General features: G+C 58.3%; 11 protein-coding genes and 3 long non-coding RNA genes across 37 annotated transcripts; 8 read left to right on the forward strand and 6 right to left on the reverse strand.

Moving 5' to 3' along the window:
- Positions 1–6290: 6290 nt before the first annotated feature.
- Positions 6291–10177, reverse strand: B3GALT6 (beta-1,3-galactosyltransferase 6). The gene has a single exon (XM_058719495.1). The coding sequence runs from the start codon at positions 9970–9972 to the stop codon at positions 8974–8976; it is 999 nt and encodes a 332-aa protein (XP_058575478.1). The 5' UTR covers positions 9973–10177; the 3' UTR covers positions 6291–8973.
- A 7-nt stretch (positions 10178–10184) lies between these two features.
- SDF4 (stromal cell derived factor 4) lies at positions 10185–24230 on the forward strand. Its single transcript, XM_058719494.1, has 7 exons — positions 10185–10316; positions 13422–13774; positions 17386–17522; positions 18042–18155; positions 21876–22034; positions 22376–22551; positions 23620–24230. The coding sequence occupies exons 2-7, from the start codon at positions 13470–13472 to the stop codon at positions 23794–23796; spliced, it is 1068 nt and encodes a 355-aa protein (XP_058575477.1). The 5' UTR covers positions 10185–10316; positions 13422–13469; the 3' UTR covers positions 23797–24230.
- A 1325-nt stretch (positions 24231–25555) lies between these two features.
- Positions 25556–32582, forward strand: TNFRSF4 (TNF receptor superfamily member 4). The gene is made up of 7 exons (XM_058719496.1): positions 25556–27896; positions 29984–30106; positions 30551–30652; positions 31040–31106; positions 31743–31939; positions 32109–32213; positions 32299–32582. The coding sequence occupies exons 1-7, from the start codon at positions 27749–27751 to the stop codon at positions 32367–32369; spliced, it is 813 nt and encodes a 270-aa protein (XP_058575479.1). The 5' UTR covers positions 25556–27748; the 3' UTR covers positions 32370–32582.
- Positions 32583–37189: 4607 nt separating this feature from the next.
- Positions 37190–40472, forward strand: TNFRSF18 (TNF receptor superfamily member 18). Of its 2 annotated transcripts, none has more exons than XM_058719498.1 (5): positions 37190–37518; positions 38378–38500; positions 39458–39545; positions 39712–39918; positions 39982–40472. In XM_058719498.1, the coding sequence occupies exons 1-5, from the start codon at positions 37305–37307 to the stop codon at positions 40070–40072; spliced, it is 723 nt and encodes a 240-aa protein (XP_058575481.1). In that variant the 5' UTR covers positions 37190–37304; the 3' UTR covers positions 40073–40472. The 2 variants fall into 2 exon arrangements, with proteins under 2 accessions (XP_058575481.1, XP_058575480.1); XM_058719497.1 differs by having other exon boundaries at positions 37191–37518; positions 39712–39914.
- A 3653-nt stretch (positions 40473–44125) lies between these two features.
- Positions 44126–104267, reverse strand: TTLL10 (tubulin tyrosine ligase like 10). 11 transcript variants are annotated; one of them, XM_058719506.1, is made up of 18 exons: positions 71560–71888; positions 68165–68267; positions 66558–66716; positions 62635–62794; positions 61732–61799; positions 58800–59100; positions 58052–58132; positions 57820–57955; positions 57572–57690; positions 57269–57398; positions 56414–56485; positions 55872–55957; positions 55384–55555; positions 54531–54702; positions 53779–53919; positions 47207–47323; positions 46784–46877; positions 44126–46480 (listed from the first exon to the last, which is right to left on the reverse strand). In XM_058719506.1, the coding sequence occupies exons 4-18, from the start codon at positions 62645–62647 to the stop codon at positions 46104–46106; spliced, it is 2079 nt and encodes a 692-aa protein (XP_058575489.1). In that variant the 5' UTR covers positions 62648–62794; positions 66558–66716; positions 68165–68267; positions 71560–71888; the 3' UTR covers positions 44126–46103. The 11 variants fall into 11 exon arrangements, with proteins under 11 accessions (XP_058575489.1, XP_058575492.1, XP_058575488.1 ...); XM_058719509.1 differs by lacking the exons at positions 66558–66716; positions 68165–68267; positions 71560–71888 and adding an exon at positions 104075–104267; XM_058719505.1 differs by lacking the exons at positions 66558–66716; positions 68165–68267.
- Positions 55552–61739, forward strand: LOC131505676 (uncharacterized). Its single transcript, XR_009258506.1, has 3 exons — positions 55552–55920; positions 56375–56567; positions 60519–61739. It is a non-coding gene; the product is annotated as an uncharacterized LOC131505676 (long non-coding RNA).
- Positions 68653–69589, forward strand: LOC131505677 (uncharacterized). The gene is made up of 2 exons (XR_009258507.1): positions 68653–68762; positions 69305–69589. It is a non-coding gene; the product is annotated as an uncharacterized LOC131505677 (long non-coding RNA).
- Positions 104268–119320: 15053 nt separating the features above from the next.
- C2H1orf159 (chromosome 2 C1orf159 homolog) lies at positions 119321–154990 on the forward strand. 4 transcript variants are annotated; one of them, XR_009258509.1, is made up of 13 exons: positions 119321–119528; positions 136361–136532; positions 138889–138990; positions 139070–139158; positions 140978–141053; positions 144852–145034; positions 145346–145411; positions 146874–147008; positions 148347–148372; positions 148470–148500; positions 149249–149341; positions 149980–150218; positions 152560–154990. XR_009258509.1 is itself a non-coding variant. In XM_058719510.1 (11 exons), the coding sequence occupies exons 3-11, from the start codon at positions 139087–139089 to the stop codon at positions 150075–150077; spliced, it is 780 nt and encodes a 259-aa protein (XP_058575493.1). In that variant the 5' UTR covers positions 119322–119528; positions 138889–138990; positions 139070–139086; the 3' UTR covers positions 150078–151164. The 4 variants fall into 4 exon arrangements, 1 of the variants encoding a protein (XP_058575493.1); XR_009258508.1 differs by lacking the exon at positions 136361–136532 and having other exon boundaries at positions 119322–119528; XM_058719510.1 differs by lacking the exons at positions 136361–136532; positions 152560–154990 and having other exon boundaries at positions 119322–119528; positions 149980–151164.
- A 3-nt stretch (positions 154991–154993) lies between these two features.
- RNF223 (ring finger protein 223) lies at positions 154994–157896 on the forward strand. 2 transcript variants are annotated; one of them, XM_058719512.1, is made up of 2 exons: positions 154994–155102; positions 156564–157896. In XM_058719512.1, the coding sequence occupies exon 2, from the start codon at positions 156573–156575 to the stop codon at positions 157332–157334; it is 762 nt and encodes a 253-aa protein (XP_058575495.1). In that variant the 5' UTR covers positions 154994–155102; positions 156564–156572; the 3' UTR covers positions 157335–157896. The 2 variants fall into 2 exon arrangements, with proteins under 2 accessions (XP_058575495.1, XP_058575494.1); XM_058719511.1 differs by lacking the exon at positions 154994–155102 and adding an exon at positions 155110–156238.
- A 718-nt stretch (positions 157897–158614) lies between these two features.
- Positions 158615–171079, reverse strand: LOC131505681 (tyrosine-protein phosphatase non-receptor type 11-like). Of its 2 annotated transcripts, XM_058719514.1 has the most exons (15): positions 171007–171079; positions 165214–165336; positions 163944–164141; positions 163116–163302; positions 162914–163033; positions 162591–162704; positions 162334–162430; positions 161998–162077; positions 161442–161597; positions 161091–161222; positions 160206–160360; positions 160034–160101; positions 159725–159873; positions 159525–159616; positions 158615–159391 (listed from the first exon to the last, which is right to left on the reverse strand). In XM_058719514.1, the coding sequence occupies exons 1-15, from the start codon at positions 171018–171020 to the stop codon at positions 159364–159366; spliced, it is 1713 nt and encodes a 570-aa protein (XP_058575497.1). In that variant the 5' UTR covers positions 171021–171079; the 3' UTR covers positions 158615–159363. The 2 variants fall into 2 exon arrangements, with proteins under 2 accessions (XP_058575497.1, XP_058575498.1); XM_058719515.1 differs by lacking the exon at positions 162591–162704.
- Positions 171080–173756: 2677 nt separating this feature from the next.
- AGRN (agrin) lies at positions 173757–208326 on the reverse strand. 6 transcript variants are annotated; one of them, XM_058719516.1, is made up of 37 exons: positions 207975–208324; positions 205492–205753; positions 192959–193006; positions 188264–188479; positions 187966–188190; positions 187655–187879; positions 187285–187491; positions 185980–186198; positions 185710–185904; positions 185416–185616; positions 185184–185332; positions 184988–185093; positions 184105–184221; positions 183858–184022; positions 183531–183674; positions 183302–183426; positions 183121–183226; positions 182687–183040; positions 182469–182606; positions 181902–182029; positions 181656–181770; positions 181451–181570; positions 180961–181317; positions 180580–180772; positions 180195–180410; positions 179656–179777; positions 179327–179461; positions 179016–179112; positions 178757–178921; positions 178525–178636; positions 178295–178306; positions 177961–178077; positions 177627–177819; positions 177458–177545; positions 176006–176230; positions 175420–175523; positions 173757–175074 (listed from the first exon to the last, which is right to left on the reverse strand). In XM_058719516.1, exons 1-37 carry the CDS (start codon positions 208179–208181, stop codon positions 174917–174919), a joined length of 6066 nt encoding a protein of 2021 aa, XP_058575499.1. In that variant the 5' UTR covers positions 208182–208324; the 3' UTR covers positions 173757–174916. The 6 variants fall into 6 exon arrangements, with proteins under 6 accessions (XP_058575499.1, XP_058575500.1, XP_058575504.1 ...); XM_058719517.1 differs by having other exon boundaries at positions 182687–183022; positions 207975–208323; XM_058719521.1 differs by lacking the exon at positions 178295–178306 and having other exon boundaries at positions 182687–183022; positions 207975–208322.
- Positions 208327–210618: 2292 nt separating this feature from the next.
- Positions 210619–211775, reverse strand: ISG15 (ISG15 ubiquitin like modifier). Its single transcript, XM_058719522.1, has 2 exons — positions 211643–211775; positions 210619–211173 (listed from the first exon to the last, which is right to left on the reverse strand). The coding sequence occupies exons 1-2, from the start codon at positions 211643–211645 to the stop codon at positions 210703–210705; spliced, it is 474 nt and encodes a 157-aa protein (XP_058575505.1). The 5' UTR covers positions 211646–211775; the 3' UTR covers positions 210619–210702.
- A 12572-nt stretch (positions 211776–224347) lies between these two features.
- Positions 224348–227149, reverse strand: LOC131505685 (uncharacterized). Its single transcript, XR_009258511.1, has 3 exons — positions 226536–227149; positions 225640–225702; positions 224348–224399 (listed from the first exon to the last, which is right to left on the reverse strand). It is a non-coding gene; the product is annotated as an uncharacterized LOC131505685 (long non-coding RNA).
- Positions 226882–228667, forward strand: HES4 (hes family bHLH transcription factor 4). 3 transcript variants are annotated; one of them, XM_058719526.1, is made up of 4 exons: positions 226882–227001; positions 227799–227894; positions 228001–228088; positions 228185–228667. In XM_058719526.1, exons 2-4 carry the CDS (start codon positions 227814–227816, stop codon positions 228544–228546), a joined length of 531 nt encoding a protein of 176 aa, XP_058575509.1. In that variant the 5' UTR covers positions 226882–227001; positions 227799–227813; the 3' UTR covers positions 228547–228667. The 3 variants fall into 3 exon arrangements, with proteins under 3 accessions (XP_058575509.1, XP_058575507.1, XP_058575508.1); XM_058719524.1 differs by lacking the exon at positions 226882–227001 and adding an exon at positions 227261–227718; XM_058719525.1 differs by lacking the exon at positions 226882–227001 and adding an exon at positions 227262–227685 and having other exon boundaries at positions 227798–227894.
- The last annotated feature ends 14748 nt before the right edge of the window (positions 228668–243415 follow it).

A 243415-nucleotide genomic window follows, 5' to 3' on the forward strand; every position in this document is an offset into this window, starting at 1 on the left:
TTTATAGAGGGGTAACAGCCTGTGGGCTGACGGGGCTGCCCAGGGCACAGTGGGAGGGGACACTGAGGGATCGTGGCCAGCACCCAGCCAGACTCAGCCGGGCCCGGGGCCTCACTGCATCCAGGAGCTCTCCCGCAGGTCCTTCAACACCAGCCAGTCCCCCGCCCAGCCTGGTCCGGGAGGGGGCAGGTCTCACATACCCAGAGCTGCTCTGGGGGCGGCGATGACAGAGATGGAGACCCAGAGCCTGCAGAGAGCGACAGACAGGGGATGACAGATGAGAGGTGGGGACGCGAGGACAAGGACGAACCAGGCCAGCCCCTTGGAGCCCACAGGGGGCAGGGGGCCAGGGCCAGGTTGTGGCGCCTGACTGCACCTGCCTCCCGGTCTGTCTGGTCTTTCCCCCTGTCTCTGCCACCCTAATCAGAGGTCATTAGCCACTTCGCTGCAGTCCCCCTGGAATGTGCTGCCTCCAGCTGAGCCTCCGTGGCTGAGGATGTGAGAGCAGAGGCACGGGGGGCCGGGGTGGGCCGTCATGACCGCCAATCAGCTTCGAGCGCTGTGAGCGGGGGTGGTCACAGCGTTCAGGCCCCAGGCTCAGACAGGCTCCCAAGGACACAGGCTGGCCCCCCAGTGTGAGCAAGGGGCCAGTGCAGGGCGAGGCTCCCACAGGCATACCCTGGGCCCAGCTGCATCCTTTTCTCTCATCTCTCCTGCCTTCAGGAGCTCCCAGGTACAGCCCTCACAGACACAAAGGGAAGCAGTGTTCTGTCGAATGGAAAAGATCAAGGTTCTTAAGTAGCTGACTCTGGGACCTACTTCAGTGGAAGCTTGTTGCTGTATTGTCTTCAGCCCGAACTGTGGTGTTTGAAAAGCTCCCTGAGGCCTTGGGAAGGGTCTGGAGCCCCCTAAGTGGCCCTGGGTCCTTGCAGTGATACCCAGCCTGAGCAGGGTTCCCGGGAGTGGGAGAGCTTGGGAGATGGGGCCGTTTTCCTGGGCCTGGTCTCTTCTGGTTTCATAGCTGGGCTCTGGGGTGGCCTGAGCGTCTGGCTGGGCCACACGGCTCTGGAGAGCCTCGGGTTGACTGTTGACCCCAAGCCGTGCCCAGGAGCAGCGGGAAGTAATGGGCTGACTTCACTGACCTCTTTTAGGGCTCAGTCCCAGAACCTCCATCTGACCCTGGGGCTTGCCAGGGAGGGCTCTAGGCCCTGCTGTGCTAGGTAGGGGCCCCTGGGAGGGGGTATGCTTCCTCTGGCACCCCCCAGCCCTCTGCTGCCAGATCCCTGGTCTTGGGTCCATGGCCTGGTTGTAGGCCTTGGGGCCCTGGGGGTGGGGTGTCTCGGGGCTGGGTCATGGCCTGCCCCTCCAGTGCCCTCCATGTGCTGTGTTTGAGGGCAGACAGGAATGTGGCCATCTGGCTCAGGACAGCTGGAAAGTCCTCTTGGGGGCCAGGAGCGCCCACTAGCTTAGCAGCCAGGCCTCAACCTCGGTCCGTGGCAGGAGGCTGGAGGGGCAGGATGGGGGGGTCCTGGCTATGAGCGAGAAGGCTGCCCGTCCCCTCTGCCCGTGGTCCTCCTCTGAGAGGCCTGTGGGATGGGACAGGGTAGGGGTGAGGTTTCCAGAAGAGCACCCTCCCCACCAGCCTGGGCCCTGGAAGAAGTGTGGACTTTAGGATACAGCCAGGATAGGCTGGCCCTTGGTGGCCAGGGCCCAGCTTTGGGCGTGACTTCCCCCCCTCGGGGTTGGACCTGGGGCTGGTGAGTGGGAGGGCTGTTCCAAGGGCGGCTGCTTGTCCTCCAAGCATACCTGGGAGGTTCTCACACCCTGTCGGGACGTCCCGACTCCTACGGCCTGGGCCAGGGACTGAGAGTTGGCCTGGGGTGTGGGGGGGTCTGGGCGGGAGTGTCCGTGCTTCTCTCGGGGCTCCCTGTGCTGACTTGCTGTCCTTGTGGTGGCTGCGATCGTGTCTCTGGGCCAGTGGAGCTGCCCGGTGCTGCTGTGTGTGAGACGTGTGTGGGGTGGAGTCTCTGTGTCTCCTCTGTCTCTGCCCTGGGACCAGGGCTTGTGTGCTGAGCTAGAATCACCAGGCCCTTGGGGAGCAAACACAGGGCAGGTGTCTGGGGCCCAGTGGCTGGAGCCCCTGGCCAGCCAGTCCCTGAGCTCGGGAACGGCTGTGCTCGGTCCTGGGCGTCAGGGAGGCCGGCTGGCGGGGCTGTGCACGTGGTCACAAAGCCGCTGGACCCTGGGGTGGGGATGTGCTGCTGTCAGTCCTCGAGTTGGACTCTCTGTGACAGCTGGGGACTCTGGGTGCTGGGGGCAAGGGAGAGGGCTTCCTCACCCCCAAGGAGAAGCTCGCAGCGCACTGTCCTGGGACAGAAGCTCACTGGGATGGCGGGGGGCGGGGGTGCGCCTTGTCTCACCTGAGGCCTCCGATCCGAGGCCGCGCAGCCCTCTGCTGGGGAGCAGGGTGGGGCACTGCACCCCGGGGTCTTGCTCACTGGCCCGGCTTGAACGGTGCACTCGATGGGCTCTGAGTTCAGGCGGCTCCGAGCTCCGCACGACCTTAGGGCCCTGCCTCAGGGTCAGCCAGGAGCTGAGGCCTTCAGCATCTCAGGGTCTCCCCGAGCCCGGCCCCTGCAGCCACGTTAAGCAAGGCTGGGAAGCACGTCCGGATGTCGAGCCCGTGCCTGCTCCCGCCATCGGCACGTCTGCCCACTTGTGAGTCTGATGGTGTGCACAGGCGGGCCTGGCCTAGGGGTGGGGGTGTGGTGCTTGGGGACAAAAGGCCTTTGTTCGGGGGAGTTTGGGGTGCAGCCCCTGCCCCGGGGCAGTGACTCATGGGTTCCTCTGGTTGATAATGTAAGTTTTGTAACAGCCGGCAGGTCACACACACACCCGGGGCGGCCTCGAGGGTAGGAGGGACCCCCACCTGCACTCGCGGCCCCTCCAGGCTGCTCTGTCGGAACCTGGGTATGTGAGGGGGTGGCAGCGAGAGCAGGAGTGAACAGGAAGGGTGTCAGAGGGCCAAGCGAAACTCCAGTTGTGAAGTAAAGCATCTCCAGAAGCAGTCGCTCAGCCTTCCTGCAGCCCCTCGCCTGCCTCGTGGCCCCCTGCCGTAGCCCTGAATCCCTGCCCCCCGTCCCCCCCCCCCCCCCCCCCCCCCCCGCTCCGGGCCCCAGAAGCCCATCCACAGGGAGCCCTCACAGCAGCCTGCACCGGGGCCAGACCCAACAGACCCAAGGATGCACTCTTCAGGACCTTCGCCGTGGGGTTGTCTGATCCCTCCTCTGGGGCCAGAGGGACAGGGTGGGGGCCTGCCTGGGGATATGCTCAGAGGGCCTGACGTGGTGACTCCTGTCGCGGGCTTGAGCCTGGCTCTGGCCATCCACCTGTCACTTCCTTTGAAGGATCGAGTGGGCGCCTGCGTCAGGGTGCCGGGCCCCTCGGGGGTTGGGCCTTTGAGATCCTCGGACACCGCTGGAGGTCGGGGGCAGGGGTTGGATCACCGGGCTGGGCCAGGCCCTGGGTGGTGGGAGGCAGGCTGCAGGTGAGGGTCCTCACCGGGTTTCCGTCCTGCTGGCTGCAGCCTGTGGTGTTTACTCTGGAAGACGGGCTAGTCCATGGTCCGGGTTCTCTGTGGCCCTGGCTTCTCCCCGGCCTGTGAGCACCACCACCAGCTGAGCTCTGCTTGGCGGGCCCTGCCACCCAGCCCTCTGTGAACCCTGCTGGCTGGGAGAAGGGCCTCTGGGGCCATGTGCACAGGAAGTGCAGGCACCTGGGGCCAGGGGCGACAGGGGCACCTGGGCAGGTGGCCACAGGTGTGTGCGGGAGGGCCCCTGACCATCCTGCTGAGTGGCGGCGACTGGCCAAGCAGCTTCCCCCACTGCCACCCCTGCCTAGACCTCCTTGGATTTCAGTTCCTGCTGCCCCCCCGCCTCCCCCTCCCAGCTGCCAGGGCTCCCTTCCTGGGGGTAGCTTTCATCTCCAAGCTCAAGTGGAGACCCCTCTGCAGAGAGCCTTGACCCTCGTCACTTCCTGGCCCCCCTCCCCCCCCCACTCCCAAGATGGCCCTGGTGTAGCCCTCAGGTCTGTGTCAAGGCGGGGGAGGGGCAGAAGCCACTCCACCCCACCATTAGCTTTTGCAGAGGCTGGGTCTCCTGAGAGCAGCCTGTCAGGAGCCCCACCCCAGGCTCGGGATGCTCTCCAGGTCCCCACCAGGGACCTGGGGCTAGATGGGCACCCCTGGGCACCTGCTGGTGCTCAGACTGGGGGCCACACCTCTGCCCAGTCTTCTGACTTGGGCAGCTGAGGCTGGCATCCAGAGTGGGGTCCCACATCCCTGGGACCTCCCAGAACACATTCCCCTGGCCCTGGTGCCCTGCCCTAGCCTTGCAGAACTGCTGATCTTCTCCGATTTCACTCATTTCCTGTTCTGGGCCCCTCGGGGGCCAAGGGGAAGGCCGGGAGCTGGGAGCGGGCGCCCTGCACCGATGGCCATCGGCCTCCATGATGCCCGCTGGACCAGGCCCCGGGCACAGCAGCGTGCCTGAGCTCGGTCCATGGGATGCCTGCCGAGGCCCCGCTGCGAGTCTCCTTCGCTGCAGCCGGAGCAGAGGCCTGACGCTGTCAGTCTTCCCTCTCCCCTCCCCCTCTCCTCCCTGCCCCCCGCACCGCTTGTCAGGCCACACCACCCACCGCACCACCTGCAATGGGACCCCACAGTGGGGGAGGCACAGGGTCTGTGGGGGGGGAGGGGCTCCAGAGACACCCAGCAGAGGACAGTCCCCAGGGCACGCGGGCCCCAGGACACACGGGGCAGTGGGCTGTTTTGTTGGCTTTGAGTGATCTCAGAAGCAGTCGGCCCAGTGGGTAGGGTTACCTGGCTGCGGTGTGGCCATGGGGGGTAGTGCTGGGCCTTCTGCAGGAGACTGTGAGGGCATGAAGTGGGGGAACGGGGATGGATGGGGGGCCAACGGCACCATCCACAGGAAGGATGGGGGGCAGGAAGGGCTGGGTCAGAGGAGAGTGTGGGGGTGAGTGGGGGTGGGTGAGAGCAGAGGAGGGTAGGGAGCTCCAGGGGGTAGCCCAGGCTGGCAGTGAGCCCACCCTGGCCCTGAAGATGGGGGCACAGGTGCCCACAGAGGCCAGGTGACGGGATTATTTCAGCTCCCAAGCTGTAGGATGTGGGGAAGGTCCTCTGGGTGGGTGCCGGAAGGTGACCGCCGGGGAGACCCTGGAGTGGAGGCTCATGGGGTCTCAGGAACGGGAAGGCTCACAGGGCTTGGACCATGACCCCTCGAGAGCCCAGGGTTTGTTCTGAGGCCAGGCCGTGGTTTAAGGACAGACACTCCCCCTAAGGACTGCCCGCTCCCTAGGCTCAGAGAAGGAGAGAGACATTAGCTCAACCCAGGGCACAGTGACTAGAAACAACCTGAGCCTCTCTCCAAATCCCTGGGTCCGGAGCGCAAGCATCAAGGAGCAGCCAGCACGCAGACTTTTTGGGATTGGCTTTTCTTGCTTGATGGAATTCTTTGGAGCTTCATCCTGTTACTGCCAACGTTTCTGAAGTTTCGACATTTTCTAGTCCTGGAACCTTAGCCAAAGCGCTGTCTCTATGCCCCGTCTCTTCCTCTTTCTCAGGAAAATGAAGGGGCCGTTGCCAGGGCTGCACGCCAGCCCGCAGAAGTGCTGAATGCAGGCACTGGCCTGTTACCCTGGTGTCCCAACAGCTCGAGTCCTCTCCTGACACCTGCTCTGCACGTTGGCCCCGGGGGAGGGAGGGGCGGGGCCAGGGCCCTCCATGAGAAGAGGGGCACCACTCGAGGTGGTGCTGGGTGGCCCATGCCCCTCCGGGCCTGATGCTCTCTGCCAGTGTGGGCCGACGGCCACTTAAAGAGAGACTGGTTTGGCTGGGAGAGAGTTGGCTGCCCTGTGTCCCAAACCCCCAGTAAAAACCAGTTCGGTGGTCTGACTCCCCATCTCCCAAGAGCCTACCGTCTCCTGGGCCCCTGGCCGGCGTTGGGCTCAGCCACTGGCCTTAGGACACACGTGTCCAGGTGGTGTGCAGCCTGCAGTGTGTGGCTCAGTGGGCGGGAGGTGCAGTCTGGGGGGGGCCACCTTGACCTGGAGAACCCGCCAGCCAGGGCGGGCTCTATCCATGGGCCCCAGTATTGCCGGCAAGGTGATGGCTGAGGGTCACTCCAGGAAGGGACCCCTGGCCATCAGATCGAACGTGTGGTCTGAATCCTGACGTTACAACTGCAGTAATGATGTGCACAGTCAGCCCAGGAGAGGGTTTGTTCTGTATGGAAATTTAATGATTTCGGCTGAACAATAGGAAGTTTCCATTTTTGTCAAGACTGGTTGCATACTGGCACCTTCATGTGATTCAAGCGAATGCTCAGTCTCGTAGGTCCCCCTCGCCTCAAGAGACACGTCTGGGTTTTTAGATTTTTTACAAGGAGGCCTTGGACATGGCTGCCATGCTTCCTTCCCATGGGGTGTGCTCTGGACGAACCGGAAACTACAGCAGGACTGCAACGCAGGGCAGGGATCAGAGGTCCACCCCTGGGCTCGGAGCCTGGCTCTGCCCCTGGCACGTGGGTGCCGGCAAGCTGTCTGCAGAAGAAGAATGGACACGGGCACACGTCAACTCCTTCGACAATCCCGACGTTCACACAACACGTTCAGGCGAAAAAGGTCGGCAGGGTCCCATTCTGCTCACCCCGGTGTCCCCAAACCTGGCTCCTCTTGTGAATCCTTGTCCTGCAAACCAGGTGTTCACAGGGGGAAGGTCAGTCCTGGCTCAAACCGGCCAATCAGAAAGCCGACGTTCACCTTGTAATCAGAATTTGTCAGCTCTTGGGACCTCTCTGGCCCGGCTTCCACCTTCTAAAGGTAGGAGAATCGCAACCACAAGACCATCCCCCGCTTCCTTCTGGCCCAAGACTCCAAACTCCGGATATCCTTCTACCTTTCAACAAAAATAACCCCAACCTGCCGCTGTGGACTACATCCCCCAAACTCAGACTGAAGCCTCAACTCCCAATGTGATAGTATCTGGAGGTGGTGGTAGCTGAGGTCATGCGGGTGGGCCCTCTGGTGGGATCAGCGTCCTTGTAAAAAGAGACACCAGGCACTCGCTTTGGCTCTCTCCCGTCACAAGGCCGCGGTGAGAAGGCAGCCGCCTGCAGGCCGGGAAGAGGGCCCTCACCACCCAGCCCAGGTGGGGCCGATCACATGTGCTCTTAGAGCCTGCAGACTTGAGGGACACACATCTGTGGCGCTTTGTCACCGCGGCCCAAGCTAAGACGCCCGCTCTCACGATCCACGGCCCGAGAACACCAGAGAGTGGCAGGTCAGAGGTCTGTGCCTTCTGTTTGCGTTGCCCGAGGTGCACTGCGGACACTGGCCGCGTGGCCAGGCTCCCCGGACAGCAAACCCAGGTCAGACCCCAGAAGAGCTCTGTAGGACCATGCACCACTGTACCGGGAGGGGCTCGCGCTGTCCCGGAGCCTCTCTATTTGACTTCTGTGACGGTCATAGCGCTCACTTTCACATTTAACGGGGAAAAAAGGGACCCGAGTCTCCGAGGATGTGTCCAGGTTTGAGAGGGGTGATCGGTCACGGGGGCGGTGCACGTAAATGCATTCTGTCTCCAAAAGGACGCGGCAGCCAGTGAAGCCTTTCTAAAGACAGAACAACGGACACCTCACCGATACTTGCAAGGGTTCAGATTCCTGGAACTTGGGCCCAGAGTCTAAAATAACAGATGTGCAGGTGAGGAACACTTTGGCCTGCACGTCCGCGAGGAAGCCTTAAAAGGAGTCTTTACAGAAAGAGACAATGGGACCGACTTTCCAGTGTAAACTAGAAAGAGAAATGGACAATTTTAGAATTCTTCCACATTTAAACACACATGCAGCAACGAGCCTACAACTCAAGCTGTAAAAACAGATTAATCCACAAATTCCAAGTTCTGATAGAAAAGTCTTCCCCTAAATAATTTAAAAAATATACTGAGACCCACACGCTCCCAACTTAAAACTCTTATCTACACGAATTTACAATATTTATAAGTCACAGACTCGCGCCGAAGCACACTGATCACAGATTCACTTTGGAGCAACGCAGACCAAAACACCACTGAGGCTGTGAAACAGTGACACCAAGTGTAAACCCTAGACTTGCACATGACAAATGGTACCAACACGAAACACAGAAGCAGGTAACCTAACTCGATACGGCTACAGCAATTCTGAGGAAAAGCCACTGGAGTGCGTCGCAGTGAAGGTGCAACATGCAAGGGCCCGAGGGTCAGATCCCTGCAGCCGCGGCTCTCTGGGCAGTGACTTCCTATGTGGACGGTCACCACAGGATGCAGGACAAGGCACAGTCCCCACCCCTGAACGAGTCCAGATTCTTTCTCTGTGGTCAGGTCCGCAAGTGCCCGTCAGCTCCAGCCTCTCGCTGCTGCTGGCCCCTACGTCGGGAGGACAGGCCGGGGCGCGGCGGCAAAGCCCTGCCAGCTCGCCCAAAGCTGGGCGTCTTCACAGTCAGGCCGATGCCGGCTGAGATCCAGGGACCGGACGTTTCTACCTGGACGTAAGGTGCTGCCCTGGCAAGCCCCAGGGGCCTCCCTGGCCCAGAACAAGATGCTCCCCAGCGAGGCCCGGTGGCGGCCGCTGGGGTGCACGGCCCTGGGCGCGCCCACGGGAGCTGGCACCTGCGAGCTGTCCGCCGCCGCTTGGCGTCTGCCTGAAAACCGGTCGCCGCAGAAGCCAGGTCCCCTTGAGGGCTGGGCTCCTTCCGGACACCCGGCCAGAACCCGTCAGCCGTGCCCGTGCAAGGCCGGCGGGAGGCCGCCTCAGCGGCTGCCTCACAGGAGCCTGAACGACCGTCGCGGCGGCGGCCGCCTTGGGGGCCCTGTCCCGGCCTCCGTGCGACTCGCGGCGGGTCGGCTGCGGCCGCAGCTCAGGGGATGCCCTCCTTCCTCTGACAGCACTGCGAGGGGGGCGCGGACCAGTCGTAGATGTAGGACAGGCGCAGCTGCACCTCCTGCCTGCACAGGCGGCCCTCCCGCATCAGCGTCTGGTGCTTCTCCAGCATGTCCTCCAGGCTCTGCTTGTGAGTCACCAGGTACTGGTTGCTGCAGCCGCGGGACTTGTACTCGGTGTCGAAGCGCGGGTCGTGCTCGCGCTGGACGTCCACCGGCGCCAGCCAGGCGCCCAGCGACACGTCCTCGCTGTGCCAGGCGCGCAGGTACTCGCGACTGAGGCGCAGGTAGTGCACCAGGTCGGCCGAGAGCACGTAGCCGCCGCCCAGCGCGTAGGGCAGGTAGTAGTCACAGAGCTGCCAGGCGGCCTCGCGCCAGCGGCCCCCGGGCTTGACGCGGCCGCGGCCCGAAAAGAAGCCCCAGTAGAGGCGGCGGCGACGCGCGGGTTCGCGCGCGCGCAGCTCGGCCAGCAGCGCGTCCAGCCGCGCGAACGAGTCGTCGTCGGCCTTAAGCACGAACTCGAAGGCCACGTGCTCGTCCAGCCAGGACAGCATGGCCAGCACCTTGGCGGTGAGGTTCTCATACGCGTCGCGCAGCGCGGGCAGCAGCAGCAGGTCGCCGTGCCGCGCCTGCTCGCGCTCCAGGGCGCGCCGCTCCTCGGCGCCCAGGCCGCCCGTGCCCACGGCGAAGCGCGCCCACACGTCGCCCGGGCCGCCGCGCCGCGCCGCCGCCAGCCACGTGCCGCGGACCACGCTGCGCCGCTCGGCCGCCCGGGGCGCGCTGGCCACCAGCACGGCCAGGAAGGCGGCGGCGCGTGCGGGTCCGGCGGGCCCGGCGGGCGGGGGGCTGCGGCCGGGCGGCGGGCGGGGGCCGTCCGCGGCGCAACGGGCCAGGTAGAGCAGGCCGGCGCCGCAGAGCGCCAGGCCGCCCAGGGCCAGCGCCGTCCGGTGCCGCCACGCGCGCCGCAACAGCTTCATGGCGCGCGCGCGCACGGGAGGCGCCCGAGGCTCCGCGGCTGGCACGCAGGCCGCGTCCCCCCGCGGCGGACGCGGAGGGCTACGGGGCGCCCGTCACGTGGGCGCCCGTCACGTGGGCACGCGCGCCCTTCTCGTTGGTTGCCTCGGGAGGGCCGCGCGGCCACTTCCGCCCAAGGGAAAGATGGCGGCACCGGCGTCGTCACGGCGGGGTCGCGCCAGCGCGCGCCGTTCCTGGTCCGCCTCTTCCCGGAAGAAAGATGGCCGCGGCCTAGGCGCGTCCCGTCGGAGGCGTCACGGGCGCTCGGGCCCCGCTTGGCGGATCCTGGGCGAGGGGAGGGAGGCCGGTGAGTGAGGGCTCCGGGGCGGGGGGCGTCGGGAGGCCCGCAGACGCGCCCTCGGGCCGCTGGACCCTGGGCTCCTGTCCTCTCCGCCCACACCGACGGATGCCGCCGGGGAACTGAGGCTGGGGGAGACAGGTCGGCAGGGGGAGACAGGTCGGCAGGGGAGTGGGGTGGACCCCGGTATTTACCAGCGAGGTGACCTCCCTCTCCTAGTCTGTAAAAGGTGCCCTAATTGGTAGGGCTTGGTGAAGATTTGGAATGATGCGTGTAAAGCCCTTGATTTCCGGTTCAGCCAGTGGCAGGTGTTAGGAACACTCTTAGCGGGACTCCTAAAACCGGAACAGAGCTGTGAGAATAGGTTCGCGTTTTTATCGGCAAGAGATCTAGTTTCGCCTGAACGGACACCCCAGGATGGCCAAGAAGTGTCGCCTCCACTTAAGCTGGTCACCCTGGGGCGGCGTTAACACCCTCCCCTGACGTCGTTTCTAGAGGGCGGCGACTCCCTAGTCAAGGGGGCAAAGCCCCTGCCCTTTGAAATCCCATTCTGGTGGGGCAGGCAGGGGACGAGGAACTGAGCAGTTGACTGAGATATTCAGCCGCGCTGCTCCTTTTGTGCTTACCAAGATAGGTAACTGTCGTAAGCGGAGAGGAGGAAGTTTCACTTGACTTCCTGATGTCCGTTCAGTTATCTTGGCGTTACTTTTTGTACAGAACGTAGTGTGCTACCCATGAAGATAAGCGCACAGTTGATTTTGCTCTTTCAAGGAGCAAAGTACAGCCTGTTTGGACACAATGTGTTTTTATGGCCACAGTCAGGGAGAGTTACAGTAACGTCAGGGGAAAGCTCTCTGGGTTTGCAGGACACTTTCCTAGCCAGGAGAGCTGGGATGCAGCACTGGAGTCACACTCCAGCAGGAAAGGAAACCGTCCTCAGCCATGGGAAGAAAACCCAGCATGAGCACCTGCGTCGGGGGGCTCCCTACCTTGGTGGCTGCAGGCTCATACAGGTCTTGGCTTATGGCAGGCTGCATTTCCTCCCGGGCCCACCTGAAGGCCAGCGCCACTGGCGTCTCCTTGGCACCTGCGCAGAGCATCTCCTCTTGGTTTAATACCCCCATGACCTGCTTGCCAGAGCTGTGGGTTCCTTGCCAGGCACCACTTCCTCGTGGTCTGTTTACAAACAGTCCTGTTGGTTTTGAGTCACGTGCCCTGTTCTGTTCCCATGGGCCCTGTGTTTTTATTGTGCACTCTTTTGCGCTGACGTGTCCAGGAACGTGCATATTGCGATGTGGCAGAAATAGCTGTATGTGTTCGCTCGCTTCTGTGGAGTGCCTGCTGGGTGCAGACGGTGTGAGGGCCGTTGGATGGCGACGTGGGGGAGGGTGTGGCGTTCCAGTAGATGTGATTGAAGGGCAGTCACAGCACAGAGAGCACCATGGGGCAGCTGGCGGGCGCTCGTGCCCGTGGGGAGATCGCGGGCCCCAGAGGCCTGGGAAGAGGGACGTTTGCCACCCTGTGAGAGGCCCTCCCTCAGAGGGGTGAGACAGGTGAGGTGAGAGAGGAAGGGCTTGTCGAAGGGCCCAGACGGTGCGCAGGTTCAGAAGGCTAGTGCATCAAGGCATCACGTGTCGGGAGAATAATGCTGGTGAGGAGCAGGTAGCCTCAAAGGGAAGCATCCAGGAAGCGAGTGGTGGCATCTGCTACTGCCCCCGGGCCAGCCTTGGCTCGAGCTGTGTGCCCTCAGGCTGGGGCGTGGTGGCTGTGCTGCTGGCCAGCATAGGCAGGCGCTGTACCTCCTGAGCCCCATATGCCCCAGCTTGGCGGTGGGAGGGCACCCTGGCCTGTGGCCAGTGTGTCCAGGGCCACCACCGCTGGGCCCTGGGTACTGGCGGCTTCCCTCTGCCACTCCTCCCTGGAAAGACTGCCGGAGGAGGTGAGGGTCTCAGCTGCACCTGCGAGGACCGGGTTATGTCAGGGGCAAGAAGGAGCTGGAGCCTTCTTTGGGAAGTGTGGAATGCAAGTGTCCGTGGGAAGCGGAGTGGGCAGCACTGTCCCAGCGCCAGCCAGAAGGGAATCTGGAGGCACCCGGAGGGTGAGGGAAAGCAGGAGGGCCCAGGCAAAGGAGCAGATATGGGAGGAGGCTGGGATGGCCGAGTGCTAGGCGTGAGTGCTTGTGGCCCCGGGATCTTTAACGTGGTGACACGGACAGGGAGGTGGCCTTGTTTCATCGTTGCCAGGCCCAGGCATACCTAGGACGACAGACTTCCTGGTGCGCCAGTCTTGGTCCTGTGTGAACACGAGCAAGGATGTGTGCACACACGTGCACGTATATGTGGGTGCACACGTGTAGGTGTGTATGCACAAACACCTGTACATGCGTGGGCATGGACATAAGCACACTTACGCGTATCTGTCTTGTGCACGCATGTGCGTGTATGCATGTGTTTGTGTACGTGTGCGCGCATCTGCAGAGGTCACAGGGGTGGGAAGGTGGGAAGGGGCTGGTGCCCTGCTGGGCGGGTTTGGGCATTTGCACTGGCACCAGGCTCCGCTCTCACAAAGCCTCGGGGTGGGGGAGGGGCTGCTGGGTGTTCCTGTTACGTCGGGGAAACTGAGGCAGGGGAGGTCAGGTAGCTTAGCCAAGTTCACAGAGCTCACAAATACTGAATTGGGATTCGGAGAGTGAATTACCACGTCCCTGGGGTCAGTGTCGATGGCGGGAGGGGTGGAGAGAGACTGTTCTGGGAACGCCTGCTGTAGGCATTGAAAAGGGGCAGGTTTAGTGGTGCTGGGCAGCCCTTGAGATGGGGCAGCTTTACGTGAGTAGGAGGGAGAAGGGCCGGAAACCCAGCATCTTTGGAAAAGGAAAAAGTAGCACGTCTAGTACGGAACCCATCAATCCAGAGCTTCTATTTCACGTCGCAAGTAAACGCTTCTTCAGTGAAGTATTTGCTGAGGCTCCCCTGGACGATGGCTGTGTTCTCTTCGTAGACCATTAACGTTGGGGTCTGGCAGCCATGGGCGGTTGGCCTTCTGCAGCGTCTGGGGCGGCGGAAGGCTGTGACCCCAGGCCTCGCTTCCTCACCTGTCCCGCCCCTCTCTCCCCAGCTCCTGGCCACACTTGCGGGACATCCCGAAGTCCGGACCCAGGTGGCCATGGCGTCCAGGCGGGCTTCCCTCCGTGGCCTGGCGTCTCACTGCCTCTGGCTCTTGGGGGTCATCCTGCTGATGGATGTGTCTGCCCGGCCTGCCAACCACTCATCCGCTCGGGAGAGGGCAGGCAACAGGGAGGAGCGGGAGATCCTGCCTCCGGACCACCTGAATGGGGTGAAGCTGGAGATGGACGGGCACCTCAACAAAGACTTCCACCAGGAGGTCTTCCTGGGGAAGGACACGGACGGGTTCGAGGAGGACGCGGAGCCACGGAGGAGCAGGAGGAAGCTGATGGTCATCTTTTCCAAGTAGGCGCCCAGGCCTGGGGGGCGGGGGGCTGTTAGAGTCCGACTGATTTGCTCACCCGGCACGTACTGTGGCCCAAACCCAGGCGGGTCGCGTGCTGGGGCTGGGTGGGGTCCCCAGGTGTCAGGGGCCCAGTGCCTCAGCACGTGCCTGGTGAGTTCCGGGCTCCCACGGTATTGGTGACGTGGTGGCACAGTCTTGTGCCAGGACCCAGGATTCGTGGCTCTCGGTTCCGGGAGAGAGACTGAGAGGAGCTGGGACGTGGGGCCGACTCTCTTGTGGGAGCCGCTCTGAGCGCACGCAGGTGTCACACGGGCCGTGGACACACACACAGGCCACACGCGCTGGCTGCAAGCACACACAGAGGTCACGTGGCCTGGGGGCTTTGGAACCTCCGAGGGAGGTGAGGGGCCTCGCGGCTGGGGCCTGAGCTCAGGAGGAGGCCCTGGGCAGTTGGACTGGGCTTTGTTTCCTGAGCCCACTAGCCTCAGCTTCCTTGTCTGTGAAAGGGGGTGTTGAGAGCCCCGCTTTCCCAGGCATGGTGAGAACAAAGTCCCGGGACCTGCTGTGTGCTTGACGTCTGCTCGCCGGACGGGACGGGGTGGGATGAGGGCGGAGCACAGGTGGAGGGCAGCGGGGCTGAGGGGCGTGGTGGGTTTTGCCTGTGGGGGGGTGGGAGGAGACCGGGCGGGCGGCCGCAGGTGGAGGCAAGGAAGGACGGGCGGGTGGGATGCTCCTGCAGGCCGAGCGGAGACGTCAGGAGCCCCGGTCCCTGGGCGGGGCTGAGGGGGAGCAGCCAGCAGGCGTGCATCTGTCCTCGGCGTCGAAGGCCAAGTCTGGGCGCTGGGTGACAGATCCAGAGAGAGGACCGTGGCCAGACCAGGGCCTGGGGGGTTCAGAGGTGAGGAGAAAGGAGAAGCCGCCAGAAGGCTGTGGCGAGAGAGGGCATTGCTTTCCCGCACGGCCCCCTCAGACGCCGCCCTGGAGGACGGAGACGGTCAGCTGCGCATCAGAGCCTCATCCAGCGTACAGATTTTATCACTGTCGTCCGGAGTGAGCTTTGCTGCTTCCAGTGAGCAGAGGAAAGCTGGGGACTGAGCCACCAGTGGCAGGTGGCTCCTTCTTGGCGGTCAGATGGAGGCCGACCCACAGAAGGCAGCAAGGTTGGCGTGCCCGTTCTTTCCTCTCCGTGGTGCCCTGATGGGGTTTCCCTGGATGGGTGTTGGTGAGAGATGTGGATCCCGGAGGCCCGCTGGTGTGAGGTGCTCTGGGCACAGGGTGCAGGGGTGGGGGTGGGGGCAGGGGGTGCAGCAGGTGGGCTGCCCGCTGGGGGCAGTCCGTGGGTGGGCTGGCCGAGACCGAGGACAGAGGTGGGCGCTGCTCGTGATTCGGCCAGCTCATGCAGAGGGCGCTGGGCTCTTCCCAGGAGTCTGTTGGGAGTACCCATCCTTACACTGAGAACCGCCTTCCCGGCAGCCTGGGGAGGGTGGGCTGCACCACTTGGTGGGCCAGGGGCGAAGTGTATGCCCACAGCCAGTCTTTGGGTTAAAAACCCGGTCCAGGGGATCTACCCAGGCCTGCCCTGGGCATTCTCGGGAGAGAGGATGGCCCCACCCTGGGTCCTGAGGTCCCTGGGGTCCCTGGGGTCCCTGAGGGCCCTGAGGGCCCTGATGGGGTCCCTGGGAACTTTGAACCTGTGAATGTCTTGCCTGTTGTGAGATCTTCCATCCAAACAGGTTCAAACTCAGCTGTTGAAGCAGCAGTGGGTTCTTCCTGGCCTGGCTTCTGTGCCTTAGAGCCCTTGGCACTTTTGCGTGTTCGGGGGCCTGGAGGGTCTGGTGGATGGGGCCTAGGGCTCTGGGAGGAAGGGGCCCCAGAGGGGCCAGGCAGGGCCTACTGGACAGGTGATGGCAATGGGGCAGAATCCAGAGAGGGTGGGATGTCGTCCAGAGACTCAGTGCCGGGAGCAGGTGCGTGACACCGGAGCAAGGTTCCGAAGGAGCAAGGCACGCAGTGGGGAGGTGGGACTCTTTCCTGCTGTGCGCACACCTTAAGTGTTGAGGGTTAGTTCTTTAGCTGGTTGGCACATAGGTGGGTATGGGTACAGAGCGATACCGAGGAGTCTGGTGCCACAGCCAGGCCGGGGCCATGAGGGCTGGCGTGTGCTCAGAGCCCCTTTGGGGTTGGGTCCCACCCGCATCTCACGCCGGGCAGGGCTCTGAGGGCCGGGTGTGCGGATGTCCGTGTGGGGGTGGGGGCCTTCCGGGCCACACCTGGGCGCCCGCTGGCCTGTGTGCCTGGGGCCACGAGGGGCCTGCAGCGTGGAGAGGCGGGCGCTTGCTCAGGGGTCACGATGCTAAGGTCACATCACCTGAAGTGCAGAAAACCAGACCGGCAGCCGCATTGCCACCTGGGAGGACAGTGTCCGTGGGCTCACACGCTGGCTGCCCGTCAGTCTCTCTGAGGGGTGGCTGTCTGTCTCGCTTTGTCATGACCTTGACAGTTTTGAGGAGGACCGCACAGGTGTTGTGTCGAATGTCCCTCGTTTCGGGTTTATCTCTTGTGTTTTCTCGTGGTCAGAGGGGGGTTGTGGCTTGGGGAAAGGACACCCGAGAGGTGAGGTGGCCCTCTTGTCACATCCTATCAGGGGGTCCTGTTGGCCGGTCACCTGGTTCGGGTGGTGCCTGCCGGGCGTCCCTCCTGTCTTCCTGGGCAGCAGCCACTCAGTGAGGCGGTCTCCCTGCGGGGCTGGGGACGAAGTTGTCCTCCCTCCCGGGACCGGGGGGGGGGGGGGGGGGGCGGGGAGCGACGGGGAAGAACCGCTGTAGTATTTGGAATTCTGGAGGGAGGAGTTCTGTCTCCCCCACGTGCTCACGTTTATCAGCGGTCCCCTCCACCAGCAGGGACTCCTGGATGTGTGTCGTGTACTTGGGGTCCAGTCCCGCACTGTGTTGTTGTGCCCTGGCCGTTGGGGGCTCTTTCATTTGCTTGTTTCGGGGGCACCGCCTTACTTCGTGGCCCTGCCGGGGGCTCCAGGTTCATCTCGTCGTGTGCCCGCCTCAGCCGTAGCAACCACGTCTCCAAGGAGCCCTGGTGTCTTTTACTGGAGGACGGTGTTTAGAAGCCAGGACCTGGGGCAGTGGTGTGCGCCTTGCTGCAGCTGTCACGGCCTGAGGTCTTGTGGGCGGACGCAGTTAGGTAACGTGTGCGTGCGTACCAACGTGTGTATACGTAGGCGTGTTAACTCACGCACACACGTGCTAATGTGTGTGCACTTGTGTGCACTAGGCGGTGCATATGCGTGAGCATCGCTGACTCGTGTTTGCACGGGGGCGTGCTGGCCCACGCACACACGTGGACACGTGCTTGCGCCTCAGCTCCCTGTCTGCTTCATCAGCTAGCCGTCTGCACCCGCGTATGAAGCGCGACCCCGCTCTGGCTTCACGGCTCTGGTTCGGGCCTCGGCATCTGCCACGAGCAGGGTCCCAGTCCATCCACCCCAGCGTGTCCCTGTTCACGGTGGTGGAGCCCTGCCAGCCATCCTCATGTCCATCGGTCCACCTGTGCTGCCGGGTTCCAGAGGCCTCGTGTGACATTGCCCCTCTGCCCGCAGGGTCGACGTGAACACCGACCGGAGGATCAGCGCCAAGGAGATGCAGCACTGGATCATGGAGAAGACGGCAGAGCACTTCCAGGAGGCCATCGAAGAGAGCAGGGTGCACTTCCATGCCGTGGACCCTGACGGCGACGGTATGGCCGGCAGGGCTCAGGCCGCCAGGAGGGGGCGGTGCGCAGAGGGCGGGGGTGGGGGGTGGGGGCGCCCGCCGATGCTGCCCGCGAGACCGCCCTCCCGGGCTCCCGTGTCCTCCGCCGCCGCCGGTGAGGGCAGGGCGGGATGCAGGGGGTGGGCCGGGGCTTCAGGCTGGGTTCAGCCGCTCCCCTGCTTCCGCTCCTTCAGTTGCTTGATGTCTGAAAACGGTTACATACCTCTTCTCGCGTATTTATCCTTTACCATTTCTCTTAAGTTCCCTTATTTATTTTGAGAGAGATTGCGCAAGTGAGGAGGGGCAGAGAGAGAGAGAGACAGAACCGCCAGCAGGCTCTGTGCTGACGGCTCAGCGGGGCTTGAACTCACGAGCCATGGGATGGCGACCTGAGCTGGAACCGAGAGTCAGACACTTAACTGGTGGTGCCGGCCAGGCTCCACTGCTCACGTCTTTGTAAAACTGTCCGTCGTCAAACACCCTAACGGTCGGTCTTTGCTTCTAGGCCGTGTGTCGTGGGACGAGTATAAGGTGAAGTTTTTGGTGAGCAAAGGGCACAACGAGAAAGAAGTCGAGGAGAAGATGAAGAATGGCGAGGAGCTGAAGGTCGACGAGGAGAGTGAGCGCCCAGGCCCTGCCACAAGCCCGTGAGGGGGACCCCTGCCGGGGAGAGGGCGGTCTGGGCCAGGAGGAGGGCCCGCAGGGTGAGGCAGGTGGGGCGCAGAACTCTGCCCGCCCCTCAGCCTTTCACAAACATGCCTTTAAAACCTCAGGGACAGAAACTCGGTGCACTAGGGTGTTGGCCAAGTTCTAGAGCGCGGCCGGAGAACACTGGCGCCTTTCCCTAGTGACTGCCTTCTGCTCCGCCACCCCGTCCCACCTGGGGGCCCCTGCGGGGCCCAGCATATCCTGTTCCTCCTCCACTCAGTGGGTCACCGTCCCCACCCTTGTCCCATGGTGTCTTCTCTTGGTGGATGCGCAAGCGTGGGAGTTTCTCTGCGGCATCTTTCTGCCTGTGACACGGTCTCTCACGTGTCCGCCGGCTGTGCTGGTGAGTGTGCTGGTGGCCTCTGCTTTGTGAAGGGTGCCGCTGTGTCCCCTGGGCCACAGGTGTTCACTGCTGTTGTGTCTCCAGATGAACAGTGGGCCCTCTTGTCTGTGCCAGTGTTTGTGTATCTAGGCCTGGACCCCTGTGTCCTGTGTCGGGACTGCAGCCATACCTTCTCTCTGTTTGATTTTCCCTTTAGTCTTTAATCCCGATTCCCCGTGTTCCTTGCGGGTGTGCAGGGAAGTGATGGCCTTTCTGCGTTAACCTTCGTCCTGTGGCCTTGATACGATTGCCTAGTGGCTCCAGGAGTCTTTGTCAGCTCTTCCGGATTTTCTCTACAGGCAATTGTGACATCTGTGAGCCAAGACCGTTTATTTCCTCCTTCCCAATCTGGGTATCTTTAACTTCCCTTTTTTCTTTTTTGTTTTTAACTAATTTTTAAAGTTTATTTCTTTATTTTGTAATGTCTGTTTACTTTAGAGAGAGAATGCACACACAAATGTGGGGAGGGCGGTGGGGGTGGGGCAGAGGATCTGAAGTGGGCTCTGTGCTGCCAGCACAGAGCCTGATGCAGGGCTCAGACTCCTAAACCTCGAGATCATGACCTGAGCCAAAATCAAGAGTCAGCCGCTTAACCGACTGAGCCACCCAGGCGCCCCTCTAATTTCCTTTTCTTATCTTACTGCGTTGGCTGGAACTTCCAGTACAGTGTTGAAAAGCATCTTTTTCTTGTTCTGATCTTCGAGGCAAAGTGTCAAGTTTCTCACCATTCAGCATGGCGTGAGCTGTAGGTTTTTTGTAGGTGTTCTTTGTCAAGTTGAGGAAATTCTAATCTGTTCCTGGTTTGCTGGAAGTTTGGATCATAAATGGGTGTTGGATTCTGTGTCATGCTTTTTCTGTGTTGATAGGGTCATGTGGTTTTTCTTCTTCATCCTGTTGATGTGATGGTTACATTAATTGATTTTTGGATGTTGAACCAGCCATGCATACTTGGGGTAACTCCCACTTGGTCGTAGGATATAATTCTTGTGTTTTTGGATTCAATTTGCTGATATTTTGTGGGGCATTTAAAAAAATTTTTTTTTCTAATGTTTTGTTGTTTTTTTTTTTTAATTTTTTTTCAACGTTTTTTATTTATTTTTGGGACAGAGAGAGACAGAGCATGAACGGGGGAGGGGCAGAGAGAGAGGGAGACACAGAATCGGAGACAGGCTCCAGGCTCCGAGCCATCAGCCCAGAGCCCGACGCGGGGCTCGAACTCACGGACCGCGAGATCGTGACCTGGCTGAAGTCGGACGCTTAACCGACTGCGCCACCCAGGCGCCCCTCTAATGTTTATTTTTGAGGGAGACAGAGACAGAATGTGAGTGTGTTAGGGGCAGAGAGAGAGGGAGACACAGAATCCGAAGCAGGCTCCAGGCTCCGAGCTGTCAGCACAGAGCCCGACATGGGGCTCGAACTCACAAGCTGTGAGATCGTGACCTAAGCTGAAGTCAGACGCTCAACTGACTGAGCCACCCAGGCGATGTGGGGCATTTTTGCATGAGAGACACCAGTCTGTAGTTTCCTTTTCTTGCAGGGTCTGGTAGTGTCTGAGTTCCCAGCCTTCCGGCTGTCTCCTTGGGGGTCACCTGTCACGGGCACCTCGTTAATGTCTCATGCCTTTGTTTTTCCTGCTCAGTCTGTTCCTGGAGCACGTGTAACTTAGCAGAGTCTCAAGTTAAACACTGAGGAGGCTCCTGAATGCGCTCCGATGCCAGTCGGCCTTTCCCACTTCCCAGGACGTCATCCAGTATTTTAGTTCTGTCCTTTTTAAACCCTGTACCTTGGATGTTACTATTTTTTTCTGAAATGGTTGTTTGCCTTTTTCATATCTGTTTGTGTTTTGTGTTCCCACGGTTTGTCCTGCGGTTCCGGCTGTTCCCCGAAGGTGTAATTTGGAGGTGTCTGGGCATCCTGGGGGGCCTCTGCCCTCTTGCCAGCATTGGTGATTTGGCATCAGCTTCTGGGGTGGCCGCTGGGGTGTGGGCTGCAGGCCCCCTGTCCCTGCCCGCTCTCGGGAGCTAGTCTGTCTTCAGCGCCTTTCCTTTGACCGTGTCTGGGGTCAGGGCTATCCTCCAGGGGTGTGAGTTCTGTCACCTCAGCACGTGTCTTCAAGGCCCCTGTTCCCTTCTTTAGTGTTGGTGGGGCACTGCAGGTGAGGAGGGGCGCCGAGGGTCTCGGAGGCCGGGGGAGGGTGGGCAGGGGCTGAGAGGTAGGCTTGGGGGTCCGCACGTGGTGGTCTGCCTCCTCGGGGGACCCTCACTCGGCAGGTGCCTGTGGGCTCATGGGCCTCCCTCCCTCCCGGCCTCCCTCCTTGTCCCTGCTTGTGGTCACGTTGCCGCAGTCTCTGTGTGTCGTCTTCTGCCGGGAGTCCTGCTGTTGGCTTCAGGGCCCACCTTAAGTGCCTGGTGACCTCATCTCAAGACCCTTAAGTGGTTTTGGCTGCACAGACCTTTTTCCAGGTCAGGTGCTGTTGACAGCCTGCAGGCGAGTGTGTGCTGGCCCCTGTTCCTCTCGGCCCTGCACACGGGCACGAGGGAGCCAGTCACCCCACCTCCCTTTAAGTGGATTCGCCATTCGGGGTAGGCCACCGTGGGATCTTGTGTTCATCAGAAGGCGCTAAGACTTGAGGCGACGGGTACCGTGTGGGATGCAGCCGTCTCCCCTGTTGTGACGTGCCAAGGCCTGGGAGTCCCTGTTCCTGGTGACGGTGGTGCGGTGCAGACACACCTCCTGCCTGAACCCTTCCTGCTCGCCTGGCCTCCAGCTGGACGGTCCTTGAGCCTGCGAGGCCGCGGGCCTTCCCACGGAGGGAGAGCGGGGGTGTGGCAAGAGTGTGCGGGGGATGCTTGAGTCATATCTGGAAGCTGGGTTTTCCTCCAGAGCCCTGCCCTCCGTGTAAGGCGCACGTGAAACAGATGGAAAAGAACGAGGTTACGCTTTGTTCCTGTAGGTGCGCGGGGAGGGTGAGTCAGCCTCCACCGTGCTTTTCCAGTAGTGAGCTGGGGCGGGGGCTGTGTCTGGAGGAGGGTCAGCCCCTGTATTGGGTGGGGAGGGTCTGTGTCTGTCTGGGGGCTTTGCCCCCTCTGCCTCCCTGAGGGCCGAGCTCTCCTTCGGGAGAGGGGCGCTAGGCCTCGCTTACCGCGGCGTCCTGAGCCGGCCCTCCTCTGCGGGCAGCACACCTCAGAGCTTTCCTGGTGCGTGCGGGTGCCGTGGGGGCCTGGGTCCTCACAGATGTGCCTCTCTCAGCACAGGAAGTCCTGGAGAACCTCAAGGACCGTTGGTACCAGGCGGACAACCCCCCCTCGGATCTGCTGCTGACTGAGGACGAGTTCTTGTCGTTCCTTCACCCCGAGCACAGCCGTGGCATGCTCAAGTTCATGGTCAAGGAGATTGTCCGGGACCTGGGTGAGGCCTGGCCGGAGGGAGGCCCTGGTGCCCCCGGGGTGGGGGTGGGGGTAGGGGCAGCTGGGCTGGAGGGCGGGGCCCACTGGCACCTGCAGCGACTCTCCCATCAGGGGTCAGCCTGGGGGTCTCGGAGGCTGTGTGGCCACCTGGTGAGGGAAGGCCAGGACTTGCCCTGGGCCGTCTGACTTCCACCAGGCTCCCGGGCACCTGTTTTGAGACGCACCTGTTCTGCTTTAGGCTGAAAATTTCGCAGCAGACCTGTCTGATGGACTTTCTTCTGGGTGGGCCTGGGTGGTCCCGTGCTCACTTGGGGTCTGAGTGTCCACACCTCTGTCCTGCAGACCAGGACGGTGACAAGCAGCTCTCGCTGCCTGAGTTCATCTCTCTGCCCGCGGGCACGGTGGAGAACCAGCAGGGCCAGGACATCGATGACAGTTGGGTCAGAGACCGGAAAAAGGAGTTTGAGGAGCTAATCGACGCCAACCATGATGGGATCGTGACCATGGCGGAGCTGGAGGTGAGCGCAGGTGGTGGGGGGCGTGGGGGTGCCTCTGGGGTTGGGCTCAGGGCCCCGAGGCTTCCCGTGGGGCTGCAGTGGGAGGGAAGGCGGCACCGGTCCGGCTGTGGCCGGTCACTTGGTCACTTAGTGGCACCTAGAAGCGGGCTCCCTCAGGGGTGGGGGTCCACCCCACCAGCCTGGTCGCCTTTGGCACTCAGAGGGGATTCGAGCGGGGTGCCTGTGCCTGCCCCCTGGTCGGGGTGCCCCCTGGTCGGGGTGTCTGGGTGTCTTGGCCTCTCGAGGCCCCAAGAAGCCGCTCCCTAGTGGGCATCTGGCTGGACGCTGGGGCCGTGGGCCACGTTGGAACCCACCATCTCCCCCCGAAGTGTTTTCACTGGTGCCGAGTAGGCTTGTTTCCCCATCACTGTATGACTCGTTCGTCGCACATCAGAATTCTCTGCTCCCTTGCTGATAGCTGGAGGACGGACACCTGTGGTTCACGGGTTGAACGGTGGCTGATTTGGTCCATGTTTCCGCCTGTGTCCGTGCCCCGCGCGCCCCACTGCCAGGCCGCGGGTGGCCACTCAAAGCTTCTTGCGCTCCAAGAGAGCTCCCCTCCCTCCCTCCCTCCCGTGGTGGGGGCTCCCTGGCGAGGACGGGGAGGCAGTGAATCTCCTGCACCCACACAGGCGAGGCTCCCTGGCCCTGAGCCACTTCCAGCCTGGTGTGTGCCTTCCAGAACATTCAGGAACACGCCGCCATCCCCTTCCTGCTGCTTCTGTGCTATCAGCCATTGGGGGGGCGGGGTTTAAACAAGGACTTGCTCTTTGTAGCTGGTTAGAGGGTTCCAGCCTTGCTGCTGCTGCCTGAGGCACAAGGTGCTGACCTCGCTGACCGGGTGTCCGTGTGGGGCGGGGGCGTCCGCCTCGGTGGGGGCTCTCAGCCGTGTCACCACATGCGGACTTTGGGCGCCATTGTGACAGTGGCACCTGAGGTCCAGGGGTCCCAGTGCCGCCGGGGAGCGGGCGGGCCAGGGGGTCCCTGGCGGCCAGGGCCGCGCTGACGCGGTGCCCGCGACCACCGTAGGACTACATGGACCCCATGAATGAGTACAACGCCCTTAACGAGGCCAAACAGATGATCGCCATCGCCGATGAGAACCAGAACCACCACCTGGAGCCCGAGGAGGTCCTCAAGTACAGCGAGTTCTTCACGGGCAGCAAGCTGATGGACTATGCCCGCAACGTGCACGAGGAGTTCTGAGCCCGAGCCCCCCGCCGCCCGCCCCTCCCGGAAGCCTCCCTCCCTCCTGCCGCCCTCGGGCCCCGGGTCCAGGCTCCTCAAAGTTGTGCTAGAGCAGGCCGGAGCCCCCGAGGCGCGCCACGGGCTGGCCACCCCTGTGCGTGGGGCCCCACGTGCTGCCACGTGTCACTTCTGGGAAGCGGGTGCCGTTGTGCGAGGGCACGGACCACAGTGGCGCCCTCCCTACGGGCTCACCACACCTGTGGGAAGTAACGTGGCTCCTGCTGCCTCCTTAAAGACCGAGCGGTGGAGCTCGTGCTCGAATGTGCTGCCGGTGGCCAGTGGCTGGGGGTGCCTGCCCTTCTGAGCGGAGGACGCTCGGTCTCCGAAAACACAAACACTTGTGACAAGAATCTTATGAATTTACTTTAAAATATAGTTGCCTTTTTCTCCCACTCCCAGCTTCTTTTTTTTTTTTTTTTTTTTTAAGCCCATACAATGATTTTGGAACGTTTGTGGCTAGGTGGCTTCCACTTAGCGCTTTTGAGGTGGGCGATTTGGTGAGAACAGAGAGTTTGGTCAGGCAGGTGCGGGAAGGACCAGGATCCCGGGTGGGGCTGCATGCGACAGATGTGTTTACCGACAACGGGGACCTCTGGGAGCTCGTGGGAGATGGCTTTCGCAGGAAGCCAAGGGTGTGGGCTACAGATTTAAAGTCAGGAGCCTGAAGCCTGGGCCTGGGTGAGACCCCCTGGGAGGGGCTGGGGGGGGGTGGGGGGGCAAGGGAACCGGAGTTCCTGGTAGAAAGGGAAGATCTGCGAACAAGCCCTTAGGGGAGGGACCGGGGTGGGGGGTGGTGAGAACTCAGGAGTCCACCGAGACTGGCCTCAGAGCCCCCAGCCCGGCTGGTTGTGGGGGCCTGGAGTCTCCCTGAGCCGGTGGTCAGGGCCTGGGGACAGGACAGCGATGTTGGCTGAGGTTCCACCAGACCTGCATTTCTCACACATGCTGTCCCAGTCCTTCCTGGGGGGTCAGCTCTGCCCCGTGCTTGACTGGCGTTGGGGACGGAGGGCATTGAACTGTGAGGGTTTCGCAGTCCCTGACCCCACATGCCTCTCAGCTGCCACCTCCGGTCTCTGCTCCCCCCACCCCCTCCCTGCTGGCCATCCTCTCAGGAGCCCTGCGCTGTGGTCCGTGGCTCCTCGGCGGACAGCTCGCCCAGCCAGTGGGTCCACCCTTGCCACAGGGACCCGCTTCCGAAAAGCGTGGGAGTGGGGCCGCTGCAGAGGAACAAGGGCGCGGTGACACCTGGGCTGGTTTCTAGGCAAACAAGAGGAAAGACTTCAGAAGGGACGAGAGTGCGTGGTGGGAGGGGTCCCCATGGTGGCCAGGCCCACGTGGGTGCATCAGCAGCAAGCAGGTGTGTGACACTTGGAGGTGTGGGCTGAGCTGGTGGGGGGGGTCGGCTCGGCCCACAGGATGGCGGTGGATCGAGCGGGTGACATACAGTTAGTTGTCTGTGCTCCACGGGCCGCTGTGGACCGATGCGGATACATGGGCCAGGTGTGCAGGGCCTCAGGCGGTGGAGGCCGGCGCCGCCGGAGAGGGGAGCACTGCCCACCAGACCCCCGGGTTGTTCCCTCACCCTCAGAGGCTCCGGTTTGTTTTTGTCAATTTAAGAAAAGGTTTTTCTCACCACCTGTGGGAGACGGCGTGCACGCACACACACACACACACACACGCGCGCGCGCGCGCGCGCGTGCACATGCACGCACACCCGGCCGTCTGGAGGCCCTGATCCCCTTCCCTGTGTGGACCCCGTCTCACTTGGCAGGCGTGGCGAAGGCTGACCCTGAGTGGCCCCCTGCCCGCTGGGAGAGCTGCCTCTGCCTCCACCCCAGCCGCTGTGGGCCGTGGCCGCCTCCCTGGCAGCCTTGCCCCGCAGAGCCCAGGAGGAATTTCCCACAGACGGGCCGGGGGAGCTCAGCTTCCTTACCTGTTTTTCTCGGGGAGGGGGATTTCCAGCTCCTACCCCGCTCTCGTCCCATCCCCAAGCGAGGCCCCCTGCCTGAAACTTTTTAAAGTAACTGTTGAATGGTTAATTTCATCTCACGGTTGTGATTTGAAAGGTACAAAAATGACACAGTAGAGCGTCCCCTTCCTCGAGGGGTGTAAGAGAAAATGCACACGTATGCACACGTTCGTCTGGTGTGCGCACATGCGTGTGCCTGTGTCCTTCCCCCTTGACCCACCACAGAGTTCCTGCACACGGGCCTTCCCCGCCTGCCCTGGATCCACCCAGATCTGTGTCTGAGGGCGCCACGCGCTCCGTAGGATCACACTGGGTCGTTCCAGTCTTTACTGCTGCCTTGGTGCCGTGGGGGCACCCTAAGCCCAGGGTGGGTGTGGGGCAGGGTGGGGAGAGCCTGATGTGGCCTCTAAAGTTCGTGGGGAGGCGGAGTTGGCCCCGCCAGCAGACGGCACACAGAGTCCTGCTGGCCTCCACCCGGCCGGGGAGTCGGAGTGGGTGCTGATGGTTTGCTTTCACAGGACTCCCCACCCCCACCCCAAAGAAGTACCTGGGTGTTCACACACGTCCCGGCACGTGAGGCCGGTGACACACACATGTGCCCGCGCACGGACACGGGTTCGCACGTGCTCTTGGGCACACTGCCCCCAGGATGCAGCTGCAGGCGTTTGGTCCGTGGGGCCGTCCGAACACAGCACCATGCATGGGGCAGCTTAAACAGCGGTCCTGGGGCCCCGGTCAAGTGTGGGCAGGGCTGCTCTCTCCTGAGGCCTCTCTCCTTGGTGGCAGATGCCGCCTTCTCCTTTGTCCTCGCCAGGCAAAGAGACCCTCCCTCCCTCAAGGTGGGAAGAGACTCTCCTGGGGTCTCTCCCAAAAGGACCACGGTCCTGTGGGGTCAGGGCCCAGCCCTCTGACCCCGTCTAGCCCTAACCACGCCCCTAGAGGCCCCATCTCCAAACACTGCCACGTTGGGGGTTGGCTTCAGCACGTGGGGACACAGTTCAGTCCCTGACACTTGCGGTGTTCAGACACGCTCAGCCTCACGCACACTCTCCCACACCAGCACCCCCCTGCGTCCGCACCTGCCTGCTTGCCACACTGCTCCACACCTGCACGCGCTCTCCCACGTGCTCCCACGGGTGCACGCTTGCTCTGAGCTAGTTCTGGGCACTTGTGCCAGGGACCGTGCTCTGGAGGCGGGAGCACTCCTTTTCTTCCCCCTGAGCTGGTGCCCAGTCATGGGTCCAGATGGTGAAGGGCCTGTCTCCCGACCCAGTGTGCTGCCTCAGTTCACCCGTGTCCTCTGTGCACACTTTTGCTGAGGGGGTGAAGACTGGCGTGAATGTGGCCTTTTGTGTGTGTGTGGGGGGGGGGGGGTAGGAATAGCCAGCCGCCTGTCCCCCCGGAGGGGCCGACCCTGCCCTGTACAGGGAGAGTGGGTGCCCAGAAGGAGCGGGCTTTGGAGGGGTTCTGAGACCAACCCTCCTCCAAGTGGCTTGAGTGGGCAGAGCAGGGCAGGAAGGCATCCAGGGTGCCCCGCTTCCCTGGTGAGATGGGAGCCAGAGGGGTCCCGTGTCGGGGGGCGGGGGTGGGTGTAGACCGGATGGGCCTGGCAGGGGCCAGGGGGCTGTGGGGCCGCACTTTGGCCCCGGGGTCTGTCTGCATGCTGCAGGAGGGGTCTGGGCTGGTGCCCAGCTGCCAGCTGGCTGAGTGTGAGGTTAGTAGGTGTCGTTGAGGGGATGGGGACCGGGCCCCGGGGCAGAAGAGAAGCCCACATCCCAGACAGGCTGCCTTCCTGCCACCAGCCCGGGTCAGGGGTCGCCAGCCCTTCCTGGGCCTCCTTCCTCCTGGTCCCCTCCTCCTCCCTCCCTCCCCACCCCTCCCCCGCAGCCCTTATAGCCACATCCTGCAAGGAAAAACCCCAGACTCCTGCACCGGGCAGAGATGAGGGTGGCTGTGGGGGCTCAGCGGCCCAGGGCGCCTCACTCAGCTGTCCAGCTCCTGGGGCTTGTGCTGGGCACCGCGGCCGCGCTCCACTGTGTCGGGAACACCTACCCCAAAGACGGCAGGTGCTGTAGCGAGTGCCCACCAGGTGAGTGGTCTGGCCACAGAACTGGGGAGGGGTGCCTGTGGGGGCATGGGGATGAGGTACGTGGGGAGAGGGGACATGGAGACCTGGGACATGGGGACACGGGGACAAGGGCCATGGGGATGGAGACAGGGATCGGGGAGGGGGAAAGGGGGACAGGGACATGGGGACAAGGGGACAAGGACCATAGGGATGGAGGCATGGGGATCGGGGAGGGGGAAAGGGACACAGGGACATGGGGACAAGGGGACAAGGGCCATAGGGATGGAGACACGGGGAAAGGGACACAGGGACATGGGGACAAGGGGACAAGGGCCACAGGGATGGAGGCATGGGGATCGGGGAGGGGGAAAGGGACACAGGGACATGGGGACAAGGGGACAAGGGCCGTAGGGATGGAGACACGGGGAAAGGGACACAGGGACATGGGGACAAGGGGACAAGGGCCATAGGGATGGAGACACGGGGATCGGGGAGGGGGGAAGGGGGACAGGGACATGGGGACAAGGGGACAAGGGCCATAGGAATGGAGGCATGGGGATCGGGGAGGGGGAAAGGGACATGGGGACATGGGGACAAGGGGACAAGGGCCATAGGGATGGAGACACGGGGAAAGGGACACAGGGACATGGGGACAAGGGGACAAGGGCCATAGGGATGGAGGCATGGGGATCGGGGAGGGGGGAAGGGGGACAGGGACATGGGGACAAGAGGACAACGGCCATAGGGATGGAGGCATGGGGATCGGGGAGGGGGAAAGGGACACAGGGACATGGGGACAAGGGGACAAGGGCCATAGGGATGGAGACACGGGGAAAGGGACACAGGGACATGGGGACAAGGGGACAAGGGCCATAGGGATGGAGGCATGGGGATCGGGGAGGGGGAAAGGGGGACAGGGACATGGGGACAAGGGGACAAGGGCCATAGGGATGGAGGCATGGGGATCGGGGAGGGGGAAAGGGACACAGGGACATGGGGACAAGGGGACAAGGGCCATAGGGATGGAGACACGGGGAAAGGGACACAGGGACATGGGGACAAGGGGACAAGGGCCATAGGGATGGAGACACGGGGAAAGGGACACAGGGACATGGGGACAAGAGGACAAGGGCCACAGGGATGGAGGCATGGGGATCGGGGAGGGGGAAAGGGACACAGGGACATGGGGACAAGGGGACAAGGGCCGTAGGGATGGAGACACGGGGAAAGGGACACAGGGACATGGGGACAAGGGGACAAGGGCCATAGGGATGGAGACACGGGGATCGGGGAGGGGGGAAGGGGGACAGGGACATGGGGACAAGGGGACAAGGGCCATAGGAATGGAGGCATGGGGATCGGGGAGGGGGAAAGGGACATGGGGACATGGGGACAAGGGGACAAGGGCCATAGGGATGGAGACACGGGGAAAGGGACACAGGGACATGGGGACAAGGGGACAAGGGCCATAGGGATGGAGGCATGGGGATCGGGGAGGGGGGAAGGGACACAGGGACATGGGGACAAGGGGACAAGGGCCATAGGGATGGAGACACGGGGAAAGGGACACAGGGACATGGGGACAAGGGGACAAGGGCCATAGGGATGGAGGCATGGGGATCGGGGAGGGGGAAAGGGGGACAGGGACATGGGGACAAGGGGACAAGGGGACAAGGGCCATAGGGATGGAGACACGGGGAAAGGGACACAGGGACATGGGGACAAGGGGACAAGGGCCATAGGGATGGAGGCATGGGGATCGGGGAGGGGGGAAGGGGGACAGGGACATGGGGACAAGAGGACAAGGGCCATAGGGATGGAGGCATGGGGATCGGGGAGGGGGAAAGGGACACAGGGACATGGGGACAAGGGGACAAGGGCCATAGGGATGGAGGCATGGGGAGAGGGGGACAGGGACATGGGGACAAGGGACATGGGAATGGGAGACATGAGGTGAGGAATGGGGAGAGAGAGATAGAAACACGGGGGCCTGGGACACGGGGATGTGCAGATGGGGTCCTGGGACACAGGTGTCACGGACTAGGGGACTCGGGACAGTGGCCCGGCCAGAGGCTGGGCAGGTTGAGTCCACCCTCCTCATCCTGCAGGTTATGGGATGGAGAGTCGCTGCAGCAGTGACCAGGACACCAAGTGCCTCCAGTGCGCGTCCGGCTTCTACAATGAGGCCGTGAACTACGAGCCTTGCAAGCCCTGCACACAGTGCAACCAGAGTGAGCGCCACCCCGGCCCTGGCCCCTGGCCCCCCACCTGCGTCCCGTCGCCCCGCCCAGTGCTCTCGTGCGGCCCCCAGCGCCACAGAAACAAACCCCAAACCACAATGGGGCTGCCACACCACGGAGGTCCCCAAGGAGAACCTTCCTCCTCCCAGGGGGGCTGAGGCCACGCGGAGTCAGGGAGGAGCATGTGCCTGCCAGGTGGCCTTTGGGGTGACGAGACCTGGATCCCAAGGGCCACGTAGGGTCCTGGTACAGGCCTGAGGGAAGGTGGGAAGGGAGGCTGCCGTGGCCACCGGATGCCCTAGGGGCCAGAGGAATATGGCCTCCAGGGGCTGTGTGTGGGGCTGCTGGTCCGGGGACCCTCGGCTTCTGTCCTCCGGCCTCTCTGCATCCCTGCCAGCTGTGCCTGCCTCACCTGACCCCCCCCCCCCCCCCCAGGAAGTGGGAGCGAGCCCAAGCAGAGATGCACACCCACGCAGGACACCGTCTGCCGCTGCAGGCCAGGCACTGAGCCCCAGGACGGTTACGATCGTGGAGTCGGTGAGCCCGGAGTGGGGGGGGCAGTGTGTGCGGTGAGCCCCGGGCGGGGTGGGGGGCAGTGTGTGTGTGAGAGGCCAGGGTCACGTGCCTGGGGGGGGCCTCAGGAGCTGTAAAAGAAGCATGTCTTCCATATCGCACGCTCTCACTTCCCCTGTACCCCCATCCCAGTCCTGCCACCACGTTCCTTTCCCCCAACAGACAGGTGCCCAGAAGGGGGTGGGGCGGGGCACCGGGTCCTGGCCAGTGGGTGGATGTGGGCAGGGAGGAGCTTCCGGAGGGCACGGTAGGTGAGCGCCTAGCCCTCCAGGACCAGCCCCCAGTGGCTGCAGCGTCCAGGTCCCTGAGGTGGCAGGGGATGGACTGAGATTGTCCTTGTCTTTGTTGCAGACTGTGCCCCATGCCCACCGGGATATTTCTCCCCAGGCGATGACCAGGCTTGCAAGCCCTGGACCAAGTGAGTGTCCTGGGGGCCTGGGGATCAAGGGGCCAGGCCTGGGAGCAGGAAGCTGGCGGCTGGGGGTGGGGTGCTCCTGGCTCCTGCTGCCCTGACAAATGGCCCGGTCCCCTCATGACTCCTGCTCCTCATGGCCCATGACCCTGGCCCCACCATGGCCCCTGCCTGCCCGCTCAGCCCCGCGTCCAGCCTCCTCCACCAGCCTGGCTGCTGGGCCGGAGTGAGGAGTGTGTGAGACTCTTTCCCAGGCCCTGGGAGTTTATGAGACCAGTCAGTTGTAGCTGGGGGCTCCGTGGTGGGGGCAGGAAGAGACGAACAAGCTGGTGGTGTGAGAGGGCAAGACTGGGCTGGAGCCGGCTGGGAGGAGACTGTGGGGAGCAGAGGGAGGGGACATGGGGAGTGAGGGTGTGAGCAGGTGGCCTTGGAGACCCTGCAGGGTGTGAGGCCCCCCGGGGGGGGGTGAGGGGCCCGGGCAGGTCTTTGGCGGCCCACACAGTGATCCAGTGTGGGTCCCCAGCTGCTCCCCACATCCCCCGGTCCTGTCTCGGTGCTGGGCCCATCCCGTCGGTCTGGCAGGAGGCAGGGGAGGTGGTGGTACAGACCTATGGCCTGATCCACACCCCCTGCCCTTCTCAGCTGCACCTTGGCGGGAAAGCGCACGCTGCGGCCGGCCAGCCAAGGCTCAGATGCCGTGTGTGAGGACAGGAGCCCCCCAGCCACCACGCCTTGGGAGACCCAGGGCCCCCCAGTCCGGCCCCCTACCACCCAGCCCACCACAGCCTGGCCTAGGACCTCACAGGAGCCCTTCACACCCCCTGCAGAGCCCCCCAGGGGTAAGGGGGCCTGGCCTTGCCCCAGCAGGGCCCTCCCCCCAGTCCAAAAAAGAAGGGGGCTGGGGGAGGATGGGGTAGAGACGCCCTCTGCCCTCATTGGGGTCCTCCTGGGGCAGGTGGACTGCTTCCTCTGGTGGCCCCAACCTCAGCAGGCCCCGCCTCCCCACAGGTCCCCAGCTGGCCGCTGTCCTGGGCCTGGGCCTGGGCCTGCTTGCCCCGGTGGCGGCCGCACTGGCCCTGCTCCTGCACCACAGAGCCTGGCGGCTACCCCCCGGTGAGTGCGCAGTGTGTCCCCAGCCCAGACGGCTTCCCGAAGGGGTGGGGCCGTTGCCCACCTCCCCCCCTCTCCTCCTCCCCAGGTGGAAATAGCTTCCGGACCCCCATCCAAGAGGAGCATGCCGATGCCAACTCCACCCTGGCCAAGATCTGAGCGGCCAGGCCAGGGGCCCAGAGGGTCTGCTAGACATTGAGGGGCCGTGGGGCACCCCCAAGCACGGGCCGCCACATCCCACCTTCCCACCACCCACCCTGCCACCCTGCGCCGTTTTAGGTGCTCCTGGGCTGACACCCAGGGCTCTGCTATGTATGCTGTGCATACTCCCCGCCCAGGGTGGTGCCCCCCCCCCCCCCCAATAAACGACACTGGCACATGTGGTCTCTGACCGGGCACTGGTGGTCTGGGGGCTGCACACGTGCGGTGGGGGGGGGGGGAGGGGGGGGCTGGGGCTGTGCCCACCTCTGGCTGGAGAGGGGGCTCAAGCCGACTGCTCAGAGACCCCAGGACCCCTGCCCTCATCCTTCTCTGGGCACATCCCAGCACCTGTGGTGGGACGTGGAGGCCTAAATGAGCGTCCTGGGGGTGGGGTTTGGACAACCCAGCAGCTTGTGGGGGGAATTCAGGAGCTGCTCCCCCCCAGACCCTAAACCTGGGTGAGTGGGCCCGAGGCCCCCCCAGTGCTAATGGGAGCAAGTAGGAGGCCTGAGGGCCTGGTCCCCAAGGGCACTTTTGAGAGCGACCCTTCGGGTTTATGTGTTCCCCTGAAGGAGAGAGCTCTTTCTCGAGGCCTCTCAAACCCCCTGCCCTGCCAGACCTGCGAGTGGGTCCGCGCAGCAGCACTTTGGGAAACGAGAGGCTTCTGGCGGGGCGGACTGCACGGCGGCCAGCTGTCCAAATGCCCATCGACGGCACAGTCCCACTGACCTCAGCGTGCCTTCCAGGACCATGGGGCCCTCCCGCTGGGGCGCCAGGCCACAGAGCGAATGTCCTTCATGGCTGCGGGGCATCCCGCAGCCAGCAGGTGACTCTGAGCCCTGGTTTTGGCAGAGCCTCAGCTCTGGCCACCAACCCTCCTTGTTTCCTGGGCCATCTTTCTCCCCAAGGTCGCCCCAAAGGCCTGTTCAGCCTGTCTTCAAATCTCCTAGTGCTCCCGCCCTGGCCCGAACACCGCCAAGGGGAGACAGGGCCGTCCCTTGTTCATCAGCACCGAGTCCCCACAGGCGTGGGACTCAGCAGGGAACAAACCAATGTAAACCGTGCCCTCCAACAGACAGCAAATCCACACCATTGATTTGGGGATCAGGGGTCCCCAGGACAGCATGGAGGCTATGGAAAAGTGCTGTGGGGCTGGTGGAGGGGCCAGATCCTTGGGGGCCAGGGCTTCCTCTCCACACCTCCCCGCTCTTCCCCCCTTCGCACACCCAGGATGCCCTTCGCTTGCCTGGCTGCCCCAGCTCTGCCATCGGATGGGAAGGTGGACAGACTCAGCTTTTCTTTGCTGCCACACTGACCCTGAGCACACTCTCCGACCCCTCACCCCCTGCCCTTCTGCTGAAAAACCCCAGCCTCCATCTACCCCAGGCCCTGCCTGACCCCCGAGCCTGGGTGTTGAGCTGGTACCTCCCACAAGCCCCAAAGGCACACGCTCAGCACGGCGACTGGTGTGTCTCCAGCTTCCTTCTCCCACGCGGCCCCTCCTCCACGCCCCCGCCTGGCTCCCCATCCGGGCCCACTGTGGGTACAGGTACAGGCTTTGAGATTCCCATCTCCACACCACCACCACCCACCCCCTTCTGGTTACTGCCTGGCTCCTTAAAGGGCCCTCTGCTAACAGGAACAGGGGTCACCATGTCGGTTGGAACAGGTGATTGTGCAGAAATGTGGCGAGCTGCTCATAAAGGATTGGAAAACGCAGACGAGCAGATAAAGATCATCTCTCGCCGCACTGCCCAGTTACAGAAACTCTACTCATCCACGCAGCCTGTGGCTAGGGGTGGGGGGTGGGGGCTTCCGGAGGGGCTGGAACGAGAAAGCAGACGCAGGCACTGACATTTTGCTGATGTCACTCGTGCCTTTTGAGGGGGCTTGCTCATAAGCCACCATCCCGTGGGCATGATGTAATCTAGGCCCTTTGATTTTTGTGCTGCTGTGGCTGGTAACCACGGAAGATCCTTCTTCTCCCACTCGGGCCCCTCCAGTGGACATTTTCTGCACAGAGCTCCTCCTGCCCAGCCCACCTTCACCCCTCCCCCACAATAAACTGCTTCCAGAAGTTTCTCTGCCCTTGCTTCCGGAAGGACCAGCTGATGCATGGCACAGGCCAACAGAGTTTGTGGGTGTTCATTGTATTTGCCTGGGCCGCTTAGCGGAAACGGGGTGACCCTGCGCTGCCACAGACGGGACCCCTCAGGTCTTTGAAATGAGCAGTGGACGAAGGAACTGCCCCATTCTGTACTTGGAGCACCTTTACCTGGTGTCCGGCAATGGCCAGCGCTTGGACCCGTCTCGTCTAGGAGCTGAGCGGAGATCTCAGGGCTCCTTAGAGAGGGTGGGCCTTACTTCAGCCCGGAGCCCCTCCCTTCCCTGCAGGACCCTGTCTGACCGTCTGGGAAGGGGCTGTGCATCCTGGGACTTGAACAGTTGGGTCACAAGTTGCTAATTCCCGTCATTTCCCTCGGGCCAGGTGGCAGGTGCAGGTCTCAAAGGCCTATGTCACAGCTATCAGCACACCTACAGCCCGTGGGGCACATTCCCGATTCCCCCTCCCCAGAATTCTCAGAAGTCTTCACCGCTTCCCTGCCAAGACTCAGCTGGAGGGCTGGGAAACACGGCTGAGCTTTCCAGGGGGGCTTACAATAGGAGGCAGGGCCCCAGAACCCCTCTGTGCCACACGGGGAAGCCGAGGCTCAGAGAGACAAGGGACAGTGAGCTGGAGGCTGTGTTCTCTGTGGTTCGAGAGCTCCGTCAGGGGCTGCCCCTCCACCCACTTCCAGGAGGACCAGATTTGTCTGGAGAGGTCTGGATACGAATGGGCCCAGCAGTTAGAGCTGTGACCTGAGCAGGCCACCTCTGACCCAGAACTTCAAGTGACCGGAGGCTCAATCCATGCCCAGACCTCTCCTTGCCAGCAACCTCTCCCAAGATCCAAAGAGGTCCTTGGGTGGGGAGGTGTGAGGGGGCTTCCCTGGGGGCTCTAAGCCATGAACAAGATGTCCGCACAGCAGCAGTCCAGGGTCCAGGTGTGTGTGTGTCTGTGCGTGTGTGCATGTGTGTGCGTATGTGTGTACACGTGTGTGTGTGTGTGCGTGTGTGTGTGTGTGTGTGTGTGTGTGTGTGTGTTATAAGATGACACCGTGTGCATCTGGAGCCCAGTCAGACCTTCTTGGCCAAGTGAGGGGTCTTGTCTTGATCCCTAGAAAGTGTGTGTGTGTGTGTGTGTGTGTGTGTCCTGATCCCTGGAAAGTGGGGGGCCTCTTGGTATTGGGCTGTGTGCTAAGGACCGGTGAGCTGGTAGGTCTCTGGGGCCCGGATGCCAAGGGACTTCATCCAACACTATCTGGTGGTTGGAGGGGATCTTTATTTTTTATTTTATTAAAAAAAATTGTTTTATGTTTATTTTTGAGAGGGGGGGAGGAACAGAGAGAGAGGGAGACGCAGAATCGGAAGCAGGCTCCAGGCTCTGAGCTGTCAGCACAGAGCCCGACGCGGAGGTCGAACTCACAAACCTCGAGATCATCACCTGAGTTGAAGTCTGATGCCCAACCTACTGAGCCACCCAGGCGCCCTGAGGATGTGATCTTTAAAAGCCCACAGAGGGGGCGCCTGGGTGGCGCAGTCGGTGGAGCGTCCGACTTCAGCCAGGTCACGATCTCGCGGTCCGTGAGTTCGAGCCCCGCGTCGGGCTCTGGGCCGACGGCTCAGAGCCCGGAGCCTGTTTCCGATTCTGCGTCTCCCTCTCTCTCTGCCCCTCCCCCGTTCATGCTCTGTCTCTCTCTGTCCCAAAAATAAAATTAAAAACGTTGAAAAAAAAATTTTTTTTAAAAGCCCACAGAGCCCTCCTGAGAAGTTGGATCCAGGGTAGGGGACGAGGCCAGGTGTGGAGGGGGCACAGAGAGGGAGCAGTCCCCGGCCAGACCACCTTCGGGGGGGGGGGGGTCCCTGCACCAGTCTACCTGTGTCACCTGCATCTGGCACCCACCCTTCCTGCCTACATCTCTCCCTACAGACCTGACAGACTGCAGGTTTTGAATAAAAAACATGTTTTTAAATGTTTATTTATTTATTGGAGCGGGGAGGGTCGGAGATAGCGGGAGAGACAGGATCCCAAGCCGGCTCCACACTGCACGGCGTGAGATCGTGACCTGAGCCGAAATAAAAGGCGGCCCTCAACCACCCGAGCCACCCAGGCGCCCCTGAACAGCAAACATTTCTGACTTTCCCCCCTCCGGTCCTACCCCAGACATAGTTGGGGGTGTAGGCTGTGTTCCATGCCCCCCTCGGCACTCACACATCTGGCAGCATATTTAGTTTCTGGGGAGGAATTCCTGGGCCAAAGGGCATGAACACCTAGGAACCCCCAAGGTCACCGCTGAGCCTGAGTCTCCTGGAGGTCCCCAGCCCCGCCCTGTGAGGTTGGGTTCTCCACCTCCTTGAGATAGAGCTGGGCCCAGTTGACTTAAAAAAATTGTTACTTAGAGCAGTTTCAGGTTCACAGAAAACTGAGGCGCAGCTGCAGAGATTCCCACGAGCCCCGGCACCCCCCATCGCCCCCTCCCCCCCCCCCCCCCCCCCCCCAGGGGCCATCTCTGGCCGCCAGGGACACGGCATGGTCTCCCAGGGTGCCTGGTCTACAAAGGGTCGCTCGCTGCTGTGATCTGTGGTTTGGGCAAAGCTGTAATGACGCGCGGCCACCACTGGGGTCGCACGGAGTAGTTTGACACTCCGCCCCCTCCCATCCGCTGTGCTCCGCTCGCCCGTGGAATTCTGAGTTGCCAGGGGTCGGGGCGGTCCTGGTGGGCACCGTTTCTGTGCCCTCCCTGCATCGCGGCCGATGCCCGGGGGCCGCGGGCGGGGTCTGGGCGTGTCCGGATGGGGGCGTGGCGGGGCGCATCCCCTAAAGTCCCGCAGCTCGGTGGGGCGGCGGGGGCCATGGGGGCCAGGGGCGCGCGCGTGGCCCTGTGCGGCGTGGCGCTGCTCTGCGCGCTCGGCCTGGGCGAGCGCCCCTCGGGTCCGAGCTGCGGCCCCGGCCGCCTGCTGCGAGGAGCCGGGACGGACGCGCGCTGCTGTCGCCTGTGCTCCGCGGGTAAGGCGCGGGGAGCCCGTCTCGTCTCGGAAGGCGGCCGCGCCGCGCCCCCTCCCTGTGCTCAGCCTCGGCCTGGGAGGGGCGGTGGGCACCCCTTCCGGGTCCAGAGCCCTCGGTCCCAGGGGAATGGGTGAGGGGGCGTGTGGCGGAGAGGAGCTCAGCTCAGGCCAGTGGCCCAAAGGCGGAGGCCGGGGCTATGGGCGGGAGAGCCTTCCTCAAGGGGCGTCTTGGGTACCAAGGGGGAGGAAGGCTGTCCCAGCTCCTACTGCGTGGACAGTGAGCCCCTGCCCATCGCCCTGCCCGCTTTCTGCCCAGGTCAGGATTGCAGCACTGTTCTGCCCCAGACCTACCTGTATGGGTGAGGGGCAAGTGGAAGGTGGCAGTCTGGGGACAAATATTGCAGGGAAAACACCCCCAGAGTATCACCCTGGTAGATCTTGGGGGTTGAGAAGGGGAGTCCGAGGGTCCCGCATCTCAGTGTGGCAGGCAGGGACAGGCAGCCTGCCTCAAGGGCTGTGGCAGCTGGGGCCCGTGCAGGATGGAAAGAGGAGGGGGCGTAGGTCCCCCAGATGACTTCCTTGTCCTGCAGGGACATGTTCTGTTCTCCTGCCAAGTCACAGTCACCCTGGGCAAGAGCAGCCTCAGGGCAGTGGGGGACACAGCCAAGTCACTCGGGTGGGGGAGCTGGGTGCCTAGGAAGGAGGGAGACAGCTGGACCCAACTGGGGTCCTGGCTCCCAGACAGGTGCCCTCTGCCCTCTGGGGCTGCCTAAGGGTTCCCCCTGCGGGGCCTGGGGGCAGTCCTGGGGAGGGAGGCGCTTGGCCCAGCTGCTAAGAGGGCTGGCCTCTCTCTCGCTCAGCTGAGGAGGTTTGTCCTGAGGGGGACTGCACATGTGTCCAGCCGGAGTTCCACTGTGGAGACCCCCAGTGTGACACCTGCAAACACCACCCCTGCCCGCCCGGCCAGGAGGCGCAGCCACGTGGTAAGTCCCAGCAACTGTGGCCGGAGCAGGTCAGGGGGTTTGAGCAGGGCCGAGCCACAGCTCACAGGAGCAGCTGCGCACAAGTGGCGTGTGGGTGTAGAAGGAACACACGTGTGTGGAGGGTACAGACGTGTCCTCTGGGCAGGCAGGCACCGGCGTCTCCGGTCCTGCAAAGCCTGGGTGGGTGGGGCCGCTCCGCTGCTCACTGGCGCAGCCCAGATATGAGCCCCAAGCACGGCTCCGGGGAGGGGTGGGGGGTGTCCTTCCCCGTCACAGCCCGGGTTTCTTCGTCCAGAGAGAGGGTGCTCCTCAGAGAGGATGTGGGTGGGGTGGGGGTGTCCAGGGCCTGTCTGGCCCTCGGGCCCTGGCTCTGACTATGCCCCAGTCCCACACCTCCCCTGAGCATGTGCTTGGCCTGCCCCCTGTTGCCCTGCCTGGGGGTCAACCCTTTTCCTGGAGGGAGCAGCTCAGATCCTCTTGGGGCCTGGGGCGTTGTGAGGTGGGTAGGGCAGGGTCCAGGGCCAACTGGGGCGGGAGCCTCACCTCCTTTCTCTGGGACCCTCACTGGCCTCTCGCCCTCCAGGCTACTGGACCCAGCACAAGGTCCCTCCTGGGTTTTGCTTGGTCTCTGCTTCCAACCCCCTGCCCCCCACCAGCCTCCAGTGGGCGGGCCCTTCCCCTCCCCTCTGGCCAAGCACCACACAGTCTCCTCTCCCAGATTGCCCCGGGGACCTCCACTCAGCTCAGGGTCACAGCCTTGGGGTGCCCCAAGTCTGCCTCCCCGACAGATGCCTGGAATGGGGCACACGTGGGCGTTGATTTATGCCAGGTCCTAGTCTTGTAGGCCTCAGAGGCCTCTGTCCAATGGATAAGGAGTGTGTGGGTCATTCTGCTGTGGCCCCAGATGGGTCCCATCGCATCTACCCCAGCAAACCCCGGCTGTCTGTCTGTCTGCAGGGAATTTCAATTTCGGCTTTGAGTGTGTTGACTGTGCCACAGGGACCTTCTCTGGGGGCCGTGAGGGCCGCTGCAAACCCTGGTCAGAGTGAGTGCTGGTGGGACCTTCAGGTGGCTGGGAAGTCCCTGAGGGAGGGGCATCTCCGGTCCTTCCTGGTATGGTGACCCCCCCACACTCAGAGGACAGCGGCCATGCAGAGGGGCTGCTCTGGTGGCCAAGGGCTGACTGAAGGCTCTGTGTCCGTGTGTCCCAGCTGCTCCCAGTTTGGGCTTCCCACCATGTTCTCTGGGAACAAAACACACAATGCCGTATGTAGCCTGGGGCCACTGCCCACTGAGCCGCACGACCCCCTGACCATCGTCCTCCTCACCGTGGCCGCCTGCATCCTGGTCCTGACTGCAGCCCAGCTTGGCCTGCACATCTGGCAGCTGAGGAGGCAGCGCATGTGGCCCCCAGGTCGGTTGTGCCCTCGGGAGGGAGAGGTGGGCCCTTGGCTTGCCCGTTGACCGAAGTCCCTCTGCAGAGACCCAGCTGCTGCTGGAGGCACGGCCGACAGCCGAAGACGCCTGCAGCTGCCAGTTCCCCGAGGAGGAGCGCGGGGAGCAGCTGTCTGAGGACAAGGGCCAGCTGAGGGACCTGTGGGTGTGAGGCCTGGCTGTCCTCTGCCACAGCGGACCCAGAGCCAGACCCTCCCGGGAGGCTGCCCAGGGCTGACTCTCGGGAGCAAGAGCTCTGCACCCTGCTGTGGGACCCCAGCTCCGGGCCCGGCCCTGCTCCCCTCGATGGCGGAAGTGGGTGTGCGTGGTGACAGTGACCGGTCCCCCAGACCATGCAGAAGAGGCAGCAGCCGTGGCCAGACCCCATGGGAGATACAGACACAGCCACGTCTGCCTCCCTCCCTCCCTTGCTGGCCTGTTGGGGTGGGGTCTCTGGGCCCCTGGCTCCCAGGACAGGAGGCCATGCCCAGTGCAGGACCTAGCTACAGGCAGTGCTCAATAAACACTTGTCCAGTGACCTGAGTGGACGTGATCGGGGATGGGGGGACAGGGAGACGAGGCCTCCCCTACCAGTACCCTCAGTCGCCTTCCAGCGTAGGCAGGGCTGGGAGTGGGGCCATTCCAGTCCCAGGCACGAGCACTTAGCAGGGGCCGTGGGACTTGGAAGGCTTCCCGGAGGAGGGGCACCATGATGGACACTTGCCCTCCGTGCCTCTTTGCTGCCCTGTCCAAAACCCCTCCCCTGGTAGTCAGCCTGGCACTTTGGGACAGCTGGGTTCTGTGTCCAGTCTCTGGGCCACTGCTGCTCCAGACGCCGGGCCGGTCACACAGCCTGCTGGCTTCTGTGGGGTGCCCGTCTCTGTCATTTCGGCCCGAGTCCAGGGCGGGGTCAGTTTCTACACCCACACCTCCTGGTTGGGAGGGCAGTCCTGGAGTGGCCTGCCTTTGGCCCCCTCCCGGTCTCCAAGCCCTGCGGCCTGCCTTTACCACCTGCTGAGATCCCTCTCCCTCTGGGGCGTGGTCCCAGGCCCCCGCCCAGTGAGGTGAGCAGCCTTCTCCGGGCCTCCTGGCAGGAGCTGCCGGGCGAGGCTGATAAGGGTTCCTTGGCACAACTGTCCAGGGTGCGGCAGGCGGGCCAGTGGAGGCTGGTCTCAGCAGCAGCGCCTTCAGGTGCCAGCGCATTTGGCCACCTGCCCGTAGTCCCAGTGCTCCAGCTCCCTGACACCCCCTTCCTACCTGCATGCTGCCCAGGAGAGTGCCCTCACCCCCACTCAGACTCGATGGGCAGTGGGCCGGGTGCACCCAGCTCACGGCAAGAAGGTGGTGGAGAGATCTGCACAGATCGCGCCCGGGGGCATCACCCCCACCCCGCTGCACCCCAGCATGGCGAAGCCCACTCCTCCCCGTGGAAGGAGGGGCGTGGACAAGTCCTTCGTGATTTACTCACATGGGAAACACTCATGCTCTCCGTGCCTGCTGGCTCCCAGACCCCGGGCACTCCCCCGGAGCCCCAGTCCAGGTGAGGATCCAGGTGAATTAGCTAATAAGTGAGAAAATGCAGGGGCACTGGCCAGATGTCAGGGGACAGCGGGAGATACGGTGCTGGCCAAGTCGGGTGTGTCCCAGGAGGCCCTCTACAGACTTCTCTGGGACCTGCTGGCCACCCCCACCCCCACCCCCCTCCGGTTCTGTCTCCAAGCCAGGCCTCCTGCCCTGCCAAACTCTCACCCACCCTGCTTCGGGAAGCTAGCTCTCCTCTGGGCTTGCTCTTGTCACTTGGGTCACCTGACTGCCCCATCCCCACAGGTGGGGTACATGGGGTGTTCACGGCTGTCCTAGACCCTCCCGAGGTGCTGGTTCAGGCTGCCCTGGGGCAAAGGGTTCCCCAGCCCCGGCTCAGCTGTTCCCGTGAGGGTGGTGTGGGGGGGGGGGACTCAGGTCGTCTGCAGTCATGGACCTTCCTGACTGACAGGTTCTGAGGGGCCTCTCTGGTCGCTGACTCAGCATGGAAACTCCGCGTGGGGGCCCCCCCACTGTGTGAGGCAACAGCGCCCCAACGTCAGCATGGGGGCGGCACAGAGCAGGGTGGGAGATTCCGAGGCCCAGGCGGAGTATGGGGAGGGTGCTGGATTCAAGCAGCAGCACAAGAGGGTGGGAGCGTGAGGCCTGGCCTGGGGGCTGGGCAGGAGGGGTCTGGCCCTGAAGATCTTAGGGCTTTGGGGGGGCCCAGAGGAACGCTTGTGGGTGCTGGATTTGCCCCCTTCTCTCCACCTCTCCCCCACTGCCCCTCGCACAGATACCCCCTGTCTCTCACCCCAGATCCATCTGTCCACTCCTGCCCCCCTCCCTCCTTAGAGCCCCCAGAACCCCATGATCAATCAGCAAGCCTCGCTTGGCCCTGAGACACCCCAGCTCAGAAGACAGAGCAGGAAGTGGGCATACGGAAGGGCTCCGTCTCTGCGGCTTACAGGACAACTCTTTGGTGAAAGGTTCTGTGCAGGGCCTTGGGGGCACAGGAGCTGGACAGGCAGGCAGAGACCCCGGGACATAGGTGTGCAGAAGCCACCATCGGGGGGCTTAGGTAGGAGAGGACTGGGCAAATCCAAGTTCTAGGGATGGAACTGTGGATGGGCAGTGGGGGAGGGGAAGTGCCCAGGGCAGCGTGGGGAAAGGGGTGGGGGGCTGCTGCTGAGCTAAGGGGCTGGTGACAGGCTCCTGTCCCCCTCCCACTCAGCCCAGCTTCCTGGGATGGGGACAGGAATGTGCCCACCAGCAGAGCCTGTCAGATCGCCTGATCTTCTGGGCCACCAAGCCCTGAGAGAAACCCCACTATGAGACTCTGCTCCAGGCCCCTCACTGCTTCCCCTGGAAACCCCCACCCACAGGAGTAGCTCTCCAGCTGTTCCGGAAAACCGCAGCTCCTCCCCCTGGGGTAGCAGTCCACATTGTCTCTCCAACCTCAGATAAGGGCCTGCAGGCCGCCCTTGGTTCCCAGAAGTGCTTCCGGCCACAGCAGCTCCCTACCTGGTCCCCTCCCCTCCCCTTGCTGGAAAAGGGCCCTGCCTCGCCCTTTACTAAGATCTGGACTCAGCTAGACAGAGGGGTGGGGGCACATCTGAGATGGAACTGGACACTGGCCCCTCAGCCTCGGCCCTCGGGCAGCTGCAGGGAGCTATCCAGAGGCAGCGGGTCCCTGGCTGCCCCCAGTTGCTGGGATGTGCACCTGTTGAGAAGATAAGGTCCCTGGTGCCAGGTACGCCCACTCAGGAGCTTTGACCAGGACCTGGGGCCATCACTCTCCCTCCCCCCTCCCCCAGCCGTGGTTTCCTGAGCATTTGGGAGCAAGCCATGCTGCCTCCAGTGGGGTTGAGTTCGAGGTCAGAAAAGGACTGGGTCCTGGAGGGGCTACCCCTGTGGCCCTGTGGCCGAAGTGGAGAGATGGCCCCTTCCACACTCATGCGTCATGTTTCCAGGAAGCTTTGGGAACAGAGGTGCTGATTCAGGCCAGGGCTGCTCCAGACCCTTTTCCCAGACACACATTCCATGGAGACAGGCTTGGGGGGTATATGCGGGCACGGGGGATGGGCTTGGGGGGTGTATGGGGGGGCTGAGTCTTTGGGGCTCCATGGGATCTTTGGATGAAATAGACACACGGCTGACGGAAGGTGCTCAGCCGGTGGAGGATGCAGGGGTGGTGGGGGTTCCACACCCATCGGCAGGGCCCCAGGACTCATCCCTAGAGGCGCAGAGAGGGAGACGGAGGGAGTGAGTGTGGGGGAAGGTGGAGGCATAGGGGACGGCAGGGTGGGGGAGAGATAGACACTCAGCTTTTAGGAGCCCATATTCACCTTGGATTACAGACTCCAGCCATGGTGGGGCAGCCCTGCCCCAGGCACTGGGTAGCTGTCCCTCCCATGCTGCTGCGGCCAGCCCCTCAAGCCTCTGCAGGGGTCTGGGCCCCTCTAGAGCCTGCTGCCCATCACGTGCTTTGAATATTCAGATGCACCTGGGACCTCCAGATACTCAGGCCTCCCTCTCCCTGGCGGCCCATATAGTTCGGGCTGGCAAGGGCACTTCGGGGCCCAACGTGAGCTGGTTGGGGCCAGGGGAAGGTCCAGATGGGGGGCGGAGCACGGCCGTCACTCCTGGGGGATGAACAAATAGCAGTGGTTCTTGAGAAAGTCTCTTTATTGACATTTGGGCTCTTGTGGGGGTGCCAGGGACCCCAGAGCAGCAGGGGGTCGGGCCTTTGGGGAAGCCCGAGGAGGGGGCTCGGTCCACACAGGGCAGGCCATTCTGCCAATGTGCACTTCCCTTCACTTTGCCCCCACTCAGGGCCAGGGAAGCAAGCATGTCACGGAGGCCTCAGGTCACTCTGAATGCCATGCTGGCAAGCGAGGCAGCCCCAGTGTGGCGGCTGAGGAGCGTGGGAATGCTCTGGGATAGCAGTGTCGGGCCACACGGAGAACCACGGCACGATGTGGGGGGCAGAGGACCTGTGAGCTTGCAGGGCGGATGCCATTCATGCAAGGAAGGGGTGGGAGAGACCTGTGAGCTGGGACATGAGGTACAGAGGCCCCAGGGGGTATCAGGAAGGGACTCTGCAGTGACATGGCTGTGCCGTGTAGTGGCCTGGATGCTAGCAGGGGACATGGCCCTGACCCCAAAGACCTGGGTGTACTCAGCCCACCCAGGAGGTCACTGCACTCCCACCCCCACACAGAGGCAGGTTTTCTTGCCTCCCGGCCTTGGGGCCACAGCAGGCAGTAGGCTGAGCTTGGCCCCTCACAGAGTGACCATCAGACAAGCTGGGAGGGGGAGTTAGGGTTCCTGGACCCCAGGCACATGGGGACAAGTGTGTGCTTCTTGACTTTTGTCTGGGGACCCTGTAATCCAGGGCACAGCAGCAAGATGAGGGGGTGCGGCAGGGTGCAGTGGGAGAGCAGGGGTGCGGTGGGTGGGCTGTGTGTGACTGGCCAGACCGGGCTGGCTTTTCTCAGCTCCCTGGCCTGAGACACAGCGGTGCACAGCGCCCTCTAGTGGTTCTGCAGCTTCCCTTCCCTGGGAATGGACGCGCCCTCCTCGGGAGGGAGCGGAGGCTGGCCCGCAGACCCCTGTTGACCCCAGGTCCCACCAGCACCCCAATGCAGAGGCGAGAATGGGTTCCAGCAGTCCCTGACCCCGCGGGTCAGGAGGAGGGCCTTTGGGACTTGGTGGTAACCATGGAGAGGTGAGGGCAGGGTGCGTGAGAGGGAGCAGCGAGGAGGTGTGCAAGCCGGGGTGGGGCTGCCCCGACCCTGAGATCTGGACTGGAGAGGGTGCGAGTGGCTGGGGGACGGGGGTGGAGAGGGGATTATGGCTGGACCTGGACACTCGGTGGTCGTAGGGGGCTTGGACACATCAGAGGCCCTGAATACCCCCCCCCCCCCCCCCCCGCCCCAACCTGAGGTCTGGGTCCATGGGGAAGCGGAACACCTGAGGCCATTCATGGACTGGCCGGGGTAGGGCCAGTGCCGGCTCAGCACGTCCTTCAGGGCTGTCCTGCCATGGCTGTGCCCCCTCCCCCACGACCTTGTCCTCTGGGCCTCTGCAGCTCCAGGCCTGCAGGGAAGTTAGGGCCCGTGGAGGTGGTGGACAGGGCAGAGCCCGGGTACCTTGTTGGCCCAGAAAGGAGCTGTGCCTGGGCAGGCCCCCTTGGGGCCGCCTCTGTGGAACGATCTCGGCTTTGAGCAAGCCCTCCTTTGCTTGGGGATCCGGATCCTTTCCTGGGGATCACAGAGCCAGGCCGTAGGGCTCATGCGGGTTGTGGGACTTCGGGAAAGTCCTGGTCTGTGAGGGACACAGGGTGATGTGGAGGAGCCCTGGACCTGCGGGCTTCCCCGCGACAGAGGCAGCCCCCCCCCCCCCCCGCCCCCAGGGCAGAGCAGGAGGCTGTGGGGAGCTCATCCCCCTTCCAGTAGGACAACACCCCCGCATCCCTCCACCCTCGGCCTCCAAGCACAGGGCCCAGAAATGCGGCAGAGAAGCCCCCATGAGAGCGCCTTGGGGGGCGAGCGTCGGGGAGGCCTGGGGCCACCTGACCCGCAGCACGGGCCGTTGGTAACAAAGTAGCCTTTATAGGTCCCAGAGGGCGCCGCTGGCCCGCCCGCTAGGAGCCGCGATGGCCCGCGTTCTTGCGCTCCTCCTCCGCCAGCCCGGGGGACGGCTCCCGCGCCGGGCCCCCTGCTCCCTCTCGCGGCCGCTCGGCCCCGGGCTCCCGGCTCTGGGTGCTGCCGTCGGGGCCGCGGCCCGGGAGTCGGGGCCGCGCGTGCGCGCCGCCGGGCCCCCGGGGGGGTGCGGGCGTGCGCGCGCCTGGCCGCGGGGCGGCGCGGAGCGGGGGCGGCGGGCGCAGGGCGCCTCGGGAGCCCCCGGGGCGCGGCCAGAGGTCGGCCTCGCCGTCGTGCAGGAGCACGAAGTGGCGCTGGGACAGCAGAGGCAGCATCTTCTGGCCGCGCAGGCTCTTCTGGAAGGTCTCGAGCGCCAGGTCTGGGGGAGAGGGGCGCGGGCTCAGGGTCCCCGACCTCGCGGTGGCAGGGCTGAGGTCGTGCCGGCGCGGGGGGAGGGGGTGGGTGGTGAGGGACGGGACCCAGGCGGGGATGAGGTGTGTCGGGAGGCTCGGCGCGGACGCCTTTTTTCTGTGGGGCGTGAGGTTTCCACGCAGGCCCTCCGGAGGTTCGAGAGCTGGGCGCGGGCTTCTGAATTTGGGGGGCGGGTGGGGTGGCGCATCCGAGGCGGGGCAAGCCGCGAGGAGCCGGTTCGAGGGCTCTGCGGGCTGCACGGGGGCCTCACCCAGGGTTTCCGTGACCACGCCCGGGATCACCTCCTTCAGGACTTCACAGTTGGTGTGCAGGGCGGGGTTGGAGTTCATCTCCAGCAGCCACACCTGCAGGCACCCCTGGTTAGCGTCCCTCCCCACCAACGCTTGGCCAACAGGAGGCTGAAGCCCTGGTCCCCTTTAGTCTTGTGATCCTGGCCCGTCACTTCTTTTCTGTGGCCTCACTCCTCCTGTTTTCCAAGGAGCTAAGACTCTGAGGGTCTGAGGGTCTGGCCTCGAGGGCTGCCCCACTTCAGGATCTTGGCAGCGGGTGGGGGAGTCTGACTGTAGACTCCACCCCACGGGCTTGCCTGGGTGGTCGGGGTGTACACAGACAGCCCCTGCCTCCTTCCACCTGCCTACCGAGTCCCATTCACCCTGGGAAACCGCGGCAGTACCTTGAAGTTTTCGTCGATCAGGAAGTCACAGCCAATGAGGTCGAAGTAGCCCAGCTTGCACTGGAGCTTGGACTTGACAGCCTGGAAGCAGTGAGCCATGATCTGCTGCATCCGCTTCTGTGGATGGGGGCAGGGAGGCGGTGAGCGGATGTCGCCCGTGCTTACATCTCCCAGGCCTGGGACCACAGACACCCCTCACCTGCATTCCCGTCTGTGCCCTCACCTGTGCTTCCACCAGGTGTCCTTCCTGCACAGCCACCCTGCCCACACTTGCATACGGAGTCACAGACTCACAGCTAGAAACTCATTCACTCTTAGTTGACTCCTTCAGCAAACATGTGGAGCTCCTCCCGCATGGCAGGTATGGGGGTCCAAGAGTGAGGACAGCTTTGGGCAGATCACTCACAGTAATGGCGACAGGAGGCAAATGTGTCACATGAATCACTGTGTATTTTGTGCAGCACATCAAGCAATAAGTGCTGATGAGGAAACCGAAACAGCGTTAGGGATCGGGGCTCCTGGGGGGATGGCTGTAAAAAGGGGTATGGTGTGTTGCGCCTCATTGAGGAGATAGTGAGCGGACCGAGCACAGGGTCTGGGGGTACAGTATGGGGAATTTGCGGTAAGAACAGCTGTAAGTGGGAGCCTGAGGTTTTGGGGGGACAGAGAGACTGCTGTGGTTGGAGCAAGCTGGGGGGGGGGGAGCAGGAAATGAGTCCCGAGTGGTGCCGGCCACATTGTGGGGGCATGGGAAGACGTTACCTTTCATGCTGGAATCAGAGCTGTTGGAAGGTGGGGCACAACTGATTCATGACCTAATAGGATCTACTGGCTGCTATGCTGAGAGAAAGGGAGAGGCCATGAGGAAGTTGTTGGAATAATTCGGGTGGCTTGGGCAGGTAGAGGTGGTGGGTTGGATTCTGAACATATTTTGAGGTGGAGCTAACTCGATTGGTTGATGAATGGGTTATGAGCTGTGGAAATAGTTATCCCTAAGGGTTTGGTCTGAGATTCTGGAAGGATGGAGTCCCCATCAGTTGAGAAGAGGAGGACCATGGAGTCTGAGATATTTAGGAGCTTGCTGATGGGTGGGACAGGCCCTGGGATCTACGGCTCAGGAGAAGGACCAGGGCCAGATGTTTAATTGTGGAGCTAGGAGACTTCATCCCAATGGGTGCAGATAAAAAGCAGGGCTCTGGACCTCAAGAGAGCAATAGTTAGGATGGGGGGCAGGGGAGCAGCACAAGGGGCCAAGAGGGAGCAGGTGAAGTCCTGGAAGCCATAGGGGTAGAGCACCAGGGGGTGAGCAGTTGTGTCCAAACTGGCTGACAGATGAGAGAAGAAAAGGACTGGGAATTGATCCCTGGGTTTGGCAACAAGGAGGTCACTGCTGACTTCAATGAGTATTTCAGTGACACACTAGAGAAGAAGCCTCACTGGAGTGGGTTCAAGAGAGGCAAGGAGGATATCAGCAAAAATGGCAGAGGAAGGACATCTGAAAATAAGCCACTCCATAGAAGCCACCAAAAAAACAAAAAACAAAAAACAAAAAACAAACAAACAAACAAACAAAAAACCTGGCAAAGAAAATCATCAGAATCAACTTTTTAAGAGCTCTGGAAATTAACCAAAGGCTTGAAGCAACCTGAGGACTGCACAGGAAAGAAAAATCTTGAATCTTGGTAAGAACAGCAAGCTTTGTAGCATTATTTAACTTGACCTGGTTTTATCCTCTACTTCCCAGCTCAGTGCTAGCCTTGAAAAAAGTCTGCATTCTCAGTACTGGAGGTAGCAGAATGGACCTGACTTGCAAAGAATTGTAGCTGTTTGTTGTGATCTCTCTGCTGCTTCCCCCTCCCCACCAAAAGACCTCACTTGGAAAGAACTAAAGGAAAATATGAGAATGATGTCTTACCAAATAGAGCATATCAGTGAAGAGACAGAAATTATAAAAGGAAACATACAGAGATTTGGGAGTTTAAAAGTATAGTAACTGAAAAATGAAATTCACTAGAGGGGCTTAACAGTAGATTTGAGTTGGTTGAAGATAGGTCAGTTGAGATCATTTAGTCCAAGAAACAGAAAAAAGGGAATGAAAAAAAAAAAAAGCTACAGAGACTTGTGGGACACCATCAAGCCAACACACATAATGGGAGTCCCAGAAGGAGAAGGGAGTATGAGGCAGGAAAAATAGTTGAAGAAATAATGGTAAAAAAACTTCCTAAATTTGATTTAAAAAAAAGTCTACGCACTCAAGCAGGTCAGTGAGCTCCAGTTCGGATAAACTCAGAGATCCTCCCTCCGTACCATAAGCAAACTTTCTAAAGACAAAAAGAGAATATCGAAATCAAGAGAAAAGTGATGAGTCACAAGGGTGCTTAATAGGATTGACAGCCAACTTCTCATAAGAAACCATGGATTCCAGAAGGCAGTGGGATGACACATGCAAATGCTAATGTGTGCCCATCAACACAGATTTAGAATTACTGCTTTATTTAGTTGTTTTTTAAATAAGAGAAAAAAAATAATTACCAAAAAATACATTAATATGGCCTTTTACATTTAACTATGTAGTTGCCTTTATGAGAGTGCTCTTTATTTCTTGTGAAGTCAAGCTACTGTCTAGAGTCCTTTCATTTCAGCCTGATGGACCATAGGGCAGTTCTACTAGTGATAACTTCTGGTTTTTAAAATCTTGTTTTTGAAGAATAGTTTTGCTAGATATAGAGCTGTAATTTGTGAGAATAACAGCATCAAGGGATGTAAAGAACTATGTAGGAACAATAGGGTGTTTTTTTTTTTTTTAATACTATTGAAATTAGCTTGGTATTAATCCAAACGAAATTGTTATAAATTAAGATGTTAATATTAATCTTCAGGGAAACAACAAAGAAGATAATTCAAAAATATATAGTAAAAGAAATGACACTAGAAATTGTACACTAGGAAATATGTATTTAGCGCTAAATGAGTCAGTAATGGAGGAATTGAGAAGCAAAAAAGATATGACATATAAAAAATAAATATAAAAATATAAGATGTAAATCCTACCTTATCAGTGATTATATCAAATGTAAATGGATTAAACTTTCCAATTAAACTAGAGAGATTGGCAGGATGTATTAAAAAACCCTTGATATACTGTTTAGAAGACACTCACTTTAGATTCAGAGACACAGGTTGAAAGTGAAAGGATGGAAAGAGATATATCATGCAAACAGTATCAGAGAGCTGACATGGCTATACTGATATCAGAGAAAATAGATTTTAAGACAAAAATTGATACCAGAGAAAGGAAAGGACACTGTATAATGATAGAACAAGAAGATGTAATAGTTATGAACATACATACACCTAGCAACAGAGCCTCAACATACATGAAGCAAAAACAGAATTGAAGGGCAAAACAGACGATTCAATAATAATAGTTGGAGACTAGAATACCCCACTCTCAATGATGGATAGAACATTTAGATAGAAGAACAAGTAGATGGAAGACTTGAACAACACTACAAACCAAGTAACCCTGTTGGAGACGTCTATAGAATACTCCATCCACAACAGCAGAATGTACATTCTTCTCAAGTGCACATGGAACACTCTCCAGGGTAGACAGTATGTTAGGACATAAAGCAAGTTCCAGGAATTATTAAAGGATTCAAATCATAAAAGTATGTTCTCTGACAACAATGGAATGAAATTAAAAACCAACAAGAGAAAGAAAATTGGAAACTTCACAAATATGTGGAAATTAAACAACACACTCTTTAGTAACAGATGAAATGAAAAGAGAACATACAAAATTTTATGAAATTCAGTAAAATCAGTGCTCAGAGGGAAATTTATGGCTGTAAACACCTATATAAAACCAGAAGAAAGATCTCAAGTCAACCTTAAGATTGAGATCTCTTCAACCTTGATAAACTAGAAGAAGATAAAAATCCAAAACAAGCAGAAGGAGGAGCACCTGGGTGGCTCAGTCAGTTAAGTGTCCAACTTCAGCTCAGGTCATGATCTCACAGTTCATGGGTTCGAGCCCCGTGTCAGGCTCTGTATTGACAACCCAGAGCCTGGAGCTTGCTTCAGGTTCTGTGTCTCCCTCTCTTTCTGACCCTCCCCCACTCATGCTGTTTCTCTCTCTCTCTCTCTCTCTCTCTCTCTCTCTCTCTCTCTCTCAAACAAATAAACATTTTAAAAAGAGCAGAAGGAAGGAAATAAAGATCAGAGTGACTATAAATGGAAGAGAGAATAGAAAACAGCAGAAAAAAATAAATGAACCTCAAAGCTGGTTCATTAAAAAGATGGACCAAATTGATAAACTCTTAGACTGGCCAAGAAAATGGAGAGAAGACTCAAATTACTAAAATCAAGAAAGAAAGACCTTACACAGAGATGAAAATGATTATAAAAAGGATTATAATTGTTTGTAGAACACTATGAACAGTTGTATTGCAAGCAAATTAGATAACTTGAAAGAAATGGACCAGCTCTTAGAAAGACAAACTAACAAGCTTGATGCAGTAAGAATCAGAAAATATGAATAACCTATAACAAGTAAAAGTTGAGTTGGTCATAAAAAACCTTTCCACAAAGAAAAGCCCAGGACCAGGTGACTTCACTGGTGAGTTATTCCAGACATTTAAAGAATTTACACTAATCCTTCACAAGCTTTCCAAAAATAGAAGACAAAGAAATACATCTGAAACCAGACAAACATACAAGAGAGTGCTACAGACCAGTATTGCTTATGTGTGTAGACACAAAAATACTCAATGAAGTACTAGTGAACTAAATCCAGCAGCGTATTTAAAGGATAATATACCATGTCTGGGTGTGATTTATGCCAGGAATGCAAGAGTGTTTCTACAAATGAAAACCAGGTAGTGTATTGCAACACATTCATAGAATGAATGAAGTGGCAGCCATCAAAACAGTGTGGCACCAGCATCAGGGTAGACACACCCACCAATGGAATAGAATTGAATAGAAATAAACCCATACATATCTGATCAACTGATTTTCAACAATGTGCCAAGGATGGTCTCTTTGACCAGTGGTGCTGGGAAAGCTGGATATCCACACACGAAAGAATAAAGTTAGACCCCTACCTCACACCATACAAAAGTTAATTCAAAATGGAGCAGTGACCTAACTGAGAGCTAAATGATAAAACTTTTAGAAGAAAACACACAGGTACAAATCTTTGTGACTTTGGATTTGGCAATGAATTCTTATATATGACATCAAAGGCATGAATAACCAAATTAAAAATAAACAAATTAGGGGCACCTGGGTGGCTCAGTCTGTTAAGTGTCCGACTTCAGCTCAGGTCATGAGCTCATGGTTTGTGAGTTCAAGCCCCATGTCGGGCTTTGTGCTAACAGCTCAGAGCCTGGAGCCTGCTTCAGATTCTGTGTCTCCCTCTCTCTCAAAAATAAATAAACATTAAAAAAAAAAGAAAAAAATAGACAAATTGGACTTCATCAAAATCTAAAATTTTGTGCAAGAAAAAGGACATTATCAATAAAGTGAAAAGACAAGAACAGGAGAAATATTTGCGAATCACATATTTGATAAGGGTCTAGTATCCAGAATATATAAAAAGCTCTTATAGCCTAACAAAGAAGAATGGACAAATGATCTGAATAGAAATTTTTCTAAAGCAGACCTGCAAATGGCCAATAAGCATACGAAAAGATGCTCAACATCAATCAAAACCACAATGAGACCCCACTTCACACCCACTGGATGACTAAGAAAGAAAAAGAAAAAATAACAGGTGTTGGTAAGGATGTGGAGAAATTGGAACCTTTATGTATTGCTGGTGGGAATGTGAAATATCGCAGCCACTGTGGAAAACAGTTTGGTAGTTCCTCAGAAAGTGAAACATAAGTTACCATGTGACCTCACGATAGCATTCCTAGATATATACCCAAGAGAACTGAAAATATGTTCATGCATAAACTTGCACATGAATATTTACAGCAGCGTTACTCGAAATAGACAGAAGGTGGAAACAGCCCAAATGTCCATCAGGTGACAAATGTTTACCAAAGCAAATTGTATGTCCCTACCATGAAATAGCGTTGAGTCACAGAAAGGAATATTGTATGATTCCATTATTATGAAGTGTCCAGAACAGGGAAACCCATAGGGACAAAAGTAGATGAGTGGGTGCCAGGGACTGGAGGGAGGTGATGAGAGTCTGACAGTGGGTATGGGGTTTCTTTTTGAGGAATTAGGTGGTGATAACTGCACAACTTTGTGAATATGCTAAAAACCACTGAACTGCACACTTTAAAATGGTGAACTTCATGTCATGTGAATTGTTGACAGTGAGAGAAAGAGAAAGAGAAAGAGAAAGAGACAGAGAGAAGCTGGAGCCCCTCCCAGTGGCCAGCCTCCACACCCACAGCACACACGTAGACACACGTGAGGCACACTTCCATGCAGGTGCATGCCCTCAGGGACTTCTGAGCACCTTGTGCCCAGCACCTACCCCTCATGTACCATAAGGGGTCTTGACCCTTACCCCCTCCCCACAGGCTGGCACCGGGAAGAAGCACACGGACCGTAAAGGTAGTAAAGACCCAGTCCCTAGGGAGTCCCTTGGTCTTCCGGAATTTGTCGTTGATGTAGCGGTTGAGGTGGTCCATGCTCCATACCGTGTCCTCCTTGAGCAGCATGTACAGGGGGCTCTTCTTCTGCATGAACTGGGGGGCAGTGCAGCATCTGGAGCCCACCACTCCAGAACACCCAGAGGCCCTGCCCCTGCTGAAGGCCCCTAAAGAGAGCCTCACGCTAACCCAGCTACCCAGTGAGTCCACAGAGGTCCTGGCCACCACAGGACGCCCTGCGGTGACACTGCCTGCTGAGACCCTCCCCAGCACTTTCTTCCATGAGACCCTCTCAACCGTCAAGTCTCCCACAGATCCTCATGGAAGGCCCCCACCTAGATCCTCTCATGAAGATCCTTCCGTAGAGACCTCTGCCTACAGGATCTCTCCACGGAAGTCCTCAGAGACCTCATTTCCTACCCCTACCCACACCCCATCCGCACCTAGAGGGAACCAAGCTGGGGGTCAGGGGCGCAGGGCTCTCAGTCATCAGTCATTTCACCAGGATGCCCTTCCCTGGCTGAAGGTGAGAAGTGGTGCTGACTGCGAGCAGGGCAGCCCGGGATCACCACCAGGCCTGGGCCACCTCCGGGCCCCTGCCACCTTGGGTCTGAGCTTCCGCCTATAGCTGAACTCTCCTCTGTGTCCCAAGCAATGATCTTGTCCCAAAGCTGCAGAGAGGGCCCTCATCTGTGGGGTGCCCTTACCTGGTTGGTCAAGTGGCCACTGAGGTCGCTGGAATGGGGGTCATAAAGGCTGAGAGTGAGGCGGGCATAGCCGTGACCAAAGAAGACCATGTACGGCGTGGCACAGGCGATGAGCAGGTAGGAACGCACGTCAAACTTCTTCCCATCCAGTAGCAGTGGGTTCTGGATGTACCTGGGGGACACATGGGGGCTGAGCACATGGCTGGCCTATCCTGTGTCCCCTTGGCCCCCCAGACCAGTTCCTCAGCACCACTTGTCCCAGGTGTGATCTGTGGGCCCTCTCTTCTGGCTGAGTGAGTGTCCATCGTTAAGGGGACATTTCTGAGCCTGAACAAGTCAGGGAACTGGGAGGGAGGGTCTGGCCCTTAAATCTCAGACCACTGCATGATCTGGGGTGCCCAAGGGGCAGGAGAACGTAGTTGTGGCAGCAGCCACCCTGGTGGATGTGGAGGTCCAGAGGGACCTTTGTGAGGCCACATTGCCACCCATCCACCTCTCCATGTGAGGCTGTGAGTCAAGACCCTGCCCAGGGGCCCAGGGAGCTGGGGAGGGGTGGTCCCTCTGGCTGCAGCCTGCAGGCCGCGGCTGGCTGGGCTGGGGCCTTCCTGCAGGAGCAAACTGCCCGAGACCTCTCTGCCCTGCCCCGTGTCCAGGAGCCTGTGTGTGTGTGTGTGTGAGGGGGTATCTCTATCAACCCCGACGAGATGTGACACCCCCACTTCTGCTGGCCACACAGAGGCCCAGCTGGGGGCACCGCAGCTTTCCATTTCCAAGCCCGCGCTCCCAGGCACCAGCGGGGCCCAGGGTCAGCGCCACCCTGACCGATGCCCTTTGTGGTGCCCTTGCCCAACACCTCTGCACGACCCGCGCCTGAGGCGCCCGGAACGGCATCTTGCGGTAGATGGGGTCGTCCTCGATGCTCTGGGTCTTGACTTGCAGGGCGGCGACTTCCTCCTGGTTCCTGAGCAGGAAGATGCCTTTGCCCTGGTTGGAGGCCGTGGGCTTGCAGATCCACGTCTGATTTTCTGTGGGAAGAGCCACCTGAGCTCCTGGCTGGCCCCGCCCCGTTCTGACCACGCCCAGCCGCGGCCCCAACCGCCCTCCCGGCCATGGTCCCGCCCCCTACCAGGCTCCGCCTCCACAAGGTCCGGCGTTGACCCTTCACCTTGACCCATCGCTTCAGCCTCAGCCCAGATCACGCCTACCTGGCTCCACCCTTCTCCATGACCACGCCCCCGCCACGACTCCGCAAGGCCTGACCCTGCCCTAAGGGAGCCAGGTCCTTGGTCCGTTCCTGAACCTCTCTGCCCAGAGCGGGCCTGGCGTCCAGTGACCTCTCACCATCAAAGAGAGTGAAGAAAGCCTCTCTCTCGTCCCTGATGTCCAGACGGTAGGTCTCTGGGAAAAATTCTTCCATTTTCAGGACTCTGGCGGAGCAGGGGGGGTGGGGAAGACACAGGGAAGGCTGTTCCCTCGCCTTAGACTAGCCAGCCTAGAAAAGCCAGCCTTCCTAGGGGTCTGACCTGGGAGCAGCTGGAAGGACAGGTCCACTGGAAGGCTGATTGCCTCTGCCAGGAGCACTCTTTCCAGGGTCCTTGCACACCTGGCTTCTCTACGGGCTGCAGTCTGCCTCACTCACATCCTGGCCCCTCTCCCACCTCCTTGCTGTTCCCCGCGCCCCCTCAGGCATTGTGAGTGGACAGTTCAGAGCTGTGTCCCCAGGCTAGGACAGTGCCCAGCACGCAGTGAATGGTCTGCATGGGTCCCTGAGCACCCCGGCCCAGTCCAGACCTCTTCCCCTGGCTTGGGGTGCCCTGTAATCGCCAGGCCGTCCTTCAACTTAGGGCAGAATGGCTCCTCCCAGCTGGGCTGAATGCTGCTACCTCTGTGGCCCAAAGCATCCTGGGCTGGTCCACGTGAGCTCCTCAAGGGCGGAGGTTGTGTCCTTTCTGGATCTGTACCCCAGGGAGACACAGGGCCTGGGCTGAGCGGCCACTCGGTAGTGTGTGGAGAATGGATGGATGGGTGTCTGGAGAGGTGAGGAGGCGTGGGTGTGGATAGGTGGGTGGTTGGGTAAATGGATTTTGGATGGAAGTAGGTGGGTGGATGGGCAGGTGGTCCGGTGGGTAGACAGATGCTTGGAGGCGATCGATTAGATTTGTTGACAGAACTGGGTAGGATGGAGGTGGACGGCTGGACACGTAGATGTAAGGTGAGGTCACGGATGGCCAGGTAAGTGGGGGGGGGGGGCTGCCTGCCTGGTGGAGGGCGGAGGGGGGAGGCGGGTGGTGCACGGCTGGTTGGATGGGCAGGCAGATGAGCGGACGGTAGTCGGATGAAGACCCACAGCGGCTCAGGCAGGGCTGTGTGGTGGGTGGGGGGAGGGGAGCAGGTGGCAGTGGTGTGGGAGGTTCTGGGGGACGCATTAGGGTGGGTGGACCACGGTGGGTGTGTGCACAGATCGCTGCCTGGTCCGGGGGGTGGGCAGATGGAGTGGGTGGCAGGTATTTGGGGGTGCATGGATGTAGGTGAACAGACAGAACGGGGAGTGGGCTGGTCCCATGGAGGGTGTTCAGGACCAGCACGTCCTGAACGTGGGCTGGCACGTCCGTCCGATGGATGGTGGTGCCGCTGAGCAGAGGGCGACGGTGGGTTCGCGGGACTGGGGTGTGGCGGGGGAGGACACGTGGGTGTGCAGTGAGTTGGTGGTGGGTCCCAGAGGGCCGGGGCGGGCTTACTTGGCCTGGGCACACGGTGATGTCTTGTGGGTCCTGCTCACGACCCTCGAGTACTCCCTCAGGGCACTGAGCAGCCCAATCTTGGTGGTGAGGAGCTTGTTGTTGGGGAGCTGGTAGAGCAGCTGTTCGCCTGGCGGGTGGAGGCCCGGCTGGCATGCGGGGCTGCGGGGCCACCACAGCCTCCCCCCGCCCCTGTGGCCACCACCTCCCCGGGGTGGAGGGCAATGGCACCGCCCGGCCCCCGGCTCTGGCCCAGGGGGCTCTTGCAGGCTGTGCCAGATCCCGCGGCCCCTCCCCTGCTACCTTCCCGGAAGCTGTAGTAGCTGTCTCTGCACTTGACCTCGCACCACTTCAGCTTGTAGTCCTCCCGCCGGCTGTCCTCAATGCGCTGCCAGCCCTTGCCCTTGCAGTAGGAGCTGATTCTGTGGAGGCACAGGGGCAGCGGTGGCCGCGGGGGCCTTGGGAGCCTGGGGGTGGGCAGGTGCGCCAGCGGAGGGGACGTGGGGCCCTGAGAGCAGTGGAGCAGGGCCCAGCCTGAGGCCCCCACTCACATGGAGGCCCCGTTGGTGCCTCCGATGTAGAAGTAGGGCCCTTGCCCGCTGCCGTGCAGCTGCCTCTCCCCCTCTGGCAGGTGCCCCTCCAGGAGAGAGGCCTGAGGCCTGGCGGTGTCAGCAGCGTCCAGGAGGTCTACGGGCAGGTGGGGGGGGGGGGGGCGGGGTGTCAGAGGCTCTGGACTGGCTGGAGGGCTCCCGTCCCCTGACCCTGCCCCTGCCCCAAGCCCACCTGCGTCTTGGCCCGACTGGCTTGGCCGGTGCAGGGGCTGCTCCTCTTGGCTGCTCCCCATCGGTCTTTTGTGGGCCCAGCCTATGAACGGGGCAGGGTCCGAGGGGGTGGCTGGGGGAGGTGCCCACGGTGAATCTGGCCATCCTGCCCATTTCTAGTAGCCCCTGGGCAGTACCCCCGGCCGCCCGGGCCCATCTGAGTCCTGACCAGTGGGCCTGAGCCTATCTCGGGCAAGAGGGGAGAGTCATCACCAGCCAGGGCCGGCCTTGGAGAGGGCAGGGTCCCTGCTTACCAACAGGCTGGGGGCTCCGTGCAGGGGAGAGCTAGGCTGTGAGGCTGCAGCTGGGGGGAGACGTGGTGCAGGCACAGGCCCAGGAGAGTGGGGGTCACAATGTGTATCATGATGTCATGGGTGACCCATGTCAGGCAGGGGAGATGGGCCCAGGCATGTCCTGGACAGTGGCTGGGTTCTGGGCCAGGCAGGGGCAGTGCCTGCTACGGCTGCTCCTCGTGGTGGTGCCTCCAGACCGTGGAGCACTGCTGTGTCCCCTCTCTGTGCCTGTTCCGACCCCGGCTCTGCTGTCCTCTCTCCTGCTCAGCTGGCGCAGACCCCACACCCAGTGCCTGGCCTTCTCCTGGCCCCCCTCCCAGTGAATGGCTATATGTGGTCCCCTGATGGGAATGCCTTCCCTGGGGATGGGGTGCCTGTCCCCGGGGAGGCACTGGACAGGCCCAGGGCTGCATTCACCTGGCACCCGGGTGTGGCTCCGCCGGACCCTTGCAATCCTGGACCACTTGCCCCTCTTCCTGCTGACGTGGGTCCTAGTGGGTGGTCCCCGACGGTAGATGAAGCGGGTGCGGCTGCGGGCTGCAGGTGTGGGCGCACAAGGGCGGGGGCAGCTCTGGGAAGACACCACCCCCACCCCTCTGTGGGACCTTTGGGCAGTCCTCGGTCCTAGCCTCAGGGAGGGGTGCCTCCCGGGGTCCTGGACTTGGGCCTCTGCTTGTGGCTGGCTCCTGTCTCTGCGGTGACCGTGGGGCCTGGTGCCCTGTGGAGGCAGGGTCATCTCGGCATCCTGTTTATTGCAGGCGAGGCTTTCCCTGCAGGGACCATGTGTCTGGCATTGCCGTGCTTGGCCTCGGTGGTGCCGGCTGTCAGGTCTTCGGGGGTCTGGAGGGGCACCCTGGCCCCAAGCGGGTGCCCCCTCGGAGCTGAGGGTGGCACGTGTGTCTGAAGTGGGACTGGGCAGTGAGGTGCCTGGCAGCATCTTCACGGCTGCTCTGGGCCCTGTCCCGAGACGATGCCCCCTTTTGAGTGCCCTTTCCCTTGTGGCCAACTTGGGGCCATTTCAGGGAATTTTAGCTATTCTTTGATGGGTCCGTCCCGGTTTGGGGACTGCTTGGGGGGTGAAGACTTTGGAAAGGATTGAAAATGACAAGCAGTGGGAAGGCAAGCACACTGTGGAGTTGGCAGGACAGAGAAGGACAAATCAGGTGTCGGCAGGTCACTATCCAGAGAGGACAGTCACTCTGCAAACACACCAGCTGGTCACCCAAGAAATACTTTAGTCCCCCCCCTTAGGAGAGGAGAGGAACAAACTGAATAGCTGTCAACACGATTATGGGAGGTGGGCTGGGGTTGGGGGGAGCCTCACACCTCTGCTGAGGGGTGGGCTGAGCACGTGTGGATGGCCCAGAGCCCCTTGCCCCAGCCCTGGCCCACCCAGAATGGGAGGGTTCCTTGGAGGGTGCTGAGTGTGGGGGCTGGACCTGGTCCGGCATGGCTGGGGCGATACAAGCCTCCCGAAAACAGGGAGAACGCGAGCATGTGGGTGCGTGCACCCCAGCCCCCTCCCGTGTGTTCCGAGAACCCAGCAGCGAGTCCCAGGAGTCCTGCTGGGATAACCTCCCCCAAAGGTACTCATGTCCAATACCATCCCTCAGCAGCTTGAGTGCGTGGCCATGGGGTCAACAGGCATCTGAGGGAGGCCCCCCAGGTGTGAGTGAGAGCGCCACGCGCACAGTCACGCACGTGCGCACAGGAAGTGGAAGAGGTGGGGAGAAACAGATGACCGGGAGTTGAAGGAAGGCAACCCCTGGAATGTGCTGGGCTGTGAACGGGAGAGTCGTCACCCCTGAAAGAGGGCTGGATGCCACCAGAACAAGGGGTCCAGACTACGAAAGAGCTCGTGGAAATAAAAATGCAACAGAAGGGTTGGAAACTCAGGGCAAGGAAATTGTCCAGGAAGACACAAACATGAGAGTGGGAGGAAAATGGAGTTAAGCTGGCATCTGTGGGGCACCCGGCACTGGACTGCCAGGAGCCCTGAGAGGCAGACGGGTCAGAGGGGGTACATCCAGGGCCCCTGGAGGAGCGTGGTCGGAGAAGTTCCGGACGTTTCCCCACAGGGAAGTTCCTCAGCAGTTCGCCTAATCTCTCTGTGCCTCTCTTTCTTCGCCTGTAAAGTGGGCTGGCAGGGACAGCAGCCTGATGGGGCTGCTGTGAAGACAGAGCGCTTATTATACACATGACACGTGTCAACGTGGGCTAGCGGTGGTAATGGCGAGGAGGACGTGGCGACATCCGGGCACGACTAGAGAACGGCCGGAAGAGAAGCAAGTGCACAACGGGCCGGTGGTCGGCTCCGGAGGGAGCAAGCCGCGCCTCCCACCGCCCAGAGTGGACGGAGAACTTCTGCAGCGGATCTGGAGGCTTGGCAGCGTGGGCGCACTCTGCAGAAGCAAGCGCGGCCGCCACGCCTCCACCTGGCTTTCCTAACTCTGTGCGGGGTCCCCCTCCACCCTGGCTTTCTGCAAGTTAGAGTTATACCGCTTCACTTTTAACTTAGCAGGACCCACATTGGTACCTGCTTTTGCTAACTAGAAGAAGTCCGAAGAGGCTCTTTGCCTTTACGGACAAAGGCGAAAAGAGAAAATAGCGTTCGGCGGTTTGTTTTGCAGTGTGCCTTACAGAGGCAGTGGACAGCTGGCCGGCCCGCCCAGCTCCTTCCTGGGAACCGCCCTCAGCACCCCATGTACAGACCCAGAGCTCTGAGCTGTGTCTGTGAGGATCTGGACTTTATCTCAACTTATGTTGTGCGTCCATTAGCAAGATGTACCCTAAGGTATCAGAAAAGCCTAAGAAAGGTTATTTTTTGGGTCTGGACGCGCTAACATTTTTCCCCATATGCCTCTTTGCTTTACAGCATCTTGGCTTATGAAAGCGTTCATAGGGTTGCTCTACTGATGGTGGGAAAACCTGTGTTTATTACTTTCACAAAGAAATAAGCCGTGAATCTTCATTTCTTGTCATTCAAATGAACAAAGGTTAAGAGAGAAAAAAGAAAAAAAGGCCCCCGGTGTGCACGCAGGTGGGGACATGTGACGTCTGTGGCTGGCAGGGGCGTGACGGGTGGGGTTGGGAGGTGTGCATGTCAGACCTCCTGGCCCCGCAAGCCTTCTCTCTAGTGCCTGCACTTGTCAGAGTGTCTCTGAAGGACGTTCTAAATACAGATGCAAAGCTTTATGCTCAAAGAGGTTCACGGAACGCATTTATCACAAGAGTCGCAGGATGGGAGCCCCCCACAGCAAAGGATGGCCCCCACATCACGTGCGGCCTGCAGAAGCCCGGGGCAGGTGAAAGCTCGACTTTAGAGTAAATTTTGAAATAAACTTTTTACCTGGTCAGGTAAAAAGACTGGCAGGAAGCGGCACCCCGGTACAGGATGGAAGGCAGGCCCTGGCGAACCTGGAGGAAATGTTCAAGGAAACGAGAAGACGTCAGTGTCCTGCCGTGCGTCTTCTCCCCAGGCACGCGTGTCATCGTGGGTTGCTCGGGAGGTGCTGACATTGTTCGACGGGCTGGTGCCTCCCGGCTGGGGGCGGGCTGTCTGGGAGGACGCCCTGTGGGGAATTGGCCCAAGGAAGCAGCCCTGGTCCTGGGCAAAGGGGCTCGTCCTGAGGAGCCACTCCCACTCCCCCCCCCAGGAGACAGGCTCCTCTTGGCCCGGCCTGGGGGTTTGTAACCCTCACGGTGTGGTGCTGGGGGGGTGGGCCCTCTGCAGAGGGGGCTCATCTCAGCCAGGACGCCCCTCTCCCCACCCTCCTTCATGTCCCTTCTGCTCCTGACAGAGAGAACTGAGAGAACCCACAGGGTCCTTGGCAGCCAGGTGGGTAGGGGACATGGGATGGTCCCCTCAGCGAGGACCTGTGCCGGTGGCCCACCTGTCCCTCTTACCTGCCCAACAAGGTGGTGTAAGCCCTCTGCCGGGGAAACAACAGTGGTGGCCTGGCAACGGTCTCTGGGCAACAGCCACCCAGTGGCCCAGAGGCAAGCAGGTGGGAGGGGCAGGAGGCCAGGCTCCACGGGGAGCTAGCGGAGGGGGGGCTTTGGTGGGAGGTGGGGTGGGGCTGTGGCTGGAGCAGGGGCCTATGTGCACAGTCCCCACACGGGCCTTGCATCCTTCACGTGATCATCCCTGAGCCTTCTGAAGACCCCCAAACCCACGCCCGGAACCCCAGACCCGACCCCGTAAAGGTTTTCGCGTTCCCTGTCTTACGTGCTCCGTTTCGTCTCCGCTTACCACAGCCTCTCATGTGGTGTCCACCGTCCAGCCACGTGGCCTCGCCACCCTCCAGCGTCTTGTGTGGGTCAAGGGCGTCTCTGCTTAGGGTGCCTTCACTTGCTTCTTGCAGGGCTGGATGGTGTCCCCCCAAATGTGTCCATGTCCGAAGCCCCAGAACCTGCAGATGTGACCTTACTTGGAAAAAGGGTATTTGCAGATGTGATTGAGGGTCTTGAGATGAGATCCTCCTGGATTATCTGGTGGGCCCTAAATCCGATGGCCAGCGTCCTCACAAGAGGGAGACAGAGAGAGGAGACCCAGGAGAAGTCACGTGAAGATGGGGGACAGAGGCTGGAGTGGTGTGGCCACGAGCCCAGGGACGCCTGGAGCCACCAGAGGCCGGAGGAGGCAGGAAGGACCCTCCCCTGGAGACTCCAGAGGGAGTGCCCCCACCCCCCCACCTTGATTTCTGACCTCTGGCCTCCTGAGCTGGGACGGAGTGCATTTCTGTTGCTTCAAGCCCCCCAGTTCGTGGCCCTTGGAAGTTAATATACCCTTTAAACTGCTCCTTACTTTGGGTGTCCTGTGGACAACCCCCCCTGTGGAGAGGCTTCCCTGACCCCCCGCCGACGCTGGTGCACTCCCAGGCTCCTCGCCTGCCTGTGCTGGTACTGGGGACTTTCAGGGGTCAGTCCTGCTGGACTGTGGTCTGAGACTTTCTGCCCCAAGGTGGCCGTGGGTCAGCCTGGAGGGTGGAGAGCTCCTGCAGCCAAACCCTTGACCTGAGTGATTAGGGCTAGTGGCCGCCAGCCTGGGCCTTGCCGGGGCAGCAGAGGGTGTGGGGGAGTGGGGCCCTGGTCTTTCCCTTGGCCTGAGCACAGAGCCCCCGTACTTGTCTTCCCTCAGGAACCAGTGCGCCCCTCCCCAGTTTACTTCCAGGGGCCCAGACCCCTTGGAGGGCCAGCCCACCGCCCTGGGTCCCTGTGGGCTCTGGGAAGGTGGCCCCTTGCCTGCACTGACACAAGAGCTCAAACTGCAAAACCTTGCCTCATAACCCGACAAACTGGATGGTATGGGTGCCGCCCCAGCCTTTCCCACGGTAGTAATGGCCTGGGGCTGGGCGCGTCACTGTGCCTCTGCAGCCCGGAGCAGGGCAGGAGGATCATTAACTTGCCATCCCCGAGGGGGCAGGTGGGCAGCTGGGGGCCTCTGAGCTGGGGGGTGTGCTGGGGGCAGGAGGCAGTGGCCCAGCCCTACCTCTGGGGCCAGGGAAAGTGGGGAAGAGCCCAAGCGGTGGGTGGGCAGTTGGCACCTTGTCTGGGGCCAGGCTGTGCTGCTGGACGCTGGGCCAAAGTTCTCCTGTCGGACTCCATGCAGCCTCTGGTACCTCTGCTTGGTTCCCGCGGGTGTCTGCATGGTCCCCACTTGGTCATCTGATCCCAGAGGCCTTCCTGGGCCGGCTTTACCCACCCCCACCCCCAACCACCACCTTCTTGATTGCTCTGGCTTCTTCAACACCGACAGCCCTCGTAGTTGACGTGTCCTGCTCCCCAGCCTCCTCGCACCTGCTACCCCCTCTCAGGGACGGTCCTCCTCTCCCGGCTCTAGAACTGTGCAAGTTGGCCACAGGTGCTCAGGAGAGACTTGGTGATGGAAGGAGGGAAGTGGGGGGGGTGGAGAGGAGGAAGGAGCAGGGAGGGGGCCTCCCCCAGAGCCCCCAGAGGTCCCCTCTTCCTGACTCAGCCTGCAGAGCACTTGAGCAATGTGCAGACCCCAGGACCCACTCGGAATTCTCAGGGGGGAAGAAGGGGCTTTGGGGGGTGCAGCCGTGAGACTGAGGGTGGGATCAGCATCCAGAAGTTTGGTTTTGGGGATAGCTCTAGACAGAGGACATCTCCACGAGCTTCTCAGAGGGGAGCAGCGGGGAGCAGGGTGGGGGCCTGAGAGCAGCTGAAGATTAAGGGCTGCCTGCCCCGATTCAACCCCATGTTGATGGTCTGGCACCTGGAAGCCACTCCTTGACTGCCCAAGCCTCCGAGATGGGCCTGTGGGGACCCGGTGGAGTCCTGAGCGTAGGCCCACAAAGGGAAGCAAAGGTAGCTTGTACCCCCCCGCCCCGCCCCTCGTGCTGCCTGGGGTGGGGGACAGTGTGGCCCAGGGAGGTGTCTGGGTGCACTACTGGCCACAGGTGCCCTTCCCTGCTCTGCGTTGGAGGTTTGGGGGTCTGGGGCTGTTTCAGTCTCGTCCTCCTCAGGACCCCCCTGCCTGGCACAGGTGGGGGGGTGGTGAGGGCTCTAGGTGGGGCTCCAGGGGGCTAGCTGGCTGCAGCCCCTGGGGGTTCTTCTGGCCCCACGGCAGTGCCAACAGCATGACTTCTGCCTCGCCTGCTCGCAGACCTTGACGGCCCCATCCACCCGTGGACCCGAGATGCACAGAAACCAGCCACCTCCGCACCTCTCACCCTTTATTACAACGATAATCCATTATGGCTGTGTATCCATTTTGACCCCCTGAGGGGTCAGAGGGCTCCCCCGGTCTGGGTCTGGGGTCCGGAGGCTGGGGAAGTCCTGCATGGCCCATGCCCTGTGGGGGACACGAGGGCCCTGGGCCTGGGCAGGTGTGCACTGCCTGGCTCAGGGCCACTAATGGGCCCGTAAAGGACCACGGGCCTCGCCCTCCACCCGGTGTCCCTCCAGGGGCCCCTCCTCCAGCGGTGGTCAGGCCATGGATGAACGGCATTACCAGACAGTATTAGACAATGGAACCCAGATCTAACCGTGTCTGGTAAGACGCCCATCAGCAGGCTGTGGTGCAGGAGGCCTCCAGTCAGCGGCAAACACTTCCAGGATGGCAGTGCCCTGCCCTGAGGAAGCAGTGAGACCCCCGACCATCCTGAGTCTGCAGAGTGGCCCCCAGAAGTCCCGTGACCCAAGGCAGCCCCAGCACGCAGCCACCCAGGTGCGTGTGCCTGTGGGTGTAGCTACGGAGCGAATGATCTGGTTTCCCTGCACTTGAACGTGAGTATGCTTACTGTGGCACCCTCCCCAGTTCCCTGAACGGCTCTTGGCTGGTTAATGAATAACGGTGAGGCCAGGGTCAGACCCCTCCTCCCTCCCTAGAGGCCGGCTGGGGACCCAGTACAGGGTGGGGTTCCCGGGGCCTAGAGAGGCCGCCCCTGTGCAAGTCAGCTGGGCAGGTCCGGAGGCTGGCATCCTGGCTTCAGATCAAAAAGATAAGACAAAGGGCCATCCCGGCCTCGCCGATGGCAGACAATGTTCCCATTCTCGACTGTGACACCGTGGGGGCTGGTTGGGGGAGTGGGAGACTCTGTTCTCGTTGGGAAACAGCACAGAATGTCTACTGCCCTCCGACCGTGGGTTTGGGCCGGGGCACCTGGACACACCGTTGTCCTTCCTGCATCCCTGGTTGACCAAGAGAGTGAGCTCCCCTTTGTAGAGTAAGAGTCCTGGTGTGAGAGAGGCCACCGCCCATGGCTGGCCTCACTTGACTGGGGCCTCTAAGGGTGGGGCCAGCTCCCACAGGACTGGCCATGGTGCCCTAGACAGCCACGGTGGGTGACCCTGTAGGGTGGACAGGAGGGGCTGCGAAGGGAAGGTGGGGGCTGCCTGTTGCCAACTCTGTGCCAGCCAGAAAATGCATTTCCTCAGGCGGCTGCTGACTGGGCCCAGTCTCCACTTCTGCTGACAGCCCTGAGTTCAGCCGCAGCAAACATACAGGGGCAGAGCAGGCGGGGCTGGGTGTGCGGGCCAGGGCCCCGGGACGAGGTTGGTGTCCAGGACATGACAGGTGGCCCTTTTCCGGTCCTAATGTCCCAATCCTCATGGTCTCTCCCCGGGGGTCAGAGCACCCTGAGAACTCAGCTCGGGACGGAGCCAGGGGTCCCCAGCCTGGGCTCAGTGGTACGGCAGAGGGGTACCAACCTGCAGGTGGGGGCTGCCCTGATGCGCTGGGCTGCACAGCGGAGACAGGCTGTCTGCCCAGCCCTAAGCCAGCTCTGGGCTCTTGGCCCGTCTTTGGAGTCCAGGAGCTTAGGACGGTGTGTCCTCGGGCCGCTTCCTGGCAGGCAGGCGGTGGGTCACCTTTGAACATCGTTACCAGACAGTGTTAGAGTCAAGCCAAGAAATCCAGCACTGTCCGGTAAGATGCCCACAGAGGCCCAGGTGCGCCTCGGCCCGAGGACAGGGACAGACACCTGGTGCCCACCCATGGGCAGGCAGGGTCCAGGTGGGAAGGGGTGAGGATCCCTGGGCAGGGAGGCCCGAGGGCTCCTCCTTGCTTTCTCCGGAGCGAGGAGACCTGGGGCTCGAGACCCAGGACCAAGGCTGGAGATGTTGCCAGTCTGCAAGGTGGCCCACCTGCCCTGGGGCTGTCTCGGGGCCACCCCGAGGCCCAGGCTGGGCCTTTGCCCTCCAGAGCCCTTTGTTGTGGCCCGCTCAGCCCACACCTGCCGGGTGTGGTGGCAGCACCTGCTGGGGTGTTGTGGGTAGGGCCTGATACCTGAGCGTCCTAATCCAGGATCCCTGGGGAGGGGGGGGGGGCTCAGTGCAGCTGCAGGACACCTTTCACTCTGGGGGGCCAAGAAGGGGCACTCAGACATGCCTGGGTCCAGGGGAGGGGTCACCTTTCTGCCCCACAGCCCCACCTGGCAGGAGGGGACAGAGGAACTCTGGGTGGGTGGGCCGACTCAGGGTGTCTGTCGGGGAGCTGGGGCCCGCGTGGGGCCTGCGTGGGGCCTGCGTGGGGAAAGGGAGGGGCCTGGGGCTGGGGGAGGGCGGCCCCGTCGCTGCGTGCAGGGCCCCGCCGTCATCATTACCAGGCAGTATTAGAGACCTGACACCATCCAATGCTGCCCAGTAAGATGGCGATGGCCGCCCCCAACTGGGTCTGGGGGCCGCCCCACGGGGGGCTGTGGTCAGCAGCCTGAGGCAGAACCATGTTTGTCCTCGTAGGGCATGGAGGGGGGAAGGGGACCCAGAGGGGTGGGGGCTCAGGAGAGTCCCCGGACATCCCGAGGCCATAGTGCTGGGCAGACACAGGGGAGCCTTGGGGGCGGTGGGGGGGGGGGGGGCGGCGCTGGGCCGCAGCACCTGGAAACCCCTAAAGGCCAGGACCACAGGGTGACCTCCTGCCCGGCCAGCCCTGCCCAACTCGGCGGGGCCATCGACTCTGGACGTGGCCCCAAGGAGGGACAGGGTGTCCTGCCTGCCGGAGGCAAGGACAAAGTGGTCCCAGGGAAAGGTCTGGACATCGGGCCCTGCCCCCTCAGGGTCAGGGTGAAGGTGAGTGCGTCTCAAACCCGAAGGGCTGCTGAGGCTGGACAATGAGCCTCTGTCTCCCAGACGCCGCCCCAATGGCTGTCTCCAGCCCGGCCCCCTGGTGCCCTTGTCAAGGGCGCGGAAGGGTGTTGGGACAAGGATGGAGTGGGCCATGGCTCTTGAGGCAGGACAGCACGGGGGGCCCCTCCTCAGCCCCACCCCAGCAAGCAGGGCGGGAATTCCCCAAGGCCCAGGCCCTCCACCTCGCTCACCGGCCAGGTCACAGGTGGGTCTGTCTGCCCGCCCCACTGCTCCGTGGCCCTGGGCTTCTGGCTGCTGCTGGCCGTGAGGTCCGAGGCCGAGACAGCGCTGGGCCTGGAGGAGGGAGCAAGGGGGTAGCCCCGCCCAGCCTGTGCCCAAGTACAGAACGCAGGATGAGCACCCCCACCACCACCCCGTGCCCGTGCGGGCCAGGCCAGTCTTCAGAGTTCAGAGTGGGGTCAAGGAAGAGGATGGCTCTGTGTCCGCACCTGGGGCCCTGCGTGGAACTGAGAGAACCCTGGCCCCCTGCCCTGGGGAGTCTGAGGGGTCCCATCCAACCTCTTGTCCCTTCTCTGTGACAGCTGACACCTGGACCTGGCGAGCGGGCCAGAGCAGCTCCTCAAGTTTTCCGGCACCTTCCACCCACAGAGGCTGTAGAGACGGGGTGTGGGGCCCATGCTGATTCTCCCCAGGCCACCTGCCTGACCACAACAAAGCCTGTCCACCTGCCTAGCCAAGGTTCACCTCGTTCTCCAGAGTTGTCCTCAGGAATAGCCAGCATTTCTCAGAGGACCTGACAGTGACACAGGCCCAGCGTTGGGGGGACAGGTGAGAAGCCTGTCCTCTGCATGGGAAGGCGGCTTCACAGGAGCCCGGACCCTCCGGGTGGCTGTGTCCAGGCTCGGAGGGTGGAGCCCATGGTCAGCCTCTTGCCCTGTGCCCCTGTCACCACCTGCCCCACTCCGGATCCACACCTCACCTTTCCAGGTGTGTCCCACAGACCCTGTAAAATCAGTGTGCTTTAGGGACGCAATTCTACCTCTTTCTGAGCTAGGCGAAACTGTCTCAACTGTGCTTTCAGGGCTGAGTTAAATTTCAGCTCTGCTCTCAGCTGCCAGGCTACAGGGGAAGGCGGTGGGGGTTGGGGGCCCGGTGTCCCTCCCTTGTAGCCAGCCCACTGTGCACAGACCGGCCTCCCACTGTGTGGCCTCTGGAACCAGAGCCCGGTGTCCCTGGTGTCCTTGGCCGAGGAGCACCCGAGGCCCTGGAGACCCCACGGGCCCAGAGCTGGCCTGGTGGCAAGCCAGGGGAACAGGCCACCCCAGCTGTCTGCTGCCCACCGGCTCATCAGCCCTGACACTGTCACCTAGGAGGTGAAGAGGTGCACGGACACAGAGATACATGGACAGAGCCGGGGCAGGCCGGTGGGCAGCAGAGTGCCCCCTCCTAAGTTCCAGGACACAATCCCACACTCTTCCTGAACTCAGAACCTGTAAGTCCACAAGGAGAGACCAGCACCTGGCCTTGGCCTCTGAGTGCAGCTCAGTGTGAGGTCGAGATCCCCGACCCCCCTGCGCCCACCCTGCGCCCATCCTGCGCCCGGGGCAGGTCCTACGGGCAGATACGAAAAGTGGAAATAAACCTTCCCTGTTTCAGAGCGACTAAATGGTGCTTTCTCGGCCCCTTGTTGGCAGGGAGTGAAGCCAGCGTTGTGTTCCCAGATGTGGGGTCTGGTTAATCGTCACCACTCTGAGCAGGCTCAGCTTGGGAAAATCAAGGAATGAATCGGGAGGCCCAGGGCAGCACCCTCCAGGCTCCTCTTTGCAGAGCGAGGGCCCCACCTGCCCAGCCCTTGGCGGGTCCCACCTGTACAGGCACGGGTGGGGTGGGCGGGGAACACGATCCCAGCGTGAAAAACTAACTTGCTGGTTAACCCGCCTGACGGGCCTTAATCAACGTTGAGGGCCGCACGGAGAACAAAGCGCTGAAACCCAACCCCGTGTACCGCGCTGGCCAGCGGGGCCCAGAGGCCGCGGGGTGGGGGCGGGGTGGGGGCGGCCGAGCGGGCCTGTCCACACGCAGGGCGTCTCTCCAGTGGCCTCCCGGCCGCCATTCCCCGCCATGTCCCCGCGCCCACGCTGGCCCAAACCCGAGAACAAACCGGATGCCCCGGGAGCGGGGGTGACTTCTGGGCGGTTTACCTCCTCTCAGATTCACCAAAGACATTCTTACCGACCCGTCTTGTGGACGAGGTATTTGCAAATTACCAAAATGTCGGAAAATTCACGGTAGACTGTGTCCCTGTTTTACATTTGCTTTGCACTTTCATAAACCTGCACTTATTCTGGCTAATTCGGCATGCTGCCAGCTGCTCTGACTCGTAAGCATCTCATCTGGGTTACTAGAAAAAAGCAAAACAAAACCGCCCTATTTTTCCAGATGCTCGGCCTAAGAAGGCCTAACATGCCCCCACTGGATTAATTAGAACGTCGTTTTCCTCTGCCCTACCAGTTTTGTTCATCCAGAACAATGGAACCTATATGATGCCTCAGAGAAAGTTAGCTTTATGTCACATCAATGTTATCACTTCCTAAACTTGAAGACCGTCTAAAAAAGCCAGCGATCTGGACTATAAAAGCTGCTCTCGGGGAGCCACGCGGCAAGTCCAGAGCTGGGTGTGTGCGGCTGAGGTAGCGAGGGCCGTACTTTGCCAGAACGGAGTGTTGGCGTGCTGTGATCGTTGCTACTTTGCATTTAGAGAAGAACCTTTGGAAACGCTTTCCTGCCCTGAGTAATGGTGTCAGGCAGGGGGCCGGCCTACACCTTCTCCAAGGTGCTTCCGGCTTTGTTGGCGCCTCAGACACAGGCGGGTGAGAAAGAGTCTGAATCCAGGCCAGGCTGGCCCTGGCCCCGAGCTCCAACCATCACCAGTGTGGCCTCTGGTAAAGCCAAGCCCTTCCCTTCAAGAGCAAATCCAGAAGCCCATGACGGGGCTGTGGGTGCCCTTGAGCCCAGGCCCCCAAGTGTTTCTTCCCCACGCCCAGCTCTGGAGGAATAAGGTACCTCAAGAACTGTCACATCAGTGGCCAATTTGCAAGCTTTCCAGAAGGTCCTGTCGCCAGGCGGAAGGCGGGAACGCTTACTGTTGGTGACCCTGAGCTGCGTGCGCCCCCCCCCCACCCCCCCACTGCCCCCGTGGGCTAGAAGACACCCACTGCCCACTGCTCATGCCTGCCGGACCCTGAGCGGCCCTGGCCAGCCCAAGACGGCTCTGAATCCAACACCCAGCGTGCTCGGCCCGAGGGGCCCACCTCCCCAGAGAGGAAGGACTACCCTTCCCCGGGCCTGAGCCCATCAGCCACCGTCGCTCAGAGTGTCCTCTCCGGGTCAGCCACTCAAGGGCCTCTCCCCACGGGCGGCCTCCTCAGACTCCTCCGCCTCCACCTCCTGCGCTTACCTGCCCCAACAGGTTCTGCGCCTGGAGGAGGAGGGTGGGAGGCCGCTCCCGACCCCAGCCTGGCGGCTAGACCAGCATGTCCGGCACTGTCCCTGCGCCCAGGGCCCCCCGCCTCCCCAGGCCTCAGGACAGACATCAGAGAAGCTTTGGCATAGTCACCCCAAGTACCTCTGAGCCTGTGGTGAGCGGCCTGGGTGCCCAGCCTGACCCCAACCGGGATCCAACCTTGGAGCAGCTTAGGAGGCCAGTGAACACTGCCCGCCTCCTGGAAAAAACCAGCTTCCTGCCTCCCTCAGCTGAGGCTCCTCACAAAGGAAAGACTTAAGTTCACACGTGTGCAGGTGGACAGATGGCCTGGTCTTTCGGGAAAGTTTTGAGAGCGACGGGGAACAATGGAGGCTGTGGCCGGGTCCTTCTGCAGCTGTGAAGGGCAGGGCAGGGAAGAGACGGTGGCCCCGGGCTCGCCTTACATGTAGGGCCTCACCCCGCCCCATGCAGGTGCCTGCTCCCTGCCGACCAATCTCTGCTCCTGGCCGCCAACAGGTGTGTCCCCCGGGCTCCCATAGGCCAGGAGGGAGGCAGCGACGTGACGCAGCAGCTGGGCGGGCAGCAGGCCCCCGCACACATTCCTGCCCCCCCCCCTCACCCAGCTCACCCGCCTGCCCGCCCGCCGGGGCCCAGCTTGAACAAAAACCAGGGAGGAGAGCTTCTGTAGGGGCTGCAGTGAAGTGTGCAGGCAGCTGGGAGGCCCAGGGCAGCAGCTACTGTCCTGGCCCCTGGGCACCGCCTTGCCGACGAGCCCGGGGAGGCGAGTGAGGTCACACGCCACACCCTCTGCTCTGCCCCAGGGGTGGCCCTGGCAACGGCCGCATCTCCCATTAACAGAGGGCCGAGCCTGGACCTGCCCCTCTCAGCTCTGGGCCCCCGGCCCCAAGCCGTGGCAGCAACGGCGGGGTCTCCTCTGCCTGAATCTCTCACGATCCCTCCCTTGGGTGCCCCCAGCAACAACCCTAGGGCAGGAGGCCACGGCACGGGGTGGGCGTGGGTCACATAGACTCACATGCTGGTGTCGAGAAGAGGAGCCCTTCTGGAGGGTGGGGGGCTGGTCTGGGGGCGGAGGTCGTGGCAACCCCTGTAAGCCCCAATTTTGGGACCCCGAGGCTAAGGGATGCAGGACTGCACATTGGGGTTTGCGAGGGTCTGGGGCCACGGCCGCAGGGTGGGGAGGAGCAGGGCCCCGGCCCCGTTTGGGGAGGCGGGTGGAGGGCACTCCCCGCGGAAGGTCCCGCAAGGACACGCAGCCCCACACGTGATTAGCCCCACCAGTGGGGATCCCAAAGGACCCAGCTGTTTTCCAGAACGAACTCTGGCAACTCCCCTGCAAGCCCCGATCACAAAGGGCCCGTCCCCGGGCTGTCGGCTCCCGGGTGTGCTTCAGCCCAGGGACTGGGCTTTGTGGGGCCTTGTCTTTCTGTCCAGGCTCTGGTCTTTAGACCCAGAGGCTGTCCTCCAGGGGTGGACGTGGCCAGGAGAGTGGCTGCCACAGAGGGCTCCAGAGGGTGCTGTCCCTGCGATGCCACCCTGTTGGCCTCCTGTCCCCACCACGCAGAGGGTCCCAGTGGAGCAACCCGAAATCCCTTGGGGTGGGGCTCCGAGTCCACTGTCCACCCTAGTCCGCTCCCCAGCCAAGCTCAGCCTGGCCTTCTGCCCCAAAAGAGCTGTGCTGGTGATGGGGGTATCTGAACCTGCAGGCTCCTCCCTCACACCTCCCGACGGGACAGCCAGGAGCTGGTCTGGTCCCCCTGGCCCCCGGCGCGGCATCTGGAGGCATCAGTGACCTCTGACCCTCTAGCCTCCAGCCCTTAGGGCAGTGCTGACCAGGGTGACCCACCAGGCACACCCCTCCTTCGGTTCAGGACCGTGAGGACCCCCACGCCCCCAATGCCCGCTCAGGGCGTCTGTGCTTGTGTGGGGCTCGGGTCAGGATGTACCAGCCAGTGGCGTCCGTGTCTTGGGGGAGACCGAGGCGTCGCCCCCTAACAAACCCAGAGGCGTTTGCTGTCGGAGGGGAGGAGGGGCTGCTCGCTGCTGACCCCCTTCTCGGGCTCACGCCCTGTCCTCCACACGCTACCCGTCCGCTGGTGGCAGGACAGCTTGATGCCTCTGTGCGTAGGAGCCACCTGGCTCTGCCCAGAGATGTTGGGGTCAGGGCTCGCGGGCATGGCGTGGCCAGACTTCAGAAGCTCCCAGGAGGACGAGGGCGGCTGGATGAGGCCCCACTCAGGTTTGGTGTCTGGGACGGCAGGGAAGGAGCCCCCCTGGAGCCGGGGAGGGGGACAGTCCCCTGAAGAGCGTCGCGGGGAGGAGGGCACCCGGAGTGAGGCAGAAGTGAACCCCCGCCAAGTCGCGGGCCCAGGTGGCGGCCGTCTTTCGCCTTTGTGGCCACTGCAGCGACACCTGGCCTGGTCTGACGACCCTGATCCTATTGCCAGCCGGGCGAGGAGGACACCGGACTTTGCCGTTGATTCCAGCGCTCACACATGCTCAGAGACACCTGGATCACAGTGAACTCTGACTCACGAAGGACCACACAGTTTTCTGCAGGAGGCTGAATAAAGAGCCTGTCCTGGGAGCTGCCCGAGCAGCCCACCGGCGCTGTGACTGGCCCGGGGCAAGAGCCCTCTGCACACGCTCCTGTCCCGCCCTGGACAAGGGCGCAGCAAGCTCGCTGTCCCGCTGAGAGGCTGCCCGCGCTGGCCGAAGCCGTGTCGCCGAGGGATGCTCCTAGCCCGGCAGCGGAAAGGCCAGGGAAGAGCTGGGCTTTTCCCGAGTGGAGGCCAGCTCCCTAAGCCGAGTGCAGGTGGGTCCAGAGTGGGCAGGTGGGCAGTGGGCTGTGGGCTGCTATGCCGCACGGCCAGCCGGCTCCTGGCCAACGAAACCTACATCGACCGTCCCCGCTGGCTGTCACTTTGAAGAGGAAGGTTCTGGTCTGGCTAAGCACCTGCTCTCTGACCCGACGGTGACACTCACCGTTCTCCTTGTCCTGCTCTGCTTGAGTCCCAAGGAGAGTAAAAATGACCCAAAGTCACGCTGTGGACCCTGCACCATCAGCTCCCTTGTGCTGGCAAAGGGGCCCAGGAGGGCTCGGCGCACAGGCCCGGCTCCCACACGTCAAACCTCTCGGCTTCAGACAAATGGTCAGTTGGGACGTTCCTGTGCTCCTGTAGTTGTCACAGGCAGCCCCTGACGACGAGGCTGGGCCCTGTGGACTCTCAGGCCCATCTGAACTCTGCCGATGGCCGGCTTCAAGACCCCGAGCCCGGGGCAGTCACTCCTGACCAAGCAGCCGTGCGCGGCCACCAGTTCTTGGCGGCAGCAAGATCCCAGCTCCTGCCCAGGGCAGGGGCGCTGGAAAGGTAGGCCTGGGACCCTTGCCCCCCACAGGTCTCTCTGGGACAGCATGCCCCCACCCCTCAAGGACGTATGTGGACGCGGCGGGGGGCAGTGGGGCAGGACCTGGAGCCTCTGGCCTCCTCCAAGGGGAGAGCCACAGTGGCCCTGCCCGCTGGTGCCTGAGCCCTGAACGATCAGCCTGGGGCCGCCCTACGCGGCACAACGGGCCCGGGTCGTCCTGGCCTGAAGGGCGGCAGCTGCAGTGTGTGCCAGGATCACCGGAGATGGAGACGGAGACACCGGTGGCTGCCAGACAAAGGTTCTGGCCCGGCCCACCTGCTGGGTGCGGACGTTGCCATGGCAGCAGGAACAGGGTGGGACAGGAGAGACAGGTTCTCTAGGGACAGGGAGGCCTGACCCGGGAGGGTGATAAAGGCCACCTCATGCTTGGGGACACAGTCTGGCTGGTGGCAGAGCTGGCCTGAGGGGGCCCAGCCTCCAGCCCCCCAGCCCTGGCTGCGGGCAAGGCCTGCCTGGGTGAGGCAGCAGGACAAAGGGCCATTGTGCTGTGGCTCCTGGCTACTTCCTGCATGGCAGCCAGCCACAGATGGCCTCAGGGTCTCCGCACCCAACCGAGGCTGACTTTGGCCCGGAAACCAGGCTGATGGGGGCTCCCACCTCCGTGCCAGGGGATTGCCAGCCGGCTGGGGCTGTGCTGGGGCAGGGGGAGGGCCCCGGAGCCTCCAGAGCCTTGGACTCGGGGCGGGGGGACTCTCCTAGCACTTGGCCAGCTCTGGGTTCTGAGGGGACCCGAGCTCAGAGACGCCTCTGCAGGTCCCTGCACCTCTGGCTGGCACCGGGCGCTTGCTTCTCTGCACAGGCTGGGGTCTTCCTGAAGCCCCAGGCTCCTCTGTCTGACTCACCTTCTGGCCACGGCACAGCAAACACCTGGGACAGGTGTGGCTGGACTCTGGGGGGGCCCTGCCAGCCCACACGTGCTCCTCTTGGGCAGCTGTCCCTGGGGTCAATGCCCCTCGTGGGAGGGGAGGGGGCAAACACTGCTAGTCACCTCTCTCTCTCTCTCTCTCTCTCTCTCTCAGGGGTGTGTATCTGGATGGGGGAGGGGCCCCCTCAGCACTGCCCTAGAAACTGGGAGAAAGGTCAAGTCACAGACTCAGCAGAGCCAGACCCTTATGTTCAGGGCTCAGACGTGGCGGTTCTGCGCAGGACAAGGGCTCCCCCACAAGGCACTGGCTCTGCCTCCTCAGGACTTCCCAGTGGTGTCGTTCCCAGCAACCTCGCCACCCCCCTCCCACTCTGAGCCAGCCGATGCAGCAGAGGCACCTTCCCCACCGCAGCGGGAAGGCCTCTGGCTTAGGTGCTCTCTCCTGCTGTGCTGACCGGGCAGCACAGCCTGGCACAAGCAGGTAGGCCCTGCCGTGATTAGACGCTGCACCGAGGGGGTCCTTCTTCACCTACCTTTTGATCTATTTCCACCCCTTCAAGCCCTGGCTCTTCTCACCTGAGACAAGGACCCAGGGACCTGCTCGCCACTCCAAGCTCAGAGCACAAAGGCTACAGCCAGAAAACCCCTCTCTTACCCCAAGGCACCACTCCAGCCCTGCCTAGCCCAGATGGAGGCCTGGTCATCACATGAGGCCTCAGACCTGCCCACAGATCAGGTTGAGTTAGCTCCGCACCGGGGACCCCTCTCCAAATCTCCTGGATAAGTCCCGGTCACCCCTTCCCCCACTCGCCTGTCCTGGACAATGATCCTAGGCCCCAGTGTCCAGGCAGGGCCTGGCAGCGACACCCTCAGCACCCTCAGGCCCTCCCAACTCTGATGCGTACTCCTGTAGTCTGACTCAGTCTTGACCTTGGCCCCTTCTGCCCGAGACCCTGAAAGCACCTGTGTTGTCCCCGAGCCTGTCTTCGCAGGGACCACACTCGGTCGTGCCATCCCGGTAACACTAGGCCAGAAGTCTGAAAACCTGTGTTTGTCGTTCTTACACACAGCCTCGTGCTAGGTAACTATTTGCCTGATCCTCGTTGTCCATTTCCTTCTTCTTTGGTGCTCGTCAAGAACCCATCCCTGTCTTCCACAGCAACTGGCACTGAGGCCCCTAGAGGCCTTTAGGATGTCAAGTCCCTTGGGCAGCGCTCAGACCTCCTTGACTTGGCCTGTTGGCAGCTGTCACTGTGTTCTCAGCACCTCCATGCCACTGGGTCACCAGAGCCCAAGGCATCCTGAGTCTCCCCATCTCTGGGAGGCAGTGCGTCAGGGTGCTAGTGCCATGGGAGGGGAGCAGATGCAGGCAGAGCAGAGACCAGGGGCCCGAGGACAGAGCCCTTGGCACCCCAACATCTGGAGTTTGGGGAGGACTCAGAACACTATTCCCCAGTGTCCTGTGGTTTCAGCTCAGACATGTGCTGGTTGTGATTAGGCAGGTGGAATTGGGGTGGGAATTTTTCAAGTGGAGATTCCACACTGGCTGTTGGAAGTCAGCAGAGAACCCAAGCAGGAGATACACCTGCTATCTCCTGCTGATGGTGGGAATGGAGGCCACAGTCAGGGTCCACTGTGCTGGGAGGAGTCCCAGGATTCCTGGTTGGGAAGTAGGTGATGGACTCACAGTGGAGACAGAGGAGCAAGAAGGAGAGTGAGGAGCCCCAAAGTCAAGGGCGAGACAGCCCCATGAAGGAGGATGTGGCCAGTATGGTGGCTATTGCCTCTCAGCAATAGTGGAAGGCGGAGGCTCTTAGGCCAAACCTGCTCATGGAAAACCAAAACACTAAGCTATCTTGCGAAAGCTTTGGTGAGCCATGGAACCGGTAAAGGGCATATCAGGCTGCAACCAAGGAAAATCGTGGCCTTGAGAGGCAAATGCACACAAAGCCCACTGTCCTGTTGGGTCAGATGAGAGTTATTGTTCTGACAGTCTTGGGGAGCTGGGGGACATAAATGAAAGTTCAGGGTGCCCACGAAGTGCAGAGGTGGGTCTAACAGGACACCTTCCCTACAGAGAGCTGGGAGCCCCAAGGTTTCCATTGAAAATGAGGTGTAAGTGCGGCTCAGTTCAAGCTGCAGGGATCTTTCTCAAGTCAAGGTGGTCCCAGACTAGGCAGGGCCCTGGTGGTTGGCAGAAGGAAAACAAATTGGGAGGGCAGAAGGAAAACAAATTTTCAAGTACAATGACTAGCACACAGTCAAAGATAACCAGGCATGCTAGAATATAAGACACCATGAACAAGAATCAGTAGAAACAACAGAGATCAGAAAGACTTGCAAGGACCTCAGATTTGGAAATTATCAGACACAGACTGAGAAAAAATTACTATGTTGAAAAAGAAAAAGATAACAAGTTTAATATCTGCAAGCAGCTGGAACTTATAATAATTATATAGTAGATTTAAAAAAAGCAAATGAACCCTTAGAAATGAAAACATGTAGTAACTACAATTTGAAACTCTATGGATAGGCTTAGCATCGGGTTAAAAGTAGCTGAAAAGAAGGGACACCTGGCTGGATCAGTTGTTGGAGCATGTGGCTCTTGATCTTGGGGTCATGAGTTCAAGGCCCACATTGGGTGTATAGATTACTTAAAAATAAAATCTTCAAAAAATAAATAAAATCTTTAAAAATTTTTAACGTTTATTTTTGAGAGAGAGAGAGAGAGAGAGAGAGCACGAGTGGGAGAGGGGCAGACAGAGAAGGAGACACGGAATCGGAACCAGCCTCCAGGCTCTGAGCTGTCAGCACAGAGCCCAACACAGGGCTCAAACTCCCGAACTGTGAGATCATGACCTGAGCCAAAGTCAGACGCCCAACTGACTGAGCCACTGAGGTGCCCCATCTTTTTAAAATCTTTATTTAAAAAAAAGTAGCTGAAAAGAAAATTGGGGAGTGGAAGATAGGTAAGAAGAAATTGTCCAGAATGGAGGCTAAAAATGGAAAAAAAAAAAAAGACATGAAAACTACAGAAGGGAGGGTAAGATATAGGGGTTTGTATAAAACACACAGAATTGAAAGAGAAGAGAATGGGGCGCCTGGGTGGCGCAGTCGGTTAAGCGTCCGACTTCAGCCAGGTCACGATCTCGCGGTCCGTGAGTTCGAGCCCCGCGTCGGGCTCTGGGCTGATGGCTCGGAGCCTGGAGCCTGTTTCCGATTCTGTGTCTCCCTCTCTCTCTGCCCCTCCCCCGTTCATGCTCTGTCTCTCTCTGTCCCAAAAAAAAAAAAAAAAAAAAAAAAAAAAACGTTGAAAAAAAGAAAAAAAAGAAAGAGAAGAGAATGGAAGACATTAATGTTTGAAAGGAAAGTATCTGAAAATTTTCAAGAACTGTTGAAAGACATCAAAATACGGATTCAGGAAGCCCAGTGAATCCCCCGTAGGATAAATAAACAGAAACCCATACCTTGCCATCCAAGTGAACCCTCCAGAAAACTAAGGACAAAACATTAAAAGCAGCCAGAGAAAAACAAGACTGGTCAAGAGTGGGAGTGACTGCTGATGTCTGGACAGCGCTGATGGAAACAGAGGACAGTGGAAAAAGAACTCAAAGTAACAGCAAACCAGAATGTCTTTCCTCAGAACAAAGATGGAATACAGCACAACAGACAAAAGTCAAGAAAGAAGAACTGGGAAAATTTGCCACCAACAGCCTTCTATAAAAGAACCACAAAGCATACACATCAGCAGGAGAATGATTCCAGGGAGAAGGTCTGAGGTGTTAAATGTGGGTCAATCTAAATTTACACTTACACGACAGCGATAATAACGATGAGCAAGTGAACTCGAAGATCATTAAAATTAAAGCACAAGACAATAAAAAATGTCCCACTGGTGGCAAAACTGCAGTTGAGTGATGAGTCACAGTGACAACAGGCCTCCCTGACGTGACATGGTGAGGAGGGCACTGCACCTCCATGGGCCTCCCCCAAACCCACGCCCCAGTCTAACCATGAGAAGAACATCAACGCGGCTTCCAGAGACACATCACCGGCACTTCTCAGAACTGTCAAGGTCAACAAAAACAAGGAGGAACTGTCACAACCCAGAGGGACCTAAGGAAATGTGACAACGAAACGTCAAGTAAGATCCTGAACGGGATCCTGGGACAGAAGGATCATGTTTCGGAGAAACTAAGGAAATCTGAATGAAGTGTGGACTTTAGATAACATTATCAATATCGGTTCGCTGCGACCGATGATTCGTAGTAGGTGCAAACTGCTAACGACGGGGGGACCTGGGTGTAGGAGCCTGGCACCGTCTTTGCAACTTCTCTGTATATCTGAAAATGTTGGAAATAAAAAGCTTATTTAAATATATTTTGAAGATTCCTGCCAGTGACCTTGGCAGGTGTCCTATCTGTGGCCTGGGACCGAAGCAGTTTGCTATGGGTGAGGTGTCAGGGGAAGGTGAGGAGATTGAGACGGGGACGGGAGTGTTTGCCAAAAATGAGCCCTGGGCCCTAAGGCAGGACAGTACTCAGAATGGAGCCGGGGTGGGGGTGGGGGGGCTCTGGGTCTGAGGCTGCCACTAGATCTTGGCTGGGGCCATGAGGCAGGGCTGTGGCCAAGGTCCCTTCATCCCCCACCTGCCTGCGGTCAGGCTGGGTTTGGCGTGTGGAACTCGGGGGACCCTGAGTCTGGTCGACCGTGAGCTGAATGTTCCTGGGACTCTGACCCGACACTCAGCACTTTCACGGTCACCTCCGCGTGTGGTCTGTTGGGACCATCACTGGGCGGCCTCCGTACCTGGAGCCTGCTCGGGGCCCGGTCGGGAAGGGCTGCTGGGTCCAGCCCCTGAGAGATCGAGGGGGCTCAGGAGATGGACCTTGCCTTGGATAGCCAAGGGCAGCTGTGTGAGAGGCAAACCCCAGGAGCAGGCCCTAGAGAGGACGGATCTGGGGAGACAGGCGGTCTCAGGTGTCAAGCTGAGGACTCAGGCTTCTCTGACTCCCTGTGCACGGGAATCTGCAGAGGTCAGCATCAGAAAGCAGACTCTGATGGGGCACCCTGGCGGGGACCCAGGGGCACCCTGGTGCTGTCCTCAAGTACAGCTTGAGCCGAGAGGTTCTGGACAAGGGTACTTCCAGACCAAAACCCTGGGACCGAGCCAAGGACCCTTCCAAGGATATGCCTGGAACCTTGGAACTGTGGGCACTGAATAAGTTCCCCCCAGTCACCATTCCAGGGGGCTCAGTGGGTTCACAGGTAGCACCTGCCAGAAACAGAGCTTCCGGGAGGGAGCCAGGCAGGGAGGTCTCAGTACAGCTGAAACAGCCACGGAAATAGAGGTGCAGACCCAGCGGGCACTCAGACCTCTCTGCTGCCCGGCCTCTTGGCCTCCTCTCTTCCAGCCTCCAGAGGGAGCTCTAGAGACTCAGGGTCTGATGGGGGCAGGTGTTCCCTGCCGGCTCTGGCGGGGGAGTCGGGGCGGGTGGGTCTGAGTACCCCGCACTCCCAGAGGCCTTGAGCAAAGACTGGCTTGTGGTCTGAGCAGCTGGTGGGTGCCCCCTGTTGTCCTTAGCAACAAGAACTGACCACAGGCCTGGGACCTTGGCGCCACAAGGAGTGTCTGCACACTGTCTCCTTAGCCCCTCAGCCCAGGACCCCTCAAAGCCCCTTTGCTGGAGAAGGCTGGGGAGAGGCTATGGGGGAAGGCCAGCTCAGCCCTGCCACACTCTGGCCTCAGCCAATCCACCCCTTGCCCCGCTGACCGCTGGCCTTCCTCTCTGCTTGGCCCTTGTTTCCAACTGCCCACTGGTTTGGCCGGCCAGGCCACGGCACTGTCAGGGACGGCTGCCCAGGCCGAGGAGGTCCCCTAGACCCCACCTCCGGCGCTGTCACCTAGAGCCATATTTCCTGGTCGTAACCGGCAGGTGGCCAGGGCAGATTCCTGGCCACCCCGCTGTCTTTGAGGAAGACGACAGGGGCCAGAGCTGTGAGGCCCAGGATGGGACAGGGCGCCCAGCGTCAGTGCAGAGCACATTCTGCTGAGTGACTGACAGGCGAAGCTGGGCCCTGCCCTCCCCTGTGGGCTGCGTGGAGACACCTGCTTGCTCTTGACCACCCCCCCCTCCCCCGCCAACTGCAAGGAACTGCCTACCCGGCAGGAGACCTGTCCACCTGGGCGTCTCGAGGTGCTGAGGTGCCTCGGGACCCTCAGGTTGCGCTCCGCAGGCCTCAAGCATGGAGGGCCCCAGGCAGAGCCAGCCCGAGGGGCTGCTGGACCCCACCGGAGGCTTCCTTCTACCTTTTCTGGCCCTGGCAGCAAAGGTGAAGCCAGAGCTCGTGGGCAGGTGGGGGGGTGCTCAGTGGGGCTCAGGGGAGTCCTGAATCCTGGCTCCTCCTGTGTCCATGGGCCTACAATGCTGGCTGAGCAGGGCCCCGGGGATGGGGGCGCATCTTCCTGCCGGCCGTAACCCCCAGCCTGCCCTGCCGGGACTGAGCCGCTCCAGACCGCAGCAGGTGCCCCCGGACTCATCCTGCTGGGAACCTGAACTCCACCTGCCCTCTTCTGCCCTGCGGGGCCTACGCCAGCTGGGCCTGGCCTAGGTTCTGGTGTTTAGGTGAGGCCAGGCCCAGTGATTCAGTGGCCTCTCAGGAAGAAACCGGGAGCCTGGAGGCCCCGGGGGAACTTTTCCCAGATGTGGAATACGACCTGGGCATCTGTGTTCGCTGCACAAACAGGGCGTGGCCACAGGCCCGAGGTCACACAATCTCCCAGGGAGACAGGTGGCTTGGCCTCACCCCCCGCCCCCACCGCCTTGGCCAAAGCTGGAGGTTTATGAATGCCATGTTGCTCCTGACAGCCCACAACCTGTGGGCATCAGCCCCACACTGAGCACTCAGGAAAGGAGGCCTGGTCTAAAGGGGCTCCCATCTTCCGGCTGCAAAGAGAGCCTGAGACTTGGGGACAAAGCAGACTAGGGACCCCAGGACTCCACTGCATTCCCCCAGCTGTGCAGGAACCCTCTGGAAAAGGGCCTGTAGCTCTTGCACTCAGAGCAGACCCTCATTTCTCCACCACTCAGCTGGGTCTAGAGCAGCGGCGGGAAAGCCTCCAGTGCAGACTTGGCCCCCTGGGGGAGGGTGTCTCAGACCAGATCCCCAGGCCTCTGCCTCGTTCCAGGGAAGCACCAGGTGCCCTCCTAGCCCTCACAGCCCTGAGACCACTACAGCCCCCAAACCAACCTCTTCCAAACTCGGGATTCCCAGGCCCCTCCTGGCCTCACCCCCATGTGGTACTGGGCCCCCCAAGCCCCCAAAGTCCCCTCTTTCCTGGTGTTCCATCTCCTGTCATCACCTCCTCACCCATCACCTGCACCTCTAGACGCCTTTACTCCGTGCTTTTCAATGCCCCTGGTCCTAATTCTTCGATGGTATCAGTGACTGCAGCCCTGAACCCCCGTTCCCAGCTCCTCTCCACCGCAGGCCTCCAGAATCTCCCGGAGCAGGGGTCCTCCCTCCTGCCCTCACTCCCCGAGGCCCCCTTCCTGGCACGGGCCTACTAAAGCCTGAGGAGGGCCCAGCCCTGTTTGGGACCTTATTTTGCTTTATCTTAAGTCTTTCCTTTGTGGCAATTTTTCCCTTTTTATTTTGAAATAATTTCAAACTTACAGAAAAGTTGCAGGTACAATACTGTCTCAGTCCTCTTGGGCTGCTGTGATGTGACGCATCACCACAAACTGGGCAGCTTAGACAATGGACATTTGTTTCCTACAGTTCCTGGGCCTGTGAGGTCTAATATCAAGGTGCCAGGAGATATGGTGCCTGGTGAGGCCCCTTCCGGGCTCGCAGACAGCACCTTCTCATGGTGGCCACACAGCCTTTTCTTGGTGTGTGCAAGCAGAAAGGGAAGAGCCCTCTGTTTAGAAGGACACTAATCTCACCGTGGGGCCCACCCTCATGACCTCACCTAACCCGATCTCCTCCCAAAGACCCCCCTCCCTATACCAACACATTGAGGGGTTAGGGCTTCAACACACGGATTTGGGTGCACCCCAATCCATAGCAAGTATATTTGGGTGAACCCCACTCCATAGCAAGTATTGGGAGTTTCTTCTAGGACATTTGAGAGTGAGTTGCTGGCTGGATGCCCCTCACCCCTGACCTACAAACAAAGATACCCCCACCCCTACCAAAGCACCACATGGCCACGGAGCCTGGGAATTCTCGTCACCTGTCCCATGCCCTCCGGGCTGGTCTCAGACCCTGTTGACCAGTTGTCCCAGTGCTGTCCTCCCAAAGGATCTGACCCAGGACCGTATGCTGCACTGAGCTGTGGTGTCCCCTAGTCTCAGTTGGTCCAGAACATTCCTCGGCCTTTTCCTGACTGCTGAGACCCCCTTTGAAGGCTCCAGGCCCATCCTTCTGCACAAAGTCCCTCCGTGCAGGGGTCTGACAGGCTGTGCACCCCTGGCAGTGGTCACAGCAGAGGCTGTGGCTTTGCTCACTGGTGGTCGTGGCTGGCAATTTTCTCTTCCGTGGCTCTTCTGAAAGGAAAAGCGGTCCCCTGCCCTCCCCCCACACCTCACACATTCCCATTCATTGACCGGTTACCCTCTGTCACTGTCATCCAGGTCTGTTCTGGCCGGGATGCTGCCAGGCTGCCTCAGCCCTAACATGTGTTTCTCCCAGTGCCTGCGTGCCTTTCGCTGGGCAGTGAGCCCTGCCGGCCGGTCTCCTCCTGCCTCCTCCTCCCTGCTTCCAGCACTGAGTTCTCAGCCATTGTCCTCAGCCTCCTGCCCTTGACCTTCTGACACCATGGGTCAGCAGCTCCATCTGGAAGCATTTCTTTCATTGGCTTCCAGGAACCTCTGCTCCTGTCCCCACTTTTAATCTGGCCAGGCCCCAGTCTGTCCATGTCTCTGTCCCCCTCCCCCACACCCTCTCCAGTCACCAGACCGAAGAGTCGTCATGCCAACGGCTCCCAAACGCACTACCCGCCTGCCTCAGCGTGTCCAAGAGCCATGACAGACCGGTCTGGACCTGCCCCATGTCTACTAGGGGCCCTCCCATCTCCTTGCACCCTCTCCAGCCGCAGCCCCTGGGAGAGCTGGCTGGACCTTCCTAGTGCACCCAGACCTGGGGGTCCTTCTGACCTGTGTCACTGCCTGCTCTGACCGCCACGGTCTCTCCTGGGTCAGTGCTGTGATCTTGACTGGCCCCTGCAACTGCCTTCAAAGGCTGTAGGCTCAGCCTCACCCACAGCACGTGGAGACACATTGTCCCTGGTCCCTGGCAGCCCCCCCCCCCCCCCAACCTCTGACTCAGAACTTGCCACAGCCGGGCCCACATCACCCCACCCCATCACCCCTGCCACGTTCCCGGCCTCTTCCTGGGGGTTCCTTGTGGCACCCTCACCCTTTTGGCTTCTTTGCTCACGTATTACCTCTCAGTGAGACCCAGACATCTGCTAACTTCCAGCGGGGCCCGCACTCTACCCAGCACTTATGTGCCAACCACGCGCACAGACTGAGGTAGTTCTCATGACCGGGCTGCAGTTTTGTTCAGGGCTGACCAGGAGACTAGGTGAGAGTACACACCGATGGCACCACGGGCATTTGCAGAATGGACGAATGAACGCTGCTGGAGTGTCAGCTCTGTCTGGATCTCCAGGTGCCCTTCAGGGACACTCACCACCGGGCAGGGGGAATGCCCGCACTTTGGGGTCAGAGGACAAGGGTCAGGTCTTGGGTGCAGGACCCAAGAGCGTCAGTTTTTGTGTCCCTCCCAGGCTGGCACCAGGCACCATTGAAGTCGCTGTGACCTTTCCCCACGTGGAGGCAAAATGACAGCAAAATGTCCAAGGTCAACTTGTAACCAGGGCTGGCTTTATTTAACAGTGGCCTTGGAGCTGACCCTGGTGCTGACCTCCTTCCTCTCCCGCAGGCAGGGGCTGCCCAGGCGCTGGCCTCCACCACAGGAGTTGGAGCAGGAGGCCAAGCCCTCTTCTGAGGCTTGGCCCAGGACCACACGGGCAAGTCTGTCGTGTGCAGGAAGAGCTCTTGGAAGATGCCAGACGCCCCAGTGGCTCTACCAACAGGGGCGACCTTGTGTCCTGGGGAACCCAATTTGGGGAGAACCCACTCTGCCCCCCCCCCCCCCCCCCCCCGGGGCCACAGGGCTGCGGAAGCATTTGTGTGGTGGTTCAGATTTGCATTCCAAATCGGCAGCTGCAGCAGGCATTAGCATCTAATTTGAGTGAAGATTCTCACATTCAGGGGAGAGGGTCGGGCTCCAGAGCCCACCCCACAGCCAGGCTAAAGTGATGTTGAGGGGCTTTTGCAGGGTGGGGGAAACTTGCCCACCAGCCCCCAGACAGTGCTGGGTGGGGGCTCCCAGGGGCTCCAGGGGCTCCCACCCTAGCCATAGCCTTCCTAGGGGCTTCCCTGGCTGGAGACACGCTGCCCCTCTTCTGGAATGTTCTCTTTCTCTCTTATGGGGTTAGCCTCTGAAACTTGGGGTACCCCACCCCTCAGCAGGCTGTAGGCCCCATGAGCTTCCAGGTGTCCCCAGTGCTGACAGGAAGTGAGGGCTCACGAAATCCTGATCAGAGGAAGGAGGGGGACAAGGTCAGGTTGGGTCAGTGAGAAGGTCAGCAAGAGAGTCAGGTGGGGTCAGCAAAGAGGTCAGATGAGGTCAATGAGAATGGCAGGTGGGGTCAGCAAGGTCAAGTGGGGTCAGCAAGAAAGTCAGATGAAGTCTGCAAAAGGTCAGCAAGGTCAGGCGGCATCAGGGAGGAGATCAGGTGAAGTCAGCAAGAAGGTCAGGGGGCTCAGCGAGAAGGTTAGGGGAGCTCAGGGAGGTCAGGCGGTCGGCAAGAAAGTCAGCGAGGCCTGATGAGGTGAGAAGGTCAGGAGGGGGTCAGCCATGAGGTCAGGTGAAGTCAGTGAGGTCAGGCAGGATCAGTGAGGAGGTCACTCTGGGTTGTGGGGCCCCTCCCCCATCCTTTCCCTGGGGTCCCACCTGGGGATGCCCCATCCTGCTCCTGGGAGGGGGGGGGGGTTGTTTCTGTCCATTTCCTGTAGGGGCCTGTCCTATGGGGCTTCTTCTCAGGGTCCAGCTGGGGAGGGACTGGAAGTATAGGTCTTGGCCTGTGTCCCAGGTTAGATGCACATATGACTATAGGGATCAGGGAACTAAGGGCTTGTCTAGAGGGGTGTGGGGGTGACCTCTAAGAAGGAAACTAGGGGTGCTGTGGGTGAGGCCCCTCCTAACTTTCTGGGGGCCCTTTGGCAACAGACGCCCTGAGCCAAGGGGAAGATCCTCGTGCCACAGCCAACTCTTCCCGTAGATGCTTATCTGCAGATAAGCAGAAATGAGGACATTGTGTCCCCACGTTTTCTGCTTCAAGGTGGTCAGAAGGTTCTGTGTGCTTTGGGGAGAGGTACCTCCTCTCAGAGGGTGATGGGGAGCGAGCCCGCAGAAGGCCCTGGGCCCCTCTTGCTCCCATGGAGGGTGGGCAAAGGGTCAGGAAAGGTCATGGATCCTGGCGGAAGCCAGGATTACTCAGAGGGCTTCAGGGAGTCGGTGGCCTATTTGGGAAATTGTTCTGGAACCAGTCTCTGGTTTGGCCTTGTCCCTATCAAGTCTGAGCAGACTGCCTTACAGACCCTAGAGAAAGAATCATCCAGAAACCCCATATTTATCAGGTAAGGTGGCATCAGGGGACAAGCGGTGGTTGTGGCAATCCCGAGGGGGGCAGAGCCCGACCCACACCGCCAGGTGCCCTCACCCCGTGGAGCAAGGCAGCTCCGGCCTGGGGCGGGGAGCCTGGGCCTTCAGGGCAGGGCGCACCCTGTGCCTAAGGTGCTCCTGGGGCCCCCGAGGGGCCCCTTGTCTGATGCAACCCCAGCACCAGGAAAGGCAGGCGTCAGCTGGGCTGTTGCCACGGCAGGGAGGGAGCTCCGCACTCCTGCACCCCCTGGCACCCCTGGGCCCCGGGGGGTGGGGCCTGCCCTTGGCTCCCACTGGCAGAGGCCTGAGCCCACCTGGGGGCCCTGGCGTGGTGAGGTTCCTTCTGCATCTCCAGGTCCTTGGGGCCCGGCCGAGTTGTCTGGGCCGTGGACCAGCTGCCCTCCCCGGTCCCCCTCCAGCGGAGAAAGCGAGCTAACGAGGCCACTGGGCCCAGCTATCCCCCTCCACCTGGGTAATTGGTCTCCAAAGGCAGAGAAGTGTCATGGAGATGCCTGAGGCTGCCACCAGGGATGGGGCTCGGGAAAATTACCACCCTCTTTTTCCACTCGTTGGAGTCTAATTGTGCTCTGGGGCCGCCCACCCGGCACCAAGCAGATTTGTTTTTCAGACACACACGAGGGAAGACTGGCTTCCCTGTTTCCAGGGGCACAGATGCCTTCCTGAGCTGAGCCTTCCAGGGCCCATCCACACAGAAACTGGGGGGCAACCGCCTCAGGAGTGAGAGGGCCCAGTGGCCCCAAGCAACACCTGGATCCTATTCTGATGGGATTTGGTTTGATGGGAGACGTGTTTACCAAGGGAGTATTTTTTAATTGAGGTGAAATTCACATAGCATAAAGCTCACCATTTTACAGTGAACAACTCAGTGGCATTTAGTGCTTGCACGATGTTGTACAACCACCGTCAGCATCTAGTTCCAGAACATTTTAGCCCCCTGAAGGAAGACCCACCGGGTAGCCCCCTGGCCCCAGGAGCCACCAATGTGCCTCTGTCTCCATGCACTGGCTGGTCTGGACACTCCTATCAGTGACCCCCACGGCGGCATTGGTCCCGCCACCCTCCCTGTGCTGCTCACCGACGCCAACAGGAGACCCCCCACCCTCTTGCCCACCCTTCGGGTCGGACCCCTAGGGTGTCAAAGGCCCGAGAACCAGCTCCCATGGGACTCTCGGGTTGGAGAGATCGTTTGTGAAGAGAATCTATGCCCTTCGACAAGCTCGCTGGGCACGAGAGGGGCAGCGGTTGGGAAGGAGTCTGAGCTATTGTAACAAGGTGCTGAGGGTTAGGGCTCGGCTGAGCCTTCGGCTGTGCCTCGACACTTTGCTTAGAACAGTGGGGGTGGGGGGTGGGGGAGGGCATCTGGGTGGCTCAGTTGGTTAAGCTTCTGACTTTGGCTCAGGTCATGATTTCACGGTTCATGGGTTCAACCCCCACCTTGGGCTCTGGGCTGACAGCTCAGAACCTGGAGCCTGCTTCGAGTTCTATGTCTCCCTCTGTCTCTGCCCCTCCCCTGCTCGTGCTCTGACCGTCTCTCAAAAATAAACAGTAAAAACAGACCAAAAAAGAATTGTTGGTGAGATTGCTGTCACAGCCCCTGTGGCTCTGCTAGGTCTGGATTGGCCTTTCCAAGACACTCGGTAACTCTGTCCCAGGATTCCAGCATAGCTGGATGGGCCAGGGGCTGGGGTGTAGCGGCCGGGAAAGAAGGGCTCTGGGGACCGGCCTGGGCCTGCCTGTCAGTGGGAGGAAGAAGAGGCAGACGTGGCCGCTGGTGCACAGGTGCTGGGACCTGAGGAGTCCCAACCGCATCAGAGGACAGCGTGAGGGGGGAGGGCGATGGAGGGAGCTAGACCAGTGGGAGAAGGTCACTGTGACCTTGGCAGGAGGGAGGAGCCAGGCTACGAGTTCTAGAAGTGCTGAGGGAGGAGGCAGTGAGTTTTTTTGTGTGTTGCAGAGGAACAGGCTGGAACTAGAGACATCACTGTGGCCAAGCAGGGTCTTGTTTAAAGTTTATTTATTTTGAGAGAGACAGAGAGAATGGGGGAGGGACAGAGAGAGAGAAAAAATCCCAAGCAGGCTCTGTGCTGTCAGCACAGACTCGGGGCTCGATCCCATGAAACATGAGATCATGACCTGAGCTGAAATCGAGAGTCGGATGCTCAGCTGCCTGAGCCCCCAGGTGCCCCAAGGAGGGTCTTGTTTAGAGACCTAGGGAACCAAGGGAGCTGGCACCTTCTGACACTGGGGCAGGGCGGGACCCCCAAGGCTAGGGAGGAACAGCATAGATGGACCCATGAAGGGCACTGACCAGGGCGAGGTGGGGGGTTCACAGGCTGCAGGCGTGTTCATGGAGGCTGGGGTTGTAGGGTGGGGCAGAGAGGCCTCTGTGAGGGCAGCAAGTAGTGGGAGGGTGTAGGAAGGCCTGTTACACAGAGGGTGGACCCTCGTCCCTGACCAGTGGGGACAGGAGTGGGTACAGTGAGCCCTGTTTGAGAAGCAGGGCTGTGTGGGTGAGGGTGGAGGAAGTGGGCGTGGTCATCTGCGATGGGGCCCTGGGCAGGGGCACGTGCCACTGCTCAGCTCTGGACCTGGAGTCCGGGACACCTGGGGGCTTTTGAGGAGAGGGAATGGGGACAGTCTGAGGGAGAAGCCCAGGGCTGCTTTGATGACCGTGATGGGCCAATATCCTGTCCAGCCAGATGGAGCAGGTGGGCTGGGCAGCCCCTCAAGTCCTCGCGGGAAGTGGACCCTGTCCCCACCCTGGGTCTAGGTGCAGTCTGGGGGGGCAACACAGGCCCCTTTCCGGTGCCCGCACCTGTACCATGGGTGGGGCCTCCTCTCCTCCCCCATGCTGTGGGCCTCTGGTCTGGCTGAGGCTTGGGACCTGACCCTATGCAGTGCCTCGGGGACCCCTGCATCACATCGGGGTGCATGGTCCTCCAGGGCCCCACTCATTTCTGCCTCAGGATTGGGTGAGGGCTGGGCCAGGGTCCCAGGGATGTGGGAGCCTCTTGAAGACCCTCGGTCCCATTGGGTTGTTTACTGGCCTTGATTGGTGGGTGTCCTGGCGGCCAGAGGTTCCTCCTGGAGCCAGATGTAAGGAGACGTCTCCAGGGCTTCTGTCTCTGGGGGTGGGGGTGAGGGCTGGATGCCTAGCTAACCTGTCAGGGGCTACTGGACTGCAAAGCTGGGTTGGGCAAGACGCCCCATGGCCTGTGCTGGAGACAGAGTATGGCCACTCAGCCACTGAGGCTTCTGGAACCATCCAAGCAAAGTGCAGATACGTCCGCATCAAGTGGTGATAACCAGGAAAGCTGGAGACACACGAACAGAAGTCACTCAGAAGCAGCCTCGAGTAGTGGACGGGGGGCGGGGGGGGGGGGGGGCACAGGTAACGTGGGCGCCGCGGGCGAGTCCGGTGACTAACCTCAGGGGAATGTCGTGCCCTCGCGTGGATATTCCACACCTCAAACCTGCCTCGGCCACAGGGCACCCACGGCAGCCCCGTCCAGCAGACCCAGAGCTCGGGGTGAAGCAGGAGTCATTAGGGGACCCAGGGGAGGTCCCCATGCCTGGAATGCTCAGCAGGTTCTCTCACCCTCATTCTGACTTGAGCCCTGAAGCTGCTGCCTCAGAGATGGGGGCCCAAGGCAGAGGGTACCCCATACCCATCACCCTGGCTGTTCTGCTGCCCTCAGGGGGCCCAGGGAAGCTGCCCGAGCCTCTTAGGCTGAAACCAGACCTACCCCTGAAGGCAGTTCTCCACCTGATGCACAGGGACCCCTTGCCCCACGCCCACCCCTGGTTAGCATCCTGGGAAGCTCCCCAAGCCCTGGCCCCACCTGCTCCCCACGGGGCACAAATCACTCTCAGGAGTGTGCCTCTGGGCTGGGCTCTCCGGGCAGCACACCTTGGACAGGGTGTGAGATGCTGGAGGTCACGTGCTCACCCCAGGGCGTCACCCCAGGGCACGGCCTCTTGTCCGAAAAGCTCCCCCACCTGGCCGTGCCTCCCTGGGGGCATCGCCCCTCAGATCTCACCCTACGGACTCCCAGAGACTCCCTCATGTGTCCCCCCAACTCTGCCTGGGTGTTGAGAAGCACTGGGATCACATGGGGGCACCCCAGGCCCTGTGTCTAGGGTGGGGCAGTAGAGGGGGCAGCTCCTAGCCCACCGCCACTCGGCTGCCACCTCTGGGCCCAGCTCACTCTGGCTGCCCTCCCTCCTCAGGGTCACATGGGGGGGGGGTCCTCCCTCCCCGCCAAGCACAGTGCCCCTTTAGACATGGCCCACACCCCTATCATCAAACATCCATGGACGGGGTCACCTCCGTCCCTTTGGGTTCCAGGTCACCTGTCTTGCTCTCTGAAGGTGTGGCTCCCATCCGGGGTTGCTGTCCCCGGACCCCCCTGAGGCATCGACTTCTTCCTCATGTCTGGGCCCCAGGCCAGCTCTGGTCAGGCGAGAGTACACGTGTGTACATGTCAACACCCGCGTGTCCTGTGGACGGACTCCGGGAGCATCTGCGAGGGGCTTGTCTGGGGTCCCAGGGTCCTGAGCAGACTCCGTGTCAGGCACTGAGGTCAGGATTGGGATGCAGGTAGGGTTCACGAGGAGAGGCTCGCACACGGGCGTGCAGCACGCGTGTGGAAACACAGGCGAGCATCCGTAGGCAGGTAGACAGGCGTGTGGCACGGGCGTTCACGTGCGGGGCTGCACACACGTGCACACGCAGCGTCCCCAGGACTCTGTCCCCGCTTCCCGATGCCAGGTGGTAACAGTGAGGGAGGGATGGCATTGGGCCATTGAGGGAGCAGCTCTGCCTTCAGAGGAGCAGGGCGGGGGGGTTCCACCCAGCAGGAGCCTCTGTGCTTCTGGCTGTTCGCAAGGGAGGCTTTCTGGGTTCTTTTCCTTAGGGAACCCCAGAGGAGACCAGCTCGGACCCCGGGCCTTGAGCAGGAGGGTCTGTGGTGGCTGGGAGGGGCCTCGGGCAGGGGCTGGCCGGGAGGGGCCTGAGATGCCTCCCTGTGTGGGGGGGGGGGGGGCGCGGGGGGCTCTGTAGGGCCAGAGTGGACCAGGAGGTGGCTGGGGGTGTGGTGGGAGTTGGGCCTAGGTCTGCTCACCCCAGGCGGCTGTGGGGAGGCCCCTGTGGTCAGATGCCTGCTCCCCCAAGTCTCTCACACCCCAATGCCATCCCTATCCTGGGGAACAAAGCTGAAAGGGAAGAGCGGTCTGGGGACATCGGCCCTGACCGGTGCCCAGTAGGGAAGGAGCAAGTCCCCGATTCCGGGAGATACGGGTGCAGGACCAGAAAGACAGAGGAGCAGACCCACAAGACGTGGGATTTCGTGCAGGAAAAGGAAGAGCTGGTCATTCACCCCCTGGGGGTGGGGGGGGGGGGCGCAGATGCGTGTAGAGCTCTCCTGACAGCATTCACAAAATAGGACACCCAGAGCCCAGCGCTGCAGGGAGGACGGGTACAAAGTTGACCGCATAGCATATTGTACAATACAACGCAGTGTGAGCACTCACAAGAGGAAAAACACCCAGATACAAAGCGCTGAGAAAGGAAAGAGACCTGAGCAAACTTAAACTTCAAGACAAGGCTGGCAGAAGGGTTGTAACGAGTCTCACGGGATCAGGGGAGACTGCCCACCTCCTCCTGCCCCGTCCTCCCCCTCAAGGGCACCCCTGGGCACGTTCGCTGGAGATGCCTGGGGGCGTCCTGGCTTTTGCTCCGGACCCAGGGGTCCCGAGGCCACCCCGCCGCCACCCGACGCTCCTTGCTAAGCCTCCTTCCGTTGTGGGGGACACCTCTCCCCCTTGTCCTTCCCCTTCTCTGCCTTTTGTCTTTTCCGAAGCAAATCCCAGCTCTGGGCCCGAAGCGGAAGCGCAAAGCAGCCCTGAGTGACCGCAGCCGCCGGGAACCCAGGAGGGCGCCGATGTCTCCAGGAGCCCAGGAACTGCGGCTGGAGAGACGCTGCCTTGGTTTCCGGGCTAAGGCCTCGTGCCGCCAAGAAGCTGCCCGTAGAAACGAAACACATCTCTGTCTAAACACAGAGCAACTACATTTTCCTTTGCGGGTCCTGCCATCTTAGACCCCAAGTTCTCCTCCACGCGCTGCCCATAACCTAACGCCAGCAGCCACCGCTCGGGGCGCCCTGCCGAGCTCCAGAACCCAGATCCCCAGAAGCTAGGGCAGGGCCATCTGGTGACCTCCCCCGCAGCTGCCACGCTCAGGGCAGTGCTGACCCAAAGCTGGAGAGAGCTGTGATCCCGGCCGGGCAGCGAGTGGACTCCCGGCCCACAGACTCCTAGCGGAGAGGGCAGAATGGGGTGTCTCGCTCAGGTCGAGCCAGAGCCTGTGTCAAGCAAGGACGCAAGTAGTTAAGGGTACCACAGCTACCAGATCTCAGGGGCACCAGCACCGGCTGACGACACCCCAGAACTGATAACAGGCGGAAGCAGAGGAGGCCTGCAGGGGCCCTAGACTGATTAAATCCCTTCAAAAAGGCAAGGATCGGGGCGCCTGGGAGGCTCAGTCGGATAGGCTGACTTCGGCTCAGGTCATGATCTCACGCTTCACGGGTTAGAGCCCCACGTCGGGATCTCTGCTGACAGCTCGGAGCCTGGAGCCCGCTTCGGATTCTGAGTCTCCCTCTCTCTCTGCCCCCGTGCCCCCTTCCTCAGAAATAAACATTAAAATAAGTAAATAAATAAATTAAAAACTCATAAAAAGGGGAGGGGTTTTGCAGCAAACTGTCAGACTCCTCAGGTGACCGCTCTGTGCCCGCCCACTTAAAAAGGCAGCTCTGAAGGCAGGCGGAGATCTGGCACGGCTGGAACCTAACAAGCAGTGAGCACCCGGGGCTGACTCGGGCCCACCGAGGCCCTGTCTCCACTGTGTGCTCACAGACTCACCTGAGTTTGGTTCGCTAGCTCCCCACCCCCTCTGTGTCTTGTCTGTTGTGTGGCTACTCTTGTGTTTTGCTCTGTGTGCTGTGTGAGAAGCCAAGTTTAATCATGTGGTGAAATGTCATCGAGTTTGGAATCCTGAACTTGCTTTATAATTGTGACTAACTCTGCCTTCCGACTGGGTAAGGCCGACCTGGTGGAAAGACACAACTTGCGTGTGCGCCCTCCTAGCGTGCTCATGACACCTGGGGAGGACGGCCCCTCTGTCCTCCGTGCTCCAGGGGCTACCACTTGGGCCAGGAGCACAGCTTTTGGCCACTGTTCTGTCCCTCCCTTCAAGAAACGCAGCGCTGGCCCCACTGTCCTGACTTCGGGGGCTAGCACGTATTTGTTTGACACGAAGGGCACTCAAGACGGCTGCCATCTACCACCTAAGCAAACGAGGCTTTAACACCCGTCACCAGGGAGGACGCAATCCTGGGCTGAAAGATGCTTCCTTTAAATTGCACACGCTCGAACTCAGCTTTCTGGAAAATCCACTGCATTCCATAGACTAGCAAAGCCAGGGCTGGCCCTGCTTGGGAAGGGCCTGTCTCGGCCCTGACCGGGGGCCCTCCTGCGTGCCCCCTGTGCCTGGGCTCCTGCTCCACGAACCCACAGGGCTTGGAGCTCCCTGCCCCTGTCTCTCAGGGGTTCCCCTACTGTGCCTGCCCAGAGAACGAGGTTGCTGAGTTTCCAGATTGTGATAGAAGCTCAGGGAAGCGGTCAGACCCAGGGAGAGGAAGGGCCACACCCTGTTCTGAGAAGGTGGAAAGCAGGAAGGAGCTCATGGCTTCCAGCCAGGTGGAGCCCGTGTGGGTGGGACGGGCCTGGCCTGGCCAGCCGGTGAGCTTGGCGGCGGGTCAAGACCGCTCCAGTCCTGGTGAGACCCAAGAAAGCAAAGCCTGTGGTTCTCTGTGAGGCAGATATAGTCAGTGTGCTGCCTCCCGGTGCCCCCCACCCCCCATAGACGAGCAGGAGGCCTGAAGGCCATGGTGGGGGTGGGGGGGCCACGTCTGGAAACGAGCTGAATGGGGTGAGAGGTGGATGGCCCAGGACAGGGCCAGAGGACACTCTGCAATGCTGGTGCCTGGTTGCCAGCTCAGGAGGCACATTCCTCTGTGTGTGTGCACGCCGGTGGCTGTACATGGGGGATATGAGGGGTTGGGAGGGGGTGACCTTGTGTACGTGTTACTGGACACATGTGTGACTAGCGTGTGCGTGAGACAAACCTGAAAGGGAAGAGCGGTTTGGGGACATCGGCCCTGACAGGTGTCCAAGAGGGAAGGAGCAAGTCCCCGAATCCCAGAGATACGGGTGCAGGTCCCGTATGCGGAGCCCGGAGGAGGAAGGCAGTTGGAGGCACAAGGAAGGGGACTGGGAGGGGCCCAGAAGAGCAGGGGGTGCGGGTGGTCCAAGCTCCTGACCCTCTGGGGGTGGGCTGTGCCTGAGAGGCCAGAGAGACCCCAGCCCTCCTTCCCACTAATGCTGCTTGTGTCTCCCCCTTCCGTCAGCTCCTGTGACAGAACACCCTGAACCCTTCCTCAAGGTCACAGCGATTTGGACCCAGGCCCAGAGGCTGTGCCACAGCCCTGAAGCTGGCCAGCTGGGGGTTGGAGGGGTCCTTTCTCCAGAAAGCCCCTCCCTCTGTAGGTCCCCAAAGCCCCCAGGGGGATGTTCCTGCATTTAGGCTGGGGTGGGGGACGGTGCCTGGGACACTGCAGGTGGCCTAGTCCCCAGAAGGACCCACACAAGGCCCACTGCAGAGGGCTGGGGAGCTGAGGACCACAGGACCCAGGCTTTGTGATGGGGGACCCATGACCCACCACAGGGCTGGGGAGGCTGGGGCTGTAAGGCACCTGCCCTTCTCCAGGAAACCCGCTCCGAAGGGGTGATAGGGACACATAGGCGCACCATGAGAAGCATGCTTGCCTGCCTTCCCCAGGCTCCCCTTCTGTCCCCAGTGCAGCCTGCGAGGCTGGGGAGGGGCCCATGCAGACGTGGGGCAGGAGGCTGGGGCAACCTGGGGCCTCTTAGCCCCACACTCACATCTTCCCGCCGGGTCCTCCCCCCCCCCACCTCACTGCCTCGCACAGACCAGGGGAGGGGGTGTGGACACCCAGCCTGGAGGATCCGCCCCTCAGAGCCAGGCAGGCAGGGGCGGGCCACCCGCCTTTGTCTCCCGCACCTGGCGGGGCTCGGGTTTCCTTATGCAAAGCTGGGTTTCCCACCCACCCTCCCAGGATGGGCCCAGTCCCCAGGGTGAGGCCACCACAAAGCACCCTGCTTGCTTTGTTAGCTGGAAAACCAAAGAAGAGGCGGGGCTGAGGGGTCGAGGACAGGTGCCCGACTCCAGAGGCCCTGGTGCCCGTGAGTTTGCAGAGGGAGTGGGAGGAGGGGTGCCTTGGTCCCCCTCCTAGTCTCGATTGGACCCGGCGGACCAGCAGGAGTGAGGCCGCTATCCCCACAAAGGTGCATGTGGCCAAGTACTCAGGGCAAATTGAACTCCTGGGCCTGGGACAGGCCTCCGACCCTCTTGCCCCCATAGGTTTGCCACCCTGCCCCCAGGGTCCCAAGCAGATCGGTGGGGAGAGGGTTAAGCTGGCCTGGGTGGTGCACCTCTGTTTGCAGGAGAAATGCACCTGCTCCCGAGTTAATCCAGACAAATGAAGGTGAGTAGGCATGAGTCCCCCAGAAAAGAGATCCGCCCTCCTGTCTGTCTCTGGCAGCCTCACCTAGGCAGAGGCACTCGTCTCGGCCCCAGAGCCTGCTCCCACCAGCTTCCGGCCTTCCGGCCCGGAGGGCGGGACGCAGGCATCTATGCACATCAGAGAAGTTCTGTATTTGGGCTGTACCAGCAGGAGTGCAGCCTCAACACCGTGCCGCCCCGCCCCCCTGCCGGCAGCTGTCCAGGCCCGGAGCCCTGCACCCCAAGAGCTGAGACCCCCATCCCGCGCTCTGTGCCCCCTTTGTTGTCTGGGAGTGACGGGAGCCGTCCCTCAAGGTAAAGGCCCTCGTGGCACCCACAACACTGTTGCCTCAGACACACAGCAGAGACCGGGGCTCCCTCTGAGGCTTGACAGCTGACATCCCACGGGCCACCAGCAGCCTCTCCAGTACAGGTACCTCTGACCCACCTCATTCTGCTACAAGGTGGCCACAGCTGCAAATCGCCGCGCCCCGCCCCCCCCCCCCCCCCCCCCCGCCAGTCCAACCCAGCCTGTCCACCTGGTGTGCCCAGAGCCTGGTCCCACGGTCCCGCAGTCCTCCACTCACCAGCCCCCGGACACTGTGTCCTACAGGCCTCTGCTCAGCCCAGACCTCCAAGGGCTGCCTCCTGCACCCCCCAGCACCCCCCCTGTGTTTCTCAGCTCTGCCTGCACCCCACGGGCTGCCCCTGCCCCACCTCCCCAGGGCACAGAGAGCTGGGGAGTAAGTGGCTCTCTTGGCCTCGGAGGATATGTGTGGGCACAAAGCTGCGGATGTGGACCCCCCTCCCTTAGTTCCTTCTATGGGCACCCGGGAGCTGAGGAGTGGGGCATGGCAGGCCCTCAGCCCAGGCTTGGGCACGCACCGTTACCCCTGTGGCCACAGGCCACAATGACCCCGAGGCCCTGCTTTCTGGTCTAGGGACACCGGTGTTCCTGTGTGATTCACATCCCACACGGGAGCGCGTCAGGAGGACAGGGAGTGGCTTAGGAGACACTCCTGCCTGCGGATTATTACGCCTTCCACCTCAGTGTTCACTGGCTGCACCCCGGCGGCTTGAGATCCTGGTGGGTGTTTTCACTGTGGAAATGGGCAAATGCCACAACCAGGTGCCCACCCCCAGGGCCAGCTGTTAAACATTCACTAGCTTACCGTGGCCTGGGACATCCCACTCCCTGGAGAGGGAGGTAGCAAGACCTTCCAGTCCCTGCCCAGGAAGTTGTGGACGGGGTGTGAGGGCACACTGGTCTCATGACCCAAATGCCCTTGGGCAGCCTTGGGCCTGGTCAGCAGGACGGTAGGAGGAGCGGACAGTGGCCTTGGGACCTGGTTTCCCACAGAGCCCTGGGGGATGGTCATAGGCTGCAGGCGGCACACCGCTTTGGGAGGTGGGGTCACAGAGAGGGGCTCTCCCTAAACCCTCGGAAGCCACAGGCATGTTGGTCTGGGCCTAAGTTGGAGCAGCCCTCTGGTGGCACTGCTGGAGGGGAGTGTGATTATGGTCAGGTGGCCCACCCGCCCCTCCATACCACTCTCTTCCGGCCTGGAGGAACCCTGGTTTAAAAAAAGCCATGCCCCCTCACAAATGGGACACTGACGAGGCTCGGGTTTGAGCCAAGGTCAGTGTCGGCCACAGATTGGGCCCCAGCCTCCATCTGTCCTCTTCCCCGGCCTTGGTGGTCGGTCCACCCCTCCTCAACAAGACCCTGCTGTCCCCAAGGACTTCTCATGGGACCAGTCCTTCTGTGGGACTTCGCCCTGTCACCGGATCCCATATTCCACCTCTGAAAGCTGTTTCCTGGGGGCCAACACAGATGTGGGTCCCCAACATAGATGCTGTCTCTAGGGTCCTCTTTGTGACCACGTTCTGGGCACCTGTTCACAGAACACTGGAAAGAGTTGGCACCCATCCTGTGGGGGATCCATGGGGGTCCTGCAGAGTCCTTCCCAAGACAGTGAGAAGTTCTCAGAGATGCCCAGGGTGTGATGACAGCTCTGGGGCCCCAGGGTCACGGGCCTGCCTGTGTGGGGACCTTCCCTCCCTCAAGGCCACCACACAGTGATGTCCTGGGAGGTAGGGATGGCTCTCTCGGATGTTGTTGTTGGGATGTTATTGGTGTTAACAGGATGTGAGGAATGGGTTTATGGAGAGAAGTGGCTGATCTCCATAAAATGAAGTGGTTTTCGGAGTGGGATGGCAGGAAGGGAGGGGGCAGAAGGCCCGAGAGGGGTCTGTGCAAGGAGAGGGCAAGCCTGGACTTGGATTTCCCCGTGAGCTGATGTTCAGTTGTGCCTCTGTTTCTTAGGAGAGACAGAAGCTTTCGTGCCTTCCCGACCACTAGCTCTTCACAGGCCCAAGCAAGGGAACTTACGAGGAAGATGTGCAAATTAATCAAACTGTTCTCTTTCAGGAAAACCAAACGCGGAATCTACTCTCTAGGACACTTCCCTCTCCCAAGACCAATGACCCACTGGGTCAAACTCCAGAAAACTATACGCTTGTCCAAACAGACCCAGGAACCCCTAGCCTAGCCTGTCAAATCATTTCATGGACAGACATTGTGGGTGTCCCCAAAGTTCCTGCTGTTGACCCTGGCACAGACCTGACAGATTAGAGGGAAAGGCCATTGTTCTGTTCCTTGAGGTGCGGGGCGGGGGGGGGGGGGGGGGGGGGGGGACAGGTTTCTACAGAAACAGTTAAAGCCCCACCCAGGGTTAATCAAGCAGGGGAAGGAGTGAGACATTCAAATGCAAGGCCAGTTGTCCCACTGGCTGCCTTCCCACCGCTGCCTGGGAGCAGAGACTCTGAATCTAATGCAGGAGCCCCCCCCCCCCCCCCCCCGCAGGGACCAACCAGCTTGACACTGGGGCCTACCGAGCCCCTGGGCTAGTGGGGAGGGCGTCATGTGCCTCCAGCTCCCCGCCCCTCTCACTCATGGCCTCCCTGAGCAGTAGAGAAGATGACATTTGTGCACACAGGAGCGTCACGCTTGTGATGACCCCATTTGGGAAGGACGCACCAACAGCCAAAGACGGGAGACCCTGGCCCACCACCGGGGGCACTACAGATAGACCAGAACCCCTTCCCGGGCACCACGGACAGACTGCACACACTCAACGCGCCCAGCCAGCCCTTGCGAGTGCTCTCTCTGCCTCCCATCACACGCTGTGAGCTGCTGCAGGACACCTTCCCTCGAGCCTCCTTGCAGGCTCCCAGTGGAGTGCTTCTGATTCCTGCATCCCCCATAGCACGAGAGCTTGCTCTCCCCACAGGCGCCTGTGTAGCTGTTGGTGCTTCACTTGTTCGGTTTTGCAAGTGTGACTCCTCCCAAACGACACTTCACCTCCAATGAAGCCAGGTGCCCACCCGGGAACCCTTACAACAGGTGCACAGTCCCCACCGCCCAGGGTTCTCAGCTCCCTCCTGGGGGTTGTCACCCTCAGAATGATGACTGATACTCTGCAGGGTAGCTTGGCTTGCTCCCCAAGGCCAGAAGCTCCTTCTCTGCCCCGTCTTGCTTCTCTGTTCTCTGAGGCACCCCTCCCCACAGTACTCCTCTTGCACAGGATCCCCTGCCCCAGGCTCTGCTTCCAGAAAATGAGCCAGTGTCTGAGTTTTGCCTTCCCGAGAACTAGTGAATCTGAACTTTTCTCAATTCTGATGGCCCATGGATGTGATCATTGGCTCACTGGGCCATGACCCACTCCTATCTGTCCATAGAGTATCTTGTGTTTTTCTTTTCTTTTTTAAAAAAAAAATTTTAAAATGTTTATTTATTTTTGAAAAAGAGAGAGGCAGAGTGTGAGCAGGGGCGGGGGAGGGGCAGAGAGAGAGGGAGACACAGAACTTGAAGTGGGGTCCAGGTTCTGTACTGTCAGCACAGAGCCTGATGTGGGGCTCAAACTCACAAACTGTGAGATCATGACCTGAGCTGAAGTCAGATGCTTAACTGACTGAGCCACCCAGGCGTCCCTATCTTGTGTTTTGCTTGACAATTTATCAGTTCTTAATTCTGATTCAACTTTGCTATAGCAAGCATGACTGTAAGGAAATAGGTGCAGAAGTGTATTTATCACGTTTATTCAGAGTCTATACGAGAGGAAAACTTAAAAAGGAGAGATTATTAATATCCTCAATGAGATGAGAGAAAATAGTGTGACCACAGTAAAAGATCAGAATGCTGTAGAAATAAATATTCAGAGAACAAAAATGTACTCTTGGAAATTAATATTACAGAAGAATGAAAAGCTCGATGAAGGAGTTGGAACACAGAATAAAAGCATTTCCTTGAAAGTGAAGCCACAATACTGGGAAAAGGAATTCAGAAAGGTCATTAGGGGCCTGCCAAAGAGGTCCAGGATCCTGATATTTACCACAGAAAGAGGAAACAGAGAAAAGGGAAGAAAAGAAATAATTTAAAATTAGTAATTCAAGAAAATTCTTTGGAACTGAAGGACAGGAATTCCCAGACCAAAAGAGCCACCAGGCATCTAGCAAAAGGGATGGAAATGAATCCACACAAAGGTCATTTTCATGAACCGTCAGATCACTCAGGACAAAAAGAAGCCCCTAAACACCTCTAGCAAGAAGAAACAAGCGGTTTCCATACCACAGATCAGGACTTAAACAACGTCGCCTTTACCCACAGCAGCATCAGAAGCTGGGAGACACTGAAACAGTTCTCACATTATGGAGGGAAAATGGTTCTATACCCAACCAAACTATCACACAAGTGGATTAAAGATATTTTAAAGCCATGTGTCTGCCATGTGCCCTTTCTCAGGAAGCTACTGAAGGACGTGCTTCACTAGAACAGGGACTAATTAAGAAAGAGCAAGCCTCAGATCCAGGAAAATCCAGGGGAGCAGCAAAAGGAATCTTCAGGATGCAGATCAAGGAGTTCTTGAGGGGCCAGCCCTGCCGTGGACCCAGGGAGAGCTGACCAGGCCTGGGACAGGGCAGAAGCTCCCGGAGGTACCTCCTTAGAAATACTCCGTGTGTTTGAATTTAAGCCACTGGCAAGAATCTAAGGATGAATTAGTAATGAGTTCAGAGAAAACTCAGCAAGCATGAGAAAAGAAAGGTGATTATTAACTCCAGGGAAAACAACACGTGTGTGGGGTGGAACAATAACCATGGCATGCCACAGGCCTGGTGTGAATACAAATCTAATCCCTGAGGACAGAGCTAACTAAAATTATAGCTCCATTGAAAACGGGGGCACAAGTGTGGGGAGAGGTGGAAGGAGTAAAAGCTATTGTCCATAGAATGAATTCAGTGGACAATACCTAAAACAGAAACACCAGGAAACTGTGGTTTAATCATGTTGTTGCACAGATGCATGTAAATAACGCAAAAGTTATCTGGAATATGGAAGTTGTCTTTGGGGACAGCATAGGAGGTGACCGGGAGGCTGTGGTTGTCCAAGCCTCATAGGAACGCCTGACTCCTAAGCTACATACAAGTATAACTTTGATAAAAAATGAAATAAGGGGCGCCTGGGTGGCTCAGTTGGTTGATCGCCCAACTTTGGCTCAGGTCATGATCTAATGGTTCGTGAGTTCGAGCCCCGCATCGGTTTGCTGCTGCCAGCACAGAGCCCCCTTCGAATCCTGTGTACCCACCCCCTGCAGCCCCTCCCCCACTCACGGCCACATGCTCTCTCTCTCTCCCTCTCTCTCAAAAATAAATACACATTAAACAAATGAAATAAAAATTCAGTCGGTATACTTTGCACCCTGTGAGGCCTGGCAACCACTTCAGTAATGTTGGAATGACCTGTAATTAAAGCTCAAACTTCTCTGCTCTCCTACGATAAGTGACCTTGTCACACTCTCCACTCCTCTTTTGATAGTTGATATTCAGCAGGGACAACGACCGTTTCCCCGTGATGGGGTCTCACGGAGTCTAGCGCTCCCACCCTGAGTCCACCGTTCTGGGCAGGCATAGTCTCCGCCACGTTCTGCCCCTTTTGTCATGAGACCACTCAAGGCTTAGCCCCACTGTGGACTTAGGCCTGTGTCTTAGGCCACGTCTTGTTTCATGACCTCACATTACCGTGACACCCTGGGCTCCGAATCTCAGCAGGGTTCAATCTCAGCTTTGATGGAGGCAGCTGGCCCTACCCCAGCCAGTCATGAATTCCGCACCCTTAGAGTAGTTACGCATAGTGCACGTGTGTCTTGTGAAATGGAATAACTTTGGTTTCCTTGCCGGCGCTTTCTGGCCATTGTCCCGTCTACGAAACGGGAATGATCTCAGTCTTGATCCCTTTCTCCTTGGGCCCCCAGGATCCTGGCTGTCATCTTCAGAGATGGCCAGGTAATAAGTGAACATTCTAGGGACTTAACAATCATTCTTTCCCGGAGGATGCTCGAAAACACCCACACCCTTTGCAGAGGGCAAAGACCCCCATTCTGCTGGGGAGACTGTGTGTCACCTCATGGCCTTTGTATGCAGCCACATGGGGCTGGATTTCCAACAGGTCACGGAGCTGTGGGATCTCGGGCAGCCTGCCCGGCCAGCACAGGCCCGGTGCCCCCTCCCCCCGCCCCCCCCCCCATGCCCAGATATCTTCCAACACTCCCAAAGATGGGCCTTGGGCATCTTCAAATCTACAAATAGTAGAAACACCACCAGTTTTCTGTAAGACCCCTTCAGCTGACGCAGCCCCTTCCAAGGGCCCCCACTCTTTCTCTCTTGAAAGCTCATGGGCTAGGGCCTCCCCATGGTCCCTCATGTTTCAGTGCCATCGGCAGCACCAGGACATCCCAGAGACTGTGGGCTGGATCACAGCTCCGAAAGAAAAAGTTCAGGTTGGTGGGGACTTTCAGGCCAGCTCCGATTACAAGTGATGAGGTCACTGTAGACCCCACGAGACAAACCTCTCCCTGACGCTTTCCCAGAAGCCTCGGTCCTACCTGGTCCCCGTGGGGACAGCTGGGCGGCAGGGCAGGTGGGCAGGTCGGCAGGCTCGGCTCCCAGGGCTGCCTTATCGTGGCCTGGCTGGGCGGAATGTGGTGGAAACCTTTGCCTGGTACAACCGGCCTCTCCAGCACAGCCCAGGAATTTTGCGTTGAATAATTTTTAACTTCTGCTCTGAGAAAAAACCAGGGTTGTATATAGTGTCTGTCTACATAGGAATGCCAAGCGGCTTTCACTTAAAAGTAAATGCCTCAATAATAACAAGGAAACCTGCCTTGGGAGAAAAAAAGAGAGAAAAGAACAGAAAAAGAAAGCAGTCACAGGGGCTTAGGGACCATTCAGCTGGGCTACAGCCAGGTCTTACCTCTCCTTCTGTGGTGAAGCCGGGGCGCTGACTCCCTCACACTCTGGGTACAAAGCCGGCTTGGCGGCCGCTCCCCCACCCCTCATCCCCCCCCCCCCCCCCCCCCCGTAACTCCTCATCCAGGACTGATTTCTCTCAACAGCCTCGGATTTCAGGAAGTGCTGGGGCCAGGCACCATTTCTGCCACCTGCAGACCCCGACTTCCATACTCCTGGCGTTAGTTGTATATTCATCCAGGGCTTGGGCCTGTAATCCTGTGGCTGCAGGAGACAGAGGCCGCCTGGAGCTCCAGCGGGCCCTGGGGACGATGGCAGAGGGGACGGCCTGGCCGGCCCTGCCCAGAGTGACCATCATACAGCAAGCTGGAGCTGGGAAACTCACAGCCTGAGGCCAAAGTTTTCCTTCAAAGACCTCGAGTCTTTCTTCAGCTCCAAGACAGGCGTGACCGACACCCTCGACGTCCCGGGAGAGGCCTACAGATCCACGCAGGAGGGTGCAGGGCTGCCACAGGAGGTGGTATCACCATCCACTGCAGAGGGTGGGGATCCAGGGGGCCCAGCTCTGTTCTGCCACATGGGCCACAGGCTCAGCTCCCTGGGAGTCACCACAGGGAACCCTATGTGTTGGAGGGACTGAGCCTGGAAGGGGCTTAGGTCCAGCCTCTGGGGGTGGGGTCAAGCAGTGGGGCCAGATACAAGGGTCCTGGGCAGGTGGTCAGGAGGGGCTGGCTCCCACCACCCTTCCCCACCTTGGCTCCCCAGCCTCTTCACAAAACATCGTGTGGTCCCTGGACACCCCTGGGCTTGTTCAGGAACAGCAGAAAGCTCATTTTGCAGCGACCCAGCATGTGCATCATGGCAGCTACAGGCCATATGTCCAAGCAGGGCGGACACTCATCCCGGCCCGTGTTGGCAGTAAACCTCAGGAACATGCATGGGGAGCAGGGGCTCCCCTCAGGACACGCCCTCTTGCACGCTGGATGCCAAGGGGTGAGTAAGGAATGGGAGACACAGCAAACCCGGGCGAGGCCACAGGCCAGGATCCCCGACGGTTGAGGGGTAACCTGTTGGGGTGTGGGCTCAGGCTGCAGGTGGCTGGGGCTCCTGGGACAGGAGAGCTCTGATCCTTCTTACCGTGGGTGAGGGGAGAGGTCGTGCCCCCACCACTCCCCGCACTGCCTATGGGCCACAGGGTTGCTTTAAGCGTGGGCGCTGTCAGCCCCCAGTGTGCTGAGCTGGCTGACGCTCCTTCCACCTGTGTTTGTCCTGCACCGGGTTCAGGATGTGTCAGTTAGCCCTCGAGCTTCCAGAAAGACCCCCAGCCCTGTATGCTGCCCTCTGGGGCTGCCCACCCACGCGCCTGCCGCTTCCCTGACAGCACGGCAGGGACGCCCACGCCCTACTGTCCACACCCCAGCCAGGCTGCCTCGTCCACACCTGCCCACACACTCCACGTTGGACAGTCTGGTGGTGAATTCTCATGATTCACTTTGCGTGTCGCCAACTGCTAATGTGCTTGACCGTGTCAAGCCCCGGGCTCAGGGCCCCCTTTTCTGGAACATGCTTCCCCACACGGGGCCCCAGGCTCAGGACCCCCTCTTCTGGGACATGCTTCCCCACGCGGGGCCCCAGGCTCAAGACCCCCTCTTCTGGGACATGCTTCCCCACACGGCCCCGGGCTCAGGGCCCTCTTCTGGAACACTCATACCCTTTGCTCCTTTTCTCACTTTTTTGGGGTGGGATTTCTATTCTTTTCCTGTTAAATTGCAGAATTCCTTATATACCTTAGATAGCAGTCCCTATGGATGTACTCATTTCAGTGACTCAGGTCCCGTCATGTCCCTTGGTCAGGAATCCCTGACCTTGATATAATCAAATGCATCCACTTTTGCCATGATGTCTTGTACATTTGTACATTTGAGGTTTTGTTTAGGGTCTCCGTCTCTGTCCCTCCTAGACCACCAGGCATCAGCGAGTTCTCTGGCCTGTTTTGCGCCACGTGGCAACCCTGTTTCCCCTGCCCCCGCCCAGCTGACTTGCCCGGGTACGGATGCTGCTCCCCCCGCCGCTGTGTCTCTCTTTGCCCAAACCAGCTGGTTGGTGAAGCTGTCGCTTTGCCAAGTGCCCCTAACTCCTGGAAGAGCTGGCCCCCCTTTCCCTCTTTTTTGATATTTGCTTGGTTATCCTTTTTTTTTTCATATCTAGTTCCTGAAAAATCTCCATCTGTAATTTGGAATAGGATTGCATGGACTTTGCATATTAATGAGGAAAACTTGTGTTTGTATAACGCTCACTTCCCCCATCTCAGAACAGAGAGCCTCTCGCTGGTTCAGCTCAGCGTCCACAGGCTTTATTTGAGGTTTGCTGTTCTCTCCACAGACGCTGTGTGTATTCTTAAGGTGACTCCCAGATACTTGATCGTTTTCCTTGCTATTGTGAGTTCTCTGTTTTCCCTAATGGGTTAATGCTAGTTTATAGAATACTACTGGTTTTTTTCATTGTTAAAAATGAAGTGAAATTTACATAACATAAAATTAACCTTCTTCTTCTTCTTCTTCTTCTTTTTTTTTTTTTTTAAGTGGTCTCTGTGCCCAAATGTGGGGCTTGAACTCATGGTGTCAAGAGCCAAACGTTCTACCAATTGAGCCACCCGGGTGCCTAGGCGCCGTGATGTATTATTTTTAATACACTGTTTCATTTGATTAGTTGCGGAGAGGATTTCCATTTTGAGAGCCAAAGGCTGCATCCCTGCCCCACAGGCCCACACAGCAGGGCCACCTCCCCATGGGCACTGCTTGACCTTTCTGTGCCCTGACCTCCCCTTGGCCTTTCCCCTCTTGGGTCGGGGCAGGGTCCAGAAACCTCAAAGCAAACCCCAGGCTTCGAAGCACACGGGGAGGCCTGTCTCCCTGCTGCCTCTGTTCCCTGTGCTGGGCACTGGGCGTGAGGTCCCTTCCCTCCCATCCTGGGGGCATCGTGAGGCCCCTGGAGACTTGGGGGACCATCAGTAGCGTCCTTGTAGCCACAGCAGGTGCTGTGTGTGTGTGTGTGTGTGTGTGTGTGTGTGTGTGTGTTAAGATGTGGATTTAGTGACATTTAAATGCTTATGCAGGTTCTCGGGGAATCCAACAAAGGGAACAGAGACATTCCAGAATGCAGGGAACACACCTCACCCTTTCCAAGGGAAAAAATGACAGAAAAAGAGCCGAGTGTCCTTCACATAAGACATTTAAAGGACTGAGAAGTTAGAACTCTCAGGCTTTCACAGGAACTCCTCTTCAAAAGAAGCACCGGCAGGCACACTTGGGAAAATGTCCAGCGCCAGCAGTTAGAGAAACACAAAAGCATCAGGCACCACGAGTTCAAGTTTATTCAAACACTAACACTGCTGTGAGTGTATGTAAAAAGTATACACCAAACGGGGTGCATCCTGGGGTGTCTGCTTGCGGCTGTCAAATCGGAACCCTCACACCCACCTCTCAGGAAAGCCCACCAATGTCGCAGCAGTAAGACCACGCAGGGGACAGAGGAGCAGAGAGGGACCCCAACTACCCCCGGATGGAACCCACAAGCTCTGACCAGGAGCAGTGAGTACCAGGCACTGAGGCTGTGTCCGTAAAGGACAGAGAGCAGGTCTTGGGAGATGGGGCGGCTTTAGTCAGGGGGCAGCACGTGGACTGAGCAATGAAAAGGAGGCAGGGGGTGAGGGTCTTAGGAAATGGCCTGAGTGAGCAAGTGGAGGGGGCGGGGGAGAAGGCAGGTACGGCTTAGGAGGCCAGGCAAGGCTTTGGGAAGAGAGTTATGTCCCAGGAAGGCAGGCGTGGCCAAGGAGCAGGTACGGCAGGTGACACGTGTTGCTGGGGTGGGAGCAGGGCCAGAGCGCGTGGGCCCTTGCCGACTGGCTGGGGCCAAGGGTTGGATGTGAGGAAGCCACGAATGTACAGGGTTGACACAATCCCTGGCAGGAGTGACAAATGGGGACAGCAAACAGGCCAGGAGGAACCGTGCTTCCGTGGAACAGGTCTGATGATGGGGGCGACGAGCAGGCCCAAGCCAGAGAGGGTCGGAGAGCGGTCATTCTGGAACCCCGACCACATCCCCAGGCAGCTGAGGGGCCAGAGAGGTTGTGTGTGCCCCACAAGCAGGGGCCTCTCACATGTCCAGAGGAGAGAAGGGCAGCACCAGCGGCGAGCCTCTTTCAGCCCCTAGGAAGTTCCAGGACACCGGGGGAGAGACCTCCCGACACCCACCAGCATGTATGGTGGTGGGAACACCGCCCTGGGAGGACTGCCTTGGAAAGGGTCTGCTGGGTGTGTGTGTGCAAGTATGTGTGTGTTTGTGCGTGCATGTGTGTGTGGTGTCCCCCCCACACCTACATTGCCAGGGAGGTGACGTGACAGAGGACCAGGTCCAGCCCTTTGCTGGGAAGCCTGCCCAGGTCCCAGGCTGTCTGGAGTTCAGGGAGCCTGGGCTTGGCCACAGGTCGGAACCGTGAGAATCCACAGGCCGGGGCAGTTGCAGGAACCAAAGCAGCCAGGAGGGCCCGGAGGCCCTGGTGGGGCAGCCTCTGACTGGTGGTGGAAAATGCCTCCCCCCACCCCAGGCCCCGGTGTGCCGGGCACCCTCAAAAGGCGGGGGGCTCACAGCTGACGGCCGTCCATTGTCCTCAAGATGGGAGGGATGCCTGTGACGTGTGGGAGCCAACGAAGAGAAGTTGCCCTCTGACGATGTGTGGCTTCCAGGAGCCAGCGGGTTGGAACGGCACCAAGCCAGGCCCATCTGCGCCGAGCAAAGAGGAAGGCACCTGACGCCCGCAGCCCACGCAGGTGCTGGGAGACTCAGGGGAGTGCGATGCTGGCCACCCTCGGCCCCAGGGCACCTCCTGGGGGGCCGTCAGCGAGGTGGTCGGGGGTCGGCTGTGGGCGCCCGGAAGGGAACAGCCTGCTCCCGGCCGTTAGCCGCCTCCAGAACTGCACAAATGGCACAACGTGGGAGGCTCGCCGTGAGCTCTCCTTAGAGCCCGCTCGGCCCACACCGCTGAGCTCGGCCAGCCCTGGCGGGAGGGCATCTGCAGGCCCCAGGCGGACAGCACCAGCTCTTGAAAGCGGCCAGCCATTCCCATGTTTACCTGAGCCGGATCACCGGTCACCCGCTGGGGTCCCACTGGAATACAAAGCTGGAAGCCTCACGGCGGGCAGGCGTGTGCTGTGCGCACCAAACAAAATGCGCCAGCACACGGGGTCCCCTGATCACGTGGGAAATACGCACAAGCGGAAGAAGAAAGTCAACACCAGCGCTGATCCACTCCTAACAGGCCCCAGCACCGGCACTTTGGTGCCTTTCCTCATAAACTTTTTCTACACGTTGACGCAAGAACTGGGTTAAAAACCAACCACGCTTTTTCGCATTTGAGACCGCACTAGATTTTCTCCCTTTTTTGTTATGACATGCTCAGCACACATGGCTGAGTAGCTGCCTGTCATGATATCATCTGCCCACAACAGGGTTTGCTCAAGTTGGTTTCTGGGGTGTCAGGCGAGCGCCTCATCTCTTATTTCGGGTTAGAATTCTGGGGACAAGTTCCGAGGGCCAGCACCCTGGGCAGCCGGTATGCCGGTTTCTGTCGACTTACAGATGAGCCACGGGGATGCCGAGTTGCTCACCCCAGGTCTGGCCGGGGGCAGGGACTGAGAACCTGGTCCCAAGCTCTGCCGGCTGGCCATGTCTTGGGGTCCCCATGGAGGGGAAGACCCCACGCCTTCCTCGGGGTCACTGAGACCTGCCCAAGGCCAGCACTCTGGGGTGGCCGAGGGTCCCCACTCTCAGCCAGAGCTGTGGGGCCTCCCTTGACCCCTCCTCACCTGCGCCCTCTGCCTCTCTGCCCAGTTTCCCTTTTCTCAGCAGGATGGCTGCCTTGGTGGGTCAGGACCAGCTGTGGGGTCTGCCCCAGGCTTTTGCCAACTTGAAGGCGGCTGTGTGCTTCATGTCTGCACCAGGGAACTGCGGGGCGGGGGGGGTGGGGGGGTGGTTCTGTCAGCAGGAGAGTGACCCTCATCTGGGACCAGGCTCCTCCCTGCCTGGACGGCACAGTTCTCTGGAGGAATGTGAGTCAGGATTCCTCGTGCCATGTCCCCTCCATGTGCACAGAGAGTAGAGAGGAACGAGGTCTTGACCACGTGGCAGGCCCCAGGAGATCCCCACGGGCTTAGGGAGAGGTCGGGAGCTGCTGAGTCTGTGTGGCGGGGTCCCTAGAAGACACCTCAGCCACGACAGCCCCTTCCAAGGTGAGCACGTGGTGCCACCAGGAGAGGCCTGCAGGGTGCCCAGGGGCTCCAACTGGACACACCGTACGGCCCCCTTCCCACTGCTCCCCAGTTCTGGGGTGAGGGCAGCCGTGCCGCACCTGAGGCAATACTTCACTGAGGGCCAGCCTCAGGCGTCTTTCCAGACCACAGCCCTCGTACAATGAAGGCTACGGATCCCTTTCATCACCTTCGCCTCCACTATCACATCATCAGCACACAGAGACTCAGCACCAGGACACGTCCTGTCCCCCACAGGCCACTGGTCACCTCCCAGCACCATGACGCCCCACACCTTCTGCACAGGGGATAGGTGTCCGAACACCCGTCCCCATGGCCTCCTGCTCCCATCCCCCGGCACCCTCCCGCTGCCCCCACCCTGACAAACTTCCTGCTCATGCTCTGCCGCCATGGCTCTGAGAAGCTTCTTGCGGCCTTCGTCCTGGTGAGCCCTTAATTGCCAAATAAATATTTGCCCAGGGTGGGGCTTGGTGCTCAGGGTTAAGTATTAAATGGGCCTAAAGTCAGAGGATCCTGTGGCAGCCGTATAAGGGCCCGGGCAGCCATGGGAGCATGGGAGATGACAGATGTATTGTCAGGCCACATCCTGGGCCCCCCTCTTCAGACTGGAAGGCAGAGGTCACCCCTCAGCCGACCCGGCATCAGGCAAAGGCCAGCAAAGGGACTGAGCAGAACAGAGGCACTGGGAAATCGGGGGGGGGGGGGGGAATGTGAGGGGCACAGGAAGCCATCATCCATGCCAGAGGCCAGCCAGCAGGTGGCAGGTCCCACAGGTGAACAGAGTGTAGTAAAGGGGCCTCCATGTTGACCGTCAACAGCCTGAGTCCCTGTGACTGTATGAACTACCTATCACTGCATGACAAGTGATCCCACGTGTTGTGTGTGCAAGGACAGGCATTTGTCTTCTTTCTGTGGCTCAGGGAGCAGAACAGTGGCCGTAGGGGAGGCTGCACTGTGGTATGGGGCAGGGCTGCATCACCTCAGAGCTCGGTGGGAGGCTCCCCCAGGGTGGGCAGTCCTAGAGAGAGCCCAGAGACAGGCTGCAGCCTTCTCAGAACCAATCTGGAAAGTGCTGCCCTCGGAATTTTGTTGCATCGTGTCCACCTGGAGGTAAGTGCGGAATCAGGGAGGGGAGGGGCGGCACAGGGGACAAATACCTCACAGTGGGACGCCTGAGGCAGCTTGGAGGTTGCCCACCATGGGTGCTTCCATTCAGAACAGCCACTGGTCAGGATCACTGCCCACTCAGTGTTGTTTCCTTTTGCTTTTTCCTGGAAGCCATTCATCTCATTTATGGGTGTGCTTGTTTGTGATTGGTTGGTTGAATATCAAGTGGGAGGAGTTTTGAAAAGATACACATTTCAACTAAATTCAACTGGGAACAGGCCTTCTCTCCAGAGACCCCAGGAACCCACATGCACACTGAGGTCCCTGCTACCTGTTGTCTGACAACATCTTGTTCTACAGAAATGTTGGCACACGTTGTCCTTATCTGGTCTTTTCAAGCATTAAACAATTTCATAAGAACGGCCCCGTGTGTGGTCATTCCATCCGTTTATACTGTACTTCAGTCACTCTGCAGCACCTGAGTCTCCAAGCCAAGCCAGAATCTGGGTTGGTTTTGTGTCACCTTGGCTGGGCCACGAGGGGCCCCAGATACGTGGTCAAGCATTATTCAGGTGTTTTTGTGAGGGTGATTTTGGATGAGATTAATGTTTGTAGAGGTGGAGGGAGTAAGGCAGATGGTCCTCTCCAGCAAAGGTGGGCCTCGTCTGATCCACTGAGAGCCTGAACAGAACAAAAAGGCCAACCCTCCCGCACTAAGAGGGGATCGCTGCTGCCTGATCACCTTCAAGACGGGATATAGGTCTTTTCCTGCCTGTGCACTCGGCCTGGAGCTAAAGCAGCAGCTCTCTGGGTCTCTGCCTTGCCAAGTGCATCTTGGGACTTCTCAGCCTCCACAGTCTGATGAGCACATTCTTCACAGTAGATCTTTACACAGGTTCTGTTCCTCTAGAGAACCTTGACCAACACATACCCGACACATACTTTCCCAGTGAGTGGTTGACGGTGGGTTGCATCTTGCTCATCTAATGGAGCAGAAGGGACGGGGGCGGGGGGGGGGGGGCCTGCCCGCCTCAGGGGTCCAGCGTATCTATCCCGCCCACGCTGCCCCCCCGGGGCAGAGATATGCCAGCCACTCTAGACCTGTGCATCAGCCTCACATCCAGGCCCAGGGGCTGGTGAGCGACTCTGGGGGGTGAGGGTCACCTTGTGACTCAGAGAAAAGATTGGGTTTCTCAGGTCATGAGAGGGGCCTCAGCAGGCTTTCCAGAAGCAGGAAGACAGGCTCCCTGGAGAAGGAGCAGTCCTCACGTGCTTGCAGAGGTGCTCAGAGTGTGTGTGTGTGGGGCGGGGGGAGTGTGATGGCCCCGGGTTTGCCAGGTTTCCTCTGAGGTGCTGGTGAGGGTTTGGGGGAGGGGGGGGCAGGAACCCATGATCTGGTGCTTTCGGATGCCTGGGACAGGAGGTTCTGGGTGTTACAGGTTGAAGGCAGGATCCCTTCCTCCCCGCCAACCTGAGGAGCACTCTGACATTCCTCACTGTGGAGGGGCCAGCGTTCAGGTCCTGAGAACCCCCATTTGAGCACTTCCCTGAGAAAGGGCCTAGGTTCTCACCTGTGCATCAGAATGGCATGGTGTCAGGGGTCCAGGCTGGACTCCCACTGGACAGGGACGCCACCTGCAGGCAGACTTGAGAACGTGCCGCCCCCGGGGATGGGCAATCCAGTGCTGGGACGAGATCCCATGGCCCCAGGCCAAAGGGAGGATGGGGTCCCATTTCAGCCCCGCAGCAGGTGGCTAGGTGAGGCCCCGCAGACCAAGGATCGAGGTCACCAGGGCAGTATCCCTGTGCCCAGGCCCCAGCTAGGGGGTGGTCGAGCCCTAAAGGCAGCGTGACCTTGGTCATAGGTGGGGCATGTCCTCCAGCTTCAGAGGTTTGCTAATAACAGGATACTGGCTTCCCTGCAAGGCTGATTTCTTGCATTTCTGAGAAAGTTCCAGCCAAGGCTGCAATGCTCTTTGGCTCAGTGAGTAGGGAGCCCTCGGGGCCCAGGGGGCTCAGCTTGACAGGCCTAGTATCCAAGAGGCCAGCACTCTCCAGGCCCTGTCCCCACCCAGCCCTGTGGCTGACTCAAGGACAAGTATTCACACTGTGTCCTTGTAGCCCATGGCTCCCGGGGGAGCACTGCCGCGTGCTGGGTTCCTGTCGTAGGTGCCAGGCCTGCTGATGGCCACCGCTGAACACCTCGAGTGGTAGGCATCCCAGCAAGGTCCCCCCTCCGCTCACACCCTCGAAAGGCAAAGACAGGGTAGGGTAGGGCAGTCTGGGGCGTCCAGGTCGGCTTCCCCCCTGGTCTCTGCACGCATGCTCCTCACACACCCCACAGCCTAGGGAAATGGGCCTGGTTGCGGAGGACAGGGTGGGGGGTGTTGTAAACACAGCAATTAAGGCCTCTCTCTAATGGCAGGCAATTAATTAGCTGATAATTGAGCCTCGCCCAGCTCCCGGCTGTTTGGGAAGAGCCACCAACTTTCGCCTGCTCCTGGTACTGTGCAGGTAGGAGGTGGATGGGGTCACCAGGCAGGCAGAGGGGCCTGAGCCTGCCCACCTCCGCACATGTCCCTGAACAGCTGTGTGGAAGCCAGGGCACCTTCCCCGGAACTGCAGGGACACTCTCCCAACGGAGCCCAGGAGCTGGGAGGAGCAGGCCTGCTCCCCCTCCCCACCCCCCCCCCCCTTCCCGCCTGGAGCAATGAGCCCAGGCATGCCTCTTCCCTCAGGCTGGCCCAGGAACCTCCTTCCTGAAGCAACATCAGAAAGGCCTCAGATGCTCCTGCAACCCCTGGGAAGCTGGCTGTTTTGCTCAGGCTCCTCTGGGACAATCCTGGCCCAAGAGAGTGTGGCTAGTCCGGGGCTCTGTTGGCAGCTCAACAAGGGCTTCCCGTCTTTCAGAAGCCGCAGGCCCCCTTTGTCCAAATAGCCACATTATAGGAAAAAGCTGAGCATAAGGAAGGTGCCTGGGTTTCAGGAGACAGAACGGAAACCGATGACCCAGAGACGGCCGATAAGCAGCAGACAGCTGCAGGTACCGGAGGAGCAGGTCCCGCGAGTCCCGGGTGCCCGGCACTCAGGCCCCCCCAGCAGTAGGACCTTCCTAAAGACATGGGGCACATCGCAGCTGAGAAGACAAGCGTGTGCGCCGCGAGCTGACCTGGCCACTGAGGCTCCTCTCCTGCCCCGTATCCCCGGAGTGTGGCCTCCCCACTCCCAGCAGCTGCTCCGGGACACACTTTGGATGTGGTGAGGTGTGGACAACGCCTGCACGCGTGACAGAGCCACTGAAGGCCTCTGTATACACTTTTAAGATTTGGTGCATGAGTGCGGGGATGCATTTGTCCTGGGGCTGCCCAAGACTAGCCTCTACCTAAGTTCCCTTGTTTATTAAAGCTGCCACCTACCCAGCATCCTGCCTCTTTCTTTTGTCTCGCCTGCCCTCTGCTTTGGGGACAGTTTCAGATCTCTCCAGGGAGGCTGGCCAACCATCACCACCTGGGAGTGTGTTTATTCTGTCATTTTATCCCACGTGGGATTCCTGTGACCTCCCTGCAATCGAGATGCGGAGTGTTCTGCCCCACGGAGACCCCTCCTGGTGCCCCTTCTCGCCATCCATGCCGTTCCTGGATTGGATTTTTTCCCCCAGCAAATGCTAAATTGTATGAAACTTATCCAGCTAAATTGTATGAAACTTATACACAGGTTATTCCAAAGCGTCTCTTAACTTTTTCAACACTGGAGATAAGTTCAGCAGGATTTCACCTTACAACACAAAGTCTGAGAAGTTTCGTCTGGTGAACAGGATTCGGTGGCAAAGCCGACTCTCTCATGGGATGAGTTCTCTCTGGCATTACACACATAAAACGTGTTCTGATTCCGTTTCAATGCCACACACATTTGTGCATGACGACTTACTGACTGTCCCAGGCTTTCTCAGGCCGAATTTGAAATCTCTCTAGGATGGAAAGGTGTTCATGCAGGGACACAGCCAGCCCAACGGGCCAAGGCCATGCCCCCACTCTGAGGTCTCTGCAGGATGCTGGCGGGATCCACTCCCTGACCGTGGTGGGTTCTTATGGGCACCAGCCCATGTCCCACGTTGTGTTGCTCCCTGTCCCCTGCAGGGAGCATTCCCCACATGACTGCTGAATGAGATTTTGCATTTTTGGCCCTTAAGATAGTAAATATATTTCTTGTTTTAGTCTAGAGAACTTTCTTGAACTTTATGGGCTCCTTAGGAGATGTCTTGTATTATCCACCTAGCCTAATAAAATCTTACATTCTTTCATATTCTCGGCACTGTCTAGCTCATGGGGTTACTTAAAATGTTCCAAGAATGTCTCTCTCGGCCTTTTCTGGGCCACAGGGGGCCACCGCCCATCAGAATTTTCACCTAATGCAGACTTTTCCTCAGTGTTTGCTGGGTGCCCTCACTGACAACAGCTTCACAGATCCTGCTGGCCTTCCCGCCCTAGGAGGTGCCAGGCAACCCCCGCCTGCCTTCCACAGGAGGGAGGGGCACTGGGCTGAGGATGGGCCACTGGGCAGGGGGTGGGGGAGCACTGGGGGGGAGGAGGGACACTGGGTGGGGAGGGGGGGCACGGGGGGGGGGGGGCGGTTCGCACCCTGCAGTTGCTTGGCAGCCAGGACACGAGCTGGAGAGAATACTGCCCTCAGTGCCTGAAAGAGATAGGGGACAGGAGATACTCGTACAGCAAGGCCACGAAAGGACACGTGGGGAACCAGAGACAGTCATCCAGGACCACAGACAGAGGGCAGGAGGCAAGATGTAGAAGTAAGTTGGTCCCTCCCAGGGGCCAGGTTCCCTGACCATCCCAAGGGCTGCCCAGGAAGCCTGGGGAGGAGGCTTGAGCTGGGAGGGAGGTGGGGTCTGGCAGGGGCTGAATTTAGATGAGTTGAGGGGCGTGGGGCAGAGAAACAGTCAGCCCTGAGCTCTGTCCTGCCATTGAGCAAAGGGAGAGCCTGTGGGAACCAGCAGTGATGGGGGCGGGGGGACTGGGTGATGGAGAATCCTTCGGGTGAGGAACCAGATGGCTGGCTGGGAGTCAGCCTGGCTTATGGCCCAGCCCCCACCAGGGTCCCTGTGGTCAGTTCCTGCCCTCAGAGCCCTAACCCTTAGGTGGACCCTGGGTATAGCTCCTGCATGGGACCCCTCCCCCTACACCTCCACCAGCTTCCTGGGGCCATGGGCCTGACCTTGCCCTCCAGCTTGGAACCAGTCAGGACCAGAATGTTCAGAAAGGCCGAAGCCCACCACTGGGCCTAGCAGGAACAGCCCACGTTCACCTTCCCACAGCAGCCTCTCCGGCCAGCTCCGTCGGCCCCTGGCGCTCTCACGGTAAGTCTGTCCCTGGAACACTGGCCTGCACACCTGACAGCCATGCCTGTAACACGTCAACTGCCACAGAGGCCCCCGAGGGGCACCCTGGGCAGCACTCCCACCTCCAATTAAAGAGGCTCGGAGAATGCCGTCTTCCAAGAAAGAGACACAAAAGGACTCTCCCTCCTGTTCTCAATACTCCTGCTTGGAAATATCCTTATGCTGCAAGGCTAGCACTCTATTTTCGCTGAAAAGTCTGGACATTCAGACTTGGGAAGGACGTCCTAAGGTGCATTCTGAAGGGAAGAGAACACCCAGGACGCAGGCACAGAGGCCAGCTGGGAAGGAGGTCACATGGATGTCCCAGAGCTGGGGAGCCCCGGGTGCCAGAGTCCTGTGGCACCCATGCCCCAGTACACTTGCAACTCCTAACCCTGATCCACACTCACTTCTCACTCAGGCACCCCTAGGAAGGCTGACAGGCTCCAAACCCTTTTATTAGCACACGAGAGACTCTATTGAAAAGCTGTGAGTGTGCAGGATGCACACAACTGTTCTTTTTGTCCGGGGGCAGCTCAGAAGCAGAGCCTGAGACCACACTTGTGGAAATTCCACCAGCCACGGGGTCATCCTGTTGGCACAAAGCGAACCCAGCACACTAGACACATAGATCCCATGGACTTTGGAACTCATTGTGGGGAGCAGTCACAGCCCCCTCCCCATCCATGAGTCCTTATGGCTGCAGGGTAGTCTAGTGGGAAGAGTAACCAGTCTGACTGGCCCCACCGGCTGGCACCTGTTTCTTTTCCATCTATTCCTATCCATAGCGAGGTGCAAGTGCAGGTGAGGCCTGGGTGCCTCCTTGTGCCTGTGCTGGGCAATGGGTGTCCTTCCTGGTTCAGGCTGAGGTCGTAGCTCTCCCGGTTCACTTACAGGCCCTTGAGGAAAACCAGTCTCAGCCCCATGGGAAAGCAGCCACTCTTTATTCATGATGATCCCCCCCCCCCTTTGTCCTTTCCTGTCTGCTGTGCTCTGGAGGGCCATCAGGAAGGTATAACCACTCCGTTTTCTCCTGGAAGCTCCTTGGCATACCCTTTCTCCAGGGGCTAGCTCTGCATGCCCGCGGGAGGATGGGGGGGGGGGGGGGGGGTTGAAAGGCCAGCCTTGGTGTGGACCAAACACTAAGATATCCTATTCAATCCCGACCCCACCCTGTGAGAAAGGCTCTGCATCACCCATGAAAGCTGACCAAGGTCTTTAAAGCAGCAAAACTGGTCTGCAAGGTAAGCCAAGAACAAAGATTCCTTTCTAGGGCTTCACATCAAGAATTCCACAAAGAGCAAACATTTCAAAGGCCTAGTCTCTCCCCAGCTCTTCACTGGGGCCAAGTGCTGGCCTCTCGTCCAGACAGCCAGGACACAGGGGTCTGAAAGGTCTTGAAGGGGCACCCCAGACCTGAGGTAGGAAGTGTAGATTTTACAGAGGGCTTATTAGGAGACACGTCTTCGCTTCCCAAAGGAGCTTTTGCTTTTCAGTGGGCTAGTCGGCTTACTCTCCAGACAAATCATAAAATGGCATTGTCCTCTGAGGATGTTCCTGTCACGTAACCTTGTCATGTGTGTAAGGTCACACCTGTTCTCATTTCCTCTCGTAAAACCGAAAGGTAGCCCTAGAATCAGCCACACGTTGGAGCTCTCTATCCCCCGCCTAAAACCGACAGTATTTGATAAACGTTGTCGCCTTGGGGACGGACTTGGCGGTCTTCATTTCCAGGCAGCCTCCGCTAAAGCGGATATGGGCCGAAGCCCCAGTTATCCAGGACTTCCTCTAGGGTAACGCGCAGACGCTGACTCCCCGCACCCGTCCCTGCTGACGCGGGGCCGCGGAACACATTACCTTTCGCGCGCCGCCACCTGCTGGCCTGCATCCCCGGGCTTCCCGGTCTCCTGGCAACGCCAAAGATGGCCGGCGCGCGAGGGCTCCTGGGGAGTGTAGTTCTTCCCCTCCTTTCCACTCTGTCCATGGCTCAGCTATTAGGACCTAGGCGCCCTGGACTACACTTCCTAGGTTGCTCCACGCGCGTCTCCCACAGCCTCGCGAGAACCCTGTGCCGGAACCCATCTGGAGAGAGGGAGCTCTCGCGAGGACCGCCGGTAGTTGTAGTTTGAGGCTGAGGAGAGACTATAGAGGAGTCTACAAGGCTGAGCGGAGACTACGAAGGCGGAGAGACTACAAGTCCCAGGGGGAGAGGCGCGACCGCCTGGAGGGCGGGGGGTACGAAAGAGGAACGCGAAGGGCGCCGGGGTGAGTGATGGGCCGGGGGCGGGCGCGTGGTCTGCAGGGCCGGGGGCGGACCGGGGGCGGACCGGGGGCGGAGGCAGGGGCGCCGGGGGCGGCCTTGGGGCGCGGACGCCCGGGCCGGATGGTCTCCGACGCGGTGTGGGGCGAGGAACCCGGACAAAGGTCCGCGGGGACCCGGCTCCCCTCGGGCTACCGAACCTCCCGCAGGAGTCGTCATCTGAGAGAGACCGTCGGTAGCTGGACTCAGGCCCCCTCCCCCGCCCCCGAAGCCGCGGAGCCCCAGGAGGTCTCGCCCTCAGGACCGAACGCAGGCCGGGGTGGGTGGGGGGAGTGTGAGGCCGTCGGCTGCCCTTGGAAGCCGTGTTCACACCGGCACTCTCCCTGGAGGTTGCGGGATCTATTAGTCCGTTTATCGCCACGAAATTGTCAAGGTTGAGTCGTTATGCAGGTTTTCGAGGAGCGAGTTGCCACCGTAACAATTTGACTGATGTGTTAGTTCCGGTGTAACTTAAGAGCAGGTCACTAGGGTACATTCGGATACGGCCTTTCAAGGATTTGAAGGAGTAGCATTTTGGCAAATGCAGCTTCGCCCAAAAACCTGTTTTCTGATAATTCTTAACGGTTTCGTTTGATTCGAAGGTGTCAACCTTGGCCCCGTTTTTCGTTTTGTGTTTTTCTTAGTATTGCTACATTATAAGGAGGATGCTGACCTAGGTCTTCATCTTTCTCGTGGTTTTTAACCTGAGGAAGGCCTGGACGGGTTCCCGTACCGGGTGGTCAGGGAGCCCTCCTGGATTACTCCCACACCCGCTCCCAGCCAGGAGCCAGTGGATAAGTAGTCTGTGTTCAGGCAGAATCTTAGTGGCCACATTGTTTTCAGAAGTTCCTAGAAGGAGATAGAATCTGAATTATCCAAAAAGTTTCTTTTCCTAGCACATGCCCCCGCCCTGGTACAGTCCTCCCCGGAGCAGAGCAAACAGATGCATTGGTGGGCGATCACCTGAGTGGGCTGGTCCACAGGGACACCGCAGGACCCCAAAGGCACCTCCCAGCCCCTCGCTTACTTCTGTCCTCCAAGACAAGCTGTGACTTATCACGTGACTCATTAGAAGCATGAAGGAGTCACCACAGCGCTGAGAGTTCCGCACCTCCAAGGCGAGGGATGCCTTTGAGTGGTTTTCCCGCATGCGGACCCCAGGCGGAGGCTGCAGGGGTCCACACCCCTGTCAGGTGTGCAGAGGCCGCAGAATGGTGGGCAGTGGGTGCCACGTGGCATTCGTGGCATCGGCCACACGTGTCAACAGACCGGAATGTTTCCTTTCTATCCGGTCAAACCGTGGACGGCATTTATTTTCCATCACAGCGCGAGATGGGACTTTTAGATCGGGAAGCACGTTCGTAAGTTCTCAACGGTTCTTATCTTCCCGAGAGACGAGTTCCACGTTGGCTTCCTTTGCTTGCTGAGAAGACCATCGGCAGTACCTACTCTGATTGGCGGGGAGGGGTGGGCAACGGGCCTGTGTTGTGCTTCATCAGTGCCTCAGAGCCCGAAGCTGGTGACCCCCTGTCCCCACTCTCCTGTCCTGCCACAGCTGCCTGGAGGCTCGGGGAACCGAGCTGCAGTGAGCACTTGTGTGCTCCCTCTGGCTGAAGAGCCTTTTGCAGGGTCGTCCCCCCAGCCCTAACTCCTTATGGAGGGACCGCAGATAACCCCACCCAGTCAGCCCTGATACATTACTTGCCTAGGGTCACAGCGGCCTGGAGGCTTTATTTCTTCACTGAAACCAGTTCTTCTAAGGAAAAATGAGCTGTGAGAGAACATACAGTACAATTTAAATTCTCACCAAATTTTGGGGTGCGTGGGTGGCTCAGTCAGTTGAGCATCCGACTTCTGCTCAGGTCACGATCTCCCGGTTCCGAATTCGAGCCCCGTGTTGGGCTCTGTGCTGACAGCTCGGAGCCTGGAGCCTGCTTCGGGTTCTGTGTCTCCCTCTCTCTGCCCTTCCCCCGCTCGTGCTTGCTCGCTCTCTCTCTCTCTCAAAAATAAACATTAAAAACATTTTTTTAAGTAAATTAATTAATTCTCACCAAATTTTTCATTGCCACGTAGAAATATTTTTATCCAGTTACTTAACCTTTTCGCTCTGATACGATCAGGACGAATCACATCTATTCAGTTGGTTAGTGAGGTGTAATTCACATGCAGTTATTGACAGATGCACCCAACTGTGTAACCTGCACACCGATCATGATAGGAAACATTTCTGTCATCCTGGAAAGGTCTCTCGTGTTGTGGACTGAATGGTGTGTCCCCCAAATCCATATGTTGAAGCCCTAACTCGCAGTGTTTTGGTATTTGGACGCTGGTGGGGCCCTTGGGAGGTGGTCAGGGTTAGATGAGGGCGCGAGAATGGACCCCATGGTGGGATTAGTGCCCTTAGGAGAGAAGAGAGAAATCTGGTCACAGGCACAGGGAAGGCTGTGTGACACCGAAAGAAGTTACCGTCTGCAGGACGGGAAGGAGGCTGAGCCAGACACGGAATCTCTGGAATCTTCCGGCATCTTGGTGTCTTGGCTCCAGTCTCTCCGTGTTGCTGTGTCAGGACTCCTGGGATGTGCCACAGTGCGCCTATCAGTCCTGTGGTGGCACTTGGCTTAGGTGACTAAAGAGGTTATGGATATTGTGCACATCTGTGGGTGTGCTTTCCTTTCTCTTGGGAAAATCCCTGGGAGTGACACTGCTGGGTTGGGTCTACTGAGCAGAGCAGTGTTTCGGGGTGGCTTTAATTTGCATTTCCTTGAGCTTAGTGATGCTGAGCACCTTCCCACCTGCTCATTACTGCTCACACCTCTTTTCTGAAATGTCTGATCCAGTCTTTTGCCCTTTCTAAAAAATTATCAAGTTGTGAAAGTCCTTTCTATTTTCTGGATACATGGTTTGTCAGATATATATTGCAAATATCTCTCATTCTTTGGCTTGCTTATTCATTTATGAATGTTACATTTTAAAAATTAACTTTAAAAATTTTGGAGGAGTTTTAGATTTACAGAAAAGTGTTAAAGATAGCCGGTTTCCCCTACTACAGACATTTAGGTGACTGTGGTGCATTTTTCAGAACTGAGAATAGCAGTGCTCACGTTCCAGACGGCAGGTGTCACTCAGGTCCACAGCGTCCCTGTCCAGGTCCCACACTGCGCTGAGTTGTCGCAGCTCCTTTGTCCCCTCCGGGATGTGTGTCTCAGCTTCTCTTGCTTTGTCACGACCTTGACAGTTTTGAGGAGGACCGCACAGGTGTTGTGTCGAATGTCCCTCGTTTCGGGTTTGTCTCTTGTGTTTTCTCATGGTCAGAAGGGTTTGTGGCTTGGGGAAAGGACACCCCAGAGGTGAGGTGGCCCTCTTGTCACATCCTATCAGGGGGTCCTATTGGCCGGTCACCTGGTTCGGGTGGTGCCTGCCGGGCGTCCCTCCTGTCTTCCTGGGCAGCAGCCACTCAGTGAGGCGGTCTCCCTGTGGGGCTGGGGACGAAGCTGTCCTCCCTCCCGGGACGGGGGGGGGGGGGGGGGGGCGGGGGGCGGCGGGGAAGAACCGCTGTAGTATTTGGAATTCTGGAGGGAGGAGTTCTGTCTCCCCCACGTGCTCACGTTTATCAGCGGTCCCCTCCACCAGCAGGGACTCCTGGATGTGTGTCGTGTACTTGGGGTCCAGCCCCGCACTGTGTTGTTGTGCCCTGGCCGTTGGGGGCTCTTTCATTTGCTTGTTTCGGGGGCACCGCCTTACTTCGTGGCCCTGCCGGGGGCTCCAGGTTCATCTCGTCGTGTGCCCGCCTCAGCCGTAGCAACCACGTCTCCAAGGAGCCCTGGTGTCTTTTACTGGAGGACGGTGTTTAGAAGCCAGGACCTGGGGCAGTGGTGTGCGCCTTGCTGCAGCTGTCACGGCCTGAGGTCTTGTGGGCGGAGGAAGTTAGATAACGTGTGCGACTGTTTGTCTATGTGTATGTGTGTGTCTGATCTGTGTGTGTGTGATCTGTGTGTGTCTGTGATCTGTGTGTGCGTCTGTGATCTGTGTGTGTGTCTGTGATCTGTGTGTGTGTGTCTGTGATCTGGGTGTGTGCGTCTGTGATCTGTGTGTGTGTGTGTAACCTTCCTGTGAGAACCTGGCTCCTACAGCTGCCATCGGTTTCTTATCTCTAGCCCCAAGGTGCACACAGAGGCAGTTTCAGAACTGCTCACCCACATTCCACCCCGACAAGAAACAAATTTACCAAGTTGAGTGTAGCTTAAGTGTGGTTCTTTGGATCTTTAGCTTCTTAGTCAAACACCGTTTTCCAGGGGTGCTGAGGTCAGCTCCTTGTTTTGCATCCCCTTCAGTGTATTGTCATATATTTGTGACCCAGTTAGAACCATTGGTCACAGTCTGTGTTCTGTCTTGAGATCCCCAACATTGTTTGATTTGTGTACATTAAACTTTACTCTCTGTGATGCATGATCCTATGGCTTTTGACAAGTCCTAGTCTTGTGTCCACTGTGGTGGTGTATTTTGCTGAGCAGAAGTTTTTAATATTGATAAAGTTTAATTTATGAATCGGTTTTCTTTTTGGTTCATGCTTTCTGCGTCCTTTCTAAAAGTCTTTGACTAACCAGGTCACCAAGATATTCCCCTATATTTTCTTCTAGAGGCTTTTTCTGGCTTCAGTTTTTACATTTAGCTTCATGATCCATTTCTTAGTTTTCATACTATGTGAGTACAGGTCCAATTTTTTTTTTAATGCTTATTTATTATTTTGAGAGAGACAGACAGACAGACAGACATGAGCAGGGGAGGGGGCAGAGAGAGAGGGAGACACAGAATCTGAAGCAGGCTCCAGGCTGTGAGCTGTCAGCACAGAGCCTGATGTGGGGCTTGAATCCATGAACCGTGAGATCACGACCTGAGTCCAAGTCTGACGCTTAACCAACTGAACCACCCAGGTGCCCCTGATTTTATTTACTTTTGAGAAGAGAGAGACAGAGAATGAGCGGGGGGAGGGGTAGAGAGAGGGAGACACAGAATCTGAAGAGGCCCAGGCTGTGAGCTGTCAGCACAGAGCCCGACACGGGGCTTGAACCCACGAACCGCGAGATCATGACCTGAGCCAAAGTTGGACGCTCAACCGACTGAGCCACCCAGGTGCCCCTGTATTTTATTATTTAAAAAAAAAAAAAAGTTTATTTATTTATTTTGAGAGAGAGAGAGAGAGAGAGAGAGAGAGAATCTCAAGCAGGCTCTGCACTGTCAGCTCGAACCCGTGAACTCTGAGATCATGACCTGAGCTGAAATCAAGAGTTGGACGCTCAACCGACTGAGCCACCCAGGTGCCCCTTGGTCTTACATATTTTAAAATAAATTTATTCCCACAAACTATGTTTTTGAATGCCATTGTAAATTATATTTATTTGTCATTTTCCAAATAGTTGTTGCTAGTATATAGAAATAACAATTGATTTGTATGTTCTTAGAACATTGCTAAATTCACTTATACTAGCTTTTTTCTGTAGATTTCTTAGGATTTTCCATAGAAATAGTCATGCCATCTACACAGAGACAGTTTCTTTGTTATCTCTCCTTATTATACGGACTAGCACCAAGGATATTGGATATCTTGATTCCTTCAGTCTTTAGGAGGAATGTCCTATATTTCACTGTTAATATGTTAGCTGTAGGTTTTTTATAGGTATCTTCTATCAGGTTGGGGGTGTTTCCTTTTATTTTTCGTTTGCTGAGAGTTTTTATTATGAATGATCCTGAAATTGTGTCAAAAGCTTGTTTTGCAGCTACTGAAAAGGTCATACGATTGTTTTTCTTCTTTAATCTGTTAAAGCATTGGATTGTAATAACCGGTGTTTGTGTGGCAAGCCAGCCTTGTGTCCCGAAAGGAGCTCATTTGGTCACGTTCTATCACCTTTTTCATGTGTTACTGTATACAGTTTGCTAATATTTTGTCAGAGTTTTTGGATTGATGTTCATGAAGGATAGTAGTCTGTACTTTTTTCTTTGTAATGTCCTTGTCTGATTTCCATCCGGGTTATATTGGACTATCTTTGAGTCTTGCTGGCCTTATAAGTGAGCTGGGACATGTTCCCTCTTTGTTTTCTGAAGGACTTTGTGTCATAGTGGTACTTCTTCCTTAAATATTTGATAGACTTCATCAGTGAAGACACTGTCTGGGTTGTTTTCTCTGGGGGAAGCTTTAAAATTGTGAATTCAGTTTCTTTAATGGCTATAAGGCTATTCATATTTTCTGCTTCATCTTGTATCATTTTTGGTAATTTTTATCTTTAAATAAATGAGGCCATTTCATCTAAATTGTTGAATTTATTGACTTAAAGTTCTTTATAATACTGTCTGATTATCCTGCCATGTTTGTAGGATTTATAGTGATTTCTCCCCTTTCATTTCCGATATAGATAATTTGTATTGATATTTTTTTCTTGATTATTCTTGCTAGAGGTTTGTCAGTTTTATCTATTTATTTTTATAGAAGTATGATTAACATACAGTGTTAGTTTCTGGCACAAAGTGTAGTGATTCAACAATTCTTATGTTACTCAGTGTCAGCGCTCACTGCAGTCAGTGAGGTCACCATCTGTCCCCGTGCAACACGTCTACAATCTATTGACTGCATTCCCTGTGCTGTACTTCCCACCGGTGACTTACTTACCTTGTAACTGGAAGTTAATCCCCTTTATCTATCTTACCCATCCCCCACCTGCCTCCCTCTGACAACCACCAGTTTTCTATATTTAAAAGTCTGAATTGGGGCGCCTGGGTGGCTCAGTTGGATAAGCGTCCGACTTCGGCTCAGGTCATGATCTCGCGGTTCGTGAGTTCGAGCCCCGCGTCGGGCTGTGTGAGGACAGCTCGGAGCCTGGAGCCCGCTTCGGAATCTGTGTCTCTGTCTCTCTGCTCCTCCCCCACGTACACTCTGTCTCTGTCTCAAAAATCAATAGAGCTTAAAAAAAGTCTGAGTTTATTTGTCTCTTTTTTCTTTTTTCTTCCACTGTTTTGTTTCTTCCATCCCACATATGAGTGAAATCATATGCTATTTGTCTTTCTCTGTCTGATTGTTTCACTTAGTGTAATTTGCGCAAGCTCCATCCATGTTGTTGCGAATGGCTGAGCAATATTCCATTGTGCACGTTTCCCCCCTTCCTTCTCCACTCACCTGTGGAGACACTTGCGCTGCTCCCGTACCTTGGCGATTGTAATTCTTTTTTTTTTTAATTTTTTTTTTTCAACATTTTTTATTTTTATTTTTGGGACAGAGAGAGACAGAGCATGAACGGGGGAGGGGCAGAGAGAGAGGGAGACACAGAATCGGAAACAGGCTCCAGGCTCCGAGCCATCGGCCCAGAGCCTGACGCGGGGCTCGAACTCACGGACCGCGAGATCGTGACCTGGCTGAAGTCGGACGCTTAACCGACTGCGCCACCCAGGCGCCCCGCGATTGTAATTCTTGTGATTAGTGCCGCGGTAAGCATGGGGTGCGTGCACCTGTTTGAATTGGTGTTTTTGTTTTCCTTGGGCAAATACCCGGAGTGGATTTACTAGATCATATGGTCGTTCTACTTTTAGTTGTTTGAGGAACCTCCGTACGGTTTTCCACAATTGCTGCACCAATTCGCATTCCTGCCAGGAGTACACCAGGGTTCCTCTGTCTCCGTATCCTCACCAGCACCTGTCATTTCTTGTCTTTTCTGTTGTAGCCGTTCTGACAGATGTAGGACGATCTCTCATGGCGGCTTTGATTTGCACTTCCTGGTAATTAGTGATGTTGATGTTTTCACAGATCCAAGTTTTGATTTTACTTCTTGTTTCTAATTTTTGTCCATTTTCTATTTCATTAATTTCTACTCTTATTTTTATTATTTCCTTTCTCTTACCTAACATGGGTTTAATTTGATCTTTTTCATCTTCTTAAGATGGAAGCATAGATCAATTATTTTACATGTGCCTTCTTTTCTTACATAAATATTTAAAGTATAAATTTCCCTCTAAGCATAGCTTTAGCTCCTTACACAAAATCTGATATGCTACACTTCATGATCTTTCTGTTAAAATGGGTTTTTATTATTTATTTATTTACTTATTTGAGAGAGAACAAGTGGCGGAGGGGCAGAGAGGTGGGGTAGAGGATCCAAAGCGGGCTCTGCGCTGACAGCAGAGAACCTGATGCGGGGCTTGAACTTACAAACCGTGAGATCATGACCTGAGCCAAAGTCAGACGCTTTACTAACTGAGCCGCTCAGGCTCGCCCCTTTCTGTTGAAATGTTTTGAAATTACCTTTGTTTCATCCGTGACTGGCTTAGAAGTCTATTGTTTAATTTCCAAATATTTGGAGATTTTCTAAATATCTTTTGTTATTGATTTTTAATATAATTCCATTGTAGTCAGAGACTATGCTCTATGATTTTGATCCTTTGAAATTCATTGGTATTTGTTTATGGTTTAGCATGTGATCTCTTAGTAAATATTCTGTTTGCACTTAAGAAGAATGTGTATTCCATTTTTGTGGAGTGTCATGTTCTACAATTATGAGTTGAGTTAGTTGAGAATTTTACCCAAATCTTTTATATCCTTACTAATTTTGTTTTCTACTTAATCAGTTATTCAAAGAGGGATGTTAAAGTCTTCAACCCTGGTTGTAGATTTGTCTTTTTCCTTTTCACTCTGCCACCTTATTCTTTATGTATTTAGAAGCCTTCTATTAAGTGCATACATATTTGAAATCGACTTATCTTCTTGGGGCACCTGGGTGGCTCAGTTTTTTTTTTAACGTTTATTCATTTTTGAGACAGACAGAGAGGGAGCGAGAGAGAGAGTATGAGCAGGGGAGGGGCAGAGAGAGAGAGGAGAAGACACAGTATCTGAAGCAGGCTCCAGGCTCTGAGCTGTCAGCACAGAGCCCAACATGGGCTGGAACTCACGAACCATGAAATCATGACCTGAGCTGAAGTCAGACCCTTAACCGACTGAGCCACCCAGGCGCCCCTCCTTTCAAGATTTTTAAAGTTAATCTTTCGTTTCCAGTAATTTGAAAATGATGTGTCTCAGTGTGGCTTTATTATATTTGTCCCATCTATGTCTTCCACCAAATTTGGAAAGGTTTTAGTCATTGTTTCTTCACATATTTCTTCTGCTCCACTATGTGTCTCTCCTCTTCTTCTGGAACGTAGAATTACCCATGTGTTAGATGTTTCATACAGTTGGATTGGCCCCTATACCCTTCTTGGCGCTCTTCATGGTTTTCTCCCAGCCATTTCTCTTGTTTTCCTTCAGACTATGATTTCTATCAATCTTTGATGTTACCAAGGATTTCCTGTCACTCCCATTCTACTAAGCTGTTCAGTAAAGTTTTTATTTCAGATGCTATATTTTTCAGTTCTAAAATTTCCATTTTGCTCATTAAAAGTGTGTGTGTGTGTGTGTGTGTGTACATATACATATATATCTTCTATTTCTTTGCTGGGATTTTCTATATTTTTATTCATTTTGAGTGTATTTTCCTTTATCTCATTGGATATAATTATTAAGTCTGCTTTAAAGTGTTTGATCAATACCGGGGTCATAATATAATTAGTATCTGTTGTGTGTCTTTTCCCTTGAGAATGGCTCATATTATTGTGGTTCTTCATATGCTTGATAATTTTGGACCGTATCCTATATACTGCAAATGTTATGTTGTGGAGACTCTGGATTTGATTATATTCCTCTGAAGAGAGTTAATGTTTTTGCCTAAGCATGCAACTACTTTCATTAGATTCAAAATGCAAATTCTGTCACACCTGTGATAAGTTCTGGCTCAGATCTCAATTCAGATGGCTTCTCAGCCCGGACTGCACACAGACAGTTCAAGACTTGGCTGGAAATCTGAGCAGAGTTTATACACAGAATCCCTCTTTCTCAGATTTCTCCTCTCACTCTTAAGCAGCACTGGTTGCCCAGCTCCTTCTCCTGGTTTCTCTAACGAGAAAGATAGTGGGCTTTCTGTCAGAGTTTTCATCACCTAATACCACCACTGTGATGACTGTGCTGCCCTCAGGGTAAAGACACGAAAACAGGAAATACATTCTGTTCGGGCTACTTCCTTTAAGTTTAAACTGCCCTCAAAATCTGCCTGTTTTTGTTCAGAGCCTTCAGGTAGCTGTTTTTGTCCAGAATGCGTAATTACCAGTGGGAGAGTCATTTTGTTAGAAGCCAATTCTTCCATACTGGAAATAGAACTCCATGGCTTTTGTATTCAGAAACCAAAGCAACTTTAGTTTCCAAATGGGGGGCACAGGTGTCATTTCCTAAGCACTACAGCTGTCAACAACAGAACACTTGCAGGGAACTGCTGTGCCCCTAGAATATCATCTTCACTGGGCAGGAATTAGATAAAGACAGGCTTCGTGTGGGCCTCAGGACAGTAAACTAAGGATGCATGCTAAAAGACACTCTTATGGGATAAGAATATGAATCTAATTGCAAAGAGATAAATTTGAGATAATAAGTTGCACTTACCTTACTTTAATAGACCCTTTCATCTTTAGAGCATTCTTGAAAGAACAACCAAATTAATAAATAATATTCTGACATTAAGTCTCCTATGAAGTGTTATTTTACGTCCTTAGAGACTGTATGTGAAGCCAGGGCTGGCCTTTCATGCCATATTGGTTTGAGAAGTATCAAGAAGTCTCTTTTTGTTGGGGTGTCTGGGTGGCTTAGTCGGTTAAGCATCTGACTTCAGTTCAGGTCATGATCTCACGGTCCAGGAGTTCGAGCTCTGCATCCGGCTCTGTGCTGACATCTCAGAGCCTTGAGCCTGCTTCAGATTCTGTGTCTCCCTCTCTCTCTGCCCCTCCCCTGCTTGCACTCTGTCTCTCTCAAAAATAAATAAACATTAAAAAAAGTCTCTTTTTGCTGTAGATCCTGGTTCTCCAAGGGACATGAATCTGTTCACTATCTAACAACAGCAAGAACAATGCTTATATAGCACTGACTGTGTGCCAAGCACCACTCTGAGTGATTTGCATACAAGAACTCATTTTACCCTCTCAACAGTGCCTATTATCAACCTGTTTTAAAGAGGACAAAACAGGTTTACAGCAGATCCCACAGCAAGTACAGGCAGGGTAAGGAATGGGCCTGGCCTCTAGCTCTAGAACCTCTACTCACCGACCATACTAAACTAGCATCTGAGAGTTTTTCAGCTGGAGCCAATGAATATGGCTTGTTTTACAACGTTGAACAAATAATATGTTTTACACATCTGCCCAAGTATGATGCAGTTCTACAGAAATTCTCAATTTAACAAGTGAAAGTACCCAAAATTAAAAAATATATGTAATACATCTTTAACTATTATTTAAAGACTATTAACTGAAGTAAAAATAATAACAGTCTGTTGTAGAATTTTCTCACATATGTAGAAGTAAAAGACATGCCAACAAGAGCTCTAGGAGTAGGAGGTGGTCTGGGGCCTGCTGTAAAGGTTCTCACATTGCTCATGAAGTACAAGAGTATTTTTTTTTTTAACGTTTATTTATTTTTGAGACAGAGAGAGACAGAGCATGAACAGGGGAAGGGCAGAGAGAGAGGGAGACACAGAACTTGAAGCAGGCTCCAGGCTCTGAGCTGTCAGCACAGAGCCCGATGCGGGGCCCGAACTCACAGACCGTGAGATCATGACCTGAGCTGAAGTCAGACGCTTAACCGACTGAGCCACCCAGGCACCCCCAAGAGTATTTTTTAGACCACATAGACAATGATGAGTTTGATATGCATATTTAGTCTGTAGAGGAACCACTAAAAAATAGCATGAAAAGGGAGAATTAAAAAATCAGTAGAGGAAATAAAATGGACTTTAAAAAACTTGATTCACCCCCCCCCCCCGGAAAAAGGGAGGAAGGACAGAGAACAGAGGGGAAATACAGAATTCAAACATTAAGGTGGTAGATTTAAACTAAAATACTCTAATAACTGCATTAAATGTAAATGGATTAAATACTCCAAATAAAAAGTAGAGATTAGCATTTCTAATCATCAGGGAAAATGCTACTTTGCATCCATGAGGATGGCTATTATAAAAAAACAGAAATAACAAATGTTGACTAATTTTTTTAATTAGTCAAAATTTTTAATTTTTGAGAGAGAGAGAGAGAGAGAGAGCATGCGAGTGGGAGAGGGAGACACAGAATCTGAAGCAGGCTCCAGTCTCCGAGCTGTCAGCACAGAGCCCAACGTGGGGCTCGGACCCATGAAATGTGAGATCATGACTGGAGCCAAAGTCAGACGCTTAACTGACTGAGCCACCCAGGCACCCCCTAACCCCAATTTTCTTTTTAATCTTGAAAGCAGAGAGAAGCAACATATCACATATAGTATAGCATTGCAAAGACTGAATCAGGGAACATGGAGGCCAGGGTCAAGTGGTATTGCACCCTAAAATACTAAAAAGAAAGAACTGTCAACACAGAATTCTGTACCCTCCGAGACTGAATGTGAAATGAAAGCATTTTCAGAGAAAGGAAAACTGATAGAATTTGTTGCTATCAAATGTGTACTGCTAAAAATGCTGGAGAAGTGTTTGTAGACTGAAGGTAAATACCAAAGTGAAATTCAGATCTTATGAGTGAATGATGAACATCAGGAATGGTAAATATCTGGGGGAAATGTTTTCTTTCAAGTACGTATTTTAATTAATTAATTTATTTTTAATGTTTATTATTGAGAGCACAAGAGTGTGCAAGTGGAGGAGGGGCAGAGGGAAGGGGACAGAGGATCCGAAGCAGGATCCGTGCTGATGGCAGCGAGCCTGATGTGGGACTCGAACTCACGAACCTCGAGATCATGACCTGAGCCAAAGTCGGATATTCAGCCAACTGAGCCAGCCAGGCACCCCTCAAGTACATATTTTTTAAAAAATTACAACATCTCTTGTGTTTGCAATGCACGCAGATGTCATAGGTGTGACAGTTGTAGCACAAAGAATAGTAAAGGATACACAAACCTATAGAGTTGCAAAGTTTCTAGATTTTTTAAAAAGTTTATTTATTTTAAGAGAGAGAGTGTAGGGGAGGGGCAGAGAGACAGGGAGAGAGAGAATCCCAAGCAGGTTCCATGCTGTCATCCCAGAGCCTGATGCAGGGCTCAATCTCATGAACTGTGAGATCATGACCTGAGTGAAAATCAAGAGTCCTGTGCTTAATTGACTGAGCCCCTTAGGCACTCTGCAGTGTCTACATTAAAAAAAAATTTTTTAATGTTTTATTTATTTTTGAGAGAGACAGAGAGAGACAGAGTGCGAGCGGGGGAAGGGCAGAGAGAGAGAAGACACAGAATCTGAAGCAGGCTCCAGGCTCCAAGCTGACAGCACAGAGCCCGAGGCGGGGCTCGAACCCATGAACTGTGTGATCATGACCTGAGCCAAAGTCGATGCTTAACTGACTGAGCCACCCAGGCACCTCTGCAGTGTCTACATTTTAGTAGAAGTGGTGCCATATTCTAATTAGGCTGTGAGAAAGTAAGGATTGTGTGTTGCAGTCTCTATAGCAACAGCTATAACAATATGCAAAGAAGTATAACCAAAGAACCAAAAGATAAACTGAAAGAGAATTTTTTAAATATTCAAATAATATAAAAGAAAGCAGGAAAGAGAGAACAGAGGAATAAAACACCATAGAGACCAAAAGAAAACAAAATAGTAGCCATAGTGTCTTTATACATTTTTCAAAGCCCACATATACATCAAGAGTGACCATAAGGGTGTTTGGGTGGCTGAGTTGATTGAACGTCTGACTTTTGATTTTGGCTTGGGTCCTGACCTCACGGTCTGTGAGTTTGAGCTCCGGGTTGGGTTTTGTGCTCTGTGCTCTGACAGCACAGAGCCTGCTTGGGATTCTCTCTCCTTCTCTCTGCTCCTCCCCCATTCACACGTGCACACGTGCACACACACTCTCTATCAAAATAAATAAGTAAACTTAGAAAAACAAGAGTGACCATAGTGTAAATATGGACTTTGGGTGACAATGATGTGTCGGTATAGGTTCATTGATTATACCAAATGTACAGGATGTTGATAGTGGAGGAGGTTCTGCTTCTGTTGTGGGGGACTATAGGAACTTGCTTACTTCCTGCTCAATTTTGCTGTGAACCTAAAACTGCTCTAAAAATATTTTATATATTAAAACAAAATAGAGGGACAAGTAGAAAACAAACAATAAAATGGTAGACCTAAATCTAACAATAGTGATAATTACATTAAATGTTAATGGACTGAACTCTCCAATTAAAAGGTAGAGATTGGGGCACCTGGATGGCTCAGTCGGTTTAGCGTCTGACTTCAGCTCAGGTCATGATCTCACAGTTCGTGAGTTCTAGCCCCGCGTTGGGCTCTGTGCTGACAGCTTAGAGCCTGGAGCCTGCTTCGAATCTCTCTCTGTTCCCCCCCTGCTCATGCTCTGTCTCTCTGTCTCTCTGTCTCTCTGTCTCTCTGTCTCTCTGTCTCTCTCTCCCCTTCAAAAATAAATAAAAACATTAAAAAAAAAAGATAGAGATTGCCACAATGGATACATAAGCAAGACCTACTACATACTGTATATAGGAGATTCACTTTAAATATTAAAAAACACAGGTTGAAGATAAGATATATAGATGCAAAATATATCTATAGATCTAAAAATCCATCTGTGTTGCAAACAGTGAATATCAGACTGTATTGGCTGCATTTATATCAGATAAAATAGATTCCAGTATATTGAGTATTACCAAAGATAAAGGGGAAATATCTGATAATAAAAGGGTCATTTCTTCAAGAAGACCTATCAATTTATGAATGTGCCTAATAACAGAGCCTCACAATAAATGAAGCAAAATTGACAGAGTTAAAAGGAGAAATAGATAATTCCATGATTATAATAAGAGAGTTTAACATCTCTTTCTGTCACCAATTATTAGAATAAAACAGCAAAAGAAATTAGTAAAGACATAGAGCATCTGAACACTACGCTCAGGCATCTTGACCTAATATTTGTAGAAAGCTATACTCATCAAAAGCACGATACAGATTCCTACTAAGTGCACAATGTATATTCTCTAACATAGACCAATTGCTGTGCCCTAAAACAAGTTTCAAAAAAACCTAAAGAAGTAAAGCTGTATTTATTTGCAGATGACATGATTGTTTATGTAGAATAATCTAAGGAATCTACAAAAAGTGCGAGAACTATCAAATGAATTTAGTAAGATTTCAGAAAGCAAGGCAAATGCACAGATTTTAATTGTATTTTTATGTACTAGCAGCAAACTATTAGAAAGTGAAATTAGAAATTCAATTCTATTTACAATAATACCAAAAAATAAAATATTTAGCAAGAAGTTTGACAAGCTCACTTATTAAGTAGTCTGAGCTCATGTATAGGACTGGCTTGTTCAGAACCCACTTCTGCCCAGCACCACCTCTTCACTGCAAACTACAGAATGTTGCTGAGATAGCTTAAAAGAAAATGTGAAGAAATAAATGGAGGGCGATAGCACCTTCATAGTCAGAAGACTCATTATTGTTAAAATGTCCATTATTCTAGCCAAAATGCCACCAGGCTCTTTTATAGAAATTAACAAGGTGATTTCGAAAATACAGAAATGCATATGACCTGGACCTGACAGAGCAAAGCTTATGCTACTGGTTTACAAGCTTTCAGGAAAGCTTCAGTAATCGAGACTGTGGTGTTGGTGAAGGACAGACACATAGATGCCTGGGGCAGAGTAGAGTCCAGATGTAGACCCATGCATACACACTCGGTTGATTTTCAACAAAGATGCCATGATGGAAGATGCCAGAAGGAAAGTCTTTTTACATTTTTTATTAAAAAAAATTTTTTTAATGTATGTTTTTGAGAGAGAGACAGAGAAAAATAGAGTGTGAGCAGGGGAGGGGCAGAGAGAGAGAGAGAGAGAGAGAGAGAGAGAGAGAGAAAGAGGGAGACAGAGAATCCAAAGCAGGCTCCAGGGTCTGAGCTGTCAGCACAGAGCCCGATGCAGAGCTTGAACCCATAAACTGAGAGATGATAACCTGAGCTGAAGTTGAATGCTCAACCAACTGAGCCACCCAGGTGTTCAGTTTTATTTTTTTATTTTAGAGAGAGAGTGCACATGGGTGGGGGAGAGGGCAGAGAGAGAGAATCTTAAGCAGGGCTCAATCCCACGACCTTGGGATCCTGACCTGAGCTGAAATCAAGAGTCGAATGTTCAACTGACTGAGCCACCCAGGTGCCCCAAGAAGGAAAATATTAAAAAAAAAAAAAAAATCCCAGAGACAGGTAGGCTGTTTTAATTTTAATTTTTTAAATTAATTAATTTATTTTGAGAGAGAGAGAGAGGGAGGGAGGGAGAGAATGAGTGGGGGAGGGGCAGAGAGAGAGGGAGAGAGAGAATCCCAAGGATGCTCCAAACTTCAGTGTGGAGCCCAGTGCGCGGCTCAGTCCCACAAACTGAGATCATGACCTGACCCCAAATCAAGAGTCAGATTCTCAACCAACTGAGCCACCCAGGCACCCCCACAAAGGATAATCTTTTTATCAAACAGTGCTATAACCCCTGGACACACATCTGAGAAAAATGAACCTTGATCTTTGCTTCCAGCCATACACAAAAGTAACTCAAAGTGTAAAACCTAAAACTCTAGAACTTCTAGAATAAAACACAGGAATGACCCTCGGGTCAAGGCAGAGATTAACCTTAGGACACAAAAAGCAAGAAATGTAAAAGAAAAAATGGATGCATTGGATTTTATCAAAGTGAAAACATTTGTTCTTCTAGATCCCATGTGAAAATGAAAAGTCAAGCCGCAGATGGGAGAAAATACTTGCAATATACTTACATCTGAAATACACATATCTGACAAAGAGCGTGTGAAGAGCTATTATGACTCAGTGATAGAAGGACAGCCAGTTAAACAAAATGGACGAATGATCGAAGAAGACATATGAGGGTGAGGAACCATCATTAGTGACCAGAGAAATGCAAGTTAAAGCAACAGTGAAATGCTCACGGCACAGCCACTGACACGATGCCCACTGTTGGCAAGAATGTGGAGCCGAAGGGCCCTCATACCCTGCTGGTGGGAGCACACGTGGTACCGCGGAAGACAGATCGGCAGGTTACACTTCCCTTGACCCCGTTGCTGCAGTACTGAGTGCTTACCCGAGAAATTAAAGCAAATGTCCACGCAAAGATACGTATAAAAATGTCCACAGTAACTTTATTCACAGCCACTAAAATCCAGAAACAGTCCAGGTGAACATCAGCAGGTGGTTGGGTAAAGGCAACGTTGCGTACCGTTCAGCCATAAAAGGAACGAGGTACAGATGAATCTAAAGATTATTATTTCAAATGGAAGGAGCCAGGCACACAAGTGTACACACTGTGTTCATTTACGTAGAATTCTAGAAAATGCAGGCCGATGCAGTGACAAAGGCCAGCCCCATGAGTGCATGAAGCCAGGGTTGAGGGAAGGACGGCAGAGGGGCTCAGGCGTCGTCTGTGGGTGGCAGAGACGCCCTGCACAGCGTGTCCGAACTCACCGAGTTGTATGCTCTGCATGGATGCGGTTTATTGTATGTGAATTATACCCTAAGAGGTTGACTGACTAGCAGATGATGGTGTTGGTTAAAGTATGTACTTCTGATTCCTGAACTGAAAGGGTGTTTTGTGACTTAGTATGACCCTGGGGTTGCTTCTTAACCACAGATTGAGCTGAAGGTCCCATGACATTTAGGGTTTCCGCAAGGCACGGAGAGATAGATGGCCTCTGCTGAGCCAACCTTACATGGGCAAAAATGGAAAAGATGTGATCACACCCTGTAGATGAGGGTCAGTGTGTCTGTGACATCAGCAGTTGCTGTCCTAGAAAGAAGGTGCATTTCGAACAAAGCGTGCATTTTGGATGGATGGCATGAATGAGGGGCAGCAAGGGGGCTCTTAACAAGGCCTGATAGTTGTTTCTGCCTGTGTAGGGCTTCTAGCATGAAGCGGATAACAGGACGGAGCCCCACCCTTGTTCCTATACCGCCCTCCTGCATGTGTCATCCTTCCTTCACCCTCCCTCCCCGCCGAGCTCGGAACCCTGGGGCCCACAGTGCAAGGGGCCTGTCAACCATCCTCGGCAGTGGGGATCTTCCCCAGGACCCCCAGCCAGGAGCTCACCCACCGCCTGGTCTCGATGGGCCCTCGGCTGGCTGAGGGGGTGGTTTCTCATTCCCCGGCTCCAAATGTGTTCCTTGCCGACCCACCTTGCCGCTGTGGAATCTTCATCTCCAGGAACCTGAACAGGTTCCCTGAATAAGCAGCTCTTTCTGTCAAGTAGAAAGTCCTTTTATTTTTAAAAAAAACCTTTTTTTAATGTTTTATTTATTTTTGACAGAGAGAGACAGACAGAGCATGAGCGGGGGAGGGGCAGAGAGAGAGGGAAACACAGAATCCGAAGCAGGCTCCAGGCTCCGAGCTGTCAACACAGAGCCCGGCGCGGGGCTCGAACCCACGAACCGTGAGATCATGACCTGAGCCGAAGTCGGACGCTCAACCGACTGAGCTACCCAGGCACCCCGTAAAAAGCCCTTTTAGAGTTGACTTGTCTATGTCCAAATATTTAGCCAGCTGTGTTTCGGACAGATTATAATTATGGTTACCACCTTGTAAGTTAACAGAAATTTGTTCAAAACTGAAACAATTCACTGCAGGGGTTGTGCGGGTTAGTGGGTGTTCTCTGACCACATTGGAAGTGTGGCAGTGTAAGCACATCTCACGGGCTGTGGAGTTTTGAATTTGCTAGTGTCAGGAAACTTACCTACTGCGTGGGGCCCCATCAGCCATCAGAAGTCCTCTGCTCTGGAGTTGTCCTCAGTTGTGGTTTTAGGTGGTACTTTTATCACCCAAGCTGACATCTTTCCTGCAGTTTCATGACAAGAACAGGGTGAGTAGCAGAAAATTAGAAGACTGCAGGTCCCTAACTGGCCCGTGCTGGCCCCAGAGGCACCTCGCTGCCCAGGAGTTCCGTGTCTTGGTGAAAATGGTTGAGTTGGGGTTTCCTTAGGACAGAACAAGATGGCAGATGGACAACATCCATCTGAGCTCATGAGTAGGACCGGCTGGTCCAGAACCCCCTTGTGCTTAGTCCTTTCAGGAGGCAGTGAATGGCTGAAGGCTTGGGAGGAAGCAGTGAGTCTATCCAGCTCCAGCTCCAGACGGACTGGGCACAGCCCCTCCAGTCCCCCAGCTCCGGGGGCTCCTTGTGGTGAGTCCAGTCGACCTGGGAACAACGGGCCTCAACTGTGTGCCTTGGTTTGCAGGCCCAGGACCAGGGATCTGCGGCTTCTTAGCAACCCCACCCTGCCCCCTGAGCACTGGGCGACAGGCTCTGGATGTCTGCAGCTCCCATCCCAGAAGGCCAGGTAAGGGTCCTGCACCTCGGCCCCCACGGTGCCCCAGAAGGAGGTGCCTGCACCCACACAGTGCCCCTGTCTGTTGCAGACCCTGCGCTCTGGGACATGGAGCTCCAGCGCGCTGTCCTTCTGGCGGGTCTCCTGGTGGAAGTTGCTAGCAAATCCTCAGAAAGTGTGGTAGGTGACGCGTCACGGGGCAGCATGGGTGCCAGGAAGTACAGTCTTCCCAGTTGTTTGCCCAGAGGGGCCTCACCCTTCGACCTTTGGGGGTCACCCTTGCCCTGGCCCCAGAGACACTGACTGTGCCCTCTGTCGCGGTCAGGGAGGCCTGTGCCACATGGAGGTCAGCAAACACATGCCCCCAACTGTCACCTGTTCTGTTATGTCCCCTAGAACCTCCTTTCTGTCTCTGCCAGAGTGAACCTGCTGCTGTAGCTGAAATAGGGTCTCTACACAGCTGCCCCCCACTGGCCCTGAATGGAGCCTGCGGGCTCTCTGCCCGACAGCGGGGTGGTTGGAGACTGCTTACTCCAGGCAAGCAGTGGCATAAGGCAGGATCTGCCCCAGGCTTCCTGTGACCAGGTGCCCTGGCTCTCCCAAGCCACACATCATCCAGGCCGGGTGGGGCCTTCCACCACTCTGCCTCTGCTAGGGTTGGGTGGAATGGGATGGCTGGGGTGTCCCTCTTGGGCTGGGCCTCAGCTGTGAACCGGCCTTCGACACTTCCTGTGGTGGTGTGGGTACTCCGTGCCATTCCTTAGACACCTTACTGTTCACTGTGGTCTTGTCGCAAGAAACAAAAGCTCAGCTATGATAAACACACTGCGCCGAGCTCCCCTTGGAAACCCCTCAAGTCCGGTCCCGTAAACGCCAGCGCTTGGCATGTCTGTCCCCCGCGTGGTGCACTCCTGTGTGCTCACCCAGCGGGTGTGAGGTCATACCCCACAGCCTGCCCTGGTCTGGGCACTTCCTCTTCGAGGGTCAAGCTGAAAACCCCCGGTGGAAGGCATCCGTAGCATTTCTGAGAACATCGGTGGACCAACCAGGACCCAGGGGGTGACTATTTTGTTGGGAGTGAGGGGCAGACACACCTCACCAGGGAGGCCAGGGCCGCCTGGGTTTATCTTCATATCTTATTATAGCCTAGAAAAACGTGTGTGTCCTTTTTTCATGAAGGAGTCCACATGTGGCCCTGCAGTAGGGTTTGGCACCTCTGTCGTCTGGCAGGTGGCGAATAGCCAGGCACACCTCATTTTATTGCGCTGTGCAGATACTGCATTTTTCCAGATTGAAGGTTCGCGGCCACCCTGCGTTGAGCGAGTCTGTGGGTGCCACGTTTCCACCAGCATCTGCTCACAATATGTCTCTGTGCCACATTTTGGTGATTCTCACAATATGTCGACTCTTTCATTACTATCACATTTGTTACGGTGACTTGTGATCAGTGATTATGACCCGCTGAAAGTTCGGGTGACGGCCAGCATTTTGCAGCCGTAAAGCAGTTTTAATTAAGGCACGTACATTGGGTTTTAGACACGACGCGATTGCACGCCTAATGGACTATAGTGTAAACGTAACTTGTACACATACCTGAAACCAGAAAATTCACTTGACGTGCTTTATTGTGGTCTGGAACTGAATCCGCAGTACCTCTGAGTAAAGCCTGTCAATCATTTCTTGGACTGAAGTGCCCCACCGCGTATCCGCCCGTGGTCCGCGGGGCGATCGGCAGCAGCTCCGCCCCAGACCCGAGACCCACCTGGAGAAAGGGCCACGGCCCCCACCACCTCCCAGGCGAGGCCTTGGGTGGTCAGCCGGGCAGGCAGTGGAGGGAAGCGACTCCATAAACCTCGGTCCCGGAAGTGTTCCCAGGACCGCTCCCTGCCCCTCCTCGCTGCCCCAGGCCAGGGCCGTTCCCAGCCCGGCCTGCTTGTCCTGCCCGAGCGTCCAGCGTCCGGCTGTGGGGTCTGGCAGCTCACCACCATCTCCCCTCTAGGGCCAGCAGCCTGAATGTTGTGTGGACTTGGTGGATGTCAACACCACCTGCCAGAGCACAAGCCCGTGTGGCCCAGGTAAGCTGCTTTGGCATGAGCCAACCCTGACCGGCCATCACCAGCGTGGTGATGAGGACAGTGCTCATGTGAACTCTGCTGAGCTCACCGCACCTGGTGTGAGCAGGAGGGCACACGGCCCCTCAGGAAGGATGCTGGAGAGGCCTGGGAGCTGGGCCAGGGGCTGGGAGAGCGGACAGAAGCTGCAGGAAGGGGACAGGACCGCGTCTGAGCCTCCCTCCTGCCCAGCAGCCTGGCTGCCTCTTCTTGGGCAGAAGGGGCAGGACCCCGTGAGGAGACTGGCTCCGGGCAGTGGGAGGTGTGGGAGGAGCGAGACTCTACCTCAACTCCTAGGGTGTCCGGCCGGACGATTCACGGGGACAAGCCCACAGCCCGAGTAACATAAGCTTTATGTGACACGGGAGCCTCATAAAGAAGCCAAGACGGGAGCGCTCACGCGCCAGGCTGAGCAGGGAGAGGTGACTGCGGGAAAGTAGGCTGTGTGTGGGGTGGAGGCAGGCGAGGGCGACCTTAACGAGGTCCGCCGGGCTCGGGTCCCGGGCGACGCGCGCGTTCCTTTCCCCCTGCTGCGTGGGCGTCCTCCACGTGGGGCCTTTGTCCCTGCTTCTCAGGGAGAGAAAGGGACTCCAGAGCCCTTCTTGCTCCTGTGTTTTGAGGGTCTTCAGCTCAAAATAATTTTTGTGTGAAACAGGCATATTTTGGGGTGACGTTCGGGTTCCGTCAGCCCCCACGTGAAACTTCATCCTCAGAACGTTTCACACATTAAAAGCCAAGCTGGTAGCTGAGGGCGATTTGCTTGGAAGCTGTGAGATAAGGGACGGGCAGCGGGAGAAAGAGCGTAGGTGGAGCGGGCAGGAAAGAGCGGGTCTGAGCCCTTGGTGGCACGCCTCGGGCTCGGTGTCCTGGTGGCCGTCCGTCCAGTGAGACCGATGCTCAGGCTGGGCCTGCACCGGAACGAGGCCTGGCGTGAGCGGGAGGTGTGTAGTCAGAGGCATTTCTGCGGAAACAAAAGAAAACAGACGTGAATGGTGGTAGCGAGTTACAGACCTGGTTTTTCAGTCTAGAGGGCAGTCTCTAAGTACCTTTCTGGATGCTGCACTCAAAGCCTGTTTGGGGGGTGAGGACAGCAAGAGGCAGTCTGACGGATTTCCCGGGTTGCACTGCGGCGAGCGTCTCTGGTGAGGTCGTGGGGCTTCTTGTGAGCTTCCCGAGTGGCCCACACAGCAGTAGGCACGAGGTTGTCCACACGTGAGGTGTCGAGGTGACTTCTGCAAGGCTCGTGTCAAGACGTCCGGCCTCAGCTTGCAGGGCTTTGGGGAGACGGCAGTTTAGTTCTTTTTTTTAAATGTTTGTTTATTGCCCACCTGGGCGGCTCCGTCAGTGAAGCATCCGAGTCTTGATTTCGGCTCAGGTCACGATCTCACGGTTCGTGGGATTGAGCCCTGCGTCAGCCTCTGTGCCTGCTTGGAATTCTCTCTCTCTCTCCCCCTCTGTCTGCCCCTCCCCCTACTCGTGCATGTGTGCTCTCTCTCTCTCTCTCCAAATAAATAATTAATAAACATTCAGCACGGAGCCCATCGTGGGGCTTGATCCCACGAACCGTGAGATCATGGCCTGAGCTGAAATCAAGAGTTGGATGCTCAACCAACTGAGCCACCCAGGCGCCCCGAATTGAATTTGTTTTTAGGGGCGCCTGGGTGGCGCAGTCGGTTAAGCGTCCGACTTCAGCCAGGTCACGATCTTGCGGTCCGTGAGTTCGAGCCCCGTGTCAGGCTCTGGGCTGATGGCTCGGAGCCTGGAGCCTGTTTCCGATTCTGTGTCTCTCTCTCTCTCTGCCCCTCCCCCGTTCATGCTCTGTCTCTCTCTGTCCCAAAAATAAATAAAAAAATGTTGAAAAAAAAAAAAATTAAAAAAAAAAAAATAAAATAAAATAAAATAAAATAAAATAAAATAAGTCTAGCCTCACTAAACTTGGCCCGATTACCTAGCTAAGTGCAGCAAGAATAGTGATTAACCATTTAGACTTTTAAGTCTGCCTTGCTGGACCTTTTCACAAGGAATCTTAGGTTGGACTCTCGAGGCTGGGAAGCCAAGCCAAGGACTCGCCATCAGACCTTACGTGCAGTACCTATAGATGTTGGTGAATTCCTCTCTCCTTTTTTTTATGTTTATGTATTTTAGAGAGAGAGAAGAGAGAGAGAGAGAGAGTATGTACGAGCAAGGGAGGGACAGGGAGAGAGGGAGACAAAGGATCTGAAGCAGGCTCTGAGAGTGCACTGCCCGACGCGGGGCTCGAACTCACAAACCGTGAGATCATGACCTGAGCGGAAGTTGGATGCTTCACCTATGGAGCCCCCCAGGCGCCCTGAATTCCCCTCTTCTCAAGGTCAAAATACCCTTAAGTTTCCTGGATTTGCCAGGAAGTGAGCTTCCTTACTCACCTGTAAGTGAGGCTGGGAAGTATCAGGTGGTTTTCCTTCCTTCCTTCCTTCCTTCCTTCCTTCCTTCCTTCCTTCCTTCCTTCCTTCCTTCCTCCCTCCCTCCCTCCTTCCCTCCCTCCCTTCCTCCTTCCCTCCTTCCCTCCTTCCTTCCCCTCTCCTCCCCTCCCCTCCCCTTCCCATCCCTCTTTTCCCTTCGCCTCTTATCTCCCCTTCCCTTCCCTTATGGATTTTTTTTTTAAGTAATCTCTACACCCATTGTGGGGCTTGAACCCATGACCCTGAGATCAAGAGTCACACGCTCCACTGACCGAGTCTGCCAGGCACCCCTCCTGTGGTTTTTCAAAAGCGGCTTCATTGGCTTTGTAAAGTCAACCTTAGCTCCTTTGTCTGGTCACCAGTCCTGGCTCTCTAACTGTGCCTTGTCCCTGCACAAAGCAGCCCAGCCCTGGGCCTCCTTGGGGCCGGCAGCCCTGCACCGCTTTGCCCGGTTACCTTGCAGCCGGTTGGAGGGGTGCTTCCCAGAAGAATGGCCTCGCCGGCACCTGGTCTGTTCCGGGACCCCACGCTCCCAGCCCTCCTGGTGTGGTGCTGGGCCTGTCTGCCCGCGGTACCACAGGAGTAACCGCTGGTCAGTCTTCAGGCCTGCCATCCACTTAGCGTCATCTCACAGTGACACATTGTGTAGATTAAACATCGCACCTGAGTCTGGGGCTTGTCCCTGGACACTGCCCCTGCGGCCAGCGCTAGCATTTAGGCCCAGGTCAGTACCTGCAATCGAGCATGTGTTTGCTTAGCCTCTGTGCTAAATGTTGGGGATGTTAAGAAAAAATAAAGGTACAAGACACAATTCTTGCCCTTAAGGGGTGCCCTGGCTACTTGGCAAAACAGACTGTCCATGAACCGCTGGCTGGTGAGAGCTGGGCTGCTCCCAGCACCGGGGGAGGGGGAGGCTGCTGGCCGGCACATCAGTCTGGGACCTCCCCAGGGAAGGGTGCGGAGGGCGGGGACAACACGGGGGCAAGGGTCACCCCTGGGCTGGAGGCAGTGCCACTGACGGGGCAGGGTGAGGGCCGGCGGTCAGGCCATCGTGGTCCTCCCACGGCCGTGCGTGGCGCCCGCCTGCAGAATCTTACGAGATGTCCGGTAAAGGAGCCCACAGGAGCCCCTGGGTGAGCGAGCTCGCCGTGGCTCCCGTCGAGTTTGTTTCTTTTTCTGAGAGCAGGTATGCCGTCCCATCCAGACCTGCAGAGTGCACCTTCTTGGACGAACTCTCATTTCACAAAGTCAGCATACAGAAAAGTCCCCTGAAGACAGCTGGCGTGGGTCACTCGCAGCTGAGTCACTGTCTCTTGCGCAGGCTGCTACAGGCACCGGAACGAAGACGGCAGTATCAGCTGCGTCCGATGCAGAAATGGCACCTACCACGGCTCCGAATGCAGAGGCCGCACGTCGCTGCCCGGCCGCCCCGCGGCACCCCCCACCGGGCCCGCCTGGCCTGCTTCCCGCCGAGGGGCCTCATCTCCAAGTTCTGGAGGAACGGGTGGGAGTTGCCTTTCTTGTTCCCACAGCAGCGGGTGGCCCACCTCACCCGGGACCACCAGCCGTCGAGTGAACACCCTCGCTCGGGTCCCCTCCGTGCCCAAATCCTTGTCCCTGCAGGACGGCCATGGGGCGAGGGCAGCTGTGTCCTCATGGCCACCTCCCTTTCTGGTTTGTGGCCCGTGATTCCCCGCTGAGCTGTGTCTCTGGTCCCCTGGGTGTCCTCAGCTGGGTCCCCGTGCGTGGTCCAGACCCGCCTGTGGGTCTGGGCTGCCCGGGAGCCGGCACACTGACACGTCTGCTTCCCCACAGCCACTGGCTGGGGCACGCACTTCCCGGTGAACAGGAGCACAGGGACACCGGGGCGGCCTGATTTCGGTAAGTCTCTGGCTCACCGGCCCAGAGCAGGGCTTCTGCCAGGTCTCGGTGGAAAAGGGGGCATTCCTAGTGCCCGTGACCACTTACGCTGGCCTCAGCAGGGCCACGGCTACGGCCAAGGTCGAACTGCAGCCCGGCCGAGGGATCTATGTGCGAGAACCCTGCCTGATCACAGAGCGGGGCTGGCGTCAGTGGGCACAGGCAGGAGGCCTTTGCCACAGCACTCACACGTGCCCCCGAGGTTCTAGTTAGTGGAAGGCCACCTCACCCGTGGCCTCAGTCCTGGCCCACCCAGCCCCTCAGTCCACAGAAACTCTGGGTGTGCAGTTCTCTGGAGACTGGAGGGTGCCCTGAGGTCCCCTTGCCTCCCTCCACTGTGGCTCTTCTGGGGATGTGGGGTCTGGCCTGCAAACACTGCGTGCCAGGCAGAAGAGCCCATCACACCACCCGGTCCTCAGGGCCAGACACAGGCCCCCCTCCTGCACACTCTGTCCTCAGCCTGCTCCTGATCACTGGGCGTCCCATCCCGTCCAAGATACGGCATGGTCCTGCCATGGAGGTGTGGCACCCCAGCCACTGAGGCCACTGCAGTCGGGGAGCGGGACCGGCCCCAGGAGTGGTCACCTCTTCTGAGGTGACCAGGTGGTGACGGGGTCTTGTGACCTGCAGACGCTGGGCCTTCAGCAGAGGACACGTTGTACGTGGACTGAGAGGGCTCTGGCCTTCTGCACAAGTTTCAGGACCAGAAGCAGGTGGCTTTGTGCTGACCTGGACCACCAAGGTCAGCCACCAGAGGAGGAGTTTTAGGGTGGGGTCAGCACAGACGGCCCCAGCCTCCTGTGATACCGCGCCGGGTCTGGCAGTGGGGGTGCTGATGGCGGAAGGCCGCGAGTCTGGCTGCCGGGCCCATTTTCACCGCAGCAAGTTTGGGGCAGGACACCCTTGCCAAATGAGCTGGAATTCATCCCCACTTCTAGGTCCCGGTGTAGCCGTAGCCGCGCCTCATGCCTGTCCACAGGCAGTCTGAGAGCACTTTCCCCACAGTTGCCATCCAGAGCCCCCACCCACGGGCCCAGCCAGCCTGTCCTGCTGACCCGTGTAGGTAAAGATGGGCAGGCATCGTGGGCCCAGGGTCCCCTCTGCTGACCGGCCCCCAGGAGGGGAGGACGTAGTGGGAACCGCTGCCCCTGAGTCGAGGGCTTTGACCTGGAGTGCCAGGGGTACGGGAGCCCACAGCCTGTGCCGAGCCTTTGGGAAGGAGACGGGGACCCCGGGGCCTGCTGTTCTCGGGGGCTGGAATCCTTGGCCCTCTCCATATCCCACCCCCCTGTGAGAAGCCTGAGGCCGAGGGAGGCTGAGCACCTCAGCCCCACAGCCCAGGTGTGTTCAGGGAACGGGGGTCTGGGGGGTCCCCTGAGGCCTGTCCAGGCTTGCCACTGGCTGCCACTCACTCTGCTCACAGGGGGCCCTCAAGTGGCAGCCTCTCTCTTCCTGGGGACATTCTTCATCAGCTCTGGCCTCATCCTCTCCGTGGCTGGGTTCTTCTATCTGAAGCGAACCAGTAAACTCCCCAAGGTCTTCTACGGAAGAAACAAAGGTATTTCCTCCTGCCACCGTGGCAACACCCTGCTGAGCCAGAGGGTCCTGCCCAGTGCACACACCCGCACGGAGCCACGGGTACTGCCTGGGGGGCACGGAGAAGTGCGGGCCGGGGTGGCGAGATCCAGGGTGCCCAGCAATGAAGACTCCTCACAGAACGACAGGAAGGGGACTGGCTTGTCACATGGTTCTTGTGTCTCAGAGTAAGAGGGACAGCCACTTCCTAGGGAGGCTCCCGTGTGGATTCTGTGGGACTCTCAGGGTGGAGGTGTTGGGGAGACTCCACCTCAGGGCATCACAGCGGGGTCGCTGATGCGGGGTGGGAGGGGTGTGGGGAGGGGGTGACATCCCTGGTCGAGGGGCCACCTGCCTGCAGCTCCTCCAGCCAGCTGTCTCCTCTCCCCGTCCTCCCTCCCTGGGACTGGGGGGGACAGGCAGGCTGGTGCAGGGACAGTGGGGCCCCATGCCACTCCAGCTTACCCTGGACTGGATTGCAGACCCGCCTCCCTCCCGAAGATATGGGTGTCACTCCCGCCGTGCCCTCGGGTGTGCCGGGCAGATGGTCTGGCCGACGGATCTGATCCTACAGTGGACAGTGCTGGGGGTGATTAGCTAGAGCTTCCTTACCTGGCCTCGGTGAGACCCTGTCCACCCACTGATGGCCAATGCTGGGGGCCTCTGAGGGGCTGTTGTAGCTCGAAGGTCCTGAGAGTCAGGGGCCGGGCCCCCACGCCAGTCAGGATGGGCACTCCGAGTCCGCCGTGGGAGGCTGCTCCGCTGCAGTGGCCACGGAGGTCCTGGTGTGTCAGTGCAGTGGCCGGGGCACTCCCACTTCGAGCCTCCTCCCTACCGCCCCCAGAGCTGCTCCCGGGCAGCCTAGGTGCCCACCGAGAGCGCAGGGGTGCATAGTGGCCTACCCAACGGAGGTGAGAAGTGGGCACTGTGGTGGTCTCCTGAGGCGGGCCCCCAGCTCTGGGCCTCACCTGGAAATGCAGGCAAGGGTAGAGCCTTCTCTGCCTTCCTGACGGTGCTGGAGACCAAGAGGAATGTGCCTGCTGAGGGCTGGCTTGTGGCTCCGCCAAGAGGGCCCGGGAGGGCGGCTCTCCCTGGGGTGCTTGGGGGCCCGTCACCCCAAGTGCATCTGGGAAGTGTGGCCGGACAGACCACTGCTAGGCTGAGGGCGTTGCTGGGCAGGTGTATGGAGGTGGGGCTGGGCTGAGCCTGGAGCGGGGGAAGAGCCTCTGCAGGCCCTGGAGACCCCCTCCCTAGGCGAGGGACCCCCGCCCCGGGCGAGGCAGCTATGTGGCCTCCAGGTGACGCCTGTGTTTGCCCGCAGCCCCTGCCCTGCAGCCTGGCGAAGCTGTAAGTAACCAGAAGGATGGGCTGAGTGCCCCCGTGTCGTGGGCCTCTGTGCTGGGGGCCACCTGCACTTCTCACTGTGCCTTTTCTCCTTTTCAAGGCTGCTATGATTCCCCCGCCACAGTCCTCAGGTACGTCAGTCCTCATCTCAGGGTGAAAGATTTCAAAATTGTCCCTCCCTTGGGATCAGCCGCCCTTCAGGGACCACTGCAGGACTGGGCTCTGCAGGCACCTGGCCCCGTAGTTCTCGGGACACCAGGTTCTCCCGTCGTCAGCCACGGGACACCGGGTTCCCCCGTCGTCAGCCACCCGGTCGGTCGGTGTCCCACCGGGTTCCCCTACGGTCAACTGCAGCTCTCATGCCTTTTCCTTTCGTTCCTGACATGCTGAGTCTGTCGGGAGAGAAGGAGAGTACCCAGCAGAGGGTCTGGGGCCATCCCCGGAAGCCTTTGCTCGGCCCTCCCCAAGTCCCAGCTCTAGCTGGGCGGTAGGTGCAGGGAGCAGGCCGGCCCCTCCGGGTGGCTGGCACTTCAGTTTTACTGGGTCAGGTGTGCCCCACCTTGGATGATTCCGGGAGTAGGGACACATCTGAACCCTGTTGTAGATGACGCCATGACCACAGGGAGGTTAAGTGACTGGCCCATGGTCACACATCCCACATGTCCACAGGCCATGCAGCAAGTCTCCTGGCCTTCCCAGTCTCGTTCTTACCTCTGTGCACAAGTCTGGAGTGGGGACAGGGTGGGTGTCCCTCTTCTTTGGGCACAAAGAAGTTACTTGGTCAAGGCTAGCTCCTCCCTGTGCCATACAGCGCTTGTCTGCGATGTCTCTAAAGCAGTAACAGCTACAGGCATCCTGAATGTAAGTCCCCTGCATTAGCACCCTGGGGCCGTCATAACAAATGCCCGCGAACTGCAGCTGCGGGGCTCGAAGCAACAGAAACGCACTCCGTCCCAGCTCAGGAGGCCAGAGGTCAGAAATCAAGGGGGGGGGGGGCACTCCTTCCCGAGTCTCCAGGGGAGGGTCCGTGCTGCCTCCTCCGGCCTCTGGTGGCTCCAGGCGTCGTCCCTGGGCTCGTGGCCCCACCACTCCAGCCTCTGTCCCCCATCTTCACGTGACTTCTCCTGGGTCTCCTCTCTCTGCCTCCCTCTTGTGAGGTGCTGGCCATCGGATTTAGGGCCCACCAGATAATCCAGGAGGATCTCATCTCAAGACCCTCAATCACATCTGCAAATACCCTTTTTCCAAGTAAGGTCACATCTGCAGGTTCTGGGGCTTCGGACATGGACACATTTGGGGGGACACCATCCAGTCCTATTGTGCCTCATGGGACCTGTTGGCCTCTGTGTCTCGGGAGAGCAAGGTGCTCGTCCAGGCCAAGGTGCTTGGGGTGCAGGGGCACCGAGTGTCCCAAATGAGCGGAGCGTTCGTCACAGAGTCTCCCCTCAGCTGCGGCCACTCCGCTCACAAGCTGGAGCTCAGTGGGATTCCCTCCCCCTCGGCCGCGGCCACACCCCACTCCTGTGAGCTGTGCTGAGAGGCGACACCGGGGGCCATTCCTCCTGTCCCAGGCCCCCCTCTGACCCTGCCCGTTTCCAACCCTGTTTCAGTGCGGAAGCCGCGCTATGTCAGACGCGAGCGGCCTTTGGACAGGGACACAGGCCCCACTGCCATCTCCTCGGTGGAGGCCCGGGTCAGCAACGTCTGACCCGGGGACCCACCCACAACTCTGCACACCGCCGCGGAGAGAGCCCAGCACACAGAGGGCAGGTCTGGACACGGCCCCTGGCTCAGCTTGACCGTCTCCCAGCGACAGATGCTCAGTTGGAACCCGCCCAGCTGCTGGAAGGTGCTTCTTCCCACCCCACGGCTGCTCAGTGTAATGGAGGGGGAGGCGCCCCTGAGGCGGGCTCCAGAGCGTGGCCATGTGGGGTCTGGGCCCCTCAGGAGAGACAAGGACTGCTGGGCTTCTCCGTGCTTGGCAAAGCTGGGAGCTCAGCCACCCTGCCTATCAGAGCCCACAGCGGGCAGACATCCCCCGCACCACCAGGCCAGTCGGCCTCCTGGCCTCCCCGCCCGGATGGTGTCCGGACCAGGGGAGGTGGGACATGAGAACTGGCCCCTCCAAGGCTGAGGCGCCTACAGGGCCATCCTGTAGCCAAGAGCCCCGCCCCCTCACCCCTCACCCCAAACCACAGATTTCCAGGAGCTGCAGAGGCGAGTTTCTTGGTTGGCTACTGACTTCTGTCAGTTTGAAGCAGCAAAGGCGGAGGGGCCCTGTTGTCCTCTCTGTCTCCTGCTCATCACCTGCTCCCCACACGGGGCCCACGTGTTGCAGGGACTGGCCTGAAAGCTCTGGAGGCCAAGGCCAGGCCCCCTGAGGGACGTGTCCGCCCAGGGTCACATTTACCTGTGACTGCTGCCTGGGTGGCCTGGTCTGGATGGACCTGTGGAGGGCCGTGCTGTCCCTGGCTGCTCGCACACAGAAAGGGGTTCCCGAGGAGAAAGGAGCGATTGTGGCTACCTCCCACGCACTGGGCTCGGCACTGACTGTCCTTCCCAGATTCTCAGTCGAGAATGATGGCTCCTTCAGCACCTGGTCCACATCCCAGGGTCCCCAGGCAGGGCCTGTGTGCTCAGCTGCTGTGCCCTTCTGCACTGTGACACGTGGCCCACGCGTCTACAGTTTATGGGTACGAGCTCGCTCGAGACTTGAACCCGTGACGGGCCCAGCACTGAGCGGGGCGCAGCAGCTCAAAATCAGTGTCAATAAACTATTCAGGGCTTTCCCCATCCTCACTGCGCCAAGGGTCCTCTGTTCCTCAGTAAGGGTGAGGCCCCGCCGTGGCCTGGCCCCACCTGCCCCACTGTGGGGGAGACCTAGGGGTGCTGAGAAAGCCAAGTCCCCCACGGCGGGCCCCCAGCCAGGCTAACGTGGACTCCTTCACTTCTCCAGGAATGGTGACCTGTCCCTGTGGGCACTGTTGTTGTTTCCTCTGTCCCCTTGGTGTGAGGAGAAGGGGACCCAGAAGGAGGTGGGGAGACCAGGCTCAGGGTCCCCCCCCCCAGCTTCAGGGACCATGGGGAAGTGAGGTGACACTCCACTGCCCATCTGTGCCGATCGGAGGCTGGGAGGCTGGGGCTGATTGCCAGGGGAGAACGTGCAGGACCGTCCAGACTCCCTTGGTTTCTGTGGCCCCAGAGGTCGGGGGGGGGGGGGGCGTCCCATCTTGTGGATCCTTGTGGGGAGGGAGGCAGACGTGCGAAGACACTCGCTCGTCCCCGTTCCCACATTTGCACCAAACCCTTGCTGCTAATCTGGGGACAAAACAGGAAACGAAGAGCCATGTTCAACCAGGACAGCAGGTAGCGCCAGTCAGGCCCTGAAGGCCCAGGCTGGGCACAGATGCCCCCAACCCCACCTCCAGCGGCCTTCTCTATTTCCTCCACCCTAAGCTGCAAACTGGAAACCTGGGGCCATTCTAACATCTCCGAGTCCTCCCCCCACCCCCAGCCCCCAGCCGCAGCTTTGCCCCATCCCTGGCAGCAAAGACAAGTCTGTATTTCACCCTGCAACCCCTCTGGCTCCTACACTCAGGATGACCTTCCCCTGACATTCAAGGCCTGGGTGGCTTGGCCTCTGTGGCCCTCAGCCACGCCAGCTGAGCCCCCGCCCCCAAGCCTGAGACCACAGATCCAGGAGCTACAGAGGCAAGATTCTGCCACTGGACACCCCTGGGCCTGCGTGCCACTGTTCTCTAGGCCCCAGTGGGGAGTGTGGTCACTGGACCAGTTCCATGACCCTAATGGGCATTCAGGCTAGAAAGCTTGTGAGTGAGTGGGTGCCATAGGGTATGGGGGCACCTGAGCTGGGGGCGGGTTAGCTGGCAGAGTCAAGGCATCCCCGGTGGGGCCCTGACCAGCCACTCCCATGTCCATCCTGAGCTTCAGCTGCAGCCAGCCCTTACCTGGATCCCAGCTCTCGTGTAAGAAGCCAAAATGAGGCCTACTTATGGGGTCATCACTCAGGCCAAAGGCAGGTGGGGTACCTGTCACCTCCTGACCCCCCACCATGCCAATTGCTTTGGAGCTCCCCCTCACCCTGGGAGGTGAGCACGGTGTGGGCGGTGAGCAGTTGGCACAGTCCCCGGGTCATAGCTGGCAGCTCATTCATTCATTCATTCACTCAGCACTAGGAGAATCACTGAAAGCTGGAAGAGGTCAGAGGCCAGCAAGAGGAAGCTCTCCAGCAGCATTAGGAGGTGGGTGCACAGAGCAGGATCGAGTGGGGCGCAAGGAGGTAATGTGAGTGCAGAGGTCCTGGCCAGGAGCCTGGGCACAAGACCCCAGAAGGAGTTGGCCGCAGCATGATGGGGGAGGGCTGGCCGATTGACCTTAGGGGACCCGGTTCTCCATGCTGGGCATGAGAGGGACAGGACTGGCTGAGTCCACCGGACATCCTGGCAGGGTTTCCTCATGCCCACAGGGCAGTGCTGAGCCCATCCAGAGCCCAGGGCCCGTTCTCTGCCCATGTCAGAATCGCAGCCCGGATGTGTCCCAGAGTCTCTCCCGTATCACTGTCCCTAGCTGGCAGGGATGGGGCAGCAGAGCAGTTGACAGATCAGCCAACACTGGGCAGGCAGGGTTGGGGGCTCAGCCCTCACACCCCCAGGCCACCTGGGCCCCAGATGAGTCCTGAAGGGCCTCTTCGTGCAGCGGCCATTGTGTGTGTGTCCTTGACAGCACTTGGGGTTTGAAGCCTGTTCTGTCCCAGTCCTGGGGGGGGGCCCATAGCCAAGGTGGCCCTTGGGGTACAGTCCTCCCTGCTCATCTGGCCAAGGACAACGTCTGTGTCCAGCCCAGAACTCCTAGGTGTCTGGGGAACCCCACATCTCAAAAGCCACAGATGGACAGGGGTGAGGTGCTCATTAGGGACCTTGTCTTCTCAGCACAGCGAGTCCCAGGCCTGTGGGGTCACACACTGAAAGCCATGCTCCCTGCACACGTGTGTGTGTGTGTGTGTGTGTGTGTGCACCTGCACCCGAGGGACACATTTGTGCTCAAACACAGCCAGGTTGGCCTGTTGGCACACATATACCCCCTTATACAGAGAGCGCGTGTGGCCCCACATCCATGCAGCACAGCTGCCCATCGCTGGGTGGAGTATGAGCAGGGGTGTGGGTACCAGCTGGGTCAGCCAGGTCCTGAGCTGCCGAGATCCCAGTGCCAGGGTCTGGACCCTGCTCCTGTGCAGTCAGGCCTGGCCACCGCCCCAGATGGCACATTCCTCGGGTCTTCCCTTTGCCTCTGGGCACTGACTTGTCCACTGAGGAGCTCAAGTGATCTCAGAGCTTGAATATTCCCAGAAGCCCTCAGGAGGGTGTTCTCAGAGCAGAGAGACAGAGGGCACTTCCTGGAGGCAGCATGTGGCCCTGAGTCACGGTCCCCTTGGGAACCAGCACCCTGTCACGCAGACGCTGGGCCAGGCCCACACAGTAGCTCCCCACATTGAGCCCCCAGCCCTCTGAATTTCCACCCCCTCTCTGGGTCCCTTCCCCCTGGCTGAGCTCCCCCTCCCCTGGCCAGCCAGCACACCTCTGTGAACCAGCAGGGTCTCTGGTTTCCCACTGTCAGAGCAGCTGCGACATGGCTGTGAGGGGCACAAGCCGTACCACTGGCTGGGCCTCAGCCCCCCACGTCCACCCAGGCCCCCAGGCCCCCAGGCCCTCCATTCAGCCCCCCTGCCTTAGCCCCAGGCCTTTGCATAGGCTGGCCCTGGGGTCTGCGAGGACCCCACACTGGCTGAAGCCATTACCCCTCCCCCCAGGAAGATCTCCAGGCCTCCTGGCTGTGTCCGGGCTTCCTTGTGCTCCAATATCCCTGCCCTTGTGTGTAACTGAGGGTGTCCCCAGCAGACACTCACCCAAAACAAGTCCTATGGCCAGTCTGATCCCTCACTTGTCCTCGCCCTGACTCCACCCCTGGGGGTGCCCAGCCCTGACCTCTCGCCCCACTCTCTGGACCCAGAGCAGGAAGTTCCCTCGTGGGTGTGTACGTTGGGGTGGCACACGCATATAAGTGGGCAGTGTGGATGAGGTGGGGGGTGACGAGCGAGGCTGAGATTGAGGGTGGGGGGCTCCTCGGAGAGGCCCTCCTGGGAGGCCCACCTAGTAGCTCGGGTGCACCAGGGCCTTAAACAGGGTTAGTGAGTGGATCGGTTTCTGGACCGGCTCCTCCAGTATCCCAGGGCTGCTGCGGGGGGAGGTTTTACCCAGGCATCCGGCCCGACCATGGAGACCTACGCTGACCCCCAGCCTCACCCCAGACTCTGATCTCTCACCTCTGACTTCCTGCCCGCCGCTGCCCAGCCTGCCAGGGTGAGGACAGGAGGCCAGCCAATCCCGGAGGCCCCAGGCCACGCCCCTGGCCTGCATGACCTCGAGTGTATAAATACACCTGCCAGGAGTCCACACCCAGAGAACTCACACCTGCTCAGATGGTGCTCTGCATCTGGAAGAGCACACACGCTCCCCCGAGCCCCACCTGCCTGGGATAGAGAAGAGGGCACGCTTGCCAGACCGGTGCCACCAGGACAGCTGCTGGCAGCCTCTTCTGTAGGGGGACGCCTGCCAGGTGGAGCACGGGCCGGCCCTGCTGGGCAGGAGGGCTCAGGGCCTGGCCGTGGCCCAGCCAAGAGGATCATGCCCAGCCCTTGCTGAACCCCGGCCACCAGGTAAGGCCAGCTCGGCTGGCACTCACCCCTCACTGGTACAGGCTCAGGGTGGGGTGCCTCTGAGGAGGGCCGGGACCTCAGTGCCAAGGAACTGATCATGTGGGGGCACGCTGGCCTGGAAGAGGTTAGCCCGCAGTCCCCTCCCAGACCATGCCGAGGCTGCTGCCGTCCCCAAAATGTGGTGACATTTCATGTTGCAATGCTGGGAGCACTCGTGACATCACGGTGACCTCACCATGATTCACGGTGGTCACGGTCATCATGCAGCAACACCCAAACCTTCAGGACACATCACCACAGAGTCATTCCGCTGGTCCACCTGGATTAACCAGCAAGTCAGGGTCAGGGGTCACGTCTGGGTGCGGGCGGGGGGGGGGGGGATTCCTTCTGAGCTCCATGGGGTCTGTCCACTGTCCTCCTTGCCTTTCCTCCTCCAGGCAGGGCCCTGGGCAGCAGGCAGGTCACCTGAGTCCTCCCCGGTGAACAGAGGCCCGGTCTGCTGTGGAAACGGGAGTCAGGAGGGTCAGGAGGGTGGCGGCTGTGTGCCTACGGGACCCTGCAGGGGGCTGGGTAATCCTGGAGGATGGCTGGGGCTCCTCCACCTCTGGCTCCTGTGCTGAGGTGCATTTCCAGGCCCCGAGGGCCAGCAGAAAGCCCTCGTCACCAGCCGGACATGCTGGCCCTACCGGTTCGGGCAAGGCTGGGAGACGAACCATCCTTAGGACGCAGCCCCCACCCCTGTGCGGGCCGGCCCTGCTTGACTTCCCACGGCCTACCAGCTCATCCTGGACCCTAGACCGAGTCCGGACTCTCACCCAGTTGGGCCTGGCACCCTGCCCTCAAGCACCTGCCCGAAAACTGGATGTGTACCAACAAATCAGATCCCCGTGTTGGGATCCATGTTCAAACCCATTTCGTCTGACCCAGAGTCACACTCTTCCAGTGAGAGCCTAGGCCCTGCCGACCTCTTGGCCAGGTGACCCTGGCTGAGTACTCCACCCTCTAAGGTGCCTTTTTTAGACCATGGCTCTTGTGTGTCACGTGACCTGGGCCCAGTGTGGCAGAGCCCAGATGTCAATAGTAACGATTGTGGGCCATCGTCATCAACTTTATTTCTGCCCAGATGGCACAGCCAGGTAGGACAGGCCCCGTAGGTGGCGTCCGCTAAGCAGTCAGCATGATGCCCTTGCGTGCACGGACTCCGTGGCCAGGCCATTCGTGGGCCGGTCAGACCTGGAGCACCCCCACCCGCAGATGCTCGCCCCTGACTCGGCAAGTGGGGGAGGGCAGGGTTACAACTTGAACAGAAAGACCTTGACTTGGGTATGAGGCCTTTCTAGAGTTAGCCTAGCAGAGATCTCTGGGGCCGGTGTGGGTGAGAGACACAGGGTGAAAAGGAGCAGACTGTGCAGGGAAGGGGCAGCCTGTGGTCACTCACAGCGCACTCCGTTCGTCCCGCAGCTCGGAGGCATGTCGTCAGGCCAGCAGGCGTGGCATACGGCCGTGCTGGCCCCTGGTCGGACCAGCCCTGCAGCCACGGCGCCCGGGTCCCCCAGCTCAGCCAGCAGCCCCAGGTCCCCCAGCACCCCGAGCTCAGAGAAGGCGGCCTCCCCGCTGGAATGCTCCATCTGCTTCTCGGGCTACGACAACCTCTTCAAGACGCCGAAGGAGCTCTCCTGCACACACGTCTTCTGCCTGGAGTGCCTGGCACGGCTGGCGGCCGCCCAGCCAACCGGCCAGCCCGGCAGCGAGGCCGTGCCCTGCCCGTTCTGCCGGCAGCCTACGGCTGTGCCTGCCGCCGGGGCCCCCGCGCTGCGCACCAGCCGCCAGCTGCAGGCCAGGATGCCGGTGCACCTGCGGCGGGAGGAGCCCGTGTGGCTGGAGGGCACGAAGCTGTGCTGCCGCCCACCGCCCTCCGCGCCGGGCCTTCCCGAGCCTGGCTTCGTGTGTGTGGACGTGGGCCTGAGCAAGCCTGCCCAGCCCGCCGCACCCACGCCCACTCCAGACCCCGCGCGCCACCGGGGCCGCCTGGCCCGCTGCTGGGCCCGCTGCAGGAACTGGAGGCGGGTGGCGCTGGTCACAGCCCTGCTGCTGGTGCTCTCCTGTGTGGTGCTCTGGCCTGTGCAGTGCGCGCTCAAGACTGGGAACTTGCACTGCCTTCCTCAGCCCTCCGCGGCCACGGCCACGGCCACGGCCACCGCTTTCTCTTCTGGGCCCCTGGCTGACAACTAGGGTCAGCCACCCCTGCCCCAGCTGCCCGCGTGGGTCCCTTGCCCCCCGCTGGGTCACAGGAGCAGCAGCTCTTGGGAGTTGGTCCCCTGGAGGAGCCCCAACATCTCTGAGGACCCCATTTCCCATTCGACTCACCTTCCTTGTACTCTGTGGTGCTGGGTCCTGACGGCATGAATAAAAGGGTCCCTGAAGCCTCCAAGAATCACAGGCTCCCACGGATCCCAGAGCCCACCTTCCTCTTTCCCAGGGTGCAGATGGAGACCCGGGCCCAGGAGAGACGGCCTTGGTCAGGTCCCTCCCTCTACGCTGCGAACCGCCTGCCGTGGGAGCCCTTGGCTGAGGAGGGAGGGGACTCGCCATCTTTATTTTCACATTTCACCCATGGCCCCTTCCCCAGGCAGGGCTGGCCCCTTCCATTGTGCGGGAAGTGGGCAGGGCGGGGGGGGGGGGGGGGGCGGTGGCGACCAGGGGGACAGGGGGCAGCAGCAAGAGGCCGGGTCCCCCGGTACCCACCCCCCTCTCCTAAACTGTACATTTTTAAATAAATTATTTTGTATCCACATTTGGTAAGGAGTCCTCACCCTGTAAGCCCTCCTCCCTGCACCACCGAGCCTCTCCCTCCCAGAAGAGCCAGGTCTGCCCCTGCCTCGGAGAGCTTTAAGCCAAGAGGACACCCCCACCGGATTGAACTCCCAGCAGCCCCCAGGGCAGACAGACCCCAGGTTCTAGGGTGTCCAACTCCTGTTCCCTGGGCTGTGGATGGGTTGGAGCAGTCCTGCCCTTCCCCTAGAACTTTGAGGCTCCCCCAGGAAGATGGGGAGGGGCTGGAGCAGCTGGGCCAGAGTGGGGCGGGGCCCTGGCATGGTTCAGAGCCCCCCACTATGGACACAGCAGGTGGCACCCCAAGAAGTCGTAGAACCCCAGGACTGAGCTCCTGGGAACCAAGGCCTAAGGGTGTACAGAAGCAGAAGTGACCACCAGTGTGTCCCTGAAGATCTCTCACAGATCCTCCCTGGGCCGGCCTGGCTGGAGGGGTGGGCGGGAGGCCGCCCGGATCCGCTCCTGCTGTCGGCCCCAGGAATCCCACACCGCCAGTTAGCACGGTGAAGAGAGGCCAGGCTGGTTCCGGCTCGCCAGGCCTCAGACTCCTCGCCCCTCGCCCCAAAGCCCAGGACTTCCTGTTCCAACCAGCGGGGTTTCTGGCCGGCCTGGGATAGGGAGGGTGCTCAGGGAGACCCTCGAGAAGCTGGGCCCCAGACCCCAACGAAGACGCGGAACTCAGAACGAGGCATTTTATTGAGGATCCCACAAAGCCACAGGGCCTTCCGAGATGGGAGGGTGTGGCCACAGACTACATGCGGGCGACATCACACCCGTCACACACACCAGCCCACACGTGAGACCCACGCCAGGCACGTGACGTCGCACACGCACTCACATGGGCATCTCGCACATTCCCTGATGAAGCATTTTCCACATGTAACCTGTGCTGTGGGTCGGGCTGAAGACCAGCTCTGAAGGGGGGTGGTTGGGGTACAGGGGAGCTAGGCACAACACCAACGGCTACAGTCCCGTCAAGCACAGACTGGCCACTTGCTCGTCGGTGACTCACGTCACACATACAGGCCGACACTCAAACGTGGCACACGTGGGGTCGCACTGGTCACTGTGCTGTGCGGGTGGTGACTGGTGGCCCCCCGGTGAGCGACAAACCACCGCCTTGAAGCCCTGCTTCCCCCTCTTCCCTCACCTGGGAGCCCCAGAAAGGGCAGGGGCACTCGGGGCTCCCGACTGCCCCTCCCCATTTCTAGGCATCCAGGCCCAGGCCAGTGAGGGTCTGAGGGTTCCGGGACCCCTCCCCCAGCACTCAGGGACAAGCTCCGGGCTGTACAGTGCTGAACACAGTCTTTTGAGGAGTGCCTCTTGCTGGCTCCCGCCTCCAGCCGCGGCTCCAGGCCCTGGGGGGTGGGGGGGGGGCGGGGGGGCGGCGCACGCGAAGACCGTCACCGCCCGAGGCCCCGCAGGTTCTCTACACGCCGCCGGGGCCCTCTGGGGTCCTGCGGGCGGAGAGAGGGTTCGGCCGGCGCAGGCGCGCGGGATCCCGTCCCCCCACGGCCTGCCCACTCCCGGAGACGACGCCGTCCCGCCCCCACCCCGGGACCCGGGCCGCGCCCTGACGGCCCCACTCACGCCGCCGGTGCCCGGGACGACGCGGGCCCAGGGCTGCGGCCCGGGTCTGCCGACGCGAGGCCCGCGTTCAGATGCTCGTGCTCTTCTGGCGGCTGGCGCGGGAGGGGGGGGGGTCGGGGTGAGGGTGGGGTGGGGGGACACCCGCCGGTCACCAGGGTGCGGTCGGCGCAGGCCCCGCCCCAGCCCGGCCCCGCCCCCACCTGCTCGCGCAGACGCAGCTGCTCGTCCTGGATGTACCGCTGCAGCGCCAGGTACACGAACTTGTACTGCGCCTCGGTCTGCACCATCCCCGAGCGCTGCCGTCGCACCAGCTGGATCGTCTTGGGCACATCGATGTCGCAGTCCAGACCTGGGCACGAGTGCGCTCAGGGCGGAACGGGGCGGGGCGGGGGGGGGGGGGCGCGGCGGGGTAGACGGGGGGCGGGGCCGGCGCCGGGGAGGCGGGGTAGCCGGGAGGAGAGGGCCTAGATGGGAGGGGCTGGCCTGCGGGAGGGGGCTGCTTGGCTCACCCTGCCTGCGGATGATGTCCACCAGGATGTCAATCACGATGATGGTGCCAGTACGTCCGATGCCGGCGCTGTGGGGACGGACCAGGAGGCCTGGGAAGAGGTTAGGGGAGAAGGCCGCGGCCCCGCCTCGGGTGGCACCTGCGTTGCCCGCCCACCCCATCCCCGATCGCACCTGCAATGCACCACCATGGGTCCGGCCCCTGGCATGCTGTTCTGTGCCCTGTTCACTTGGTCCAGGAAGTCGAGGACGCCGGCCGGCTCGGCCGGGACCCCGTGGTCTGGCCAACTGAAGTACTGGTAGTGCTTCACTGTGCGCGGTGGCTCCCCCTGGGCAGGGCGGGCTGGTGAGTGCCAGCCAGGCCAGAATGAGCAGTTCCCAGGCGGGGCCGGGCCACAGGGTCAGAGTGGCACTGCCGTGACCTCCGCACCCCCAGGGCATGAGCTGGGAGGAGGCGGGGATTGCCATAGGAGTGACCAGCAGGGTCAAGGCTGAGCAGAAAGGGTTGGGAGGGAAATAGGGAATTCAGGGCGTGGGGGCCCTCAGATGGCCCCAGGTGGCTCAGGCCCCTAGGGGAAGGAAGGGGGTGCGATGGGGTGAGGGAGCAAGTTTCAGGGACAACGACCTCCATTTGGGAAGAACCAAAGGGATGGTTAGACATAAGGGACGGGGTGGGGCATGGGAAGGGATCTGTGCCTGACACGAAAATAGGTACCACTGGCATATGAAGGGCACTGAACCTGCTCAGTTGGCGCAGGGAAAGACTGGGGAGGGCGAGGCGGTGTGGGTGTGAGGCCACCCTGGAGCCGGGCACCTGGGACCAGCGGCCTAAGGTTGAGATTGTGGCCTGCCTGTGAACACTGCCCAGTAGAGCCCGGGCCAGGACTGTGCCCACTGGGTTGAGGGATATGAATACCCCCAAGGCCAATGGGCTTGGATGGAGCCACATGGGTGGGTGGGTTTTCTCTCTCAGCACAGGGCTCACCCCCAGCGCAGACCTGGGGACTTCCTGACCACTGTGACCCTGGCCCCGCATATCTTGTGGCCCTCTAGGCTCACCTGATCTGGCCGCCACACCTGCAGTTCCCGCACACAGTAGCCCTGGGCCTGGTGCTCAGCCAAGTTGCAGACACACACACGGCCATGTTCTTGGCGGCCATGCAGCTCTGGCCAATATCGGAAACATTTGTTCTGGGAGGGAGGGTGCATTGCATCAGCTGTGCTGGAAGGCCACCTGCGCCCTTGCCCCTGTGCCCTGTGGGGACTCATGCATGCACATGCATCCGCAGGGTCTTTCCAGAGTGGTCCGCCACTCCCCCCAGCTTCCCAAAGGCTGCAGGAGAAGAGAGGCTGGGCCAGCCACCACACGAACACATGGTGGGGACAGGGCTGTCAAACCCAAGCTCATACCCGGCCTCGCTCCACCTCCCTTGTGGCCATGACAATGACACGTGTGTTCTCCTGGTGCACCATCGCCCAGAAGGCCGCCACTGTGGTCTGCAGACAGCCCTGGGTAGCGATGTATACCTTGCCCTGTCCATGGCCTGGCTTCTCTTCTGGATCACTCTGTAAGGGGATGGGGGCCTGGTGTCTGCAGTTTCCAGGATTTAAAGTGCCAGAGGACAATGCAAGTCTATGCAAACGATGTGCAAAAAAACGATGTGCAAAGTAGCCGCAGGTGGCTCACACACAGCCCCTCCTGCCCTAGGTGAGGGAGGAGCTTAAGACCAATATTTAGTCCGGCCCACTCTGAGGACTCCTTGGAAACCACCACAGTCCCTCTCCAACAATGTCTACTATCCCGTCAGGGTCCATGGATCGTTCCTGGGCCCGCCAGAAAGAGCTCCAGGTTCATAATAGGGGGATGGGGTGACTGGTGTGTCCACACATGGCTCAGGATGTCTGTCGGATCCATGCAAGACTACGCACACAGCTGGCCACACACACCTGTCTCTCGCACACCCACCCTGATGTAGTTGGCGTTGATGTAGTTGGCTCCAGGCACGCTGTCGTCCACGTCATGCAGGGTGACACGGGTGGTATCAACTGGGAAGGGGAAGATACTGCTCGGGTCTCCGGGGGGGGGTGGGGAACGGACCCACCTGCCTCCTTGCCTGCTGACCGCATGGTGAGCAGGAGGAGGGAGGAAGGAGCCCTGAATGTGCAAGAGGGAAAAAGTCACACCGGTGGTGGGAAGTGACATCCGGCCTCAACCTCCCCAGGGCCCCTCCTTGCCAGATGGGCCCCACATGGAGTGGATGGAGCTCTGGCCCCGAACGAAGCCCCCGCCCCTGGCCCTCACATGGAAGGATGTTCTTGTAGCGATTCTTGGCTTTGTTCTCCAGCCGCTGTCCCTCCTTCCGGGGATACAGGAGCTGGCATTCCTGCTGCTGCAGCATCTGGGCGGGGGGCGGGGGGGGGGGCAGAAGCTTCAGCCTGCTGCCCCACCCTCCCCCAGAGCCCTCAGTGACTGACCTACCTCCCCTCTGCTGGCCCTCACCCCAGCACCAAAGGACGGGAGTCCGTGGGAGAGTGGGCGGTGGGGAGAGGGGCGGGCACCTCAAACTCCTCCCAGAAGCCCTGCTTGGCCTTCTCGCTGGCGTCAGTGGCCCCGGTGAGCTCCTGTACTCGGCTCTCGATGCTTGCGGCATTGATCCTCGTGGCCTTGAGGGGCTGGCACCGAGAGGCCTGCGTCCAGGCTTCGCAGGGTCCAGCAGACCCCACAGCGCCCCCCAGGGGCGGCTGCTCTGGCCCCAGATTGGCCACCCTGCCCTTGGCACTGGCTAGCATCCTTTCTCCTGGGCACCACTGCCCCTGGGGCCCTCCCACCCCAGGGGTGCAGCTCGCTCCGGATCCTAAGGGTCATGTGCCTTGGGGCGTACCTGCTTGAGGTGCACCACGACCCCCGACTTCTCCACCATGGGGTTCTTCTTGTGGCACTCCACCAGGTCCCTGAGAGTGTCGAACCGTTCCCCACCGCCCACGTCATACGTGCCGTCTGGCTGTAGGGGCAGCAATGAGGGGCCCGGCCGCTGCCCACCTCCAGAGTCACACCCCTACCTCACCCCTGCTGCCACCTCCCACCTGGAAGTGGATCATGATGTGTGTGACCCGCGGCCGGCGGTCTGCCTTGTCCAGCGGCTGCGTGAGCACCGACAGCACGAAGTCCCCGGGTTTGCTCCGACTCTCCCGCACCAGGAAGGTGCCCGGACGTCCTTTTTCCATCAGCAGCTGCTCGGCCTCCTGTCCAGACAGGTGCCCATGGTACCACCTGGCCCAGGTGGAGGTGGGAAGGAGTGCAGGTGAGACTGGAGGCCATGGCCTGGCCAGGTGAGGGGACACGGACCCACCTGCAGCCAGAAGGCTCCAAGCCAGAACACAGACACAGGGACAGACAGACAGACCCACTCAGACTTCAAGGGCCCCGGCAGTACACCTGCCCTGCCCAGCTCACCTCACCCTACCAGTACACCTCACCCTACCCAGGAGAAGGCAGGAGTCAAGACAGGTGGGCTCTGCGGGGCCCAGGGTGGCCACCAGGTGGCAGCCTGGTCCCCAGCAAGGAGGGGCAGGGCCACCTTCCCAGACCCGCTCCATGCCCCCTCCCTGGCAGATGCAGCCTCTTCAGACCTCAGCAGGGCAGGCAGGGAAACTGAGGCTGGAGAAAACTGCCCACGTGAGTCACCAGCCAGAGGGAAGGTACAAGACTGGCAACAGGGCTTCTGCTATACACTCCCACCCCTGCAGCGAGTGCCCAGAACCCCAGGGGACACTCCCTCAACTTTGCTGCAGCTGTGCCCAAGCCTGAGCCTGAGCCGTGGAGGGCAGAGGACGCCCGGGGGCCATGCCCAGCACACCCCGCGCCCCTCGGACACGCACACGTTCACAAACATGCAGATGCCTGCCGCTCACCGCTCAGATGTGGGGTCCCGGCAGCCCAGTGGGTGCCGGAGCTCGACGGGGGCCCCGCTACGCTCGCGGAGCAGCCCCCCGTGCTGGCCTGTGTGGTGCTGCACTAGCTCGGCCAGCGTCGCAAACTTCTCCCCTCCGTAGAGGCCATAGTAGTCCCCCGTGTTTTGGATCTTGATGTGTGTCACCTCATCATGGCGCCTGGAAGGGTGGGCACACCAATCACTGCTGTGGGGGGGGGGTCTGTCCCCACAACCCCCTTCTTCCCATCACCGCCCTCAGTTTCCAGAACAGTCCCTGAGCTTTTCCAGCCCTGACATCTCTGCCTGTGTGCTCTTCCTCCATCAGGAACAGCCAAGGACAGGCCCCTCCGTGTCCAGCTAGGGTGGGGGCCCCACCATGGGGGGTGGACACCCCACCCCCGCTGCCTCCTCCCCACCGTGCAGTCAGGACCGGGCTTGCAGACCATAGGCCTGATTCTCCCTTGGCCTGGAGGCAGATGCTAAAACAGCCCTCCGCAAGGGGCTCTGCCTCACCCCAGACCACCTGCCTAGGGGCTTCAGCTGACTGCGGACAGGGCCCTCAAGATGGCTTTCCCAGGGTCACAGCATGTGATGCTATCAGGGAAGCCCCTGGAGGGAGAACCTCAGTCTCTCCGAGGTGGAGGAAGTCCATCCTGAGGGCTGGCATCATGACGCCTGCTGCCTCAGTTTTAGCAGAGAAACTGGAAAGATCTAGAGGCCTTCTGGAAGCCGCCCCCCCCCCCCCCAGCCCTGATCACCACTCTGCTGGTTGCAGTCCTTTCCCATTCCTCCTCCCTACGCAGTGGACCTTTCATGGCCTCCAGCCAGACCCCCTGTGGGCAGCATTTGCGAGCATCCCCAGGACATGGGATCATAATCAGGGCCACCGAGGCCCCTGTCCAGCACGCCAGACCCCTCAGAGGGCAGGAGGGAGGTCCTGACAACTTTCTACCTCACGGGGCCCTTCTAAATGACTCCCTCCTGCTCAGAAGCCATCTGGTCAGGAATGCCAGACTTCCACCCACCCCTTGCCAAACTGTTGGCTCCCACCTCCCGACAAGACCCGGATTCTTGGATGTCCAGCCCCCAGCAGGGATCCTTACTGCCCAGGATGATGCCCAACACCCCTCTGGGAAGAGAGGGAGACTGATCCCCACCTGCCCCCCAGCTGAGGGTGTTCAGATGGCTGAGGCTCCTGGAGCCTCAGGCCCGTTCACACCTGGCCGTAGCACCCACCCACCTTCACCCACCTGACAGACAGTGTGAAGGCCCCTGGGCAGCTCTTGCTGGGTCTTGCCAGGAAGCTCCCGTGCTGGCCCCTGGACAGGAGCAGCCTCTCTGCTTCAACTCCACTGATGTTGGGGTGAAACCACCTGGCACGAGGACCACAAGTTGGTGATCCCAGAGAGCTGGGGTGACACTAACATTCCGGCCCCCCACCCCCCGTCCCCCAAAATCCTGGCCCACATCCAACCTCCACCCACGGTGCCTGTTTTGGCCCCCCTGCTCGAAACCCGCATGGGTAATGACCACAGGGCCTGAGGCCTGTGTGGAAGGAGGTGGGGCTATGGGGTCCTAGGGACACAAATGGGCAGACCCCTGCAGCTGGGGTGGGGTGGGACAGACACCCTCCAGCACCTGCACACAGCTACCATTAGGAACCTCGCCTCAAACTCTGTGTCTGGTCCCTCCGGCCTTGCCAGGGCATCCCAGCTAGGCCAAAGGCACTTGGGGTGCTCCAGTGTCACCCAGGGCTTCCTTCCTGCCCTCACAGCCCATCAACAGACCCTGTTCGCTCCACTCCTTCCGGTGTGGTGTTGGCTACCACCTCCCAAGGGGCACCGGCCGCAGCCCCAGGAACCGCGCCGTAATGTGTTAGTCGCTTAGTCAGCCCTCCCAACCACCCTTGTCCCCCGCCCCAGAACAAAAGCACAGCCTACAGGCTCAGGTCTACCTTCCACCCTGACCCCTCTCCCCAGCCCTAGCTCCTCACTCACGTGAGGTCATTGACCACAGGGCCTTTATACTAGCTGTTCTCTGCTCCCTTGGCCCACATCCGTATGGCCGAGGACTCCTCTCATTTCTCATCCTCTATTTTATTTTGCTTTATCTTTCTTCATAGTTTTTGTCACCTTCTGACACATGATATATTTATTGGTTTACTATCTATCTCCCACTTAAGGATTTAAGCTCCAAAGGGCAGAAACTGTTCTGTGCAGTGCTGTATCCCAGGGGCGAAAACAGTGCCTGGGTATTAGTGACTGTACTTGAATTAAGAAGTGAATGAATACGTGGGGCACCTGGGTGGCTCAGTCGGTTGAGCGTCTGACTTCGGCTCAAGTCACGATCTCATAGTTCGGTTCATGAGTTCGAGCCCTGCGTCGGGCTCTGTGCCGACAGCTCAGAACCTGGAGGCTGTTTCGGATTCTGTGTCTCCCTCTCTCTGCCCCTCCCCCACTCGTGCTCGGTCTCTCAAAAATAAATAAACATTTTTAAAAATTTTAAAAAAAGAAGTGAATGAATACGTAAATGGAAGGTGGGGGCATGGGTGGATGGGTGGGCTTCACTTGAGAGAAGGGCCTGGGCAGCTGCAGGTCAGGTCAGGAGCTGTTTTCCTTCTGCCAACCGTGGGGCCCGATACAGACTGAGGCAGGTGTTGGTAAAGGACTAGAGGTGAGGGGGGAGTGTAGGCTGAGAGGGACCCCGCCTCTGCCCCCCGCCCTGCCTCCCGGGACTGTCCTCCTTCACAGCCTCTGCCATGAAGTGGGGGACAGGCCAGGAGGGCCCTCACTCAGGGCTGTGCATAAGCCCATGTCCAGGGTCAGAACTGCTGTGTTCTTTGCCCTCATAGCTTTTGCTTCCCTGTTATGGCAGGAATTTCGGGCCCAGGTTTAGATCTGACCCAACAATAGGAGCAACGATGGTCCTGCCCTGTGGAGGCTTTTCTACAATGGAAATTAGACCACGTGTCTAAAGCTGCAGGACCCTTCTCCTCTGGGCTCTTCTCGTCCGTCAGGCTTCCTTTCACTCCTGCCTTCAGGGCCTGTCCTGACGCCTCCAAGGAGCTGTCTGTGTGCACAGTTTGCACGGGCGTGCCCAGCACAGCAGCCTACAGCACGCTGAAATGTGAATGTAAATGAATGAAAATTCAGCAAAGTCAAGACCTGGTTCCTCAGTCACACGGCCACATTTCACTGCTGAGGGCCACGTGTGGCTCCAGAGACCATTAACAGTGGTAGGAGATACTTCCCTTGCTCTGTGCTGCTCTCCACTGTCCACCCTTGCCTGAGTCCTCACAGACCCGTTTTCCCTCCAGCCCTACTGAGACCTCAGCATCGAGGGTGCCCATCGGGCTTGGGGACCTGTGGTCGGGCCTCAGTCCTCAGCAGCATTTGACTGACACAGGCACCCTGCCTCCTTCTAGAAGCATGTTCTCCGTTCCCCCCTGGTTTTCTGCCTCACCTGGCCAGGACCCTTTGCTGGGCCCTCCTCTTTCTGACCTGTCAATGTCAGAGCTCCCCACCTGTGCCCTGCATGTGCCTACGCATCCGTGCGCCTTCTACACCTCCAGCCCCACCTGGGCTCATAGGTACTTCTCCCCTCGGCATCTCTACTTGGAAGCGTAGCAACATTTCTATCTTAACATTTGCAAAACTGAAAACTCCTGGCCATGCCCACAAGCCCCTGTTCTTTTACATGGTGCTCACTCAGTGAAGGGAGCCGCCACCCCTCACAGCTCAGGTCACCAACCCGCAGCCCCTCCGTGCTCTCTTCCCCAGAGCCCTCTTGTCCTACCTCCCAAACGCTCCCAGAACCAACCACCCCTGCTGGGCATGGCTCACTGTCTCTGCATTTTACTGCAGCCCCCACTACTGTCCTACCTTCTACACAGGACATCTGTTAACAGCCCATGGGCACCTCTACACTTTTGTGTCAGCCTTGTCTTCACTGAGGGCAGGCTCAGTTCTGACCTTGATGGCTCCCCAGGGTCCATGTGTTGGTTCAGAGAGGCCTGGGAGCTCAGGTGGCCTGCCTGGGGCCACCCAGCCTGAGCAACACTCTTGTTTTCACTCTCCCTGGGGAATGGGGGTTACCGCTGTCCAGGCACTTCCTGAGCACATTCTGAGCATAGCGTTTTGAGTTCTCCCTGACATGGGTTTGTAGGGGAGCCAGACCTGGGGGCAATTTTTGGTCAAGTGGTCCAGCAGGTGAGGCTGCCAAGGAAGGCTTCCTAGAAGAGGAGATGCCACATGATGATCTCCAGAGCCCATCACAGGAGAGTGGGCAAGGCCACCGGGAAGAGGGCAATGGCTTTGTGCTGTCGCTGGACCCGTGATGAGATACTGTGGAGGCGGGGGGGACCCGAGCCCAGAAGAAAGCTTCCAACCACCCCTCCACCCTGGACCACCTACTCTGCTGAACCACATCCTGTGCCCAGATGCCCGCTCCCCCTGGCCACAGCAGCCTCAGATTCCAGTCCAAGATGGGCAGTGCCCAGAGTGTGGGGACAGGGGTGGAGGGTAGAGGCCCAGAGTCAAAGCCACAGAGAGGGGTGCAGGGTACCTTGTTGTCCTTTCAGGGATTCTCAGTCATACTTTCCACTGCCCTCTCTTCCCCACAAACTGCCACTGGGTATATCAGGTGGAAATCTCCAGGGGTGGGGCATCCTGAGAGGTTGCAGCCACTCACACCACCGCCCTCCAGAATCCCAGGCTGAGGCAGGGCCTCACATCCCCCAACCAAGCCTCGAGGTGGAACTGACACCCAGGAGGCCAGGAGGCTTGCTGGCCCTGGCTGAGGGGGAGGGAGGAGGTGGGGAGGCTACAGGTCCCCATCTCCGAGTCCCATACCCTCTCTGTGCCAGGGCCCAGGGTCACCTCTGTGCCAAAGCGCTCCCTGCTCTGTGATGGGTCAGTGACTCAGCTCTGCCCTGGTGACATGTCCTTGCAGGCCCAGGGAAGGGGGGCAAGCAGGGTGAGCAAGGCATACTGGGCTCCCAACAGGTCTAATGGCTTGGACTCCTCAAGGCCCAGCTGAGCCCCGTCAGTGCTCTGGAGCCCAGGGAAGCCCGTGTCACCCAACGGATCAGCCTGAACCCAGACAGGGCACTGGCTGGTCTGCCTCCCCATGTGGCCTTGCTCCAACCTTGGAACCCTGGAAGGCACACGAACAGCCTGTCAACACGCCTACACACACGATACAGTGGCTGGACACTCCTGCAGGGCAGATGCTATTGTGATGGTGGGGAATACACAGGCCAGTGGAGGATTCTGGGTTAGAATTGCAGGCCTCAGGACCCCAGAGCACAGGCAATAATCCTTCTCCTTCTCCCTGCTCCCAGCGCCCCATCCTCAGACGCTGACCCTTCTGGTCCAAGAGGAAACTGAACCAAGGTCCACCCTGTCTATATAGAACTAAATTAACCAGAGATGCACCTTCTTCTCCAACTCTTAGAACAGAGGGTAAGCCTGAGGGGTGTAGCAGGCCCCCCACCCCACTGTAGGATCCAGCCCCCTCCCAGGCATCAGTACCAATGTACCTGCACCCAGTTCTGCCCCACAGCACTAGAAGCCCCTGAGTGAGCAGAGTTGACAGAGGTGCCCATTGGCTCACAAGCCAGAGGGTGACTGGAAGGGGACACAAGGTGGAGTTGGGCACAGGGGGATAGATCTTACTTGGGTTTTAGTCAGATCTGCCCAGGCCTGACAGGGGTGTGCAAGGGGCCCAGGGGCCAGAGGAGTGACAATCCAGATGGTCGCCACAGGGTGGGGCAGACAGAGGTTGGCAAGGGCGGGCAGAGCCCTACTCGGGGCTTTCCCAGGCTGGAGCAAGGTCACAGGCATGTGACACAGACTGGGCCTTCTCTGAGCACCAGAACTTGTCTGGAGAACAATTAAGAGTGAGGCTGAGGTGAGTCTGAGAGGTCATTCCAACCAGACCTCAAAACCTCCTCCTCCCTCAACTTGGGCTATTATCACAGAGCTTTGGAGCTGACAAGTTCCGATTTCCACTACTCCTGAGCCTATGACCTTGATGGAGGCCTCTGTGCCTGGCTGCTTCCTAACCACATCCCTCATAGGGATCCCGGGACCCTCATCACTGAGGCACTGCTGGTGGGAGCTGTGGGGAGGCAGTGGCGTCCGCCTTGGGCCAAGGATCTTGCTCAGGCAGAGAGATACCCTTGGACCCTGAAGCCCAGACCTTGTCCAGCCCCTCATTGATCTAGGGAGTCACGCAGGGTCCTAGCATGACCCCTCTTGTGACCTCTGGCCTCACCCAGCCCCTAGTGATATGTGTTTCACACCTGTATGACCCCCCCACTCACATCCACATGCACGCTAGAGTCTGAGCTCACATGCGTGAGTGCACACATCCAGATAGCAGGGATCCAGCAGAAAGGGCAGGAAGTGCCCAGTTCCTGTCACATTTCCCATTTTCCCTCTCCACGGAGGCAGGAAGCTGGCTTGACCTGTGGCCGCTTAGGCTCTCGAATCCCTTCTGCGAAGCTTGCCCCCTAAACCCGGCCCCAGGAGGGTCTAGAGCAAAGACGAGCCTGTCCAGGGGGAGCTGGTCCTTACAGTTAGGCAGGGTCAAGGGACCGAGTCTAGAGCAGGGGAAACTAGACCCTGCAGGACCCCTCAGTGCTAGTGCCCTGGGTTTCAGGCCTGGGGAAGGAAGAGGTAGCCCCCACCTGGCAGAAAACAGCTCCGATGGCCCAATCAGAGCCAGGAGCTGGGCAGAGTCTACACCTGCCGCCCATTCTAGGCTCCAACCACTGTTACCCACCACCTGCAGGGCATGCTCTGTTCCCTAGAGTTAGGGTACCTCTGACCTTCACCCAGGCCCAGCCCCTCACCTCCCATTAAGAAAGAGTCCTTTCATTTGCCTGGGTGAGGCCCAGCCTCAAGGGCCTGGCAGTGGAGAGAGGCTGCGCCAGGAGGTCAGGCCTGGGGACATATCACCGCTAACCCGTCGGTGCCCGTCGGACCCAAAGCACATCTCCAGGGGTCGCGGCGTCAAGCCACCAAGCGGCCCTGGCTCACCTGCGCGAGGTCATGTCTGCTCCACGCTGGGCGCTTGGCGGGTCCAGGCGGCCGCGCCCTCGGGCCGCTTCAAGAAGGCCCCGCCCCCAGGAGCCCCGCCCACTCGGAGCCCAGTCCCTGAGCTTCCTTAAAGGCGCCACGCCCACACGTCTCGCGCTTGGGAGAAGTTGGGATAAAAGCAAAAGTTTTCGAGGGCGCCCAACTTCAGAACCAGGGGATTCACGCGGGAGTCCCGGGGTCGGAGGGCGAGGGAGCCGGACGGCAGGGGTCCGAGTGGCCCCCAGCCTGGCCAGCCGCCTCCGCCGCTCTGCGACAGCGGATCAGTCCTGGCCCCCGCGTGTCCCAGAACCCGCAGACCTTTCCTGCCTTGCCTCCTTAATGGGGGGGGGGGGGGGGGGGGTAGGGAGGATGTGCTCCCCTCATGGGGAGTGGGGGGAGGGGACTCGGAGCCAGAGGAGGAGACCCCTGAAGTGTTGAGGTGGAGGATGGGTTACTGGATCCACTGTGATAACCGCATCTTCCTCTAACCCCTCCTACGAAACGGGGCTTCCCTCGCCCCCCTCCACCTCTGCCACTCGCACCAGGCAGTCTCCGCACGTCCTAAGTGATGCTGACACCCCCTTCACCTCAGAGCCTTTGCTTCTGCTACAGCTGCCCCCTGTCTGCTTGTTTCTTGCCCCCACTGGCCAAACCACCTTTCATAAGCCTCTCGCGGGGGAGCACCACCCTAATTTATCTGGGCTCTCAACCTTGAGATTCCCTCCTTCGGAATTTTGGGGCCCTCTCCTGTTCAACTCCCCTCTGCCACCTTTTCAGGAGTGGTACACCAAGGCATGGAAACTTCTGCAGCTTCCAACCCCTGATCCTAGATCCCTACGCACCAATGTGGAGAGCAGGTCAGCTCTGGCTACCGTGCTTCCTCTCCCACTCACCCAGGTCACCTCACCTGGCCACCTGCGGGTCCTGAACCTCAGCAGCAGTTACCCTGAGAGCCCCCTCCTTCTGGAAGCATCAGCTCCCAGACACTCTTGGTCTTCCTGGCCTCACCGGCCCACCTTCTCCTTAACCTCCTGGTGTGAGGTCCTCTTCTCCCCTCACTCGACGCCCAGAGCAGTCCACCTGCTCCCTTATGTGCTGGACTTCAGTTCAACACCCCTCCCACCTGGTACTACATGGCTTCCTGGGCTCCATTCAGGTGGCTCTCAGCTCCTCAAGCCCGGCCCCTCCACATGAAATCAGGGTGGTGTCCACCCAGGTGCCCTAGGGCCTCCATCAGTGTCCCCTGCCCAGCCCAGCCCAGGCCTATCCACTCTTCTCCCAAATCCCTCTCTTCTCTTTTTTAGAGAGAGTGCGAGAGCGAGAGCATGCGTGCGTGTGTGGGGGAAGGACAGCGGAAGAGAGAAAGAATTTCAAGCAGGCTTTGCGCTGTCAGGACAGAGCCCAATGTGGGACTCGATCCCACGACCCTGGGATCATGACCTGAGCTGAAATCAAGAGTCAGATGCTTGGGGGCACCTGTGTGGCTCAGTTAGTTAAGCGTCCAACTCTTGTTTATGGCTCAGGTCATGATCTCCCAGTTTGTGAGTTCGAGCCCCTCGGCGGGCTCCAGCAGGACAGTGTGGAGCCTGCTTGAGATTCTCTCTCTGTCTCCCTCTCTCTGCCCCTCCCCCCCACTCTCTCTCTCTCTCTCTCTCTCAAAAAAAGTTAAAAAGAGTCAGATACTCAACCAACTGAGCTACCCAGGTGCCTCACCCCTCTTCTTTTTATTAGTACTTGGGACCCAGCACTCTCTCACACGTCAGGAGCCCTTCTCATGAAGTCCAAGCAACTCCGGCTCAAACCCCCCCAAGATCTGTCCTGTCCATCTTCGCCTGTTCCTACCAGCTTGGCTGTTGGCCTCACGGCCTTGCATGTGTGGCCTCCAGCTATTTGGGCTGGCCCTGCACTTTCTCTTTCCACCTCAGGCCTTTACACCCTTGCTCCGGCAACTTGCTCATCCTCAGGCCAGGGTCTGAGCACCAGGCCTCCTGGAACTTTCACGGAGCCCCAGGTTAGTCCCGCCCTCCTTTCCTCCATCTCACCTGCCAATCCCTCCCTAGCACTGGGGGTTTAGGGCTTCCCTCCCCTCCATCCCCAGTACCTGACAGGTGACCAGGTGATGGGAACACAGCGTCTACTCCATACACATCTCCTGAACAAAACAGTGAAAGAATAACGGATGAAAATGTGAATGCCCAAGGGCTAATAGGTCACCCAGGTCCTGTGTGTATGGGTATTTTTCCAATGGCTGCCCTCCCTCCTGAGCCAGTGGAAAGGGCAGCTTGCCCCACCCACCCATCCTGGCTGACCCCCAGGCCCCCTCCTTCCCTCCCCACCTACCCTGCCCCTCCACCCCATTGCCCCTCTCCTCACAGTCCTCCTTCCCATCCTGTGCTCACAAACGCATGCACATAGATGACATGTGCAAATATGCACACACACGCGCACACACGGGGGTTGCTGCCCGCAAGGTGTCACATCCAAGGCTGGCCTCCATGCCCCTACCCCCACCCTAACCAGCACTCTGTGAAAACCAGCCCTGATCCCCAGTGCATGGCACCCCCCTTCATCCAGAGCCTCCTAAGAGAACTTGCAGCCTGTGCTATACCATACAGTTGAATGAGAAGCCATGGGACAGAAGCCAGCCAGGTGGGTCATCACCGGGCCAGGCAGGGCTCAGGACAGTGTCTGGTGTGGACAGATGCCAGCAATTCTTTTAAAGTGTTCAGACTTTAATTCACGGTGATTGACACAGACACAGACACAGACTGGAGTTAGTAACATGACACAGTCCCAGATGTGGGGGTGTTGGGGCTGCTACCCCCACGGAGGGGAGGGTGGGGGGGACAGGTAGGATGCGGCGTAACGTTGCAGTTTTTTCTGCTGCCTCTACACCCACCCCTTGGCCTTGGTCAGACATACGGCCGACCCCTGGTCATTCTTGGACAATGACAACTACCCTCACGCCAGAACCTGAGAGGGAGTTTGCTGTGTGGAGTCCTCAGCCGCCCTTGGGCCAGGACAGGAAGAACGATGGCCCTGTCACTCCACGTGTCAAATAAAATCAATGCATAAAGGTTGGTGGTCAGGCCCGAACATCCATCCTCGAGAGGGGGATGCCGGCTGCCCAAACAAGCAGGCAGTGGACATCAACCACATCACACAGCGGTCCTGCTCCCTCTCAGGACTCCTCATGGGACCTGGGGTATCAGGGAGGGGACACAGCTATGTCCAGGGTGGCTGGATGGACAGGCAGGCCAACTAAGGGCCAAGGTGCCCTGACCAGGCCCGGGCTTGGCCTCTGCTCTCCAGCACTCTGGGACTGGCGGACATGGCTGGAAGGAAGGGTACAATATATAGCCCCAACAGTAACATTGCTTCTAAGTCACAGTATTGGCACAGGAGGCCTGGGAGGGGCCAGTCTGCGCTCGAGGCTAGCCCCGGCCTACCGCACACGCCAAGGGCAGGAGCAGCTCAAGTGGGAACCGAGGAGGCCCCTGAGGGCTTGCAAGGAGGAACGGCCCCCTCAAGCCCCAGCAGCGCCTTCCTGCTCTGGGGACACAGGCCCGGCCCAGGTGGACACACAGGGGAGGCACAGCACGAGGGGCCGGGACACGGTGGCCTGAGGTGGAGAGGCACGTCCTGAGACCAGCGCTGGAGTCAAGCCCTCCATGCTGCCTGCACCACCTCCCCCGGCAAGTCCCTTGACACAGAGTTTGCCTCTGTAGCTTGTCTGTCTGGATGGTAGGGAGGCCGGTCCAGCAGTCCCTCTGGCCAACATACAGGCAAGAAAACCATATCAAAAAAGCAATGAGTTTACAAAAATAGAAAATAATGACAGCAGGGTGGCTGGTGGGCTGTGGCGTATGTTTCACGGGGCGGCACAGGCCCGAAGCCCCGGCTTGGTGACAGCATCTTCCAGCAGGTGCAGCGGGCGCTGGCCCACCACTACATCCCGGAGGCAGCCCACAAAGCCTGTGCTGTAGGCTTTGGGCAGGGCCTGGCCCATGGGCGGCTTCTCCAGGCCACCTGCAAGAAGACAGAAGGAAGGCCACCCGACTGTGACACGGGGATGGGCAATCTGGGACGCTAGCCAGCAGACAGACCCACGGGTACTGAAAAGGACAGGTGAGCTACCTGAGGCCTGTCAGTGCCCTGGAGGGCCACGTGGCCAGGAGGCTGGAGCATTTCTCCTGGCCCCATAACCGCCCAGGGCCTAAGACAAGAGGGGACAGGACTATCCCAGCCAGTGGGTCGGCTGTCCTGGATGGGTGACTCAGATGGCACTGAGTTGCCAGCCCCAAGGGATGAGGTCTTCCCTCAGATTCTGAGACCCCTGGGTACCCCTTCCCTGGCCTCCCCCAAAACACTCACCCAGCCATAGGGCTCCGTCTGTGTCTAGCTGTGTGGCACCCAGCGGGGAAGAGCCAGTCACAGGGGCCTCATTGCCCACCTGGAGGGATCCTTCCCTCTGTTCCCTGGGGGTGTGGTGGGGTGAGGCCCTCAGGTGGTTCCAGAGGGCACACCCTGCCACCCCTAGATCCTGAGCCCCCAAATCCCTCTCGCCAGAAGCCCTGCCCCGGGCCCGCTGCCGTCACCCCTGGGGGCCAGAATGGGTGGCACCGATCCCCAGGAGTGTACCCTGTGGCTAGCGCAGGGGAGCCTCCTGTGGGTTAAACTTTGCTAAAGGGATGGCCAGGCTCAGGCTGTATGGACAGGTCTCCAAACAGCGTCTGGGTAGAGCAGGGACTCTCTTTTCAGATCAGGGGTTCCCTGGCCATAACTGCCTCTCCCGTGTGTTCCGGTCCCTCCCCCCATCACTGGCAGTGACCTCGGGTGAGTTAGCCCTGCCCCCACCTCAAGCCTGTGCCCTGGCTACAAGCGACTGGGCGCGCCCTGCCTGGGCAAGTCCAGGCAGCGCCCGCCACTATTCCTGGCGCGCCCCGGGCTTCTCACTGACCTGTGTGCCCTGACCCGCAACCAGCGGTTGGTGTTGACCGGCACGGTGGAACGCAGCACCACGGGCTGGGAGCCCAAGTCGTAGGTCAGCTGCAGGCGCCCATCCACGATGGCCAGAGCGACGTAGTCAGCCCGCTCTGTGGCCTTCCCGCTCCACAGCACCAGCCCCTGTGTGGCCTCTGTGCGCAGGCTCAGCTCAAAGTGGTTGCTGCGCACTGCCTTCTCACTGCGGGGCAGAAGGCTGGTCAGCGCCTCCGGGAGGGCATCCTGGGACGGGATGGGGGAGGCGGGAGGGCAAGGGCCATGACAGCAGCTGTGATGAGACCGGGGAGACCGGACGGGCAGGCAGGCGGGCAACAACACGGAACAGACAGGCCGAGAGACGGATGGTAGGGGATGTGGCCGGACAGGCAGACACACAAACAGAGGAGCAAGGTGGACAGACAGCGGGGGTTGGGATGTCACTGCTCACCTGGGGAGGGCCCCGGAATCCGGAGCTTCAGGACTTAGAAGCCAGAAGAGAGGGGAAGCAGGTGAGCAAGGGACAGACAGGCTGTAGCGCAGGGTCGGCGGGGGGGGGGGGTTGTGTGGGGCGACCTGGAAGCTCCGCCCCACGTCCCCTTCCCAGCAATGGAGAGTGAGAGAGCCAGCACGCACGGAAGATACACGGGACCCCAGGGAATCGGCTCTCCCACCATAGAGCCGGGGCAGTGACATGTGGGTACACGTGGGGCTGGCGGGCATGACCCAGGCCAAAGATCGACAGGTGAGGCATGGGGTGGCGTGGAATGAAGACCGAGGGCTCACCTGCCTGGGAGAGGCCTTTGTCCAAACACACGTGACATACACACGCCGCACACGGACCCGTGTGTATCCACATACTCAGACACACAGGTATTCTCATGCGCACACACACGTGCACACTCTGCTGGGGCCCTCTGTCAAGGGCAGTGGCTGCTGGGGTGGACGTGGTGACTGGGCTTCAGCACAGGTCCCGGGAATGGGGATCTTCCCACTGCCAAGCTAGGGAACTAACCCTTCCATGGCACGAACGGCAGCCCAACCCCACTCTCCTCCACCAGGGTGGAAAGTTTCGCCCTTGCCCTCAGTGGGGGTGGGGCAAGGGGCATGCTGCCAATGGATGAGGAACTGAGAATGGGTGAGAGTGAAGGCGCGGATGGGGGCCAAGGTGCTACTTACGCTGGGATCTCATTGGTCAGCTCGCTTGGAAACAAAGAGACAGAGGTGGTGAGAAAGGAGGGTGGAGGGAGGTGGTGGGTGGCCGAGTCGATGGGGGGGGAGGTGGAGGCGCCGCTGGGCCTTCCCCTCTCGGCCACAAAGCTGAGGGTGACTGTGGAGGGTCTGGGCATCTTACCCAGCACAGCACGCACAGATAGGACCTGACACACAACAGAGGGCAGAGGAGGTGCCCAGCTCCCGGGCGGCACGTTACCTCTCGGTCACGGCATTGAGATATTCAACGTAGGTTTGTCCGTCGAAGGCTAGGGCATCCAGATCTCCTGCCGACTTCTCAATCAGCCCTGAGAGATAGTCGGGGTGAGGGTCACCTCGGGCGGGGCTCCACCCCACCCAGCCTCAGCTAAGCGCCAAGCAGCGCTCACCCTTCTCGCAGTGAAGCCCTGAGAAGCCCCCGGGACACAGGCACTCATAGGAGGCCTCCCGAGGGAGGCAGGAGGCCCCATTGAGGCAGGGGTGGCCCGAGGCCTGGGTACAAGGGTGGTGTGTGAAAGACGAGACGTCCACTGCCCGCAGCACGTGCTCCTGGGTCAGCAGCTGGTGGCCTTTCAGGGAGACCTAGGGAGATAAGAGGCGGAGAACCTCCGTCCTGCCGGGTGTCCTCCCTACCATGGCAGCCCCTGCCCCGGGACAGAGGCAACTCTGGGATGGGTGGGCCCTTCCTCACGACGCCACCACCCCTGCCCCTGCCCCACGCACCAGCTGGATGACGCCGTCAAAGCCGGAGGACACTGCAGCTGCCCGGGCCAGCTTGCTGAAATCAGGAGCCCCTCCGACATAGAGCGGCTCCTTCAGGTTGAGGACTGTGTGTGGCACCTGAGGGGAGGTGCTGGGTGAGGGAGCTCACTGGGCAGAGACAGGGACGCTAAGCCCCAGATCAGCAGCCCCGCTGGCCCGCAGTGATCCACCCCCCCTCGCCCGCCAGCCCACCTAGGAGGCAGTTAATCACACAAACACGGCCGATGTGGGGACTTAGTGGGGGTAGGGGCTACTCTAGAAGGTGAATGAGCAGGATGAGAGCAGAGACCAGTACCTTGCGGGACTTCTGGTGTCCGAAGAGCAGGGTGGGGGTTGCAGAGCAAGGGCCAGAGAGCAGTGAGGGCAGAAAGAAGACAGACAGACAGAGGCACAGGACAGACGGGGGAGAAAACAGTTCAGTGAGAGCCAGCTGTGGGGTGGGGGCTGCCATGCCTCCCAGGAGGAGGAGGAAGAAGGAGGCAGGGGTGTTGGTGGTGGGAGGTCCATGGCCCCGGGGACACTCACCGGGGACTCCCCCAGCACTCGGGGCCCGTCACTGACACGCATGGCACCCTTGCGGCCACTGCGCTCCAGTGAGACCCTGGTCCAGGTGTCCAGGGCCACTGGCTCCTTGCTCCTGGTGAGGAGGGGGTACCGTGAGCGGGCTCTGGGCCCTGCCAGCCTGCCCACTCAGGAGCCTGAGTGACACTGCCGAGTGTCCCCAGTCTCACCCCCACGCCCACCCAAGAGGATGCACCTGATGACCGCTGCCCCCTTGCCCAGGTCATAGCGGAACTCCAGGAATCGATCATGCAACGCCAGTGACACAAAGTCCCCCTTGCCATCCGTCTTCTGCCCATTGTAGAGGAGCAAGCCACTGGGGCCACGGGCCAGGAACACCACGTCCAGTGCCATCTTCTCCCTGGGGTCACGCAGGGTCAGGTGGGGGCGTCTCAATGGCTGGACGGGGTTGGCGGGACGCTTCCCTCTCGTCCACCCCTTCTGTCCCTACTGACCCTAGATCTCGCGCAAACGTATGCAGGCCTTCCAGCTCCAGGTAGGAGAAGCCGCTGAAGTCAGCCAGGAAGGGCCGGGGATAATCCTGCTTGGAGACTGTGCAAGACAAGAGAGCAGTCACACAGGGGGCTGGGCCCTGACCCCCGGGGTTCCCTGGAACCCCACTGATCTATGCGCCCCAGGCCTAACTCAAGCCCTAGCGCTAGCCTGACCTCCGATCCTAACCCCAAACCGAACCCACACCCTAATGCTCAATCCAAAACCCCTCCTCCTCACCCTCCTCCCAGCCCTGACAGCCCAGTGCTCCCACCTGTCTGACAGAGGGCGCCCCCTCGTCCCTGGGGGCATTCGCACTGGGCCTCGCCCCCAGGCAGCACACGGCAAGGAGCTGCCCCGTGGCAAGGGTTCGGCTCACAGGGGTTCTCGCCATCACTACAGGTTGCACCTGGAAGGAGACAGGAAGGGGTCCCAGGAGACTTGAACCCTTGCCCACAGACACACAGCTGTGCCCCCTGCCCCAGCACCCGGCCCAGGCTCCACCCTCACCACAGCGGCCGGGTGGGCACTAACAAGGGAACACACCAGCCTGCAGTCCCTGGCACAGGGCCCTACGGAGGCAGGGGTGGTCCCTGCACTCACCCACACCAGAGCTTCGGGTTACTATCCCCTGCCAGCTGCTGAGTTCCAACCGCTGATTGTTGATGTCCAGCAGGCGGATACAGCCCTTGAGGCCAACACTGACGGAGGTCCTTTCGAGCACCCTGCCGCCAGGATGAGGGTCAGGCGTCAGAGGCCAGAGACCAAAGGCATCCTCCCTCACAGCCCCCTGTGACACTGCCCCCCGCCCCCCAGTCAGCCAGGATCCCCAGCCCCAGCCCCTTTGATGTTCACAAGATGGCTAGTCCCACAAAGAGGACAGAACCAAGAAGTGGGTTGAGGGTCAAGGCTCAAGGTAGAAGGTCAGGGCCAGCCTAGCCCATCCTTAGTGGTAACACAGCAGCCAGCAGGACCATCCCTGGTCCTCAGGGATGCCACCCCAGGGGTGACAGAATCAGGATCAGGATCAAATCAGGGTCATTGCCATCATCCACACTCACCCTTCCACCCACAAGAGTCAAGGGTCAGGACCAAGGTCAGGGCTCCAGGATCAGGGGCACCCCACCCTCCTTGATGCTCACACGGAAGCCTGGTCCGCTGGGACGCCGCCCACAAAGAGGTCTGTGTCCAGGTTGAGACCATCCGTACCACTGGGGCTGTGGCCCACAACAGGGGTCTCACCATCCACTGAGAGGGTACCCCGGCGCCAGTGCCGAGACAGCTCCAAGCGATGCCAGCGGCCAGGCTCTATAGGCACTGAGCTGGTCAGTACCGCGGGCCCCGAACCTGTGTCGAACCTGGGGGATGGGAGCAGGCGGTCAGCACAGCGAAAAGGAGTCAGGTCCACTGCTCAACCTCAGCCTCCTGCCCTAACCCTGAGCCGTCTCACCTCCATTCCTGACCACCCCCGCCCCAGTATGCCCTGGCCCTGATCCCACCCCGGCCTAGGCAGCCCTGCGTGCTCACCTGAGCTGCACGCGGCCCCCCAGCAACGTCAGTGACAGGAAGTCCTTGCCCCGGGCGTTGCCATTGTAGAGCAGCAGCCCCTGTGGCTCCCACGTCCGGAACTCGAGCGCCAGGCGCAATGTGTGGTAGGCACGGAGGGTGGGGAAGGCCAGGAAGGAGTGGCCTCCGAAGGCTGGCAGTGAGGGCTGCAGTGCTGCAGGGGGACGGGGAGGGACCAGCTGCAGGGTGCAGGAGACCCTGGCCCCACCCTGCGTGTTCCTCCAACTGGAGATCCCCAGCCCTGTCCCCGGCTCAGGGGTGCCTAGCCCCCAACTCCTGACGGTGGCTTGGTGCAGCCCCGACCCTTGCCCCTTGCCTCTCTCCAGTGTGAATGACCCTTACCCTTCTCGCAGGTGTCTCCCCTCCTGCCCACTGGGCAGCTACAGGTGAAGCCTCCACCTGAGTCTTGGTCCTGGCAGGTCCCTCCGTGGAGGCAGGGCTGGGAGTCACAGGGCCTTGGTGGCTGCTGGGTGCCTGGGGGCAAGGGCCGGCGTCCAGGCACATGACGGGGGGCAGTGGTGGGGAGCTGGCGTGTCGTGGGCAGGGCTGTGGTCCTGCCAACAGGCCGGCTTGTGTGACTGGGGTAGAGGGCCCGCTGGGTCACAGCAGAAGGCAGGTGGGCCATGGTGGTGGCCCTGGCCGTGGCGGCAGCAGGTGTGGCTCCCGTGGTGGCTCCCGTGAAGAACGCAGGAAACCAGTCTGAGGGTTACGGAGACTGTCAGGATACCCAGAAGGCAGAGCACAGGGAGGGCCAGCAGGGACAAGGGTCCTCGGGGTCACAGGGGATGACAGGACAGGCAAGCCACAGCACTTGGCCAGACTGGGCACTCACCAAAGTCCATGAAGCGCACGTGCTCCTGCAGTGGCCGCCTGACCCCCAGGGACCGGCGCCTAGAGGCCTGTATCTGCCGGAGCAGGGCCTGGCCCACGTCGGGCGCCCTAAAGGTCGTGGCTGAGAAGGAGGGGACACTGAGCACGGTGGAGCCCCACACAGCGCCCCTATTGTCTCCTGGGAGGGCCCAGGGTAGGGAACTCACCAGGATCAAAGTGCACGTCCACAATGGCTCGGACTGAGCTGCCAGGCCCCAGGTCCCGCAGGCGGACACTTCGGAAGTCCTTCTTAACGTCTGAGTTCCGGAAGAGGTCATCCAGCTGTGGGTGCGGAGCGGGTGAAGGCTCCGGGGAGCTACCCAGGCCGGGTTGTCAGGCCCTCTCGCTGCAGCCCTTCTCTGGGTCTGTCCCGGGAGGGAAGTGTAGCCCTGCTCTGTGGGCCCCATACGTACTGTGCTCTCGATACTCCTAGCGGTCTCCCCAAAAAGCTCTGACTTGGGGTCAGCCATCTCCGGTGTATAGAACAGCTCTTGCCCCTCGACTCCCTCAAGCTCCAGCACACCCTGGAACGCCTTGGTGGCTGTGGAGGAGGGGGCAGTGAGGCCCTGCCTGGCCTCTGAGCTGGCCACGGGCACAGGCCCCAGCAGCAAGCCACACGGGGTGCAGGGCAGGTGGTGGTTAGTCAGATGATCATGAGGTTAGTGGGGACCCAGGGCAGGGCTGGCATCAGTTACCAGGCAGACTTCTTGGAGCAGTGCCCGAGGCCGGCTTGCAATAGGAAAGAAGTTAGCCACAAGGTCCTAGGCACCCACACGTGCGTGAGGGCCGAGGCCACACGTGTGCATGCCTACACCGAATCCCCGAGACCACACACATGTGTGTGCCAAGACCAGAAGACTATAAACCCTGAGGGCCCACCTGCTGGACAGGCCTCCTGTCTGCGGTGGGGGGAGACAGCATTCCTGGCTGTGTCCAGGCCACCATTCACGTTCCACCCCAGCCCCCGGCTACCCACTCACCAGGACAGTTGGAACCTTCTGTGTCCAGCGAGGGCGTCTTGCCATCCGAGCAGCAGCCCAAAGGTGAGTTGTAGCAAGAAGCCCTCTCTAGGGGTGGCCCAGGGGTCACAGCGCTGCCACCTTCAGGGGGCTCGAGTCCTGGGAAAGGACAGTCTGAGCCTAGCCCCAGGGGTGGCCCTCCTGGGCCCTGTCCCCCACATCCCTGGGCCCATGCTCACCCCCTGAGCCCGTCCCACTGGCTTCCAGGTCACCACTCAGTTCCTCATCGCCGCTCCCATCAGCACTGCCAGATTCGCCAAAGGCAGATGTGGCGAGATTGGGGGCTGTGGCAGGGGCCGTGGGGGGCATGGTCAGCACGGGCCTCGTGGTTGTCCTGGGGATGCGGGCAGTGGTCCAAGGTCCCGGTGAGGGTCGAGGAGTGGGCCGGCTGTGAGGGGTACTGCCGGGAGTCAGGGGGAGGGCGCCGGGTGGGGGCGGCAGCGCCCTGCTCACGTTGAGCCCCAAGGTGGCCACGGGTGCAGGAGATGTTGGGCGGGCACCAGAAGCAATAGCCTCTGCAAGAAAAAGAGAGTCTGAGTGGAGGGCTGGGTCAGGTGGTCAGCCCAGTGTCGGGCCTTCGCGGTCAGTTCTGGGGCGGTGGGTTGGGCCTCACCCTGGCATGGGCCAAGGCTCTGGATAGAGATGTCCAAGCCCTGGCGGCAGGCGATGGTCCTCAGCTGGCACTCATTGCCGTAGGTGACTCCGTCCGACCCACAGACCTGGGGCACAGGGCAAGGATGCTGGGGGAAGGCCCCTCGCCTCTCCTACCACCCTCCACATGCCCCACCCCTCACCTTGGTGGCACTGGCCTCTGGACAGGTGGGTGTTGGGCACACGCAGTGTGCGGAGCCAGCTTCCTCCACGCAGGATGCCCCAAACTCGCAGCGCATCTCAGCACACGTCTCGGGCGCCAAGGAGTCTGGGGCAGACATGGGGGGCCCTGCTGGCTGAGGAGGCCTGGCCCCTATGACGGCCCCACCCCCAGCAAAGGGAGCCAAGGTCAGTGCCAGGCACGGCCCTCACCTGTCTCACAGCCAGCAGGGCCCAGGGTGTGGCCGTCCGGACACTGCCCGCACTTGGGTCCGGCCACCCCAGGCTTACATGAGCACAGCCCTGCCATCTGCTCACAGTCATCCCGCACAGCACCCCGGGGGTCACAGCTGCAGGCTGGGGGGCAGGGGGAAGAACCTGAGGTCCACGCCTGGTTTCCCCACTGGCTCCAGAGCCCAGCCCAGCTCCTGCCTGGTGCGGATCAGGCCAGGGTCTGAGCAGGTGAGACGAGGAACACAGTGACAAGGTGGACAGGTGGGAGTGCCCACCTGGGAACTGACCGTCGCCCCTGTCACTCACGAGTGCAGCCGCTCCGGCCATCGGTGACAATGCCACGGAAGTTCCAGAAGCCAGGCTCACAGCGATCACACTTGAGGCCCCCGACCCCTGGGCGGCAGGAGCACTGGCCTGTGGCTGGGTCACAGGTGCCACTGTAGGAGCCATGTGGGTTGCAGTGGCAGGAGCCTGCAAGGCCAGGACAGGATAAGGTCACTGCAGCTACATGGCTCCACCCGGCTGGGGGTCAGTGTTGGGGTCAAATACTCACTGGGGCAGCCAGCCAGGCCCACACCGCGGGCAGCAGTGATGTTGTCCTGGCAGCAGCCGTAGGGGGTCTGGGTGCAGTGCGGGGGAACTGCAGGTGGCAGCGGGGCCAGGGTGGGGCCTGCAGGAAGGGGGCAGAGGGTTCAGATGTCACGCATTGCCTGATGCCCACTTTGGGCCTGGCCACTCCGCCTCAACCTCCCCTGATGGCAACTCCCACCAGGACCTGGGTACCTGGGGCTCGGACCACACCACTTATAAAACATGTCTGGACGCATGGGACCAAGAGCATGCAGAACACCCAAGGTCACGTATGTACACACACAACCGGAACCAAACACGCTTAGGGTAGCACGTTTTCACAGACTGGCATATACACACACAAACACACGCACGTGTGCACATTTGCCAACGTTCCTCCAAAACCGCGCGCATTCAAACACCCCGCAGACATGCATGTGCACACGCGTGCAGAAGTCCACGCGCATACGCCCACGAGCACTCGTGCACACGTAGAAGTACCTAAACGTGACGTATCTACTGGATCACCGTCAGTCTTCCCCCAAAACAAAGTGTCCAGAGCGTGGGCCTCCCTAACACGTGGCCTCCCTGCACCAAAGCCCAGTCTGGCGCACAGTGGGTGCTCAGTGCACCTGCTGACTGGTAGGCACCCTACGGCCACGTGTGCAACTACACAAACACGAATACTCGCCAACACCGCACATTTAAAACACTTACGTGTGCGCACGCCCCACACGGCACATGCGCAGCGCTCACGGGGACGTGCCTACCCACATGCCTCACACGTGTGCGCACACACGCCAAAGCACATTCACACACAGGGAACAGGCCACACACACCCAGACGGAGCCCGCGTGCCCACTCACCACGGCAGGTTCCCTGAGCCGCGACGTACAGTTCCCGCTGCAGCTCACACCGGGCCTTCTTCAGCTCGCACTCGGTGCCGTAGGTGACCCCGTTGGAGCCACACACCTGGAAGGGCGGGGTCAGCGTGGGTGGCCACAGCCACTTCCCCGCGGCCTGCCCGGAGCCGGGGGAGGTTGGGGGGCGGGGGTTGCTCACCGGGCTCCTCGGGACGCTCTGGCAGCTGAAGTCACAGACGCAGGGCCCGTCTTCCGAGTCCTCGTCCCAGACGCCACCGTGCTGCCGGCACAGCTCCTGCTCACACTCGCTGTCCTCTCCAGAGCCAGAGCCTCCAGAGCCGCACTCGGCTGCGGGGAAGAGGCCGGGTCACCCGTGGGGTCCTGTTTGAGGCGGGTGCACGGCAGCCCCTGCCGGTCATCCCCGAGCCTACCCTGCTCACAGGGCCCTGCCCGGGCCTCCTCGATCCGTGTCTGCTGCTGGCAGGCAGCCTCTCGGAGCTCACAGGCGCTGTGGTAGGTGACACCGTCACTGCCACACACGGGGCCGGGTGGAGGGCGCTCACACCGGGGACACACACACCGTCCAGCCAAGCACACCGCGCCAAAGGCACACACCGTGTCTCCGCAGGTCTCTGTGGAGGGCGAAGCCAGGCGGAGGTCAGCGGACCCCAGCCGAGGGGGGAGACCCAGGACCACAGCCTGCCGGCCCCCACGGCCCCACTCACGGCAGCGTCCAGCCGAGACCACACGCAGGCTGATCTGATGTGTGCAGGCGTGGACGTGCAGCTCACACTCGCTGGCATACGTGTGCCCATCAGAGCCGCACACAGGCTGGGCCAGGGCCACGCACTCGGAGGGGCACACGCAGCGCCCGGTCTCAGCCTCACACAGAGCTCCGAAGCGGCACTGCCCACAGCGGTCTAGGGAAGGGGCTCCGTCACCACGGCGACCAGGACCCACGACCCACTAGCAAGACCCACTTGCCCGCCACTGACCACAGGGTCCTCTGCGAGCCACCCGGATCTCCCGTCCAAGGGTGCAGGCCGTGGCTTCCAGCTCACACGTGCTGCCGTACGTGACGCCATCGCTGCCACACACAGGATCATAGATGCCCGAACACGCCTGCTGGCACACACACTCAGCTTCCCCGTTCTTCACAGCACACGCTGCCCCAAACGGGCACTGCACCCCAAGGCACGGGGACAGGGGCTGGTCTGGGGAGGACACAGGCACCCAGTGAGCTCCACCTGCTCCCCCGGGCTTATGCACAAAGCCCCCAGCTCCACGCAGCAGACCCTCTCCCAGGGTGGGGACAGCAGAGGGGAGGTGGACTGGGAGAAGGGCCGAAATGCTCAGGACACAGCAGAGAAAGGGACAGACACACGACAGACGCGGACAGGGACACAGACCCAAACAGCCTCGGCCCCCTGCGTGAGTGGAGGGAGGGGCCGCCCCCAAGATGCAGGAACTTCCTGACTGCCCCCCCTGCCGTGGGTTGAGGGAAGGCCAGGCTTATGCAGCCATCCGGGTCACTGACCCCTGGCCACCAGCAGCCCTGGGACACCCACACAGGTAGGGGGGCTCTCTCCCCATGGGGGGGAGGAGTCTGCAGCCCACAGTCACACCCAGGGCCACAAGGGGGAGGAGGTGTCTGTCCACTTGCTCTGAGGACCACAAGGCCAGGCAGCAGCGAGCCACCCCCCCTCCCTGCTGTGCCGGGGGCAGACCTCGGGCTGTGGGCTCCTGGCGGCAGGCGCGGTACCTCATCCTGCCAGGTCAGGCTGGAAGACACAAGAGGCGGAGCCAAGAGGGAAGGAAGGACAGAGGAGAGAAGACAGACGCAGAGAGAGAGAGAGAGAGAGAGAGAGCGAGAGAGAGAGAGAGCGGAAAGACGGACAGACCAACTGACGGACACGGGCTGGGGGTTGGCAGAGCCACAGCAGTATATGCTGTCTCCACCCTCCACGGCCCGCCCCCACGCAGCCCGAGCCTGACTGAGACTTTGCCCGCACAGGGCCCAGGGGACTGGAGGGCGGAACGGCCCCACGCAGGCACCAGGGAGCCGGGCACCCGGCTCTGCCCACTCCCCGCTGGGTACTCCCGGCACCCTCCGAACAGAAGCCACCGCCCCGGAGCCTATCGACAGACAGCAGCCCGGCCAGGCCTCCCCCGTCACCGGCTCTCGCCCAGGACCCCAGCAGGAGTGTGACTCAGGATGTGGATGGTTTGTGATGACAGCCGGCAGGGACCCATGCAGGACCAGCCCGCTTGCAGCGTGGGCCCCACCCACCGGTGCTCACCACACGGGCCCTGGTGCTTGGCAGGGATGGCGCGCTGCTGTTGACACTCAGCCTGCTGGCGCCAGCAGTCACTGTCGTAGGTGTGCCCGTCGCGGGCGCACACAGGTCTGTAGGCCCCGTCGCAGATGACGCGGTCACAGGAGCAGCGGGGGCGACCCCGGCGGATCAGGCACACGGCGTTGAACCTGCACACATCTGGGCACTGGTCTGGGAGGGCAGAGCAAGGAGATCAGACCGGCCGGAGTGCCGCCTTGGGACTCGTACAGGAGGTGGTGAGTGGGCACCAGGGAGGAGCGCAGGAGAGTGTGGGGACCGGCAGGGATGTAGGTCACACAGAGTGGCAAGGCCGGGCCCGCCCACGGCCACCCACCTTGAGGCTGGCACTGGCCGGAGCGCACTTTCTGGAGGAGGAGGCCACGGGCAGCTCCCGTGCGGCCCATCGTACAGTCGTTGTCGTAGGTGACCCCGTCGTCCCCGCACACGGGTGCCTGCCGAGGAGGGCAGCTCTCTGGCCGCAGCAGCATCTCAGGGCGCCGCGTGCGTGGGTTCACACGGCAGATACGACTTAGGTCACTGCGGGCGCTCTGGCAAGGGTCTAGAGGGCAGGAGGGCGGAGGTCAGGGTGCTGTGCCATGCACGCACACACAGAAGTCATGCTACGCGCACAGGAGCAGGGCTCACCACAAGGGCCGTCGAACTTCTTGAAGATGTTCTCTTGGCGCGCGCACGCATGGCGCAGGAGCTGGCACTCGCTGGGGTAGTCGGCCCCGTCGCTGCCACACACGGGGCCGTCAGGGGGCCCCCGGCAGGTGGCCGGGCACAGGCACGTGGCCGTCTGCCCGTCTGCTGAGCGCACACAGGTGCTGCCGAAGCTGCACGTCACATTGGAGCAGGGGTCCCGGGAGCCTGTGGGGGTGGGGGGTGGGGTCACAAAGCCGTCCCCTCTGCCCTTGGGGCAGCGCCCAGAGCCCGCACTCACCGCAGGGCCCGCGGCTGAGGAGGCGGATGCGTCGCTGCTGGCTGCACTGCGCCCGCTGGAGCTCACACTCATTGCTGTACGTGGAGGCGTCGGAGCCACACACAGGCGCCACCACAGCCGGACAGGCACTCTTCTTGCACACACAGGAGGCTCTGCCGGAACCTTCCGCGCTGGGCTCACACACGGCGCCAAAGCCACACAACATTCCTCGGCATGCTGGGCGTAGGACGGGAGAAGGGAAGGTCAGGGCCCAGCCTCTGCCGGCCCCCCGGGGCCCCAGTGCACACTTCCAACGTCCACGCATCTGCAGAGACCTCACGATGCACTCGGTGTGTTCGTTCGTTAGCCCCACGGACACGTCCACACACGTCCACGCTGGCACGCGCGGAGACGTACGTATGTGTGTCCATCACGGCCATGCACACACGCACCCGTGCACGCTGACAGGACCTGTTCCCTCTCCTTCTCCAGCCCCACCCACCACAGTTCTCCCCCCACCCCCCACCCCCACCAGCCCCAGGGCCTTTCCTCATGGTAGAACCTTCTCTGCCCCCCTCCCCCAAACCCCACAGCTGTGGAGGGGGGCATCCCCCAGATCTCACACCAGCACCAGGGAATCAAGTCCACCTGTTCCTGACCCACCTCCGTGGGGACCCTACACACAGAGCCACACACCTACAACCCCCAGGACAACATCACAGGGAACTGGCTCCAGGTTTGCTCAGGAACCCACCCTGCCTCCACATCAGAATCAAAGCCCCTCATCTGACCCATGACCCACCCCTCAGAGCCCCGGTCCTGGCCCCTTCCTGGGGGCAGCTGCTCCAGGGTCCCAAAGTAGCCCAACCCCTGCCACCTCTGGCCTGAGGTCACCTGGTTTTAAGGCAGGTGTGGGGGAAGTATCCGGGGTCAGGCCACACATTCCACCTTCTGGTTCTGGGTCCCTCCTTGGCCAGGAACCTGGGGCCCCGACCCCAGGCCTTCCCCTCAGGTTTCCTTTCTCCCCACATCTTTTCCACGTAAGCTCTGCCTCTCGGACTTTTCTCGGCCCACCCTGCGAACCTTCCACACCTCTCTCGGTCCCTCAGCTATGGCGTTCTCAATAGGGCCTTCTCCAGGGTTCCTGGCCCTCCCACCCTCCCGGCCTCCCCAGCTGAAAGCTGACGGGGTCTCTCTCTGAGGTCCCTCGGGTGCTCACACACCTCCCTCTCCCCCGTCTGTCCTCTGCGGCCTCCATCTCAGTAAATGTCCTCCCCCTCTTCCCCAGTCCTGCTGCCCACCCCCCCATACTCTCCACCGTGACCTCCTCTGGGAGGCTGAGCACAGGGGCTCTGCAGATCTGTTACCCTCCTCTTTAAACACTTCAGTTCCTAACCCTGTAGTTAAAAACTGTTGTGTGCCCAGCACACACCCTGTGGCTGAACCTCTACTCTCTACAGCAGCCCCAGGAAGTATTGCTCCTGACCCCACCGGTGAGGGACCACAGTCCCTTGGACCGGAGGAATGAAGGCTCTCGGACATTTAAACCCAGAGCCGTCAGAGACAGGTCCTCCTGAGAAGACCCAGGTAGGCTGACTGCTTGGGACCCCCACCAGGACCCCCACCAGGACTGCACGCCCACACGAGTGCAGGCCCGATATAGGCTGCAGCTGTTTAGACCTGATGAATGTTTAATCGCTTGTAATTATCATTAATAAGTTATGGTGCAGAGGGTGGGGTGGCTCCCCCCATCACCTCCCAGCAGGCTCAGGAAGTGGGGCAGGAGGGGGAAGCACCTCCATTCCGGGGGTGGGGCAGGGCCCCAAAGGAAGCTGCAGCCAGCCGTTGCCACAGCAACAGCCCACCCCAGGCTCCTCCGGGCCTGACTGGGCATCCCTACCCCCACCCCACACAGGCTGAGTGGACAGAGACCTGAGGCAAGGGCGGGGCCAGTAGGGACACCCCAGCTTGGAGTCCCTGCAGCCACCTGTACTCCCCTCCCACTGACACTCCTGTCTTCCTCCTCCCCACCTCACCTGAGCCCCTGCTCCTGCAGAGCCCAGAGCCAGGCTGCCTCCAACTCTGCACTCACCCGCCCGGCGACTGTGGGCAAGTTATCACCTTGCCATGCTTCAGTATCTCCTTCTGTGAGTGGGGACAGTGGGACCTGCCTCCCAGGGTTACCGTGGGGCCAATATCTGCAGCGGCTTGGAGGGCGCCCAGCACGTAGCTCTATGCGGACCGTAACAAGAACTGTGGTTACATCAGCACCCCGCTCTGTCCCGCCTCAAACCAAACTCAAATCCTGTCTACCCGCAAGCCCTCTTTACTCTCTGTCTCCCTCCAACTCCATCTACTCTCCCCTAGCACCTTCCTCTCATCTTCCTTGCCCAAGGCCCCCGGGACCCCCCGGGCAGAATCCACAGGCACTTGCTGATATCCAGCGGCCCGTTTTGTTTGGCTTCAACTGGACCTACCGACCAAGGTATCTTCCAGAGTGCTGGACCCTGTGGCAAAGACTTGGTCGTCACCTCATTACACCTCTGGTTCCTGGGCTGCCTGCCGTGTGTCTGTGCCCTTGGTTTGAGACCTCTCTCCGTCTGATCACCCTCGGTCCAGCCAGACCGCTCCAAGGCTCCCACCCCTTGGACAAAGACATCTACGCCTGGATGACCAGCATGTTCCTTGCCCACCAAGACCTGCACCCTCCCTCCACAGCCCAGGGTTCTGCTTTGTCCCCCCAAGATAGCTACTAGTGGGCGATGGCGGTGTTGACAATGGCAGCTAACCTGTGACAAGCAAGGCTGGGGCACTGGGTCAGGCGGAGGGAGGATGATGGACTGCAAGGTGAGGGGGCTGGGGGCAGAGACCAGAGACGTCTCGGGGACAGGGTCCTTGGAACTAGCTGTCAGACTGACGGTGGCTGAGGGCAGAGGAGAGGCCAGGGTGCCTCTGGGGGCCATCAAGCTCAGGCTCCCGCACTGACTCCCAAGTCACACAGGCTGGTCCAGCCCCAGCGCTCCCACCTGCCACCACTTTGTGGAGCCCACGCCGCTGTCAGAGTGGCGGTTCGCCCGGGGCCATCTCCTGGCTGCAAAGTGGGGGTAGATCTCGCGGCTCCCAGCACAGTTACAGCCTTTGGTGATGTGACGTGGGCAGAGCAGAAGCCTGAGTTCACGGCGCTCACCCTGTCCAGGCTGAAATGGTTTCCTCCCCAGACCCGTGCTCAGGCCGTCAGGCTAGGCGAGGGCTGCTCCCGCGCGTAACCCTGATACAGCTCCACAGCTGCCCGTCCCCATGTCTGCTCTCCACGCCCCCCCCCGGGTCTAGGGAATCACAGAGGCTCAAGACAAGTTTTTTGATTGGACGTAAAACACGCACAAGCACACACACGTGCACACGTGTTTGCTGGCAAGCTCATCACAACAGCCGTGCCCTGCGTGTGGCAGGCACCACCCGAGCCACGCCTATATTAGCCCTTAATCACCCCATAAACTGCCCCTCATAAATGCAGGCAGGGCACCCATATACCCACGAGCCACGTGTCCTGCCGCATTCGCCCCAGGCTAGACTCCTACAGGAGCCTTTCCTCGGCCACTCAGCTTCCCTGCACAGTCTTGCTCCCTGCACGCCCAAGGGCTCCCTCACGCGTGCCATGCTGGAGGCGGCAGTGGCTTTTTATAACCACCGGTTGGAGTGAGTATATTCAACTCCTCTCCTGGTCTCGGGTGGGGGATGGACTGGATACCCCAAGCCCTGCCCATGGCCACCAGTACACAGTGTGTGTGCCTCGGAGGGATGATGACGGCCGTGGCACGTAGCCGTCCCCAAGGGTGCAGTAGGACCAGAGTGTGGGTGTGGGGGCCCACGTGTGCAGCTGCAGGGAAGACCAGGGTGTGCGTAAAGCAGAGACGCAGCTCTTACGCTTTAGGAGAGGAGACTGGGAACACCGGGAGAGGGGAAGGTGCCTCCCGACCCAAGCCCCGCCTTTAAATCCAGACAGCTCCAGGACCCTCTCCCACAGCCCATCCCATATAAGGATACCCTCCTACGTGTGACTTCTGTGGACGTGGCCAGGCACCTGCCCAGCAGGGGGCCCGGTACTGAGAGCAAACCTGGTAGCTCTCCATGTCCCCACCCAAGGAGAGGACCCCAAGCCGCCCTTTCTGGTGGCATCAACAGCTTCCTCCCCTCCCCTTCCCATATTAGCTAAATCACAGTGGCCTACAGACTAGCAGGCCTCTCAGGGAGGCCAGCCCATAAAGTGGGTCAGGAAGGCCAAGCCCAGGCTGTTCAGTCTCAGGGACAGGCCCTCCAATCCCTCCTCAGTCACTGGTCCTTCACACCCACCCCCTGCTCTGCACATGTCGTCTGACCCATCTTACAACCTGCAGGCCCCAGGACTTATTCCCAATTTTTCGGCCAAGAAGTGCAAGGCCCACAGAAGTTGGAGACATGCTTGTGTGCGATGGCCCTTGGCCAGGACAGGGCCAGGCCCAAGGACTCCAGACCCGACACGCCCTCTGCCCGTCCACCACTGTGATATCCCAGGAAGGACCCAGGCTCCCTCATCCAGCCTCATCTGTTCCAGATACACCTGATATGTCTGGTGTGCACACCCTAAGAATGGCTCCTGATCCCCAAGAGTGCCACTATCCCTCTAGACACAGTCTCCCAAGTGCAGCCGGTCCCATCGGAGGCCCCCCACTCACTCACCGTCCGGAGGCACTGGAGGTGCTGGTGTGAAATGGGTCCCAGGTTTGTCTGGAAAAAAACAAATGTCTGAGTTAGGCCTCACTGAGTAGGCTTTGCCATAGCTGTCCCTTTGCCCAGTCTGGAGGGGCCACCCCTGCACACCCACACCTGCCCTCTATGCCCGTGCCTACCCCCACCCCTGGCCCCATTCTGAGCCCTGAGGGTTGGCCAAAGCCTGTGGGCAGACAAAGGCAGAGGCCCTTGCTTTTCTCTGCCTCTTCAGCTGTGTGGCTGGACACCTGACAGGGGGCTCCAACAGCAGGGGTGTGGGCAACCTCTTATTCCCATAGGGGCCCAGCCCCAGGCCCTGCCAAAGCCCCCACTTCCAGTGTATTCAGCCACTCCCTTCCTCCCCAGCTCCCAGAACGAGTTGTCTCTGCAGCTCAGGGTGAGGGTCAGCTCCCCATGAACGCAAGGACAAGCTTTGACAGGCCCGGGGGTCCAGAGAATGACTCATCCTGATCCTGATCCCCAAAAGATGCAGATGGCCCATCGGAGCCACCTCTCAGCTGGTCGCCTCTATTTGACCCTGCCTCTCCCCCAGTCTTTGGTGGCTGAGGCAGGGGGACTCAGCCAGCAGAAGGAGGGTCACGCGAGCCTGCCCCGGGGGGGAGGGGTGGGGGTGGCCATGCCCGCAGCCACGTACAGTTGTTGAGGAAAAGCAGCACGGCGAAGCCCAGCGTAGAGGTGGCCAGCAGGATCAGGCAGACGTTGCAGGGGATCATGAAATACCGCACCAGCAGGGAGACCCCGCGCTGCTGCCGCGGGTCCCTCTCCAGAGGTAGTGGAGGCATGGCCCTGGGCTCCTCAGCCCCCACTCTCAGGGTGAGCGGGTCGCTCAAGGGGCGCCCTTGGGCCTCTTCGGGGCAACTCCTCCCATGCTGGGTCCCCTGGGGCAGCGGACAGCAGCTCTGTTCTCAAAGTTCAACGCCGGTCACAGCCCAGAGAGCCAGGACCCCTCCGCAGCCTTTGAGGCTCATAATGGGAGATGTGCAAAATTCTCCCGGAGTAGCACCCCAAATGTGGGCTCAGAGGGAGGCGGAGGAGAAACTGAGGGCCCGCCAGCGGCCACCCCCTGTATCCACAGCCCGGTAGTCGTAGGTGCCCGCAGCTCTCCGGCGTGCTCAATCTTCCCGGAGCCCCCGGGAGCCCCCGGTCCCGCCCGCCGGGCGACCCCGGAAGGGCCGGCCCGAGGGGCACTGGCGGCGAGCGGGCCCTCGCCCGGGGACCCCGTGGGGAGGCGCGGGCGGCCGGGCGCGGAGGGTCTCGGGTCCCCAGCAGAGGCGGGAGCGGCGCAGGCAGCGAGCGGGAGGCAGAGAATAAAGAGCGGGTGCGCGGAGGGCCGCGCCTCGGCTCCGTGGCCCTCGCCGGGGCTGGGGCGGTGAGTGAGGGGCGAGGGGCGCCGCGGAGGGAGGGCGGGGAGCAGAGACAAAGGAAGCCGCCTCCGGGGACCCCGGTGTCCGTGGGGAGTCGTGGCTCACGGCGCAGAGGACCGCGCGGAAGAGGACGGGAGGGCGGGCGGGGGCAGCAGCAGGGGCAGGCGGGGGCGCTGGGGTGTGGGGTGGGGTGGGGTGGGGGGGTGAGGTGGGAGCCGGGGCCGGGGCCGGGAAGGAACAGGGGTGGATGGAGGGAGAGGAGGCAGGTGCCGGGGCGGGGCCGGGGTTGGGGGGTGGGGGCCCGGCTCGGAACCGGGTGGGCGGAACCAGAAGGTGTGGGGCGGGGTCAGGGGCGGGGCGGGTCCCCTTCCGCGCCCACCCGGCTGCGCTGGGCCGTACCGCGTGCGTAAGCGGCCGAGGCCGCGGCGGAGGGCCGGAGGATCGTTCTGAGCGCACGCCGCGGGGCTCAGGCCCGCACGCAGGCCCTCACTCTACGCTACGGGCGGGTGTGCCTGTGCTGGCCCCGCCCTGGCGCGCGCATGTGGGGGAAGGGTCCCCAGGTACACGCTCAGGTGGGGAGCCGGCTGCGCCCAACGCGGAGGGTGGAGGGGGCAAGATGGGTCCACCCTCCCGGGAATTGGTGGCAACTCCTCAGACCACCCGCGTGCCCCCCACCTCCCTTCCGGCCGTGGAGAGGAACATGCAAATGAGTTTCTTGTAAAGAAGTGTTATGCAAATAATCGCGGGACTCCGGCGCCGTCCCGCCAGCCTGGAGCGCCCCCCAGAGGCCACCAGGGAACGTCGGGGCCGTGACGTCACAGCCGGGCCGGGGGGTGCCTGGTCCTTCCCGGAGTCAAGCCTGTCCACATCCGCCCCCCAGAGGACGCCCCTTTCCTAGCCCCTGCCCGGTTGGGGAGGGAGGGGGGCAGGGGTCGCGTACCTTCCCCACCATCCACACCAGTCACCCTCCGCAGCCAGGATCCCACTGGTGGCGATCTCTATGACCAACACCTTCACTGCCCTGCACTCCCGTCCCTTCACGTCCCACAGTCCTCTGGGAGGAACCCCTAAGCGCCCACTGCCACACCCACCACGGCTGGCCGCTTCCAGCCTGGACCTGGTCGCAGGCCCTTGAGTCTCTGCAGTGACCTCTGTCCCTCTCTTAGAGTCTGCCAGCCCTTTCTGAGGAGAGAGGGGGAGGAAGCTTGGCCTCCAAGGCACAGTGGGTCCCTCTTCAACTTGAGATCAGGCCTCCCCCCCAGCCCCATCCTAGGACTCCTTCTGGTCCCTATCCCAGCTGAAAAGATGTTAATTGCACCAATGCTCCCCCACCCACCCCCATGCTCAATCATACCCATCTACACATAGTCCCACACTCCACAGACTCACGTACCCGTCCACTCACTCAGACCTACACCCACACTGCACTTAGGACTCCGCAGGGTTATTTGTAAGTGAAGTCAGCAGGTCCCCCTTCCGGCCAAACCGCTATTGCCACAGCCACCAGTGCCGCCCTGGTCACTCTTAGGTCTCCTCTCTGTCCTCTCTCAGGTCTGTGGGGCTCCTCCGCCCTGGAACAAGCCCTTCCTGGTGCCAACTCTCCACTCATCCAGAGTAACACCACCCCAGGGCACCAACAGGTGTCTTAGTGCCTCAACTCCCACCAAGCCTCCAACTGGACTCTCCCTAAAGTCCCTCCACCCGACGATGTATTTCTCTGGGACATAAACATGTTCTTAACCACCACCCCCCCCCCCCTGCCCCGTCCCCTCTGGTCAGGTAGGCTCCTCCACACTCCACCCAACCTTCTGCCCGCCCCCCTCCCCCCCCCCCTTCCTCAGCAACAGCAGCCACCTGCCAGCCAGCACCCAGTTCTATGAGGTCCATCTCCTTTGACTCCTTTCCATCCGGTGGCCAGGCACACCAGTCCCACATCCCACAGGGTTAGCCCATCCTGTCAGGGTCCCCCATCACCAACAGCGGAGGTCTTCAAACCTCTTAGAGCCCTGGAGCCTGAGATTCTGAGGAAACTTTGCAGGAAAAGCCAATAAACAAAGTGGTTTCCTCACCTCACAGTGCACTGCACCCAGAGCAACAATCTGTCGAACCACCTAGAGACCCCCGCCCCTGGTCAGCCCACCTTCATTCACCTCGGGGGTGCCTCCCACCCTCTACCTCACCTCACGGGACCTTGGCAATGCTTACCACACTGATAGTGCTGGCAGCTCCCCGGGACGTCACCCTGGACTGGGAGCACCCAGGGCAGGGTCTGACTTTTTATCTTCTCAGGGCAGGGCTTGGGTCAGAGCCCAAAGACTTGGTGTAGTGAGCCCAGGCAGTTCACACATTTTCTCATTTACTTGTCACCGCAGCTCCCCCAGGAGCTTGGCTCAAAGAGGACCCACGGACAGTGCTGGGGTCAAACCCCAAGCAATGTTCACATGCCCACACATGGACCCTGTCTGCTGCTGCCACAGTTTCATGGGTGGGCTTTGCAGGAGGAGGGGCATAAAGGAACCAGGGTGTGGGAGGGGTAAGCCCAGGGATCAGTATAAACCTGGGGGGGGGGGGGGCTGGCAAGGGATTGTCTCCATGGGCAAATGGGCTGGATTTCAGATGCTCATTTGAAGGGGAGAGACTGGTCCACCCGGCCAGCATGGTGGGGGGCGGGGGGGGGGGGGGAGCTTAGGGCTTGGCTTGGCTTGGGGGAAGGGAAACCAGCAGGCAGCCTGTCCTTCCTGGCCCCAGTCAGAGTCTGAGCCCCCCACAGGGGCTCCATGCCTTCAGAGAGACAAAGGGCCATTGAGGCCCCAGACCCAGTAGGGGGAGGGGAGTACAGGCTACCAGAGCTATTTTGGGATCTTCAGACTCAAAATCATTCAGCCCTGACCAGCCCACTCAGGCACATGCCCTAGGAAGGAACAGAGGATATTCTGAGCCAGAGATTGGCCCCTCTGGTCTCTGGGCTCACACACAGCAACATGTGACCGCACAGATGTGCACATACACATTCGGTGTTCCAGTTGTCACCCAAGCAGAGACCCAAGTACACGCACTCCCTCAAGTCTGCACTGGGCGTTGTACAAGTGTACAACTCACCGGCATGAACACACACTGGTTGTCTCACACACACGCACATGCCCACACACACACACACCTCTAATGCTGAGGCCTCCGCCCCCACCCCTGCCAGTGCCACCTCCAGTCTGTCTGTCCCCCCCAGTCCCCGGGGATCTTGAGGTGCGCACCACGCTGCTGCGCAGCCGCCCTTGGAGCGCAGCAAGAGAACATAGGCTACCTAGCTGGCCCAGAGTCACAGGTGTCTGGCTGCCCTGGTGGGGGAGGGGAAGAGGACCAGACAGAGCGGCCCCACCCCCAGGCCCCAGCTTCCTGGTGTCTGCTCTCAGGCTGCAGCCATTCCCTCTCCCGGGGCCTCAGCAGACAATGGGCACTTCACAGCGGGATGTCGCTGCTGGCCCAGGGCCAGCCACTGGGAAGGAGGCCTCGTCAGGCCCAAGCCTGAGTCTCACCTCAGGTGCAGCCCAGAGGTACCCATGTTTGACTCTGCGGGCTGTGTGCCCACCCACCCAGCTACCAGGCAAGGCCCACACTTCCACTGGGTGGTCTACGCTGCAGGGTGGTGGCATTAAATGACAGTTTTGAGGAGGGGGTCAGCACGGCTGGATGCTTGGACGCCAGCTGCCTGACCAGCAGTCTCTGTGCCCAACCCTCACTCTTTACACATAGCTATTGGTGCCCCAGGCCCTGTACGCACTAGCCTGTCTGAGCTCCTCCACTGGGAAGGCTGAGGATATCCCGAGTCAGGTAGGTTCTCTGCCCTCAGGGAGGGTACAGTGTAGGGGGGGGGCGGTGACCTAGATTGGAGGGACTGGGGGATGACATCTACAGAGACCTGGGTGATGCAGAGAGGGATTTGCATAGACCAGGAGGAAGAGCTTCCAGAGACAACTACAAAGGCCCAGGGCCCAGGCCCACAAAAGACCAAGTGATGCCAGTGTGGTGAAGCCTGAAGGTAACAGGCATTAGGAGTAGGAGATAAGGAGCCAGAGGGGCAGATCCTCAGGCCTGGGGAGGACAGGGGGAGGGCGCCCAGTTCAAGGCCTGCACACCTGCCAGGATACCAACTGTAGCCACCAGGGGGCGCCATCTGAACAGAGGTGGAGGAGAGTAGGTGCCTGGAGAAAAGAAGGTAGGGATGGAGTGGGGCTGATCCACACCCTCTGTCCCTCTTCTCCAGGACGGCTCCAAGTCCCCCTCTTTTTGGTCAGGCCCTGCCCGTCTCCAAGAGGAAAGGAGAGCTGGGGGATCCAGGGAGCCACCCAAGTGTGGACAGTGCGTGGTGAGTCAGGAGAGTCAGGTGAGTCAGGGAGTGTTCCTGCTGAGGGCCCGGCTGTGTTGAACTGGGCACCACGGGGGGTGCACAGACTGGCACCAAGGTCTGAGTGGCGGTGCTTTATGAAGGTGATGATTGGGTTGGCGTCAGGATGCAGAGGGGTGGCAGGCAGACACCGGTGGGGCGGGGAGAGGCAGAGAGAGGTTCAGAGAACAAAGGGGCAGAGAGATGGAGCCCCAGAGAGGAGAGAGCTGCAGACAGGAATGGGGTCTGCAGGCGCGCTGTCATCGTCTGGGAAGGCGCAGGCTCAGAGGGCGAGGGCCAGCTTGGTCTCTCAGCCTGCCGGTTGTAGCAGTGGGTTCCGGTTTTCCAGCCCTTTCTCCTGTACCACGCCTGTGGCGGCTTGCTCCCACCCCTCACTGAAGCTATGCCCTGCACCCACTGAACCTGGTGCTGTCCTCTCTGCCCAGAACACCCCTGCCCCTCTGCCTTCACCTCCCGACACCGAGCTCACCCCCATCTCCATGGGAAGCCCATTCAGGACCCCAGCAGGGCCTGTGCAGGTGGAAGCAGCTTCTTCCAGGCCCCCCCCCCCAACACACACACACACACATCTTCTAGTGAGGATCTGGTGCTGGGCTGTGAATGGATGTGTGCATGAGGAAGGAACCACTAGATGGATTAATGAACGGGCATAGCCTCACTGCCTCCCCCTCCAGGAAGAGAGAGACGTACCCTCTTCTCTGGTGGGTGGGCACAGGCAACAATCTGGCCCAGATGTTTGTGCTTTTACTTCTCCCAGATGTGCACTGGAGCCTCTCGTATCTGTGGACGGAGGGGCAAGTGCCCCCAGCAGCCGTGTCAGGCTGTCTGCTTCTCCCAGGGCAGGTGGTCGGGTGACTGAGAAGGGGGGAAGACTCAGGCCCACCTTAGGCCAGATGCAGACTTGCCCCTCCTGACTTGCCCAGCTTGACTCCTTAACTACCCTGCCACCCCCAGAGCCCTGTGTCAGACTCAGGGTCCCACAGGCACATGCTGGGATAGTGAACCTGAGTGGCCCCCAGGGACCACAGCCCTTTCATCTCATCGTTGAGAAACCACTGTGGTCACTCCCGGAGGAGAGCCTGCAGGACGAGGTGCCCAGTCTTTGCCAGGCACAGGGTGGGCAGCAGGCAGGAAATGGGACAGCCATAGCAAACAGAGGCCGGGTCCTGTTCTAAGGCCCCTGAGACACAAGCAAAGGTTGCCTGCAACCAGCCAGTTGGCAGACCACCTGCAGGGCTCCCACCCCAGGCCAAGCCCAGGGAAACAAGGGTGGCAGAAACCACAAGCCACCAGCTGGGGCTCGGACCAGAAGTCTCATGTGCCCAGATCAGTAGGTCTGTGGTTGCAGGCACACGTGCATACAAACACACGCATACACACGTGTGCAGGCCACACAGCTGGAAACAGCTGGCTGCATGTGAGGACAGAAATTTCCCCCTCTCCAGAGCCTCGGCTCCGTGGGGGGGGGGGGGGGGGGGAGTGTTGACCAGGAGGGGCCTTCTTCCCCTTCCCAGATCCAGCTGTAAGCAGCCCCTGGCAGGGGATCTTCCTCAGAGGAAGTTCTCAGGGTCTGCTCTGGGTAGAGGGGCCCCTCTAGGGGAGCTTCTCTCCCCACGGGAGGCTCCACCAGAGGCCTAGGTCACCCCCTCTCTAGATCCTAACCACAGCCTCAGGCTCGAACCTGAACCCTCTTAAGCCCCAGTGTAGAACCATGGGGGCACGTTACCCTCCTTCACTGAGCTGTCGCTATCATTAGGGTAACTGTCACTGGGGTGCTGTCTTGTTTCTCTGAGCCCCCTTTTTCTTATCAGTCAGCGCTTCCAGTGAGAACTTCCTGGGACTTGAGGTATACGGCACTATGTGGGCAACTGTGGTGAGGGCGCCTGCAGCCTCCAGCCCAGCCCCAGCCAGGCCTCAGTGACCTGAGTGGGAGCTTCGATTCCCCAATTCCAGTGGCAAGGGGAGTGCCAGGGCCAGGAGGGCAGAACAGGAAAGGGAGTCCATTCTCTACCCCGTGCCCAGGCCTCTGGGCAAGGGTAGAACTTGTGGGGATGGGGGGCACGCAGGGTGGTGCAACTGGTCTGGGTCCCGCAGGCAGAGGCAAGGGACTGGGGGAGGGGGGTGCGGAGAAGGAGGCCTGTTTCTACAGCTGTTTTCCACCCTCCTGTGGTGATAGGGGGCAGGCTCTGATTCTCATGGGGTTGGGGGTGGGGGATCAACCCTTCAGGAAGGAAGCAACACAGCCAGGATGGATGGAGGAGGCCGTGCTGGACCGTTGGTGCTGAGGTCTGGGCCCCTGTCCCATTAACTTCCCTGGGGCAGACCCATGCTCCCCTCTGCTACCCTGGCACTCGGCCTGCGAGGACTGGTAGGGTGTGGGCGGGTAGCCGCCAGACCTAGGCCAGCTAGTGCTGACCAGGTGATCTCCCATTTCCCCATCTGTGCACAGGAGTCCCCGCACCCACAGAGATGCTGCAAGGGCATAACCAGCCCTACAGGAGTGTGTCCGGCCCGGCACAGCTCGGGAGGCCCAGTGAAGACAGACGGAGAGGACGCGACAGTTCCAAAACAACCTTTTTTTTCCATTTCCAGTCTGCAGGGGCTGGGGCTCTTCTCTGGGTGGGGAGCCAGGGGGTGGGTGGGTCTGGAAAAAGCCAAGAGCTGTTTTCACTGGCTTAGCCCTGCCGAAGTAGAGACATCCCAGGGAAGTAACAGGAGAGCCCGCCATCCATTTCAGCTAGCAAAGCCCACTCCTGGGACTACCCCAGCGAAGGTACACTAAAATCAAAGCCAAAGCCGGCAGGTGCCCTGGAAGCAATGGACTTCCTGCCAAGGACTCCCTAGGTGGGAACAGGACTGCACGGTGGGGGGGTCATCCCCCACCTGGGCAGACTCCCTCCCCCCAGCTGTGGAAGGGAAGAAGAGAGAATAAGGGCAGGCAACCTCCAGTCTGGGCCTGCCTTCTCTCAGCCCTCTTGGCTGACCTGCCTGGGGGAGGGGCTCAGGAGGACGCTGGGTGGGGTCTGCAGGCGGTGGGGTGAGAACCCAGTCTAGAAGAGAGCAGGAGAGGAACAGGGAGAAGCTACCTCCCACTTCAGCAGGGAGGAATGTGGGGGGAGTAGGGTATGAATGGGGGGGGGCGGAATGCAAAAGCTAACTGCCCAGAACCCTCCCCTGAACACCTACCTGCCCCCACACTGTACAGAGCTGGTCTCCGTCTGGGGGTGTCTCCACCCACACCCAGCTCCAAGGCCTGTAGTGCCTGAAAGAAGTCAGAGGGCCCCGGACCCATTGCCTCTCCAACTGGACCGATAGCACTGCCCTCCTGAAGGCCCTAGACAGCTGGCCTGGCAGGGAGGAAGGGACAGTGCTCACTAGAATCAGGCCTGCCAGGTTGGGCTGGGGATTGCTGCTGCCAGGACCCCCTTCAGGGCTGGGCAGGGCTGGGCTGGGCCAATGCCAGACTCACTCTGACCCTGTCCCTGTGCCAGGGCCCCAGAAGGGCAGACAACACTTCCTTTCTCTGCTCTTGGCTCCTAGTGGGGAGGCAAGGGCCCCAGGACTTCAGACAGGCCTATGTCCCTCCCCGGGGCTACAGGAGAAGCCCCAGGACCAGTCTTCTTGAGGCAAGGGTGGGGAGAGTAGTGGGTGTGTGTGGGTAGTGTCCAGGCCCAGGCAAGGTGGCCGAGCACTGGGGGAAATGCCTGCTCAGCTGCCAGCCTGGGCAGGCTCGCGGTGCGTGGGCAGCTGGCACTGGAAGAGGCCAGGCTACTTCCCTGACAGAGCAGGGGGCAGGGGTCTCCCTCTGGCAGAGGCTGCCCCAGAGCAGCAGGCCTCCCTCACCCAAAGGTGGCGCACAGGGAGGGACACATACCTGTCTCAGTTATGCCAGGAATGTGGTTCCCCAGGCGGAGGACAGGGGGAGGAGGAGCCTTCCTGGGGGCCGGAGGCTGGGGAAGGGGGCCTGACCTGGCAGAGTCAGAAAGACCCTGTAGGCCCTGGGGGAGAAACTGAGAAAGGCAAGTCCTAGAGATGGTGTGTGCTGTGGCAGCAGGTTCCCCTTCAGGACACTGCCAGGAGCAGTGCTCAGGCAGTGACGAGGAAGGAGCGAGCCCAGGGTGTACCCCAGGAGGTGGGCCTGGACGGACACTGCCCCCCACCTTGGCTGCTCTGGGCCTTTAGGAATGGGGGGAGGGCGGCACTGGGGAGGAAAGTGTGCCAGGGATAGGGGTTTCCTGCACGCAGTGGGACCTGGTGGATTCATGGTGACTTCCGCAGATTGGGGGCTGCCCAGGCTTCACCCTGGGGCTGGGACAACAATGCGGCCCCTGGGAACAGAATGGGGTCAGAGTCAGATAGGGAGGGGTCAGCTTAGCTCAAGCCCTGTCCATCCATCTCCCTCACTAGGGTGAGGCGCTTGATTCCCAGAGAACCTAGGGTGGAGTCCTGGGGTGGGGTCCAAGGTCCTTACCTAACACAGAATAGGAGGCGGGCCAATCTCCCACCCTCACCCAGCTTGGAAAGGTGGGCACGGGATTAATACTTGCCCAAACCTGGCCCTAGCCCCTCGGGACCTTGTGCCTCAGGCCTCCGAAGCCTCAAGGGGGAGGCACCCCTTCACCCTGGGCCATTGGGATGCAGCAACCCTGTCCTAGCACCTGGCCCTCCCAGCCTGCCCCGCCCGCCTCCCCCCACCATGGCACCCTGGTTTGCTTTCAAAGTAGAGATCTATGTCGCCCAGCTCAAAACTTCCCAGGCACCTTACAGTGGAACCCAAGCTCCTCCATCTATACCACCCCCCTCCCCAGAAGGTTCTTCCCTCCACCTGGCTCCACCTGCAAGGCTCCAAGCTACAGTCATAGCAAATGCCTTTCTCTGGGTCTCGTCTTCCCAAGACCACCCTCCCTAGCAGGCCCACCCCAGGAAGAGTCCAGTGGCTCAGCCCCTCCTGGGTGCACACCAGTTGCTGCACACTGGCCTACGGGTCCAGCACTACCCCTTCTCTAGCTGGAGCTCAGGTCCTGGCCTGGTAACTGAGTGCTGGCTGCCCAGGGCACACAGTAGGTCAAGTCTCACCCAGTCCTGGTTGGGGGGCTCTCCCTGGGTACCCTCCTCTCCAGCTGTCTCTGTGTCCAGCCTGGCATATACAGAGCCAGGGGCTGCCATGGGTAGAACAGGCTTTGGCAAGATGCCAAACCTTGTTCTGCCCAGGGTGGCCCTCCCACCACATGCCCTCTGACCCCACAGAAGGCCACAGTTACTGAGTCACAGACCCTCAGGCTGGACCCGCCCAGCTGTAGAGTTGATAATTCACTCTCTCTATCTTATAGGGACAGGGGACTTTCTGTACCCTGACCCCTCTTCTCCAGCCTCTCCTTAGCCCCCCCCCCCCCACCACCCATCCCCCAAACTGGGTATCACCATCTCACAGCCTGCCTCATCTCCATGCCACCTTCCCATCTTTCCCCCCAGAACACAAACACCCAGAGCAGGGCAAGGTTGTAAGGTGTGAGGGGGCCAGGCTGGGTCCCCCTCATCTGAGTCAGTGCTGGGAAGAGACCGGGAATACACAGCCCTGCCGGCTTGTGTGTGTGATGCTGTGGCCCAGGACCCTGGAGCAGGCTCAGGAACAGATGATCATAGCAGGGGCAAAATGCCACAGGGCTCCCCATTTCAGGTCCTGCCCCTACCCGTGCACAGTCCCTCTCAGACCACCATCCAGGATCCCGCAAAAACCAAGCCAGCATCACAGCAGTAAGTTAGATAGAAAGTGGGACTTCCCTGCTGGCCAAAAGAACAAATCAGAGGACAGGGTTGCCTTCCCGAGAAAGGAAGTCACAGACCCTTCCCACTGCCCTGAGGAGGAAATGTTCTTTCCACCACCACCCCCGCCACCCCCCTCCGATGCATCCCTTCCCAGGCAGCCTTGAGAGGACAGACAGGATGTGGGGGCGAGGGGCAGTTCCTACATTCTCCCTGCCACATTCCCCAGCAAAGGATCTCAGCCCCCAACTGCGACTCTCCTGGGGCAAGGGGGTGGGGGGGCGGCAGGGAAGCCCTTGGTCATGTGATTCCAGCTCACCTCCCAGAGGCTCGGCTGGGGGAGGGGAGCTCTTGGGCCATTCAGAATAGGCATGTGCTGTGGGACAGCAGACATGGAAACGTTCTTCGACTCAATTAGAGCATTTCACACCCACTCAAACCCCCAGAAGTCCCCACCCCACACAAACTCCCCCTTCTAGAAATGACAGGCCTCTTGGAACACATAAGGGGGCACTCTGAGGGGTTTGCTCAACATCTGGGACCCGTCCAGACAGATGTTTGGGCTTCTCCAGGAACATAAACAGCTGGTGTTCATTCACCTGGTCCCCTCCTCCCACTCAGAAAAGGACCAGGAGGGAGAGGGTAAGCAGAAGAGGAGGAAGCCTGTCCCCTTCCCAAGACTGGGGCTTGCTTGGCCCTAAGACAAAAGACGGTGGCACTGTGGGACTGGGGGTGGTTAGTGGGGATCCCTGCTAATGTCAGAGATTGGAGCTGTGACCTTGCGATGGCCAGACTCAGCTGGGAGATGAGGGAGGAAGGAAGGAGAGCAGACTACCCCAAGACACATGCGCTCTAGCCTACAGCAAACTCTCCTCTGCTCCCCAGGGCATGATATGGAGCTCCTCCAAGCCTGCCCACCTCAGTCACCCTCTGCCCCTGGTCAGGTCCCCACATACCTTCTACACAGTGCTCCACTTCCTCCAGATTCCGCAGAGTGATACGCATGAGGCTAGAATTGAGCATCAGCTCGTTCTTGTGGGCTGGCCACAGGTACGGGGGAGCAGGGTTCACAAAGAAGATCCTGGTGTCCCCAGTGGACACCTGGTTGTCACAGATGAGGGGATCTCCAAAGCCGCCAATCACCACCTTGTTGCCACCATCAAGCAGGCTCTCTTGGGTCACCATGTGTTTGCCCTTCAAGTACCGCCAGACCCGAACCTGGGGTGGACATGGGGGGGGGGGGCAGGAATCAGTGATCCTCTTTCCACTGGGGAGAGGAGGCCACAGAGTCCAGGAACAAGTACAGACTGGGCGCCTGGGCTTTTTCTTCTCTTCCCACCTCAGTTGCTCAGGCCAAACGTCCAGAGTAGACTCAAAGCCTGGGCAGAGATGTGCGTAGATCTTTGGGTCAGCCCGCAGGAGGGGGCTGCAGGGAAGCACACACACTTGATGGATGCCACAGCCTGTGCGTGTCACACAGAAGGACGTGTGCCCTCACCCAGGAGGCAGCACTCCCACCCACTAGGTCTAACTGACCTCAGCCACCCCAATTCCTATAATGTCCATCTCAGCTCAGGCTGGAAATGGGAAGGGGATCCACCTGGCCTGGGTGCCTGCTTTCCACGTCCTTACTTTCTCCACCTACCCACCACTACTTTGGGCCCACCCCTGGGGACAGCCAGGAGCAGCGAACATGGACAATGGGGTGTAAGGGCCATGGGCCCCGAGCTCAGGGCTCTGGGCCAGCTTGGCTCCTTGCAGCCCTGTGGGTGGGCTAAGACACCTTCTCCCCCCACACACCCCAGGAGGTGAAAGACCCCTCCTCCTGCCAGGCTCCTACAGTGAATGCAGTCAAGGCAGCCTCCGAACCACAAAATCAAGTTTGGGCAGCACAGGGCAGCCCCACCCTACACACTCTCACTCCTGGGGCCCTGAGGGTACCTGCTCTGACAAACCAAGCCCTGAGACGCCCACAGCCCGGGGAGCGAGAGGGGTGGGTGGGTACAGGAGGGTCTCAGCAGCTGCAGCCTATACTGGGATGTTCTCCAAGGAACGGATCCGTGGGGACATATGCACAGGGGACATGAGTCCACCACACATTCCCTGAGAAGAAGCCCCTTTTCTCAGGAGCTCTGGGGATCTGAGACTTCTGGAACGGGTGATGAAAGACAATGGTGGCCTGCCCACCTGCCAGGTCCCTGCTGGGAGCCTCAGGAAGGCAGCATCTTAGGGACTCCCTCCACCTTCCAGTGGCCCAGTTGTCCAACCTTATCCCTCCCAACCCCAGACACACAGTAGGCTCCAGAAGGATGATAACCAGCAGGGAGAAGACTGGGCCGCTTTCCTCGCCTCCCCCCACCCCAGCCACACCCAGGAGCAGCGGGGAGGAAGTCGGGAAAATCCTGCAGGGACTTGGCAAAGTGCCCTGGCGTGGTGGAGGGGAGGGGGCTGGGCGGGGGATCCCAGCTGTAGCCAACACAGGCCAATCTGAAAGAAGCTGTCCCCCCCCACCCCCATCTCCATGGAGAAGGAATGATCCGATTTCTGGTCAGGGAGGTGGTTTTAGGGGCCAGAGCGGGGATGGGCCCTGGATCCCCTGAGTCCTCCCTAGGAACGTGTTATGGGAAAAACCCACCATACCTAACCCAGGAGACTCCCAGATCCAGCTGAGGGAGAGGCCGAGCAGCACCCCTCCCCTGTGGCCAGGGGGATCCAGTTCTCCCAGGAGCAGGATGGGGCACCTGTCCCTGCACCCCTCCACAGCTGAGGCTCAGCAACGGTTCCACCCACTTTTCTGCTCCTGTCCCCACACCTAGTCACTGCAGCACCCGCTGCCAGGATGCCTGGGGGTGGGAGATTCTATGTGCACTCCACTCTCTCCGGAACCCCCCCCCCCACCCCCGCCACCCTCTGGCCCTGGTAAAGGCCTCTGGGAGGGAGTAGTGACAGCACTGACCATAGGCCAAATTCCCACTTTCACCCCAAACAGCAGGCATCACCTCTCCTTGTCCCCGTTCCTTTCCTATGGCTGATGGGGAGGGGGTGCGATAGCCATACAGTTTCCCTGGGGGACGGCGCACTTGCTTCCAGTAAGGTGGTGGGTTTGGAGGTGGGGGTGGGGGCAGACACGATTGGGTCTCCCGGGCCTTGGCACCACGAGGTGGGCCCGCAGCGGTGCCGCAGGAACTTTCCCTCCGGCACTCGCGAGTTTTCCGGGACCCCGCTCCCCACCCGGGGGCCCGGCGGTCGCCAAGGGAGCGGGAGCGAGAGCTGCGGAGCGTCTGGTGCCCGTTCCCACGGCCTGGGATGGGGGTCCCAGTGGGGTGGGGTGGCCGGCCTCCGGGCTAGGGGCGCAGGCTGGCAGAGGAAGAGGCCCCCAGCCCCGGCTTCCAGGAGGGGCTCTCTGGGGCGAGGGCGAGGGGTCCCGGCGGGGGCGCACCTTGCACGAGTACGTGTGCTGCACCGGGTCCACGTTGAGAATCTCCTCCACGGTGCCGGTGAGCACCACGTTCGCCTCCTCCTCCCGCCGCTCCAGCGCGCGCTCCGGGCACGTCCCGTCGGCGCGGGGCAGGGCGCGCGCGGCCACGACCAGGAGCAGCAGCAGTGGCTGCAGCAGGGCTGGGCCGGGCGGCCGCAGGCTGGCCATGGCGCGGGCCGACGACGGCGGAAGGCGGCCGAGCGAGCGCGCGGGCCTGGCCGCGCCGGGAGCGGGACTGGACAGGACGGGACGCAGCTCCCGGGAGGCGGCGGGGGCGAGGGCGGCGCGGGGGCGGGACCCGGGGCAGCCCCGCCCCCTCCCCGCCCCTTCTCCCCCCTCCCGCCCCCCGCCCCCCCAGCCCAGCTCCCCAGCCCGCGCGGGTCCCCTACCCTCCCGGCGCCCAGCGTCCCGCGCCGGCCGCGAACAAAGCGTCGGGACAGCGACGCCGGGCGGAGGCCGGGCTGGTGGGAGGGCGGGGGTCGGACTGGGTCGGGCCAAGGTGGGTGGTGCGACTTGCCAGGGCGGAGGGCGGAGGGCGGAGGGCGGCCGGGACGGGGGGGGGGGGGGCGGGGAGGGGGGGGGCGGGCCCGGGAGGTGCTCGCTCTTCTGCGGCGCACCCCCGTGGACGCCCCTCCCCCTCCTGCGCGGGCGTCTCTCCCCCACCCCCACCCCCGCCCAGGAAATGCGGCTGCAATCGGGTTAATGCATAATCTGGAGGCGACGTGACGGGACTTCCAAGGGGCTCCGGGCTGCGCCGGGGCCAGAGCTGCGGGAGCTCCTTGGCCGCGGGAAGGGGCTGCCAGGTCCTGGGGCCCCGCCGCCCCTCGGACCCTGCAGGGCTGCGCCCCTCCCCTGGCGGGAACAGCTCGATGGCACACCACAGCCCCTCTCGGGAGCTGGGGACAGAAACTCGCCCGGGTCCGGGACCCCCAGCAGGTTCGGGCGAGGAGGCGGCCCCAGCAGGCCGCGCCCCCGGCCGGCTAGGACCAATGTGGACCGGTGGCTGTGGTGATTGGTCAGAACGGAGCGCAGACCCGCCCACCGCCCGGTCCCGGGGCGGCCCCGGCCTGGCTGCAGAGCGGAGGGCTCCCTCTGTCGTCCAGCCGCGACTGTGTCGGCTCAGCAGGGGACGGCCGGCCACGCCCCCTCCTCAGCCCCGCGGTGGGCCTTTCTCCACCCAGCCTGTCTAGGTACATGGGATCAACTGAGATCCAGAGAGTACAAATTGGAGCCTAGCTTAGTTGAAGATCGAGGGGGAGGGGGAGGAGACCCCTTCTGTCCGTCCAGGGCGGAATCTGTGGCACACCCCCTCACCCCAAGCCATCCACAGATCTCTGAGCCACAAGCAATGCAGGAAGTAGCCCCTCTGGGAGAAGGTACCTTACCTCCCGGACCCTGGTGGGAGGGGTTCAGGGAAGGAGGATGGCCCCAAGGATGTATGCTCACACCTGCTAATTTGTAGTATGACAAAGAAGTGAGGGTGGGGACCCAGGAAATGAACCTGGAACCAAGAGAGCACCCCTCCCACATACATACACACAGCTGCCTGTCTACACATATTGGTCACAGATGAGCAAGACCTAGAAGTCTCTCAGCCCAGATGCAGACCGCCCCCTCCCCTCCCGCGCCCCCCCCCCCCCCCCGGCCACAGACCAGAAAGGGGCTTCTGGGTCTCCAGCCAAATTACTCTGAACAGACTGAAGGCTGAGGTCTGAGTCCCCAGAGTCGTGGACTTTAGCCCAGAGAAGCGTATGGGTATGTTCTGTGTCTCTCCCCCCACCCCCCATCTTGCCTGTGTCCAAAGCTGACTCAGTCTGGCTCCCGTGGAATTCCTGGGAAATTGGTATAGAGAGAAACAGTCTACGTGGAAGCAGGTGTAGTTCGTGTCAAATTAGGTGCGTACCCTCCATCTGAGACAAGCTCTTCCACATTGGACTGAAGGAATCGCCCATTCCAGGGGGGGCCCTCACCTGCTGGCCATGGTCTCTCCATTAAGGTGTATTTGTTGGAGAATAGTCTCCATTCAGCAGCTTGCCAGATGGTAATGTGTGTGTTCAAGGCCCTGCCCACACCCCTCCCTGGACCAGTGCAGGCCGGACAGGGCAGGCTGATGGGTTCTGGAGGGCCATGAGTGCCAGTGGAGGAGCCTGCCTCACAACCCAGCCAGGCAGGCCCTAGGGCTTCACCCTCCGAGCACTTCCCCGGGTGCTGGTCCTAGTAAGAACCTGACCACACCTTTCCCTCCCTGTACTGTCTGCTGACCCAGATGTGGGGGATGGGAATCAGTTATGCAGGGGCTGACTGAGGCTCAGCCTGGAGGTAGGGGTGCGCGCCAACAGATATGTCTCTTCTTTCTCTAGAATTTAATTTCTCAAAGGTGAGGGGACATCTTCAGTTTCTCCGAGGAGTGGCTGGGAGTGGGTCACTTTTTTGATCTCATTAGACTTGTGCCTCAACTTACTTGGCAAATGCAGCCTAATGACCACCCGGTGACCCTGGGTCTCCTTATCCCACTTCCTCCTCTGCCCCTCCCCCAGCCTCATCAGTAAGGGTGCAGAAGCGAGGGGTGCTGGGGGAAGGAGGAGGGCAGAAACGGAAGGAGACGTTTAATTTTGCGTCAACTTTTATTACCCACACTTGGTCAGGGACTTGGGTGGGCAGCCCTCCGCGCTGCTGTCCTGGTCCTGCCTCACCCACCCCGCAGGCGCAAATTCATGATCAGAGTGCACTGGGGTGTGAGTTCATACTCCCCAAGCCGGTGCTGGTCCTCCATGGGCTTCCCCTCGAAGGTCAGCCAGAACAGGTCAGCCTGCACATGCTCCTGCTGGCATATCTGCTGCTTGAGCTCAGCCACCGTCTGCGTCAGCCGGACCTCGTAGGCAATGGTGCGACCCTTGTGGTTCCTCACCAGGATGCTCAGGGGGTCCTTGCAGCTCTGCACCACCAGCAGGACCGTGCTGCCGGGGCTCAGGCCCTGGCTGAGGAGGGGAACCCCATCGCGCAGCACTGTGCCGCCAGGGTGGGTGGCCAGTCTCTGCTGGAATGCGGGCACGCCAGTTTTCTGGGCGATCTGCTGCTTCAGCTCCGAAGCCAGCATGTTGTCTCTCAGGGGCACCAGGAACTCGTCACCCCCCAGCATTTTCACCTTCAGGTCCCCGCCCTGTGGACATCACACAGACTTACAGACCCTGGCATCAGTCCTGGAGCCACTGCATGCATGGCATTGGCCACAGGGCAAGCTCCTAGGGGCTGGGGATGCTGCTCTCCTCCCCACCCACCAGGAAAGGGACCCCAGGTGCTGGAGGCGAGCAAGGAGCATTTCCAGAAGAAAGGCAGCCACTCGCAACCATCACCTCACCTCCCTTAACCCACGAAGATGCCCCTCTGTGCCAATGCCCAGGGATCTCGGGGTTAAACACTGGGCAAAACACACTTTCCAAGACTCAGACCCTGGCGTCAGAAGGAGCTCTGTCCACCACCCCGCACGATTAGGGACCTGAGGGAGCTCTGAGCACCTCCACTTGCCTGGCACACAGTGAGTGCTCCACCCCTGGGAGACCCCAGCGATGAAATGGGAAAATCGACTGGTACAGAGCCCACCTGCCCCCACCCGGCAAACCCCCCCTCACCATGGCTGTAGGCTCTGGCACCAGGTCCTCCACAGGCACAGTCGAGGAGGCTGCCTCTCAGCTTCCAGCTCCCCTGCGGCTCAGCCCTTTTATGAACCTGAGCTGTGCACGTCAGGGGGCAGTGTCGGGAAGAGAGCCTCACCAGTGGCTGAATTCAGCTTCAGTTTCAGTTTCCTTTTCCCAAGGTGTGCCCCGTGAGTGACAGAAACAAAACAGAATGACAAGGGTAAAAGCCGGGACTATCCACTTGCCCCAGCACTCAGGACCCTGCCCCTGTGTGCATTCAGAACCCCCCTAAATGTCCATCACTTCAGGTCCTTTACAAGATGCACAGAAGTCGCAATAACATGAGCTAACGATTAGAACTTTCACTTTCCATTTACCAATTTGCAAAATTAGTAAGTACGGAACACATTGCCACATTTGATTCAGAAATAACAAAAGAGTGGCAATCCAAACTACCCAGAGATAATCACCATTGGTTTCGGACAATGTTTCTTCAGGTAGTTTTTTTTTTTTTTTTAATGAAAGAGATGTATCTCTTATTTTCTATAAAAATGAACTAATGGTCACTATCCAGAAGGTGAAAAGATTGTTCTCAAAATGGAAGAAAATGTTTGGAAATCATATGTCAGATAAGGGTCTAGTGTCCATAATATATAAAGAATTCTTATAACTCAACCATAAAAAGATAAGCAACTCAATTAAAAATTGGACAAATGTTTGAATAGATATTTCTCTGTAGAATATATCAATGGCCAAAACCACATGAAAACCTGCTCAACTTCATTAGCCATTAGGGAAAAGCCATTAGGGAGATTCAAATCAAAATCACAATGAGATATTATGTCATACCCTTATCATAGCATAACTATAATAATAATAATATATTAGTATAACATAATAATAATTCAAAAAGAACAATAGGAAGTGTTGAGGAGCATGTAGAGAAATTGGAACCCTCATATTATTGCTGATGGAATATAAAATGGCCCAGCCACTGTGGAAAACAGTGTAGTCACTCCTCAAAAAGTTAAACAGGAGTTTCATATGACCCAGCAATTCCATTCCTAGGTATATGCCCAAAAGAATTGAACACAGGTGTTCAAACAAATATTGTAACCAAATGTTCATAGCACCACTATTTACAATAGACAAAAGGTAGAAACTGTGGGAACAACCAAATCCATCAACAGATGGATGCAGAAACAAAACACGATACACCCTTACAATAGAATGTTACTGAACCATAAAAAGGAATAAAGTACTGATAACTGCTACAACATGGATGAACCTTGAAAACATTATGCTAAGTGAAAGAAGACAGATACAAAAGGCCACATATTATATGATTCTATTTATATGAAATACCCACAATAAGCAAATCCATAGGGCCCAGTAGGGATTTCCAGGCATTGGATGAGAGCAGGAACAGGGAGTGATTGCTTTATGGATATGAGGCCTCCTTTGGGGGTGATAAAATGTTTTGGAACTAGGTAGAGGTAATGGTTGCACAACGTTGTAAATATACTGACACTAAATTATACACTTTAAAATGGATACATTTTTGTTATGTGAATTTCACCTCAGAAAAACAAAGCTAAAAACACACATTGGGACACTTGGGTGGCTCAGTCTGTTAAGCTTCCCACTCGGCTCAGGTCATGATCTCAGGGTTTGTGAGTTCGAGCACTTCGACAGTCTCTGTGCTGACAGGCTCTCTGCCCCTCCCCCGCTCACGCTGTGTCTCACTCTGTTTCTCAAAAATAAATAAATGTAAAAAAAAAAAAAAAAGAAATCAGAAGATATCAATACCATGTCTAACAATGGTCATTTGGGGGAGATGGGGGAGATTTTCACATTCTGTATTCTTTATCTCAATAAACATTTGTGGTTTTCTTTTTACAATACCAATATTACTTATGTGAGGAATGAGTCAAGATATAAACTTAAAATAATAAAAAGAAGAAAAATTAAACCCCTCTGGTTTTTGTGTGTTCACAATTTTGGAGTCCCATGAGATTTGGGAGGTGGGTGGTGAAAATGGGGAAATGAGATGGCAAAGATTTATATTCACAACATTTATTTTTCCACTCTTTTACTTTTTTTATTTCAAAAATTATTTACTTTCTTATTTACCTAAATTTTATTTATTTTGAGCTAACTTACGCCTGCTATATGCTATTCGTATTAGCAAAAATTTGGGAACAACCTAAATATTCAACAATATGGGATTGATTAAATTCCCCTCTATACTATAATGGATTCATTATGCTATGGGAAACACATGTAGCCATTAAAAATTGTTTTGCATAAAAGTATCTATTAATATGGAAAAATGTTTATGATATACTATTTGAATGAAGCAGGTTACAAAATGGTGAGAGTAGGATGTGTTAACTTTTTTTAAATTCCCTTTTCCTTATTCCTTAAAATATATTTTTAAATTTTTTAAATGTTTATTTATTTTTGAGAGAGACAGAGAGACAGACATGAGCGGGGGAGGGGCAGAGAGAGAAGGAGGCGCAGAATCCAAGCAGGCTCCAGGCTCTGAGCAAGTGTCAGCACAGAGCCTGATGCGGGGCTCGAACCCACGACTGTGAAATCACAGCCTGAGCAGACGTCAGACGCTCAACCAACTGAGCCACCCAGGTGCCCCAATGTCTTCTGATTTCTTAATACTGACATAATGGCACTAGACTCTTCGTTTTCTTTTAGTTACTTCGTCCCATTGTTGGGAAGCAGTTGTCTTCCTGCTTTTGATAGGAGGAACTAAATGCAAAGTCATTAAGGAAACAAACTGACAGAACCTGTCTCAGTTCCTGGGGCTGTCATAACAAACTGCCACAGACTGGGGGGCTTGAAACAATGGCAAGAAGTCTGAAATCCAGGGGGACTAAATGACCAGTATTGTCAGGCTGGTTAAAAATAATCTAATTTTATGTAGCTTACAGAAGACAGGAATCACCTGAAACACAAGGATACAAGAAATTTGAAAGTAGAAGGATGGGAAGAAACATACCACATGACTATTAACTAAAATGAAGCAGTTGTAGCCATATTAACAATTTTATTAACATATCAACAAAGAAACTTTATATGCAAAGTGTCACAGAGATACAGAAGGTAACAATAAAAGTTTGAGTTCACTGGTAAAAGAAAATAACTGTAAACTTGTATGCACCTAATAATATGGCCACAAATATATAAGTTCTAGTCTCAAACATTAATATTCTACTTATGAAATTATAATGGTCGCTTATAAGGGGACCTTTAGTTAATATTTTGTCTCATTTACAAACTAACTTAAACTTCCTTAAACCTTTAAAACTTTTCAAGTCATTTAACATACTTGATTTTATTTTTAAACCCTTCACTATCTAAAAACTGCAACAATAAAAAAACCTTTCCAAGAATGTCCACAGTTCTTATCTCATAGAGGTTTTAGTCTCACAGCCCAGACTCTTCTATTAGTTGCAAATCTACCACCTGTACCTTTTTTTAATTAATTAATTAATTAATTAATTAATTTATTTTACATCCAAGCTAGCATATAGTGCCACAATGATTTCAGGAGTAGATTCCTTAATGCCCCTTACCAATTTACTCCATCCCCCCTCCCACAACCCCTCCAGTAACCCTCTGTTTGTTCTCCATATTTAAGAGTCTCTTACATTTTGTCCCCCTCCCTGTTTTTATATTATTTTTGCTTCCCTTCCCTTATGTTCATGTGTTTTGTCTCTTAAAGTCCTCATATGAGTGAAGTCATATGGTATTTGTCTTTCTCTGACTAATTTCACTTAGCATAATACCCTCTAGTTCCATCCATGTAGTTGCAAATGGCAAGATTGTATTCTTTTTGATTGCCGAGTAATACTCCATCGTATATATATCCCACATCTTCTTTATCCATTCATCCATCGATGGACATTTGGGCTCTTTCCATACTTTGGCTATTGTCGATGGTGCTGCTATAAACATTGGGGTGCATGTGTCCCTTCGAAACAGCACACCTGTATCCCTCGGATAAATACCTAGTAGTGCAATTGCTGGGTTGTAGGGTAGTTCTATTTTTAATTTTTGAGGAACCTCCATACTGTTTTCCAGAGCGGCTGCACCAGCTTGCATTCCCACCAACAACGCAAAAGAGATCCTCTTTCTCTGCATCCTCGCCAACATCCGCTGTTGCCTGAGTTATTAATGTTAGCCTTTCTGACAGGTGTGAGGTGGTATCTCATTGTGGTTTTGATTTGTATTTCCCTGGTGATGAGTGATGCTGAGCATTTTTTCATGTGTCGGTTGGCCATCTGGATGTCTTCTTTGGAGAAGTGTCTATTCATGTCTTTTGCCCATTTCTTCACTGGATTATTTGTTTTTTGGGTGTTGAGTTTGATAAGTTCTAATAGATTTTGGATACTAACCCTTTATCTGATATGTGATTTGGAAATATCTTCTCCCATTCTGTCGGTTGCCTTTTAGTTTTGTTGTTTCCTTCACTGTGCAGCGCTTTGTAGATTTTATTTTATTTATTTATTTATTTTTATTTTTTTTTTTTTTAATTTATTTTTGGGACAGAGAGAGACAGAGCATGAACGGGGGAGGGGCAGAGAGAGAGGGAGACACAGAATCGGAAACAGGCTCCAGGCTCCGAGCCATCAGCCCAGAGCCTGACGCGGGGCTCGAACTCACGGACCGCGAGATCGTGACCTGGCTGAAGTCGGACGCTTAACCAACTGCGCCACCCAGGCGCCCCTGTAGATTTTATTTTGATGAGGTCCCAGTAGTTCATTTTTGCTTTTGTTTCCCTTGCCTCCAGGGACGTGTTGAATAAGAAGTTGCTGTGGCCAAGGTCAAAAGGGTTTTTGCCTGCTTTCTCCTCGAGGATTTTGATGGCTTCCTGTCTTACATTTAGGCCTTTTCATCCATTTTGAGTTTGTTTTATTTTTGAGTTTACCTTTTAATGAGACACAACAATCTTTGCTCTCATTCAGATCTGATTCCTTTCCCCTACCTTTCCACCTGGCCAACCACTGCTCCCTGAGACGATCATCCTGGATGACGTCTGATTAGCTAAGGGCCTTTGGTCACAGTTCGAAGGTCATGCACTGTGGAATGATGAGGGTGGGCTGCCCCCACAGACCTCCTGATGGACAGATGTTGGAAGCCCAGGCACACCATGACGTTGGTCACCGTGGCTGACCAGGAAAAGTGTTGTCAGAGACACTGGGTGGGCCAAATTTCCACTTATTGTTGAAGTCTAATTAGTTGTAAATATCTGCTGGCTGAGCTCATTAAATAGGCAGCCCCTCCTTTCCGTGCTCTGAGGGAAAAGTGTCACTCTGTTTCTCCACCCAGCACTAGGAAGGCCGAGGATCCCCTGACCTGGGCCACGACCTCACTGTCCTGGACCCCATCCCTTCTCATGCAAGAGCCTCACCACCCACTCGGTGGACACATCCCTCTCCTAGCCACAGCTCCTTGTAATGGGTGTCTAGGGAAAACAGGACTCAGTGGAGGACAGAGAGTGGAAATAAAGCTGCTATCCCCACACTGACCAGCTATCCTAGAGGGACACTCAAACAGCCCCATGTCCGGTTCTCCTCCAAACAGATTCTGGGATAGGGGTGGTTGGTCCTCAGGGAAGTCAAGAGATAGTCTGCAGATGAGAAAGATTCCTTTTGCTACAGGGATGGCCTATGGGGGGTGGGGTGGTGGGGGAAGAGAAGTAGAAGGCAGACCTGAGATGCAGGGGTTGTGCTAACCTGGGGAGGCAGTGACTTGGAGCCGTGGTATGGGAGGAACAAGGTGGGGGGCACTGGACTTACTTCAAACCCACAGGAGCTGGTGAGGGCAAGGAAGAAGCGCACCTGGACTCTGCTCCCCATGGCCCCAAGATCCAGACACACCCTGTAATCCTATGTGGCCACCTGTGTGCTAGGGACAAGTCTCCTGAGTTCTGAACCACATGAAAACAAGGCCTGGAGTCTGCAGTGTGGAGACCCAGGGCCCATTGTGCTGGAGGTACCGTCAAGGGGAGGAGGGGCTTGGATTGTGCCCAACCAGCCTCCCTAATGTCCCTTGCCACTAAATGACACTTTCATCCCTTCACCCCAGACCCGGCAGGGAAACAGCAGGCACCTGACCAACCCAAGGCTGATGGCGAAGGACACAAAACAGAAAATCCAATGGGATGCATCTGTGGGCCTGACCTGTTCCGCACACGCTTTCGATGGAAGAGGAAGAGGTGGGAGGGGGAAGAGAAGGAAGGATCAGCCATCGTATCCTCCCTCTCCACAGAATTCGCCTCAGGAGACAAAGCCCCGATACCCCATGAGGTCTAGCCCTTGCCCTGAGCCACACCACACAATCCTTCACTCTACCTGGTTGGGATCTGGGCCTTGGGGCCAAAGTGGGGAGGAGGAGACTCAGGTGGGATGGTTGGGAGAGAGGCCACCAGTTCTTAGTGTTAAGAAAATTATCCTCAACTTGGAAATCAGGCACAAGGATCCTTCCTATCCTTGAAGGTCTCTCTGGAAGTGCCTTTGCTGATATCCTTGAAGTTACAAGTTAATACGGTGTAGACATCCGTCCCACCAGACACAGGGGACATCAATCCCGGAGAAACACAGTCTTGCTGCCCCATGTGACATCTGCCAGTGTTGTACTGACCTGTACTCCTCCCTCAAAGCCTCTTGGAACCTGTTGGTTTCCTCTTTGGTGAGCTAAACAGACACTGGACATGGGCTCGCTCTGCATTTGCATGGGAGTCGTGTTTGCCTTTTGGGATTTTTTTGCCTTGAAAATCATATTTTGACATCAGATATCGGAGGGTATCCCTCCATTGCTCAGATGCCAGTGGAACGGTCACCACACTGATTTTGGGGAAAGACGGTATCATTGCCTGGACGTTGGGAGATACCACCTCTGTCACTCATTCATTTGGCCAACGCGTCTTTACAGAGTACAAGGCTACATGCCAGGTACCACCCTGGACAAGATGGAGCTCATGTTCTAGTGTGATGAACAGACATCACACGGGATGGGGAGGTGCAGATGGCACACGTTGTTGACAGGGATAAGCAGGAAGGAGAAAGGGCAGGAAAGTGGGGAGTGGAAGTCCTGAAGTGGGGGAGGCAGAGAGGAGATACCAAAGTGGCCTTTGAGTAAACGCCTCAGGGAGGGAAGAGCTTCCCAGGCAGAGACACAGATGCTGCAAAGGCCCTGAGGCAGGCGTGTGTCTGCACATGAGCGAGGCGGTGAGGCTGGAGAGTGGATGCAGAGTAGTAGGGCATGTGGATGGCCACTGAACACACCAGGCTTTCACCATGGAGGGTCCTGGCCTGATTCCACTCAGGCCTGACAAGATCATCAGGACAGCTGCATGAAGTGAAAGACCTTGGGTCAGGAAGGGAGCTGGAGACCAATCAGGAGATTCTGTGAAAATCCAGGCAAAAGGTGACGGTGACACAGTCAGTGGCAGGAGAGCAAAGGGCCAGAAGTGGCGTTCGGATATATCAGGGAGCTAGAGCTGCAGTAGGGCCTGATGGGCCAGTGTGGGGAGTGGACTCCAAGTGTTAAGCGTGACGGCAGAATGCTGGTCTGAGAATTCCAAGAAAGGCCAGACGCAGAGGAGGCAAGGAGCCTCAGTCAGGCCCAATCGCCAGGCAGAGACACTGCCCGCCCCGGTTGTCTAAACAGAGAAATTAGTGTAAAGACTTATTCACAAGGCATCAGAAGCCTGAGGCTACACGGGAGAACATGAAGACACCCGCTAGTCAGTGCAGGTGAGAGGCTGGGCCGGAGGGAAGAGGCTGGGGCTGTGCAGGGTAGAGGCAGGTCAAAAGTAGTCCAGAGGGAGGTTGACCTCCTCACCTGTGCCCCTGTGGTCAGGGCCTCCTAGTGGGTGGGAACTCCAGGTTGGGTGTGAAACTAAGAGCATCAGTCAAAATCCGACACCATAGGACACTATCAGGAACTTGGTTATGGGCATGTTGCGGTCGAAATGCCTATTAGACTTAAAATCAGGTAAAGGATACAGCCTGGGGTTCATGGGTAAGCCCAGGCTGTGGATACCAATTGGAGTGCCACCAGCAGGAGCCTCAGTGAGGTGTGCAAGGGAGTGGGGACACACAGAGAGAGTGAGGACTCATGGAGAAATCAGAAAGGCAGAAGGAGTGGCAGTGAGGCAGGAGGGCAATCAGGGGTTGACAGGTCTAAGAAGCAGTGAGGGATGTGTAGGCACCTCGTCACTACTAGATCAGCCACAGGGACATCCTGGTGACCTTGGTGAGCTTGGTGTCCATAGAGTCTTGTCAGACCGGGAGAGAGTTGGACAGAAGGGAGGAGAGGAAATGGGTTCACGAGGTAGGTGGTCACTCTGGGACCTTTGCCACAGAGCAGCAGCGGTAGATGGAAAGTGAGGTGGGGACCTGATAAGTTGATGCCGTGTGTGCTTTTCTAACCCTGAACAGCAAAATGGGAATGAATGCACAGGGAGAGGGATTGAGGGTGCAGAGAGAGGGGATGGTGCCAGGTACCAGCCTCGTGCGGGAAGCACCAGTACACGCAGAGCATGGGGCTCAACCAAAGGACGTGTGATCTGCAGGCCTGTGTGTCCTCAGCTCCATATCAGATGGGAGCAGGACAGGGAGGAGGCCCTGTGGGTGGGAGAGAGACCAAAAGTGTGCTAGAGCTGTTCAGGAGCACGCTGGGGAGGGGCCAGGAAATGGAAGACGCCTGGGCAGCATCAGAGCCACGAGAGGCCCGTGGTCCAGAGTGTAAGGCAAGGCTGATCAGTGGCTCGGTGCCTCTCTGGCCACATGCAGCTACAGGATGTCAGAAGATTGACGTGACTGATAGAGAAACACGGCCGCGGCATCTCACTCTTGAATCTGGCTGGCCTCGTGACCTGCCTCAGCTGATGAAATGTTGGCAGAAGTTTCACCGTGTGACTCCTGTAGCCCAGGCCTCAAGAGACCCTGAGTTTCCGCTTCACCCTTCTGAAATGTTGGCCAAGCCACGTGAGGAAACTGGTCCGGCTTGGGCAGGATGGGGCCACGTGGCAGAGCGCCAGAAGCCCGGTGACCACAACCCCACGTGTCCATACATAGTGCCACTTGTATCCCCGCAGCCTAGCTGACCCTCAGCTGACAGCATGAGTGGGGCCCTGGGGAAGCCACCGGCACCGCCCAGATCCACCAACTGTGAGAAGGAACAAAGACACAAAGATAGCTGGGCTTTTTTTTTTTAAAAAAATTTTTTTTTCAACGTTTTTTATTTATTTTTGGGACAGAGAGAGACAGAGCATGAACGGGGGAGGGGCAGAGAGAGAGGGAGACACAGAATCGGAAACAGGCTCCAGGCTCCAAGCCATCAGCCCAGAGCCTGACGCGGGGCTCGAACTCACGGACCGCGAGATCGTGACCTGGCTGAAGTCGGACGCTTAACCGACTGCGCCACCCAGGCGCCCCAAGATAGCCGGGCTTTAACATGGGTTATGGTTTGGCCAAGTGAATACGATGAAGCAGGAGGAGGGGGGTAGGGTTAGGGAGCAGGCGCAGTGGCTGATCTGGAGAGTCTCTCTTGATACAGAGGAGGGAAAGGCCATCGGGGGTGAGAAAGTACTAACCTGGGTCTTATCCAAGGACCGCAGATCTCGGCGGGGCTAAAGGGGAGTGGAGGCCACGAGCTGCAAGGCCGGGAACTCGTCAGAGAATGTGGGCCTTGAGGTTGGGCTGTGGAGAGGCTGCGGTTGTGGGAAGGACCCTGGCCAGGGGAGCAAGTGGCCAGCTGGGAAGGTGACAGGACTGCTGAAGGGGAGGATGTACAGAAGGCTGGAGAATCCCCCGTGGATTCTGAGATCACCAGGAACTATGACAGGAGTGGTCGGGGAAAGTGACAGGGAATCAGGAGTAAAACAGGAAGGATTTTAGGGAAGCCCCCAGGCATGCAGACAACTTCAACAAGTTAAGATCTGATGATATGAGGTTCAAATCTGGGGCTTTTGTGCTAGGAAAGAGACAGGTCTGGAAGTGCCAAAGAGGAGGCACAAGGAAGCTCACCTCTCACCAGGTGCAGCAGTCCAAGAAGAATGAACAGCAGCACCCGGGGGAGCCAGTGGGCCAGGCAGCGTCCCATGCAGACAGAGCTTGGAGGGGCTTCTGTCACCTCCCAAATGTAGAGAGGTGTCAGTGCTCAGGTTTGGGTGAAAGCATTGATAACACCCTGACCACTCAGCGGGTACTGGGGGTCAGTGCTGTCACTCAGCGGGTGCTGGGGGGCGGTGCTGTCACCCAGCAGGTGCTGGGGGGCGGTGCTGTCATTCAGCGGGTGCTGGGGGGAAGTATTTGGGAGCTGAGGGAAGGTGTGTCGGTTCCAGGTCCCGTAAGGGACGAAGATGCCCCTCTGGCCACAGAAGATGAGGGTCGTCCTGGAATGTTAAACAGCGTCCGCGGCCTGTGCTCCTGGCCTCTGCCTGGGTCCTGGGCATTATGCTTCCCTCACCTCTATCTTGCATCCTGGATCCCATCAGCCCTGGCCTCTGTCACTTTACAATTCCAGCAAACACCAATAAAAGACTCAGCCCCTAACTCCCACCTTGCAGGAGAGAAACTGCAACAGTTCTAGCCTGGTCACTGGACAGCTCTGGTCCCAGCTGCCTGAGCCAATGGGCTGCTGTCTCTTGGCAGGAGAAGAGGGTACGCGGGGCGGGGTGGGGGGGGAGGGGGACAGGGGCAGGTGGTGGGTCTGTGGTGTCTCTGATGTTCTGGAATCCATGCGCCTGAGGAATGTGAGGGGCAGGGTGTAAATACAGTTGTTAACCCCATGTCAAAATTTGTGGTGGAGGGGGATGGGGCTGTTTATCGGTAGACAGCACTTCACAGGCCCTCAAGGGACATTGGCTGAATACTGTCATGTGGAATGCTCACAGTGGCCTATGTGAGACCTCCTGCCCACAAGGCTGGAGTCCCAGGTCTGGCCTAGAAGATACCTCTGTCTTTCCCCACAAACTCCCACACTGACTATCTTGCTTTGCCCCCCCCCCCCCCCACTCCGCACGACCACCGGCGGGCCCCGGCGATGCCCACTGGACCATCAGCCACCTGGGGCTTGGCCCACTTGGGCCTGGGTACAAAAGACAGACAGCTGACCTTTGATGGCTCCAAGAAGCACCTCATCAGATGGAAAGCCGGGGCTCAAAACCACTGAGCCTCTGTAAGGGTTGGAGGGGCGCCTGGGGGGCTTTGTCAGTTAAGCATCTGACTCTTGGTTTCGGCTCAGACCTTGATCTCACATGAGATCAAGGCCTGCATCGGGCTCTGTGCTGATACAGAGCCTGCTCAGGATTTTCTCTTTCTCTCTCTCTCTCTGTCCCTCTCTCGTGCACGCACGTGAGCTCTCTCTCACTCTTTCAAAATAAATAAATAAACTTCAAAAAATTAAGAAAGCTGAAGAAAATAGGGAATGAGGACATCGAGGAAGAGGTGAGTGGGAGGAAAGGGCCCCTCTCCCAGGGTCCAGGGCTTGGTCCATCCAGCTATCCCAGTTCCTACTACCGTAGCAAATGATCTCAAGATGTCACAGTAAACAACTGTCCTGTGAATCAAGAATTGGAACAGAGGGGGGCCTGGGGGGCTCAGTCAGGCAAACATCTGACTCCAGCTCAGGTCGTGATGACATGATTCGTGAGTCTGAGCCCCGTAGCAGGCTCTATGCTGCCAGCACAGAGCCTGCTTCGGTTCCTTTGTCCCCCTCTCTCTCTCTGCCCCTCTCCCACTTGCGCTCAGTCGCTCCCTCTCTCTCTCTCTCAAAAACAAATGAACTATTAAAAATAGTTAAAAACAATTGGAGCAGAGCACACAGGGCAGCTGGGAAAACATAAAGTGGGTGGCATGGCAACTTCGGGTTAGGGGTTCACTCACGTGTTTGCCGAGACGACTGGGCTATTGGCTACAATACCTACGCCAGGCCTTTCCATGGGACCCCTCCTTGCGGGCTTTCCATGGCACCAGTCTGTGCTTCCTTGCAGAGGCAGTCTGAGGGACAATGGCCCAGAGAGACAAGACCATACAGATAGCGGGGGTGCGGCCCTGTGGCCTTTCCCAGTGAGGAAAGTGCCGTTGGGAAAGCTCTGGCCTAGAGAGGGCTCCTGGCTGGCTGGGGCTGGGAAGGCCAAAACACAGGCCCCTGGAGACCCTGGGTGGGGGCCTGCTTCCCTCTCTGGCCAGTGTCTGAGGATGAGCCTAGGGCGTGCTCAGAGTGTAGAGAGCACTGTGGGGCACATGATGAAGCTGAGGACAGGCATCCCACTGCCTCAGTCTTCCCTCTGTCCAGTTGTCTCCACCTTCCTGGGTCTCCCCTCTACCCAGTTGTCTTTCCCTGCCTCGGTCTCCCCTCATCCAGTTGTCTCCCCCTGCCTGGGCCTCCCCTCTACCCAGTTGTCTCCCCCTGCCTGGGCCTCCCCTCTACCCAGTTGTCTCCCCCTGCCTCAGTCTCCCCTCTACCCAGTTGTCTCTCCCTGCCTTGGTCTCCCCTCTACCCAGTTATCTCCCCCTGCCTCAGTCTCCCCTCTGTCCAGTTGTCTCCCCCTGCCTGGGTCTCCCTTCTATCCAGTTGTCTCTCCCTGCCTCAGTCGCCCCTCTATCCAGTTGTCTCCCACCTGCTCCCCTGGGGAAGTAACAACAAGGTAGCTGACATGTACCCAGTTCTATGTGCTGCGCGCTTTCAGAATAGGGTCTCATTTATCTTCCCAATAATCCTGGAATAAATAGAAAGATGACTCATTTTACAGGCGAGGACGCAGGTATAGGAAGGTAAGTCAGCCCATCTAACAACTAGTGAGGGAAAGAATGGCCAAAAACGTAGTTCCTCAGGCCTCTCCTTCCAGTCTGAATCCCCTGCCTATCTGGCCTCCACAGGAGGCTAGGGGCCTCCCAGAGCCCACCCACATCTGGTCCTGGAGGCAGCTTCCTCCATCACTCCTGGAAAGAGGAGGAGGCGCCAGTGGCCACCGAGGGCGCCCGCGGGCTTCTGTCCTCTGGAATCCTCATGACCTCCACCTCCTCGACAGCAAGACTAGTCTGAGCCAGGCCTGTACCGCCGGACCAATCACGCTCCCAGGCTTTTCGTGCTAGCAGGGTGGGGGGGTGGGGTCCCCTTCGGAAGAACCCTGCCTGACCCCAGCGGCTTTCCAATGTCCCCTCCACTTCTCCCACATGCTCCTCTGAGGCCGGAAAGGGGAATGGGTAGCCTCATCTGGGTGCCCGTGTGCGACTGTGTGGTGGGGAGAACTTTAGCTGCCCCCTGCCCCATCCCTGCACCCCAGGCCGACTGTGGGAGGCATCGGTAGAGGGCAGGGGCAATCTTTGCCTGGCACTACACTAGAATCAGCCTCGGAATGGGACGAAGGCCTCTGGATGGGACCCCAAAGTGGGACCCCAGGAATGGGTATTGATTGGGTCAGGGGGCAGCACCAACGACACTCACTATGGAGACCCTTAACAGTGGAGGCAACCCTTTCCGAACTGCCATTTGGCTCATTGCCTTGCTCAGAAAAGGCCCCTGAGGCTCTCAGATCCTTCCTGGAGCCAGAAGCCTCTGCCCGCCCCTTCCCCTCCTCCCTTGGCCTCTGTGGTCCCTTTCGAATTCTAGGGATGCCACTCCCTCACCCTGGGGCCTTGCAAAGCTGCATTCTCCGCAGAAGATCCCACCTTGACGTGAGGTGAAAAGAAAGATTTCTTCTCTCCCAGCAGCCCACCCATTTCTTTCTATCACTTCCAAAGGAATGATTATTTTGCTTGCCCTGTCATCCACCAGATTAGAAGCCCCAGGATAGGCTTCCCCCACCCCAAGGGCTGGCCAGGCCCACAGTGAGCCCCAGAAATGTCTGTGGGATGGATGGCAACACTGCCATCAGGCCACAGTGGACTGCAGACTCTGAGTACTCGAAAGAGTATAGGCCAGCAATATAATTCAAAATGAAAATAATATCACAGTACCTGGCTGGCTTGGTCAGTAGAGCCTGCGACTCTTGATCTCTGGTTTGTGAGTTTGAGCCTCGCCTTCGGTGTAGAGATTACTTAAATATAAAATCTTAAAAAACCAAAAACCAAACAAAAGACAAAAACCCAAACCAGAACAAAACCCACCAAAAAAGCCCCCAAAATGAAAACAATATGGAACAGGAAGATAAACATAGTCCTGTTTTTCCCACTATATCACTTTGAAATAGCACATTTTTTTTTAAGAGAAAGAGACAATTTTTTTTTAAATTTTTTATTTTTTAACGTTTATTTATTTTTTTTTAAATTTTTTTTTTTTTAACGTTTATTTTATTTTTGAGACAGAGAGAGACAAAGCATGAACAGGGGAGGGTCAGAGAGAGGGAGATACAGAATCCGAAACAGGCTCCAGGCTCTGAGCTGTCAGCACAGAGCCCGACGCGGGGCTTGAACTCACGGACCGCGAGATCATGACCTGAGCCGAAGTCGGCTGCCCAACCGACTGAGCCACCCAGGCGCCCCACGTTTATTTATTTTTGAGACAGAGAGAGACAGAGCATGAACGGGGGAGGGTCACAGAGAGAGGGAGACACAGAATCTGAAACAGGCTCCAGGCTCTGAGCTGTCAGCACAGAGCCCGACGCGGGGCTCGAACCCACGGACCGTGAGATCATGACCTGAGCCGAAGTCGGACGCTTAACCGACCGAGCCACCCAGGCGCCCCAAGAGACAATTTTTTAATGTGTTATTTTAGTTTTTGAGAGACAGAGACAGAGACAGAGTTTGAGCAGGGAAGGGGCAGAGAGAAAGAGAGAGAGAGAGAGAAGAGAATCAGAAGCAGGCTCCAGGCTCTGAGCCATCAGCACAGAGCCCCATGCGGGACTGGAACTCACCAAGGCGAGATCAGGACCTGAGCCGAAGTCAGACGGTCAACTGACTGAGCCCCCAGCACCCCTGAAATAAGCAGATTTTAGTAACTGTTCCTCATTTTTTGTGAGCCCTACTTTGCTGTTGGGTAATCTAGACGAATGTGACATCACCAGCCCCATGACCTCCCCTTGTCTGGGCTATCACCATGTACCTTCACCAGAGATATCACCTCTGATTATCTGGTGGCATCGCCAGCCTGACCAGGTGACGTCCTTACATCTTCCTGCGTGACTGGTGACATCCCTCTACCTGCAGCAGCACCCTCATTGGTTCTATGTCACAATTTAAATGTCCCGTGACGCCACCCTGCCTGCCTCATGACCTTGGGCAGCGGACCTCTGTCCTGCCCAGTGGCTGGTGTTCACTGTGTCACAGGCCTTGAGGAGGTGTGCGGGCCGTGGGGACTCCGGGAGGCTAAGCGCGTGGCAGGTCAGATGAGACCCTAAGCCCTGGTGGGGACTGGCGATGGCGGAGGAAAACGGGAGGCCTGTGGACTAAGGCTCACCAATCCCGGGGCGGGCGGGGGTGGGGCGTCTGACCCATTTCCCCTGGAGAATTCTCCTTTCGGATTTCCCGCGCCGCCCACCGTGAACTCCGCGCCCCCCCCACCCCCGCCGCCACCCCGACTCCGCCCCGCCCGGGGAGGGGGGCGGGGCGGGGCGGGGGCCGCTGCCCGGGGCTGGCCGGAGAGGCCCGGCGCAGGCGTGCGGCTCCGGCCGCGGCTGCAGAGGCGGGGGCAGGCGCCCTTCCCGCGTCGTCCCGGCCTAGCTGGAGGCGGGCGCGGGCAGGGCGCCTCCAGTGGCCTTTGTCGCGGGCCCGGAGCGCAGGCTTGACTGACGTTTGGCGGGGGCGGGGGCCGCGGCCGGGGGCGGGCGGCCCCGCGCGCAGCCCGCGAGTGTGCTGGGGGGGGAGCGGGGAGGGGGAGCGCAGCCGCTCATTGGCTGGCGCGAGCGTGGGAAAGAATGCGGAGCCGAGTTCACACGCCCTGCGGCCGCGCCGCCTTAAGTAGCCCGGCGGCCGGCGACGCTCCGCGCGGGCCCGGAGGCGCGGGGGCGCACCATGCCCGCGGAGACCTCGGGGAAGCCGAGAGCCTCGCCGCCGGCCGGAGCGCCGGCTAAGCCCCGGAGCGCGGCGGAACACCGAAAGGTGGGGACCTGCCGGGCGCGGGGTGGGGGGCGTGGGGTGGGGCGGACGCACGCGGGACTCAGCCACAGCCCGGCCCGCAGTCCTCCAAGCCGGTCATGGAGAAGCGGCGCCGAGCGCGCATCAACGAAAGCCTCGCGCAGCTCAAGACCCTCGTCCTGGATGCCTTCAGGAAGGATGTGAGTCGGGGTCGGGAGGTGGGATCGAGGGGCGGAGGGGGGGCGGGTGCCGGGAGCCTCGGCGCGCCGCCGTGTTGCCAGCCGCCCACACCGTCCCTGTCCCCAGAGCGCCCGCCATTCGAAGCTGGAGAAAGCGGACATCCTGGAGATGACCGTGAGGCACTTGCAGAGCCTGCGACGCGTACAGGTGACAGGTGAGGCGCGGGTGGGGCGCGGGAGGGGGAGGTGACGGGAGGCGCTCAGGGCCACCGCGGCGGGAACCGACCGCCTGTCCCCTGCCGCCCCCGCAGCTGCGCTCGGCGCTGACCCCGCCATCCTGGGCAAGTACCGCGCCGGCTTCAACGAGTGTCTGGCGGAGGTGAATCGCTTCTTGGCCGGCTGCGAGGGCGTCCCGGCTGACGTGCGTTCTCGCCTGCTGGGCCACCTGGCGGCCTGCCTGCGCCAGCTGGGGCCCTCGCGCCGCCCGGTCCCCCCGGCCCAGGTCTACGGCTGCCCGCCGCTCGCGGCCTTTGACGGTCCCTTCTTCCCCCTGCCGCGCCCCGGGTCGGTCTTGGCGCTGCGGCTCCCGCCAGGCCTGACCGGGGCGCCCCTCGCCGCCCCCAGGGCTGGCCTGCAGGGCCGGGGCGCGCCCTGGAGGCCGTGGCTGCGGTGAGGACTTTGGCGGAAGCTGCACCCCGTTCTAAGGCCGCGGCCTTTGCCGGGAGTGGACCAGAGAGTATTTGTTTCCAGGGCCCACGTTGAGAGAGTTTTTATCTTTTTTTTGTCCTTGTGAAGAGTCTAGTCTGACGTCTCTTTCAGCGCTTAGCTGGGGGTGGGGGCGGTCTGCTGGTTACTTTGCGCTGGACTTCCGGGGCGGGACTTCGGGTGGCTCTTCCCCACAGTCGTCTGCACCCTCGGGTCGGCCCTTCCCTTCTTCCCTTCCCTTCTTCCCTTCCCTTCCCGCCCCCCCCCCCCCCCCCCCCCCCCGGCCCAGCCTGGCTGGTGCGCCTGCGACGGTTCAGAGGCCAGCGACCCTCCTGGGGGGGGGGGGGGGGCGGTGAGAGGCCCCTCAGGAGGCTCAGGCGGCAAGGTGACAGTCACCACGTTTTCCAGAATGTATCCCAGCGTGGGAAAGCAGTTGTGCAGCGTCATTGGGCAAGATGTTTGTTTGTTTGTTTGTTTTTGTTTTTTTAAGGTACTTTACCCCACTCCCACTTCTGTGGACCTTGGAAGGTGGAGACATAGTCACACACTTGTCTTGGGCAGCTGAGCTGTGGCCAGAGCCAAAAGCTTGCCCTGAAGCTTCAGCATTGGCCTGGTCCACTTCCTACTTTGTTCTCTTGGTTCCTTCAACACAAAGCTCCCAGGACTGAGTCAGCCCCAAGGCAGCATCTGCCCAGGAGAGGGTGTCTGAGTCCTGGGGACAAGGAACTGGGGCAAGACTGGCAAAGAACACTTAGTGCCAGCGGTGGGAGGGGGAGGGGTACTCCCCCACCAGAGTGCAGTCTTGACGTGTGCCCTGGGAGGGGAGGTCTCTGCTAGTGGGAGAAGACTGGAGGGTGGTCCTGCCCATGCCTTTTTCCTGAGTACCTACTGTGTCAGCCACACAGTGCCAGGCAGTGATACTAGGCAGCATTGGACATCAGCCCTGGAGTTACTGTCCTGCGGTCCCAGGTCTTCCTGAGCTGCTGCAGGGGGCTGTGCTCCAGGTGCAACGAGGGGGTGTTCTGAGCCACATAAGCTGAGACTGGAGTGTCTCACCCTGAGCCCATCTGAGGCTGAGCCAAGATTCATTTCCCAACTGCAGCCGAGTTCATCAGATGGTTGCCTGCCTCCTGCTTGGCCAGGGCTCTTCAGGGAGAAAGGGTGGGTCACTGACAGAGGTTAGTCTGCTGCTCCTCCAGTGGCCTCCGTGGCCGTGTCGTAGGCGGGAATCACCTGGTTCTCCTACACTCAGCCATGCTCACCTGTCAGGGACTTCCAAGTCCCCACCAAGCCTGTCATCCCTGCCCTCTGGCTGCTTTGCCCATCTCCCTGAGAGTCAAGGACCTGGGTCAGTGGTGCTAGATGGTGGCAGCCACGTGGGCCTTGGAGATACACACATTCAATGATTCTGGCCCTGGGGGAACCTCAAAGTAGTCCCTCTGTCTCGGAGCTGCAGCTCTGGCAGGGCTGTGGGGAAAGAACAGTTGAACAAGGCCTGGGAAGCCCTCTTTGGCAAGAGACCTGCCCAGGGTCTATTGCTGGAGCAGGGAGCTCAGCTTGGTTGGGGGAGAGCAGTTGCTCAGGGAGGGCCTCAGTGCAGAAGAGGGGTGGGGTGGGGATGTGAAGCCTGGTGGGGGGGAGGGCTGGAGGGTGGGTAGAGTTTGTACAAAGCAGGGGCCCACACACCCTGCAGGAAAGAGAGGGTCCTCCCTACCTGTGTGGCCAAATGAAAAAGAGCCACCTGGGGAAATCACCTGGAACTTGGGGCTGTCATGCTCTCCCTCCTCCCATAAAAGGGCAGTGATAACTCTAGACCAGATCCCTGGTGTCCCATTTCCTGCCTGCCTTACTCCCTGTCCTTCCCACCCCCACCTGCACCCCCATGCTACCTTTACTTCCTGTTTCTGGTAATGTCTTAACGCTGTTGCCAAAGGGAGATTTGCAGTGAGGACCCTCCAAGGGTCTCTCAGGCTCTGTCGGGGACCACACACAGTTCCTCAGCCACACAGGCCCCTTCTGATCTCTGTGTCTTTGAACTCAGCCTCCTGGCTGGAATTCTCTCCCCACTTTCCCACCGGTCTCCGTGGGCTCCAGAGGCCAGGGCCATGTCTGTGTCAACCACCTTTGTCCTCACAGCTGCTTGCAATGGCTCAATTCATACTGACTTGATTCATTTGGATGGAGTCAGGAGGTTTGAGAAGAGTGTCTTTTGTTATTTTTGAGGTATAGGTGATGTACAATGTTACATTAATTTCAGGGGTACAACATAGTGGTTCAACAATTCCATACAGTGCTCGCTGTGATTGGAGTAGCCACCGTCTGTCAGGGTACAAAGTTATTACAGTATTATTGAGCATATTCCCTGTGCTGTACTTTTCATCGTGACTTATTTATTTTATTTTATTTAAAAAATTTTTTTAATTTATGAAGTTTATTTATTTTGGGAGAGAGAGAGAGCAGGGGAGGCGCAGAGAGAGAGGGAGAGAATCCCCGCAGGCTCTGCATTGCCAGCGCAGAGCCCGATGCAGGGCTCGAACCCACGAAACAACGAGATCATGACCTAAGCCGAAACCAAGAGTCAGACGCTTAACTGACTGAGCCACCCAGCTGCCCCAATTTAAAAAAAATTTTTAAATGTGTATTTTACTTATTTTGAGAGGGAGTGTGAGCAGGGGAGGGGCAAACATGGAGGGAAAGAGAGAATCCCAAAGCAGGCTCCTTATGCTTGGTGCAGAGCCCGATGTGGGACTCAAACTCACGAACTGCAGGATCATGATCTGAACTGACAAGAGTCAGACACTTAACCGACCGAGCCACCCAGGCACCCCGGGGACTTATTTATTATATAACTGGAAATTTGTACCTCTTAATCCCCATTGCCTGTTTCACATAGCCCCCCACCCACCTTCCCTCTGACAACCACCAGTTTGTTTCTCTGTATTTGAATCTGTTTTTTTAAAGATTTTATTTTTTAAGCAATCTCTACACCATATATGGGGCTTGAACTCACAACCCCGAGATCAAGAGTAGCGTGCTCCGATTAAGTCAGCCAGGTGCCCCAAGAGTCTATTTTTTGATCATTTGTCTTGTTTTTTAGATTCCACCTGCAAGTGAAAGCACATGGTATTTATCTTTTTCTGTCTGACTCATTTCACTTAGCACAATACTTTCTGGGTCTATCTGTGTTGTCACAAATGGCAAGATCTCATTCTTTTTTATAGCTGAGAGGGGTGTCATTCTTGCTTAGATTCGGGAGGTCTGAGCAAGCACAGCTCAGGCTGAAGCTGGCCCCCTCCCCAGCCTGCCCCTTCTCAGCAGCTGAGGGCACCTGGTTTTCAGGAACAGCATCCTTGCCTCCAGCTGTGGAGAGCATCCCACCCCTCCCCACGCCCAGCCTGGACACCAGCCCAGTCCAGCAGACCCCCTCCAGCAGTTTCTACAAGGCCTCAGTGGGAGGAGTTATGGCCCCAGGTTTGCAGTAATCCCTCCCTCATCAGGGGTTCTCCTTCCCACACTCCCCACTCTTCCACCCGTTTCTGCCCCCTCCACACCCCCCCCCACCCCCCCAGCCCCCAGATGGGCTCTTGGTTATTCCTTTGACTCCAGCCTCCTACCCACCCAGCCAGCTATTTCTGTCTCAGCGTTTGTCTTGCAGACACTTAGGAAGCACTGTCTCCTGGCCAGGCTGTGTGGTAGGAGTGGGGGAGGGGTACGGACCTCCTCCTCCTGGGTCGGTTCCCTTCCATAAGCAGGCAGAGTCTCATTCAGTATCTGCGTTTCCTTCCAGCCCAGTTCCTGGCAAGGATCAAGGGTCAATAAATGTGTGCTGAATCCATATGCACAGTCAGCAGAATTGCCTGCCTCTGTGGGTGTGGGAGCCCTGTTTATCCGGGTCCCTTCTGCCTGTGGGACCAATCGATGACAGCAAATCCTAGGTTTTTGGAATTTGGAGAATCAGTCCCTATGGTGACAGAAGAATAGGTCCACGAAACTGCAGTCAGTTGGAAATTCAGAGCAGGGGAGGGGCTGGGCTGTTTGGAGCCCTGATTTGTGAGAGGTGAGGCCTTAGCTCTGGCGCCAAAGCTGCAGTGGCCGCGCTGATTGTCTCCAGGCCCCGGCAGCCGCCTCCCATCACCTGGCAAGCTCTGCCTCACTCTGACTCCAGGACCTGCTCCTTTCCAGAGGAGAAAGCTGAGCTGAAAGTTCCCACAGCTGTGTCTGGAGTCTCTGCTCCCCAGACTGTATCCACCCTGGGATGTACCGTGGTCAAGGAAAAAGGCCTTGGAGTCGACCACTTCCTGAAAGGCCACCAGTGGTCCCCTCCTGGTTTGCAGCCTTGTGAATGTGACCAATAAGGTCCTGCAGAAGTGACGGGATGTCTCTTTAAGGTTAGGCTGCAGGTACATCTTGTTCCGTGTGTGCCATATTCACTCTGGGGGAGGCCAGCTGTCCTATACTGTGGAGAGGCCAACACAGTGTGGACCCGAGTGAGAGTGAGTTTAGAAGTAGGTTCTCCAGCCCCTCGAGGCTTCCCGTGAGATCCCAGCCACTTTCGACATCTTGACAACAACTTAATGAGAGATCCTGAGCCAGAACCACCCAGCTGAGCAGCTCCTGGACTCCTGTCTCTCAGAAACTGTGAGACGTGTCGTTTTAAGCTATTATACTTTAATTTGTTATGTGGCAGTAAGTAACAATAAGTTGTACATAAAATAAATAATAGCAATAAACAGCTAACGTACCCACGGTCACCTGACAAGTCCCCCCCACCTGCCTTCCTGACAATGGAATGGTGGAAGAGGTTGGGTGGGGGTGAGGACTGGACTTTTGGGGAGAGTAACCCCAGAAATAGTCCCTACAGCTGTGGTCATAAGCAGAGGGTGGATTGATTCTGCTTTTGGCCAGTCTGGCTTTGATCTGGAAGCAGTTCCTAGCAAGCCCCAAGTGGATGGGTACAGTGACAGGTCCAGGGCCCTGCCATGGTGCTGACCAGCCACAGGCCGGGTCCACCCCTGAGGGATCCAGGTGAGACGGGATCGTTTCTGTGGTGTAAGTGATAGGGCACCCTGAGTCAGAGCATGGAGTTGGGGATTCACAGGCTATAGGTTTCCAGTAGATGAGGGATGCTTCATGCTAGAGCCACAGCGCGTACCACCCTGGATGGGCAGCTGGCCCTGCCCCCCCCTTCCCCCCCCCCCCCCCCCAGCACAGACCCTGTGACACTCAGGCCACGCTGCGCTTCTCCTCGGTGGGGTGCCTCAATTCTTCTGGCAGCCTGGTAACCATGGTTACCAAAAACTACCTGGTTGCTGCTGCCTCAAAGGTGTTTCCTCCTGGTGTCCCACCTGACGCCCCCTACCTGGTCGCTTTGGGCTCATTTCCTGGGCCTCCACAGTCAGGAGTCTTAATGTCTGTGTGGGGAGATAGGGGCTCAGCGAGGAGTAGAAAGTCAGTGTTGGACGCTTGGTCCTCATCAAGCCCTGACCTTAATATAATGGAGGTTCACACACCTGAGCCAGCAGGAACATCCTACCCAGTGGGCCAGGAAGGGGAACCTCCCTGCAGCTGCTTGTGCCGGCCAGAGGCTGGTGGAGAGGAACACTTCTCCAGCTCTGCCTCTCCCCGCACTCACGGTCCCCCCAGCATCCTTTGCCCTGTTTATTTTTTAATGTTTATTTATTGTGTGAGAGAGAGAGAGTGGGGAAGGGGCAGAGGGAGAGGGAGAATCTCAAGCAGACTCCATGCTGTTGGCGCAGAGCCTGACAGCAGGGCTCCATCCCACAAACTGTGACCTCGAACTAACAACAAAAAAAGTGCCCGGGAGCCAAAATCAAGAGTTGGGCGCCTAACCGGCTGAGCTAGGCCCTGCCAGGCCCTGTTTAGCACAGTGAGGGGGAGCTCAGCAGCCCTGGATGTAGGGAGGTGGCAGTGTCCATCCCAGCCCCCGCGCTCACCCCCCAACTTGTGCCAAACACTCACACCCAGAGAGCTGGGGGCTGACTGGACTCCCTTCTCATTGTTCTTTGAGGCCGCGGGCCCTGCAGTGGGTGCCCTGGACCTCAGCTCTGCTGCCAGTCTAGGGTCAGGAAAAGTGTCTCGTATGTAAGTTCTGGCCGAGCTTCTTTCTGTACATTGAGACCAGCTCTGAATGCAATGCTGGGGTGGGACAGGCCATCATCTGGCTGCGTGAGCAAGCAATTTCCTTCTCTCCTTTTCTGCTTTGGGAAAAGGGAAAGTTCCATGAATTGGCTCTAGGAGTTTGGTTTGTAAAATTAAGAGGTAAGGGTCACATGCCAGGATCTGAGCTGACCAGTCTGCCCACTTAGAGCTGGCAATCTTTGGGCAGACTTTTCCTGGAAGAGGGCCCTCACCAAAACCAGACCCCCTTTGGCACCCTGATCTCGGACTTCCAGGTTCCAGACCTATGTTTCTGTTGTGGATAAGCCACCTAGCCTGTGGTCCCCAGAGGATTAGACACCAGAGCTAACTGTTACCAAGTAGACTGGTGGCAGGAGGCTGTTGCTGACTTTCCAGAAGTCGCTGGGTGAATGCCTGCCCCTCTGAAGACAGAAACTAAGGTTCGGGTGTCTAGGCTAATGCTCTTTTGTGTGGGTGGCTCCTCCCTGGCACTAGGGTACACAGAAGGACCCCCCCCCCCCCCCCCGCCGCAGAGGGCACACACGGGGTCCTTCCCTGGCACACAGGCACAGACAGTTGGGAGGGTGGGGCCTGAGGAGCCATGGGCTTCCCCCCAACCCCCATGAGCCTCATCACCTGCCTCCAATCTGACCTTTTCCCCAAAGGCAGCAAGGCAGCTTCCTCCTGGGTGGGGAGACCTGCCTGCCCAGCATGAGCCCCAGAACCCCGGGGAATGTCTGGGCCACCCCCGTCTGGAGCTTGGGAGGGTTGTGTGAAATGAACGAAATAGTGCCAGAATGTTCCAGTCCCCAAGAAGTTCTTAGAGCTGGCAGCTGTGACTGCACGGCCTGTGGCTGCAACTGTGTGTGCACGTGTAACTGGCTGTGGGTTTCTTGGCTGCCATCCACTGGAGTCTGGGGGGCACAGTCCCCTCAGACCTGCGATGTGATGTCGGGGGAAGTTTGGAGAAGGGAAGGGGGGGGGGGGCGGGAAGCAGTTACCTGCTGTTCCTAGAGCAGCACCTGCCTCTGGGCTTCCAGGGATTGTCCCGCCTAGAACTGGGCTCCACCTGGGCGGGTGACTGAGGGGGACAGACATGCAGTGCCAGAGACACACAGTCCCATGGTCAGAGCTGGAGACCGAGTTACATAGAGATAGAGACCCCCTCAGAGGTGGCCAAGGCCTTTCCCACAAAGACATACAGACTCAGACCTTCTCTCCCATGTCCTTGAACTTCCTTCAGTGTGCTCTGTGTTTGGGAAGGCCACAGACGTGCATCCCACACCCACAGTCTCTGGGTGGGACACCCCCTCAAGGTCTTGTCAGCACAGGAGTGGTTCAGGGAAGGCTTCTAGCACAGACTGATACTGAATTTTATTTCTGCTGTCACTTCGTTGTGTGACCTTGGGCAAGTTACAGAATCTCACATGTAAAATAAGGTTAGTAATAGTACCTCCCTGGTAGTGCTGTGTGGTTGAAGGGATTAAGTGAATAATCTGCATAATGACAGTTGTTTCCAGCAAAGATGGAGTAGCAGGGACCAGATTTACTTTCTTGCCTGAAACAACTAAAAACTGGACAAAATATATGAAATAGTAGGCTTTTCCCTCAGTAGGGTCCCTGAGAAGTGAGAAACCAGTGAAGTGAGCCCTGTGTTGCCCCAGCTGTCAGAAGACGGTGTTTAGGCCTTGACCTCAGGGAGGGGAAGCCAGGCAGAGCTTAGCAGACTTCCTGAGTCCAGGAGGCAGAGCTGACAGGGTGGGGCTGGGGGGACCACTGCGGCTGGAGTCCTGTGACAGAGTGTCAGCAAGGAGAGAGAAGCCACAGAGGGGACTCCAGAGACATGCAGAGGGTCTCCCTGAAGGCTGATTGGATCACACTGGGAGGAAACTCCTTGAGGCCAGGAAAGGAGCCACCAGAAACGATTAGAGAGAAAAATCCTCTGAGTTTACCCAGGCTCATCTCTAGCCAGATTGGAAAAGCCCGTAATTCATAGGGCACATGATAGAGTATTCAGAAGGACTTGTTCCAGTAGTGAGGGACAATTAGCCTTACGGTGAGTGCTGTTCCTAATAAAGTTTATGAACAAGGCCCCAGGGGATCAAGCTGTCTCCAGACAAAGCCCCAGAACAAAGCCCAGGAATATTTATTGGAACACAGAAATATCCAGCACCCAACAATATTCATGATGTCTGGCAGCCAGTAAAAAATTACCAGGCATACAAGGAAGCAGGACAATATGACCCATGATAGGAGAAAAATCGATCAATTGAAGTAAAGCAGAAATGTCACAGGTAATAGAAACAGTAGACAAAGACATTAAAAGTGTTGTTACAGTGATACTTCATATGTTCAAGAAGCTACAGGAAAGACCGAAGGTTTGAGAGACCTTCATAGAAACCCACTGAGCTTCTAGACATGGGTGTGATGGCAGATTAGACATTGAGGAGGAAAATACTGGTAATAGTGAACTGCAAGTATACCCATAAAACCTATTCAAAGTGAAAGAGACTTAAAAAGTGGAAAAGAAGCAAAGACAAGAAAAGCACATTAGTTAGTTGTGGGACAACTTGAAGTGGCTTAATATACATGTAATTGGAGTCCCAGAAGGAGGAGGAAGAGGAGGCAAAACAACAACAACAACAACAAAAACACTGAGAAATAATGAATAGAATTTTTCCAATATTGATGTCAACTATAAACCCACAGATCCAAGAAGCTCATTGAAACTCAAGCCTAAGAAATTTGAAGAAAACTACGTCAAGGAGCCACATAATCAAACTGCCGCGATACGGGGATAAAACAATGGTGTCCATTCTTGCCGCTTCTGTCCGGCGGTGTAGGGAGTTCAAGCCAATTAGGCAAAGAAATGAAATAGAAGTCACCCATACTGGAAAGGAAGAAGTAAAACTGCCTGTGTTCAAGTGGCATGATCTTATATGCAAAGAAATCCACTAGGAAAACTATCCAAACTAATACATGAATTAAGTGAGGTTGCAGGGTGCAAAATAGATATTTTAAAAATCAGTAGTATTTCCAAACACTGGCATCTAATACTTTTGAAAATGAAATTAAGAAATCTTTCACTAATAATAACATCAAAAAGAATAAAATACTTAGGAATATATTTAATAAAAGAAGTGCAAAACTCAGGCTTTAAAACAACAGAACATTTACTGAAAGAGAGTAAAGAAGTTCTAAATAAATGAAAAGGTATGTCATGGATCAGAAGATTAAACATTGTTCAGATATTGATACTTCACAGGGGTGCCTGGGTGGCTTAGACAATTGAACATCTGGCCCTTGATCTCAGCTCAGGTCATGATCTCATGGTTTATGGCTTCCAAGCCGCCGCGTCAAGCTCCGTGTCTCTGCTTCTCTCTCTCTCTCTCTCTCTCTCTCTCTCTCTCTCTCTCTCAAAATACATAAACTTAAAAAAAAAGATGCTAATACTTTACAAACAGGCCTTTGGTTTTAATGCAATCTCTAACAAGGTTTTAGTTAAGATTTTTGCAGAAACAGACAAGCTGAATTTCCAAATTCATATGGAAATTTAAGCAACCCTGAATATCCAAAATGGTCTTGAAAAAGAAAAGCAAAGTTGGAGGGTTCAAACTTCCTGATTTCAAAACTTATTACAAAGCAATAATAATTAAGACAGTGTGGAACTAGCATGAGGTTAAGCATAGTGACTGGTGGAATAGAACTGAGAGTTCAGAAATAAGCCGTCATATTTACAGTCAGTTCATTTTCAACAAGAATGTCAGGACAACCTAATGTGGGAAGAGTCATTTCAACAAATGTTGGGACATCTGATCAGCCATTCCCTTCCTCACACCATACACAGAAATTAACTCAAAGCAGATACTACACATAAATGTAAGAGCTAAAACTTTCATAAAATTTTTAGAAGAAAATGATCTTGGGTGATGAAGGGCCTTAAGCAAAGCCTTTTTAGGCATGATACTAAAAGCATAAGTGACAAAAGAAAAAGGATAAATTGAACTTTGTAAAAATTAAAACTTGTGCCTCAACAGGCATTATCCAAAAAAAATTGAAAGACAGAGGAGAAAAACAATGCAAAACATGCATATAATATATAAATATGTATTAATAGGTATTATATATATATAATATATAGATAACTCTCAACTCAATAATAAAAAGACAACCCAACTAAAAAAAAAATGGGTGAAAAATCTGAACAGACATTTCTCCAAAGATATATAAATGGCCAACAAACACCTGAAAAGCCACTCAGCATCATAGCCATCATGGAAATTTAAATCCAAACCACAATGAGATACCACTTCACACCCACCAGGATAGGTATAATTAAAAAGGGCGTCTGGGTGGCTCAGTCGGTTGAGTGTCTGACTCTTGATTTCAGCTCAGGTCACGAGCCCAGGGTCCTAAGATTGAGCCCTGCGTTGGGCTTTGCACTGAGCTCTGAGCCTGCCTAAAATTCTCTCTCACCCTCTGCCCCTCTCCCCCACTGGTGCTCTCTCTCTCTCCCTCTCAAAAAAAAAAAAAAGCCTGGCCCCGTCAGTACAGCATATGACTCTTGATCTTAGGGTCATGAGTGAGAGCCCCACATTGGGTATAGAGATTATTATTTACTTATTTTTTTTAATGTTTATGTATTTTTTTTTTTAATGTTTATGTATTTTTGAGTGAGAGAGACACACACAGAACTCCAGGCTCCAGGCTCTGAGCTGTCAGCACAGAACCCGATGCAGGGCTCGAACTCACGAACTGCGAAATCATGACCTGAGCTGGAGTCGTACGCTTAACCGACTGAGCTACCTAGGTGCCCAAGATTACTGTGAAAAATAATAAAATAAAATTAAAAAAAAATTTAAAGTACAGATGGGGGTGTTAGCAAACTTGTGGAGAAATTAGAACACTTTTACATTGTTCATAAGAATGTAAAATGGTGCAGCCATTTTATTTATTAGATATTTTCTTTTTTCAATTTATTTTTTATTTTTATGGCTCAAGTACAATTAGTTTTTTGTTTTTTATCCAAGTTAGTTAACATGCAGTATAATAATGATTTCAGGAATAGCATTTAGCGATTCATCACTTATGTATAACACCCAGTGCTCATCCTGACAAGTGCCCTCCTTAATGCCCATCCCCCTTCTAGCCCATCCCCCCACCCAGTGCCCCTCCAGCAGCCCTTAGTTTGTTCTCTGTATTTAAGAGTCTCTTACGGTTTGTCTCCCTCTCTGTTTTTATCTTATTTTTGCCTCTCTTCCCCTATATTCATGTTTTGTTTCTTAAATTCCACATATGAGTAAAATCATATATTTATCTTTCTCTGACTGACTTATTTCTGTTAGCGTAATAGTTCTAGACAGTGTCACCTAACTATAGTTACCAAATCCAGATTGATGGTTACCTTGGGAGTAGGGGAAGGAGGTATCACCAAGAGCATAGGAACCTTTAGGGGTGATGAGCATGTTCACTCTCTGGATTATGGTGATGGCTTCCTGGGCATCACAAATGTCAAAACTTAGCAAATTTTACACTCAAATATGTGCAGTTTATTGTATGTAAGTTATACCTCAATAAAACTATTTTTTAAAAAGTTAAAAGCTCATAATTTGTGTAAAGCTTTTACGACTGCTTGGCACGTGGGGTGTCTGGCTGGCTCATTTGGTAGAGCATGGGAATCTTGATCTCAGGATCTCAGCCTCGTGAGTTCAAGCCCCGTGTTGGGAGTGGAGTCTACTTAAAATAAAACTTAAAGAAAAGAGAAAGACTCCTTGGCACATAATAGCTACTCATCGAAATTGGCTTACTTTTACTGTCTCAAGTTCAAGGGCTCAAGGGGACTACATGGCTTCAGGAAAGGGAGCCTAGCGTCCCCTAAGTGTCCATTCCCTCAGACCTGGGTAAGGGCCGGAAGGGCTGAGCTCTGTCTGCTTCCGGTGGAACTCTGGTGCCCTCATGTGGTCCCTGGGGGTACAGCAGGCTGCCCTCTACTTCCCTCTCCCTGCACCTTTCCCCCTGCTTGGGCCCATGCTCCCGGCTCCATGGAATGTGTGTCTGACTGCCCATCTATCCATCACTTGTTCCCCCTGGCCCAGGTCTCCACCAAGACTTAACATCCACTGTGGAACATATCCTGATGTGCTATAGAGCTCTGCCTGGTTTCCTCATCCTACAGCAGACATCCCTCCACTGCCCCCCACCATGAGGTCCTCCAAGATTGGGTGGGAGAGGAGGAAAGGAAAGCCTCTGGGTAGAGCTCAGTCCTCACATGGCCTCACCCTAGTCCCCCTGCTCCCTCGCCGCAGTCTCAGAGCTGGTCTCCCTGCCTCTCCCAGGGCAGCCAGGGCAATTGTTAAAAAGCCCCTGTCCCAAACCCTCCAAACCTCCTCACCTTATGGGGCTCCAACCCCATGTGGGGCTGTGCTGCTTTGCCCCTGTAGACAGATAAACCCACACACGTGTGCCACCCAAGCCTTGACATGGCACTGGGCCAACTAGGTGTCCGCACGGAAACAAAAAAGTGTGGCAGGACCTCCCATCAATACCAGGTGGGTTGCAGATACAATTTGAAAGCTAAAACGGCAAAGCTTTAACAAAATATACAAGGACACCTTTATGAAGTCTTTATGACTTTGGGGCAGGCAAAGTTTCTTTAAAAGAACAGAAATGGTGATACCGTAAAGGAAGCTGTTGATCACTTGCACCATATTAAAATTTAAAACTGTTTACCAAAAGGCACTGTTAAGAGAGTGAGAATTTGAGACTGAGGGAAGGTATTGATAATACAGACAGCAGTGAGGAGTTCTCTTCCAGAGTGCACAAGCCCTACAAACCAGTGAGGAGAAGGCATATGAAGGTGGCACAAGCACTGGGAAGACACACCCTCAAGGGAATAGAAAGGCCAGGGGCCAAAGGGAATGTGGATTAAATGGCAGTGTGGCATGACCACGGAGCCACCAGAGCGCCGAGTGGCAGAGACGGCGGTCCGTGAGGATGCGCAGCACAGAGACGACCTGCCCGTGTCCTGCAGTCGGAGCAGATGCACAGCCACTCGGGAAACCGTCGGGCAGTGGCTTCTGAAGCTGAACAAGCTCGCCCCCCGACCCGACCCTCTGGCCTCTCTGAGGCCAAGTACACAGGTTTTCCGAGAGAAACGTTCGGGCACGTTTGCGACTGTGAAGTGGAAACAACCCAAATCTCCTTCCACAGAAACATGATGCAGAGACGAGGCCACTGTTGGTGGTGAAACTGACCAGCACAGCCCCCGAGGTGCCTGACTCCGAATCACGTTGAGGCTCCGAGGAGGCAGACGTGAGATTGTAGAAAATACACATATTCGTTTCTGCTCCCAGTTCCTGGCCCAGAGCTACTGAAACCCTTGTAAATTCCTAAGTGATAAGAGCACCAGGACCACCTTTTGTTCTAATGAGCTGACTCCGGGTGGGCTCTGGGATAGAGATACTCACCAGAAGGACCAGCCAGGATTAGAAGCTTGGAAATTTCAGCCCCAGCAACACCCCCTCTTCCGGAGAGGGAGGGGCTGGAATTGGATTTAATGACCCATCATGCCTATGTGAGGAAGCCTCCATAAAATCCCGATCGTATGGGGTTCACAGAATTTCCATGTTGCTGAACATGTGCAGGTGTGGGGAGAGTGGCACCCAGGCCATAATTCACCCCACACATCTCTTCCATCCAGCTGTTCATCTGTACCCTTTATCATACCCTCGTACAGTAAACCGGTAAACGTAAGTAAATGTTTCCCTGACTTCCGTGAGCTGCTCTTGTAAGTTCATCAAATCCAAGGGGGAAGGGTCATGGGAAACTGGTCTGTAGCCAACAAGTTGTGGGTGACCTGGGGACCCACTACCTGTGACTAAACTCGGAAGGGGGGCGGGCAGTCTTGTGGGACTGAGCCCTTCACCTGGGGATCTCATGCTGCCTCCAGGTAGATGGTGTCAGAATTGAGTTAAGCCGTAGGACACCCAGCTGGTGTCAGAAACAGAAGTGAAGTGTGTTGTGTGGGTAGCACAGGAGACTCACAGGAGAACAGTGTGAGTAGGAAACTAGTTTTTCTTTTTACGCAGACGCGGAAAGGTTCTTGGGGCACAACTCCACTTATGTAAAGTTCACTATGGGCCAGGCTGGCCTGCACGAGGTGGCCGGGTGGCACACACCGACAGGCAGGGTCCTTTCCTACACAGTTTGTGCCCTTCCTGCACATGTCATACATTGGCTGGCTTACTGGGAATCGAAGCGCCCGGCCTTGCTCCCCCTGTGTGAAGCTGCCTCTCCACCATCACCCTTATGGCCTTGGCCCTCTCTGTCTCCCACCCACTGAGTCCTGTCCCTCAGGCTCTCAAAGGCCTTTTAGTCCAAGGGCCTCTCGTCAGAGAAGTCTCCAGCCCCTCCGGGGCACCCCTTCTCTCCACAATACTTCTTTCTTCCATTGTGTTGTTGTCGGAGATGATCTCATCTACCTGTCTGTTTAGATGTTTGCTGTCTGGCTCCCTTACTCCCCCTTCACATCCCTTATAGCCTGGAAGCCACAAGTGTGTGTTACAATGACCTGTGTGGGGTGGGCACTATCAGCCCCGAGATCAGGATGGCCTGGAGCGCAGCTAAGGGCGCTGGGTCCTAGCTCTGCCATTTGCTAGCTGTGTGGTCAGGCAGGAGTCACTCACCCTCTCTGTGCCTCA

The sequence above is a fragment of the Neofelis nebulosa genome, chromosome 2, assembly GCF_028018385.1.
Source record: "Neofelis nebulosa isolate mNeoNeb1 chromosome 2, mNeoNeb1.pri, whole genome shotgun sequence".
In the NCBI taxonomy this organism is placed as follows: Eukaryota; Metazoa; Chordata; class Mammalia; order Carnivora; family Felidae; genus Neofelis; species Neofelis nebulosa.

Bases quoted from the DNA above. Each gene is read 5' to 3' on its own strand.
- TTLL10 (XM_058719502.1), bottom strand. From the start codon at position 62,162: ATGAAGGAGGGTGGGGAGAGGGGCGTCCTGGCTGAGATGAGCCCCCTC. The intron at 57,399-57,571 runs GTAGCAGGGGAG...TCCACCCGCCAG, and splicing joins CTACTACAGCTTCCGGGAAG to GCGAACAGCTGCTCTACCAG. The intron at 55,958-56,413 runs GTAGCAGCATTC...CTGCTCCGCCAG, and splicing joins GGATGCTTTGGGCCACAGAG to AGTCCTGAAAATGGAAGAAT.
- HES4 (XM_058719524.1), top strand. From the start codon at position 227,632: ATGCCCGCGGAGACCTCGGGGAAGCCGAGAGCCTCGCCGCCGGCCGGA. The intron at 227,719-227,798 runs GTGGGGACCTGC...CCCGGCCCGCAG, and splicing joins GCGCGGCGGAACACCGAAAG to TCCTCCAAGCCGGTCATGGA. The intron at 227,895-228,000 runs GTGAGTCGGGGT...CCCTGTCCCCAG, and splicing joins TGGATGCCTTCAGGAAGGAT to AGCGCCCGCCATTCGAAGCT.
- RNF223 (XM_058719512.1), top strand. From the start codon at position 156,573: ATGTCGTCAGGCCAGCAGGCGTGGCATACGGCCGTGCTGGCCCCTGGT.
- AGRN (XM_058719516.1), bottom strand. From the start codon at position 208,181: ATGGCCAGCCTGCGGCCGCCCGGCCCAGCCCTGCTGCAGCCACTGCTG. The intron at 183,227-183,301 runs GTGAGGGGTGGG...CCTGTGCCCCAG, and splicing joins CAGAGGCCAGTGCCACCAAG to GTCTGTGGGTCGGACGGAGT. The intron at 183,041-183,120 runs GTGAGGCCCAAC...CCCTCCACTCAG, and splicing joins GAGCCTTGGCCCATGCCAGG to ACTCTCTTTTTCTTGCAGAG.
- LOC131505681 (XM_058719514.1), bottom strand. The intron at 162,705-162,913 runs GTACGCCCCAAG...TCTCGGTGCCAG, and splicing joins TCGTGGTGCACCTCAAGCAG to CCCCTCAAGGCCACGAGGAT. The intron at 160,361-161,090 runs GTGAGCCTAGAG...CGCCCTGCCCAG, and splicing joins AGGTGTGGCGGCCAGATCAG to GGGGAGCCACCGCGCACAGT.
- C2H1orf159 (XM_058719510.1), top strand. From the start codon at position 139,087: ATGGAGCTCCAGCGCGCTGTCCTTCTGGCGGGTCTCCTGGTGGAAGTT. The intron at 148,373-148,469 runs GTAAGTAACCAG...CTCCTTTTCAAG, and splicing joins CCCTGCAGCCTGGCGAAGCT to GCTGCTATGATTCCCCCGCC. The intron at 148,501-149,248 runs GTACGTCAGTCC...CCCCTGCATTAG, and splicing joins TCCCCCGCCACAGTCCTCAG to CACCCTGGGGCCGTCATAAC.
- SDF4 (XM_058719494.1), top strand. From the start codon at position 13,470: ATGGCGTCCAGGCGGGCTTCCCTCCGTGGCCTGGCGTCTCACTGCCTC. The intron at 22,035-22,375 runs GTGAGGCCTGGC...TCTGTCCTGCAG, and splicing joins GGAGATTGTCCGGGACCTGG to ACCAGGACGGTGACAAGCAG. The intron at 22,552-23,619 runs GTGAGCGCAGGT...CGACCACCGTAG, and splicing joins TGACCATGGCGGAGCTGGAG to GACTACATGGACCCCATGAA.
- B3GALT6 (XM_058719495.1), bottom strand. From the start codon at position 9,972: ATGAAGCTGTTGCGGCGCGCGTGGCGGCACCGGACGGCGCTGGCCCTG.
- TNFRSF18 (XM_058719497.1), top strand. From the start codon at position 37,305: ATGGGGGCGTGGCGGGGCGCATCCCCTAAAGTCCCGCAGCTCGGTGGG. The intron at 38,501-39,457 runs GTAAGTCCCAGC...GTCTGTCTGCAG, and splicing joins CCAGGAGGCGCAGCCACGTG to GGAATTTCAATTTCGGCTTT. The intron at 39,915-39,981 runs GTCGGTTGTGCC...GTCCCTCTGCAG, and splicing joins GCAGCGCATGTGGCCCCCAG to AGACCCAGCTGCTGCTGGAG.
- TNFRSF4 (XM_058719496.1), top strand. From the start codon at position 27,749: ATGAGGGTGGCTGTGGGGGCTCAGCGGCCCAGGGCGCCTCACTCAGCT. The intron at 27,897-29,983 runs GTGAGTGGTCTG...CTCATCCTGCAG, and splicing joins CTGTAGCGAGTGCCCACCAG to GTTATGGGATGGAGAGTCGC. The intron at 31,940-32,108 runs GTAAGGGGGCCT...GCCTCCCCACAG, and splicing joins CCCTGCAGAGCCCCCCAGGG to GTCCCCAGCTGGCCGCTGTC.